The sequence below is a fragment of the Cupressus sempervirens genome, chromosome 1 (genome assembly GCF_028749045.1).
Source record: "Cupressus sempervirens isolate cs-2001-9-10 chromosome 1, ASM2874904v1, whole genome shotgun sequence".
Lineage (NCBI taxonomy): Eukaryota > Viridiplantae > Streptophyta > Pinopsida > Cupressales > Cupressaceae > Cupressus > Cupressus sempervirens.
This window is the reverse complement of record NC_143118.1, coordinates 625,436,177-625,722,238: the sequence shown is the minus strand read 5'-3', so window position 1 is coordinate 625,722,238 and position 286,062 is coordinate 625,436,177. Positions and strand designations below refer to the sequence as shown.

Here is a 286,062-nt window from a genome sequence, read left to right as displayed (position 1 = left end):
AGAGAGGGAGGGAGAGAGAGAGAGAGAGAGAGAGAGAGAGAGAGAGAGAGAGAGAGAGAGAGAGAGAGAGAGAGGGAATAAGGGATAGGAACATGGAGATGGGATATTATGGAGGGAGGGAGGGAGGGAGGGAGGGAGAGAGAGAGAGAGGGAGGGAGGGAGGGAGGGAGGGAGAGAGAGAGAGAGAGAGAGAGAGGGGGGGGGGGGTATAGAATAGAGAGAGTGGAGAAATCAAGAGAGTGAGATACATTGAGATATTTATAGGATGGAGAGAGAGGGAGAGTGGGGGATTAGAAAAGGGATAGGGGATAGGATGGAGAGAGATAATAGGAGATAGGAAGGGAGAGGGTATATGATGGAGAGAGTGTCAAAAATTAAATTTTTCTAATATAACTGAGAGAAGGTGGGATGAATCGGATATGCACTTTAAAAAATCTTTACCAAAACTTAAACATATAATCAATAGATACAATAACCACAAGATGAAAATTATTTACAATGTCACAAGATATGTTAACTAGGGAAACCCTTGTTCAGAGGGAATACACCAGAGGGAATGATACACACAAGATGGTGTAGTAATATAGAAAGTTCCTTGTGAAAGGATGAGATCCTATTAGGAGTTAATCAAATAAAATCAATACTTATGATTCCCTATTAAGATACTTTGAATCCCTAATAGAAGATTCAAACCATGTTACAATTTCTTTCGACATTGTTAAGAGTTGATAATAAGTTAACTAAACCCACTATCCAAATTACTTTACAACAATTCTCACTAAAAAATTCAAGATAATATATCCAAGAAATGAACTAGTTCATATAGAAACTTATCTTGTGAGTACAATTCCTTTGAAGTTCTTAGTACATCAATAATATTATACTTTTCTTTGATCTTAGAGAATTTGTATAGCTCATATAAATTAGATGTGACATAGTATCATACACTTACTCCCTTACAACCAAGGAAAACATATATTCTTTATACTAAGTCCTAAAAATAATTAATTGAGTCATCCTTTAGGTTTCCTCAATATACAAGTAATATAGGACCATCATAAGATATTACAATTAAGTTTCACATGTTGCAATACATATTTCATCAAGTACATAATATAGGCAGCTTGAAAGTGAACATACAACATGTTACACTTCAGAGACCATCATATAATGATCTACTAATTATTCTACCTTGAACACATCTCCATGAATGTTTCTTTTACCAAAATCCAAAATCTCATTGAACAAGCTTTAACCTCACCAAAAAGATACAACTTAAAAACTAGCATATAGTTTCCTATATACTGACCTGCAATGAGTCTTTTGTAAAAGGGTTACTATTTATGTTTTTTGTTATGAATAGTTTATGATTCTTTCTTCGGCTATGTGAACTTTCACGAGGTGATCTTGTATCCCCTGACCCTTTTCTATGAATTGTACTCTTAGTATATTATATATTAATAGAAAAGGACTATTCATCAAAAAAAAAGTAAGGAAAAGTATAGGATAGAAAATTAAAGATATTTTAATTTTATTATAATAAAGTGGAAAGTAGACAAAGGGTAAAAGAAAACCAATAAGGATAAAGGGGGGAATTAAATTAAATAGCTGAAATATTATATATATTAAATAATTCAATATTTTTGTTATTAAATGAGTATTTCTCTTATGCATATTATTCAAGGATTTGAATGATTTTTGGTGAATATATTACATAAGAAAATAAACTTGTATATCTCCAATAGTGAGATATAATAGTAATTTTCATAAGTTGCTTGAAATATTTCTACAAATAACATCTTTACAAACCCTAAACTAGGAATTAGGAGTAAAGTAAAGGTGAAGCCTAAGTGGGGACATTACACTATACATATCATCTATAACATATTTTCAAATGAGAACAAAAAAAGATGCTTTACATAAACGTGTCTAATGGGAACTACATCCTATATTTCTAACAATAAAAAAAGGAATTCAAAATTTAAAAAAATTTAAAAAATCATAGGAGTAAAATTCATCCAATTATACACATTTCATTAGTTCACATCATCTTCAAATTCTAAACACAAATACCATTTTTATGTCATTAAAGATAAATAGTTTGTGTTCTTGGATCATTTTTCTTTACAAATGTTGATATAGATATACTTTTATGAAAAATCTCAATGATGTTTGACCTATTTTTAAGAAGCTTGATCCTTTTGAAAAGTGTCATAATATTATATTCAAAAATATTTTCTAAGAGGGTATATTTGTTGTTAAATTCCTAGAATGATTATTCCTCTCTAAATTCATGCATCATTATATTTGATTAAGTGATTTCATAATCAATTAAATATTATTCATTTCACAAGATAGTGATAAGTTTTATTATTTGGAAGATATATGCAAAGATTTGATGAGTAATATTTGAAAATGGAAAAGAATAGAAGTTTTATGAAAATATTTTAGAGCCTCATGAAAATGATATTTCTTATCCAAAAGATATTATCTGCAAGATAAAGCTTTTTCATAGAATATATTTTGAGGAAATGCCAATGAAATGCTACTATTCCTTAATCATTACAAGAAAATATAATTTTCCCTCTCATTATTTCTTAAGAATGTTTTGTTATGAAATATATATTTTTTAAATAATTTTAAAGAAACTTTACAAATTAACAGAATATTGTTTTATTTAGAACAATGTGACTTAACAAGATTTATGGAGGCTTAATCTTGTATATGATTTTTTTTTGGGTAATGCTCTTATTAAGTTGCTATGATCATTAATATTTTCATAGTTCAAAGAATTATAAAGTTTGTATTTCAAACAAGCGTACACCTATTGTAAACATGTTGATTGTGAAATATTTAGTAATGGATAATCTACATCAACTCTCAAGCATTTAAAGGGTGTACAATTAATTTTTGGACCAAGTTTGGAAAATCTTTTCAACCATAAAATGATCTAGCAAGTTGGAAACAGAATCATAATGATATATTTGTTTTTGGAAAGATGAATCATGTTTTTTATATTCATATAGAAACTTGGGTCATTTTTGGATTGTAATGATCATTTACATATCCCAAATGGCCCCTAGACATTTCCCATACATGGGAAATATTTTTCTTGCAATTTCACATGTTTTTGAGATGCTAGCAAGCTCAAAAATGCCTAGAAATCTCTAAAAGGTCCAAAATTATTTGGAATTAAAAATTATTTTACAAGAGTTGGAGATTGCTACTTGAACCCTATCAATGTGTCATATGGATGTGTGCAACATGAGCAATAATTAAGATCACTATTAAAGCATTTTCTTACATTCGACTAGTCTCTTGAAGCTTAGTATCTTTGTCAAGAGAAGTAACTCCAGCATGAAATTCATTGAGTAAAATCCATGTATCCCATTTGGTACATATCATGATGGAGGGAGAAGTGTACTCACCCATTTAGACAATTCACATGACTTGCCATTTCATTTCAGCAAGAAATTGATAGAAGTTATTATTTGATGCAGAATCTTTGAATCGCACGAGGAAATTAAGAAGTTGGTGAAATAACAATGGTGGTTGCATTTGAATTTTGGATAATATGTAGGTTGGAAGATCGCAAATCATGGAAATGAATTGAAATGAATTATGAGTAATATTATATTTGATCTTATCGCCACATAGGTGTTGAAAACTACAAATGGAACAATTGTTATGTTGTTATTGATGTCAAACATAATTGGTAAGATAGCTATCTATATTGTTAGAGTTACATATCTAGATGATTGATGAAGAGGACTTGAGAAGGACATAACAAAAACACCCAGAGGAAAGGTTGAGTTATGAGAGTAATTACAATGAGCACTTGATTAGTTAGACCTTGAAAAGATAAAGTGGTTGTTTAAACATGATACAAGTGATGAAGATGGTTGTACTGAAGACTAGAAGTTATGAAAGATTGACCAAATAGATATGCTTGACCGAGCAAAAGAGAAGAAGATTATGGAACTTAATTTTTATGTCAAGTGGTGCTAATGTCAGCTAAGTGTGAGTATAATTTTAGAAGATGTAGTGTTGACCAAGCATCAATATATGTGCCAAATAGAAAAGTTAGTAGTGACTAAGTAACCTAGTGATGACTAATATTCAAGAACATAATTTTGGCTGAGGGATAGCATTTGATAAATTATGATCAAATCATGATTTCCAACTGATAGAATTGATCTCATGGAATACGGAAAGTGTGTTGAAGATAAGGGTGTATGAGCTAGAACATTTAATTCATGATAATTCTTGTTTGAGTATTTCTATGCAAGAATTCAAGGAAAAGTTTCCAAAATAGAAAAGAGGAAATGAAATGTTGGAAGGATTCAATGAAACTGACCAAACCCTAACATCTATGGTGATGTTTAAGTAATAAAATATCAAAATTTCCTATTCAAGGAGGTACAAGGGCTAAAATTGAAGAGGTTAGTAGAGATGGTGAAGACCTAAGAGAGGTTGGATAAATTTTTGATGCTATTGATTGGCATACTTAAGCTAGGGGCTTAGAAGAGTTGTGAAGATTTAAAGTTATATTGCTTGAAGAAGTGCCAAGTAGATTAGAGATAGAGATGACAATGAAGGCTAGATAGTGGATTAGAATGTGAACCAAATTGTGATATGTATTTGCAAAGTGAGTTGTATTTAACAAATCAAACATGTTGTTACTTTCTAACTATTATATCAGTATTGAAATACTTTAATCAAGGTTGAACTAATTGTTAAGTTCTAAAGTCCTCTAACATGGCCACTCCTAATAGGCTGATTAAATCATTTAGCAATATCATATTTAATATTGTATTTTGTAACATTTAATAGGGTTAGATCTTAATAGAGCTCACTTCAAAAGAGTGAAAATTTGGTGACATGTTACTGGTGGTTTTTTCCCAAATTAGGTTTCCACGTTAAATCCTAGTGTCATACTTGTGTTGGATTTCATTTGAGATGTTTTACTATTAATGATTTACATTATGCAAGTTTTTTATTATTAGGATAGTGGACTACTAGTTGATGTTACTGATAATCTGCTATAAACTTCGAGCTATTAAATTCTTAGATCTAGAGCAGCTAAAGTGTTTAAAAGTTAAATTGGTACATGTGGACTTTGGATAACTGATTCACACCCCCCCCCCCCCCACCAATTATTCTAAATCATTATAAAAATTGGTATCAGAGCATTGGTGCTTGTAGAGAAAATTTTGAAGGTACTTGAAGCTAAAGATCAAGATGTACAAAAAGGAGGTGCCAAAGTTGAACAAAGAGATCTTCTATGTATGGTAGAGTTCAATGAAGTTGCATCTAAAAGGAATTGGAGATGGTGCAATATACTATATAAAAAATGCATATGTGACAATAAAAACATTTCCTTTGGCAGCTCAACAGATAAAAGAGAAGCAAGAACACATCTAGGTTATGCTAGAGATTTCATCAACCCTTAGCTATATCAAGTTTGATGACATAAAGGATTGCACTAATGCAAATAAAATGTGGGATACACTACATACCATCTATGGAGGAGACATGAATTATTTGAGAGAGAAATCAAAAAGCTTGGGAGGAAAATTTGATGAAATGAGAATGATGGAAGGTGAGAATAATGTTTAGCCTTGTGGAAGAATTAAAGAGGTGGTAAATTCTATAAGAGGAGAAAATAGAAAGATTAATGATGAAACTTTGATCAGCAAGGTATTGAGAACTATACTTCCTATTTTTGCTATTATAGTTTCTCAAATACAAAAATTGAGATCTACCCCTAGTAACAACTTAACTTTGGAAGGTGTAATTGGTAGGCTTGCTACTTTTAAAATGTCAAATTTTGAAAATTTAACTCCTACTTCTATTGAATTGGATTTCAAATCTCAATTGGCTATAAGTAAAAAAGGAAAAGGAAAATGTGTGACTAGTGATAGTGATTCTTCTGATGATGAAATTGATGATCTTGAAGCACTGATGGCAAGAAGACTTTCAAGAAGCACAAGAAAATAAAAAGGTAAACTTCCTATATTTTTTTTCATTTAAAAAAGTTGGTTATACGGATACAAGGTGTCTTGAAAAAGAAGAAAAGGATGAGAGAAGGGAAAGCAAGTTCAAAGGAAGAAGAGATGATAGAGACAATAGGAGAAACAAGGACTACAAAGAAAAAGGTAATAAATATCGTTACATTGCGAAAGAATAAATTGATAATGAGTCTGAAAGTAATGATGAAGAAGTTGTCCATGTTTCTATGAAAGAAGGTTTTGATGAAGATGTGAAAACTACATTAATCTTGTATGTGAGTAAAGGTGATAAGTGGATAATTGATAGTTTTTGTTCACATCACATGACTGGTGATAGTCATTGTTAATCTATAATTTTGCAATGATAGAGGAATCAAAAGGGATATGTCAGCACCTAGGACCCCTCCCCAGAATGGAATAGCTAAAAGAAGAAATAGATCAATCATGGACTATGCTAGAACAATGTTGATGGAGAAGAATGTGTCACATAAATACTGGAGAAAAGTTGTAAGTCTAGAAGTCTATACTTTGAATAGAGTCAAGTTAAGAATGGTACAAATGTTACGCCCTTTGAATTGTGGTATGGGTATGCACCTAATGTGAAGTATTTTAAAGTTTTTGGAAGAAAATGCTATATACTAAAGGATGATAGAAATGGAAAATTTTATGTTAAAAGTGATGAAGGTATATTCCTATGATATTCCACTAAGAGAAAATCTTATAAGTGTTTGAACTCTTAACACCAATAAAGTTGTCAAAAGTGCAAATGTCAAAGTTGATGAATATGTTGAAAAGAATGAAGTTGAATGTAGGATAGAATCTGAAGATTACATCACATTCATTTATGTGGATGAATGTTTTCCCTACACCTTACTTGGCAAGAGAATAAAGCTACTAAACAATAGAGAATAGTGAATGTCGAGTTGTAGCAACAGGCTACCGATCAACAGATTGAGAGTGTCGAGCATCAACAAAATGATGTCAAGAGACGTGTACTAGATGCTAAACATTAAGATGACAATACCAAGAAAGAAGAACCTAAACCAAAGAGACAAAATGACCTTGAAATAATTTTTCAAGATGAACTTGTGCAAGAAGAAAGAAGGAAAGAGCCTACACTAGAAAAGTATGTGAGAAGATACCATGCACTTGAACAAATCATTGGAGAGAAAGAGTCTAGATTTATGACAAGGAAAATACTTAGAAGTGATACATGTATACTTTGTGATTTTGAGCCAAAATTAGTAAAAAATGCTGTGGAGAATAAGGATTAGATTTGAGAAATGAATGAAGAGATTGAACAAATAGAAAGTAACAAAACATGGACACTAGTACCTAGAGAAAAGGGCAAGAATGTTATTGGAACAAAGTGGGTATTCTAGAAAAAAGTTGAATGAAAATAGGAGAAGTCACAAAGAACAAAGCTAGACTTGTATGCAAAGGATATGCACAAGAACAAGGAATTGACTATGGGAAAAATTTTACCCCAAAAGGAGTTCAAACACTTCTTGCCTATTTTTCTTACAAAGGCTTTAAAGCATACCAAATGAATGTAAAATCTATAGTTTTGAATGGAATACTAGAAGGAGAAGCTTACATTGAACAAACAGAAGGATATTTTGATCCTAGCAAGAAGAACATGGTATGTAAACTGTACAAAGCTCTATATGATTTGAAACAAGCCCCTAGAGCATGGTATGAAAGGCTGCATAATTATTTGGTCAAAATTGGATTTGCAAGAACTAATGATAACAACAATATACACTTGAAGATTGCACGTAACAGTGAGATATTATTATTTGAGATTTGTGTTGATGATATCATATTTGGAGGAAAAATGCATTATGCAAATCATTTGTAGATGAGATGAGGAAAGAATTTGTAATGTTTATGTTTAGTGAGATCAAATTATTTGTTGGCTTCCAAGTATATCAAATGAAGGTATATTCACTACTCAATAAAAATACATCAAGGAGATACTGAAAGGTCTTGGAATGAAAGATTCAAGACCACTTAGTACACTTATGGCTACAAGACATAAGCTATCTAAGAATGATGATTCTACTGATGTGAACCATGCATTATATAGATCAATGATTAGGAAACTATAATATGTTATTCCTAGTAGACCTAATATTGCCCTAGCATTTGGGATTGTTGCAAGATTTTTTGCAAACCCTAAGGAGAATCACATGATGGCAATGAAAAGAATATTGAGATATCTAAAAGGAACAAAAGACTATGTCTTATATCACTAGAAGAATGTCAAGTTTGAATTGAAAGTGTTTATTGATTTTGATTGGGTAGGTAATTTTAATGATAGAAAGTACAAGTGGTGAAGCTTTTTTTCTAGGAAAGAGACTAATCTCATGGATAAGCAAGAAATAGAACTGTATTTCACAAGCAATAGTTGAAGCTGAATATGTGATAATAGTGATGAATTGTTCAAATATTATATAGATCAAACAATTGCTAAAAGGGGTGAAGCAATAGATTACTGACCTATTGTTATCTATTATGACAACACAAGTGTTATAAACATATCAAAGAATATTGTAATGCACACAAAGACTAAGCATATTTCTATCAAGTATCATTACATGAGAGAGCTAGTTCAAAACAAAGAAGTGAGATTCGAGTATGTAAACACTAAGGAAAAAATAGTTGATATTTTCACTAAGGCTTTACCTAAGGATTCTCATGAATTTATAAGAGGTATATTAGGAGTGACTCCACTAGACAAGGCTACTTAAGATGAGATGGACCGCTACATCAAGTGTGCTACTCACAATATCTTATAAGTTGATGTGGAAAGTCATACTTTTAGAGTTGCCTAAAGTAGTGAAGGAAGAAGGAAATAATGGTATTTTTAAAGTTTCCAACACATTTATTTTTAAAATAATATTTTTGCACTAATTTCAATTTCCATTTATCACTAGCATTTTTACTAAGGTTAAAGCTATTTTAAAAATACAAAAAATAAAACTAAGATCAACAATTGATAGATGGATAAATATATTAAATGCATTTATTATTTGTATGTGCTAGAGAAACAACACAACTTCATTAGGAAACATGGAAGACGGTGAGACTCGTGTCGATCATAACATATAAGCGTAGTTCACCCTTCACCTTGTCTCACTCCAATGCTAAGGGTTTTAATTTAATTTATTTGTTTATTTGCTCCATTGTTTTGTTTAAATAAATAAATAAAATTATATCTATTTTACCATTTGCCTTTGCTTTTGAAAAATATTTTAAATAAACTATCATGGTGAAAAATGGTAATATGATTTTTTAGCTATACATTTTATTTTCTCCCTTCTTTATTTTATTATTAGACTCTTAAGTGACATAATAGTTCAATTTTGAGATGCCTCCTATTCTAGCAATTTAAATAAAAAGAGTTTAAAATGTAGTTATTCTAATAAAAATTATTTATGTATTTGTATTAGATATTATGTTTAATTTATATTATATTAAATAATATAATAGCTTAAAATTATATTTATACTGTTGATTATATTTAAAATATCTATTTTGTATCATTTGAAGTGATATATCTTAGTTTAAATATAATTATAGGGATAAACATGCGTTAACAAGTAATGTTCAAAAGCTTATTTATTTCTATCTATTTAATTTTTAATAAGAATCAATATTTAATTATTAGTATTTAATTATTTTAATATTTTTATTTTTTAAGTGAACTACAAATATAATTTGATTAATTAAATATATAAATTCATATTATTTTATAATTTTATTTTTAAGTTAAAATAATTTGATGAATTAATGCATGTATTTGTATATATAAAATTTCTATTTTTATTTTATATATATATATATATATATATATATATATATTCAAAGGTCAAATATTTGTTAATATAAATGACATATTTTCAAAAGGCATTAATTTTCAAATGTATAATTCTGAGGTGGGGGGGTGAATCAGAAGTAACTAGTCTTTAACCAATAAAACTTTTAACTTTAAAACAATACATGCATTAACATATTGAAATAAAATGTAAAGTAAATGCATCCACATAAACACTTGACACTAGATATGATTACCCAAAAACACTCCAATGAGAAGGTAAAATTGGGGTGGGGATGACACCCACAATTCTTCACTACTGCAGTAATAAAGTTCACCTATTAAGGTTACATAGTTTTGACCATTCTCGTGATCTGCCCTATGAAAGGCCTACCCTATTAAAGGCTTACAAAGGATTGTTAGATCCCACCCTGTTAAAGGATTTTAACACCCTGGTAAAAGTGTGCCTAGCTAAAGGACTTTAAGCACTCACTTGAAATGTCACCCTGTTAAAGGATTTTACAATGACTGTCAAATCAATCTTAGTCCAAAGGATTTCAACCTGTTGATACAGTTGTTAGAAAGTAATAGTAGAATGTTTGATCTGATACACTTACAACTTTTTCCTTGCTGATTTTAGATTGCAATTATGTCCATCTTGATCTTCTTGATCTATTATATCAATGTTGTATAGTTTCTCCTATGTTCTGCAAACTGATTCTGCAATTCTTTCACACTTCTAAGTCACCTTGGACAATTTACCCCTTTCATTTCCTTCAAATCTTCACTTGCATCACTTCCTTGTTCATATTCACTCTATGAAATATGGAGCTTTGTCTCCCTTTAAAAAGACTTTGGTGGCTTAGGTTTAGGTATGAATCTACAATTGAGATTCATTCATTTTTCCCACTCAATTCCTTCCATTTTTCTAATTGGTTGCATGTTGATCACTTAGGGATTCCAAATAGATTTGATCTTATCTTCAAAGCTTCACGATCTATTCATAAGTCAGCTAAAAAATGGTTTACATAGTTGTTTGTGCCTTCACAAACAACAAGATCCATTTTGTGTTATTCTGCACTTGATAATACTAATGCTCAACACTTGCTATAATTTTGTCTTGCTCGGCACTTGAATTTTCTAGGCATCAATTGTTCACTTGGCACTTGAATTGCTCAACACATGAGTGACTCATCACTCATTGAAACTCAGTATCTATACATATTATACTCATCATATGTTACTAGCTCAGCATGAACTTGGTAAATATCTTAAGTGTGTTGATACTCAATTGTCAAAATCAATCTGAGATCAACAATCTCCCCCTTTGACATGAGTGACAAAAAAACTTAACTGTACATAACAAATCTAATTTCCTAGAGTATAACATATACACAATTCAGCATATGTACAAACCTTAAAAATTCTCAAAACTCTGTAATAGACTCATATACCTAAATTTTGTAACTTCCCTTGAGTTAATGTGCCCATTCTGTATTCAAAATTTCTTTTCTTCTCTGAGTAGATTTGCTTCATGTTGATACTCTCTGTCTTCAAAATTTCTGACACTCTATTTTTGTCTAATATACTCTATTTGTGTTGGTTTCTCCCCCTTTTCTTACTCTCCCGCCTTTTTTGGGTTATCTCCCCCTTTTCATATTTCTCCCCCTTGAATATTCCTCCCTCTTTTTGACACTGATGTCAAAGGGTCTATACACTGATTGTGTATTTGTCCAAGAAGTTCTTGTGGACTTCCATAATGATCTTCAAAGAAACATAATAGTTTTCTAATGCAACATCTAAAGATTTGATATGTATGGTTGTCTCTGTTGCAAGATGAACTAGACTATCTAATGTTGAAAGATTGGGATCTTTCTTTAACACAAATTCTACATAGGCTAGAATGGGGGGTAAGGGAGGCTTATATATTAATCGACTTGGCTCTAATGTTAGCATCTTTTGATGTTAACATAGCTATTTGATTTTGTGTATGAAGCAATGAATGAAAGTGCTTCTCACTTTGAGTTGGATTTCGAGGCAGTTGCATGCCTAAAATCTTCAAATTCCTTTCTAGACTCAATATTATGTGGCTTGTCTCTTATGTGAAGAGTGTGGGATCACACAATTTTGTGTACAATGAGAATATATTCTCAAGTACTTTCTTCACTTATTCAATTTTATTAGCCAACTCTACTTGTGATAGTGTTATCCCACCAGATATCTTCTCATTGACTTTTCCTTGAAATTTCTTTTTAGACCATTCCATGAGTTTAACATTGGTTTCCTGGTCTTCATTGGAACCTATTCAAAAAAAATTTATAATTATTCTAATATAGGCTTTGGTTCATCAGGTGTTTGCAAGCTAAAAGCATCTAAAAAGATGTCTTTGATCTCCTAAAGTGCTTGCCTCTGTTTATACTCTTTCCTAAGTATCTCTTGATTCTTCTTTCTTTCCAATGCCTCTTGCATTATATTAATATGCTCTAAGGTTATTGTTTCATAATCATATTTTGGTATCACTATGTCTTCATCTAAAAGTGCATCGCCATAATGGAATACCTTAGCAACCTTTGTTGAGTTGGAGCTTGGTGCTGAAATTTGCAATGGTATTGCATCAGTGCTCGGCCTTTGAAGGACTTTAGTAGGAGTGCCAGTTGTTGGTAAGTTTACCAATTTCTGTATGGCTTCTTGTTCCTTCTCCTTGAGTATTTCCTTCTCTTCATCAGATCTGCCTTGATTAATTATGATCAATTTTGGTGCACCTTGTGTTTGTGTAGTAGGAATAGAAACATCTATCTGTCCCATTTGTTTTCTTGTTGGCTCTTTTACTTGTGTAGTCTGAACTTCATCAACTTTTGTAGTAGTTTCAACCTTTGAAAATTTATCCTCTATTTGTATCAATGGTTGAACACTAGTAGCTGAAGGGATGGCAGAAGATGGTTCTTATGTGCTCACCTTTCCATAGTTATGTCAACTACTGCCTTTTATAGTTAACCAATATAGGATTTTCACATAGCCTTGCATGTAATGTGGATTGGTCAAGTATCTTTTTCAAATCCTTTGCAGTTAATGGATTGATGTTCTAAGATGATTTATCAAGAACATCTTTCATTGTTATAGTCTCTACAATTGTGTTTGTGTCATGTGGACGGCTCTGGCTCAAAATTGTGTCTTCAACATTCTATTCTGCTTGCTACTCATCAGCTATTGCCATCTCATCTTTCTTCTATTGTGTCTCCTCCATAGTAATGTTTTCTTTCTCTTTTTATATTTCTTCCTCCTTGTCCTCACCTTTTTCCTCATTATTCCTTCCCTCAAAGGGATCTGCTTCTCCTTCTTTGACCGTTGTTAATCCATATATTAACCTCCACATTTGTGTGGATTTATTCACAACATCTTCAATTTTATTCTATAAAATTCTAAATGCCCTATACTTTGGTGCAAATCTACTACCATATTACTTATCAGCCTTAGTCATTTGTCCCTTTGACAATTCTGGCATCACTTGTGCCAATGTAGATTCTCTCATTTCTTTTTCTATATTTAGGCAATAGTACCATTTATTCTCAATAATTGTGTACAAATCTTTGGGCATTGTGTTATCAAATTCAAAAGGGGTGTTCTTGAATTTTTCCATCATGGCATATATAGATTCTTCAATCATGTTTTGGTCTTCTCTACTAAGTTTTCCAAATTCAATGTTTTTCAATCTAGTCAAATCTACATTATCTCTAACATTATCACAAACGTTTTCAAGATTAGATTTGGAAGCATGACTTACCAATCTAAATTGGCTTGTGTCCTCTGATTCTGTCTTCTCATCATCTGACTCTGGTTGTACTACATATTTTCTTCTTGGTTTCTTCTACACAAGACTAGTCTGCTCAGTTGCCTTAGTTTTCTCTTTGGCCTGCTCCTTTTCCTTTTGAGTAGTAGCCCTTTTTGTGGCTCGTGTTGCTGGTGTTATACATTTTTTACTAGGCTTTGTAGTCTTCTTAGCCTTAGGTTGTGCAACTGGATGTGTCTTGACTTTCCTTTTCATTGCTTGTGGTTTGGTTGGTGCTTCCTGGCAACTTCTTCCTTAACACCTTCTTCTACCTGATCCCCTCCCATGCCCTAGGTAAAAGCAAGAGGTTCTTGACCTTGTTCCTCTTCTTCCTCTGCTTCTTCTTCATCATCTTCTCCATCATTTCCTTCTACAAACTTGGCTTTGAGTTTTTTCACAATTTTTTCTTTCTTCTTTAAAGTTGAGGCTATCTTTAACTCCATCCCAACCTTTGATTTAACAACATCATAGTTACCAAAAATTTTAGCAATTTTATCAACTTCTTTAGCAAGAAGTATAGCGATAGTAGGTGAAGCTTCATTAATGTTGATCTGATAACCTAGAGGCCTTAACCATCTAACACTAGGTACTATAGCCTGGATGAAGGTGTAGAATGTCTACTAAAAAGAAAATATCATTATATAATTCTCCACTAAGGAAATAGGAATTCTTAACCTCTATTTCATGGACTGCTTGAAATCTTCAAAGTAACTAGTCATTATTGACTCAAAATTATCTCTCATTTGCTCAATATACTTGTTTATTTGTATAGCAACTAACCTATTGTTCTTCCATCCTACTCTACCAAAAGATGGGAATTCTAGAAAAATATGCATATTAGTATTGAACCAAACTTACATTGAGCACTCTTAGACTTCCTTATGGCTCCTAGGTTCTCCATTATCTACTACAACTATAGTTCTACAAGATCATAAGTATGAACTTTCGTGACTATCTTGTAGCCTACATCAACTGCTATACAAGGAACACTACTCAATCAACTTGACTAATAGAATTTATGTGATATGACTCACAAAGTCAAGAAGTGGATCTATAATAGTGTCAATAGTCATCCCTTGCTTGTTCCACTTGGCTCCTGTATTTCACTCAATCACCTCTTTAGAGTCACTCCTCAAAGTCTTAGGCAAATCTAAGGTTGGGTATCTAGTTAACCTATGTACAATTATGTTTGAAATTTTGATGGGTCCACCTTCTAGCCATAGACAACTGTCATGTATTCTGCTCAAGACAATTCTGATCCACTCAGTTTTGAAGATAGTTGGAAAATCTAGGGCATAGATTAAGCCCTTCCTCTCTACAATTTTGAATTCCTCCTTCAACTCCTTTTTTTCACATAATTTTTTGTACACTTTTCTAATTTCCATATCTCCAATCCCTCCTACCTTGCAGTTATAGCATTTCCTCACATCTTGAACCATAACAACCTTAGGCAGAATAACTAATAATGCACTTGCAAGGTCATTCTTGCATGCAACTTCTGGTATGACCCTAAAATCTAGTTGTTTAACCTCCTTGCTAACTAATTTCACTTCAAACTATTCCTTCTCCTTCACATTCTTAGAACTTGAGGCCATTATGCAAGCTAGGGTTTAACAAATATGAAAATTGTGTAGCTCGGCAAATGAAGAATACCTTTTGAAATCAATGAACTATCGCTCGATCTTTGCTATTGATCCATACAAATGCTTCAATCCTACTTTTCAATCACTTCTTTGCTCTTGCTTTATGTTCATAATGACAAAAGATGTATGAAATTCAGCCTTATACCCTTTCAAAATATCACATTTATTGCATAGTACATGTACAGCTGTAAACTTGGCTTTAATGCAATTTTTGTTTCACTCGACATTTATTGGTTTTACCATCATTCAAAAGCTACTACTAACCTGGCTTCAACTGACTTTGGCTGACAACTTAGCACATACTAGGATTTACTCAACAATTGAAGAGGACTTTTCACACTTAGCAGTAAGGTGAAAACTTAAAGATTTAACCATGGAATTTACTTATTATCTTTCATCTTCCTTCATGCTAATATATCTCTTTTAGTACTAACTTCTCTTAGAATTTATGTATTGTAAAACATTTTAAATATCAGTCCCATATACCTCTTTTTTCTTTGTTTGATGAGATGTGACCACTTGACCTATTAGGTGAAGTGATCCCTTCATTTGATGTGTTGTATCCATCTTTCTTCTTCCATGTTTTGTTCATTTCTCCTTCGATGTGTTCAACGTCTACCTTGCCTTTTTCTTTGCTGAAATCTGAGTTGGGTGCCTTTGTCCTTGTTGGATAATGCTTGCTGATATAACCAGTCTTCAAACAACTAAAGCATGTAGCTTGACTTAACCATCTATTGTAGTTATCACTAAAGTGTGTTCTTATGCGATTCTCAGGGATGTGTCCATACTCTTGACAATAATGATAGCTATGTCTTGTATTGTAATCCCAGTTATAGGAGTTTTCATAGCTTCTTCCCTTTGTTGGCTTGTTTGATGACCATGTCGACTTGGATCTACATTCAAAGGCTCTATGTCCAAACTTCTGACAATTGTATCAATGCCCTTCAAATTTTGGTACGTGCATGGTTCTGGTTCTACATTCATGTGCCTGATGACCTTGTTTATTACACTATGTTCTTTGGCTTGACATTCTAACTAGCATTCTTATTCCTAAAAATATTAGCTGCATGTCCTTTCTTACCACAATGATGACAAGTAGGTTTGGAATTCTTAGCTTTATTGTTTCTTTCCTCAACAGCTTTGGATGATTCTCCTTCTTCAATAATCCTGATGTGTCTTTACTAGATCTAGGGGATTTTAGTAGTTTCTCAAAGTACTTGATGGCTTCATTTGGCTTGTTGAAACTTTCAACAAACTCCTTTTCTCTTTTTAGGTCATTTTGTAGTTGTTCATTCTGCAACTTTAATGTAGTTATCTCTATGTCCTTGACATTTAACTCATGATGGGCATTCATCATTTAACTTAGGGTGTCCAATAGCATGTTTGAGATCCTAGATATCTCTACTAATTTTTCTTCCAATCTGTTTTCCAAAACTCTTTTGTCTTCTTCAATCATGGCCTTGTCTTCTACAACTATCTTCTTCTATTCAGTCACCTCATATAGTAGTATAGCTTGTGATTATTATTCCAACTTGAGATTTTTGATTTCCTCAACTTGTGCTCTATTATTTTCCATGAGATCTACAATTGTTGCATTGAATTCATAGGAGTTACCATCTACAAATAACTTTGCAGTGTCAATCTCTTTGTCCTGTGTATCATTTTCTGCCATAGTAATCTCTTTCCTTCTCTTTAGCAAACTTCTTAAGGCATCTTTGGCTTCATTTAGTTGTTGTAGTAAGAGATGTATCTCAATTTCTTGATTCTCAATGGTCTTTCCCAACTTGTAAACTTCCATCTCAAGATCTTTTCTCCAAGCTGTGAGGCTTCTCTTGATGAGAACTCAGCTCTAATACCAATGCTTGGAAATACAAATGGGAAACGTATACTTCTAAGAGGGGGGGTGAATCAGAAGTAACTAGTCTTTAACCAATAAAACTTTTAACTTTAAAACAATACATCCATTAACATATTGAAATAACATGTAAAGTAAATGCATCCACATAAACACTTGACACTAGATATGATTACCCAAAAACCCTCCAATGAGAAGGTAAAACTAGGGTGGGGATGACACCCACAATTCTTCACTACTGTGGTAATAAAGTTCACCTATTAAGGTTACATAATTTTGACCATTCTCATGATATGCCCTGTGAAAGGCCTGCCCTGTTAAAGGCTTACAAAGTATTGTTAGATCCCACCCTGTTAAAGGATTTTAACACCTTGGTAAAAGTTTTCTTGGCTAAAGAACTCTAAACACTCACTTGGAATGTCACCCTATTAAAGGATTTTACAATGAATATTAAATTAACCTTAGTCCAAAGGATTTCACCCTATTGATATAATTGTTAGAAAGTAACAGTAGAATGCTTGATCTAATACACTTACAACTTTTTCCTTGCTGATTTTAGATCATAATTCTATCCATCTTGATCCTCTTGATCTATTATATCATTGTTGTATAGTTTCTCCTCTGTTCTGCAAACTGATTTTGCAGTTCTTTCACACTTCTAAGTTACCTTGGACAATTCACCCCTTTCATTTCCTTCAAATCTTTGCTCACATCACTTCCTTGTTCATATTCACTCTATGAAATATGGGGCTTCATCTCCCTTTAAAAATACTTTAGTGGCTTAAGGTTAGGTATGAATCTACAATTGAGATTCATTCATTTTTCCCACTCAATTCCTTCCATTTTTCTGATTGGTTGCATGTTGTTCACATAGGAAATCCAAATATATTCAATCTTATCTTCAAAGCTTCGAGATCTATCCATAAGTTAGCTCAAACATGGTTTACATAGTTGTTTGTGCCTTCATAAAAAACTAGGTCCATTTTGTGTTACTCGGCACTTGATAATACTGATGCTCAACACTTGCTATAATTTTTTCTTGCTCAGCACTTGAACTTGCTCGACATCAACTATTCACTTGGCACTTGAATTGCTTGGCACATGAGTGACTCAGCACTCATTGCAACTCAACATCTATACATATTATACTTAGCACATGTTACTAGGTCGGCATGAACTTGGTAAATATCTTAAGTGTGTTGACGCTCAATTGTCAAAACCTATCTGAGATCAACAATTAACTCACATTTAATGAGATGATATTTTATAGTCTTATATAAAGTGCCTTCAAATTAAATTTTGTGTTAGAAAATGTAAAAAAATTTAGGGAAGATATTTAGATACTTTTATTCTAATTTTACCTTTGCATTATTGAATGAGATCGAATATTTTCTAGATAAAACATTATAAATCTCTTTGTTTGAATAATTATTTTATGAGAATGTTTTTTAATGTCTAACAAATATCTTCAGTTCAAAATAAGATATTAATGGTGAATATGTTAAAATACTTATGGACAAAAGATCATTATACTCTTACCCTAAGCAAATGATAGTATATTAAGATAAATTTTATTTTGTCAAGCAATGTATTTTTCAATATCATTTTATGAAAATACTTCCCTAACAATATCTAAAGGATTAATTGGATATTTTTCAAATGTGAAACGTTTTAACAAAGCTCTTGTGTACAGCAATGAAGTTACAAGATTCCTCACAACAAAACAAAAAGTGCAAGATCTATCATTTATACAGAGGAGCAAAGGGTGCAAATGATTTATTTATGAAGAGTGAAATATTTGGAAATGAAGTGAATGGGGTATCAAAGAAACATTAGTGAAGACAACTAATTATCAAAGATTAAATCATTCTTAAACCAAAGGACGTGACTATTAAGAAGTTTGGTGTTGATGACTTGGAGCTTTGAGGTTAATGTTTTAAGGTGATTAAATTCATTATAAATAATTGTGTTATGTTGTATTTTAGTTATTTAGGAAGAGATGCAATGGTTTGAAGCTTGTATGTATCCTTTCATCTTATGTAAAGAATACCAAGATAATTTGCAGTATGATATAAATTTTCATGGAATATACATACATATCAGAGACATATCTATGATTGTGCAGTTTGATTAGTTAATGCAACTAAACATGGCTGAATTGTCCTTCTATGTTTTGAATCAATAAAAATACATTGTTTCTTTGTCACAATTTTGGGAAAATTGATGTTCAATATCTTGCATACTATATTGTCCTCTTGGAATCACAACTACTATTTGATAGATCAAATTTTATAGGAGCTCTTGATTATCATATATTGCATGTCTAATTGGTCTCCTTTGGTTGGGGTTGAATTCATGTAGACTAGGGTTTTTGTTTTAAGTTCTATGTCAAGTAGTTGATGGTTGTGCACGTTGTCTCCAAAAGAGTCTGATGATATTAAGTTTGTGCAAGGTTGACTCTATTTCCCAATATTGGATTAAGGAATGGTCTTTCCTGATTCATTTGAGTTAATATACATTTGTAGTTTGTGAGGTTCTTTGCCTAGTTCATCTTTATATCATTCAGTCATTTGGATCCATTTTTCCAATCACCATTTAAGCATTCCAAAAGCATTTAGTTTCATAATCTTGATTTCTCCTTGAAAACTACTTGTCATTTTTAATAATGTCACCTAAGAAGAATGCAATAAGAAAGTATTAAACTAGTTTGGAACGTTATAGTGAAGGAGCACCTACCTAGGTCTTGTAGGGCCTAAAGAGAAGGGGTGTTTGATTCTTGATGGATCAAACCCATTCATTGGCTAAATTATGTTGAAGATCCTACCATTGAGTGGCAAGCTCATAGGATTTCAACCAACAATTTGAGTAAACAACATCTCCTTTACCTATATGTCTTCCTTTATATACCTTCCTCTCTAGCTCACCTTATCACATGTCTCATCCACCACTTTCTCCATGTTCCCTCGTCTATCTATCTATCTCTATCCCTTTATCTATTTGACCCATTCTTCCCCTCTCACTACATCTTCATGTCTACCTCTATATTCCTCCATTTCCCTCTATATATAAATGCATTACCCTCTCTATATCCATTTGAATCTCTTTCCTTGTTCCTCTTTCTCATCCTATAGCTCTATATATTTGTCTTATTGCATCTCTCTCTCTCTCTCTCTCTCTCTCTCTCTCTCTCTCTCTCTCTCTCTCTCTCTCTCTCTCTCTCTCTCTCTCTCTCTCTCTCTCTCTCTCTCTCTCTCTCTCTCTCTATGTATAAATATATATATATAACTCTCTCTATGTGTGTGTGTGTGTGTCCCTCCCATCTTTGTTTTTACCTCTCCCCTCTCTCTCTCTATTCATCCCTCTCACCTTCTTCATATCCCTCTCTATCTCCATCACCATCCCAATATCCATCTTGATCTCTACCTCCTTACCCTTCTCTCTAGTTCTTCCCTCCTAAAGTTCTCTTTTATTCCATCTCTCGTTATTGTGAATAGAATATGAGCCTATTAGTAATGGAGTTTGATTATTTTCTTGATTGAAAGGTTCACATTTAGTTATTTTTGGATGTATGTAAGTAGATGAGTAGTTAAATCAAAGTTGTAATTTATCCATTGGTACAGTTGTTGCACAAAAATGATCCTTTATTAAATGACCTATCGATTGACATCATGTACAAACACAAACTAATACAAAATATTAACCAAATTATTTTCTAATTGAACTTCCAAACCCCTTTAGCATACCCATTGCAGGCCAAGGTCTGATTACACAACTTTTATATGATTGTAAGGACATCATGATCTTGAATTACATTTTCATGACAAGAGAAAATAGAAAAATACAAGATCAAGAATTGTACAAATAAGTACATACAAGACATTTACATTTCATTTAGAATATCTAGATGAACTTGTGACTATTGAATCAATCTAGGAGCTTGACTAAGGCTAGTTTCCTTCCTCTTCTAGCACAAGTTTAAATATTTTTTATTGAACAACACCATGACTATATATCTCAAGCAAATATTTCTAAAGGGGGTAAATACAATGTTTAAGGCCATATGAAAAGGTTGAATCTACATTAAGGGTATATGGCCACAAATGCAAGGATAAGTCCATAGCTACAAGATTTACAAGAATAAAGAACATTAAATTTCATAAACTATTGGAACCCATTTGATGAAAAGTTCATTTGAAGCATTAAAATTTATCACACAAAAAGATTTATTAAAATTTGAATTTTATTAAATTTATCTTCTTTATCAATTTTAATTATTTTCAGTAAATACATTTATGTAATTCTCTAACAAAACTTTTATGCATATATATATTCATATCTTTTAAGTTTTAAACTTTAAATTTTATTATATATTAATTATATGTTAAAAAATATTTATGTAAAATACATATACATATGGCCTCTTCTCATGCGAACATTGCAAATTTTGCAAACCCTATAAAGTTTAGATCTCAAACTAATGTTCATAGATACCACAAGAAATGTGTTCACTTATGGTGAAAAAAATTAATTTTCCCTTCTATCAATCTCTAGATTTACATATACTAAAGGATGTGCCTGAGAGAAGGTTGGATTAAGGAAATTTGGCAAAAAAAGTCACATATCCCAAGCTCGATTTCCAATGGGAAATGGGGATAGGCGATCAAAGAAATGGGAAAATCCCTTTGACCCCCTCCAAAATGAAGTAATGGTGGAAAACAAATATGGATCTATCCCATATTCCCTAGATCGTAAAAAGAAGGAATCCCCAACTTAGGGTCCTACGTTAGCTACAAATTATATCCAGGAAGGTGAAAAGAAAGAGAAAACCTTGCTATTGGTAAAGTGTATGCAAAGAAGATGCTAGAATCTAGGATTATTTTCCTGATGGATAGGCCCAAGTATAAAGGTATCTTATGTAGTGATTTGGCTTAAAATTTATTAGGTGAGCATATAAACCTAACAATTATGGAAAATAAGTTTATGTATTTGTCTTGTGATAGCTTAGATTTAAAAAATAAAATCTAGTATGGGGAAGCCCTAGTTTTGAATGATTTTACCTTAAAATATTTAGATTTGGAACCCTATTTTGATCCCAAAAAATCAACAAACTTTGAAGTAGAGAATGTTATCTTGCTTCTAAATCTTTTGATTGAATTCTTAATTAAAGAGATGCTTAGGCTCATAGGTAAAAAATTCAAAACTTTTGTACTTATGGTTGAAATAGATGTTTCGTGCTCCAATCCAATCATTGTATTTAAATTAGATGTAAATGTTATTAATCTCAATCCTTTGGATATTAATATTAATGGTCAAATTATCTCTGTCAAGATGAGTGTGTTTGATGTTTTCTTTAAAATAGGTCCTAAACCTATTTATTCGTTGTCTCAAAATGTTAGAAACCTGATCTACTCAAGGGTCAGTCCACATATTCAAATATCACTTAATGACAAGAAGGATGGCTTCTCTATCCATCTAGTGGGTGAATTCGAGGAAGGGGAGATCAAATATTGTCTTCCTTGTCTAAGATTAGTGATTATTAGGCCTGAGAATTATGAGGAAGATTGTCCCTCACCATTGAAATTTATACAAACAACCCCCTTTAAGGATGTAGATTCTACTAACCAACCCCCTTTAAGGATGTAGATTCTATGAAATTTATACAAACAACCCCCTTTAAGGATGTAGATTCTACTAATCAATATATAGAGGATGATATAGAATTGTACACCAAATCAACCCCTCCTAAGAAAGATCCATGTGAAACTCTCAAATGAAAAGAAGAAAGATTAAATTTTTTGATTGAAGCCCTCAATAATATGGTAGTGGATGACCTTATGAATTAGTTTTTGGATGAGAAATTTGATGAGGAAGAAGTGAAGTTATATAATATATTTTGATTTCTAAGATTCTCAAAGAATAAAAAAGGGGGAGAGGAAATACATCTCCCCACTCAAACTTGGAAATCTCAAGATGTGAGAGCTAGTATGTGTTGTCTGAGGACAATGTAGGTCCTCTGGGTCTAGATGCTTCCCTCCCAATTAGGGAGAATCCAAATTGTGTGAAAATGCTAAAGAAGTAAGGACAAGATCCTTGCAAGAACTGAGAACCATGGATGGGTTAGCTAAGGGATGACTTGAACTTACTAATATTCTTCATGCAGGGAAGGGGAAGGTCCTTCCCATGATGCCATGAATATCATAGCATGGAATTTTAGGGGCATTAGTGCCCTTAATAAGCATTGGCTTCTAAAATGTTGTATTTCTACTACTAAGGCCAATAGTATTCTTCTTCAAGAAACAAAACTAGATAGTGAAGAGATGGGTAAATGTAGGTGATCTTTAGTTTGGAGGAAAATCAGAGACTCTCTAGAAAAAGGTGCTTTAGAAGTGCTTGCCTTGTTATGGGATTCAAGAAATGTTTACATATCTTCCTTAGAATTCCATAGGAATTGGATTTGTGTTGCGGTGAAAGGCATAAGGTTTGATATTTATTACAAACTTTTTAACATTTATGTTTCAATTAGCAAATAGGAAAAATATAGATTATGGAAGGAACTTGAGGACATGATTAATCTTGAGATTGAAGGAATATCCATCCTAGGAGAGGATTTTAATTCTATTCTTTGCCACTCTAAAAAGAGAGAGGGAGAAATTTATTTTCCTTTGTCTCCAAGGAATTTTTTTAGTGGGTTAATAAGCAAGGCCTAATAAAAATAGAATGTTCAAAAGATGCCTTTACCTAGAACAATAGAAGGAAGGGCTTCAACAATATTATAGAAAGATTAGATAGATTCCCGATCTATAAATATCTATCCATTTTATCTATTTCATTCCAATCTAAAGTGAGGCCAATATCAAGTTCACATCACTTTCCTAAGGAACTCAAAATTTTCGAGGACAAATGTCCCAATAATTGTCATTTTAAATTTGAGCATATGTGGCTCAAATATGAGAACTATCTCAAGATGATCAAATAATGGTGAGTGAAAACACAATTTTTGGGTTCCAAACTTTTCCAAGTTGTTAGTAAGCTGAAATTTATTAAAGGTAAATTGAAAGAGTGGAATTCAGATTTCTTTGGTAATATCTTTAAGGATAAGCTTACTCTCAAAGAAAAACTAGAATCTCTCAACATTAAAGTTATGGAACATGGGATGGGAGAATCCTATTTCCTTTGAAGAGAAAAATATCATGTAGTAATATGAAGTTCTTTTCAAAGAAGAAATTTTTTGGGGACAAAAATCAAGGGAGGTTTGGTTGGAGGTAGGTAGGTGATAAAAATACTTCCTTTCATAAAATCTCTAAACAAAGAAGAATGATGAGTTGAATCACATCCATCAAAAGGGCGGATGGGAGTATAAAGGATTCCCTTGATGAGATTGGCTTGGAGGAAATTTCTTACTTTGAAGACATCTACAATAACTCAATTTTTTCTAACTTAAAAGCTCAGTAAGATGTTCTTACAAAAATTCTCAAGTTTGTCTCCAAGGAACAAAATATATTACTATTGCAGAAAATCTCCAAATCAGAGGTAGAATCAGCTCTAAAACAAATGTATCCAAAAAAATCACCGAGGTCAGATGGCTCCCCTTCTTTTTTGAGAAATGTTGGGACTTTATTGGAGATGATATTACTCAAGCCTTGGAAGGAGTATAAAACTTTGGAAAAATTTTGAGATAATTTAATAACACTTTTATTGTTCTCATCCTGAAGAAAGATAATGTAGAAACCTTTAATGAATTCAAGCCAATTTCTCTCTATAATACTCTTTGTAAGATTTTTACTAAGACCTTGACTTCTAGACTCCAAGGATTTTATCTAAAGTATAAAACTCTAGAAAAAAATTGAGAGAATTTAATAACACTTTTATTGTTCTCATCCTGAAGAAAGATAATGTGGAAACCTTAATGAATTCAAGCCAATTTCTCTCTGTAATACTCTTAGTAAGCTTTTTACTAAGACCTTGGCTTCTAGACTCCAGGGATTTTATCTAACCTTATTAGTGAGGAAAAAATGGATTTTTTTCATGCACATCTATATATGATGGCATCATCATAGCACTAGAAGCTATCCATTTAGTTCAAAATAACAAGGCCCCTAGTGTGCTCATCAAGTTAGATATCAAGAAGGTGTACGACAAGGTAGATTGGCAATTTTTATGCAAATTTCTAGAGGCATATGATTTTTATAAACAATGGATAGAATTAATCTATGAATGCATTTTGACTCTAAACTGTCTAGTTTATTCAATAATACTCTAGTAGGATTTTTAAGTATTTCACAAGGACTTAGAGAAGGTGACCATATATCCTGCTTCCTCTTTATTCTAATACCAGACACATTAGGAAGATCGATCTCTCGGGATAGATCTTTAGGGGTGATTAAGGGGATCCGGGCCCTTACAAGTTACCTAGAAACCACTACTCACTAGCATTTTGTAAATAATACTATGGTGTATGGTGAAAGATCAATAGAGAAGGCCACAACTTTGAAAGACATTTTAATCGATATTCTATTGTGTTTAAATAAGAGATTAATAAAGACAAATCACATATATTTTTTCTTCAACACCCAATTGAGATTAGAGGAGTGGATTTGTGCTATTTTTTATTTTAACAAGGGTTCTTTTCCCTATAAGTATTTAGGTCTACCTTTAAACATTGTTCAACACTTATCTAGGCTCTACAGCCCTTTCATGGAGAAATTGAAATTGAGAGTAGTTTTTTAGAAGGAAAATGGGCTCTCTTCAATAGGGAGGAAGACCTTGGTTTCATTAGTCTTATCAGCTCAACCAATATATCACCTTTCTTGCATGGATCTTCCAATAAGTAAAGTGAAAGACATCAATGGTTATCTAAGATCTTTATTTTGGAAAAGTAGAACAGAGAAAAGAAAGGTATCCCTACTCTCTTGGGATCAGGTTTGTAGATCAAAGGAATTAGGAGGGCAGGTATCAAGAATCAAACTTCAAGGGATGGCTTTAGGAGTAGGCTATTTTGGAGGATGATCAAATTCCCTAACCTAAAATGGGTTAGGATCCTAATCCATAAGTACCTTGTCTCCCCTGATCCAATAAATTTTTTCAGGGAAGCTAAAGCTCCAAAAGGCTCAAAATTTTGGAATTTCCTGAATAAATGAAAGTCCATCATTCAAAATAAACTAACTTAGAATCTTGATGATGGAAGGGATGCTTTGATTTGGCATGATTCTTGGGGAGGATATAAAGCCTTGGACCTTCATCGCGCTCTCTCTCTCTCTAAGGTATTTTTGGAATCTAAATGGGGCCCTAAGGTTAGGAATTATGTGATCTTTGAGGAAGATGGGCTTGATTGAAGATGGAAATAATTTGATTGTAAGGATATTCTCTTGGAAGAAAAGAATCTCCTTCAATCAATTCTTCTTTCTAGGAAAATTTCTTTCAGGGGTAGTAAGGATTCCCTTATTTGGGACAGTAGTAACAATGGAGAGTATAGCTCCAAAATGGGTATAATCTTTTAGAATCCTCCCAAGGTTTCTCTAAAATTCTTCTTCCACTAAAATTGTGTTGGGATAAGTCTTTCCTTTGCAAAGTTGATTTTTCTCTTGGATAGTCCTTCATAAAAGGGCCCTCACAAAAGAATGGCTTGGAAAGTTTGGCTTTTAGGGCCTGAGTAGATGTCCTTTGTGTAAGGTTAAGGAAGAAATTGACAATCATCTCTTCCTCCTTTCCCCTTACTCCTTCTCTTTTTGGAAACAGCTATCTTGTCAACTAGGTTAGATTGTAGATTTCCCTAGTTCTATTATTAGTAATCTCTCAACTTGGCCCCTTTTATGATCTGGCAATATCTTCCATAGCCTCTGGATCTCCTCTCCTTCCATACTTCTTTGGGAATTATGGAAGGAGAGGAATAGGAGAATCTTCTAGGATAGGAAGATGGATGTAAAACAACTCATCAAGAAGATGGAAATTTCAATCATTTAACTAACTAATAATAAGTTGCTCAATTCAAACATCAAATCAATAGGGATGACTCAATGGGATGAAAAGATGTGAGGTTGATAGATTTGTTTAAAGATCCCTCCCTTTCATGGTAAGGGGGGTCCTTAGGAACCTCTAAGAGGAAATAATGTGTATGGTTGGCACCAAATAAGAGTTGGTTCAAGCTTAATTTCAATGGAACCTCAAGGAGGGACCCAAGTAAAGCTAGTATAATATGCAATATTCACAATGATAGGGGGGAGGAATAAAAAATGTAGCAAAATATATAGGGGAGACTACTAATAATTGGACAAAAATTTCAGCTTTAGTGGAAGATCTCACTTCATGCAAAGAATTGGGACTTAAGAAGATGGAAATAGAAGGAGACTTTGCCACAATAATAAATGTTTGAAAAATGGTCTCTCTTGCCAACTGGAGGTTAGATGTGAAGCTACCAAAGGCATTGTAGCTTTGTAAATCTTTCAAAAATTATTATTTAACCATATATCGGGAGGGAAATAAGAGGAAAAATGAGCTTGAGAATTCTAGGATTGATGAATCCCTGATAAGCAATTAAAATGGTATTAACAAATCTAATATCACATTCATTATTAATAATTAATTATTACTAGGTAGTATGAAATTTTTTTTATAAAAAATTGGTTTTGTTGTTTAGCAGTATCTAGATAATACTAGGTTTTTGGTTAGTTTATTTCAAGTAGTAAAGGTAGGCTGATTTTTGAGAAGAAGAAGAACATATATAGATATAGCATGTCATCAAAAAGGATAGATTTTTGTTCGAATTCTGCTCTAACTTCTAAGCTTTCTAGAAGTTTATAAGTGAACATATTATATAGATGTGTAAATCTCTATATACTATGAATAAAAGCAACTTATGATATTGGGCTTGCTAGTTTTCTTGAGTAGACGGTATTAAGAATTGTGTTTCAGGTCTCTCCAAATGGAATGGATAAAGTAGAAGTTTCTTTTGAAATTTTGTTTATATGGATGTTATGTTTCCAAGTTAGATTTTTAGGAATTTATTTGTATGTTTCTTTGCATCTTCAGATAGCTGCATAAGGAAAATGAAAAGGATGTTCTTTTGGTTTTTTCAAGTAATGAATGGCCATTTCGCTCATAGACATTAATAAAACACATGGAAGTCAAATTGTCTATGGGAAGATAATACGAAACATCTCTTTGTAGCTTTATATTTAAAAATCCTGAGCAGTAATCTGTAGGACTCTCAAATATGAATATCATTATCAACTTAAAAGGCCCCCTATCTCAGATTTCCTTTGATGAACCCATTGATGGAACACATTTGAGGGAAGTCCTCCTTAACACCCACTTTTTAGTGGTTCGAGCAGTCTTTAGGATTTTGGGAAAAGAATTTATCATGTTAATACTGATTGGTACAAGGTTCGTAGCCATATCCCAATGATGTTCTTGGCAATGATAAGTTTGATTGACATTGAAAAAGGTAGTAGGAATATGCTTTGTAGGCATTTGTTCAAGCCAAAATATTTAGGGAACCTTGAGAAAGTCCTCGTTAAAATGAGATATGACCTTCTAAATTGTAGGCCTTGTCACAATGACATCCCTCAACATGGTAGATTGGTGGTTCCTCTATATCTAATCTTTTTCTTTGATCTAACTAGAGTTATTGAATGGTTTCCCATTATTCACATAAATGTATATTTCCTTCTCTGTTTCATGCATGTCAAGAGAACACGAGTAAAGAACTTGTTGGAGAGATATGTGGCAGAAGAAAGAATTGGGGCATGGGAGAATGAAACAAAAGTAAGCCTAGAGTGCTTGGAACTGCCCATCCCAGAGGAAGAAGAGGTTTTTGATATAGAGTATTCTCCAGCCTTAGCCCAAATGCCAATTGATTAATCTTCCCTTGCTTGCTTTCTATTCAACATGATTGGTAGAACAAAGTTCAAGAGCCAATTTATTTGCGGAAACTGGTGTACTCTTTTGAGCTTGAACATTTTTTAATATATATATTATAATTCTATGTTAATTCTAATCCTTTTTTCTAGTATCAAGTTTCCATTCAATTTGTCTTATCAATTAGTTTTTATCTTTTCTTGTGTTTACTAACACGTTGATTAGCAAAATGGAGTATTTTTTTGTGGTTGGATGTTCACTACTTTAGGTAGGTTTGGCGAAAAGATAAGCTAAAGATGAATGAATCACAATTATATAAGCATTTATACTTGGCTTCCTAAATTCTTATTGTAATCCCTATATGGGTGGCTTGGTATTTATATTAAGCAAGACTAAAGAACTTCTACCCAACTATGTTCTATAAGTGCCCCACTAAGTTGGGTTGTAAATTTTACTTAAGAATATATCAATAGCTTTGGCCTCTAGCTTATCCAAAAAAAACTGAATATTTATCTAAAAAAAGTATCCCACTTTATTTATTTATAATTATTATATTTAAATCAAAATATGTTTAATTAATAATTAATAATTTTATTATTAAAAAAAATTAAATTTTGTTCAAATAAGTATAAAATATTTTATTAAAAAGTCTAAATAAAATATTAGAATGAAATAATGAATGTGTATTCTGGGTAAATGTATTTTATAATTTTAAAAATATTATAAAATTAAAAGAAACAAATTTAAATTTTAAACTCTTTAATATTAAAATATAATTGTTATATTAAAAAATAAAATGAGCATAATATATACAATAATATAATAGTAAACATAATAAATTTATTGAAATTCTAATTATATTTCAAATTATTATAATTGATTACTATTCTATAAATAAGGTGGCACTTATTCAGAATTAATTGAAATTGTTTATTTAAACAATAACTATCGAATTATAAATTTAATATGAATTAATAATATTAAAAATATAATATCTTTATTAATAAGCTATTTTTCAAATTAGTTCGTTAATATATATATATATATATAATAAATCGTTTTGCCTGCTTAGAAACGCACAGAACCCTCAAATAGAGGTAACCTGCATGCAATTACATGCAAGAGACCGTCCGAATGCTTTTCCTAAATCCGGCAAACTATGCTAAATATAGCAGCCCTCCTGTATAAAAACACCGAGTGTCGCCTAAATTTGCACATCAATTCAAAAATCTGATAAATTTCTCGCAAAATCCACAGCAACATGAAGCGCCCATCCGCAGTGAGACATTTTCCCCCTGGTTGTGGAAGAAATGCTGCTCCTCTTCCACATGAAGAGCGTCTCCAAGTAATCGATGGAGTCAAATTGAATGATAATTCTTCTGCGGAACCAGATTTTTCACATGGATCTGGTAAAATTGCTTCTCCTCGCCTCCAAATAAGTATTTCTGATAAGTTTAAAAAGCCCTCTGCGGGACGAGATTTTTCATTAGTATATAGAAGAAATGCTGCTCCAATTACTGATAAAGGGGACTTAATTAAGAAGCCCTCTGCAGACGATGGATTTTCATCGGGTAATGGAAAATGTGCTTCGGCAATCAATGAAAAGAGCTTCCAAATAAGTATTTCTGGTAAGTTTAAAAAGCCTTCTGCGGGACGAAATTTTTCATTAGTATATAGAAGAAATGCTGCTCCAATTACTGATAAAGGGGACTTCCAAATAATTAGCCCTCTTAAAATTAAGAAGCCCTCTGCAGACGGTGGATTTTCATCGGGTAATGGAAAATGTGCTTCGGCAATCAATGAAAAGAGCTTCCAAATAAGTATTTCTGATAAGTTTAAAAAGCCCTCTGCGGGACGAGATTTTTCATTAGTATATAGAAGAAATGCTGCTCCAATTACTGATAAAGGGAACTTTCAAATAATTAGCCCTCTTAAAATTAAGAAGCCCTCTGCAGACGGTGGATTTTCATCGGGTAATGGAAAATGTGATTCGGCAATCAATGAAAAGAGCTTCCAAATAAGTATTTCTGATAAGTTTAAAAAGCCTTCTGCGGGACGAAATTTTTCATTAGTATATAGAAGAAATGCTGCTCCAATTACTGATAAAGGGGACTTTCAAATAATTAGCCCTCTTAAAATTAAGAAGCACTCTGCAGACGGTGGATTTTCATCGGGTAATGGAAAATGTGCTTCCGCAATCAATGAAAAGAGCTTCCAAATAAGTAAATCTGTTAAGTCTAAGAAGCCCTCTGCAGAACGAGAGTTTCCATTTGGATGTGGAAGAAATGCTCCCCCACTTACGGATGAAGAGCGGCTCCGAATAAATAAGGCTGTTAAACTTAACAAGCCAATTGCTTAATGAGATTTTTCATTGCGTTGTGGAAGATATGATTTGGCAGGCCATAAGAAGAATCCTCCTCAGAATTAGATGCTGCTGTGACAATCGTAACTTCAAGCGAGGTAAATCCCCCCAAAAAGCGAAAGGTTAAATTAGGGTTTATTGGGCCTGGAATTCGAAATTTACATTAGGGTTTTTTCTTTTTCATTTTTGGCATTTAGAATAGTAAAGGTTTTCTTTCACAGAGACTTGCGTTTATCTAGCGTGAGTTTTTCTTCTTTTGAGACAACTGTTGTAGCATGCATTTCACCTCTCTGCATACTCCAAAAGCTTGCTCTGTTTTTTTTGAGACCTGCAGTTTTCCTCTTTTCTCTGTTTTAGTCAGGAATCTGCTTCATGTTTTTAACTTTTTCATCAGTTTTTTCCAGAGAGACCTGTTATTACGTAGCCTGTGTTTTCTTTTTCCATTGTTTTCTTCAGAGATCTGATATTCATATTATGTAGCGTGTGTTTTCTTGTTTTTCTCCTCTCTATTTCAAAGAAAACATGGAGACGTGCACAATGCTGATGCCTGTACATGGTAAACAATTGTAATGTAATTTTTTTTTTAATTGTGCTTGATTATTATTATTATTTTTGTTTTTTACCAAGTTTAATTATTTTTATGTTAAACATTATTTTAGTTAAGTAATTAGTCTTTTTATATCTCATTTTTCCTGGTACGAATCATGTAATAATGTCAATAATTATTCAAATTAATTTGGAAACAACAGTAAAAAAAAATATAATTTATAGATTCTGACATCATTAAAATTATAAGTTGTCAGTAAAAGGTAAGAAAAATTCTAGTTTCTTTTCAAAATTTTATTAATTTAAATAAAAATAGATAGATTTAGGTGACAATTATTCAAGGTTTCTTAAAGTTTTATAGGATTCAACAATGAAAGAATGAGAAGCTTATATTTAATTAAAATTTGTCAAAGCGCAATTTCAATCTTATATATCATATCTTTGGAGATATGAATCTTGGTAAATGACATAATCAATAAACATTTCATCAGTCTTAATTTTACCAAATGTATTCAACTAATTGAATTATAAGATTTTGTTATTTTTTTACTATTTTTAGATAATATTTTCATCAATACATTAAGCCTCGCAGTTGCAACCCCATTGTCATTCAAAATTAAGTCTTGAGACATAATTTTATTTTTTAAAATTTTTCCAAATGACAATGTAATTATCCTATTTTTGAATCTTGATAAATGATATAATCAATAAATATACCACCACTTTTATCAATTACAATCAACCAATTTGAATTACACCACTCTTACTAGTTTTAAATAGAACTTCCACAATCCCAACACAATTTGATATTTATTATCATGTCCATTGATCAATTTGAAGAATAAGGATAAGTAATAATTATTTGTTTGGACTCAATTTTTTATTTAAGTAACGAGACAATTACCATGAATTCAGACATACAAGAAGTTACAGTGATTCGATGACATATTTTGTATTCATTGACTCATTCTCTGGTTCTTTCACACATGTAGAGAAGCACTCATCTGGACTTCTTATTGTACTCCAAAGAATATTATGTTGGGTATTTGCAAAGCTTTTGAATTTACAGTTGGGGCTAGAAGTACACAAAACCTAATAAGAGTGTTAATTGGCCAAAAACTATTTTTTTTAATTCATGAAATACTCTGTTATTGCTTTTGTTGTATTTGTAGTTCAATGTGAAACCCAAATACTAATTGTTTGTATTTCAATAGTAAAACCCAAGTACTAATTGTTTGAACTTGAGTTTCTTACACTAGCAATGTCTTCAACGTTTATTAAATAGAGATTTCAAGTCACAATGAAATCCCTCATACTCATGATGGGTTGTTTTTTAATGGATGTCAACTATGTTAACAAGACATGTTCATCCTCCACAGTTTTGAATCTTGTCTCGAAGGTTGTTCTCATTGTATCCCAATTGGTGATTGAGCCATCATCTAGATGATAGAACCAATCTGCTGCACTTTTTGTCAAGTTTTCTACAAATAATCTTACAACAATATCTTCATGTGCAACCCCTAAGATGTGAGTAGCTGCAAAGAAGGCCTTAGTATGTTCATCTATGGTAACCTTCCCATCACCTAAAAATTTAGGAAAATTCTTCCTTGAACCAACTGGGAGTGGGTGATAGGTTGTCAGTGCTAATGGACCTATTGTTATAGCCCAAGGAGCAGCCATAATTGTTCTAGCAAGGTATGGCAGAAAATTGACAGCTGGGGGAGTAGTAACTCCATGCAAGGCCAATACTTGGCAAGTAGTATGTAAAGAGCTTTGATTTCTAACTAGTGAAGGTGGTCTGCTTTGGCTTTTCTTTTCACCTTTCTGCTTAGGAATATCTAGGATGGGAAAACCAAGTTTTGTGAGTTTATCAAAAATAGGGTCTTGCCCACCCTGTTCTTTGGTACTTTTGAGGAACCTTGTTTGTTCTAGTGCGCTAGGTTAATTTTGTCTCTGAGCTTCACATCTCAACTATCTTTCTGCCTTTTGGATGTCTCTCCTCTGAACAACTCTTTCTAATGTTTCTGCTCTAGATAATTCTTCTTCCAATACTTGGCTAGCATTCCTGTAGTGTTCAACATTTCTCCTATTTCTCGAAAAAAATGTATTGAGAGATGAAATTATGTCTTCTTGGTCGTCTTGGAAACCAAGGTTAGGTTGGAGCACTGGGACAATATTCTCATGAGGTATTACCATTTTCCCTCATGTTATAAGATCTAGTAGTCAAGCAACTATTCGTCTCCCCAATAGAGTCACTAAAAAAATCTGTTGGTAAATAGATTTGTTCTTTCTAGTTTTGACTCACAAGTGCCCTAATTTGTAAACAAATTCTTATTACAATAGCTTGGAAAGTGGCTTCTTGAAGATTTACTTTCCTCTAAATTGTTAGGTACAGCTCCCTATTGTGAAATCTGCAATGAATTTTGTTTATTCCTAAATCTAAACATGGTATGTTCTTAACCAGAGAACAGGAGAGGTAAACTAAGCCAATCCTATAAGGAATTCAACTTAGGCAAGAAGTAATGTTTCGAGGATTAGTTAAATCTATGAACTCACACATCCTATGAATTCATAGTTAACATGCACTAAGATTGATCTATCTATGAACTAAATTGCAGAGAAAGGTTATATTGAATGAAAACATCTAAAGGATCTTTTTGAGCTTAAAGTGACAATTCATATCATATTCAGCTCACTGTATTAAAATAGGGGTAATAAAACTCTATTTATTCCTCGTTTCAAATCAAGATAAAGAGAAACAACAAGCAAACAACAATTATTACAAATGGAACAGAAAATGATTGATACAAAAATATCATTCAATTGACTCTGCAACATCAAGTATTTCACACCAAAAATTCACCGACCCTTTATTAATCTTTCATTATCATACATATAGGATTCTGAGATGACCATTACAATGGAAGTTTAATTGGTCCATCTTCTCAAAAATGATAAATGGCAAAGAGCCAGTATGTCTATTACAATGATTACATAACAAAAATGGAAAGGGCAGATTATGAACCACTTTGCCTTCTTCCCCTTTTCTACTTTTTCTCTATAGGCTTTGGCAGCAACAATGATTAGAATAAGCTCTTCATGCTTATGGACATGCACATTTGTGTACCTCAAGAGCCACTTAGAATGCTCCCGGGTCAGATCTCTGATGGTGGTCAACCAATCTTGTAGTTCTTCCATGGCCATGTACACACATCCGCCAAGCTTCTGAAGCTCAGAAATTTCATCCTAATGACTACAAGTTATTCCTATCAGCTCATCTATGAAGTTAGTGAAGTTTTCCTACATGACAGTTACCCTAATTATTGCCTTCCCTTGTCCACTAGAATATAAATCAGTATGCAATCCTTTTAGCAATTCATAGTCTCTATCCTGCTCTTTCTTCGCTTTAGCTTCAATTTCTTTAATTCCTTCTTCCACGGCCATAATCATTTTAGATTTGAACTACATGCTCTGGAACCACTCAACTAGGGGTTCATTTCCTTTGGGTAAAATCTTTGCTTCAACAACCTCCTTCACTTGCATGTGGATGATCATTTTCAACAAAGAAACACAATCATCACTCTTAACCTTTTCTGCAACCAAGGTGGCCCTATTTGATGATATATTATCTTTCTTTGTTTCCAATCTTAAAATAGCATTACCAATCCGGTCTATAATAGATAGTCCTTCCACCTTAATCTTCTCACTCCACTCTTTGCCAATTTATCCAAAATTCTTATCTTCTTGAAGTTGAGATATAAGTGCCTGGACATCTACAGCAGTGGGGTTTCTAGTCATGGGCATCCCGAAGAAGTTCCACAATGGAGTGACCAATTGTCTAATATAACTATTCAATTTTTATATCTCTTCTTTCATTCAAACCTTTGACAACTTCAGACTTTCTTGTTGTACTTTGATCACCTCATTCGTGGACTTCCATAAGCCAACTTTGGTATCGTGACTAGCTTCCCCAAGATCTACAAAATGCATGGTGAAATTGTCTGTAGTCATATCCTCAATCCTTTCTTCTTTGTTAGGTTTGGCTATCTCCATTGTTTAAATGCCCTGTTTCAGGATCCTGCCTGAGGATAGACAAGGTCTTCTATTTCTTCACCTTAGTCAATGCGGATCCAGAATGATCAACAAGGGATAAGGTATCCTTGTTGGGAGCACCTTCGTCTTTCCTCTTTCTCTTCCTATCCAAAGTGTCTTCTAACCATGAATTTTTGCCTATTAGCTTTGAGGTTGTCCCAAGAGAATCTATGCTAAACATTTTCCTTTTGACCGTAGTGATTGTTTTTGTAGTCAAAGAGAAAGGATTCTTTTGAGCTTGAGAGACAAGCTTTGAGGACTCTTGGCCTTTCTCTATCTTTGCAGTCTTCTTGGCTACTTCATCTGACTCAATGGACTCACTATCACTACTTCCTCCATTACCTAAGTCCACTATTTGCACATGAAGACTGCTTGGAAGGAGAAGTGCAGGGCTTGTAGATGGGACTGGACTACTAGTAGGTGAAGGAACCGAAGTAGTAGCACTATCCTTTGGCTCTTCTACTTTCTTCTCAGCTTCTGACTGGGCACCAATCATTGGAGAGGAGCCATCTTGACAAGTCTTTTTCAAACGAATGTTTTTATCTGGAGGTTGGTCACCTCCACCTGCCGATTGAACTGGTCCTTGAGTTATGGCTAGGGACACACTTAATGTGTTAGCTTGTGAGGAAGTAGGGGCAGACGTTGAAGGAGCTTGAGTGGGGGTGCTTTTACTTTGGCTTCTTCTTGCTATAGTCCACTCGACCCACTTCCTAGTCCTTTGAACAATTTGGGCCATCATAACATCTAGATCGTTCCCAAGATCTTGATAGGGCTCTGAATTGATAGGAGTATTTCTTAACTTTATTAAGTATGTATTACTATACATATTCTGCCCATCATCTTCAATTCCTTCAACATCAAGGTTGATTTTATACATTTTTACTTGATCTACTGTGAGCCTGGCGAAAGCATGGTCACAACTTTCGAACTCATCTTTGTAATCAACGCAATAGTCTTCAATAGTGGTGACATGTTTGATCACACTGCCAATCTGGAGAACATCTCTAGCATATCCATTTGGATCAAATGTAGGTCTCAACACCTCGTACATCTCCAATTGATACTTCATTTTGAACACTATTAACATGTTCTTTGCATCAGAATGGGACTTGCAGCTGAAAGCTCTCACATTCATCAGGAACTCGTAACCTTTCTTCTTCAGACTCCCACTCAGCACATTCAATTGGATTGCTTGCCTCACAATCTCGATCAACACAATCATATCACTTGGATACCTCGGCAGCTTCAAGGGGAACCCGTAAAAAGCTGCAAGACGCAAATATGAAAAAGATAAGAATTGGATGAAGAAGCTTCCAAATTGATTGATAGCCACCATTTCTTCTGGACTAAATCTCCTCTCTAGGCATCCTTGGAGCTCCCTACAAATTCTTATTGTAAATGCATCATTAACTCTTATATATTCTGCATAAGTATTTTCCAATGGCAAACATGGGTAGAATTCATAGGACTTCACATCATCAAGGAAATTTTCTACCCTTGAGAGGCCCGACCATAACTCTAGAGAAGCTAACACGTAAATCAAAAAAGAGGACATATAGAAGGTGTTGTAGAATTTTGCGACACTGAGAACATTGGATAGGCTCTCACTTACCTCATAAGCCCAATCAATATATTGGGTATCTAAGCAAATGACTTGTACTAAAAAGAAATATTGCTCAATGAAATTTATAGCTTTGACCTCACCTTTCAATCTATGCAGGCGAACCAGGATGTCTACAATCTTGGGTTTGAGATTAGTACCAAAAAGGTTCTTAGGAACCTTACTTTTGGGACTCTGTGGCTTTTGAAACCATGACTGTGTAATCTCCTTTCTCCAGACCATTTTCTTTGCGAAAAACTCAAAGACAGCTCCATCAATTGTCACATCTGAAAACTCCTCTCGCTCCAGAATTCATAGACAATTTACCACTGTTTGCCTATCAATGGAAATCCATACCATATCATTTGGTAATACAATCTACCTAGTGTCTAGGTTGTAATGATTTATGCATTCATGGATCAATTCAGAAGCTTCCCCACTAGAAAATCAGTTGCCTCAACTAGCCTGCATCATCTGAGCTTCTCAATTATGGGATGAATTGGCTATGATCCTACTCTCTTCTAAAAGTCTTGCATATCATAGAAATAGAGAGAGGTATCTGTGAAATTCTGCAATGTAGACTTGATTCCATTCAGCCCATCAAAACCCGTGAATCTAGTTGAGATTATGTTTGTGGATGAATTTCAAAATCTAGTAAAGCAAAGAATGGTAAGTGCATAGATGCTAGCTTTTCAAATAGAAGTTGTGCAAATTAATAGAATAATAGTTTGAGGAAGAGCAGTAAATTTTGCAACTATTCATATATCTCTATATAGAAGTTTCAATCCATCCATTAATTTTTAGGGTTCGCACCAAACACGTGAATTAAAGGAGAGGTCTGTTGTAGTAGTAAATGTGTATTTTCAATGGATAACTTGATGTCCTTTCATTTTTCCATTGGGCCAATGGTAATTTTCTATCCTTCACATTTACTTTCCCATTTTCCACTAAGTTACGAAAAATTATAAACAAAGTACTCTGTAAGGAAATATTTGCCAAATCAGATTCTGCTTAATAGATCTTTCCCACAATGGTTAGATTGTTTCCATAATCATCTCAAGATGTTTCGTGTACAATTTGTTGGTTCCATCCATTTTCATACTTGATTTTCTTTAAAATCAAAAAAATTGTCTTCATGGGTTGAAAACCTGACTAGGATAAGACGATTTTCAACTCTTCTACTAGGCTTGCCTTTTAACCTTTCTTTTTGACTTATTCCTTCCTTTGGGTTTGGAGATGTCCATAAGGAATGCAAAGCTTCATTAGGGACGCACCTTTCCTTTCCTTTCCTTCGGAATTGCCTTTTGTGAAAAACAAACTTCATGGGTTGAAAACCCGTCGAGTAGAAGTCAGTTTCTAGTTTTCCACTTGGACTGATTCTAAGAGTTGTGATGAATTCTAAATGCTTCGTGAAGTAGATAATTGTAAGAGGAACCTCAATTTGTCATAGGATGCCTTTCTACTTTCTTACTTCGGCCTCTATGTATCATTTGGTGCTCTTCACGGGAAATCGCCTTCACGGGTTGAAAACCCACCACAGAAAAGGCGAAGTCCAAATTTTTGCAAGCTTTTTTTTATATGGAGAAAATGATAGGCCGCAAGTGAATATAACTCTTGTGAATGATCCTTGCATGTTACAGGAACCTCCATCGGATTAGGTACTAAACTACCCACAAAAACTCACAACACAAAAAGAAAACCTCCTAGCTATGAATTGTGGGGAAGGGGAGGATGAAAAATCTGATGAAGACTCTCTCCACCCAAGGGTGTTTGAACTTAGACCTGAACACCTAGGACTTTTGTAGGACACAAAATTTTCCACTTTGCAAAATGCTTAAGGAGTGAAAAGTGGGGCAACACAAAGGTCTTACGATATCCCATGTAGTGGCTACATGTTGACAAAGTTAGCCCTCATGACTACTGGTTCCTCTCCCCTAGAACTTTCTCAAATTTTGTGTTGTAAATGGATGATACTTTTTTTGTACACTATCACATCCCACGTGATAGGCCACATTTACACTAGAACTTGTATTGACAAATGATAATAAAAATTTAAACATAATTTAACTTAAAATAAGATAAAGATAAAATGAATATCAAATCGAGAAGAAAAACTTCACCCAAAAAAAACCTAAGAGTGATGATCAATCTACTAAACCTCCATATTGAATTAGTTATGAGATATGAAGGGTAAACTTCTATGCAAAATGGGAAACACAAATAAGGGACATGAGTAGTTTGATAAAATGCCCTAAGGAAATGTGACATCTTGTAAAGCCACGATAGTAGGGTATAAGTTGCAAAAAGGAGTTCATCGAATGATCTTAGAAAATGTTAAGCATGTGCAATCAACATCCTTTTTAACATTCCTAACTTGGAGCTTTTGGAAAGGGGTTGTGCATCCATATTTTCATATTCTATGGTTATAAATACAATATTCTTTTCTAGTCATTACCGCCTTAACAAAATTTGTGTATAATTTAGTTCCAAATGTGATCAATTGACTTTTTAGATTATTTAGTATGAAATTCTTAATTATCTAATGTTATAGTCCAAATTAGTTAATCTAAGTTGATTTATATGCATTCCTAAAGTTGCGCATGACTATATTTTGTATAAAGAATGTACTATTTGGCATGTTCTAACTAGTATGTTAGAAGGATTTACAAATTTTAATTATTCAATTTTAAAAAATCTTGTCTATATGTATTCAAATTAAATATTGGAAAAAAAATCAAGAATTATGTTAAGATTTTATTCAATATTAATCATATCATCCATTGGAGTTTTACCATTAAGATGAATGAATTCTTAGAAAATCACATAATTAAACTATAAATTAGTCTAAATATATAAACTAGTCAAACTAGGCCCAAATATTTGTGGCTATAATTTATAGTATCTTTGGACATTATAGGACAACAAGTTTATGTCTTGTTGTATGATATATGGAAAAACAAATATTAGCAAATTATCTTGATTTTCATTAGTTAATAGATGTCAAATAATCTTGATGGGCACTCATAGATTATGTCCATTTGACCAACTTCTATTGTGTATGATTTATGAATTAAGATTACAATTGTTATAGTGTTGAGGATTTTGATTTTAATCACACTTCTTTTCCATTCATTATTTTTTGATATAGGTAAATGCATCTAATAATTGAGCCTACTATGTAGTTTTTGTAAGAAAAAGGGTGCTTCTATTTGTAGCTATATTTTGTGATTTTATTGATTAAAAATTGTCAAAAGAATAGATGATCTATGGATTAGTTTGACATATAGATTGTCATTTGATTACTATCACTAAAATATTTCCCTCCAACAAGGTCATGAATGTATAGTATGATAGTGTAGATGATACATTTAAGTGCACCAAAGGTAAGCTTGATGAAAGTAATCAAGTCCCAAACCATGTAACATTGTGCCTAAGATAGAGGGTATTGCTTGGTCTTGTTGAAGTTGTAGGACAAAACTTGCACATGGTTTGCATTTAGATATAATTTGAATTTGGTAATGATGAATGTTAATGTAGTTGATTGTTTATGCTTTCACTATGGTTTGAAATTTGAAGTACTAAATTAGAATGCTTCCTAATAGCTAATATTACACTATTCTAGATGTGTACTCATCTTGAAGAAGAAATTTAAATAAGGATCACACCAATGGTTGGATACCAAGACTACTAGAAATAGTTATTGGACAATAATGTATTATTATGAAGTTGTATTTTTTAAGACAATTTATAATATTAGTAGATAAGTTTTTTATAGGTTTTTTTTGGACTTTTGTGGTGGATGGTACATGCTCTATTAGGGTTTTTCTTTCCTTAACCTACTATTTATATTTTGTGTATATCTAGTAACATTGTCACATTTATTGTTGGAAACAATATGTTAGAGTAATAAAGTATTTCCTTATTAATTAAATCATGTTGAGTTAATTATTCAGTCACTTATTATCTTTAGTTTACTTAAGCAAAACTTTAGGCATATAATAATTAATTCTTTTATTAATTATTATCATGCAACCTAGGGTAGTTACCTTTCAGGGTTTTAATCTCCTTTTATAAAAGTTGATCTATCTTTGTTATATTTTTTCATTGAATACAATTTACAATTCTCTTTTACGCATCACGAATGTCTCATCTTCTGTGGATCTCTAAATTTGAGCCTTCATAGCCTTGGCTCCTCTCTTTATGTGACATGTGTTTGCATGCAATGATTCTTGGGAGTTGTGGGGTTGAGCTCTAATCCACTTCAACATGGTATAAGAGCTTTAGACTTCCATGGACATGTTCTCTTCATGAGAGGTTTGGCTTTAGTTTTTAGATCTATTATTTTTTAGAGGTTTTCTCTATTGGATTTGGGGGGTTACTCTTTTTTTATTGCACTTTGAGCCCAAACAGGCCTCACCGTTGGATTCATAGTGCCCAAAAACCCCTATTTCCATATAAAATTTGTCTAATTTAGACATAGTTACAATTTGAGGCAAAAACAAATTGCCTCTAGGTCAAACACACTTCTCCAGGTAGTGATTTTTTATTGCCCAAAAAAATCACAAAAAAGAAGGTTTTTTTTAAAAACGAAACTCATGATTTTCTTTCAAAAAGTGTATTTTTTTTCAAAGTTTCAAAGAGTTTCTATATATATATATATATATATATATATATATATATATATATATATATATATATATATATATATATATTCTTCCCAAAAGGATGCCTACATTAGCAAAGTATTGACGCAAGCAGGGACATCAGAAAAGTACTGACACATTGTAGCCCTATTACAAGTGCTGACATCATCCTATTTTGAGCCAAAATTTAACAGCCTTCAAACCGTCATCTTTTTGAATTTTTTAATAAGAACCAATTGATGGTATTTTGGTCATATCTTTGTCATATGGATGTATTTTTTGGCAAGACTTATATCATTAGAAAGCTCTTTCCGAACCCATTGTGATGGTGTAGGTTATTTGGGATTTTGATTCAGTTTAGTTGAATGTTTATGCAATCAAAGTTAGGGGCTCTATTTTGCACTCTGAGATACATATCTTGAGCATCTGATCTTCAATTTGGGAATTCTTTTTATTGTAGAAAAAGTCTTTCTGTACTCTTTCCAATGATGCTATTAATTTTTCCAGATTCTTCACTAGTCACATTTTATTCAATTTTTTTGCATTATGATAGATATCTTGGTTGTTTCAGGTTCAGGGATCAATTTCATTTCTTTAGATTATTCATCATGGGTTTTACTATTTATTGTATCAACCATATGTCTCTTTATGATTCTTGTTGACATCCTTTTATGGATTCTTTGCAAATGCACTGAGATAAAGTATCACTCTATTGTATTTTGGGATCTTGCACATCTTTGTGCCTTGTTGTACTTAAACTACATTATAAAGTGGCTTATAGGGTTTTATGTTAGCCATATTCACCAACGTCCTTTGTCAAGTGAGTGTTCCTTTCATGAAATTAGCCTCATGATGTCTCAATGGCACATGCCATTATAAGTGTTTGTACTTCTTTTATGCTCTTAATGTCCTTAGTACTTCTTTTTGTAGGAGATATTACATTTAGTTTCAGTGTTCCTATCTTACCTCTTAGCATTGTAGGGGGGTTTTGTTGGTTCTATTATTTTCTTGGTTTGATGGAGTGAGCTATGTATTTGGTATTTGATCCTATGTACTAGGTGATTACAGTGGTTGGATACTTATGCATTTCGATGAGACAGATCATTTACCATATAGACACTCTTTCATTCTTATTTTTGGAGGTCCTACCTAGTCATGTTCTATATAGTGGAGGTCCTTTAGATCAGCAATTTGATAGAGTTTGCAACTTTATGCTTAAGTGGTGTTCTTTATGATCATTCTTTTGTTCCTATCTTCTTGAACATTCTTTCCATCTCTTCTTGAAGTAGGGTTTTTTCCTTGTGGTTTTCTTTATTTCTCCTCTTTATAGAGATTTAGTTATGATTGGCTACCTCATCAGGGCTTGTTATCGAGACCCAAGTCTTTTTTCAGTAGTATTTTTTAAGTTTTTAGCTACTCCCTAAGTTTATCTTAAGGGGGGGTGTTGGAGTAATAAAATATTTCTTTATTAATTAAATCATGTTAATTTAATTATTAAGTCACTTATTATCTTTAGTTTACTTCAACTAAACTTTGGGCATATAATAATTAATTATTTTATTAATTATTATCATGCAATCTAGGTTAGTTACCTTTTAGGGTTTTGATCTCCTTTTATAAGGATTGATCTCTCTTTGTAATATTCATTCATTCAAGACAATTTGTAATTCTTTTTTGCACATTAAGAATGTCTCATATATTTTGGATCTCTGAACTTGAGCATCCATGGCCTTTGTTCATCTCTTTCTATGATAGTTGTTTGCATGCAATGATTCTTAGGAGTTGTGAGGTTGATCTTTAATCAACTTCAACACCATATGTTAAAATGGTCTCAACCAACCTCGACATAGTAATTATTGTTAGTGTTTAATTTTTGGAATCTTAAAATCATGGAAACCATAAACAAATGACATGCATATTCATTCCCAAGATCTCTCATGGTGTATGTCTTTTGGTACACAAAAAATTATCTTAGCAGTTCAATATTCTAATAGCCCATGTTAGTGGCTAGAGCAATATATTTTGATAGGACAATTTTTTGGAGAGCTCCCCCTAAAAGAATGTTTTAACATAGGGTCATGAAGACCTGGAACCCTCATGAGGTTCATATTGATGGTGTCCAAAACCTAATAAAAGGTTTTTGGTTTCATTTTTCTAATTCTAATCATATTTAGACCATTTTCATCATGGGTCATAGTATTCTCAATCATCCTTGCTTGTATTTTGACTATGGTTGATCCAAGGGATAAAAATTAGTGGACATTGAAATGTCCCTAATGCTCCAAGAATCAGCATCATTACAAAGTGTACAAAATTATGACTCCAACACAACTTGAATGAGCAAAATCAGAGTTCAGATGACCAAGTTATGGCTAGTCAAAGTTTGGTCAAACTAGGAAAAAAGGCCATAAAAAGGTGAAAAATTAATCATCTCAAAAGTGGTCAATAATGGATCTCAAATTAAAGGGCGGGTCAAAAGCTTTCCAATGACATTTATTTTGTTGAAAACAAAGTCTGCGTGTGAACGTTATGATAGTTTGAAGTTGAAGTAAAAGTGTGGATTCTGATGATGTCAGCATGACATCATAAAATCTTAAAGAGAGGGAAAAAATTCAAATTTGAATTCAAATAGTTATGTAATTTGAATTAAAGAAAATAAATAATGGGAGTTGAACTCCCAACGATTGCCCTCCTAAAAGTAAGGCCGACCAATGGGCTATTTATGCTATATTTGATATTAGAGAGAGAACTGTTACATATCCATAACAAATCTACCCAACCTTATTTAAATAAGGTTATTAGTTTAGACTATCCTCAAACTTGGTGTGAAATCATAACCAAATAAATGATAAAGGGGTAATTTGAAGATGAAATTGGTTATGGGGGATTATTTTTGTAATTATTTGTTATAGCCTAATAATGGCTAATTTGATGTATAAAATGGGATAGTAGGCTTTGGAAAAGCACCCAGGTGATGAGAAAGAGATTATGATTTTGGAGACTTAGTGATTATTCCTACACATTGGAGAATAATGCTACAATTGTGCTTGAAGGGAATTATTTCAAAACACTTGTAATTGATTTTGTAGCTAATTGGATCAGTCCCTCCATTGGAGTAGGACCTGGAGACATAGTCCAACCCGCGAACAAACTTTGTTATCAATTGTGTTTTGTCTTCTATCTCTCTACTCTCTTTCTTTCAGTCATTACCTTGTTATTCTTTATTCATTTAAGCATTTAAGTTGTGTTAATTCACTAATTAATGCTTTGCATTAACTTTATGTAATAATGTTAAGCATTCCTCTATAATAGTCCTAGATCCTAATCATATCAAATTTGGTATCAGAGTTCTTGTGTGACTAGTATTGCAGATTTGAATGCTAACAAGATCCAGGATCGAGAAAGGCGAAGGAAGGCTCGAGGAATACAATCCTGAGATCGAAAAACAAAGGACTAAACCATCATCACAAATGGAAAACAAAGGTGCTGGACAACTTTTTCAAGATAAGAGTATCCAGAAGACTCTTTAGAATTTGCAAACAATGGTAGAATTTTGGTACAGGAAAGAGTAGAAAAGATGCAAAGACGTGAAGCTTAGAAGGACAAAGGAAAAAAGAAAGGAGACGATCGTGATCCTCCAAACAAACCTCCCTCTTCTCCTCCTTCTCCCTCTTCTCCTTCATCCCTCTCTTCTCCTTCTCCTACCCATTTTGAGTCTTCTAACATCTTTAAGGGTGGACATAAGCCTCAAATCAAGTTAGATGTAAAGTTTGACTTACCAAAGTATTGTGGGGAGTTAAATGTCAAGAAATTAGATGACTGGATTCAACAAGTAGAAGTCTATTGTAGAGTTCAAAAATTTGTAGATGATGTTGATAGAATTCAGCTAGCCACTCTTCGATTAGGAGGTGTAGCTCTAACCTAGTGGGAGAGTAGGACTCGAAATGAAACTTCATAGCATGGTAAGTTCAAATTGTCTTGGCCAGAATTTGTTAGTGTTTTAAAGAAGTAATTCTATCCCCTAGGCCATATGTAACAGTTAATGATGAATTGGCAACATTTTAGGCAAGGGGAAGGTGAAACTATCTAGGAGTACACCCATGAATTTTGTAAAAGGGATGTTTCATTAAATGTTCCATTGTACACCCAGGATACTTTACTCAAGTACATAGGTGGTCTTCATTCTTACCTTAGACACTCTATTTTGGTTTTGAATCCATGTAATTTGGATGAAGTATGTGTACAAGCTACACATTTAGAGTCAAGAGGTAAGGGTACTTTCATTGATAAGGTTGATAAGAAGCCATCTAAGTTTGAAGGTAAATCTAAAGACAAAGGGAAGGGGAAAAACACAGCTACAATGAAGAAAGCGGGTGAAAAACCCACATGCTCACATTGCAAGAAAGAAGGGCATGATGATTCTAAATGTTGGAAGTTGCATCCATAAAAGAGACCAAAGAGATATGGTGGAAACAAAGGAAAACAAAAGACTACTATTGTAACTCAACAAGATCTTGGATCTGACTCTGAAGATGAGACAAAGGTTGTTGCTTTCGAGATCCAAGGTAAAGGAAAAGGTACATCTCTTTCTCTAGCTACAAGTTCTTCAAATATATGTGCAAGTACAAGTAAAGAATCTTCTTCTAAGAATGACAAGCAAAGGAATGAATTATTTCATATTTGGGTTGTTATCAAACATACTAAGGTTGATACTTTGTTTAATACGAGTTCTCAAGTTAATTTCATATCTGAAGAAGTTGTTAAAAAGCTTAACTTGACTACAACACCTCATCCAAACCATATCCTCTTGCATGGGTTTGCAATGATGCACAATTACAAGTAACTAAGCAATGTAAATTGAGATTTTCTATCATTGCAAACTTTATAGATGAGGTAGAAGCTGATGTAGTCCCTTTAGATATTCATGGTCTTGTGCATGGGAGTCCATACCTATATGATAGACAAGCTATCTTTTATAGGGGGAGAACAAATATCATCTTTTCAAAGATAAGGTTGAATACATTATACAAGCACATAAGATAAAGACTAATTTTGCATTAGTTAATGCCGATTAGATGAAAAGGTTAGTCAATTCCAGTAAGAAATTTGTATTAATGCTTGTAAAAGCCAAAGAAGATGAAACATCTAAGGCATTCAAGGGGTGTGATCCTAATAATAAAACTAAAATGGTCAAGATTATTTTCTCTTATGATGACTTGTTTTAGGAACCAAAAGGATTGCCTCCTAAGAGAGAGATTCAACATAAAATTCAGTTATAGTAGGATGTGCCACTTCCTAATATTTGCATGTATCATTTATTAGTTTTGCAAAATGAAGAAATTAAAAAGCAAGTTCAAGTGCTGGTTGAGAAAGGAGTTACTCGTCCTAGTACTTCTCCTTGTGGTTCTCCTATTGTGTTGGTTCTAAAGAAAGATGGGACCTAGAGAATTTTTATCGACTACAGGGCTCTCAACAAGATAATGGTAAAGAACAGGTATCCTCTTCCTAGAATAGATGATTTACTTGATCAGTTGAAACATGCAACTTATTTCACTAAGTTAGACTTGTGTAGTGGATATCATCAAATTCGAATTGCAAAGAATGATATTTGGAAAACTACTTTCAAGAAAAAATAGGGACTATTTGAGTGGTTGGTCATGTCTTTTGGGCATTGTAATGTACCAGCTACATTTATGAGAGTCATGAATGATGTCTTCCATCCCTTTATTGATGATTTTTTCATAGTCTATTTAGATGCTATCCTTGTATTTAGTAAGTCTTGGGATGATCATGTAACTCATGTAAAAAGAGTCTTAGATGTATTGAGAAAAGAAAAACTTTATGTAAAGAAGTCTATATGCAAATTTGCTAAGACATCATTAGTGTACTTAGGCCATGTTGTAGGGGATGGCCAATTGAAAGTAGACCCTGCGAAGGTTGAATGTATTGTTAAATGGCCTAAGCCAAGTATAGTTACAGAAGTCAGGAGCTTTTTAGGTGCAGTTCAATATTGGAGGAAGTTCATTGCAAACTTCTCTTACATTGAATCACCATTGCATGCATTAACCAATAGGAAGGCAACTTTTCAATAGGGAGGTTTGCAACATAAGGCTTTCGACACTTTGAAGGAAAATTTGAGTACTACACCAGTTCTGCCTCTACCTGATTTACATCAACCATTCAAAATTGAGACAAATGTGAGTGGGTTTTCCATGGGAGTTGTATTAATGCAAGGAGCTAAACCAGTCTACTACCACTCTGAAACTTTTTTAGGAGCAGTAAGTAACTATCCCACTTATGATAAGGAACTTTATGCTTTAGTTTAGAGTGTTAAAAAATGGAAGCACTACTTAATGAGAAAGGAAAATATAGTCCACATTGATCACCAGCCACTTCAATATTTGCACTCACAATCTAAGTTGCAACAAAGTAGGCACTTTAGGTGGATGGGTTTTCTATAATAGTTTCATTTGGTAATTAAGTATAAGAAGGGTGTCCATAAGAAAGTAACAGATATGCTCTCTAAGCCTCCTATTAAAAATTCTTTAATAATCCTTCAGAAAAGTTCTATGGTTCATGAAAGTTTTCAGGAACAAAATGCTAATGATGAGAGCTTTAAGGATATCTATGCAGCTTTAATCCAGGGTAAACATGTAGAAGAGAAAGATTACTATGTGCAGGATAATTTGTTGTACCACTTGGGAAAACTATGCATTCCTAAAGATGAACAGGAACATGTAATCCGGGAAGCACATACCTCTTTGATTGTAGGACATTTTAGGCTAAGTAAGGCATCGGCTCAATTATAGAAATATTGTTATTGGCCTCGTATGCAAGAAAATATAACTAAGTATATAAAAGGATGTGTAATGTGTGCAACTAACAAACCAAGTAATAGGAAATTGGGTTTGTACACACCATTACTTGTACCATCCTATCCATGGAAAAGTGTATCTATGGACTTTGTGGGGGGTTTACCTATGTCTAGGAAGGGTCATGATTATTCGTATGTAGTAGTTGATCGATTTAGCAAAATGTGTATTTTAATGCCTTCTAAAAAGCAAGTCACTGTTGAACTAACAACTCATTTGTACTTTCAATTTGTATGGGTTCATTTTGGGTTACCTACTTCTATTGTATCAAATCAAGATTCTTGATTCTTGGGGGAATTTTGGTCATCTTTGTGGGGACTCATGAACACCAAGCTGAAGAAGAGTACAACCTTCCATCCACAAACAAATAGACAGACAGAGGTAGTCAACAAGATAGTTGTTCATCTTCTTAGAGGTTACTACAATAAGCATCCTAAGTTGTGGGATGCAAGTCTTCACTATGTGCAACATGCTTACAACCATGTTGCACACTCTTCTACAAAGAGGTCTCCTTTTGAGACTTACTTCAGTTACTTGCCTAAGACACCAATGGATTTTTCTTTTGGGAATGACGATGTTGTAGATGGATGCCATGATGCAAAAAAGGCTTTAAAGTTCATCCAAAAGGTCTAAGCAATCCACAGGTAGTAGAAGCACAATTGGAGTAGAGCCAAGAAAAATACAAGGCTTGTCATGATAAGCATTGCATTGATCACTATTTCCAAGTTGGTGATAGAGTTTGGTTACATATTAGTAAGGAAAGAATGCAAGGTGAAGGAAGGAAGCTCAAGCCTATCCGGTATGGTCCTTTTGAAATCTTAGAGAAGATTGGTACTAATGCCTTCCGCCTTAATCTTCCTCCATACATGAAAATTTACTCAGTTGTCAATGTTGAGAATCTAAAGTTGTATGAGCCTCCAATGATCTTGGATGAAAACACAAAAATTCAGGTTCCATTTGTTAATGATCTTTCACCAAGGTACATGTCAGAATTGCTAGAAGACGTCATCCTTGATAGGAATATGAGGACTTGATGAAGAGGACCAGTTGAATACATCTAAGTGGGATTGAAGGGGATGCATCCAAGCAAGGAAAGATAGATGGAGATTGGTAAAGTGAGGGAACTATACCCTCACTATGTTTTGAGTAATCAAACTTTCAGAGGTCTAAAAGCTCTTTGGTGGGGAGGCTTGATCTAGGGGATGAAAATCAGTGGAAATTGAAATGTCCCCAATTCTCCAAGAATCAACATCATTACAAAGTGTATAAAATTATGATTCCAATGCAACTTGAATAGGCAAAATCAGAGTTCAGATGACCAAGTTATGGCTAGACAAAGTTTGGTCAAATCGAGAACAAAGGCCATAAAAAGGTGGAAAAATAATAATCTTAAAAGTGGTCAACAGTGGATTTGAAATTAAAGAGCAGCTCAAAATATTTCTAGCAACGTTCCTTTTGTCGAAAAAGGAATATGTGTGTGAAAGTTATGACAGTTTGAAGTTTAGGTAAAAGTGTGGATTCTGATGATTTCAGCATGACATCATAAAATCTTAAAGAGAGGGGGGGAAAAAAATTCAAATTCAAATAGTTATTTAATTTGAATTAAAGAAATTAGATAATGGGAGTTGAACTCCCAACCATTGCCCTCCTAAAAATAAGGCTAACCAATGGGTTATTTATGGTAAACTTGATATTAGAGGAAGAACTGTTACATATCCATAACAAATCTGCCCCAACCTTATTTAAATAAGGTGATTAGTTTAAACTATCCCCAAATTTGTTGTGAAATCATAACCAAAAAAATGATAAAGGGGTAAATTCGAAGATGAAGTTGGTTATGGGGGATTATTTTTGTAATTATTTGTTATAGCCTAATAATGGCTAATTTGATGTATAAAATGGGGTAGTAGGCTTTGGAAAAGCATCTAGGTGATGAGAAGGAGATTATGATTTCAGAGACTTGGTGATTATTCTTGCACATTGGAGAATAATGATTCAATTGTGCTTGAAGGGAATTATTTCAAAACACTTGTGATTGATTTTGGAGCTAATTAGATCAATCCCTCTATTGGAGCAAGACTTGGAGACGTAGTACAACCCATGGACGAACTTTATTATCAATTATGTGTTGTCTTTTATCTCTCTACTCTCTTTCTTTTAGTCATTACCTTGTTATGCTTTGTTCATTTAAGCATTTAAGTTGTGTTAATTTGCTAATTAATGCTTTCAATTAACTTTATGCAATAATGTTAAGCATTCCTCTATAATAGTCCTAGATCCTAATTAGATCAATGGTCATGAGACTTCTTTTTCTCTAATGAAAAGAAGCTTTGAATCCTTCTTTGGATCAAGTTTCTACATCTCCCTTTGCCTTTTTGGACTTTTCTGGAAACAATTTCTCAATTCATTAACAAGGTTGCATGCATTGAACTTGTTTAGTGGAGAAATGGAAGTGTTTAATAGGATAGGAAAATATTGGGTCTCCACTTCATACTAATATTCAATACAAGAGAAAGAGGGCCTTCCAAAAGAAACTTTTAATATAACTCAAGTTATATTAGCAAAAAACAAAGAAATAAAGGGATGCAAATGGTAAAACCAAATTATATTAGGGAAACACACAAGAAAGTCCTCTTTCATGTAATGCAAGTTTGATTAAGGGTGTAAAATGTAAATTGTAATTGAGTTAATTGATTAAATGAGAAATGTATGATAGGTCTAGTGTTAAATGTAAGCAATCATCCCAATTAAGATATGAAAATAGGTCTAGAATAAAATATGAAGTAAAGGATAAAGTACTCACCATAAAATGTGTAGAGTAATATGTTTTACACTCAAAAAATTGCAGATATAAACCTGTGACGAAACTTCTGACTGCAAATTCATGATCACAATCGAAAACCCCATAAATTGTTGTTATTCTTTGGGCCTCAGAAAGATTTCAACCAAGTCACCATGTTGCTAGACACTTTATGAAAAATTTATCATGTTCCTAAGAGACTATAACAAGTTTGACTCAACTTCTTTAGAAATGGTTCAAAAAAAAATTTTTAGATCTGTGGTTACAATTCTACTGTAATTTTCATGTAGAAAAAAAAACTTTTTTTAAAAATTTTGGTTGGATGAGGGCTTCCCTTGAACATACCCTAGATTAAGGAATCAACCTTGAAATTGAAATGTAAATATGTAAAGGAAAGAAAAACAAATGTAAGTATTCATCTTTCTTATAGAAACCCTTGTTAATAAGGATTTGCAATGCTTATATGTTGATGATGTTGAACTTGCAATAAAGGATGTAGGAAATCTTCACAAATGGAATGGATCTACTAAAACCACATCATGGAGCCATGGATGTAAATGTGCATCAATGGAGATGATGATGAATGCTTGGATGTAGATCTCCTCCCTTGATGGCCAACAAAATGCTAGATCTTGAAGAAGAAATTATCACAAAGGATTGTTGAAACTTTGAATGCCTTGAATGCTTAAAGAAAATCTGCTTGCTTGAAAATTTGAATGTGCCTTCATATCTTTTGGATGTTTAATAAAAATAATAGATGTCGAAATGAGGTCTCTAGTCTTCCTTTTATACTAATTTTTGATAGGAAAACAAACAAACTTAACGAGTTTATGTGATTAATAAATTTAAAAACCCAAGACAAAATTAGGCTTGGGATTCCAAATCTTTAGGGATCAAGTTGACCTATTCAATGTGCTCTTGGAATACGCCAACCTAGTCAACGTGTTCCCAAAATAGGTCACCATGAGTTAGGATATTCCAAGACTAGTTCGCAAGGAGCTAACCTTGAGGTCTCAAATACTATTATTTCGTGTGGAGCTTGCTCATTCCCCAAGTGGGAGATTGTTAGTCTGTGGTGACTAATCAAGGATATAGTGTATAGTCACCACAAATCCTCGACATGGTTGGGGATATTTTATCAACTTTTTTTTAGAGGGCCGACACGTTGTAATTAATCTAGCCATAATTTCTTCATCAAAAGTAACATTTATAGGAGATAATTGATTGGTAACCAGATAATTGATTAGTAACCATTTTAACTCATTTAAATGATCTATAATAGATCAACCTTCTTCCATCTTCATATTAAATAAATGCTTCATGAGAAATACCTTAGTTCAATTGGAGGGTTTTTCATATATCTTTACTAGGGTTCACATCAACTCTTCAATCGTATTTGATTTTGTAATATTAAATGTCACTGGTTGTGCCAAGCATAAACATGCACTTCCAAGTGCCTTTCTATCTAATATATCTCAATCCTCATCTATCATAGTAGTTGGTTTCTTGAATTTCCTTGCAATGGCCACCATAAATCCTTCTAATAAAGATAGCCCTCCATTTGAATTTTTCATAATTGAAAGTTCTACCCATTAAACTTCTCAACCTTCAACTTACCCTTGTCTACTACGGCTCTCACTCAACTATGAGACTCCCACTCAACCATGAGATTTTCCTATCGAGGTTAACTAAAAAAACTAGGCTCTGATACCACATGTTAGGATTAATGAGACTAAAATAAAAATTACATTCACATATATCCAATATCAAAAAATAATAATGCATAAAAGAGAACACAATACACAAAAACATAACATGCTTCACCCAATCCCTAGGCTATGTCAACCAAACAACGAATCCAATATTTTTATTATCCACTTATTACAACCTTATTACCAGTAATCCCTTACAACTCAATACCACTACAAGAAGCTACTATCTCATCACACTCCATGAAATACCTAACCCTAAGCTATTTTATACAAGATTTTTGCCACTTACATAATTAGGGCTAGACTAATTACAACATGTTGACCCCCAAAAAAATAGCCAATAAAATAGCCCCAACCCTATCATGAAATAATGGTGAGTGTGTAGTACTTCCCTAATCATTCACCACAAGCTAAAAATACTACATTGGTTAAAGTGAAGGATATGGAGTAGAACAAGAGAAAGAGGTAATCAAGAATGAATCTATCCATGGTCCATAAGGTTGCTAAAGGACAAGAGCTAAGAGTTCTTAAATAATGAGTGGATCCATTTTAAAATTGTACATTTATCCCTCACTTTAGTAGGATAATGACTTGCCTAAAACTCATAGTAAGGTAGATAAAAAAGAAAGAGTTGATCTTTTTGTGACTAAGGAGACAAAGAAACCATTGATTCCAAATAGAACCGAGTCTTCATCATATCCAAAGCCAAAATAAGAGAGATTTCACTAACATGAAAATGTATCCAACTCACTCAATAGGGTTTCTCTTTCTTATTATGAACTACATGGAAAAAGAAAGGTGTCATGCAATAAAAGATGACATTGAATGGTTTGTAAGTGTGGGTGGCATGCTAGTCAACCCATCAAAGATGAATTGAATAGTCTAGAAAGTGTGTGTGGTATGCTAGTCAATTCATCAAAAATGACTCCTTCTCAAGGGAACTCCATGTCCCAAAAATGAATTGAAAAGATGACACGGGTATAAGTATGTGTGTGTCCATAAGGGATCAAAAAAATGATCATGCTTTCGAGTCTGTCAATAGTCCATAGAAGGATCAAACAACAATCATGCCTCCTAGAGTGTTAGTAGTACAAAGATGGATCAATATTAAGGATTGGGCCTCTCGGACTATTAGTAGTCCAAAGAGATATAAAAAAGAAAAAAGATCAAGCCCCCATGAACTATTACTAGTTCAACAAAGGAAACCATATTGTCAACATACATGTGTGTAAATGTTGAGTAGGGTGTATGTCTCTACATTAAAGACATTGTAAATTCCTTAACAAGAGAAATAACTTTAATTGAACTATGCATGCATCCACTTAGAATGTTTCCACTATGAAATGCCCACAAAAAGAACACTTCAAGGGAAATAAACATGTGACGAGAGAGAGAGAGAGAGAGAGAGAGAGAGAGAGAGAGAGAGAGAGAGAGAGAGAGAGAGAGAGAGAGAGAGAGAGAGAGAGAGAGAGAATGAAGGGATCTACTAAATTTAGGGCCAATATGATTATATGTAATATTATATCAAGTATGGCATGTTATTGTTCCCTAGAGGAAGCAGAAATACAAAACAATGGAGAAGAAAACACATAAGAGATACAAAGAAGAGTATTATTTAGTAGGAAACATGAAGACCAAAAATAATCAATGTTACTCTGTCACAAATATCTAAGAGGACTATACAAAGGCATATATACAATATAACATGTAATGACATATATAATAAAAGAAGTATGAATGGAAGAATGTGTGACATGTTCGATTACTTTATCATCTTGTACCAATAGAGAAACATGAATTGTCTAAAGTGATTGAGACAAAACATATAGAAAAGAGCATAATACGTGGAAAATGCAACAAAAATACAAAGAGACTACCATGCTAGAGAAGTCCACATCAAGTGTGTCACACCCCCCTGCCACAATATTGATCTATAACATTAGGGAAAGGTGGGTGACTCATAAGAGAAACAACATCCAACACAATAGGGACCACCACTACATCCAATCAAGGACTCTGGTAGGAGTCATTGTGCTATTTACTAGGAGTGATTATTAGTTGTGTAGAAAGCATTTTAATAACCTTCTTACACAGAGGTTGTGGAGATAGAGGTGTTGGAGACCCTAAAAATAGGGAACCAACTTGTTGATGCCATACTAATCATGTTAGTATTGGTAGATAGAAAGTCACCCATTATCTATGTCTCAACCAAGCCTCATGCATGCAATATTCTCAAACATCCAAACTTGTAGAATATGCAAGGGGTTGTGTTGTGGATCCCATGGTGTACGTGGTGGAAAAGCCAATAATAAAGATGGGCTACCGTACTGTAACCAAGAAAAGATATATCCACTCTTCTTCATATCTCAAATTTATGGTACAAGGCTCCCTACTAATTGAGATCCTTGTCTATTAGTTCTCACTCATATTGCTCCTATGGTCATGATCAAGATGCACCTAAACAAGGCTATATAGAAACAAGTAGACATGTCAGGAGTTTTCAACAAAACTACCAAACCCCCATAGATACTTGACTCACAACTTCTATACAATAAGCACACAATCCATGGCCATGTGTGCCTCATGGATGGGGAAATCAAGAATGTGATACACATCCATCAATGTCACACTTATTTCACCAATAGGAAAAAGAAAAGACATTGTATTAGTATCCCAACTCTCCATAAATGTCATGGATATCAATGTGTGCAAACAAATCTCTAGTTTCTTGTAGACCCACCAATGGCATACCCATCAAATTCTCACTTGATCTACATCTAAAAACTTTGAATGGTCATGGAGCATAGTAAATATATGCCTCATCATATGCTCTCAAACTTTTGGAAGTGCCTACAAACACGAATGATGTAGATGCATTAGAACATATGCTTGATTGATCATAAAACCTATGTTCTACATACTCAAATTATCTCCCTAACCCCATGTCCCCATGCAACTAATTAACTCTAATTTATGCTTAAATTTAAGCAACTAAAATATTCTCATGCACACTTTAAATCACATGAAAAGGATAAAACATAATCTTCTCGTGTTTTCGTGAAGCAGTGACTACTTAAAAAATGAAAATATGCATTGAAAAAAGGGGGGTTTGGAAATAAGAAACAACTACTAATTGGAAAAAATAACACACAACTCTACAAATAGTTCTCTCTCAATTTATTAGTCTTCCATTTTTTCTCTAAGTCATATTCATTAAATATTTTATTCTAGAATGGTTTTTAAGATAACTCTTCATAAATAAAGAGGCAAGAGCCTACAACACAATGGTAAAATTGTGAGCCTCCTATGTGGGAGGTCTTGGGTTCAAATCTACTCAAGATTAATACATAATAATAATAATTAATCACAACACATAATAATACCAATGAATCTTGGCTTTGGCCTCTTATCGATCCAATAAAAAAAAACTAAAAAAAACTCTTCATAAATAAAGAAGCCATAATTCATAATCATGGGGCCACTAACTCCACACGTAGCTACTAAAGAAATTGAGCAGTAGCTGCTAGCCAAAATAAGCTTAGCAACCACATGGGGACCTACCCTAAGTCTATTGAATGCATGTGTGATGATTGGATGTTAGCACAAATGTTATCTGAATTGGACACTTGCCCAAAAATTGGATATTAATGCAAAATTTGAATGTCAACACAAAAGCCCCTCTAGGAAAAATAGACAAATCTAGTATGCATGTGAAAAAATCGGATGCATGCACGATACCAAAAACTAAAAATACTTGGCATAAAAATCAACATAAGATTGTTAAACAAAGTGTACCTCATCTAGTGGCTTATCTCACTCCATGATGACATGTAGCTCCTTGATCCTAGTAAACTGCATGCTTCATTTGTGAGGCATTTTTACTAAGAAATGATGAAAACTCAATGAAACTATCACACTAGTTAGTGAAAATGATACTTTTATGGGCCAATGTTACACAAAAATATCCCATAATTGGCCCAAAAATATAATTACATAAATTGAGGTTGATCAGGCTCTAAATTTCTTCCTCATTAGACCTAATTTTTCCTTCTGAATGAAACTAAAATTTCTTAAGCCTTCTTTTCACCAAGGTAGCCACTTTGCAAAAATAAATGATTTTGCAAATCTTGTCAGAGAAAATTGTGTACTATTATCCTTAATATTTAGGGTACCTTCCTAATCAACTTCAACTATCATTAGATGTATCTTTTGAAGGTAATCAATGCACTACATGTACCTAATAAGTTTATATTCTAAGAGACTTTAGAGCACTCAATCCTTCAACATGATTGGCTCAATAAAGTGCGGTCAAAATATAGTGTCATAAATTTGGACCTTGAACATTTATGTCACTTAGGTATTGAACCCTAAGAATTTATTTTAAATATAAATTGATCAAATTTCCACATTTTGACATCATGAACTACTAAGTGTCCACAATGTCTCATCCAAATCTGGATTCAATATAGTCAGACAACAATGTGACACATGGACATTTGTGTGATGTGCTCAGATTTCAAAATGAAACAAGTGCTTCTTAAGAATTTTCTCACCTAGGTAGATACTTTTATTCTTTGGCAAGTTTTTGATTTTGTAGATTTTATCAAAGAAAATATTATACTATCATGGTAAATGCTAAGGGCACTTGCCTAATCAGCTTCTATGATCACTACAAGTATCTTTTTTAAGGTAATTAATGCATTTCGTGTACCTAATGAGTTTATATTCTCAACGAATTTAGTGCACCATATCCCTCAAGACAATTGACCCAATAAAGTAGCATAAAAATGTAGCATAATTGCACTTTGTGCATTTATGGAACTTCAAGATTGAATCTTGTATTTTTATTTTAAAGATACATGATCAAATATCCATATTTGAAATCATGAGCCACTAAGGGTTTATGACCCCTTAGCCCAATTTGGATTGAATATAACCATAGGACAATGTAACACGTGCACATGATAAATGTAATGAACACACATCCTTATGAAATTCAAAATTCAAAAATAGAATTTTCACATTTTACACTGCTTGACACATGTCCCTTCACTTGAGTATGTACTAATTAGCTACCACCCCCCATTATGAATAATAAAACCTCTCTCTCTCTCTCTCTCTCTCTCTCTCTCTCTCTCTCTCTCTCTCTCTCTCTCACACACACACACACACACACACACACAATGTAACACCCCATGAAGTGACCCAAAATAAATTAACCTAAAGTTTCACTAAGTTTTCCAAAAAAAAAATATTAAATAATAACATTAATAGATAACATAGCAGAAGCAATAACTCACGTACATACAACCATCATAAGTTGATTACATCTCTTAAGGGTCCCATGACATAGATTCACATTTAAGTTTAATTAAAAATAAATTTGATACATAAAAAATCCTTATCAAAGAACAACTACAAGTACAAAACTATTTAAATAATATATAATTATAGGATGCCACTTGGCAATAATTCGGAATGCATAATCATCCACTATACAAGTCACAAGGTATGAAAAGTTGAAAGAATATACATCATATAAATATTGCATCATCTTGTAAGATCTCTGAAATCAAATACAATGCAATAGAGTATAACCAACCATCATAGTACACAAGATAAGAAAGAAAAGAGATATAGAACATGGAACTCTAGCAATGACATCTAGCTTTCAGATCTCAATGGTATAAGAAAAATGCACTACCACCCGACGTCATGGAACCTAAATGGTCCACTCCTACCATGATGAGGAGATAAACTCAAGTCCCATACAGATATCAAAACACATTTCATAACCAATATCTAGGTCAAGGAAATGCCTGAAAGAAAACTATCTCAAAGGGCACCAAGACACAAGTATCATCTATTCCTAGATGAAACAAGACACATAGGAAATATATTATGCAGGTGGGAAAGTGTCATCGCATGAGCCAACTTTAAGGTTACCTTGGTAGCCTCTCTAGACTTCGGCCCCCTAGTGTCTCTATGTGCCACTAGTATCCTTTCATAGAAACAAGGCATACTAACAAAGCAAGGTCACAACCAAGCATACTCTCTACTCTCATCCTAGCCTATACTAGCACTTGAGGCATGGGCAAAGAAAAATACAAACTCTTATTAATTCATTTTAAAACCTATTTAATGAAATGTTATCACTTATTAAAAGAACTTACAATGGGTTACCCAAGCAACCACTATGGGCTCTGGCCTCCATTGTAAGCTACTTTCCAACATACATATAGATTACCTACCCTAGGCTCATAAAAGTACAACTCATAAAATCACAATTCTCACCTCAGTCATTTACAAGCAACTAGAAAGAACCTATAGATAAAACATAGTATTCACCTCAGTCCTGTATAAGTAATTGGAAAACACCCAAAGACAAATCACAATAATCACCTCAATCCTATACAAGCAACTGGAAAGCATCCAAAAGATAAAACCCAAAAATCACCTCAGTCCTATACAAGCAACTAGAAAGCATCAAAAGATAACTGATCAAAGACTCAAAGGTTACACTAGAAAAGTCACACCATTCACCTCAATTCTTAGGAATAAAAGATTGTGTAAATAACATCATCACAAAACAAAAACCCCAAGCCTCTGGTAAACATCTTGATTTGGTTAAAGTAATAAGTCAAACCCAAACCCCAACATGAAATACAACATGCATCTCAATAGAATTTTAACAATTTATTTTCATAGTTCAATTCGTTTCAAACACACAATTTGATATACAATCAGGGTTCCAATTTTCATCTTCTCAAAGTATTATAATTACTAAGATTTTTGAATAATAACATTTCCCTAGTATTATAATCATTTTCGTGTAAAATTGTACCATCAAGCGAACTCCAAGTTTACTAAAATCATTCTATTCTCTAAGTTGATTTACAAATTATCAATTGCCTTGTAAATATATTCCAAAAAATAAGGTAATTAATAAATTTTACAAAAAGATATTATTAGAATTTCAACATTAATATTAAATCAATAAAGGTAATAATTATTAGTTATTAATAAAATAATTAATATTAAATTAGTAATAAAAATAATTACTAACTCTATTTAATAAAATAATATTAATTAATAATAATATTTAATATTATATATATATATATATATATATATATATATAATTATTTATATAAAACAATTTATATTTAATATTTAAAAAAATCTAAAACACAAATTAAAAATGAAAAACCCTTACCTTTTAAACAAACGTTTATAGCTCGTTCGTTGGTCACTATGCCCAGCCTTGCTAATGCAGTAGAACTATCATACGTTGTCCCTTTATTGAGAGTTGTTGAAGTTAAAAGGGAGGAGGAGAAGGTAGGTGGGGAGTGGTGGCCCCCACCCACCATTAACAAGAAATATCACAATCAACCTTTTTATTTTATTTTTATTAATTTATATTTTTTTTATTATCACTATATATATATATATATATATATAATTTTTATATAAACCTGATAGAAAAACTACATACAACCAATCAAATTTTCTATATAAAATTCATGATTTTCTTCTCTAAACCCTACCTGAATCCAAACATATAATTATGAATTTCTAAATTAATCAAACAAGGGTTTTAGAACCAAATTTCATTCTCAGATGTTTTTTAAGAAATGAAGAACAATAAATTTACAAACAAGGTTTTCAATTTAACTGAAATTCTAAATACAAATCTTCAACAAACACGGAGAAGACAAATATTTCAAGAACAAATCTATTGTGTCAAACCCACAAGATCCTACTTGGATCTGCTAAAACAACAGAATGCATAGAATTTGCAAGCAATTGCCTTTTTCCTTAGAAAACCCTCTTCTCAGAAACTCGGCTCCTCTAAACTTCAGTATGGAAAAATGAATTCTAATTTCCTAATCAAGAGTTTTTCCCCAAATTAGGGATTTGATTTAGCAATCATGCAAAACCCTTTTTCCTTTATTATTTTATTATATTTTAATTTTCATGTGCAGCTTTTTTGCAATTTAATTAAAATAACTTTATTAAATCAAATTCCATTCTCTCTTTTAATAATTCATGAGATGTTTTTAATAATATATTTATTAATTCAATTAATAATATTATTTAGAGTTCATTATTAAAATGAAACTCCTAAATAAATTATTATTAAATTAAATAAATATAAATACATCAAAATTAGAAATTTAATTAAATCTTTTAAATTTAATTCTTTTATTTAATTAATTAAATATAATTAAATATTGAATTTCCTTTATAAAATTCTCATTAAATTATCTTTCAAATTGATTTAATTATATCTAAGAATCACAACAGACCCACAAGACTAAATATGACAACTCAATTGATGACAAAGAACATAATCAAACTCTATGGTTAAAACCACAAATTCACGTCACTTGAGGAATTCAAATGGGTAAACAACTCAGATACTTGTTCTACTTTCTAGGACAATTGGCTTAGGTTAGGATTTGGACTCAAGAATTATCTGCCCACTTTTACCATTGAGTTATTGCGATAAGGCATACTCATCTTGGCAATTCAGGAAAGTTGATCCTTGGTACCTACAATCTGCATAAAATCTGAGCATGTAGATACACATATAATCTAAACTAAACAGGCAATGGTGGGGAGTGGTGCATCATGTAGATCCTGACTAGCAAGTGACTATGAATCCCTCCCTCAACCACATCAGGAACGTCAGTCATAAAATAAAACATACAAGTACACCATATACATGCAAGTATGGGGTAAATATCCATAGAAACTACATATAAATAATCCATCTACGTATCATCATGAGATAACTGAAAATCACTAATTGAACATACATAAATCATTATCAAAATAATAATGAACACATGAAATAACTTAGTATCAAGTAGCTCATCACATATATTAACTAAACATGAAATAACATCAAATCAAATTTGGTAACCAAGTACCATTAATCATAAGACATAACCATAAACTAGGCCTAAAATAATCCAGCAATACAACAGAAAAGTCAACTAGGGGTAGGCATTACACACAATGCTTGGTCTCTTAGTTATCACCATCACATTACTCAAATGAAATATCTATTAAATTTATTGTGTAGGCCATTCTTCCCAGCATTCAAGAAGAGGGATTTAATTTACGCAAAAAAGCCATCTCTTTATATAAAATATACTTTTTTGATTTATGAGGGTTTGACTATAGTTTTGCAATATCATTTTATCATTATATGGTATCGACTTTCCTCCATTAAATAGGAACTCCATTCTATTTCTTGTCTATATATCTTCCCTCATTTTGTAGTAGTGTCTTTCCTCCCTCAAGCAAGGTCAATTTCTATAGCTCATGTAATATGAGTTTTCCTCCATTAGTGGTGTTTGTTTTTATTACTTGACTTTATATCAATCTTATCATGTTATATCTTCTTAGTTGTTCATGGAGGTGGAAACACCAAGCATGGGTTTGATTGTGGCAAGCCCTTATATAACCCACAATACATTTTTTCTTACTTTTGTGTGTAGGTGATGGATGGGTTTGAGAAATGAAGAAGATTGTATTGTGATCAAGCTAGAGGTGTTGCCTATTTTTTGACAAATATGACTCACATACAATGTCATGTCATTTGAGGTGGTGAGCTTAAAAACATCAAGGTTTGTTGCCTAATGCTTATAGTTTACATTTCTATAGTTAAAATATATGTATTTGTCACTAGGTTTTAAAATTATGAATCTTTTTCTATTTTAGCATGTTATTTGGTATTTATCATAGCTTTTTATTATGGTAAAAGCAAGATTTGAAGGAGCCTTGAAACTATATACAATAGATTACAATAGATATTCAATAATGCTAATCAACAAAAAAAAAAAATACCACCTACGGACACTTGGCTAAAAATATAAAACAAAGGAAAGGAACAACCCATAACTAGCAAAAATCCAACAAACACTTAGCACAAAGAAAAAGTTAACAAAGAAAGAGGGACATTATCAAGAAATTTTCTTCAAAGTCTCTACGACTTTCTTTCTTAGCATATTCATCCTCTATACAACTTTCCTAAAATCAACAACATCAAGGGGCAGAACATAGATTGCATAGATTTTATGTTTAAATTTTTATGACAGACAATCTTTTATAAATGATAAAGTACTTACTCTAAAATATGTAGAGAAATATACCATTTTTGCTACAAAAATTGTATATCTAAACCTATGAGGGAACTTCTGACTGCAAATTTGTGCTCACAAGTGAAAACCCTAGATAATATTGTTTTTTCTAGGCCTCAAGAAGATGTCAACCAAGTCACAATATTCATAGATGCTTTATGATGAAGTCATTGTATTCTCAAGAGACTATAACAACTTCAACTCAAATTCTTTGTAAATAGTTCATAAAATGTTTTTCAAATCTATAGTTGCATTTCTTCTATCTTGCTTCTCCACACAAAAAAAAAAAAAAAATTGCTTTGTTTTGGGTGGATGAGGGCTTTCCTTGTTCAAGCCCTAGATTGAGGAATACACCTCAAAATTTAAATGTAAATATGTAAAGGAAAGAAACACAAATGTAAGTATTTTCCTTTCTTGTAAAACCCTTGTTAATAATTATTTAGGAAATACTCACAAATGAAATGGATCTACCAAAACCACATCATGAAGCCATGGATATAAATGTGCATCAATGAAGAAGATGATGAAAGCCTCAATGCAGATCTCCTCCCTTGATAGACAACAAAATATTGGATATAAAGAAGATGTCAACCAAGTCACCATATTCACAAATGCTTTATGATGAAGTCACTATATTCCCAAGAGACTATAACAACTTCAACTCAAGTTCTTTAGAAATAGTTCATAAAATGCTTTTCAGATCTATGGTTGTATTTCTTCTATCTTGCTTCTCCACACAAAAAATATTTTCTATTTTTTATTGGGTGGATGAGGGTTTTCCTTGTTCAAGCCCTAGATTGAGGAATATACGTTGAAATTGAAATGTAAATATATAAAGGAAAGCAACACAAATGTAAGTATTTTCCTTTCTTGTAGAGCTCCTTAATGATTTAGGAAATATTCACAAATGAAATGGATCTACCAAAACCACATCATGAAGCCATGGATATAAATGTGCATCAATAAAGAAGATGATGAATACCTCAATATAGATCTCCTCCCTTGATAGCCAACAAAATGTTGGATATTGAAGAGGAAATGCTAACAAAGGATAATTGAATCTTTGAATGCCTTAATTGCTTGAAATGAATCTACTTGTTTGAATGTTTGAATGTTTCAATGCACCTTGATAGCTTTTGGATGTTCAATGATAATGATGGATGTCAAAATGATGTGTCTGAGATTTCTTTTATATTAATTTTTTGGCACAAAAATAATGCAAGTTGACGAGTTTACCAAATTAATAAATTTAAAACCCCAAGAAAAAATTGGGTTTGGGATTCAAAATCTTTGGGGAATAGGTGACCTAGTCGATGTGTTCTTGAAATAGGTTGACCTAGTCAATGTGTTCTTGGAACAATTCAATCTAGGTCAACATATTCTAGGTCTAACCCAAGAGGAGCTAACCTTGTAGTTTAAGATACTACTTTAGCAAAAGTGAAATATATGGAGTAGAAGAGGAGAAAGAGGTGATCGAGCATGAATTCATCCATGGTCCATAAGGTTGCTAAAGGACAGGGGCTAAAAGGTCTTAAATAATGAGTGTGTCCATTTTAAAATCGTACATTTATCCCCTACATTAGAGGAATTATGAGTTGCCTCAAACTCATGGTAAACTAGATAAAAAAGAAAATTTGATCATATTGTGACTAAGGAGACAAAGAAACCATCAAGCCCCAAGTAGACTTGAGTCTTCATCATATCTAGAGCCAAAATAAGAGATATGACAATAAAAAGAAAGTGTAGACAACTTCCCCACTAAGGTTTATGTTCCTTATTGTGAACTACATGGAAAAAGACAAGTTTGATGCAATAAAAGATGGCATTGAATGGTATAGCAAGTGTGTGTGGCATGCTATTCAATCATCGAAAGAGACTCCTCCAAGGAAGTCCATGTCCCAAAAATATATTGAAATTATGACCCAAGTATAAGGATGTATGCTTCCTTAAGGAATTTTAAACATGATTAGGCTTCAAACCCTATCAATAGTCCAAAGAAGGATTAAAAAACAATTAGGCATCCCAAAATGTTAGTAATATAAAGAGGGATCAAGAGCAAGGATCAAGGCTCTTGGACTGTTAGTAGTCCAAATAGAGATCCAAAAGAGAAAAGATCAAGCCCCCATGAACTATCAATAGTTCAATAGAAGAAACCAAATTGTCAATGTGTGTATGTAAAAGGTGAGTAGGGTGTTTGACCTCATGTTAAAGAAGTTTCAAATGCCTTAATGGGAGAAATAGATTTAACAAAAAAATCCATGCATCCACATAGAATTTTTCCATTATGAAATGCCTCTAAGAGAGAACACTTCAAGGGAAATAAACACATGAAAAAAGAAAGAGCACAAAGGGATCTACTAACTTTGGGGTCAGTATGATCATATGATAATATATAATTATATCAAGTATTAAATGCTATCACTCCCTAAAGGAAGTAGAATTACAACACCATGGATAAAAAAATACGTAAGAGATACAAAGAAGAGTCTTTTTGAGTTGTTAATGAGAAGACCAAAAAGAATCATTGTTACTATATTGCAAGCATCCAAGAAGACTACACAAGGGCACATAGACAACCAATAACACACATACAACATAACATGTAATGACATATAGAAAAAGAGAAGTACAAATGGAAGAATGTGTGACATATTTGATTACTCTATCATCTTGCACTCACAAAGAAACAGGAATAGTCTAAAGCAAATCAAATCAAATATATAACGAGTGCAATATGAGGGAAACACAACACAAATAAACAAGATCTACCATGCTAGAGAAGTCCACATCAATTGTGTCGTATACCCCCCATCTTGGTCTATAACAATAGAGAAGGTGGAGGATTGCAAGAGGAACAACATATAACATAGTAGGGACCACCACTAGATCTAAGCAAGGACTCTGGTAGGAGTCACTACGCTCTTCACTAGAAGTGAGTGTTAGTTGAATAGAAAGCATGTTAGTAGTGCTCTTTAACAAATAGGTTGTGGAGATTGGAGTGTTGGAGACTTTGACAATAGGGAACCAACTTATCTAGGTCATACTAATAATGTTAGTTCTAATGAAGGGAATGTCACCCATTGTGTTGTCTCAACTAGGCCTAATGCACACAATATGCTTGAACATCAAAATTTGTAGAATGTACAAGTGGTTGATATATGGATCTCATGGTGTACATGGTAGAAAAGGTCATAATAAAGATGGGCTACAATACAATGACCCCAAACAAAGATGTATCTACTCTTCTCCATGTCTCAAATTTATAGGACAATGTTGTTTGCTAAGTGAGAGCCTTGTCCATCCATGGCTACTCACAATGTTATTTTGGTCAATGATCAAGATGCGTCTAAACAAGACTCTATAAACACAAGTAGATATTTTTGGATTTGTCAACAAAAATATCAAACCCCCATAGATACCCAACTCATATCTATCATATACTAAGGACACAATTCATGGTCATGTATGCCCCATAGATGGGGATATGGAGAATGTAACACACATCCATCAATGTCACAGTCATCTTTCCAATAGGAAGAAGAAAGAACTTCATATTAGTATCACACCTCTCCATAAACACCATGGATATCAAAGTATACAAATACATCTCCAGTAGCTTGTAGACCCATCAATGACCTCCCCATCGAAGTCTCGCTTGCTATATATTTGAAAATTTTGATTGGCCATGGAGCATAGTTAATTTATGTCTCGTTGTATTCCCTCAAACCTCTAGAAGTTGCTACAAACACAAATGATGATGATGCATCAAAACATGTGTTTTATCGATCGTAAAACATCTATTCTACATACTCAAATTTTCTCCCTAACCCTATTTCTCATGCAACTACTTAACTTTAATTTATGTTTAAATTTAAGAAGCTAAAATATTCACATGCACATTTCAAATGACAATAAAAGGATAAAACATAATCTTATCTTATTTTAGTGGAGGAATGACTGCTTAAAAAATAAAAATAAGCATTGAAAAAATTGGTGGTTGGAAATAAGTAGCAAGTGTTATTTGGGAAAACTAACACATCGCTCCACAATTTATTTTCCCACCTTTTATCATTTTGATTTTTTCTCTTAAGTCAAAAGATTTTATTTTAGAATGGTTGTTAAGATAACTCTTCAAAAAAAAAAGCCAAAATTCATAATCATGGGGCCACCAACTTCATAAATAGTTGCTAAAAAAATTGAATGTTGAGTCTAACCTTAGCAACCACATGGGGACCTACCCTAAGTCTATTGAATGCATGAGAGATTAATGGACATCAACATAACTCATCCCAAGGACACTTGCCCAAAAATTGGATATTAATGTGGAATCTGAACAACACAAAAGTTCCTCTAGGACAAATATACAAATCTAGTATGCATGTGCAAAAATTGGATGCATGCACTGCGTCAAAAACTAAAATAGTTAGCGTAAAATCAACATAAGACTATTAAACAAAGTGTACCTCATCCAATAGCTCATCTCACTCTATGGTGGAATGTAGCTCCTTGATCCTAGTAAATCACAAGTTTCATTTGTGAGACTTTTTTGGCTAAGAAACTATGAAAACTCAACGAAATTGTCATGATAACTAATGAAAATGACACTTTTATGGACCCATGTTACACAAAAATATTATAGAATTGGCCCAAAAATATAAAAACATAAATTGAGGTTGACTAGGCTCCAAATTGTTTCCTCGTTAGACCTGATTTTTCCTTCTACTAAAACTAACATTTCTTAAGCATTCTTCTCACCAAGGTAACTACCTTGCACAAACAATTTTTTGATTTCGTAGATCTTGTTAGAGAAAATGTTGTACACTTATCTTTAATGATGAGGGCACCTTCTTGATCATTTTCAACTATTACTATAGGTATCCTTTCAAAGTAATCAATGCACTACATGTACTTAATGAGTTTATATTCTGAGCAACTTTAGGGCACTCAATCCTTCAATACAATCAACTCAATAAAGTGGGGTCAAAATGTAGCATCTTAGATTTGGACCTTATATATTTATGGCATTTAGGTATTGAACCCTATGCATTTATTTCAAATATAATGATCAAATGTTCACATTTTGACATCATGAACCCCTAAGTGTCCAAGATGCCTCATCCAAATTTGAATTCAATATAGTTAGAGGACAATGCAACATGTGGATGTTTGTGCGATGTGCTAAGATTTTTGAATGAAACTAATGTTACTTAAGAATTTTTCTCACCAGGGTAGGTACTTCTATTTGTTGGGAAAAATTTATTTAGCGGATCTTATCAGAGAAAATGTTGTACTCTCACACTTAATGCTAATGGTACATAATTGATTAGCTTCCATATTCACTACAAGTATCTTTTTCAAGGCAATCAATGCATTACATGTATGTAATGAGTTTATATTATGAGTGACGTTAGTGCACCCAATCCCTCAAGGCAATTAGATCAATAGAGTTTAATCAAAATGTAGCATCATAAAATTATACCTTGTGCATTTGTGGCACTTGGACATTGAGCCTCGTGATGTCAAACACCCACATTTTGACATCATGGTCCACTATGGGCCCATTTGGTTGTTGGAATATAAATTAAGCATTAGCATTCATAATGTTGGCTTTATAATTTTAGAATTTGTAATCCAAATTATGATTAGGGAATTCAATTTGGGACTGTTTGGTTGACCAAGAATTCATTGTGAGAATACATATTTCCTCCATTTGGTTGCACATTGTCGAATTGGAATACTAGCCAAAGTAACCATATGAGTTAAAAAGTGAATGAGCGTACACAACAACAATACTAATTGGTGAAGGCTTGATATTATTAAAAAAATTGATTCACTCTAGTAGTAATGGAGATGGTATGAATAATGCTATATATATATATATATATATATATATATATATATATATATATATATATATATATATTTTGCATTGAATAGAAAGAAGACATGCACAGTTATAAAGCGAAAGAAGTTCAAGCATTGATTCAATATAAAATCAGGGCAGATTCAGTAAACGAGGATTAAGAAACATTATGATAAATAAAATGCAGATATGTATCTGGTGTCTTTGTTAGCAACAACTAGTAAAAAAAATACAAACAGCAAAAGGTATTGAGGATATATATGAAGGCAGTGATCTGTGTGAGCAACTCTAAACGCGACAAACATATAAGCAAGTAATAGTGGAAAATTTCCCCCCCCACTTAAAAAATTAAAATTTCAAAAATTTGTGCAAAAATAGGTGCTCCCAAATGGGCATCTAGATGTCAAAGCCAATTAAATTTTACTTTAGTCGAAATCCTTATTTTAAAAAGAAAGGATTTAAAATGAGAATTTAAATTGGAATTTAAACAAGAATTCCAAATAACAAGTATTTTGAAGGAATTTGGAATTCTTGTTTTGGGGGTCAAATGGGGATACCGGATTCTACTTTTTCCCAATTCCAATTCTGATTTTGCGGACCCAAACAATGGATTAGAAATTTTTCAGACTTTTGAATGCCAATTCCATTCCAATAATAACTACCAAATGGACCATAAGTGTCTATGACCTCTTAGCCAAATTTGTACTCAATATAGTCATAGGAAAGTGTAAGACGTGAACATCTCTATAATACACACACATCCTCATGAAATTCAAAATTCAATATGTACAAATTAGCTACCATTGCCCAGTACAAGCAACAAATTTCTCTCTCTCACACTCGTATTGATCTACTAGTTCTCACTTTCCCTTTACTAAAATGAAAGATCTATTAAATTTATCATATGCGTCATTCTTCTCACCATTTGAGGAGAGGGGTCTACACTATGTAAAGATGTCATCTCTTTATATAAAATCTACTTTGTTGATTTATGAGTGTTTGATTAACTTTTTGCAATATCATTATATGGTATCAAATTTCCTCCATTACGTAGGAACCCATTTCTATTTCTTGTCTATATATCTTACCTCATTTTGTAGTAGGGCCTTTCCTCCTTCAAGAAAGGTCAGCTTCTATAGCTCGTCTAGTGGAATTTTTCCTCCACATAGTTTTCCTCTCTAATCTCTGCCTTATTCATAGTAGATTATGATCAAAATATAATGGTCTTGATATGTTTTAATTGAATGTACATTTGATTCAATAGTTAATATATACTAAATTTTCAAGCCTGGTCATTGAATTGTACTTAGTTATGCAAATAAATCAATCTCCAACCAGTGTCTATTATTTAGTTTGATTTTAATCAAACCTCGACATAATATTGTTGATCTCTATAGGAGATTAAATCTAAGTTCAATTTAATTTTATATGTACTTGTAATTAGATTACATGATCAAGACTCATTCATATACAAGAATATGAAACGTCAAATAATAGATATGTATAAACAAATTGAAGATATACTTGGAGAAATTTAACAGATTCTGTGAATCATAACATAAGTATATGTATTCTAATGTATGAGTGTATTATGTAATCATGTATCTTACAAGTAAATCAATATTATAATATCATCAAAGTTATCTAACCAATGCTAATTTTTCAACACTCCCTCTTAGCTAGGAAAGATGAAGAACCTACACACCCACACACACACACACACACACACACGTGTGTGTGTGTGTATATATATACATACATATATAGATATGCGTGTGCACACACGCACACACATAGACATGTATAAATATGTGTATATATGTGTGTGCGTGCACGCACATGCGTGTGTGTGTGCATATGTATATCTTCATAATAATCAAAATTCTTGCCCTTTGAATAAATAATGGGGAGTCCTTTGAGTGTTGTGTTACTAATGTGCTCCATTGTTATTGTCGATGGGCAACTTAGGCCACCATTTTACATGAGATCATGTGCACAAGCAATGCCCATAGTCAGAGCTATAGTGAGGTAGGCATAGACATGCATAAATATGTATATGTGTGTGTGTGCGTGTGTGTGCACATATGTATATATATACATATATATGCACATATATATACACACATATGTACTATTGACCCTATGGTAAGACATATTGTCAATTAGTGAAAAACCACTTAAGTTATCCAGGAAGGTCAATTAATATTGCAACCGAGCTTTGCACCAAAGATCAGATTTTAATGTATCCTGAGCAAATGAAGGTATACTGTGTTAACTGAGTTCACAGAGTCAATCAAGCTCTCTGTGTAAGCCAAGCTAGCTATATCACCTAAGTTCCATAGTGCTATCTAAGCATCTAGTGCCAACCGAGCAATAGTATCACCCGAGCTCACAATATTTCTCGAGTGTCAGCAAAAGATCAAAATCACTGTATTACCCAAGCATCAGTACTTGAGCCAACTTAAATGTATTATTGATTATTATGGAGATATCTATTATGGAAGCTAACTTGGTATAGAGTTATTGTTTGAAGGGTATATAAGAAAGACAAATTCATTTGTCTAAGTGTGTAATATACAAGAATAGAAGATACATGATAATTTTGGAGACAAGAAGTGAATATGTAATTGGGCTACAAGGAAATAAAAAGGGCACAGCAAAGACTCATCCATCATAGTCAAGTGATCAAATTATTCAAAGGATCTTATTTAACAAACCAAGTTGCAGAGAAGAGATCATCTTGTTGATTCATCCTAACAGGTACATCAATCAAATCTTCTAACCAGGTGGACCTAACAGTATTACACTAAGTCTCTTAACAGAGCAAATACTTCATTGTATTGTAAAATCCTTTTGCAAGGTGGACCTAGCAGTCCTTCATACTCCTAATAGAGTAGATCACTAGAAGTAATCAATTGTAAGCCCTAACATGCCAACTTTTTTACTGCACTAGTGAAGCATTGTGTGTTTCATTCCCACCCTAGTTTTACATTCTACTTGGAGGGTTTCTAGGTTACCATATAATGTGTCAAACTGTTATGCTATTGATTTTTTTATATTGATGCATGGAAGTAGATTAGATAATCTAAAGAGTAATCTAAGTGTGAAAAGTTTTATTGGTTCCTGATTCACCCCCCACCACCTGAGCATCAATACTTGAGCCGACTTAAAGGTATAATTTATTATTATGAAGATATCTATCATGGGAGCTGACTTGGTATAAAGTTATTGTTTGAAGGGTATATAAGAAAGATGAATTCATTTATCTAAGTCTGTAATATGCAAGAATAGAAGATACATGACTATTTTGGAGACAAGAAGCAAATATGGAGTAGAATATAAAATTAGGCTACAAGGTCGTAAAAAGGGTAGAGCAAAGACTAATCCATCATAGTGAAGTGATCATATTATTCAAAGGATCTTATTCAACAAACCATGTTACAAAACAATGATCATCTTGTTGATTCATCTTAATAGGTGCATTAGTCAAATCCTATAACCAAGTTGACCTAATAGTCTTATGCTAAGTCTCTTAACAGAGCAGAAACCTCATTGTATTGTAAAATCCTTATGCAAGGTAGACCTAACAGTCCTTCATACTCCTAACAAAGTAGATCACCAGAAGTGATCAATTGTAAGCCCTAATAGGCCAACTTTGTTACTACAGTAGTGAAGCATTGTGAGTGTCACCTCACCCCAGTTTTACCTTCTGCTTGGGGGGTTTTGGGGTTATCATATCTTGTGTCAAAGTGTTATGGTGTTGATTTGTTTATATTGATGCATGGAAGTAGATTAGATAATCTAAAGAGTAATCTAAATGTGAAAAGTTTTATTGGTTCCTAATTCACCCCGCGCCACCCTCCTCAATCACTTGCTTGTCATTACATTTCCAACAATATACATATACATATATATACACATACATTTTATCAGCTCACCACATTAGTCACCACAAACTAACAATATCCCACTTGGGGACTAGTTAGGCTCCACACTAGACAACAATATCTAGTGTATCTAGTTTTAACATCCATTTGGTGGATCTTCTGGGCTTTAACTATTGGAATAGCTATGACTACTCTAACAAAAGTATATCGGGCAATATGTGAATGTCTCTTTGTAATCAATACTTTCCTTTTGTGAGAACCCTCTAGCAACAAAATGTGCTTTGTGTTTCTCTATACTGCCATCTGCGACATGTTTCTTTCTTAAGAGCCATTTGGAAGAGAGAAAAAATCTCTTTAAGTCTAGGTACTATATCTCATACATCATTTTTCAAAATGGATTGACACCCCTCTGTCATGGCATCTTTCCATACTTGATAATTGAGAGCTTTGTTACAACAGTAGGTTTTAAGTTACTAATTTTGCCTATTAAGGAAACATAACGTATCTCTTACTTTATCTAAAAGTTCCTTTGGCCAATGCATAATTTTTAGCTTCCTCAAACATTTTTCTAGCCCAAAGTGATATTTTTTTGTTGTTATTGTTTTGATTTTCCTCTTGATGCTCCCTTTGAATCTTAGCTATAGTTTGGTTTTCATTTGTGGTTGCTTCTAGATACTCCCTTTGAAACTTAGGAACAAGATCCTCCTCCATATCTTGGGTGAATCCTAAATTTGTGGGTCATTCAAACTCTTTTTCGTCTTGAAGGCAATGTTCTTCTCCAAGATGACACCTCTACTGAATTCTATTTTTCATTATCCAAGTATGTAGATTCTATAGGCTTTTTTATGTTTCACTATAGCCCACGAAAATTTATTTCCTTGTAGAAGTCTCTAGTTTTGACCTCTTCTCTTCTCTTTTGACCTATTCTTAAGTGACTTATGCTAGGTTTTACACAAATAAAAGCTTCTTCAGGAGTTTTGTTTTCCAAGTGTGAGTGGGGACATTTGTTTTGAATGTAGAAAGTTGTCCTAGAAGCTTATGCCCAAAATGAGGTTTCTAAGTTTTTGTCATATAAAATTGTCTTTGCAACTTCTACAATAGTTCTATTTTTCCTCTCGACAACACCATTTTGTTGAGGATTGTAGGTTATAGTAAATTCCATCTTAATCCCAACATTTACACATAATTCTTTTTAAATTCATGACGTGTATTCTTTCTCATTGTTTGTTCTCAGTATTTTGACTTTCCTTCAGGAGGAATTTTTTGTTAAGGGATTTGTATTACTTAAACCTGTTAAAGGTTTCCTTCACCTCTTTGCACTTGAGAAAGTATATCCAAGTCTTTATGGATAAGTCATCTACAAATATTACATAATATAGGGATACTCCCATGGGGGGAACAAACATGGGTCCAAATACGTCAGAGTGGATTGGTTCTAATTTTTTTTTATCCTACTCAAGCTATTTTAAAAAGTTTCCTTAATGTTTTTCCCTAAGGCACACCCTTTGTATGCCCCACTATGAGTTTGATTGAGTGTGGGTAGTCTTGTTACCATAATTTCCATGGAGATTAGGGCATGATTGTGAATATGCCCTAATCTTTGATGCCATATCTTATTTGAGTCATAAGTATCATTGATGAGGGCTTGTTTTGTCTCAATGCAAATTTTGTATAGGTATCCTTACCTTGTATCTATGGTTTGAGCTTTGTTTATAGTGGAGTTCTTTGGCCATTCTAGAACTTTCTCATCCATGAAGGTGACCTATATTCATTGCCTTTTGTGGTAGATATGGATACTAAATTTCTCTAAATTCTTACTATAAATAGTACCCAAGTTAGTTGAATAATGATGTTTGATTCCAATTTGATGATGCACATTCCAAATCTTTTAAATGAATGTGTAGAATCATCCTCAATTGTTACTTCTTCATCAATTTCTTCAACCATAGTGTCTAGGTGTTCCCCAAATCAGGTGATGTGCCTAAATGAGCTGCTATAAATCACTCAAGAGTTAAATTTGTTTGATACATGATTTGATAATGTCGAGTAGAAGACAAATTTCTCACAATCATTTTCTATATTTATTTATTTAACCTTAGCAAATGATAGTTGTTTTTTTGTCATGTCAAGGCACTTGACTGCATAGTGTCCATATTGATCACATATGAAAAATTGAACTTGGGAAATATCTTTCTTCATCTTATGGGAATTAGTGTTTAAAACATGAATATCTTCATCTATAGGTTTTTTTTTTTTTTTTTTTGCTTTTAATACTTGTCTACCTTCTTGTAGGCAGATAGATATTAATGGATCAAATTTTGGGAGTTTTCATCTTGCACTTATTCCTTAAACAAATGACTCCCAAGAATTTGGTAGGCCACCTAAATCTATTAATGTTAACTCTTTGCTATCAATTTCATGTCCAACAGTTGATAGTTAATCTCTTTGCTCAATGATTCTCATGAAATATAATTTGATGAATTCTCCATTGTTCATGCTTATGTGATTAATTTGTCTCTTTAGTGCAAGGGCTTTGCCAGTTTTATTTATTTCGAATGTGCTTTCAAGAGATTTAAACATAAGGTATGTAGTCTCTTATTTTTCCAATATAGGTACTCTGTGATCCCTAACTACATCTATTATTAGTTTCATGGCCTTTTTGTTATTCTCAATCCATTGAAATTTTTTTAGTTCATTCTTAGGTTTTGTCTTGTTATCTTTCAGAAATGAATCTAACTTACTTTCTTTTAATACCATAATTCTTAACTTTCATGATGTGAACTTGTTTTCACCTTCGAAACGATCCTCAAATCTAATCATGTTTGACATTTTCAAGAATGGAATGAGACTACAATATCAAGGTGAGTATGCTAATATCTCAAATTTAATTTGGATCTTTCTTAGCAAGGCTTTAATACCATGTAAATGCAATTAAATTTATATTAGATTTTGATGTATCAGATGTCTTTTAGATCAAAACTGTGTGATTACTAATCTCAGTCTTATTGGTTGCAAATTATGATGTTAATATAATGGTCTTGATCTATTTTAGTTGAATGTAAATTTGATTCAATGTTTATAAATACTAAATATTCAAGTCTGATCACCGAACTCTAGATGAGACAGAACATTTATTGATTTCTATGTTCTCTTGCCTTGTCGGGTGTAACTATATATATCTTAATAGAAAGATATGTCTTGGGTGGACATGCCTCCTCAAAGAGGAGAAATGTCTACATAAGACATCTCTTTACAAACTATAATTAGTTATGCAAATAAAACAATCTCCAATCGATGCCTATTACTATGTTGATTTTAATCAAACCACAACATAATGTTGTCGATCTCTACAAGAGATAAAATTAGACTTCGATATGATTTTATATATACTTATGAGCATATTTCATGATCATGACTAGACCATATATAAGAACATGAAATGACAAATAATAGATCTATATGGACAAATCAAAGATATTCTTGGTAAAGGATAACATATTTGGTGAATATTAATATAACAATTTGCATTCTAATATATATGTATTATGTATGCATGTATGTTATGAGCAGATCAACATTATATTATATCTAATTTATTTGACCAACATTCATTTTTTGGCATCCCGGCTTTTAATTGATCATATAGTTAATTAGAACAATATTTTAGATTAAATTACTCATATCTTAAAGGATCATAAAGCTAAGGGGTCCACAATCTCCTTCGGTCCAATAAAACATAAATAGGGATAGGCATGAGAGTACAATTAGAAATATCTATTCCAAAAGCATAGCTAATTTTGTTTTCCACAAACTCTTATACATAAATGATCATATTAAAATTATGAAATTTCATGTCTAATTATGTGTCAATATTTCTTTTAAATTTTACCATAGAAAGGATACGAAACCAAGATGGATAATATAATTGATTCTATATTTGATAAAAATAAAGTACATTACTCAATCTAAAAGAATAACTAGCATATATAGTGATAATATAATTATTTTTGTTACAAATTTGCAAATATCTATATTAACATCTTTAAGAAAACTTAGAAAGTGTTTAGTCCATCAGACCAATTTCATTAACATTTATTCCATATTGATCAATGAAAATCTCAAGTACATTCAAAGGTCAAAGAAATTTTAAGCGGAAAAATTAATATGAAATGCAAATCATATAGTTCCAACCTTTTCCCCATATTGTAATGTTCTATTGCTTCTCTATTGCACTTCCACATGCTATATACAACCAAAGATGGCTAATCATAGAATATCTCTTGCAACATGAGGTGATTGGCTTCTATTTAATTGGGCCTCTTTCCATCAAACAATGAACTCACTTTCAATTTAATTCCATTGTTTAATCAAATAACTTTCAACTTAGTTGTGACTAGCAATGAACCTTGGAGAATTTTGGTTCATCCTCATATTGCTACATCAAAGTGACAACCAACTCTTCTAAATAGTAAAGTTCAAGTAGCAAAAGAGAAAAAAAAAATACTTGAAATTGCAAAGATGTAGGTAAAGGAGATACATTTTGACTCAAATAATGTGAATGCAAGTCTACCTCTAATTAAAATAAGTTATATATTTCAACTACATGAAAAAATTAAAAGTAAAATAAGTTGTGTATATACTAGAATTACTACAAAATACACCACCCCAAAGAAATAAGTTATATATTTCAACTACATGAAAAAATTAAAATTAAAATAAGTTGTGTATATACTAGAATTACTACAAAATACACCACACCAAAGAAATACTTTTGGAGATTGAATTGTTCAACAACCAAATATATACTCTAAACAAAACCTTACACCTTTATCACTTACTTTCAAACCCTTACATGAGGCAAAAGCTCTTGTTTCATCCAAGGTATCATGGTATTTCTAATCATGCTAGAACCATTATTCTAACTTGTAAATAGAAACTCAGTTGTTTGATTAGGTGCATTGAAAAAGATTGTGATGTTTTATAGTTCTGTTTTGTTTAGATATTTGTGATTATTACTTTTTATTATTAGTTATTAATATGTTAATAATATTATATTAAACTTTAGATTATATGTACTATATTATTATTATATTTATAAATGTATAATATTATATCATATTAATTAATATATTTTGTCCTTTTATTATTATTCATTTCTTATAAACATTTATTATTATTTATTTATTCAACTAGAAAGTTAAGCATGTGTTTTTAAATAGATGTATTGAAATGCATTCATGTGTACATGTCAATTATGGCTCATGAAACATAAATATACTTTAACAATATAAAGAGGACACAATTCTACTACAATTAGATTACACAAGTAGTTATCCTAGGAAACCCTCTCCTTACCGATGGAAACAAACCACCCCACCTAAAATAGATCATTTATTAAAATTGCAAAACCAATTACAAAATGTTTCTCCTTTCAATGTCCTCAATGCTTAATAATCATTCATTGATCGAAGATAATAATGAACAGAGTATCGATTATAATTATTCATTATACAACACACATAAAATGTAACACTACTTTACATGCATGACTTTTAAGTAGAGCACAATAGCTACTCTTACAGTGAACATAGGAAAATTAAGATACAATCATATTCATTAACATACTTCAAAGTACACATAGCATTGCTCAAATATAATAGTTGATAAACAATGAAATAGGAACACTAGCACAAAATCTTTTTCAGAACAATGAAATCTTTCATGAAAACGCAAAACAAAGACGAAGCAACAAAAACCGATCACCCAAGTAAAGAGGAATCCTAAAATCCAATTGGAAGGAAGTAGAACCAACATCCTTCACAAAATAGCATGATCGTCACCATTGATAACTTGAAAATGAGAATATTTTTCCTTCAAATTGGAGAGAAACTCATGGTAACGTGTAATGTGACAAGATGATCCATTATTAATTAGTCATGTATCATTGTTTTTAGGAATATAGTTAGACTGCAGAAATAAATAACAAAGAACCCTTCAGAATTTTCACTTGACTCTCTAAAAGGAAAAGAGTTCTCAACATTTGCAACAGTTACTTAAGGCTTTGGTCTTGAGATGCAATCTCTAGCAAAGTGTTTGAATTTGTCACGTCTGACGCGCCGGATCTTTGAAAAGTCATTTTACTTGGAGTTAAGGGTCGACTCAAAATTCTTCTCTTTACTTTCTTTCCTTATCCCTTTGAAGTATGGGCAGCTAGTACGTTACCATCCTCATGATGATTTTTATATCCACTTCCTCTAGCTTCTAGATTGCATTCTTCCTAAATGTAATCCGCTCTCAACTCATCAAATTTGGGAAGATCATCTCTCCCACTAACACCTTAAATAAAGGATTACCAAGAGTGGGGAAGTTCATTCATGACAAGCATGAGCAAATATGTTAACAAAAGATCCTCCAACTGAACTTAATTAATCCCTTAACTTTGTAATCTTAGAGTGGTGGTGGTTGTTGTACCAAAAGATCGATTTTTTAATGCTCGATACAACCACTAAACTCATAGAAGACAAAGGAAGTTGTTAAACCATGTCACAAATCCTGAATATTGAAAAAAGACGGTGATTAGTCTAACAAGAAGAACCATCCAACATGTCTTCAACCTTTGGACTATTCACCATGTCAATAGATAAAAAAACAAACAACTAAAAGTAAAGAAATAATACAACTTAAATACTCATGGTTCTAGATCATTTCCTTAGACCTACTTTGATAGAAGGAAGAATTTAATAACTATAAATATACTTTATCAACATAAAGAGAACACAATTTAACCACAATCAGATAACACAAGTAGTTATGTTGGGAAAAACCCTCCTTACCAAACGACACAACCCAACCCAACAAAAAATGGATCCTTTATTAGTCCCTGCCTTTATAGGCAGGGAACTAATGTTTTTGTTTTACCTCCTCTATTTATTTTTCTAAGCAAACATTCATTATATTTCTAAAGTTTTAGAGTGCATATTTTTTAATTCATTTATCAGAACATAAATCTATTTTTCTGATTGGTGAATGACTATTTTCCTGACTATAAATTGTATTTTTCCTAAGTTGGAAAATAGAAGGAAAAATCCAAAAGATAAAATTGAAGTTCATTATTACCTATTGTCAGAAACGCAAACGCATCCTTCTTTATATTACTTTTTAAAGAGCCAAGAGACAATGGACAGATTAAGCTGTCTTTTCATTATGGTCAATAAATGGAGTGGGTCAAAGAAAATTGTCCTTTTATGCTAAATATGTTTTTAAATGTTGCCGGTATTTTACAATTAAAACTTAAAGTTTGTAAATGCAACACTGACAGTTTCTGTGAGGCTATTGAATGTGTATGTATTTATATTATCTAGGACTAACTAACTTCCCTCGCCCACAATAATTCATTTTACGGTAATAATGTTCTTCACGCCCAATCAAACAAATTTATATTTTTGGCTTAAAATTTGATCAAATTAAGAAGTCTAGAGAGCGATTATATCTATTGCTCAATTATAAGTCAGGCCACAATTCATCCTAACTTTTAAGCCAAATATTTGAGATGATGTTTTATTTGATTTTTTTTCTTTTTTTTTATTAATAAAAATTATAATTTACCGTTTGTTTATATAATACAATTTAAAAATAATAATTTACTATTTGTTTAAATTATATTTTTAATATAATTAGAAAAAATATAATTGTTGTTTTCAAAAATAAAATCATTTTTCAAAAAGAATTTATTTTCATTTTCATTATTGTTATTGTTTTTGTATAATTAAGTAATATAAGTTTTTCTATCATTTACAATTTAAAAATACAAAAGAAATATTAAATTGTAATAAATATATTTAACTTCGATATCATTGATTATGATCACTTTGATACAAAATTTCTAATTTTCTTAATGAATTTCATAATATGACATTTTTTTTGTTTGGAAAAATAATAATTTCAATTTGATTTTAATTTTTTATGTGAATTTGCATGTAAAAACCTTGAATGCAGCTATAAGCATAATTCAAACAATTATAATTTGTTAAAAAATAGTGTCATCATCATACTTAGGAGGTAGAAGGATGCTATTTTGAAGGAGATGAACAGGGGCTTGATCTTGATCATTAGTCTTATGAGAGTCCTCTCGACATGGAGCTACTTCCAAGGACAAGAGGGAAAGTGGGGAGAAGAGGGAATTAGTGGAAGCATCTTTGCCTTTAGTAGCACAAAAAAAGTTTGTAACCAAGTGAAAGTTAGCTTGAGTTTCTTTTAGAGGTAACCCTTGAGGATAGGAATAGGTAGTATGGAAAGCATCAAGTAGCATTTCATAGGAACTAGAAGCTTGATGAGAGGTATGAATGTTGGAAGAAGCAGAAGATGTAATGGAGCCACTACTAGACATAGTTTCATCAACGTAATCTTGCTCAAGAGAAGTATGCTCACCGCATGAGTCATTAGAGGTCACAAGATCAAAAATCTCATCATCAATGAGATCTTGCACTTTATGTTTCAGCTCTGTACAATCAGAAGTAGCATGGTCATTGGATCAATGATAAGCACAAAAGTCATCCAAGAAAAGATTTCGATAGGAGCATTTGTAAGATAGCACCATAAGAATCTCACAAAGGAACAAAGTTTCTCTCGAAAATATGTCTAGGATCTCTAAGTGGATAGCATACATTCATGTCTTCATCAAATATAGGCTTGTCATCATTTGAAGAGAGGTACTCAAATCCAATAGAAATATATCTCTGCATCATTTGTAACAACTATGATAAACTCATGTTATGTCGTTGTCATCTTGAGATCTTTGACTACTAGGCTTCCACATAAATATTCCAAGATGATTTTCTATAACCCCAAAAGGTAGGGACTCAAGCTCTCAAAGAGCTCTGGTTAGAATTACAAAACGCATGTCTCATTTTAGTGTCCTCAATACTCAATGATCACTCATTGACCAGAGATAATAATGAGCAAGGAATCGATACAAATAGTTCATGATACACCAATGCATGGAATGTAACATTGTTTTATATGCATCGATTTTAGATAGAGTGTGATAACTGCTCATACACCGAACCGAGAAAAATTACGTCAGTGATATTCATCAACATATTTCACAGAATACACAACATTGAACAAATTAATAGCCGATGAATAATATATAGCATACGAACACTGGCACAAATATCTTTGTCAAAATAATGAAATCTCCTGTGAGGACACAAACAAAGACCAAGCAACTAAAATCGATCACCCAACATCCAGAGAACACCAAACAAGGAGAATAGTTGAAGCGATGCCTGCTACCCAAGTGTTGACTGTTACCAAGGAATGTGAGGCAACGGCTATATTAAAAAAATGGTTGCATTCATAACTAAATCAACAATCGTGTAGAAGGAACCGTCAACATCCATAATAAAATGCCAGCGAAGACAATGAAGAGATCAACCAGCGAGGGAATTGAACTACCAACGCATATACACAAAAGGCACTTTAAGAAACAATAAATGCCAACTAAGACTAACGACAAGGCTAAGCAAGCATACACGATGCCACAACGTTATCAGAAACATACGTCGCTCAAGTTCATTAACATATAGCATATATTAAACTGCAACTGAGAAATAACTCTTGATGAGGTAATTCTGAAGAAGAGGAATAGAACTCCATCACGAGCTCTTGCATAGATGAAAATCACAACCGAATCAAAATGAAGATCCAATGCTGAGCTTCAGTTAAATATCGGCAATAATCAGAGGAAAACAAGATCTATCTCGCAGCTACAAAAATTCAACATTGCCCAACCTATATGCTATGTAAGTATGTGTTGATTGGCCTGTGATTTTCAGGAAGTACTTCATTATATATTCTATACTTCCTATATTGGAAGAGCCAAGGGAAATGACGTGAAAAGATGGCATTTTTTCCTGCCTGAAAGGATAAGAAAGATAATTCTCAAGTAGTGTTTAGAGGAAAAAATATTATGGTGGACAGTCTAGCAACCTTCGGGCAGAGTAGCAGACACTGTTGGAAACCTAATACAGACTTGAAACTCAAACACCATATAGAAGCCATCAAAATGTATGTTGAGGTTGAACAAGTTGCAGGGAACTTGCTCCATGAAAGCAATGATGTTCATGATAATATCCCATCTACTTCTAACCTCCTCCATAAGTAGTAGACTGACATTTTGGAAGCTTGAACAAGATGTCATGAAGCATGGTATTTGTCTGGCTCTAGATGTGGTTGTGCAAGTGATTGCAGCAGTGTAGGTGGTGCTGGGTCCAACAGTAAGAGAGGAAACTTTATCGATCTCAATTGCAAGCTTGATAAAAATGTTACTCATCGTGCGACTACTGCTTCTATACATAGTATTGGCTCACCTATTCAACGCATAGTGTTGACTTGCCTAGGTGTATCAAGCTAAACTCTTGGGAATTACATTTCTTATTTCAATTAAAACAAGTTTCAACTTGAAAATCTAATTTGTATATGTCATAGAACATAGGTGTGGTGGGGTGCCAACATCTTATATCACTTGGTAGTGTTGGTTTGGATCATAAAAAGTGCATTAACCATTTTGTATGTTGAAGTGTAATGGTCTGGTATTTATTTTTACCATAGAGTTATGCATGTGACCATGGTTGCTATTTTGTGGAGTCTAATTAGCAGGAGATATACGCTACTGTTATTACCAAGTCAACTGCAGGTCCTGCAAAAACTACCAATATAAAATAATAAAACCAAACCAATAAATCATGATAAGACAAGTTACAATGTAAGTAAAACTCAAAACCTCGTATCATGATTCCTTGTGCAGTTGTTACAGAGTAACGATCAACATTCATGTTCATGATACAGCAAACTTGAATTATACACAACTTTGCCACTCATACCACTCTGTACATTAGGTTTGTAATGCAATTCTATTTGATATACAACTACAATATCATGTATTTACATGATATATGTACTATGTAGTGACTTGATTTAACTAAATATCAGAATCTCAGATACAGATAACAGATGTTGATGTAAAAGCATAAATAAAGAATAGAAACAGGCATATATAATTTATGACATGAAACATCCCTACAAGGGCCAAAGCACTTTTCTGAAAGAAACAACGTTTGAACAAAATAAAGAATATAATATACATCTAAATCAGAGAGCTCTTACAAACATAGACTAGAAAAATAGTAGAAGATGCCTGATGCATATCTGTCAAACTTTTCAAATGTCTTTGCTAGAAGCCTCAGATAATACCTGCCAATATAAAACTCATGAAGTAGAAGGCCTACACACAAATGGTAGCATTGAATATTCAATTAATATCATGTCTTTTATTCCAAATTCTTCATTATCCTCTAAGAAAAAGAGGTTAGAACATTACTCAAGCAGAGGAAAAAATTAGACGCCAGATGCAATGACAAACATACGGTGGGACTTGATGTTCACCTTCTGCCACTGGATTGATGAACAATTGCAAGGATGCCGTTTGGTTGGATGCAATGTAGATCACAAAGGAAATGGAGAATGTATCTAGTGCTTGTCAATAGGAGGCTGTAATCCTTTAATTTCCTTCATGACAATGATTTTCTCCTCTTCAAATTGCTCATCCTCTGCAATATCATAAATACATACAAATAACAAGCTCAGAAACATTATGCCGAAACATTATTTAAAATTGAAAGCCAGTTCTTGAAACATGAGATGAATGTTAGAAATTTGATTCACCTCTGCCGAAGTGGAGACTTTCCAAAAACATCAGCAATTTTTCACGGTTCTTATATATTAGTGAACATATGGCAGGCGGTTTATTAGGATTGGCAACAAATACCTGCAGCAATGAGATTTATCCACCATTTGACATGACAACTAAAAGCAATTGAGAACACCCAAAAAGAACATGCAATGTAATTTTTGTTATTTTCACCATCTTTCTTTCATAAAAGAGAAAACATCATAGCAACATAGCATTGGTCCTTGGAATATACATATAAAATGCAAAAGCTTAACAAGAACTCGATGAAAAAGCCACTATCAAACTCTATAGAAGCACATGAACAAGGTGGCAGAGTAGTTTGTATTGTATATAAAGAACTATTAAATATAGGAACATGAGTGAAATTTCAAGTCTTGTCATCCAGCAAATTTTGATTTCCCTGCCCATGCAATCTCGGACGATTTATTGATAGACAAGGGTGAAACAATTATACAAATAACAAATCATTAATTTCTTCACTAGTGTCCAAAATAACATTTTCTCCAACAATCCAATTGTAAACTATGGACTGATTTTTATTTGCAATTCAATAGTGTCCCATTACTCTAATAATAAGAATCTAAGTACAATCTCTTCATTGATTTTTAAATGGAAGAAAGAAAAAGAAAGCAGTCCTATGGAAGGATTAGGGAAGGGTGATGCTTCAATCCAAATTCCTATCGTAAGGACAATACACATGGTGTATTACAGGGTGGACCTCACACGGTGAAATATTCTCATCATAAAATAAATAAGATATAAAACTATGTGGGAACGATCGATTTAGTTTATCTCGGGGACCATTTCTATTTCAATTATTTTATAGGTGTTTGTTGTGTCATGTATCAGCACATTGTTTTCTCCCTCAACGAGGTATATATGTCCTTCGGGTTGGTTGTTGTAGGTTTGCGACTTGAATTGTTTTATTGTATTGCGAATTCCAATTGGAGTTCTACTTCATTCACCATTTCGAAAGTGAAAGATCTTCCCTATTTGGCCAATTGCAATTTCAATGGGACTCATTCCTCACCCTATTCTACTCTTTCTCTTGGCTTCCGATCTCGCAAGTTTGAGGCGCTACTATTATTTGGTATCTATGATTTCTTATGTTATAATCGATATTAGGCTATGCATAAAATCATTGTTCATTGTACTCAATCTCTGAAGGAATGCCTTTAATACCCAAAATATTGTCATTCATCGTACAACTCCAGCCATCATATACAGACCCACACACAAGAAGAGGCAAAGTAAGGCCATATGGCCCTCCACTCACACTACCCATAGCTTACCATATACAGTATCTATCCTTCCACCATATGCTGCTAGGGAGTGTCATCTGTAAATATTGTGTAGCCGACAGGGTGTTGTCGGTAAAGATTTTGCAGTCGATGGGTAGATTAGGATTGTTATGTAGCCGATGAACCCCTTCGGGAAGGTTCGGCAGGAAGTATTTATACCCCGTCTGGGATCATTGTAAATCATCTTATGCTCTCTATGTAATCTCTTGGCATATGCGAATAATAAATGGAGTACTGTTGTTGTTGTTCTTGGTCATTATTTGTGTGCATTAATCAATTAATCTATGTGGTAAACATTTGGCGCCGTTGCCCAATGGACCTGGAACAAGGGCTGGAATAAAGACTAATGCCGAATCAGCTGAATAAAAATAAGAACAAGCTCAAGGACAAAGATGAAATTCGCACAGCTCAGGGAAATTTAATTTTGGCACAACAGGCCGAGCACCGAAGGAGATTTCAGACGATTGCCGACGGCAATAGGAGCGCTAAGGAATTGTTGGAGGAGACTCGCCAACGGGTGGAATTGGTGGAAGAAGCAAGAGAAGAATTTTTGAACTTGTATTTGCTGAGGGAAGAGAATCTAAACGGAAGGGAATTGACTCGCAAGGCTCGGAGTGCCGAGGGAGCACGAGCGTGGAGTGAACTCTTCGTCCAAGATACACTTCCGTAGGGGACAACTTCAGAAGATCCTTCTTCACCAAGGTTCGTAGCTATTGAGATCATCGGTGTGGGAGTGCAAGCCACGGTGTGGGAGTGCAAAGCGCCAATGTGGGAGTGAACAACACCAGTGTTACAGGACCAAACAATGCCCGTGCACAAAATTCAGTAGTAATGGCGACACCAAAGGAAAAGCTGCCGAAGTTTGATGGTGATGGTATGGCTGATCCAATCTGACACTGTAAAACATGCGAAACGATTTGGAGGGCAAATGGCATAACAGATACAAATGAATGGGTTCGGCAATTTCCGACCACCCTACGGGATGTTGCAATTGACTGGTTCCAATGCAGATCCCCAGAAACTAATCACTTTGGATGACCTCAAGGAGTTTACTACAGAATTTCAACTACTCCACGATGACAATGAAATCGTCGCCGAGATATACAACACAAAACAAGGGAAAAATGAAACAATCCGAGTCTATGCTAGGAAGTTGAAGGACTTGATCAACAAAATGGAGAATAAACCGCTTGATGGATTACAAAAAAGGTGGTTCATTGAAGGCCTACACCCGAAATTGAGAAAGAAAATGAAGATCGTGCCACGATCGTCATAGACTGAAGCGTACAACTAGGCACTGAACTTGGAAAGTGAGCAAAAGACGAAAAAGAAAAAGAAGAAGAGTAGCTCCTTTGAGTCAGACAACAATGCATCCTCGGAAGAAGAAAGCAGAGATGAGGAAAACAACAACAAAAAGGTTCGAGCTATCCAGAAGGACATAATCCGTATGATGAAGGAATTCAAGAACATGCAAAAAGAGACAAAGGGAAGCGAGCTCTAGTGCACGGAATGTAAGGCAGAAGATCATACAAAGGGCTCCTGTCCAAAGAACCAATTCTACGACATTTGCCAGATCATGGGACATTCCATAAAAGAATGCCCCTTCAACATGAAAACCAAAGGGCCTTAACAAGTGTTCCTGGCCCAGAAGGCTTCCGCGTCCGGAGGGAGCAGGAACACTAGCACGGAGGGTGCCACATTCGGAGGATACAGAAAAATAGACGTGGGCAGAACAACAATGCGAACAATAACAATAACAATGGCAGTCAAAGTCGAATTCAATATGATGCTAATGGACGGCCGATTGTGCAATGCCAAGCCTGTAATTTGTGGGGCCACTTTGCCCAGGATTGTACGACAAACACACCAAAATTATTATGCAGATGGTGCGGACCCGACAATCATGAAGATGCCAAGTGCACAAAGTCTAGAGTAAATCTGGTCACCATCGAGATGGACGAAGAGGAGGTGTTGGCCATCACACAGAAACAAGCAAAACTATACCCCGACCTTGAGGAAGAAAAGAAGAGTCTGGAGGAAGTACAAAAGGAAATCGAGAAAGCGACACACGCAGAGACATCTCAGATGAAGGACACCACGGGCACCTCACCAAGGAACTGTGCGAAACAGAGCATTGTACGGCGGATACTACAAACTAAGGTACCTGTCAAAATAGGCAATCTGTTGCTTCCAATGCCTTAGCTCAGATCGGCACTCACAAATATCACGCCAACTGCTAAGTTACTAGGAGAACCAAGAAGAGGGAAGGAAATTACCGCCGATGGAGAAGACCCAATGTTGGTAGCCCTCGCCTCTAGACGGCATCTGGCGGTCGTTGAGATGGGGATTCTCGGAAGTGTGCTGACGGACACAATTGTCGACGGAGGGTCCAGTGTGAATGTCTTACCCAAGGATACCTGGAAGAGGTTGGGACAACCGATGTTGTGGCCACCTACATTCTAGTTGCTGACAGCGGACCAACATGGCATTAAACCTCTCAGCGTCCTAATGGCACAACCGGTGACAATTGGCACACAGTCGTTCCTACTTGACCTTGTCATGATTCCGCTGAAGAGAAAAGGATACGATGACATTCTAGGCCGCAGATGGGTTATTCAAGCCAGAGTTAAACACGACTGGAAGAAAAACACTATCACTTGAAAGCAAAGGACAGAAATTCGTCATTGATTTGCACACCCAGATGGTGGGGGAAGAAGCTCTGTCATCAGATTTTGAAGAAGATGAGAGGCAACGTATGGAACTAGATCAGGAAGGAGTCCTGCGGTTGGAAGGAGGATCAATGGACAACGATTTGGATTCTATCAATGATCTTTACCACTGGCAGATAGAAGACTACGAACTCTTTCCGAGTTGTAATATGTTAAGGGTCGACAAAGGTGAGAAAAAAGAGGAAAGTGAATGTCCGAAGGAATATAGAGAAGCGGAAGAAGGAAAGGCGATTACGGCTGAAGCTGAGGGGAAGAACATACAATACAGGAAAGATCCCACTATCTGGTACACGATGAACAGACTGCATAGAAAGAAAAGAATACACCGCACGATAAAATTAGTTGAAGGGTGCCGACAGCAAGGAAATAATCTAGATGAGCAATGACCACAAGAACAATGGGCCACAAAGGTGACACAAAAAAAACGCAAAGCGTGGTGTGATAAGCACCTGGAATTAAACAGGTTTCAGCTAGGGCAGTTGGTATTGAAGTATGGCGAACGAAATAAACTAGGAAAGTTTAAGGTCAGGTGGGTCAGGCCATACCAAATCCAAGAGGTAGGCGACAATGGAGCAATAAAATTGTGGACTTTGGACAAACAAGAAGTGCCACAGGCAGTGAACAGGTTGAAGCTGAAGAGGTACCATGCCAGGAAGACTCCCACGTCGTCACAAAATGATGAAGTCCGAACGACTCCCTCGTTGTCGTAGAATGGTGAAGTTTGGAGGGAAAATTGAGGTTGTATTTTTGTAAAAAAAGAAAAAAAAAAACACAAAAAGAAAAGAAAAATTGAGGTTGTATTTTTGTATTTAAAAAAAAAAAAAAGGAAAATTGAGGTTGTATTTTTGTAATAAAAAAAAAAAAGGAAAAAGTTAAGAACCTCTTCCGCGGGCCGCCCGCAGATGTTTCTTCTTTCCGCAGATGTTTCTTTCCGTGGATGAGTGGTGTTTTTTCGCGGATGGGTTGGGCTCCCACGGATTTTTTTTGTGTTTCTTGCGGTTGTTTTTTCCACGGAGGTCTTCAGTTTCCCCACAGATGCTGCCTTCTCTGCCCGCAAATACCTTTGTCTTTTCGTGGTGTTTCCGCGGCTAATTCTTTCTGCGTGTGCTCTTGTTCTCCCGCGGATGACTTCTCTTATCCCGCGGATGTGGATCTTCTCTTATCCCATGGACATGTATCTTTCCTTCTCCCACAGATGTGTTATCCTCTCCCGCAAGTGGTTTATGAGTTGCTGTTCGTCTTCTATGCCCACGGCTTCTCTTCCTTGCATCCGCGGACTTCAATTCTTCCTTATAGCCCCACGGGTTGTAGCATTCTTTTCGAGCATTGACGTGCTTTCTAACCTTCTCTCCATCAGCACTCTGTTCATTTTCATGCTCATGTGAGGTGGGATTATGTAAAGGAGAAGACTGTAGAAGACAAGCGATTTTGTTGGTGTGATAAGTTGATCGTCGGGAGTGAGTGTAGTGGATCGATTGGGTATTGCGTGAGTATTTTTGTCTAGTTTTTCACCATGGTTTCATTCCTTCTTCCCGCGACATGTCTCTTCTTGTAGGGTAACACTCTATGCTTCTACAGAGGATTTTATGAGTTCGGCGATAGGTGTTTTTCCCATGGAATGAGCTGTCAATTCTCGTGGCTAATGTTGTAACCTTCCTCGGAAGAGCAAATGAAAAAGGCACAGAAACAGACGAGCAAAAAAAAAAAAAAAACGACGACAAATTGAAATAGTTTGGAATGAGTAATGCTTGATGCCAAAGGAAAGGGAAAACATTAGCAGTTGCCAGGAGTGTGGGATCGGAAGAAAATCACAGAAATAGTGTGTTCCATGCAGTATTGTGTGGGTATCAGAGTGCCCTATATCGCCCGGGGTGTTGCCCTAGGACCCCGCAGGGGCGCTGGCCCTTAGACCCCCAGTCGTTGCAATTATCAGTCGTGAGGAGTGTGACCAGTTGATGAGACTCGAAGCTGCTGTAGGCATGGAGTGTCTGTGTACCAGAGGCACTTGGAGTAGGTGTTGGATGTGGGACTGTCTTAGTGGATGCATAGAGAGCTCGAGAGGAGCTAATCATCCAGTTGAAGGCAATTCAGCGACACTTGGCTCAGGGTACCCAAGAGTTGGAAGCAGAGAAAGCAGCACGGGTGGCTATCAAGGTCAACTTGAGGAGACAGTATTGTGTTAGCAGAGGCTATAGATGCAACGTGGTCTGGAGACCAGTTTGGTACAAGCACGGGACGAATCTAAAAGTGATGTAACAGAAGCAAATTTATCTTGTTGTAGTTAGCCAGTTAATGTATTTTGTTGTTAATTTGTCTTGGATATTTTGTAATTGTTGTTCGGAGACGACTTTTTCTGAGGGGGATGATGTCGTCTGTAAATATTGTGTAGCCGACAGGGTGTTGTCGGTAAAGATTTTGTAGCCAATAGGTAAATTATGACTGTTATGTAGCCGACGGACCCCTTTGGGAAGGTTCGGCGGGAAGTACTTATACCCCATCTGGGATCATTGTAAATCATCTTATGCTCTCTATGTAATCTCTTGGCATATGTAAATAATAAATGAAGTACTGTTGTTGTTGTTCTTGCTCATTATCTGTGTGCATTAATCAATTAATCTATGTAGTAAACAAGGAACACCACCTTGTACTGATTGTCAAAGATTGTACACCTCCACCCTAACACCATATGGTCCTCTTGGTTCAGTCATACGCCATCACCACACCTTCATGTTGTACGGACTCCCACCTTCCACCCTATGCCCCTTCTGGTCTTTGGTATACAACACAACCTCCATATATGCCTACATAGAAGAGGCTAGCCCTCATGTCTAGACGTGAAAGTTGTATTAAAGCCAGTGATTTTGCCATCTTGTGGACATTGAATGCAAGTCTATACCTAGATACAAAGGCGGTCCACTCAATTGATAGAATGAGAGATTCACAAGATCCCACTACCAAAGTCATGTGGTTGTTGAGAGAGCTCACCAAGAATCAAGTTTAGATTAATGACACCTAATGACTCATAAAGGAAACATTAGGCAAATTGGCCTAAGGAAAAATATCCAAAGAGCACAATGGACATAGGGATGACTCTGTTACAAGAAAGGCAAATCCTCATCCATGTGTTCTCAACCCTTCATGCCAACTTTCCCTCCACAAACTAGGGCACCTCATAAAGGACAAGAACCAACTTTTGAAGAAATGCAAGAAAAGCTATGGGAAGATTGGAGGAATGCAAGGGGATATATATGTACTGCCTTAAATTGGATGCACTCCAATTTAATGAAGGTTTGGCACCTACTCAATGCAAGATCATTAATCTCCTCTCTTTCATCTCTTCTTCCCCTTTTTGTCCTTCCTCCTAGGTGGAATTACGATAAAACCTAATATATCCTCTTTAAAGCTCCTATTTCATGGTGTTAAGCTCAAGGTAGGATCTATTTGCCCTAGATACTTCCTTCCATCCATCTATCCACTTGGAATCTACTCCTTGCACCGAAACGGGATTTCCTCAGAATCTAGACTTGATTTCTAGACCCAAGACATGTTTTGGAGCCTCCAGGGTTTGTGCACGTGATCATCAGGGGTGCAGTGTGCCCCTGATGTGGCCCTATTTTTGGCCTCCTCTTTGGGTTCCGTGTTCCGGGATGTTCAAGGTTTAACTTCTAGGTTAGTCAGTCTATGGAAGTTGGTTAATTCTGAGCTCTATGTAAACCCTTCCATTTGCTCTATCTCTCATCCAAAAGCATTCTATGATTGAGGCATTCACAAGTTCAAGTTTTTAAGCTCTCAAATTCTCAAGTTTTCTTCAAGCATTCAAGGCATTCAAGCAATCTTTCTATTGAAGATCAAGGATTTATGCATTCAAGCAATTGAAAGAGTTTATGCTAGATCTTTTATTGCATTTTCAACATTCAAGATCTCCCTTCATACATTTTCACGAGCCTTTGTTGCATCTTCTATCTCCATTCCTTCAAGATCTACAAAGGCAAATTTCGAACACATACATTCATGAATGTTTTGGTTTCACTTTGACTTCCTTTGTCGGTTTTTGAAGTTGAGTCAAAGCTACTACATCTACATACTTGATTATATTCCTTTTCCATTAGGGTTTTGCATTGATAGTTCCTTTTGTATTAATCATACCTAATCAAAGGGGTGAATCTTGGTATTCCCCCTTCTAAATGTTTAGGGTGATTGATTCCATTTTACCCTTGCACAATATATCACAAAGCATATGTCGAGTTAAGAGTAAGGTACTCCAGTGGTGGCAATCATGGTTACTTGAATGATGATCTCAAAAGGAAGATAAGCAAGGTAAATCAATCTTCGTTTGATGGATCTAGATCAATCTCTGCTCAAAGTGTGGGTAATGTAATTTGAAACCTACTTCAGCTCGATCTAATACCAGAAGAGGAAGCAGTTGAATTTTCCGCACTCCACCTAGAAGGAGTGGTGTACAAATGGAGGCATCAAAGTATGCTTAATCTTGGACACGACCAAGTAAACACTTGTGTTGCATTTACAAAAAGACTTATTGATTAATTTGATGGCAAAGATCCAAAACTCAATTTTAAAGAATTGGCACAACTGAGGAAAATCGATTTGGTTGACAATTAAATCACTATGTTTCAAATACTCCTCGTATTGGTTACAAACATATCAGAGAGATGGAAAATCATGCTACTTATGGATGGTCTAACAAAACCGTTAAAGGTAAAGGTAAAGGAGTTCAATTCCAACACCCTCTCCGAGGCAATCAAGAAGGCTAGAAGTATGAGAATCTGTCAAAGGTATCCATAAGTATGTGAAGGGCACCTTTATAATCATGGATGCAAAATATGAGCATTTGTATGGCCCAATTAACTTCAGCTTGCTTGATGTGTTGTTTCACCAAATTCGTATCTCGTGTCTCTTGCCCTCATTTTTTGCAGTCCAATCCATTCAGTCCTTCACAGACTCATGCACCCACACCTTCAAGAATCTTGGGTACGACTTCAAGGTCTCATTTGTAGCAATCGAATTCACCGAAATGTTCGATATCCCTAGAAGAAATGGAAAGAAAATCAATAAAAAGGAAAAGAAAATGAATCAAGACGAGAAAGAATATTTGATAAAACTAGTATTAAGGAATCTCACACCAATGGAGATGGATTCATACTAAGTGCCTTCAAGAGTCGTGGGATGAAGAAGTCATTTATTACAATAGGAAAATGGTAGTGTCTCATGGATGTGGTGAAAAGTAGGCTTACTAGTACAAGTAGTGCATCGGACAGTGCTCTTCCACTAATTCTCCTAATGAATGGTTTCAGGAACGTGTTGGGTGGATATTTTGCAACTGACAATTTTGGGTAAAATGCAGTTGCAAAATAAGATGACCAACTACAGCATGTGAGACAGACTCTCTCCTACCTTAAAGGGAAGGCTCCCCCTTCTCACCGTTCCTTGGATCAACTGAAGGTGAGCAAGAAGTTGAGAGGTTTTGTAAAAGGGTATTACCAATATTTTTTTCTCTTAACTTTCAGGAAAGAATCCACTTACTCGTGGAGCGAGTAATGGGCAGGATGAAATCTCTAACTACACATATATCTAAAATTTGATAACAATGATACTGATAAACTAACACTAACTCAAAGGCTAGCGGAAAGTGTACCGATTTTGCTCTAAGTTTGCTCATAATTCTATATGAATAAGCTTTACTAATAGGGCACAAAGACTTCCAAAAGTAAAACCATTTTAACTATTTTGTGAATCAAGAAAGAGGTATAAGCTACAGACAAAGCTTCTAACTATATAACTCCACAATTGCTCCTAGTGAAAGCTCCAACTCCAATTGCTTCTTAACTCGTTTTATACTCAATTATCAAGAACACAAAATTACAAGAATCAAAGATAACATATGCAAATCACAGACAGCTTTTAATTCGCACAGGTAACAATCTCACTCAATCAAAGTTAAGTCTCAATTGCTCCTTTGTATTCACTTTCTATCAAAATAGTGCTACACAAACAAAATTTTGTTGGCACAATTTCTCTAGAGCTCTCTTGTATACAATAAAAGATGATTTTACAATGAGGGGGCACTCCTTTATATAGGCACAGGAGTTGAGAAAAAGATGGAGGAAAAAGTGGGAGCAACTCAACCAACTTTGACCAAGACTAACTAGAAGAGAAATTATTGGGTTACATGCAACTTGAATTAGATGTAATTACATCTTTTCATGCGATGCATCCTCTTTGATCTACAAATAGAAATAAAAACAAAATAACAATCTTAAAGATTGTTCTTCAATGCCTTGAACTTGATGATAACATCACGCACTATAGGAAGATCAAAAATTTTCATTGTGTTCAATATTGCCTCTATCCTTACTGCATTTGCATATGCTGATTGCAAAAGCTTAGAATTTGTCGTCAGAGAATCTAGCAAGTGTTTTGTCGAAGATTTATAAATGACAAACATGTTCATCGTGTGAGAAATAAAATCTTTAGAATCTAAATCAGCATTGGTCCCGATTGTATATTCTGAACTTGCTCTTTCAACTACAATCAGATTACCATGTTCGTCAAGAATCTAACATCCCATTTGCTCTAAATCACATGTGATTCCTATTTTTATCATCTGACAATCTCGAAGAGCTGTCTACAATTTTGTAACCAGTTTTCTCAATGTTTCTTCTTTATAACTCATAAGCCCTTGATACATGAAGAACATTTCACAGGATCAAAGAATGTCACATGAAACCATGGCATATAAATCAAATTTAACAATCTCATCCCACTCATTGAGAATCTCTTTCAAATCATCCGCTTCTTGACTCGAGGAAATCAAGCCTTGCTCCATTTCATTCATATCTTTGATACGCTTAAGAATTGTAAATGTTTCTGTAATGGCTCGAACTCCTTCCAAAATGAGTTCTCCTATCCAAGACTTAGCAGCTTCAATCAGATTTCTTTCCTTAGATGTCTGACATACAATAACAACACTTTGAGAAGATTGTTGCTAAATGACTTCATTTAAGCGAGTAACCTCCTGTTTGAGCCGATTCTTCTTTTCCCATAATTCATGGTTACTTTTTGACACATTAGCTAATGCATCATGAGCATCTTGCATGCAACTCAAATGTGAATGCTTCCCAATTTCTACCTTAGTGAACTTGTAATCAAAACGGGTAAGTTCTTCAATAGGTTTGTATACTAGTGGCTCAACAACTTTTACAAACTTGGTTTTCTCCGAATCAACTAAGATCCTTGAAACAATCTTATCTTTCAAAGATTTAGCCTTAGTTTTCTTTACAGGGAGGTTATCCGGAGGTACAACCACTTTCCTTCTCTTCATTGTGATCCTACTCAACCATGCAAGCAAGCTAAGACTTTCATCTATGGAACCAAGTACAGTGGAGACCACTGGCATTGATCTTGATTGCATCTCCGTTGTGACTGAGCAAGAATCAGTTTTCACAGCTAAATTCATAGGTGCATGGTGAGAGGATTCTGTCATGAATAGCTCAAAACTTGTTAGAGATGTATAGAGTTGAGAAACTTGACCCTTTGTAAGAGTTGAACAATCTTCGAACACACTTCCCAAATGTTCATATTGTTCATTGGATAGAATGAGAGAAGCAGTTGAAGAAATAGGAAGAGACAATGTGTTGACTTCTAAAGCTGGAATAGGTGTCAAAATAGTGGAAAATGAATTGACATCATCATCTATCTCCTCTAGAAAAGGTGGTTCATGCATAAGATGGTACATGAGTTTGTGCAGGTCTTGGGGGAGATATGATTATAACTTCCCCTTCTTCTTCCTCAACTTCTTCATTTGATTCTATCTCTAATTCCTCCTCTGATTCCTCCTCTGATTCTTGAACTGGTTCTGGGATCTGAGATGATTTTAATCCCTGTCTGCCCTTTAACTTGAATTTAAGAGACTTCTTTGTATCAAAAGAAGAAGCCCCATCTTTACCTATTATTTCGAGCTGTGACTTCCTTCCAAGATGACCACAGCTTTCACAATCCAAACCCAATTTTGGATTAACCTTTTTTAGGCCTTTAATTTTCAGCCACTTGTTGGTGTTTGTTAAAATGGATTAAAATCTATCAAGAATGGATGTACCTTCCTTCCATTGAATGGGAAAAGGGCATCTTTTATCAAAACTTGCCTGATGATATTCAGTATCAAGAACGTTGCCGTCATCTTCGATTTGGAAATATGATGGGATCTCAAGCATGTAAAGATCAATGAATTGCTGCAAAGTTAATCTATAGTAATCCATCTTCATTACATCTAGTTCAGTTCGCATGTCAATCCAAACATCCTCAATGTGATGAACATGTGTAAAACCCCTCTTGATTTGTGAATTCATCTCTCTCTAGTCAAAGTCAAATCTAGCTTTGAATTTCTTCAAAGTGATCAGCTGCAATTATGCTTCCATATTTTTTGCTTTATGTACAAAATTGATCAAATAATTACCAATTACCAAGGGCTTGGCAAAAGAAATACCAAAACTAGGCCTATGTAAAGCATGCTGATCAAACTGAACTTCCATGAGTTATTTGGCTAATTCCATCAGAATGATTTTATCAATAGCATACCTAAGGTATACGGCTCACATTTAAAATATCCAACCCTCAAGTAAGTAAAAGTTGGAAAATGGATATAGATACAAAAATACTGATTTATCTTTTCCCAAGCTTCATCAAATACCTTTTTGATGGATAATGGTCTATCAAACAAACACCAAAAATGCCCAAAGAAAGCACCCGAACTAATCTGAAATGAAACTTACTATTAGCCAAAGTGATCTGATCATAGTATTCCCGAACTAGAATCTGAAGATGATCTCCTTTAGTTTAGAGTCTAGAGAAAGATCCTATGGCAGCAACAATATAAACAAGGTAGGAATTCATGTAGAAAGGTATTAAAGTCCCTACATTGAGCAACTGTTGACAGAGTGCAGTGCTAATCAGTTCTCTCCAAAAGATATGTTCTTTATTCTCCATGATCTACAAGATGAATCTGTACATCCATGGTTCAAAATCGGTGGAATCTTTAGGACCGCAAACCTTGCTAAGAAGAATGATAAGATCTTTGTATTCCTGCTTGAAATTAGACCTATGAACAGTCTTTGGCCATCTCAAGAAGTTGTTTCTCTTGATATCTAACCAATATTGATTGACATACTTCTGATAATCTCCCTTTTTCTCATTCCATATTTCCAAAGATAATTCTTTGATCGGATCTACACATTCTGCATTATGCAACATTTTGAAAATTTGCTCAATAACTTCTGGATCAAGACTAATAATAACTCTGCCATCAGCATCTTTGATTGTATTTGACTTTGGGCTGAAACGTTTTGCACATCCAAGAACAAACTCAATCTCCTCGGCAGCCATGGGAAACATAGATTACCAAGTGAATATGACTTCTCTTGATACATTTCATCTCATGACCAACAAAAGTTTCTATTCTTCGCAGAAAATCAGTCATGTCCACGTGTTTGATCTTTGTGTCTAACACATTGTCAAGAACGGATGTAACTTGAGATGGAGTTGCATGAGCAAACTCTTTATCAAACTAGTATTTCATTTTGCCCTTAGATTTAGATGGTGAGGGCATCTTTTGTACTTGCGCTCCAACACAAAAATTCCAAAACGTAAACACGTTATCAAAGGAAATTGCCATAAAGATTGATTCTTGATCATCAATGAAAGCTTGAGTATGGACTAGATACTTTGTAGACCCAGTAAGATTATCTCAAAAAGGGACATCATACATGTGGTTGATGAAAATGGAAGGTGGAGTGAAAAATTATGAAGGTTGAAATGGAAGGAGATTGGATATGTGGGAATGTGTGCAAATGAAGATTCCTGATTTCAAAAAGTGACTTAAGTTGTCAAGATGTTATTGCATGGAAAATAGATTACATGTAATGAGGGATGAAAAGTGAGTTGACAAGCGGATGCAGATGGAGAATGAGCTTACATGTAAGTGCGGATAACGAATGAGATGCGAAGTGTGTAATGACATGAAAAATGGAATAACATGTAGTTGCTCATGGAGGCGTAAGTGCATATGGAAAGATGGAAATGGAATGTAGTGTGAGGTGAAATGTACTTTATAGTCGTCTTTGTAGAAAGGTGAATTCAAAGTACATGGGAAAACATACATATGACATTTTTGACCAATCAAAAAGTGACTTTTAAGTCAGAAATGGGTTCTAGAGATGCAATTACACGAAAGACTTTTCGTGTAATCATGTTGCGCAAGTGGATGTGAGAAGTGAGATGAGTGGAAATGGAAATGGAAAATGAGATTACATATACGTGCGGATGATGAATGAGATGAAATGCATGTCATTGCATTTGACAAATTAGATGCAAAGTGTTGTGACATGGAAAGATGGAAATGGAATGTGATGATGCTCTTGCATGAAATGGAAGATGGAGTGAAGTGAAAAATGACCAAGTTCTTGGTAAAGAACTTGCGACTTCTCCAAAAAGGAAAAACCAAAAGCAGGCACGCAAAACAAAAAAACAAACTTCAAAAGAAGAATGTACCTTTGGCAAAAGACTTAAACATGTCAACAAGCAAAGCACTTCAATATGCAATTTCAAATTTAGAGTTTGAGAAAAAACCAAAAACATGAAAATGAACCATTTCATCATTTTAAAGGAAAAATACACTTTCCATGGCAACAAAATCAGCAAGTTTAAATCATCAAGCTAAAATGTGCATAAAATCAGCAAGATGAACACAAATTTATTAACAAAGAAAATGTCCAATTACATGATGACTATATGCTAAAAATGGAGGGAAAAGCTTCACTATTGAAAAATTCTCCAACAATGTTAGACCTTTTCAAAATTTGCAAAAGAAATCTGCAAGGGGCAGCAAATGAATCATTTTTGATGCACCCTACCAAAAACATGCCCTAAGCATACTCCCAACTTCAATGTTTTTGACAAATGCAAGCTCTTGAGACGTTTTTGGGAAAAACAGTGGACTTCCAAGTGCATTGCATAAGTCGTTTTTCACTCTCAAATGCAAAAACGTGACCCTTGGTGTAATGCAAATAGATGAACATGCCAAAACGCCTCTTTTGCAAGCTAAAATAACAAATTTTAGGCACTTTTTGCCAAAACATGGCCTTGAATGGAGTCAAAAATAATGCTTTTTGCATGAAATCTCAATGTTTAATGTTCGAAAACACTTTGATTTGCAAAAACAACCCTAAAGGAGAAGACTTGAAGAAATTTCATGGAAGAGTCCAAGCAAAATCACCAAAAACGTGTTCTTTAGGGCCAAATTCATGAACTTTTTTTTAAAACGGGTTTTGGAGGATCAAATGCATATGTTTCAATGCAAAACACATCTTTTAGAGGTGAAAGCATGTTTTAAAAAAGTCATATGAAGCAAAATGCACCTTTTCGAGGCCACTACATGTTTTAAAAACATGTAATGAGCTCTTCCAAGGCAAAAACACACCTTTTAGGTGCATACACATGTTTTAAAAACATGTTTTGCATAAACATGCTTTAAAAACATGTTTGCCCAAAAAAGGGGTTTGGGAAGTGCAATTACATGTCTTTGGTGCAAAAACTCACAGTTTTGGTGTAAAGACATGTTTAAGTTACATGCATATGCAATTCAAGCGAAAAGCTCACATTTTTGGTGCATATGCATAAAACACATGTAGCTCATCTTTTTGATGTCATTGCAAATTTTAAGTTTACAGGCAATGGCATCAAAAAGGTCCACTTCTAAGTGATTTTACACTTTAAGTAATTTTAATAAGCACATGTCAATTTAATTTGGACAAAATATTTCTTAACTAGGACATAAATTATATTTACATTATCATACTCACAATATAATGTGTAAATATAATTTAATAAGTAATATTTACTAAAGAATTTGATTTAAATGTCAAAAATTAAATTGAACTATATAGTTAATATAGTCAATTAAGTGAAAAAACAAAAAACAACTCAACCTAAAAATATAACATAACATGCACTATAGTTACTTTAAGTGAAAATTTAATTGATAAAGTAATTTTAAAACATAACATAAAATGAATTTAAATTATATTTTTCAAAAAGTGAATGTCAGATTAAAAATATAACATGAGATCTTTAATTCATGCAGTTGCATCAAAAAGGTCCACTTTTTTGTTGAAGATGGTAGCTGCGATAGAGATCTTTATCTCTAGAAATATGAACGTTATTATTGTTATTGTCATCTTCAGCTGAAAAGGACACTTAAAGTTTAATTTGCAATATTATAAATGTAAATGACATGTGTCATTCACATGCATTGAGGCATGAATATTCAAAAAGTCATACTTAATTATAGGAATTATGAGAAACTCAAGAGATCTTCGGTTAGAATATGAAAAGTCTCTTCTATCATTATATATTTGCATCATGCAATAAGCATTGTACACTTGAACATTTCATTATCAATAAAGATATTTTGTGTTGTGTGGCTAGGTTTTTTCCCTCATTCTCAAAGGGTTTTCCCAGGATATTTATGGTGTTCTTTGTTTCAGTTTTTTTCTCTTTCTTATTGCTGATTATTTCATAGTTTTCTGGGCTCTAGTTTCAACATTTTTGGGCACTAAAATGGTCATATCTTTTGATTAACAACTTCAATTAAGGCCCAAGTTAGATCAAATCGAAGGGAAAACCGAAAGCAATGATTTAAGCGAAACCAAAGAACTAAAAACCAAGGAACGCACTCAACAAATGAAGAAAAAGAAGATGAAGGCCTCAAAAATCAAGCACAAGCTCAACATACAGAGAATGAAAAAGACTTGACGAAAGCCTTCAGTAAAAGAATTTGTTGCGTGAATTGGAGTTGATTGATTGATCCACATTCACCAACTAAATAAAAAATTCAAGCTTAGAGAAATGCAGAACTAGTTTGAAAAAGTTTCGTACGGTTACCTACATTTTGTGGTGACAAAATGCAGGACAAGAAAACGGTTTGGTGTACAATTGGGCATTCTTATTGGAGAGCAGATGTACAAGTTTCTTACCCTTTAGCATAGGACTTTCTATATACCGTATTATGCTATTGGATGTTCTTGGATGCTACTCAAGTGCAAATTTCACCTGGCAAGTTGGAGGGTACCTTGGCACCTACTAAGCCTCCGATATTTTATTGGAGACATTAGGACATTAGTAGCACACTTGGTGGACAGAAGCAAAAGCACCAGGTAGTTTTTGACTCTGAGTCAAAGGGAGACATTGATAGTGGCAGAAAGGAGACTATTGAGAACTTCGAGGAGTCAGGTAACAGCAATGCCATGGAGGTAGAGGCGATGGATTTGGCGGCCACACCCGCACCAATTGGAAGTGGAGTTGGTGTTGGGATTGGCAGTGGCCCAATTCTTTTTCCTCCACCACTATCTCTCAGAGGCCCACTTGACTCCTTCGTTGATGACCATTACAAGGTAGATGACCACGTTGCCCATGCCAACATTTGGTCAAGTGAGGATGCTAGTGAGAATAAGCACACCAATACTAATGCCGACACTGGCCCACTACCAACGATAGCAGAGACTGTGGTAGTTTGAGGTGTAGAGTTAGTTAGAGGTACTAGTGGTGAGCAGGTGTGACTTGTCACAAGGTGATGAGGCATTGGTGATGGAGGTGGCTATTGTCCTAGGGCATGTGGGTGAGGACATGCCTAGAGACAGGGTGGTGGATATTATTGTTAGTGTGGGGACTATGTTAGAGTCAAACATAGATGGCTTGATCAATTCCAGCTTGTGCTCATCAAACCTATGAGCCCTACGCTATGTTCACCACGACAACTGTTACCCCCACCCACTAACATTGTAAATTTGGAGGCTAGATCTTTGCCTGTGTTGTGGATAGATAGGCAAGCAGTGTGGATGTACGAGAGACACTGCTCCCACAAATATCTTTTCAAGAGAAGGCTCAACGCTCAGGGAGAGTCTAGTGACCCAGACTTGGACCAATACTTGGCAGACATGGTTGCAAGTGCCTGGAGGGTGGTGGCTTAGTGTTGTTGTCGTCTTGTGAGGGGATCGACCAGTAGGTGGAGCATCTCTTGGCATTTGTTAGCAGACGTTGTGCAAAGGACTTTAACAGGCATTTTCAATCTCACGTAACACTAAGACCCTCAAGATGTTGGAAGATCGAGGCCCATGTGAGCCTATGGGAGAGAGTCACAGCCAAACCTCCTTAAGGAGAGTTGAGTAAGTCTTTTGTGAGGGCTATTACTAGTGGAGATGGACTTAACATATAGCCTTAGGGACTAAAGCCCAACAATTAGCCACAGTCATATCACAGGAGGAGCTAGCCATATGGTTAGAGGAGGTAGACAGTGAGTTGGGGTAGATTAGCTTCCAGAAAGGGAGGCCGAGTTGGCATAAAGAGAAACTTAGTTGGCGGAGGAGAGAGTCGAGCGAGCATCGTTGGAGGCTCACCTTGCTACGGCTATGGAGTTGGTAAATAAATGGGATAAAGAGATTTTTGGAGGTAGCATATATGGTGAAGTTAGCTAGGGAGCATTAGACGGTAGTTGAGAGTAATTTAAAATAAAGGACAAAGCATATGTATAAGCTTAGGAGCAACTGGTGGCTTCTAAACCACTAACAAATTCTTCAGGGACACATCCTTAGCCCTGTTTATATCTTTCTTGTATATATGGTTGTGTCAAAACTTCATTTTGTGTCATCAAGAGACGACTTTCTTTCTGGGAGTGATGATGTTACTAAAACTAGTTGTTAGCATGCGATTCGTGTGTTTGAAGGGGTAGGTAGTTCAAGTAGTTGGTTGGTCATGACATTTCATAATCGCAACCCTTTGGCACTTTATATTATATGTACTTGTATCTAATTATCATCATGATTGAGAAGGAAGAAGTAATGTTTTCGTGAGACTGGATATATGAAAGTAAGGATTTCCTGAGGTTAATAAAGAAGTTGGCAAGATCTCTAATACTGTGTAGTGTTGCATTATATTACATTCCTTGCTATTTATATGTATGTGCTACACTAGTTACTCGAAGTGACCAATATGGGCTTTGCTAGATTACTACTTGCAGGGAAGAATGCCTTAAAGAGTAGTACCCATTTGGATCCCTTTGGCACAAAGACTCCCCAACAATTCAAGAGCAAGATATTTCACCCTTAAGAGTAAATGATTTTCAGGATACTGAAGTGACTCCTAATTAGATCCAAAAGGTAGAAACTAAGTTGGAACATTGTGATCAATCCAAAGGAATGGATAAGACTACTGAGGACAAAGATGTCAGCTTGATTATATTAATGGAGGAAAAAACTTCTATATATCACTCAAAAAACCTAAAAGTTGTGTCTTTTCTTAAGAGGAAAAAATGACTTTCCATTTCTCCATGTGGGGAAGAAAGCATTTGAAAGGAATCACACCCTAAACTGCAAACAAGGAACTGAAAATAAGTGTGGGGCAAACCCTACATGTGTTGGCCTTAAGTAAGGAAAAGAAAGAAATGCCAAAAGAGAGGTGGCACATGGTAACCAATAGACCATCATGGAAATGTGCTCAATTAGCACCCCCAAGTGCAAGAAAACAAAATTATTTATTGGAATGTCAGAGGGCTCAATAATCCACATAAAACACCCTTAGGACTAACATTGTCTAGCAGCATGAATCAGACTTATTTCTCATTCAAGAGACTAAAATTCAAGTTGAGACGAAACTCAAAATCTAAAACAAAAACAAGAATTGTAGTTGTTACAGGTTTAACACAACTGGTGCTTTTGGGGCCTAGTTACTCTTTGGAATATAGCTTCTACGGAAACAAATTATCTTTTTGATGATTTAAACCATGTGGATAACCTTCTGAAGAATAAAAGGGACAATATTTCTTGGATTACTTGAAATATCTATGCTCCATTTCTAGAAATGCCCCCAAAAAGCTATGGTCTAAGATTTTTTATTGCATGAGGATTCATCTGAATGTTAAATGGTTGGTCAAGGGGTATATTAACACAACATTCAAAAATAAGGAAAAGACAAGAGGACTTCAAATTTCAAAAAGGAAAGTGGAGATGATTTGAAAGATTTTATCAGTGATGATTAGTGGAGCTAAAGCTGATAAAGACTGATTTCACGTGGCCTAACAACGGCTGACTCTTCTCTCATACAGGTCAAATTGGATCATACTTTAATCTCCAATGATTGGTTGTCCTACTACTATTGTTCATTGTCAATTGTAGCTAGAATCAGCTACACCCATTGACCTATTGTGATGTCTACTGATAAGTTGGGCAAGAAGAAATCTTTTCCTTTCAGATTTGCGAGAATGTGGACTCGTCATCGTGACCTCTATAAGTTGATTGAGGTTTGGTGGAGAATTTTAGTGGAAGACTCAGCAATGTACAAAATATCCAAAAAATCAATAATGTGAAGAGAAATATCTGCATTTGGAATAGAATCTATATTGGTCATATCTTAAAAAAAGTGATGTTGGAGCATTGTTGGACAAGATCCACGAGTACTTTAAAAAACGAGTCTGAAACAAGACCATTATTGTAGAGAAAACGAGTCATTCTTTGAAATGCACAATTTAATCGAGGAAGATGATTTATGGAAGCAGATTCAAAAGCAATTTGGCTTGATTAAGGCAACTACAATACTAAGTTTGTTCACCTCAATATACTCAAGTACAAATCTTCAAACATGATAAGGGATGTATGCTCTAAAGCTCATCACTTTTTTTTATGAGACTAAACAGACACCCTAACATAGTGGAGTTCTTCTATGGGGCAAAAGCTGATGTAATATTTCCATGTTCGTTGGTGCCTACAGAAGTACTTTTAATTTATGAGACAAACAAGCAAAGACATCGTACATTGCAGAGACGCGAAAGCCACATGGTGAGAAGCCAAAGGCCATATGGAAGCAAGTCGAAGGATGCACAATAGGAAGTCGGAGGCTATACAGAAGAAAGTTCGATGCCATGTAATGTCCCCGTTTTGGCAGTAATTTGACTTAATTAATTTAATTAATTAAGTTGTCCAAAATAATGAATATTTTATGAGGATGACTAATTAATTATTTTAATTAAATAAATAAATGATATTAAGTTAATCATCTATAAAGTTATCAAATAAATAAATATTAAAAAGGTAACTTTATATTTAATTAATTTAATAAAGTGACTTGAAAAATATCTTATAAAGTCACTTAATAAATAAAATAAAAATAATGTTCTAGAAGTTTCTGGAGAAAGTGGAGAAAACGAATAAATAGGCATCTTGGGCTTCATTCTCATCATCCAGTTTTTATCATTTCTCTTGACATCAGATTGTGAATACAATCACATGGTCTATTGTGAAGCCAAGGGTTTCAGAGAGTCTATTGGTCTTTGGGAACGATACCTCCCAGTAGATTGCATAGCTGAGGAAGTGAAAGATCTTTTGAAGGGTTGCACTTTGGAAGTGGTATTCAACCATTTCAAGTTGAGCTTAATTTGTATACTCAGACTACCTGAGGGTTTGAGTTTTTGAAAGTCAATCTGAAAAAGCAATCTAGAAAAGTAGGTCCGAAAAAGCAGTCGAAAAAATAGATCCGAAAAAGCAGTCCGAAAAAGCAGATCCGAAAAAGCAGTTTGAAAAAGCAGATCCAAAAAAAGCAGGTGAAAAAGCAGATCAAAAAAAGCAAAGCAGAAAGGCAGCATTGGAGAAAATTATTACAGCCACCTACAATCAGGTTCCTTTGGATATTACATGCATTATTCTTATCATTTAGATGCATATTAGAAAGTAAGGCTGTAGGTGAAAGTTGTAACAGATTTAAGCATTATTCTTGCGAATGTAAGCCAAGAGTCTTGGCCATTTCATACTAGCATTGTAGTTAACATTTTATGTGCAATAAAGGAGACATAATTTGCTGGTCTGATATAGTGTAATTGAATATGTATTTATCATTCATGATCAGCTTATTAGTTTGCATGCCAATTGTTTGACAAAATGTCAATTGGCTGTAGGTTCTCTTTTTGGCATAAATAATGTTATAATTCTGCATACCAAGTGTTTGTATTAATGCCACTTGGCTATAAGTGCATTAACGCCATCACAAGTTGCATCTCAAGTGTTTGTCAAAATTACTAGTTGCTGTAGCTGCATATTGCAAGTAGTTTCAGTCACATATATGCATTGAATATTGTCAAAATAAGTTGCACATTCATGTGAGGTCATTGTTTAGTCAATTCAAAGTCTTCTTGCAAGCATTCTTATTGATGCTAAGTGAAGGAAAGAGCCATAAAGAAAACTGAAATTTTATATCAGTCATATGACCCTTGTATGCAAAGTGTTTTCTTGAACCTTTATCAGCATTTTGGGATCAGATTTGAGCAGGGTCAATACAGTAGTATCAAAGCGGTTTCCTGCCAGCCTGACTGGGTTATTTCAGAATGAATTCAATTATCAGTATGGCGTTAACAGGAGACAAGGATTTGGAAGAAAGAATGCACAATGCAAAGAAGAAATTAGATTACCCGTTTCAGCGAATAGAGGACCTTCTAAAAATTTTGGAGGAGTTGGAAAATTATTTAGGCAAGATTGATCAGTCAAAGCCCGATGCTATGCAAACAGCTTTATCTCCAGCATTTGGTTCGTTGGTTAAGCCCCGCTTATTGAGACATCATGATGAGGTGATAAGACTTGCAGCTCTCTCTTGCATTAGTGAAATCATGAGGATAATAGCTGGCCCTAATTCTTATAATGATCAAATTATGAGAGAGATACTTCACGCCATGGTAAAAAGCTTTGAAAAGTTGGACAACATCTGAGACCCTTATTTCACAAAAAGGGCAAGATTACTTTAAGTATTTGCAAGGTGTAGATTTGAAAACATTATGCTGTCAATAGGTTGTATCGGTGACATTCGCAGGATGTTTAACACATTTTGGAATATTATGGATGAGTTTCATCCTAGTAGCGTATTAGCATCGATGCACTCCATCATGTTCACAATCTTGTTTGAGGAGGGGGATGAAATTTCTAAACTTTTGGTAGAAGATTTACGGTGGGTTTGGACAAAAAAGAGGAATGTGTCACCTATGGCATGTACGTGGTTAAAGGGCTTGATTGATAGGCCTAAGGATTGAAGTACTTTTCCTATGATAGCCAGAAACTTGTATGAGGAGTTTAACAGACATGCTGATTCGATACAAGGAGACATTAGCACATCTTCAAGTAATGGTTTATCTGCATCATCTTCACAGGCAGAAGTGGTTATAGATGTTGTGCAAGTTGAGCCAGTTGCATCAGATGGTGATATCACAGGCACACTGGACTGCGTGATTGACACAGATAGTGATTCCAGTACAGTTGGGTTGGATGAAGTTATAGCAGTTGAGGATACCGTCATGTTTGAGGATAGTACGGTTGATCAGAAAGTGAGCATTCAGGACTTTGCAGAAAATGAGTATCAGGCATAGTTGGATGCTTCTTCGCATGAGATAGAGGCTAGTAGTTCTTCACGTGTTTTGGCAAGCCAACTGAAGACAAAGAAAAAGGATATTGCCGCGGCTTTATCTCTTCATGACAGGATCCGTGGATTGATCGAGAATCACATTTGGATGATTCAACTGCAGGAGAGACAAAAAGGAGTCACAGCAGGTTCTCCTTGTGACAACTTACAGCAGATCAAGGAAGGCATGGAAGCAATGAAGGTAAGTTACATACACCTACTTTCAGATCGCGATCATCTCCTTAATCTTGTGGGGATCTATTCAGATGCATTGAAGAAGAAGGAAGAGGAGGTTGACCGATTTTTTCATGAGCTGGAGGATACTCGGAATTCCTTGGTGTGTACTCAATTGGCTCTCCAGGATTCTGAGAGACATGTGGACGAGCTTTGTCTCGAGGTGAGTTTAGTTCACGAGTTAGCGCATATGGTAGGGACTCAGTTTTCTTTTACAGTCAAGTCACATGTTGATGATGATATGAGTATGTATAGCATTCACACTCTGGATTCAGAGATTGTAGTGGGTACAGTAAACAGGTGTGTGAAGTCAATTGGTATTGTTCACATTACTCAGGTGAGGAGTTTACTTGAGTTGCCAGTTGATTTCCATTCGTGGATTAGATGTTGGAATCCTTATCTCAGTACTTGGGATTGTTTTAACCAGAGATATCTATCATTCTTTGGTAGTAGTATCTGTTGCACTATCATGGACTTGATTTGTAGTTTACCAAGTGTAGTTCTCATCCATGCCAACAGCTTGTCTAATGCTGGAATTAGTTTTTATACACCTGTGTTGGGCATTGTTCATGTATCCAATCAACCATTCTTGTTGGAATGGGTTGATGATCCCTCACATATGATAGAGTTTACAAAAGAGTTCCAGAATTTGATTATTATAGATGACTCCGAGGAGGATGTTGTGGACAATGTTGAGGACTTAGTCTCTTCAGCGGGTTTCTTTGATACGGAGGTTTATGTTGATGCTTCAATCACTCCGTTTGATGATACGAGTTCAGTAGTTGGTTTGCAAAATTTGGATGGCAGTATTATAGATGATAGCTATTCTGAGGTTACTCCTTTGGACAGTGTACCAAGGGTAGAGTATAGGAGTTCGACCAGCCAGCACAATCGTATGTCTAGTCAGCTGAGAGTTAGTGAGCGAGACATTGCTATCGCTTGCGAGCATTTCGATGCTACTTGTCAGTGTTAGCAGTTTACGGATGGGGTTCTCCTACTACTGATGAGCAGGGAGGCAGTTATCTTTCCTTGATAGAGATCCACTCTTTATGGGAGGCTATCCGGATTCTGAGATAGAATTATATGCAATTGGTAGCCGACAGAGATTATCCTATGGAGAGGGGCAGTACAGCATATGATGCATTATTAGTCAAGGAAGATGAGGTGAGTGAGCTTACTCAGCAGCTTGAGGTGACTTTTGAGTTCCTTGCGAGTACACATTTGGCTTTCGATGAGTCACAATTTCATTTGGCTGAGGTGACCATGGAGTTGGAGCAACTTCAATCTTTACCAGATTCTATACAGTCACAGATTGCGGTGTCTGGTGATCCGAGGATGTCCATGGTCAAGGTTGATAGAGGAAGTGGAGATGAGGATATATCTGTCCTCGATACCAGTATTGGCATGTTTGGTTCGTCTCCACTGGAGGCAGGTTCAGTTGAGTTGGGCGCTGCAGCTGAGCATGGAGGTATGTTTGACTTAGTGGTGGTCTCTACTACAAATGGCAAGGAGACTAGTGATGTTGTATCAAAGATCATGTGTGATGTTGGTGAGCTGACAGTTGGCATGGTTCTTGCTAGTGACACTACTCCCTTGGCAATATCTTCGAAAGTAGTAGTTAGTTCCGACTTGGTTAGTGATCAATTGCAGTGGGTTGCATCACCTATGTATGGCGAGCTATTGACTGAGGTTTGTTCTTTTAATCAGCATTATACTGCAGGGTATGTTCATCAGGTTTGCATTGGACCCAGGTGTTGAGGACTTGATGGCCGTCAGATTTGGTTTGGGTTCTAGTTCTTGCTATCTATCATGTGATGACTATTTGCCATCAGCGATGCATGGGAGTTATGGTTATGAGACAGTGGTCGGTGATTTGCAGAGTTGTGTTGACTGCAGGAGTTGTACAGTATGTGGATTCTCCATTCTGGGTACAATTTCATTTGGGAATTTTCACCATTGTTGTAGAGTTGGGTTGTACATTCTGCTTAGGCCAATGGAATGTGTTGGTGGTATTGAGTTGGTATGACAGAATGACAGATGGATTGAGCAAATGTTGCAGGAGTTGTTTGGCGATGACAAGGACATTATGCAGTTCTTCTTGTGGGATCCAGGTGGTGAATTGCTTGAGGTCAAGCAATTTCAGGAGGGGCGGACTGTAATGTCCCCGTTTTGGCAATAATTTGATTTAATTAATTTAATTAATTAAGTTGTCCAAAATAATGAATATTTTATGAGGATGACTAATTAATTATTTTAATTATATAAATAAGTGGTATTAAGTTAATTATCTATGAAGTTATCAAATAAATAAATATTAAAAAGGTAACTTTATATTTAATTAATTTAATAAAGTGACTTGAAAAATATCTTATAGAGTCACTTAATAAATAAAATAAAAATACTGTTCTAGATGTTTTTGGAGAAAGTGGAGAAAAAGAATAAATAGGCATCCTGAGCTTCATTCTCATCATCCAGTTTTTGTCATTTCTCTTGACATCAGATTGTGAATATAATCACATGGTCTATTATGAAGCCAAGTGTTTCAGATAGTCTATTGGTCTTTGGGAACGATACCTCCCAGTAGATCGCATAACTGAGGAAGTGAAAGATCTTCTGAAGAGTTGCACTTTGGAAGTGGTATTCAGCCATTTCAAGTTGAGCTTAATTTGTATACTCGGACTACCTGAGGGTTTGAGTTTTTGAAAGCAGATCCGAAAAAAAAGTCTGAAAAAGAAGGTCCAAAAAAGTAGTCCGAAAAAACAGATCCGAAAAAGCAATCCAAAAAAAAAGATCCGAAAAAGCAGTTCGAAAAAACAAAGCAAAAAAGAAGATCAAAAAAAAACAGATCGGAAAAAGCAAAGCAGAAAGGCAGCATTGGAAAAAATTATTACAGCCATCTACAATCAGGTTCCTTTGGATATTACATGCATTGTTCTTATCATTTAGATGCATATTAGAAGGTAAGGCTATAGATGAAAGTTGTAACAGATTTAAGCATTATTCTTGCGGATGTAAGCCAAGAGTCTTGGCCATTTCATACTAGCATTGTAGTTAACATTTCATGTGCAATAAAGGAGACATAATTTGCTGGTCTGATATAGTGTAATTGAATATGTATTTATCATTCATGATCAGCTTATTAGTTTGCATGCCAATTGTTTGACAAAATGTCAATTGGCTATAGGTTCTCTTTTTTGCATAAATAAAGTTATAATTCTGCATACCAAGTGTTTGTATTAATGCCACTTGACTATAAGTGCATTAACGCCATCACAGGTTCAATCCCAAGTGTTTGTCAAAATTACTAGTTGTTGTAGCTGCATATTGCAAGTAGTTTCAGTCACATATATGCATTGAATATTGTCAAAATAAGTTGCACATTCATGTTAGGTCATTGTTTAGTCAATTCAGAATCTTCTTGCAAGCATTCTTATTGATGCTAAGTGAAGGAAAGAGTCATAAAGCAAACTGAAATTTTATATCAGTCATATGACCCTTGTATGCAAAGTGTTTTCTTGAACCTTTATCAGCATTTTGGGATCAGATTTGAGCAGGGTCATTACATGCCACATGGAAGGAAGTTAGAGGCTGCACAATAGGAAGATGGAGCCTGCACGGAAGGAAGCAGGAGGCCACACAGTAGGATGTCAAAGGCCACACGGAAGGAAGCCAAAGGTTGTGCAATAGGAAGTTAGAGGCCTCACGATAGGAAAGAAAACACTTACAGGAATAAAGGCATCGTAAGGGGTTTGAATCTGCTTTTCTGGAAAGTACAAACTACAATGAATTCCAACGTTTTATGCTAGATAAGATAATATTAGAACACCAATTGCACAAGATATATGCCAAACGAGAATACATGTTGAACATAGATAATCACCAATTATATTTGTAGATAGAGATGGCACTCCAGGTGTGCCAAAGCAAAGTATTACAAAGAATTGGAATAGGGTGAGGGATTAATCCCACCAAAAGCAATGTAGCCAACTAGGGAAGGTCTTCAACTTCCAAAATGACAAACAATACAATACTCCTACAGGAATTCACTGTACAAAGAAATAATCCAAATCGCATACCAAGAAAACTCAACCTCACGCACATAAATTCCCTATCAAGGGAGAAATTAGGTGTCGCCCAAAGATACGCCAAACTCCTAAATTAGAACTTCGTTAATGAATAATAAATTAGTTGAGGAAACTAAATGGAGTCCTAAAATTTGTAATCCATTTGCGTAATGTTGGAAACTTGATAAAACATTGCAAGAAATGGCAATTTACCAAAGAACAGAAAGTTGGAAGATACAGCAACTCCCATAGAGCAGTTTGATTCTCAGATTGAAGCATCAAAGACATTGGAAATTTGAGTGATTTAAAAAGGATACAATTTATTTTGTTTCCTTGGACCATTCAGTTGGGAGTACAACTAGTGGCAAAGTTATTCATTGTTGGAGTAATGTCGAGAAAGGCTTGGCACTAATTGCCGTAGCAGGGGCTGACAACGTTCTTTGAATATGGGATCCTCGCTTGCCAAGGTCTTTTATGCCACTCCTATCATAAGCAACAAACTGTATTCCAAAGAACTTCATCAACAAACTTATAAAGGGCACTCCATTCACTGGTCAAAATATCACAATCATCAATTATGAACACTTCGTAGGAAGATAACTGAGAATGCATAACCAAGTCCAGATTTTTCACTTCCTGTTTAAACTACAGCCTTATGTGAATCTGAATAATCTACAGTACTAATCTTTCAAAAACCAACACAATCACCCCTTGGCAAAATTGGCAATTTTATCACAAGCAAGAGAAGGATCAAGGGGTTATCACAACAATCCTTCTTCTATATCCATTTTGGACCAACATCATATTAAAGGCAGGGTTTCTTCCAAAACTGCATACCAATCTAGCTTCCATATTTTGAAGTGCAAACATAAAATACAACATGTCCATGCTTCCATATTTTGTATTAACATCATGAGGCATCTAAAGTAGGTGAGTCATCATTTTGAGAGACAAAGGGGTTTGAATAGACCTACAAATGCTCCAGCATATATCTCTAACCTTGCAATGGAGGACACATATGACAGTTCCCAAATGACGTCGGAAGATAAAGTCATTGAATAAGGGAAGGCCAAACACAGGTTGAGATACAGAAACAAGCAGAGAAGAAAAGACGCATGAAGGAGAAACTATTATAACCATCACCACCATTCCAGCATTAAAAGGTTGTAATTCTTGTGGCCTCGATGGCATAACATTCAAAGGATGTCAACCCGCCATCTTGAAAAGTGCGACAAGCACGAAGAGACCAGACATGCAAAGATGAAGAATGTCAAAACCAAATCATTGCAGAAAAGCAAGATGTGCATTTCACGTTAAACTAGTTTACATCAGAAGGCAGCATACAAACAACATCGATAAATGTAGAGTGTCATGTTGAACGAATGTTATAATATTTGGTGTCCGGCGATGGAGAAATAATTGAATGATAAGATTTTAAACCCTAACAGAGTGACATCAGGCGACATCTAAAAGTCCAAAATAATTCATACCTTATTACAAAGAATAGTTATCAAATCTACGATAAACTAAAAGTATGATTGAACTAAATAAAAAAGAAATTATTGTTGTAAAGGTGATGTTAAAATGCTTATTTAATATTTGAAGAAGTGTGATTACTTTAGGAAGGGTGATACTTTTAATTTGAAAAGTCACATCTTCCACTTTAGAAGGATATAAATATAGAAGAAATTGTTATTTGCAAACAAGATACAAGACATTCTACAATAAAAAGTGAGAAGTCGGAGATAAAAACGAGAGAAAAGAGAATGGAATAGATATTTTGTCCTGGATATGTTGAAAATTTGTAATTGAAGTACAAATATTTTATATTCCTTTTTCCAAATGTAAGAGTCCTTTTTTCCTTGTCATCTTGAAAACTGAGGTGCAAGTGTTTCATTCAGGTTTATCCCCTCAAATTATTGATTCAAAATCAATTCCCATTTCATATTGACGAAGTTGGTTTGAATACAAGTTTTTGATTATTAGAATTTGCATAAGAAATGTTGTCTATGTGAATTTTATGACTGGTTTTCCTAAGAAATTAAATTCAGTTACACCAGGGTTCGAGTTGCTAACTAAGGCATCGATATATAAGATAGCAGATGGTGTAGTACTGACTGTTGGCTCCTGATTTGATAAGGTTTCAATCACCTTACAGAATGCAGAATATACCTAGGGATTAGCTACAACCCATGACAAATATATTCAGACAAACCAATAGGATTAACTGACAAGACAACTCAGTCTTCTCTTTGAACTCTGCAAGGTTCAAGTGGTATACTTGGGATTAATCTCACATCTCACACAACAATATGCTCATTCTTAATCCCTTATAAAGCAGATTAATGGCCCCTAATCCTTCTAACTTAGGAAAAATAAAGGAATGAAAGATAGCTACTAATTCATGTCCAATAACTCCTAAGCCAAGTGTGGGCACACACTTTCCAATTTGTACTTCAACATGAAATAAGATTATTTTTGTTTTAAAGATTTAGTAACGTGCAAACTTCAATATCTACTCACAATGACAATATGATCAGTGCTTTATCCATTGGGACCCAACTCATTAATCTGACACCATTACCCAAGATCTACTCCTTTACTTTGTAAAAGAGATCAATACACATTTAATTTCTCATATTTATCTGAATCTCCTCATGAAACATAAAAAAAGGGATGTGTGGTAATCAAACCTTGAAGACATGGAATGCAGATGACTGGATAATTTTGCTTGGGTCCTGCAGGATCACCCAATCAGACAATATAATTACAAGAGCGAACACAGAATTGTGGTAAACACATTGACCAGCATTGAAATGAAAATGGATTCCTGAAATATAATTCTGAAAAATCCAAATGGTGCAAGATATATAAACAACACAACATATATCAATTCTCAACACACCTTCAGCAAATTCATCATCACTTTCAAATTTCGCACTTCAGAGATATATTGGACCATAACTGCTCCGTTTGGGCGCTCTAGAAGAAATTCTGAGAGCAGCTGGACAAAAAAATTTAAAAATTTAATGAATTGCAGAGAATCATTCTACATGGCAATTGCAAATAAGAACATTGACAAATGTTAAGGCTGACCTTCAGAGATTGCCGCCGTGTCACATAATTTTCTGACGTTAAAAATTTCTCATAAAGTCCAAAGAACTGAATAACAATTATAATATGTTATTGTATAAATCCAATTACATGAAATAAGAATGGCTAAAATGTAATTTCAATCACCATTAATTCCAGAATAGGTGTTCATATTTGGCATCATGTACAAGCCCAAGGAAAACAAAAGTAGCTAAACACCAAACATTATACATGCAATACATGAATCAAGCAATATGCAGAGTTATCAGGGTGGATGACGAACCTGTGAATAATTTTTTATCAGATATTCTGATACCACATTTTCATGCCTCGTAAGCAGATCCTGCCAGAACAGATGTGAGGGATAGCCATACAATTTTTTTACCATGCATTTGAGCAGAAGCCCAAGGAATTTGAATAAAAACAAGAACACAGAAAAAAATGATTGATTCAACAACCATAGCAATGATCCCACAAAAAGAACTTGGAGAGTTTGAACTAACTCTGAATGTTGTAAAAGCATCTGAAGCTATATCAAAATTTGGGAGCTCCACATACTTGAAAAACAACTCAAAGCTGGCTGACTCCAACATGTATCTGAGATCAAAGAAAAAACCATAAACAAAATACCTGGTTAAAAATCCCACATATGAAAACATCAACCATTGAAACTCTTTTTGCATTTTGATCCAAAAATAAATCGGCAATATGCTTCCAATTTCGCTAGCTCAAATAACACAGTAACAATTTTAAGTACCTATGAGATAAACATAAAACTTAAATCTGCTAAATTGCTCAGATCCAATCCAAACAGACACTAAGTCCATAGCAGAGCATTAGAACACAAAATCTTAGAAAACAAGATATTTTTATACAGATTTTAGAATCATGTCCTTTCATTTGCATGCATTTAAAATTTATTTTTCCAAAATGTAATTTTTTCATAGGTTTCAAGAATGTGCACATTTCAAATATATTATTTCTTTTGAAACATGTCTGCCTCCTCCTCGCACAAACATAGTTTAAGTGGGCCCTAATCATAAATATGATTAGCAAGAGAATTTTGACAATAAGATTGGCCCATGCATTTCAGTATCAGTGTGAATTTCAAACTTATTGTAAACAAGTTCAAAATGCTATATATATACACACACACACACACACATACATATATTGATACATAGTTCTCTCTCTCTCTCTCTCTCTCTCTCTCTCTCACACACACACACACACACATATAATATGCATACATACATACAAAACCTCAGAACCTAACTTTAAGTAGAACCTAATCATGTATCAGTGCAAATGTCAAACTCGTTTGCAAACAAGTTCAACATGTTACAGATTTATACAGTATTTCAAACAGTTTCAGAATCTGAGAATGATAGCTGTAATTATATCTATTACAGGAAAATTAATTGTAAAATATAGTTAATGAAATTGCAATTGATCGTCTATGCAAAAAAATATTATTTAAATAAATATATATATAATAGCTTCATTATTATATTTAATAAATTTAGATAAAGATAAGTAAAACTATATTAAATTTATTTACTTAATTAATTACTATAATATATATCACAGAAGTAGAAATATGCGAAAACTATCCAATTATACCTGATTGATTTTGAATCCAAGAGCCAGCCCAAAACCTGCCCACCCTAACATTGGGGGTCCACATGGGTAGCCACATGAACCCCTTAAAACAGTTTTTTTTAATTTTTCACATTAGCTAGCCCAATTGGCAATCCGAAATCAAAAGTTGATCCCATTTAGAAATGCCTTTCCACATGTCCTAACACAAAAAACTTATTATTTTGGACCGTCGACCAAGACGTCCGTAGTCACCAAGGCAATCGTGAGGTTATCACCTTGGGTTCCTAATGCAATGGACTTGTCGCGTAATATTTCCGCTCCACACTATCCACCACCTTGATAGCCAACACTTCTCACCACCACGCTGCAACATGCAACTGCATTTACCACACATCAAGTCCCCTTAATTTCCTTCATTGGGACTGTTAGCCTTATTTTTAATAAGCTAAATTTTTTTTTTTGATATGTCTCAGAGTTTGTCTTCACCATTTTCATAGGGAGGGTTTTATTCATTTTAGCCTTGTCATGCTTTTACCCTAAGTTTACAACCCTAGGTCTATCCTACAACTCACATTAATCCTCACGTGTTATATTTTTTCCTAAGCCTTGCTTTAACATTATCTTCTCATAGCCTGTGACTTCGCAAGAGGTATAGTATTTGTAATATTCTAGGTATAGTATTTGTATTATTTTATATATATATATATATATATATTCTAGGCTGCGAAGTAGCAATGTCCCTTTGATCATAACATCTCTGGTCTCTTATCAAAGACTCAAGTCTATTGTTGTGATCTAGCGATATGAAGTAATGCGCAACTTCACAAGGGGCATTTGGTCTTATGAAATGAAGGGTCACAAAGTAGCGATGAACTGTCAATCACAACATCTTTGGTTGGCATAAACAAGTGATAGTAAAGGTTGTGAGGTTGTGACCAAGGGAATTTGACCATGAGCGCCACATCGCAGCAGTTTACATCACCATTGATATAACAGTTGCGAACTAGCGATATGAATGGTAATGGCTAACTGCAACATTGTCGCGGTAATTACCCTCACATCTTTTAAAGTTGCGATGTTGCGATAGCTTATGAAAATAGTGTTAGGCACTACTTCTCTACAGTTTGTTCAACTAAAGGTTTAACGGTTGCAAAGTGGCAACAAAGTGTTATCCATAACTTCACAAGGCTGATTATAAAAGGACCTGTTGCCACATGGACGAGTGTGATCAACGATAACGAAGGATCGACAATGGAGGTTAACACTCACCTAAACATCTGGGCCATCAATTTGGGGAACAACATTTGTTTGCAGTGTTATGTAAATGGTTATCTTTGAGTTGCAAAGCTGCAACGAGGTTTGAAAGGTGTTGAGTGCAACATCTCTGGTCTAGCCTCATAGTCAAGGTTAAAGGTTGCGATGTCACAACAAACAATGTAAGAGGTAAAGCATAACATCTATGGTCAAGCATTATTTAAACTCTTGACAGTTACAATGTCACGATTAGGATTTGGAAAATGTTAAGCGCAACTTCGCAAACATAAAGCTCAACAATGAAATGAAGTTGTGACCATTTGACATAGGGTTCAGTGTGACTTCACAAGTCAATTTACACGGTTAGAATGCAAGGTTGCAATGCTACGAAATGAAGGAAAGATGTTAAGCGCATCTTCGCGGCTTCATCACCCAGTTTGTAGATAATAGTTGCGAAGTAACAATGAACTATATTGTGTGACTTTGCTAGGTTATGAAGGATAACAGAATAAAAGGTTGTGAAACTCCAACCAAGTTAAAACTAATAGGATCCATAGGCAAGCGCTACATCGCAACAGTCAAGGGTTATAATTGAGATCAAGCAGCGATGCTGCAATAAACATAAAAGGGCATAGCGTAGCTTTGCAAAGACTTAAAGGGTTAAGAAATAAACAATGACAAGGGTGCGACAAAAAGGAAATAAACAATTGAGTGTGACATCACCACTCTTAGTTGAAAAGTCATACAGAGCTTTATAAAACACAAATAGGTGGGGTCTGATGAATGAGCTAACACCATGCTAACAAAAGGTGAATTGATGAAAAAGTTGTACAAAAGCCGCAAAGTATAAGTTAAAGTGATTTTCTGAGAATTTGAAATAATTTGTGCATGCAAAGTTTAATGTAGTTAATGTCATTTCTAACTCATAAAGGCTATTAAATTGTTCATAAAGAAAGCCATTGCAACAATTTTAAAACCAAGAAACTTGTAGAGAAAAGGAATTCACAAAGAGTTACAAAGTTAGTTGTTGATTCGAAGATGGGAGAACAACAAGATTGCAAAGGCAAAAGTTGAAGAGGTTCGAGCAAGTCCAACACAGACTAGAGTCAAGAAACCAAGCCCTTTTGTGGAGGAATGGCTGGAATTCCTCCCTGGTTCTTGGAATTTAGAATCTGCAAATGCACATGTGTTAAGGGACTCGTACTCATTCTGTAGAGATGTTGTCATCCTAGAGAACAATGGGAATGAAATTTTATGGTTCTTCTACACTAACAAGTTAAAGAATCCTCCCACCTCGAACCCATGGTATAGAAATTTGGGTAAGTTGATCGTACCAGAACACTTTGTTGATGTGGACTTGGTTAAGGCATTGATCAAAGCTTATAACCTTGCCACCCACTCTTTTCATAAAAGGGATAGGAGTGTCCTGTGCACATTGGACAGAGAGATTTTCATTGAAGCATTTGGTCTTGAGGGACCAATGGGTGTAGAGATCGATTTGGAGAAGCTTGAGAACTGGTTTCAATCACAAAAGAGCTTCTTCACTGGCAGGGTGATGAAGTTGCACATTCCAAGAAGTAAGAACCAAATGGGAGAAATTTTCAAGAAGGTAGATAGGCTTATGCCTTTGGAATACTTTTATGGATATTTTCAAAATACTTCTTTGGTCTGAATAAGGTGTTGGGAGGGGATGGAACCATGAATGCTACTGGTGCCACATATGTGATGGCTATTAATATTCAGGATACATACACCAATGTGGGGTTTTGATTATGTCAAGCACATAATCACAGTGATGCATAATAAGATTGTTTATGTACAACAAGGAGAAATGGGGAACTTCAACTTTTGCCATTATTCACTACTTATGCACTTGATTCTCTATAAGAACATCGGCCACATCAAACCAACTTTCATTGAACAAACTGAGGAGATGGGAGAGACACTACCTGTGGAACTATGGACTAGGGTACGGAACAAGTTCTACCCTTATGCAAACTCTATTTCATTCTTTAATGATTTTGTATTTCCAATAATGAACATACTAGATTGTAAGTTAGAGAGGGTACCCTGAGTAGTGAGAAAGTTGCTTAGGCCAACTTTGTGCCATGATGGTTTTAGATTAGATCATAGCAAGGGTGACATATTTTTATTTTAAAATAGTACCATAATGAGGGTTTATGGGTGCCCACAACCTCCTCATATTTTACCTAGATTTGTACCTCAGAGATTAGGGATTATGGAATTCTTTTGGCAATTCATTTTGATAGATAGGGAACACCTAGGGCCTACAAGGCAAAAGAGAACCTTTTCTTGTAGAAGCTTTAAAATAGGGGACTTTACAATTGGGAAAGATGCCCTAGATGAAGTTGACAAATTCCTAAGACATACAAGTTACCAACCTTAATTACCAAAACATATGACCCTAAGGATGTAGTAAGAACTGCTTTGAGACAGATGAGAGGTTATCATTAACCTCTAAGAAAACCCTTGTGGGAGGACTTGATTAGAAATTGTTTATTTGAAGACATCTATAGAGACACAATGCTAAAGTGGAAGGATATCATGGGGGTTGAGAAAGAAATGAAGAGAGCTGACCCTGCCTTCCGAGGATTTTAAAGTGAAGAAAGATATTTGGATAGGTTCAACAAATGCATTGAGAACTACCAGGAAATTATGTCTCATATGCTTGAGGAGGTTCCTAAGCAAGAGGAGGAAAGGGTAAATCCTATCTCACCTGAGCCTGATGTATTCCTTGAAGTGGAAGAGTAGGAAGAAAACAATAAGACATCAACATGGGCACAAGGGAGTAGGAAGAAGCAGAAATTGATTGAAATTCCTCAAAAGGCTAGAGAGAAAGCCTTGCAAATTTTGCCTAAACAAAGCCAATACTTTGTTGATCTAAGGCAAAACATTTTAATCAACCAGGCTACAGAAAATGAAAAAGGTCCTAGAGAGCTGGAGGTGGCTGCAAAAATGTTGGGCAGAGTTAAGGATTTATATGGATTTTTCACAAGTTACATTTGATATAGAACAAAATGAAGATTGTTGATGAAGGTATGCATGGTTTTATTTCTTCCATTTTGGATTCTAAGGGGAAGTTGAAGGAGTGGTAGGAATGGTCTTCTTCTTTTGACCATATTTTGGAGAATGATAAGAGTTGTTGCATATTTCAGTGGAGAGGTAGATGTGTCAACATTTTATGAGGTTATTGACACATTGTATAAAATTGAGATTGACATGAATAAGCTTGTTACTGATGTTAGAACAATAACTGATGCCAGATGGAATAAGAGCTTAAATGAATTAAACATAGTCAGAAATGCTACATGGCCAAATGAAGACACAGATATAGCTCTCTAGGAAGCCGTAGCAGAGATAAAAGCATTGCCTACTGGAGACAATTAGTGGACAGAGTTGAAACAGAATATGAAAAGCCAAAAGAGAGAGGACAGTCATCAAAATAGGATATCTTACTTTTGTGGTTCACCCACTATGGATATACCTACATTGCAAACAGAGAACTGATCCTGAACATTTGTGCTGCCATCTGTTCAATTTTAAAACTGTCTCCAACTTTCCATTCTGCAATTTTGTCTTTTATGTAACAAGATTTATATCCAATTTTGACTTGACATGCGTCTTTTGTCCTTCCAGCTTGAAGCTTGTTGCAATCCCTGTCTATAAAGGGATTTCCAAGGCTTGGAAAAAGGATCCGAGGATTTTTTTTTTAGTACATTTTCTGCATTTCAGTTGGTCCAATTTTACTGTATTGTCAAGTTTTGTTTTACTATTAATGGAGAACATATAGAATACAGAGTTCTGATTCTATACTGAGTTGTCTCAAGTCATTGTCTGATACTTGTATAATTTCAAGGAAATTAACTCAACTGGAGAATATTTTGGAGCTACATATTCTAGATCTTGTCTCTTTTTGTTCTATTTTTTCTGCAATTCAGTAACAAGCAAATTGAATCTCAGTCATAGTTCATGTAGAATTATATTTCATTTCATGCTTTGTTGTTAATCTAATGGATTAAGTGATGCTTAACATGATTTGAGAAAATCATTGGGTTTAGTAAAGAGATTTTAAGTATAGGATTCCAATTGTGTAATAATCTTATTTACAAAGAAGGTGAGTAGATCTTAGGTCTTAGTATCAGATTTGTGAGGAGATATCCCAATGGATAAAGCACTGATCATATTATCATTTTTAGTAGAGTTTGAAGCTTGCACAGTAACAAATTTTAAAATCAAAATCATTTTACTTAATGTTGAACTTCAATGAATAAAGGAATTTGCCCATACTTGGCTTAGAGAACATTAGATCCAAATTATTAGTTGTATTTCATTCTCCTGGTTGTCTCAAAGTTAGAAGAATTAAGGGCTATTTATCTGCTTTGTAAAACAAATCCCATGTATACCCACCTAAATCCTGCAGAGTTCAAAGGGAAGAAGACAAAATTGTCTTGTTAGTTTGTCCTATCGGCTAGTTAGAGTATATTAATCATGGGTTGTAGCTAATCCCTAGGTATGTTCCACTTTCCATAAGGTTATTGAAAGTGAAACCCTGTCATGGCAATTCTAATGGGGATCACTATGTGAACACTGTTAAATTTTCACTGTGTGTGTGTCAGATCAGTGTCCTTGCTGGTGTCATAGAGTTAATCCTATTTGCAGAACATAGTTGCATGCCCAGGTTGATATCCTACGTACTTTTCTGGAGTTTGCACTATTGTATGTTTTGTGTGAGGATATTGTCAAAGAATATCACATGCTAGGACATGCACTGTATGTGTCATGTCTAGCCTTTGTAGATCCTATACATTTGTCATTGAAAAAGTCATATTTCCCCTAGTGGGTGGCGATTCAGTCGAGGTTTCTGAAACGGTGTTTTATTTGTATATTTTAAGATATTTGACAAAAGGAAAAATACATGGGCCTACACAAAGGCACACCTGAGGTCCCCTTACTAACTGAGATATGTCGTGTGAATAAGAAGAGTTGGCCTCGGAAGAATATAGAAGCAAGTCCTGGTCCTTCTCGGAAAGCCAAAAGTGACAAGAGAAATGATGCTCTACACACCGTCTCAAAAGAAAGAGAAACTTCTTCCAAGAGCTCAGAATCAGAAAACATGGCATACTTTGATGATCCTTTCTCTGCTTCTTTCGGAGAAGTTGTTGTTTGTCAAGATAAAGGTGTCACATTAGAGAGATATGTCAGATCTGCATTAAGTGGTTCACATGGAAACTCAACCAGTGAACGTCCCATTATATCCGAGCAAACCCATCTCTTGTTTGTTGAGAGAAACCTCATTGATCTCAGTGAGACCACTGAATTTGATGCTACAACCATTGATACTGATGAGTTGTTCACTGAGCTTGATAACCTCAAGAAGAAGGTTGCAGAAGAAGATGTCAGATGTTAGCGTTTGGAATTGGAGAAGGAGATGACAACTATGAATGCTCTTCTAGAAAGAGAAAATCTCCTTAGAAGAATGTCAATCTTGTAAGAATAGAAGGATGGAAGAAAAGTCTACACCCTTACATGCAGATCTGTCTGGTGACCTTGAAGCCATGAGATCTACAATTCAAAAAGAGGAACGTGCCTTGCTGGAGAGAGAAGGACCTATTATAGCTCAGATCCATTCATACAAGCTTGTGGAGGACATCAGACTTGAAACAAGCACAACTCAACCTTCAGCTAAGGTTGCAGAGAAGGGGAAGCCAAAGGTCATTGGCATTCAGATCAATGAGCCTATTGCCGCTGCAAAGGGTCCTACTATGTCAAAGTTTGACATAGAATTGGATCTGGCTAAAGAATTGGAGAAAGCAGATGCTAAGGCTGAGGCTGATGCTGCAGAGATGAGGAGAAAGATTCATTTTCTCAGTTCTTCAACACATGCTACTGCTGGAAATACTTCTGTTACACAAGGTATGTCTTCTGGTACCACTTGTGGTCCTGCAACAAATAATATGGGTACTTCCCAAACTGGTCCTGTAGCACATGCTGCCGGAGCTGGTCCCATTGCTTCTGCACAACAACCTAAGATTAATATAGGGGCTTCAGCAGCAAACCCTGGTCTTAGTGGTAGTGGTACTGCAGGGTTTCAAAGGAAACCAGTCTATCTAGAAAAGCATAAACAGATCTATTTTACAGGAATCCCTGGTTATCCAAATCTTGTGTCAAATGATATAAGGGATAAGGTCACTAAATTTACTGGAAATAATGCTATAAGTGGGGAAAAACACCTTAGAAGTTTTACTGATATGTTAAATGACTATGAGGTGGAACATGAGGATGTTGTCATGAAAACTGTTTGTTCACTCTCTTGCTGAAGATGCCAGGGATTGTTTTAGGAGACTCCTCGATGACAGTATTTCCTCTTGGTATGACTTTGAAAAATGTTTCAAGGAATAGTATGGTGATAATACCAATGCTGGTTTCATGTTAAATGAATTTAACAATATTAAGAAAGATCAAAATGAGTCTCCTTTTGATTTTAATGTGAGATTTCAGAAGGGTATGTAAAAATTGTTCCAAGTAATGAGACTGGATGAAAACATATGTCTCACAAATTACTTTAATGCATTTGATAGTAAGATGGCATACAACTTCAGGGATAAAGATCATAAAACCCTGAGAGATGCTTTCAAAGTTGCTGTAAACATTGAAAATAATAGGAGAGCATCAAGGAAGTTGGGAAGAAGAGATGACCCCAAGCTCTTTGGTTCTAGAAGCAATAAGAGAGAGAATGATAAACCAGCGGGAAACAAGAAGTCTGATCAAGATAAGACGCATAGGGTTCTGAACATGTTAGAAAGATTGAAGCCTATCATGGGTAATGCCAACAAAGGGGGAACAAATGATAGACCACAGTTTGGAAATAATTTCAATAGAAAAAATAGATTGCAAAACTTTCCTTATAATACTCAGTGGAAAGATGGAAAGCCAATAAATAATCCTGCAAAGGTTACCAACAAAAGAACCACTCCAGACCCATTGCAAAGGAGTATTGTAAATGTTGCAGAGGAAAGGCCCTGGTGCATGGCTTGCCAGTCCCCACACCTGCCTGAGTATTGTGCAGTTGGTCGGTCTATTGTTGCATCCCAGCGATCTGATGCAGAGGAAGTTGCTAAAGAAGAGAACCCAGACAATGTGGCATGCAATATGGTAGGTTCTTATTATGAAAATGATGAGAATTCTGTTCAGGATGAACCAGATTTACATGCAAATAACCAAAGGAGCAGTTATGAAGCCTTCCATAAGCAGATGTTTCCTGACAGTGATGAAGAGATTGATGAAAGAGCGTGTAATGTGGTATTTGAGGTAAGTCATATAAACTTGAGGAAACTACCGAAGGAAGAAATGGTAGAATAACAACAGACATGGTGGCTCAAGTGCAAAGCACTTACAACTTAAGAAACAGAGTTGTAAATAATGATTCTGGTAAGCCATCAGGGATATTCATCAAAGATATAAGATTCCTAATGCAAACAAGGCCATGAAACCATTGCTAGTATAAGTAAAGGATGTTAAAATGAAGAAATGGGAACCTAAGAAGGCCCCTGTAACCCAGAATAATGAGAAGAAAGAAATTCCTTAAGTGAATGAAGACAACTATGGTGAAGATCAACAAACCAGTTGAGAAAGTTGTTTCTCAACCCAAGGAGGACAAAGGTATGCTTATTGAAACTCCTCCTTATGCCCCAGTTGATATGTTGTTTATGCTTTTCCCAAATCACAGTAAAAGTCCCTTTAACTCAGATATTTAGGATAGAGGAACTCAAAAAGAAAGCCTTAGCATGGTTAGAAACCATAGGTAAAGTTGATGATTCAGGGGATACAAAGCATTTAGGATGCAGAGAAGAAGTGGTAGTGTCTCAGATTCCTCCTATGTATCTTGATAATTCTGCTGTTGTATATATTGAAAACATTGACCCATTTTTTCTACGTTTTATTATAAATGAGAAGACAATGAAGAACTGAATGATTGATTCTGGAGCATCCAACACTGTCATGTCTTTTAAGATAATGGAGTCCCTGGGTTTAAAGGTTGATACAAAACAGGGAAGATGTTGTGCCCTTGATTCTAGAGAGGTTCATGTCATAGGCATAATGCATTACTTTATAAATTGGTTGCATACCCAGATAGTAATCTTACCATGAGTGTACTAGTGGTACATATTCCCCCTTGGTATGGAATGATGCTATCCAGAAAATGGACTGTTGCTATGGGAGGTAGCTTACAATGTGATTTATCATTTGCAACTTTTCACATAGAAGACAAGGCAATGGAGTAAATAGAGAACCAAGAGCTATGCATATGATTGAAGAAAACATAGATAATGATGCTACATGTTTTCTAGATACAGATTTGAATGCTTTCTGTGATGACCCTTATTACAAGAGTTATTTAAAGAAACTATACTGAACTGTGACAATTCGTCAAATACTTGGCATGCAACCATTAAATGTGTAGGGTTGTAATGTCTTAAGGAAATGTGCCAAATAAGGTAGATATAAAAATTACAATGAATAATGGTAGCTCCAGCGATATTAAGAAAATCTTATTGTAATTAGTATTTGAGGACAGATCGAATTACAATTTTCTTAATGGTGACAACATGTCCTATCAATGTTTTATAGCAATCTAATAACAGCGTCAAGACTGAAGAGAGCCAAACATATATAATTAATGCAATATCGAAAAACTTGGATTGTAGTCCTCATGAATTATCATGCGCATGCACTCCAAGGCCGCACCTAACCTAACTGCAGATCCTGCGGATTCGAATGATGGAGTTCGAACTCTGAACTGTTTATAGCCTGCCCTTCTACAACCTGCGTAAACACTAATGTCGCTGAAGTAATACCAACTGCCAAACGGATTTGGATGCTTTGTTTATTATAATCGCTGTCTGAAAATGACGGAACTGGCCTGAGCTCGATCCTGGGCTGAAGATGATCAAAATTTGGATAATGATTCTGTTCTGCCCTTGCTGCCGTACTTGTATGACTGGTGCGATTTTTAATTATAATTTCCAGCTTGCAAACGGTGACCTTTTTCTTGGTAGAGCTGATTCGTCTGGGTTCAAGGGTGATATCGCATTAATTAGCATGAAGTCGGAACAGATATGAGGGGTTAATATCTTCCCAGCTTCCTTTCAAATTCTCCAGTTCTCAGGACTCCAAGAAGTCGTCACCCTTCAAATAATCTGAATATGCAAATAAGCCCAACATGAAATGGCTGAAGACCACCTCCAATGTGCAACCCTTCGGAAGATATTTCACCTCCTCAGTTATGCAGATCCAAGGGAGTTTTCGTTCCCAAAGACCTAATGGAAATTTGCAGACCGGAGACTGCAAATTGCTCCAATATGAATAGAAGTTAAATCCACAAAATCCCTTGTTCAAATGAGTGCCTCCTGCCCTCTATTTATTCACTTTTTAAGAAGTCACTGGAAGCTTCTAAAAACATCTTTTATAATATCTTATTATAATGCACTTTATTATTAAATAACTTTATAAAATTAAAAGTGCAATCTCAATTCAACATTAGCACAAGTAGGCCCCACTTACTAGATGTAAGTTTAATTATAACTCTCCGAGAGCAAAATGCAATCATCCGGCAACAGGATGACTCTCTCTCCAAAATCATTTGCCTACGAGAGTCAATGATAGGCAAATCTACTGTAGAAGTCATGTCGCTAGAAAGGGGACATGACACTTTCAGAGCAGAGGTCATCATCTTGGAAAAAAAGAAAATGCCTCCACCTATGATGCGGGAAGCTAAATGTAATTCTGAGTGTGGAGATCTATGGACTATGTACTTCGATGAAGCAAACTCTAAGGAGGGATCTGATGCTGGTAGAGTGCTCATCTCATCTGAAAAGAGAACTTTCAAATTTTCCTTTTCACTGGACTTCACATGCAGCAATAACATTGTAGAGTGTGAAGCACTGCTTATGGGTTTAAGACTGGTTGCAAAGAACGGGATTAAGTGCTTACATGTGATTGGAGACTCATAGATGGTGGTGTCACAAATCAAGATGGCATATGCTTCAAAGAATAAAAGTTTGAAACAATACAAAAATGTTGAATGGGACGAAATTGAATCCTTTGATGCTTTTGGTATCACATGGATGGATAGGACAAATAACAAGATGGAAGACCTTTTGGCAAATGTGACCATCAAGCCCAATGATATAACTTTTTCAGGGGTTTCAAATGTTGAAGTGCAAACCAGGCCTTCAATTCCTGAAAATGTTGAAAGTTGGCAGGAGTTTGAAGATGATTCAGACATTCAGAATTTCCTTAATTGTGAAGGTAAGTACCATGGTCAGGAATTGGATTAGCATGCTTTTGTTGAGACTGTAGATGGAAAAGAGACTATTTTTGGAAATGATGTCATACAGCTGAAAACGATCAAAGTGCCTAGGGCTTAGTTGTTCTGGAAAGTATGTTGGGTAACCAGGACAGAGTGAAACCAGATCTGAAGGATAAGAAGCCAAAGGAGCTGGAAGAGATAAATTTGGGAACACGAGAGGCTCCAAAAAATGTCTACATTGGTAAGAAACTATCAATCCCTATAAGGAAATTATTGATTGTACTGTTAAGAAAATATAGGCATGTATTTGCAAGGTCCTATGATGATGATTTGTTCAAGCAAGTTATCCCACTGAAGGATAATGCTAAGCCTTTTAGGCAAAAGCAAAGACCAATCAAACCCACTTTGGCTCCTATAATGCAACGAGGAACTGATGAAACTCAGGGATGGTGGTGTTATCAAGCCTATCAAGCATTCCACATGGGTCTCCAACTTAGGTCCTGTTAGAAAAAAAAAATGAAGACATCAGATTGTGTGTTGACTTCAAGAATTTGAACATTTCATCACTAAAGGATAAATGTGGCTTACGAAATATGGAGACAATGTTACAAAGGGTAACAGGCTCTGAACTAGTGTCCATTATGGACGTATTTTCTAGTTATAACCAAGTGTTGGTAGATGAGGCAGAACAGTTCAAGACTGCATTCACAACACCTTGGGGAACTCATGTATATGTGAGAATGCCTTTTGGACTCAGCAACACTAGAGCAACTTTCCAGAGAGCCATGGATGTGGCATTTTCTGATTTTATGGATAAATAAATGATGGTGTACCAAGATGATCTCACTGCATATTCTAGGGAGGAAGATCATTGCAGACATCTTGAAAAGATCTTTGTGAGGGCTTTGGAGTATGGTGTCTCCATCAATCCAAGAAAGTGTGCATTTTGAGTGACTGAAGGTAAGTTCGTTGGTCATTTAGTATCTAAGGAAGGGGTTAGGATAGCTCTAGAAAGGGTTAGTTACTATAGATAAGATTACTAAGCCCAAAACTGTGAAGGGTATCCAATCATTTATTGGATAGGTGAACTTCTTGAGGAAGTTTGTAACAAACTTTGCAGAAACTAGCAGACCTATCTCCAAAATGCTCAAGAAAGGAGTGGGATGGAGAACCAACAGTTGCTTTCAGGACATTAAAGAAGCAATCAAGAATGCTCCAGTGTTGAGGACTCCTAACTATAACAAGTCCATGCACATATTTTCTTTCGCCTCATTTCATCAGTTGCATCAGTGTTACTACAAAAAAATGAGGGCTTTGAATAGCCTGTAGCCTTTTTCACGAAATCTCTTCTAGCTGCAGAGCTAAAAAATGACATTAGTGAAAAACAGGCATGTGCTTTAGTTAAAGCAGTTAAGGCATTTAGGTGCTATCTGATGGCTGCAACAGTAGTAGCTTTTGTTCTTAATGCTGCTCTCAACAAGAGGTGTCAGGCAAAACATGTAAATGGATTATTAGAATCCAGGAATTTAACATTGATGTGCAGATCACCAAACTGGTTAGAAGTCAAGGATTGGCAAGGCTAATGGCACAATCTAACCTGGATGCAAATCAGATAAATCAGGTGAATGATGATCTTAGGCCATACATTTGTGACATGGATTCCATTGGTATTTTGAATTCTTTACGTTATCTTGGTTTGAGGATTTCACATTTTGTGTTGACAGTTTTAGTTTATTAAATCATGTCTTGGCTTGTGTATCTCTAGAGGATTACTCAAACTAGTATTGAATTTTGCTACTAAAATATGCTTTATTGTCATTTTTCCGCACTACTATTATCTCTAAAAGTTACACCCGGACTGAGTTCTAAAACCCAATCACTTCGAGAAACGTGGAAATACTCTTGGGTCTATGGGTTACCCAAAAATGGAGTAAATCTCTGGGTTCTAGGCCGGCTCCTATGAGATGCTTTCACCTATTTTCTCTTCAAACTTAACTAAAAACTTGGGAGGGAAAGAGATAGAAGGATAACAGAATTAAAACTTCTAAAGTGATGCACCATACTTGAAATGAGATTGATATTCTTAACACAATGAACCTTCTTTAAATAGTTCAAACATGACACAATTCTGATAACAAATTACTCATTTTGAAGATGCTAAAAAACTGACGGATTTCCACTTAGGACTCAAGATTAATCACAATAATGACAACAAAATCAGCACCTTTCATACAACAAGATGAAACTCAGAAAAGGTCTTCAAACAACTTTTCCATAAGAAGTTTCAAAGTGTAGTGGGCACCCGTGGATGTCCAAAAAAACTAAACCAAATTGCTGAAAGGAATTATGTCAAACAGTTTGCATTCAACTTCTTATTTCTCCATTTAATGTTTTAAACCCCTTATAACTCTAGAAATCAAATGTTTATTTGTTTGTTGTGTTTCGTGCATGGAATTGGTATCATACAACATAAACAAGAAAGAAACTACAATGATATGCAAAGTGGAAATGAACTGCTGCTAATAAAATGTTATTTTCAGAATTCATAAAACCAAATACATGGCAGATTTATCAACTCACTAATTACTTCAGTAGTATTGACATAATACTCCAGCCCATGCTTGCGAACTTGCTGCTACAATACTTTGTCCTTCAATCAGTCCACTACCTTCATAATACCATTCCCTCAAAGCGGCATAAGCGTCAGACAAGTAGTGAAGAAGATATGAGCAAAATACCAAATCTGCCTGTAGCCGGAAATGCAACTAAACTGCCTGATAATGAAGCCAATAACAAAGAATTCCAAAGGCCAAACCCCAAGGGAATGACGTCTAGAATGTTACAAGAGAGGATAGACGTCCTCAAATGCCAAGAACAGAGCTGCAACTCACACACCAATTTCTTCTCATATTCAACCTGTCTAATGAAGCTACAAATGCTTCCTTTTATTCTATTCCCACGGGTCCGCTCAACTCATATGGGCAATGTGGGATAAAGATGTGTAATATAAAACATATATTAAAATACCCCTTATGTCTCCCTTGGGTACACATCATCATAAAATAAATATTAAAGTAACACTTTAATATTTTACAATTAAATTAGACGTTACTTTAATAAAACTTCAGGCATTAAAATGTATTAGCAATCGGACTCCGAATAATGCGAGTGATAGCTCATCGGAAAGCTCTCGCCGAGGAGTATCGAATCCAATCACCAAAATTGACCTGCACTGTGTCCTGCCGACTTACTAAAAATAGTAAGTATGCCTGAAACTGAGTAAATCAACTTCGTTTTGGCCCAAACTGAAAATGACTAGGCCAAAACACTCCAAGATCCCATTAAACCCTTCGTTAGCCCTCGGGACCATGTAGAACAAGGCTAACGCACACACAGTTGGTCAACTGCTAAAATGGGGACATTACACAAAGGGTGAGACAATAGCATTCCCATAATTGTTACAAAGCAATCTGTATGCAAACTATAAAGGATTCAAAAAGAAATCACAACAATAGCTCTCTTACAAAAAAAACTAGGAACCCTTACAAATGAGCCTTAAGCTCTATTGCCTGGTTATTTCAATTTTATAAGCCACAGTTAATTTTTGAAACTTGCCAGGTTTTAAGCTTTAAATTGGCCATTTTATCTCTGATTTTTTGTGAGTTTCTAAATCTTCACGTCTCCGGCTCGTTCCTAGCTCCGTACAACACTTGAAATTTTTTAAATCCAACTTCTAAGCTCCAACTTGTTGCAGGTTAATGTTGAAACCAAAAATACGTGTTTTCAAGTCTATCATTAACCATTAACCTCTCAAAAGGTTAATGGTAACTTTCAAATCGTGCATTTTGGAGTAGGTTAATTAACCTCTCCAAAAATGCATTTTTCTTAACCTCTTAAAAAGGTTAATGATAACCTCCAAAAATGCGTTTTTCTTAACCTCTTAAAAAGGTTAATGATAACGTCCAAAAACACGTTTTTCTTAACCTCTAGAAGGAAGTTATTAACCTCTTTGTTTAGCTGATTAAGGTTAAGCACTGGAAGTAAGATCGTCTAAAAAGCAAGTGCCAGGATAGAAGGCATATTGAAGGTTAAGAAGAAACATACTAATGAATTTTTGAGAAATTTGTATACCAACAAAGAGGAAACCAAATTCTGCAGTTCAATTTGGAATTGAACAACCCCAGTATAAGTAGAGATCACAGAGGAATATGGAGAAAGTCTCTATGGCGGGACATGGTTGGCTACCCTTGCCATTCCGCATAGATTGCTTTGTAGTAAGGTCAATGGCAAACAATTTGCTTTAAAAAAATTTACATTCGTGGTGGTGGAATTGGCCCTCGCTTTAGTGCTTACAAATACCCCGTCATTAAGATGTGAGCTTAGCATCCAGAGAGGCCAATCCTGAAGGAGAAGCGCTTGCAAAGCCGACATTAATGAAGAAAAAGAGATCCTATAATGTGTTCTCAGTCTGTTCTTCTATTGCTCAAGTGCCTTATGCTATGTTATCTACAGCAAATGAGTGCTTGGGATGGTTGATTGTTCGGTTCCTCTAAGCTTTAGGGAAGATGAGAAGTGGACGAGTAGGAAGAATTTTCTTAAAGCATCTTATGGAAAACATGCTGGAGATTAAAAGAAGAGATACATTCAAATGGAGGTTGTTAGAAACAATTATGCAGCCCCTTGATAGACAGTTTGTTTAAGCAGCCTAAGCGCAAATCCATGCATAGCATCTGTAAGGAGTTTGGATTGGGTGCTATGGTTCAGATTATGGTGGCGGCAATTATGGTCCTACAGGTTGTCAGAATTTCAGAGAAAGTTGCAGAGGTTATAATTGCATCCCAATTATTAGTGGTTATTATATTACACCTTGGAGAGCTCGTCAAAAGTTTATTGGCATTTAAATTGCTTGAAAGAATGCCTCAAAGAAATGTAGTACCCTGGACTGCAATGATTGTAGGATATACACAAAATGGATTTGTTCACAGGGCTTTAGAAACTTCCAAGCAAATGCAATTGGCAGGGGTAAAGCCAGATTCCACAACCTTTGCCAGTGTCCCCCCCGCCTGTGCGAAAGTGGGAGTTTGGAACAGGGAAGGGAGTCCATGGGCAAATTATTAAAAATGGTTATTGTGCGGATGTGTGTGTTAGCAATGCATCAATGTTACTATGGACTCAACAATTGGAGTGGCAGTGTTAGCTTGGGTTCAGAACAATGAGCGATGAGATGATGGCTTTGGAATTTCAATTGGGGCTATTTTCTTTGGAATGATTTGCATTTTGCTAGGATATAATACTTACTGTATCAAAATTCCATAGACAAGTCCCCTTACTCGAATTCTATAGGTATTCATAGTTGCATTCAAGAGCAAAAATCTTAAAATGCCAGAGGATCCCAAAGATCTTTACGAGCTGGCTGGCAAGGAAGCAAATTTGATTACCGACAGGCTGTCTCATACAAACCGATTCAAATTTCTTGACAAAGCCTGCAAACTCTTTGATGGAATGGCCCAGATCCGACATTCCTTAGCACAAATGAATTTGTTTAATGGACATTACAGTTGATTAATCATTCAATAGATTTGGTCTCTGGATTGTAGAAGAGTAGAGTGGAATGAGTAAGAATTGGCATGAGATGTCCGAGCAAGATAGCTTTTTAATTTCTCCAGTTCAGACATAGATGAGACCACATTGCTTAAATTTCATTGACAGTCGTTTTCCACACATGATGCAAGCATAGTCACAGATATGGTAAAGGTTCAAGAAGTTAAGTTTGATGAGGATGAGCAGGAATTGCACTAATTGCATGAATCATAAAATTTGTCAACTTTTATCAAATATTTGTAGACGCATGAATCAAATTATAGACTGGGCGCCTAATTGTTTCAATGGAATGTTATGTGATACTCTCACACAATATTTGATAATTGCAAGAGAGATGAGAATTTTGGTACTTGTGTCTGTATAAGGGCTAACCTTTCAATAGACGTCATCATGGAAGAAAGGCACATTTTCTAGAGATAAGCACAATTGGAGAGATCATAAACATAAAGTCTGTATTCAGCGCAATCGTACACACCACATGCTCTTGATCTCTTCATGAGAAGGAGGATATGTGTTCATCAATAAAGTAATGTAACTTGAATGAATCATTCAAATATCAAAAGGAGATCAGCGAAGATTAATTATTCAATCTTCCTCTCAGAAGGTGTGAGGACTAAGTTTCAAGTCATTCTTGGTTAATTTTGTTGAGGTTAATTAACCTCACCCAAATCACGTATTTGAGAGATAGTTATTAACCATAGAAGGGTAGTTATTAACCTTTGTGTCTATATAAGGGCTCTTTTGGGCTTTGTAAAGGGACTTTTTTTTGGAAAAAGGGAGCACTATGCTAAAATTTTGATTACGAGATAATATTTGGAAAGTATGTACAAATTTTGTCTTTGCAATCAGAAATTCCTCTTGAGTTCTTGGTGCAAGAAAATAAATGAACGTGCAATTTGAGTTCTCTTCTTCCAAATCTAAATCGTTAGAAATATTGATTCTCTTTGTAGTGAGCATTCTCACGGTATGGTGTAGATGTTTATGAATCTGTGTATCAGCATTGTGCTAGTAATAGTTTTCAAACGTAGATCTTGATTGTTGTTATCAGCGGTTTTAATTTAGTAGTTCGGGAAAGCCTTGGAGTCGTGTGGTGCATTCGTCATCATGAGCTTTCTCACCTTTTAGTTTTAGATTCTTTACTTGAAAAGCTTCAAAATCATATCATACAAGGGAGCTGCCCCTCTAAACGCAAAGAAAGGTCGCATACCAAGAGCCTATCCAATTGTTGTGAACAATTTGCCACACACTCCGTTGGGAAAATTCTACTGTGACAAATCTGTTTACCAACAAGCTCATACTTATGCTTTTTCACTTCAACTGCATCATAAATGCAAACAACCTCTCCTTGGTCAATTTCAGCCTTCAAGGCCAATTTTTGAGCCCCTAAGAAGTCTTCAAAAGTGTACAAATTGCCCAGAAGTCATGGCCCCAAAACATAAAGACCTCACATAAATGCAGGTCTTATCTCCAAAAAGACTCCCAAAAATCTTTAAGAAAACAATAACTCTATCTAACTTTTCATCCAATCACTACAACCCCTAGAACTTTGTTCATAACTCTAAAAAATATCCAATTTGACATATTTAAAAGTAAATAAAATATCTATTTGATACTTAATTATATTTATTAAATGATTTATAATTCATTTTATTTTAATTAATGCTTAATTATATTAGTAATATTATTAACTAATAACTTAGAATCAATTATCTTAATAATATTATTAATATGATAACATTTATTTAAAATAACCATTAATTATAGATCACTTAATAATTATTAATAAGTATAAAGTAGATACTTTATTTTACTTGACATACCTCACATTTTGCTTTTCTAACATTTTTTTTAACTAAATGATTTAATATCATTTAATAAAAATGTCTTACATTTGCAAAATAAGAAATAAAAAATATAAGGTAAAAATCAATATTTATCTTTTTTGGCACAATTAAATGGTTTGTAATTGATTTATCTAGTTAATATCATAACTATTAATTAGATAAATAAATTATAAGACATTTAATACCCCTTTTAAAAGAATTCAATAATATTTATCATAATAGTTATAATTTATTTGTAATAAATGCTAATATATAAATGATAATATTAAGTTAAGTAAAAAACAATATCGCTTAATAATATCATTAATATATTTAACATTTATTAAGAAAATCGTCTATATATAATAATCAATATTATTTAAAATTTATAAAATAAAATATTTACAAAACTATTATATTTCCTATTTCCCTAATCCATTATAAAGGCTAACTTAGATATTTTTTTGGTCCAAGGCCACACTTGGCATGAGAAAGAGGTATCCACGGCAGGCATGGGAAAAGATTTGGAAATATATAAAAAATATTCCACAAAGTTCATGAAACTTCTAAAGCATGACTACCCTAAAAGGACCCAAAGATATTCATTTTTTTTTTTTGTGAGTTTGGAGAAAACATACTCTTCAGGAAAAACAAACCCTAGCCACCATGAAAGAAGAAAGATGGAAATCTGAAAGCTTGCAGGTGATTCTGGGCATTTCTCCTAGCTCTGAATGTGGCATTTTTGTGATCTTCCTTTCTGAAGTTTTACACTTCCCATGTTGGTCGTACTTGCTGGGTGGAAAATGTAGATTTTTTGAAGCCATTGGTGGCTCTGAATGTGGAGTTTCTAGGCACTTTGTTGTGATTTCTTACCATTGATGTATAGCATTGATAGAAGTAATGATGTTCATTTGATATCTACAAATCTGTAACAGGTTTCTCTAATAATGTTCATTGTTGTTATATATATATATATATATATATATATATATATATATTCTGTGTGTGTGTGTGTTGTTTAGAGTACATACATTTAATGATATTATCGGCAGACAGTAATATCGGTGGACAGTATTATATCATCGAACATTATAGCATTGGTAGTGTTGTATTATAACACCGATTGCTTATAGTAATGCTTTGTGAATATGTAAAGTTACTCTTACAAATCAGTTGTTAGTTATGCCTCCGTAGAGGCATGACTCTTCATGTAGAGTCATGACTCTACGGGGGTCATGGCTCTTCACCAACATATAAATGTATAGGCAGATCGCTGAGGATAACAATCAATACATGGTATTATAAGTCCCAGCAATCTGCACTACAATTACAGTATATATTCTCAACCTTCTTCTCTGCACTCTTTGTTGAAAGACTATCATATATTCCTCCTACAGTATGGGTTATCTGCAGTCTTCACTAGAAGACATTCTACATCTCAACAAGTCAAAAGCATTCACCATTTGAAGAACAATTTTGTTCTGCAGTTGTTCAAGTAAGAATATCTATCATTTCTAATGTAATAGTTTTGTCAATCAGAGATCACTAAAACTAACATGGTATCAGAGTCATTCTGATAAGAAAATCTAGTACTCAGAATTAAAATCTAAAGTCACAGATTTATACAAGTTAAATTATATTCTTAAATCAAAATGGTGAATCATGTAAGGCTAGAAGATAGGCTTGAGGGTGCATCAAATTTGTCATCATGGAAAATTCGAATCATGATTATATTAAGAGAAATGGAATTACAAGAGTATATTGAAATAAATATGTCCATGCCTGAAAATGATCCAGAGAAAGTAACATGGAAAAGACACAATAATAAAGCAATGAAAATTATAATAGATTCTATAAAAGATCATATCCTTCCATTCATATCCAGTCTCAAAACTACATTTGAGATGTTCTCTACTATCAAAGATACATTTGAAATCAACAATACTAGTAGATTATTAACCCTAAAACAAGATCTACTTTACATAAAGATGAAAAATGGAGAACCTATTACATCTTACTTTCTAAAGATTTCTGAATTAAAACATCAACTTGCAACAATGGAAAATCGAGTTGATAACAAAGAACTCAACATGATAGCATTAAAAGGTCTTCCTCTATCTTTGGAAACCTTTATTCAAGGGTTAAGCTCTCGATCCAAACTTCCTAAATTTGATTTACTAAAGAATGAATGCACACAAGAAGAATCAAGATTAGTCTCAAGAGGACTAAGTATAAATCAAGAGGGAGACATTCAAGCACTTTGTGCAAATTCAAACAAGAAAAGAAAATTCAAACATAATAAAAGGGAAACTGACAACTCATATAAGAAATGTGATTAGTCCAAAGTTAGATGTTTCAAATGTGATAAAATTGGTCACTCCCATAACTTCTACCCTAAAAAGAAGCGAATTCAAGAAGCCTTCACAGAAATCAAAGGAGAGGAAATAGAGAAAGAAGAAAAAGAAAACTATGCTTTTTACTTAGCCCTTTCAAGTGAATTAAACTCAAACAACAACACTTAGATCATAGATAGTGGAGCATCTCGAAACATCATCGATTTTAGAGACAAATTTGAAACTTTCTCAGAACATTCCTCAAAAGAAGTTACCATTGGGAATAACTCTACTCCTCCTATCAAAGGCATTGATTCCTATTCAATTTACCTAAATTCAGGAATTACTGTCCAACTCAAAAATGTTTTATATGTACTTGGAATTAAAAGAAACCTAGTCTCTATTTCTGGTCTTGTTGATCAAGGATTCAGAATCACTTTTCAAGAGGACAAAGTTCCATCTTGGCCAAAGAACTCGAATATCAAGAAAGCCATTTCCATCGGATTTAGAGATGGAAGTCTATATAAACTTTGTAATAATCAAAACCTAGCTCTTAGTCATGAAACATCAAATTCAACCGAAATTTGGCATAGGAGGCTAGGTCACCTTCACTATCGTGCATTATCATCCATAGGAAAAATTGTAAAAAGTATACCTAGTCTCAAAACTGATCACTTAAGTATTTGCAAAAAATGTGCTTTAGGCAAAAATACTAAGCAATCATTTCCTAAAAGTGTTCACAAATCAAAATCCATTATTGAACTAATTCACACTATCCTCTGCGGTCCTAAGTCTGTACCTTCCCTTAACGGGTGCCTCTTTTATGTAATTTTTATTGATGATTACTCTAGAAGACCTTGGATCTACTTTTTAAAACAGAAAGAATCAGCTAAAGTATTATTAAAATTCAATGAATTCAAAGCCCTAGTTGAAAATCAATAAGAACAAAAAATAAAAATACTAAGGTCAGACAATGCAGGTGAATACATCTCTGAAATTTTTTAAAACTTTTGCATTGTTGTTGGGATTAAGAGGGAGTTTTTTGTACCATATAATCCTCAATAGAATGGAGTTGTTGAATGTAAAAATAGATCAATCATTGAATCATCTAGAGCAATGATGCACGATCAAAATCTTCATACTTCCTTCTGGGCTGAAGCATCTAACACTGTTGTCTACATTCAAAACAAATGTCCACACTCAATATTAGAGAACATCACTTCTTAGAAGTATTTAGAGACATTAAACCAGATCTAAGTGATCTAAGAATATTTGGATGTCTTGTTTTTATCCATATTCCTAAAGAGAAAAGACAAAAACTAGAACCATCCGGAAAGAAGGGGATACTCATTGGATACAGTGAAACAACCAAAGGCTACAAGTTCTTCATTCCAGGTCAAAGAACAATTAAGATTAGCAGAGATGTGAAATTTGAAGAAGATATTGCCTTTAATATTTCTAAAAACAGTGATGAATCTATTCTTGAGGTGGATGAAAATCACCAAGCAGAAATTGAGAGAGAATGATATTGAACCATCCTCTACCACTAAATCTAATCGTGAAGATTCTGAAAATGTCAACAATAAAAAGAGGCCACTCTGGGCTAGGAAAATGATAGAAGAAAATCAAGTTGTATCTAATGAAGTGATTTGAGAAAGTAAAAGAACAAGCAATCAATCATGTTATGTTGCATTATTAACTAAACTTATAAAAATAGAACCTTCAAATGTTAAAGAAGCACTTTTAAATCAGTCTTGGAAAGAAGCAATGATTGAAGAGTACAACTCCGTGCTAAAAAATGATGTTTGGGATGTTGTACCGAGACCTAAAAACAAATCAGTTGTTTATTCTAAATAGTTTTTTAAAATTAAGTATGCATCTGATGGCAGCGTTGAAAATTACAAAGCCAGATTTGTAGCACGAGGTTTCTCACAGAAATAAGACATTGATTATGAAGAAACATTTGCGCCAGTTGCTAGATATGCTTCAGTTAGAACCATCTCGGCTATCGCAACACCCAAGGGATAGAAGGTTCATCAAATGGATGTCAAAACAGCATTCCTAAATGGAAAAATTGAAGAAGAAGTTTATATCGAGCAACCAAAAGGATTCAACACTCATGACAACAAAACTCATGTTTGTAAATTAAAGAAAACTCTATATACAAACAGGCTCCTAGAGCGTGGTATGAAAGGGTAGACAACTATCTAGTGAAGTTAGAATATTCTAAAAATGAAACTAATCCTAACTTATACTTCAAAATAGATGGTGATGACATTATTATTCTTGTGTTATATGTTGATGATTTGTTAATAACTGGTGAAAAACATCTCATAAAGAAATGCAAGCATGAACTCACATTAGAGTTTGAAATGAAAGATTTAAGTCTTCTTCACTACTTTCTTGGATTGGAAGTCTGGCAATAGGATAACTACATTTTTCTGAATCAAGGAAAATATACAGTCGACATTTTAACAAAATTTGAAATGATGGAATGTAAACTAGCTTCTGCTCCTATGGAAGTCAATCTACACAAGTTGAAGGATGATATGATCAAAATTAAACCTACAGATTCTACTTACTACAAGCAAATCATTGGAACTTTAATGTATTTGGTGAATATTCGTCCTGACATATGCTATGTTACTAGGACCTTGAGCTAGTTTATGTGTGCACCAAAGAAGATACATCTACATGTAGCTAAATACATTTTGAGATATCTAAAAGGTACTATTGGCATGGGAATCAAATATGATAAAGTCAACATCGAACTTCATGGATATTTTCATTCTGATTGGGTAGGTAGTCCTACTGAACATAAAAGTACTTCTGGATGTTGTTTTAGTCTAGGATCTAGAATGGTTTTTTGGTTCAGTAGAAAACAATCTTCAATTGCATTAAGTTCTACCGAAGTTGAATACATTGCATCTTTCTTGGGTGCTAGAGAAGCAGTATTGCTATGGAAGTTGTTAGTAGATTTGTTCAAAAGACCTTTGAAACCCACTGTGATTCATTGTGATAATCAAAGTTGCATCAAGCTTTCAACTAATCCAATTTTCCACCATCATTCCAAACATATTGAAATTCCTTCCCACTACATTAGAGATATGGTGGATCGAAGAATCATTCAACTGGAGTAGATCAGTACTAATGAGAAAACAACAGATATCTTTACTAAGCCTCTTGCTAAAGTGAAGTTGAAATACTTCAGAGAAAAACTTGCTATGATTAAATTGTAATATTGAATATTAAATTTAAGTTTTCAATTCATGTGAGTTTATGCTTCTATTGTTGTTTAGTTGCATCAAATATGTAATGAAAGGTGACGATCTTTCATAGACATATATATTTAGAAGGTAATCATTTGTAAGGTGAAGATTTTGCAAATGATAGACCTGTTATCATGGACATCTCTAGATATTGTTTCGGACAATTAGAGATCATAGATAACGAATCCATTATGATTACTCTAGATATTGTTTTGGACAATTAGAGATCATAATATATGTTATGATAGTGTTTATAGCATGGTGATTTGAAATTATTTGACTAGCCACCATTTCAGAGTGTTAAGATCAGATGACGTGTTCAACATTCTCTTCTAAAATCTAAAGGTGTATTACTTCTCCCTTGCTAAGAGAGAGTTGATGTATAGCATCAATAGAAGTAATGACGTTCATTTGATATATACAAGTCTGTAACAGGTTTCTCTGATAGTGCTCATTGTTGTTACTTACAGATGTGTGTGTGTGTGTGTTGTTTAGATTAACATACATTTAATGACATTATCGGCAAAAAGTAATATCAGCGGACAGTATTATATCAGCGAACATTATAGTATCAGTAGTGTTGTATTATAACACCGATTGCTTATACTAATGCTTTGTGAATATGTTAAGTTACTCTAACAAATCAGTTGTTAGTTATGCCTCCGTAGAGGCATGACTCTTCGTTGCCAAAGGCCACGTAGAGTCATGACTCTATGGGGGTCATGGCTCTTCACCAACATATAAATGTATAGGCAAATTGTTGAGGATAACAATAATACATGGCATTATAAGTCCCAGCGACCTGCACTACAATTACAGTATATATTCTCAACCTTCTTCTCTACACTCTTTGTTGAAAGACTATCATATAATCCTCCTACAGTACAGGTTATCTGCAGTCTTCACTAGAAGACATTCTACATCTCAACAAGTCAAGAGCATTCACCATTTGAAGAACAATTATGTTCTACAGTTGTTCAAGTAAGAATATCTATCATTTCTACTATAATAGTTTTGTCTATCAAAGATCACTAAAACTAACACTTACTGCTGTTGAGACCAATTATCATTTATTTCTCCTATTTTTCTTTGCTGGCCGTCATGACTACGACAAAATGAGGGTTGCTGAGGCTTTTTTGAATACATTTAAGCATTCTTCTCTACAAATTCACTTGTTGAAACCTTTGGAGTATACTAGCCGCCATTTTGGAAGGAGGAATGAAGCTTATGTTACAAGATTCAAGAATTGGCAGATTAACGGATTTTCGGATGATTGATTGATTAACAAAAGAACAAATGTGTTCCTTATAAAGAATTACAAGGACGTTGTTTTTAAAAGAAACAACGTAGATTGAAGACGAAATTAGAAACAAAACTAAAGACAAGATAGGAAACATTCCTATCTAGATTGAAAGACGGATTACAAACAAGTAGTTGACCATTATAGAAATTATTTAATTAAGGAGATAATATCTTAATACCCTCCCTTAATGGTCAACGTACGGATGTTAGAACATTCTGGGATAATTGAGACCCTCCTTGGATCTACAGAATGTTGAAACCAAGAAGCTTTGCCAGAAGAGTGCTATGACTCAAAACAAATTGCAATTACAAAACTTTATTTTTGTGGAAAAAACAATAAAACCCAGAATCTCATGCAACCTTGCGTATTACAGACAATATGAAATGATTATTAAAGAGAAAATCAACAAACCCAAAAAAAAAAAAAAAAAAACAGATTTAGAGGGTAAAAAATGCAGCTTCGCCTTGATCAGGAAGCTCGACAACTTGTGTTGTTGGTTGGGAAGCATTTTGCCTTGCTTGGGCAGCCAAACGTTTCCGGCACTCGAACTTCATATGGCCAAACTTGTGACAGTAATTACACTATACATTTTGCTTCATAGAGCCATCCATGGATTGAGTAAAAGGTTGATGCTGGAAAGGCTGAGAAGACTGATGGTTGTTGATGTTTCGTTGAAAGGATTTTGCAGCAAACGCCTGCTCTGAGGAGGCTGTAGAAGCACTACTGCCAAACTGTTGTTTCCAACGATCCTACTGTAGAACTTTGGTGCATAATTCTGGATGCTTCAGATCAACATTAGTTAACGTAATGTTGAGTGTTTCTATGAAGTGCTCATAGGAAGAGGTAGACTTTTCAAAGTAATGACTACCATATCCTCTTCCTCCATTTTCCGACCAATAGCTTCGAGCTGATCGCGGATGTCCTTAATCTTTGTCAGATGCTCTTGCAAGAACATGCGTTCATCCATCATAAGGAGAACAGCGGATTCTTTAGAAAGAATGCCCAACTCTTGTCAGATGTTTCATGCAACTCCTTCAGATATTTCTAGATTTTTGCAGCTAATTTGCCGGAAGGAATCTGCAGCAACTGATCATCGATAACAGAGAGCTTAAGAAGCATAACAGTCTCTCGATTGCGATCATCAAACTTGTCATGTTCTGCTTGGTCGGAGGTTGGACGAGTCTTTGTGCCTAGAACAAGCTCATCCAAACAACGATACTCGAAGATGGTTAACATGCGCTGCTTCCAGTGTTTAGCTACTTTCACAGCTTGTGTGAAACATTTGACCATATATGATCAATAAAAAAATACATTTTCAGAAAAAGCTTATTAAAAAAAAAGTTTTATGTGATGCTCTTTCTTATCTAAAATGTAACGTTTCAAGAATCTGGTTTATTTGAAACCAAAGGCCTTGTACACAAAAATGCACCTCTAATTGTCATAAATATAGTTCTACCTAAATTCAGCTAGGGGCGAAAATTTAGGTAACAACTACTTTGAGTAGTCCTCTAGAATTCATCACTAGCCTATGCAACATTACTCTCAATTCCAACATTTGAAGTTTAGGCTTTCAAAAGGTGTATGCTTTTTCATTTTTTTAGTTTCTCAAATTTAGTGTAAAGAGTTTTGATTCAAATTCCAATGTTATAGATCAAGGTATTAATAAGTTACGTGCCTGTAAGTTTCAATGCTAATGTTAAAGCATTCCAAATTCATTTCAAAATGTATGTTGCTTTAGTTTAGTACAGACGAACTATCTAAATTCCATATCTTCACAATTAAGGGTTCACTTTCATTTCAATTGTTTTTGAAATTCACTTAAATTTATCAGTTTTAAATTCTCAAAAGATGTTTTGTGTTATCCCTATCCACCACTCTCATTGTGAATACTTCCCAGGCCCACCTTACTCTGTAACATAGAGCTACATGTTGTGAGGTTTTCACACATCCCCCAAATCTTGGGGACCCCCTTTTTCTTTTGATCACCTCGGCAAATTTTTGGATTGCCCAAAATTTTTGAGTTTTGAAAATGTCACGCCTTGACACCTTTAGGACAAAATTGGGGAGGCTTAGCTTATTTTCACCCGATTTTTTCAGCTTGATTTTCCAAAGCTATCAATTTTATCCTAGGCTGAATAATTTTCTAAGTTAATTTCAACTTGGCAGGATAAAGTTGTGAATTTTGCACTTAGACATTTTCTTTTGAAATTTTGGTTTTAACTCTGTAAATTTGGATAATTTTCAAAAGAGAAATTTTTTAGACTTAAGTTTTTGGAAAATCTCAAATTTTTCTTTGGTGAAAATTTTTAATTTTGTTGAAATGAGGAAAAGTGCAAAAAATCGATTTTTGGTTCTAAATGCAATTTTAATTTTTTAATTTTTAGCTTGGCAAAATCAATTTGGTAGAAAATTGCAAAAAATTGGATTTAATTGGATTAATTGCCTTGAAAACTTTTAAGTTTTTAATGAATTTAGTAATTTAATATTGAAAAAATGGCTTTTAGTTAACCAAAATCCAAATTTAATGACGTATTAATTACTAAACCCTCATTAAATGGAAATATTTAACACCCTCAAGGCCATTTAATTTCGTTTTGCAATTGGAGCTAATTGGTAAATTTAAAAGTGCAATTTTCTTTTGGCAAAATTAATTTTTTTGAGCTAAGTATTTTATTGTGGGCCTTAACTTGAATTTAATTTTTGTTTTTTGTTTTGTCCTAAGCCATGTAGGCCAACGTTATGGAGAAAGAAAATTGGCTATAAAGGGAGTCTCCTCCCCATCTCATTTTCACAAATCATTTCTTCCTCTCCATGTGAGCGAATTTTGTGAAGCAGATTTTTTCCAGACTTGGGCGAATTTTGTGGAGGCGAATTTAGTGGAGGGCAGTTTTTTGCATGCTTGGGCAATTTTTGCTTGCATTTCTCCATTTTCAGACCTTGGCGATTTTTCTTGTCGGCAGATTTTTGCATATTTTGGTGATTTTCTCCTCCATTTGTGGGCTGCGATTTGTGCTCTAGGTAGCATTTTGAGCAGATTTCAGACTTCATTCTTGGGCGGATTTGAGACAAAGGCATTTTATTGAGACAGATCTGATTCTGATTTTTGAGAAATTCATGGTGAAGGTCTGATTTTTTTCTACTTAGGACTGCATTTTTATACCAGATTTTGGCAATTTTGTTGGGAGAAGAGATACATATGAAAGTTTGATTTTTGCATAGAAGGCAAGTGTTGGATAGTTTTAGGAGTGTAAATTTCTAATTTGCAAAGGGATTCGAACTTCTTGAAAGTCATATCGTAGGTTCCGAAAAGTCGATGTAAGTTTATCGGTTAAGGTGAATTTTCATCTAGAGTTGCAAGGAGTGCTTAAGATGACATCCATCTTTCGTTCTAGTCTAAGGATTGCTCCGCTTGGTTCTTCTTGCCTTTTGGTCCACCACTCTACCATCCCGTAATAGGGCGACGAGCATGGAGGATGATAGTGCAAGTAAGAATCCCAAGCGGGCGAACACTAAGAAAGACAAAGAGGATATGATGCCCAATACTTTCTTCTTCTCGAAAATGAAGAGAATAACTGCCACCAATATCTGTACAGTGGACATGATACGGATGAGGGACAGACTGAAGGAAGGACAATCCCCCTTGGCAAAAAGGATTTATAAGAGTGGAATTGTACACGCAGCGGCCTTTCCTCCCACATTGCCTTGTCCAAAATTGATTATGGAATGTGCATCCAGATTTGATCTAAACAGTAATTTCATCATTTTTGATGAAGGGAAGAGAGTGTTGGCCAGCATCGGCGAACAAGCAATTGAAGAAACATTTAACATTCCCCAGTACAAGGGCATGACAATTGTAATGATGGATCAAGCAACTAAGTCATTTCAAGATAACCAAGGGGCCTATTACACCATCTAAAGAAGAATTGGATACACGAGGGAAGGAAAGGAGTTAACAGATCATCGAGGCTTACAGTGGCACTTGATTTTGAGGATATTAGAGAAGAGGATGTCAATGAAACAGATTTTGGATCGAAGTTGGATGAGTTGGGAAAGGTTGCTATCAAGAGAAAGCATTTGGGCACCCTTTCCTCTCTCAGCGCTTTTATTGGATTTGCAAAGGAATATGAGAAGGATCACGAAAAAATACTACAAGCAGCGAACAGCGTGGCGAAGTCAGTGGAATTCAGGGCAAAGCACACACCTTGTCCTCCCATGGAAGAAGTTAACGAAAGGCTAGCTAAATTAATTGCCTTAGCTAAGAAGATGAAAGAAAAGGGAAGGGTTATATTAGAAGATCATTTGATGTAAGCCCAAGTGGCAATTTCCCTTTCTCCTAGAATAGCACAAGTGTCTTTTTGATTGGCCACCATTTTGGTGCCTTCTCATTGGTTGCCACTTTTTGCACTTTTTTCATTGGTTCATTGATGAGGTGGCAGCTTTTCATTGGCTGATGGGGTGGCAACCCTAATTAGGGTTTTGACGATCCAATCTGGATCGTTGATCTTGTTTTGACCTCCACCGTCCGTTGTATTTTTGGCCTCTATAAAAGGCCATTTGCTCTCATTTGTAAAGGGCCAGAGAAATTGTTGCGAAGATAATACCAAAATTGCTCTCTTTTTCATTGTTGCAATTTGCATGTTGATTAAGAACATTGGGTATTATTGCATGTTTTCTACTTCCACTTACTTAGATTTTTCTTTCAAGTTGTTAAAGTTGGTTACATTTGAAGTTGTTTAAGTGAAGTTAAAGTAGAGGAATAGTTGTTTGGTAGCATTGGTAAATGTTTGATAGGGATCAATACTAGGCTACTAGCATCCTAGCGGCTGGTTGGGAAGCTTTGTGTGGTAAACTAGTTTATTTTTCCTTTGAATCATTGCACCTGTGGAAGTGAGGCCGCTGGACAACTCTCATTAGGTTCGATCCCCGTCCATTTGCTAACCTTCCATTCATAGGAGTAGGAGTAGAATAGTGAATAGTTGGGTAGTTGAAGTTTAGAGAGAAGAAAGTTAGAGTAGATCAAGTGATAGAACTCATCCATTCACCTTCCGCAACCATCGCTTTCCCATCAACATCATCATCGGCAAACACAACCTCCATCATTGCGACCATCAACATTATCTGCTTCCGCACATTATCTGCCACCATCACCTTCATCCCATCAAAGTCCAAGTCATCCCCAACAATTTACGTAAGGCCGCCTATGTGATTATCAGCGAATCACATCGATAAAACTGAGCGAGTATCCAACAGTGTAAGGAACATTGGAGCTATTGCTTATGTCTTCATGAGTAATAACTTTTCAAGAGAGGAATTGTATGTTTGATACTCCGTATCAAATGTTCAATTGCTAATATGTTATGTAAGTGATACAAAACTCGCATCAACACTACATTTACTACATGCTAAGTCATCTTAATTTCCCTTCATGGGTCTATATTTCTCCTTTCTCAACTCCATTAGATGTGTAAGATGTATCTTCCTGTATTAAAGCATTTCTGCTGCTACTACTTGTCTTCTTGTTAGAATTAGGACATTCAAAAGCTCTATGACCTTCTTCTCCACATTTGAAACAAGTACCTTTAAACCAAGATCTATCTTCCGTCTTATTGTTCCTAGAGTAACCAATGTACTTACCTCTAGAATAGTTACTTCTCCCTTGATATGAATTTTCATCTTTCGTTTCTGATTTACCTCTGTCGCAATTTGCATTATTTGATCTTTCTCTGCTCCTCTGAAATTTACTTCGTCTTCCTCTTTCTCTTTGCTCATGTCTTTTTGCCAACTTTTCTTCAGCTCTCAATACAAACTAATATGCTTCTTCCATACTGTCTATCTTTACCAAACTAATCTCATCTTGTATAGAAACATATAATGTTCCCCTTTTGGGACACTAGTAGTCAATTTAATATAATAAAGTGAGCTGAAAGGTGACAAAGAAAGGGGAATAAGATGAAAGATGGAAAAGGGAATTGAAGAGTCACTGTTGAGCATTTAAAGAGGAAGTCTCATTCATTTTCATCTATGCTTGGATTTGAGATTTATTTTCTGGTTTCTCTTTGAAGAATTTTAGGAAGCTTGTAGCTTTCTCTGGTTGAAGCCTCCGAATGGAAAATCTTCAAGATTTTTGGGTGGATTAGACGTAGCCCAATTCATCATTTGTGGTGGGTTCACAATAGATTTCACAGTTGGGATTACACGTGCATCTTATGATTTCCCTCCAATCTAATTGTAATATTGTTTTTAAGATTGGGTTTTATAAATGCTGTATTGCTGATTTATACTACAATAGCAATTCAAAAGTTGTATTGAAGTTAAGTAATTCAATAAGCATTCGAGTTCAATGTTGGTTTATTCAGTTTTTGCTAAAGATGTATGTTGTTTTTTGAAAATTATTTGTGAGCAAATTTGGGGAGAATATTCATTTGGTATATTACAAAATCCTCGAACCATTCAAGTATCGCGTAATCTTTTCCACTTCATCATCAACATATCCAGATCTTATATCTAACTTGTAGAACTCTTTAATATATTCTTTCACAATCATGTCATTTTGTTTCAAATTCTGCATTTTCTTCAACAAACTAAATTGATAATCACCAGGAAGAAATTTACATTTTAACTTACCAACCATCTTGTTGGAACCCTAAAATTTACAACAAATGGAGTTCCATTTTTAGAAGTCGGGTATTTTTCTCCATTTAATCATGATTAGATATGTCCTTCTATCTCCAATTCTGGGCAAGTGGATAGCCAATCCAAAGTATATGATCTTATTTTGCAAAATAGTGATACTACTGATGACAAGTAAGTATTTCTAGTCTTTCTATCTTTTTTATAAGATTTATTAAAATGCATTATCTCAATGGTTTAAATGATCTATCATTTGATGATTATAAATTAAATATCTTCTTAATTAATGCCTTAAATATTTCAATATTATATTAAGAGAAATGGAATTGAAAATGATGCATTTCACAATCTAGATGCTCGAACTATTTGTCTAAGTTTCATGTGAAGTGCAAAATCTAATCTTTAATATGATGGTGATACTAACAATGCATTGTAATATGATATTGCTTGTCCATATTAGAATTTTGTTACTTCGCAAGGGCTCCAAATTTGGACTAGCGAAATAGCGAATTAAGGTAGTTGGAACCTAATGAAGTATCTGTCTACCCGATCATTCAAAATTTGGAGATATATATTTCACTTCCTCAATGATAAAAAGAAATTCTTTGGCTGCATAATCCTCATTAGCATGCATAAGATATTATAATATTGCTACCTATACATTAACCCGATTCGTTATTCTTGAAGCTTATGCACTCCCACGGTGATCACTTTTGATTGTGCAATGCATGGCCTTGGAATCGGCATTGAGCAGATGGTCCCACAAATAATGGGTAGCGAGGTCTTGTATTACACAACATAATATATATAGATAGATAGATATAGATAAATATCAATGTAAATCTAATACGTAACTTTGTTACTTTTCACCAACTATTTGGTAAATTAATGAGCACATTATATATATATATATATATATATATATATATATATATATATATATATATATATATATATATATATATATATATATATATATATATATATATATATATATATATATGTAATTTTGTTACTTTTAGCTAACTATTTGGTAAATTAATGAGCACATTATGTTTCTATCATTGTAGGCCATGTTTTTGCTATGATTTCACTTGAAGACAATGAAGAAGAGATATATTATTATTTGTACCATTCTGTCCAAGAAAAAAAGAAATTGGATCACCTAGTTACAGATGGTGAAGGTTTAGAATACCCTATAGGTGCAGTGGTGGTAATTGATACTTGGCTTAGATGACATCGTATGAAGAACCCTAACTTGTGGTTATTCGAGGATTGGCAAATAGAGAGGACGATTCTTCATTATTCTAACCTTGCCATTGCATCAAATGCCCACTTGATCAAACACAAAAGGAAACCACAGAATGTAATGTCCCATTTTTAGCATTCATAGCATGATGTTGTCATTAGCCTATTTCCCCACGGTCCCGTAGGCTAACCAGGACATTAAAGGGGCTTAGAGGCCATTTGGCCTAGATAGTTTCAGTTGCAAGTCTTTCTGAGGGGTTTTGAGGCAACTTTGGGCATACTTACTATTTATAGTAAGTCATCTTGGACATGGGCGGACATTCAGTGGCAATGGTATGTCGATGGTAATTGTTTAAAATCGACAAGAAGACTTGTTTGTCATTGATAAGATTTGTTATGCATTGATAAAGTTATTTTTATAAAGTTAAATTTAAATATTTAACTTTATTAATGCATAGACTATAGTTTGTGAGAAATATTTAAATTAAAAGAGTCCCTTTTATTTTATAACACATTGGAGACATAAGTTACATAAAGGGAGTTATGTTTTATCCCACATTGAGAAAACGAAGGATGGAGCTCTTGTAAGAACACTATAAAAGAAATGGAAGAGCTTCTTTTATGCATGCTGGAAAATATCAAAGAAATTGACAAAAAATTTGGAGATTATGTCTCAATAGTTTGAAAGACGAAATCCCTTCAAGCTGGAAATCTTGACGCCATTGAAAGATATGGTCTTGAGATTCAACACGGTAGCAGTCCGAAAAAGTAGGTGCTAAAAAGCAGTCCGAAAAAACAGAACCGAAAAAGCAGGCAGAAAAAGCAGTCCATAAAAGCAGTTCAAAAAGCAGATCCGAAAAAGCAGTTCGAAAAAGCAAATCAGAAAAGCAAAGCATAAGGGGCAGCATTGAAGAAAATAATTACAGCCATCTACAACCAGGTTCCTTTATTAGTATTGCTTTCTTAGGTGTTATAAGTTTCAGCTGTAAGTGTGCATTATACCAGCATTATCATTTTGTAATCCATGTAAATGCCAAAAGTCTTGGCCATATTTCATGAGCATTGTATTAGAAATTTCATTGCAAATTAAGAAGAAAATAGTTGCTAGTGTCATTTAAGCAATTCAATATCATTATTTATCAGCTAGTTAGTTTGCATACCAACTGTTTGTAAAAATGCCAGTTGGCTGTAGGTGTTCATTTCACATGCTTAGATCATATATATGCACTGAATATTGTCAAAATTAGTAGCACACTCGCGTTAGGTCATTGTGTGGTCCATTTGGAGTCTTCTAGCACAAGTTTCTCATTGATGCAAATTGAAAAAAGAGTCATTTAAAGCCAGCTTAAGTACTATATCAGTCATACGTCCTTTGCATGTGAATTGTTTGACGAAATTCCTTGAGTTTTTACCAGCATTTTTTGAGAGCAGATTTGAGGAGGGTCTTTACACACAATAAGACTCTTTTGTGTCACTTGTGACAGCAAGACACTATGACTTCAAGGGCATGAAGTTGTTTGACAAGCTTCTATTTATTTATTACAGAACAATTGGGTCTTCTTATAATAGTGATAAGAATGGAATAACATGGGAATCAGATCTATTCTCGTGCCTCTACACATTCGTTATTTCACAAGGACTCCAAACATGATCCATAAGTTGCAACATCAGCCTTTCGGGTGGTGGTGTTGAATTATCAAGGAAATGCAACAATGTTGATCATTTCAAAGGTAATAAGTGGAAACATACTTGTATTTCGAAGACTTCAAAGTGATATCTTACTAGAATCTTGTGCTTCAAATCATGATATTGAATATCATATCATATATTTGGCCAAACCCTACCAAATCAGTGATAAAGAAAGCAATCTAAAGCCCAGAGAAGTGTTGTGGTGCCATAGAAGAAACCCTAAGCCTAATTTTGTGGAATTGGAGAGCATGTAAAAAATGGATCTCAAGAATGCAAAATATTGTGAAATCGCGAGGAAAGTTGGTTTGCCTCTCCAAGATTGCAAAAAGTTAAGACTTAGGAGGCTCCAAATTTCTGATTTCATAAGGTAAAGATCTTACCCCTCCAAAAAGGGTAAAAGGTGAGTATAAAAGGTAAAATATTTATAAAACTTTATTCATTCTCCTATATTTTTAATATTTCAATTTCAAAGGGGATAATATATATAGTTCAAAATAGTAAATTCTTGTATTATTTCCCAATGATGAAATATTTTAATCATACATTTAAAAGCTTTAATTCTAAATAATGGGATCATTAATATATTTTCCTTAGACATTTTATTGAATACTTTCAATAGAAATATTTTTCATTATATTAAACTTTAAAGTGGAAATAAATAAATAAAATTATAGTCATCCCTAAGTACTCACATTTTATGATTACGTGTTTTGCAAAATGACCTAATATTCCCCTTTTCAGGCAAATCTTGGACATTAATGATTTTGACTAAACCGAGGAGCTTGTGTAAAAGATCTCTCAAAAAGGCATATATCATTTCTTTGCAAGGTAAATTTGTCCCCCTTTCCAAAGTGGTAAAGGGTAAGTACAAGTTTTAATATATTGAAATGTGTAATTTTTTATTAATTTATTTACCTTTTACTCTCATGACAATTTGGAGGTTTTATTAAAAGGTTTATAAGGAAAAAAAATTTCCAACTTGGAAATATAAATTATTCCAAACTCTAATATGTATTAATACATTTCCAAGGTAAATAATGTTTGTATATTCATTTCAAAGAGAAATATTTTCAAAATAAAATATTTTTGATTTCTCTAAAAATATATTTTTGGGAAAAGTATGAAAATATTTCCTTAAGAATAGGAATATTATGTATGTGAAAGCAAAGCTTTTATATTCCTAATCCTATCTTCCTAATAATGTTTTAAATTATTTTTATATGAAATATCTGACATATGATTATGTGCAGGAAAAGGTTGTTAGTCACTTTGTACTAAAAGGGGTAAAGCATTCATTTATATTTAAGATTAAAGTATCTTATTAATCTATTTTATGTGCAGAAATATTGGATATCAAGCATAAAATAGAGAGATTGCAAGAACCTAGCATTTGAGATTATCAAAGATTAATCATTTTTCAAACCAAAAGGCATGACCTTTCATGGAAGATGGAAATGATGGCATGAAGCCTCCAAATTAATTAAATTTTCAGCTTTTGCATTGTAATTTATTTGCACTCAATTGCATTTAGTTTTAGGTTAGGAAGCGATGCGATGATCTGAAGCTTGTATACACCCTTTCATTGTTTATAAAGGGTACCAAGATCATTCACAATAGATAGCGAACAATACTGATTATAGCAATTTTCAAATTCAATATGGAGTAAATTCACAATCTGTTCAATTGCTTGATGGCTTTTGAGTCCAAACTACTTCCTTATAAAGAAATAGAAATAATGTTAGTTCCTCTACATCTTTTTTGGCTTATGGTGTATTAAATTGCTCATGTTCTTCATTGCCTTACTTTGGATTCATACTATTGTATCGATAGATGGAAATAATGCATGAACTTGATCTACATTGGTCTCCTTTAGTTGGGGTTAATCATCTAGGCCTGGGATTGCATTTATTGTCTTTCTATCCGGTGGTTGATGAAGTTGGCACTGCCTCTAAAGATTTGAAAATAAGATTATGTGAGGGTTGACTTTGTTTGCCCAAAAGGACTAAGGACTGGTCATTGTATGTTTCTTGTAAGTGCATTAGTGAGGTTCAATCCACAAGTATTGCACAGTTAATTTTTCAATATATTATTCTCCTTAAAATTATTCAAACACTTTGATTTCTCCTTGAGAACCATTGCCAACTCAAGAGTATCACTAAGCCTGCAATCACAATCTTTATTCCATTGCAAGTCAAGGTACAACCACCTAGGTTTTGTAGAGCCTATAGTGTGGAGATCGAACAAAGTTGAGATTCGATGTTCTTCGTTGGTCAAAATTGTGTTGAGTTTCTTGGCATCGAGTAGGCAAGCACCTGGGAAGTCAACCAACAATTTTGTGCACCAGCACATCTTATCCCAAGTTTTAATCTTTTCTTTTCCTCTTCTTTGTTTATCAATTTGCAAATGTTCCACCAAAGAGATGCATGTCCTCTCAAGTTTGTAGCAGTTATCTTTAACTTCTTATCAATTGATGTACTCTCATATTTCAAATACTTTTTCATTTTGAAAATATAATCCAACAATTCATCAGTATCAAGCTTACCATGATAATCAGGAGGACTGAAATATGGTCTAGCATTCACTGTTGCCAAAGCTCTCAAGAATTTTTCATCACCTTGTTCTAAATCAAGGATGCGTTCTGCTACAACTTCAGCTTCATCTTCACTAACATCTTCAATAGGTCTGCCTCTTCTCTGAGATATCTCAATAGTTTCAAGCCCAGTTGTAATCTGTCTCAACATTTCTATACTAGCAAGACCTACATTTCCTCTTCCACTAACCATCTTGACACTCCTACAAGAATCATAACCCTCTACAAGTTATAGGTCAGAAACCATGTTTTCCACCCTACAACCAAACCAAATCAAGGTTCCACAAGATTCCAAGACTCCAAATGGATGAAACCTCGCTCTGATACAACCTAAGGCAAGGATAGTGAGAAGAAATCCGAAAGAGATGCTCCAAACCAAGTTTCTAAAGTAGGCACACGAAGGCACAACACAACAAGGATAGGAAATGACATAAACAATTGATTTCATGCAGACCCAATGGAATTTGATTATAATTTGTTGAGCATAAGGCCTATCTGGTTACAACCTTCTAATTACCAGAATAATCCAGCTTATCTTTACCTTCTTATCAGCTGATGTACTCTCATATTCAAAATACTTTTCCATTTCGAAAATATAATCCAACAATTCATTAATAACAAGCTTACCATGATAATCAGGAGGATTGAAATATGGTTAACATTCACTCTTGCCAAAGCTCTGAAGAATCTTTCATCACCTCGTTCTAAATCAAGGACGCATTTTGCTACAACTTCAGCTTCATCTTCACTAACATCTTCAATAGGTCTACCTCTTCTATGAGATATCTCAACAGCTTCAAGCCTAGTTGCAATCTGCCTCAACATTTCTATAATAGCAAGATCTGCATTTCCTCTTCCATGAACCATCTTGACACTCCTACAAGAATCATAACCCTCTACAAGTTATAGGTCAACACCATGTTTTCCACCCTACAACCAACCCAAATCAGGGTTCCACAAGATTCCACGACTCCAAATGGATGAAACCTCACTCTGATACAACCAGACATAGAGATGGTGAGAAAAAATCCCAAGGAGATGCTCCAAACCTAGTTGCTAGAGTAGACACATGAAAGCACACAACACAACAAGGATAGGAAATGACATAATCAATTGATTTCATGCAGATCCAATGGAATTTGATTACAATTTCCTGAGCATAAGGCCTCTCTGATTGCAGCCTTCTAATTACCAAAATAATCTAGCATGCGAGCTTAGAATCCTGAAATCTTAAACTCCATATCTTCTCTCCTAAGATTTTCTAAACATTAACCATATTACAATATATAGCCATTCGGACACACAAGTCGGCTAAGAGATTACAAATATAGGAAATGTATTACAAAGGTAAGTCCTACCCCAAAGGGAAAATCAGCGACCACAAAAATATGCATATGAAGAGTCTCAATCTTAGAAAAAGGTCCACACGTGATCCAAGAACATACATGTAAAGCCACGGAAGGTTACATGAAAGAACAAACTTCGTCGATGTAACAACCTTTTTTTCCAAGCCTTCGCTGACAATTATCATAACATTGACACAGTTACTTTCCATATTCATGATCATGAGAAGGTAGTTATAACAGTTATTTTACATATTCATATGAAAGACATCAACGGTTATAATCAATTTAACTGAAATCTCTTGACTAACAATTGAAGGAGTATTCAATCAACAAATATGATAAACATAACTACCATTGTAACCAACCGTTACTTAATGGTAAGAGAGACCTTATCGGCTAATATATTCACATTGAGATAGTTTTACAATTACTTTACATATGCAAGTCTTGGCACCTAATGGAGAGGAGAAACATTGCCAAGGCCTTAACCTCCCAACTGCTGACCCTTAAGTATCCCCACACAATCTCTACTAAGAAAGGCCCTCCCTACCCTGGGATTAGGCCTGGGACACCACTTTCCAGTCACTGAGCATCCTAGTGCTAGAGTGTCAACCCATTGCTCGACTTGACAACACAACCTATACAATGGACTACCATGAGCTGACTCGATCTAAATTGATTACAATCTTTTCTTGTCTACTGATTTCATTCTCTTTGTCATGCAAGATTAGCCTGTTTATTAATGGTTACTAATTCACTCCCTTTATCTCAACCTTGTTGGTCATCCTTGATGAATCTCTGGGGTGAAGATCTAAGCATTGTTTTCTCACAGCCATTTACATCTGCCCGATCTAGGCTTATGAATTTTTAACAAGATTCATGTTGCTTGCAACTTAAATATAGGTTATCCTTAAGAGTGTTGTCCCTTATCTCAGAGACATATGAGGAATGTCCCTATATAAGCTTGCACTGGAATGGAATTCTTTATGGAACACAATTCTGATATGAAATCAGTATTATGAAATTAATACTTTGCAATGAAATTAGCATTCTGACATGAAATCGGAATCCGAGTATGATACCAATATTCTAATATGGATTCAATATCTTGATATAAAAGCAATATTCTTCTATGAATTCAGTATTCTGATAGGATATCAGTATTCAAATATCAATATCAATATTTAAAAATAAATTCAACTATTCGGGTTGCCACTTGATGATCAATACTTATACTAACGTACAGCCATCGTCAATAACAAAAGATAGGTCTTTCACATTTAGTTTAAAAATTTCCCTTTTTTTCATTTCACAATTCAACCCCCTTTTATTTAAATGGAAGAACATTAAAAAAAATGCATAACCTGGCAATGATCAACGCCTCCTGGTTGTGTATTTAGGTTCCTTGCACTTGCGAACTTTGAACTCCCAACTCCCAACAGTGGAGACTCATGGCAATTGCAATTAATAGATACGCTTCTAAACAGAGGTTCTTGCACAATGTAACTGTGGAATAGGGTTGCAATCAATGCAAATCACAAAGCTATTGTGGCTGGGAAAGATGACAACATAGAGCTTCAATGCTTGGTAATTACTATGGTGTCGGGGGTGCCTTTGGTAATGAAATCACCACATATATATTTGCTTCTTCAGCATGCTCGATTATGGCAAGATCAAGAAAAGGGTGGCGGAGAGAGTTACAAATGAGACAAGAAGTCATTGCCACATGTGGCACATATAATATTAATCTTGGTCATCGTGGTGACATAAGGTCCGATGAGACAATTAGCAAAGTGGTTGCTCATGAAATAATATTAAGACCATAGCCAAGGTGGAAAAAATAACTTCACCCACTTAATTTTTTAATATAAGGACACCATTGTACTTACCTATACTCATAAGTGTATATACACATACATGAATACATACTTAAATCCTAAATGTATGCATTTTATGTATACATTAAAAATAGGCTTATACATCTTAATCGATTTACGCACATATGTGTATATATGTATGTACGTGTATGAGTATATATATGTATCATGGTGTCATTATATTAAGACATGCTTTACACAACTAAAGGTACTCAAATTATGAAGGTAACAAATTTTGTTAATGCTTAGTGATTTTTCTTTTATTATTCAATGACATATGATAACTAGTTAGCTCATGGTCGTCCAAAGTATACTCTTGCTTGCCCAGCCGTTTACCCTTAGCCATGGTGGTTTAGGACTCATACCTATTTGTCCAATCATAGGTGGTGCCCCTATGCCCAAATCCTTCTTTGGCAATGCTTCACCCCTTCGTCGCATTCCTGCAAGTGAAAATTTATCATGGTAACAGCATATTGCTCATTATTTTTCAAAGTCAAAATTACCATAGCATATAATCATATTAGCCATCCATTTCCAATTCATATATCGTCATAACGATTGACCAATATTTCATTTTCACATGAAACCATAATGAATAACTAATTTAACAAATCATTCAACTTCTCATGAAGCCTCAACGGCTATAAAGGAACATTTAAAATTGAGCCAAAATTTGGGATGTAACAGCCGAAGCAAATTCCCACACACTACACGAGATGCCAAAGAAGAACACCCCTTGAGGAAGAATGAATGAAAACTCGTTAGTGACGGATCATTACGACCTGCGATCAAAGGCATAAGATCCAGGATAGGTCTGCACCAAGAATCTGTACTCGCAAATGAAACAAACAAGAACAGCATGATTGTTCACACAATCACCAAACTGGAAATAGAAAGGATTATACTAGCTTCTTATTTGGGGATTTGGAAGTGGTTATTGAAAAGCACTTTGATGAGAATGTCACTCTACAAGATATTTCCAAAGATGAAAATGTATCTCTCCATGAGGATGAACTATTTGAAAACAATGATGTCATACTTGATGAGACAATACATTTTGAGATAAAGGAACATTCTAAAAATGATGCCGCTGAAAATGAAAATTCTTCCAACCTAGGTGATGCTCGATCTAGAATTCAACAGCTAGATCAAGATGAAATTAGTATAGGCTCTGATTTGAAGGACTAATCAAGAATTCTATATCTAGATGACGATTTTTGAGCATATGGTTTGGGGGACATGTAATGTCCCCATCATAAAATAAATGTATTTAATTAAACCTTGTTAATGGGTCGATTGATTTAATAATCTCGGACCGATTTTAATTTTTGTTTCCGTCTTTTGTGTTGCCATCCGCTATCTTTGTATACCCTTGGAATGTTTCCCAACGGGTATTTAAGCACGGCTTGTAGGGAGTCTTTAGGTATGTTTTTGGATTATTTTCTATATACATGCGAATTCCTGTTGGAGTTCTCTTCTATTCGCCATTTCGGAAGTGAAAGACCTTCCCTATTTGGTTTGTCCGATTTTGGTGGGATTCAACCTCACCCTATTCCGTCGCCTATAACACTTTGCTCGGATCTGGCAAATCGGAGCACCATCTTTGTCAAATCTTATTGTAAGGTTATGTGTTCTAATCTTCATTATTGATTCTATCTTATGAATTTGGGTCTCTACATGATTATATGTCTAAGTGCTTCTTTTCTAACCATACCCCATACACTTCTTCCAAACCTTAATTCATCTTCCATGTGACTACATTGCCCGTTGTACGGTCCACTCCCCAACTCCTTTATTTCATCATACGACCATTTGGCCTTCATCTTCCTGCCACCGTACAAACATTTAGCCTTCACCTTCTACCACCGTACGACCAACATTGGTTACCACATTGCCATACCGTAGGGCCAAGTACATCATTGTACAGCCCTATCTTCCTCACACCATACAGCCTCCTTCACCGTACGGCTGTGACCCCCAACCTACGTACAGCCTGCAAATTTTCCCACCATACGACCATCATCTAGTTTGCCCAGCCACCACCGTACAGCGTCCAGACTTCTATACGGACATCTACTCCACTGTACATTGCATACCAGACTTCTCCCTCATTTTGGCAACCGTACACCCTCTTATCACGTTTGTACCACCTTCCAGTTGTTCGTACGGCCCCTCGGGTAATGCAATCACAGGAACATAGAACACAAGAACATTACAGTGGTATCAGAGCTTTTGATCCTGCCTACTTGTGGAAGTGAATGCAAGTTTATACTTGTAGGAGAAGGCAAAATAACCCTATTGATAGAATGGCAGATCATCAAGATCCTACGACAAAACTCATGAATCTTTTAAGAGAGCTAAATAGAAACCAAATGCAAATCAACGAAACCCAAAGGCTTATGCAGGAAACTCTACAAAAATTGGCCAAGATAAAGACAATAGGAGAATAAAATGGGCATAGCGACAATTCTGTTTTGGGAAGGACAAACTTTCAACCCTCTCGCTCTTGACCCTTGATACCCATCTTCCTTCCAAGGACAAAAGCACCACGCCAAGGAAGAGAGCCCACTTTTGAGGAAATGCAAGAAAAACTTTGGGAAGATTCGCAGAACGTGAATATGGAAGAAGATATATCTTATAGAGACTATGTTGATATAAGAATGAGATATTCTGGCAGGGGTAATCATGGTTATTTTAATGATGATCTCAGGAGGAAGATCGTAAAGGTAAACTTGTCGCCATTTGATGGATCTGGAGTCATTACCGCACAGTCATGGGTTCTAAAGGTAGATACCTATTTCCAACTCAATCAATGCCCGAAGAGGAAGCAATCAAGTTCATGGCACTTCATCTAGGAGTGGCACATGAGTGGTGGCATCATAAAAATTGGTCACTCTTGGTCACGACCAAGTGACCTCTTATGTCGAGTTCACTGAGAGACTCATTGACCATTTCGATGGGTAGGATCCTAAGCTAAACTTTAAAGATCTAGCTCAGCTAAAGCAATGAGCACGGTAGACAACTACATCACGGAGTTCCAAAGGCTATCAGTGCTAATCACAGACATCTCTGGAAGACGCCAAATTGTGTTATTCATGGATGGGCTGAGAGAGCCTTTGAGAGGTTGGATCAAAGGGTTCAATCCATGTGCACTCAACAAAACTATTAAGAAGGTGCGTGACATGGCTGCATCTTCCTCCAAAACTCACGCAGCTACACCAACACCATCCCCACAAGAAGACAAGGACAAGGAGACAGTTCAAAAGAAACCTCGGAATGATGAAGATTCTCTGCAAGAACTCTAGAGGAAAAATCTCAGTTTCACATGCAAAGAACCATGGGGACCTAGTCATCGCTGCCTTGGTAAGGGAAAGATTCAATACATTGAGGTGATGACTAATGACGAAGAAGGACAAATGCCTACAGCAAATGATGAAAAAATTACAAAGCAAGAGAAAATAAATGCCCTGATTCAAAAAGGGAGTTCCATTGCTACCCTCACTACATCGACTGAAAGTGGTATCTTCAGGGTTCGCAACACACTTCACAAAAAATGAGTCCCAATCATGATTGATAGTGGCATCACACTCAATTTCATCGATTCATCTTTGGTCAGTAATAAACGCCTACATGAAGTTGAGCATGAAGGATATGAGGTTAAGGTTGCAAGAGGAACCTTGTTACCTTGCACTCATGTGATCCCATGGCTACAAATTTCCATGAAAAACTATACCATGGCAGATGATTTCTTTGTCATAGATTTGGTTGATACTAATATCATTTTGGGCAACCAGTGGTTGGAAACTCTTGACCAGTACATCCAAAGTTTCAAAAGGATGGACTTTTCATTCAAGACAAATGGCAAGAAGGTGCTACTAAGAGGAATTTCAAATAAAAGATCGAGGGAAGTCACAATCAAGAAGATGGAGGCAATTTTTAAATAGGATTTGGTCCTAGACGCTACAAGTAAAAATGAGATAGTCAACACCTCACCACATTCCTTGGATAATTGGCGGGCCCATCTATTGGTTGATTATTCCAAGAATACTTTTGCATGCGAGTTGACGGATGGCAATGTACGCGATGAAAGATACAAAGTTATTGATAACATCATTTACTTCAGCAAGAAGATCTACTTAGTGCCTGACTCGGAACTGAAGGAGCTGATTACAAAAGGTTTCCTAGAACCAAATTTGCATTTGCTTGAGGACAAGCAAATTTTGGGATGGGAACACTATAATGTCCTCGTCATAAAATAAATGTACTTAATTAAACCTTGTTAATGGGCCGATTATTTGAAATATCTCAGACCCATTTTAATTTTTGTTTCCGTAGTTTATGTCATCATCGGCTATCTTTGTACACCCTCGGAAAGTTTCATGACGGGTATTTAAGCACGGCTTGTAGGTAGTCTTTAGGTATGCTTTCAAATTATTTTCTATACACTACGAATTCCTGTTGGAGTTCTTTGTTGTTTGCCATTTCGAAAGTGAAAGACCTTCCCTATTTGGTTTGTCCGATTTCGGTAGAATTCAACCCTCACCCTATTCTGTCACCTGTAACACTTCGCTTAGATCTGGCAACTTGGAGCACCATCTTTGGCAAATCTTATTGTAAGGTTATGTGTTCTAATCTTCATTGTTGATTCTATCTTATGAATTTGGGTATCCACGTGATTATATGTCTGAGCGCTTCTTTTCTAACCGTACCCCATACACTTCTTCCAACTCTTAATTCATCTTTCGTGTGACTACATTGCCCTCTATACAGCCCACTCCCCAATTCCTTTATTTCACCATACAGCCATTTGGCCTTCATCTTCAAGGCCACCTTACAAACATTTGGCTTTCACCTTCTACCACCGTACGACCAGCATGATTACCACACTGCCATACCGTATGGCTAAGTACATCCTTGTATGGCCCTATCTTCCTCACACCATATGACCTCCTTCACCATATGGCCATCTTGGCCACCGTACAGCTGTGACCCCCAATCTATGTATGGCCAGCAGATTTTCCCACCATACGGGCCATCATCTAGTTTGCCTAGCCACCACCGTATGACATCCAGACTTCCATACGGACATCTCCTACTCCACCGTACATGCATACCATACATCTCCCTCATTTTGGCAACCGTACACCCTCTTCTCACATCCATACCACCTTCCAATTGTCCATACGGCCCCTCAAGTAACGCAATCACAGGGACATAGAACACGGGAACATTACAGGACAAGCTGAAAGTATCAAATGATATAGCCACTACAACCTTAGTGCGTTTTCAAAACATCTATAAAAACATTGAAGAAAATATGTGGGAAGTTCAAAGTGTTGAAAAAGATAAGGGGATAATGAGTGGAATTACTAGTGCATATCTTCACACTCTAAAATGGGCATTTGAAAGAATGAAATCATATTACTTGAAGCTGCCCAAAGATGGAGATATTGCCATCAAGCATGCAGAAGATAAAGAGGAGCTAGATTAGCTTTGCCTTCTATTGAGTAGGACACAGTAATCATTATGGAAGGCTGAAAATCAGATTTCCATTAATCCACTCACAAGGAGGATGGTCATTCCAAAAACAAAGATTATACAAATTGTAGAAAAGATACATATGCTTGCTGCATGAAAGTGAACATAGCATCTCCACTTTACCTTATCCATATGAGACAAAATATGCAGACAATGATCAAAAAGACCTGCAAGAAGTTAGACTCCAGAATTCTGATCCTAACAACAGCAGTAATATGTTGTAATGTCCCCTAGTTATTTGACTTAGAAATTTAGAACAATTAATAAAAATTCTCTTTCTTGCTACAATAATCGATAAATTTATAGACCAATTCAATGTTATGGAATTTCTTCAAACATAGCTATATGGAGTATCCAATAGATTTCCTTTTACTTATTAGATATAATCTTGTGAAATGCTTTAGAATGATGATGCACCCTATAAATGATTCGCCTGACCAAATTGATTGCTTATCTGATTTCTTGTGGAATGGCAATATATAACTGGTTAGATGATTCCTATTCATGGCGGCGTCTATTATTTCAATATACAAAGGGGAATATGTCTAGAGCTGATCTTTAATCTGTATCATATGTTTGTCACTTACAATGATCCCTCTCTTACTCTGTTTGTGATGTCTTCTAATTTCTCATCCACTATGAGTAAGGATTACACTAATCTTTCTCCCTGCCGAGAATGTCTCTTAATATTGTCACTATTGTCCTCTTGTCTAAGGCGGCGACTCTTAATAACCTCAGTGTTTGCCATTGTCCATTGTCCACACTAGATACGCGATTGGGTTTCCCCTGTCACATTAGTTGTCCCTTTGTGTCCTATGTTATTTGCTGGATTTATATCATCCCACAGATGCCTTCGTATTTTTTATATGGTTCAATGTTCCGAATGAATCTTCCTTCCCTTGTTAAATTTACGTCACTCGGACTTCAATCTTGAATATCCAAATCGATGCAAAAAAAAAAGTTATATTTATCTTAGAATGGCTTCCTCAACTTCTTTGATTATTTTATATCTAGTCTGAATTTCTTATATCCTGTTTGATTCTCCTGATGCTAATCAATATCTTCTTCCTTAGTTGTTTAATGGTTATAGCTGACAAATAGAGAATAGGCAATCCAGGAAATCTGTGCACGGATGAGAAAGAAGAGATAAGTCTTTTTTGATCCCCTGGTGAAGAGAGGTCGAATGCCCTCTTATACTTGTTTATAGTAATTGGTAATTTTATTTGTAAGATACATCGTAGACTTCAGCTTAGCATCTATGTTAAACTATCCATTCATATTAGGATTCCAGGGTTGTTTTAGTAATGAATATAGGTTGTTTATTGAAATTCTCTTTCTTGTAATTGATATTATTTCATTTGTATTATATATTATGTCTTAATATAATAATATTAAATTATATTTATATTATAATTAAATAATTTATATGTACTATTATATCAATAATTAATTAAATATTATTATTCTTTTAAGTTTTATATTTACTATTTATTTATTTTATTTTATTCTTTATTATTAGATTTTATTTAGAAGGGTGGGACATTACATATGTCTTCCCAAAACCATGAGGTAACACTTTTTCCACATAAGGATGAAGATGAATAGAGTGATACTAGCCCCAGAATTTTGTGTGTGATGATCATTTCATTGGTGAAGGTAATGATTTGAGTGATGACACTTGAGGTTAATCAGAATTTCAAGAGTTGTCCTTAATATGTAATGATACCTCCTACATTTCATCCAAAGGCTCTCACTGATTTACTAACCAGTGATTTTATCTTCATGCCTTCTCCACTTATCAGTGGCTGACCTACAAGAGTTATTTACATGTCTATTTGCGGAGGGATGACTCTAAGATAGATTTTGCACGTGAATTGGATTTATTTTCCATACATGAGAACAATGAGGCCTACAACATCATTCTTAATGTCAGTATGTCCTAGAGCAACAACATTTGGAGGCTTAATGGGTTGATCTTCATGCGTAGTGGGGGTATACCTAGCACTGGTAGAGTGATTTACTTGTGCAGTTGGATGATACAGGAGGATAGTGGATAGATGGACTAATACTACTACTCCAAGGATTGTATTGACGGGATGGTATGGAATCTAAGATTTGACAGGAGGAATGCTTTGCTCTTTGTCGATTATGGCAATTTAATCAAAGTAATGCAGCACTTAGGTGCAGCAGGGGTTTACAGGTTCACATGCGATCCAGGGATCTTACTGATAGATGGGTCGCATTCTTATTTCACAAATACCAGTTTGAGTTGTAGAACAGCTTGTAGAATGATATGGGATCCTGGTATTGATTGCTTGAAGACAAGCAATCTCAAGGAGGGAAGATTGTAATTCTCTTTTTCTGGGATATTACAAAATTAATAGGCCAACCCAAATGTATATATAAATTGACTTACGGGGACTTTAGACAGAATTACTAAAAGTCAATTAAATATTATTAAGAGGGTTAATTAGGGACAAATTATTAAGAAGACGAGATAGGGAAGGGAAGCTGAAGAGTCACTTCTTGGGTATTAAAAAAGACTTCATTCAATTCAGCTATGCTTGGACATTGGTTTGGATTTACAGATTTCTTCTCTTGAAGAATTGGAAACTTAGTTTGAACCAGCTTGAAGATGGAAACCCTCTGGCCAGAAGACAATGGACGATAACCCATTGTCTGTGCAGACGTCACATCAGGTGTGTCACTTGTTTTTAAACTTGTTTCTATTTTTCAATCTGACTGACTTTGACTGTGTTTACAATTGGAGCTGAACGTTATTTATTGAAAGGTTTTGATTGGTCCATTTTTGAAAGTATACTGTAGCTGGTATTCTTACTTATATTGTTGAAAGTGAATGGAATACAATTTTCCAAGACTGTTATCTGGTGATATGTTACTGGTTAAATCCGAAGGTTTTTGCATGGATATTCTGTTATAATTCTGAAAATTATTTTGAGGAATTTGTTTAAACATCCCGGGTGGATATTCCAGAGTGCAACCCTTCAAGATAGATGGGACGTGACTCTTGCTAACTGATCCTCTTCATAACAGCAATTAGATTTTATTAGTCACCAGTCATGCCATCATATATATAATAGGTTAGTTGACTTCAACACTATCGAACTTATAACATTGGCCTTCAGTCATAACCGGTAGCTTCTAACATTTCCATGATCAGGCTTGCTTAGATCGTTAAGTTGCACCCTTTCATGAGTTATTCAAACCATTCACTTTGAACATACTATGTGTTCAGATTCACAAATAGAATTACATTTCTTCTTCGAAATTGATAATATATTGCAAATAACTAGGAGTCTTTCCTCTTTAATTGCTTTATTTCTTAGTCGGAAAACTCATTGCTTACTAAATCATCGCTGTCTCTTTCAAATACTTTGTCATCTTCAACCCATACTCTTGTCTTTCTCTATCATTGCCAACATCTATTATCTTTTTCTTACACATCTTTAAATGGATGAGCTCTTTAAGTAGTGAGTCAGCCATTTGACTTGTCTAACAACTGCTCCTTTCTTTATATCAATTTTTATTATATTTATCATGCATTTATCAATTCCTCACGTACATGATAACTGGTGCTTGGAATGATTTTACAACATCATGTTCAGCATTTTTTATGTTTGCGTTGATGATTGTTGAGTGAGCATGTCTTCGTCCAGCTAGAATAATTCATTAATGTATTAGTCATAGCTTATTTTTGTATATTAGCATCATACCATTCAGCAATAATATCTATTCTTTCATTATTATTGATGTTTTATTATTATAGATACTCACCAATAGCATTACTCAATTGTCAATAATATTAATAAAATATTGACTAATGCTTTTAGAGAGTTCTCACAATTATATTATTTATAATTTATGATTATTTATTATTATTAAATCTTATTTCAAATTGGGGATATTACAGATGCCCAACCGGTGCCTGACAAACGGTGCAACTAGGGACTTAGGAATGTCCCCAAGTGTCAAGGACACTAGCATTTAGAGAGGGATACACCCCCATGGAACACTAATAAATAATCACAGTTTCCTTTTGGGTTGCTAGAAGGGTTGAATTGGCGCACAATTTTCTACAAATGACTTGTACATGTATGAGAAGCATTATGGAGCACAATTATCAACAAACTTTGGAACCTACGGAACTAATCTAAGTCGCAACATTCGCATTCCAATTTTGGTAAATTTAAAATGATTGTGTTAAATTCATTGATATTTGGCCTCTATTTATATGGAAAAATCATAAATGTGCCAGCTTTTGCTTCAATTCATTTGTTAATAGAACACATTAATTATACAACAAAACTATGCAACCCTTCCAAGGCAGTGCACAAGATGCTACAAGTTTTTCAATGGTTAACAAAAGAAGAAAAGAAAAAGGACAACTCAAAATTGCAGGTTGTAGTAAGAATGAGGAAATGGTAGGAAATGGGTGTTGGAGAGCAAACGAGGAAATGGGTGTTGGAGTGCAAATGAGGAAATGGGTGTCAACGATAAAAATGTCATGGCAATAGGGTATAGTTGGGGGCCTTCCCCACGACCGAGCAGGCTGCCAGAGTCTACTACATGAGTAAAGTTGGAGAGATGACCTACACTCTTGCATGAGCAAGTCAAGTTCGCAATTTCTTCTACATCTTTGTTTTTATTTGTTTATTTTTTGGGGGTTATACAATTTTGATATAAGTTATGAATTAAGTTATGTTAAAAACAATTATATTGATTGATAGACATTTAAGTTTTTATAATATAAAAGTTAAAATCTTATATTTTACTCACAGATCCAGATCACTATGAAAGTCAACAAGGTGAAGTTTAAAAGATTACTTAAAGACGGCTATGCCACTTTCTTTGCTAACGAAATGAAGCATGGATATCTTTGGAAGCTGCACTTGGACAACATGCACACTTTCAACCAAACTATCAACCGCATCAGCATGGAGACTAAAAGAAACCCCCAGTACACTACTAGAGATATGCTCTACATGCGTCAGCAAATCCAGGATCATAAGAACTTGGTTTGGATGGAAGGCACTAAAGGCTGGATTGTGTGGGTGGATACCTTTGATGAAGTGTTACATTAGCTGCCTTTCCCTCTGCAGCTCTGGTTATATGTGACTCTTGGTTATTTTTCTGTGTGAGGCTTGTCCTCTGAATTTTGGTTGGACTTTGCTGCTTGGTGCTTATTTTGTTGAACTCCTTATATATAATACAAAAATATGTTATATTTGATTAAGTATAGTATATATATAATTATATTAAATAATTGTTATATCAAATAACATTATGTTATATTATAGTCACTTATATTACATTCAATTGTAGTGAACTTATATGGAAATTAAAATTAATAGACATTTAAATTTTTAATAATATAAATTTGAAATGTTATATTTGATTTAGTATAGCATATATGTTATTAAATTAAAAATTTGCTCTATCAAATAACATTATGTTACCGATCTAAAAAAATATTATGTTATATCATAGCCACTTATCTTCTAAGTTACCAAGTTGAGTTCGGGGACAGAGTCGGGTTCGAGTTTGGGTTTGTGGGTTCAGGCAAAAAAAATTCCCATTTGGGTTCATGAGTGTGTGTGTGTATATATATACAAAACAATAAAAGAAACGTGCAAAATTGCAAAACTTAGTCATTTCATAGTATTAATATATGTTGCTTGATCATTAATCAATGCCAAATGTCAAAGATATACATTAAATACCCACTCATTAATCTGTGTTTATGATTGTAAAGAAAATCATACATTGAATTACTAAACTGTAAAATGAAATTTCAAAACATAGCATAGTTCATCAAATAATCAACTTTGAAACATAATGATGAATGGCAAGTGTTTAATAGTTTATCAATGATCATAGTATCAAATGCCCTTCAATGATCAAATGGATCATCAAATAATGAGAGATCAATGGCTTCATCCCTGGCTGAAACTGTATCTAGATTCTCATCATTGGAACAGACAAACTCTACAACCTTCTCTTAAAACTTGCAAAATGGGCATACCAAAATGAGAGAGCAAATGAGAGATTAAATGAGTGAAATGTTTTTTATTAGGCTTTTCTTACATTAAAAAAATATTTTTTTTAAACATTATTTTAAGTTGTTTTACTTCATTTTTTGGACCCTACTGTTGCGGGTCCTTCTAGGTTCGCCCAGATTCATGCCAGCAAGGACCCGAACGGACCCACAGTCCAAAATCTAGATCCTGCCCGGACTGTAGCGAACCTGGACATGAATCTAGACCCATGAACCTGAACCTAAATCTGGGCTGCAAGGTGTAAGCCCGACTTCATAGGTTATCTTACATTCAATTGTACCAAACTTATATGTAAATTAAAATATTTAAATATATTTAACAAATATTATTTTAAATATTTAACTTAATATCTTTTTTTTAATAATATTGAATTATTTTGTTAAATTATTTAACAATGTTAAACTATCTTGACAATTTAGTTGATATATTACTTATATTTAAAAAATAAATTTATATAAGGTGAATTTAATGTCATTTTTTCTACCCTTGATGAATTTCATCCGAATTTTACGATTGCCAAGTTCGAATTTGAATTTAAACTTTGGGACTCAAAAGGCAATTGAACACAAAGAGGACCCAAAAACTAAAAGGGCTAATCTGACAATCAGCATGCCAGTTGTAATATGTATTATGAACTATTGGCACAAGCAATGTTCAGAACTTATTGACTTGTAGGTGACTGAATAGTAGAGTACCCATATATCTATAATGCAGAACTACCATTACTATTGTTATAGCATGTTGATGATAGAGTCCGAAATACAATGTTGAAGCTACTATCCACATCCATGTCAGAAAATTATCTCACTCATGAACCAAGAAGACAACATATCACAGATCTAGGTGTGGATATAAACATAACATGGAAAAGTAGCATCCTTCTTCAGGGTTTTCCACTGTTGGTCTTGTTCATTTGTGTCGGTTAGATCTGAGTTCAAATGAAATTTAACATAAACAAATGCAGTCATGTTGACTCAAGCCCAGAACATTTAAAATCACCCTTTGCTTTCAAAAGAGATATTTACTGTCATAGAGTTTTTAAGATTTAGAATAACTTTTTTTTTTGGTGAAGTTTGTTATGGGCAAAGTGTAATGTCCCCTCTTTAGTTCGACATGGCATTGATCATGGATTTGCCTATTCCAGACTCTCGTAGGCAAATGGTGTGGAAAGAGAGTCAATTCTGCGGATCAGTTAGTCATATCTTGCTCTTGAAGAAGTGTTAAGAGGTTATATTTTATCATTATGTGATATTGGGGCCCACATGTTATAATTTTAATTTGAGTTGCACTTTTTATTTTATAAAATTACTTTATTATAAAAAAGTGCATTATAAGAAATTATAAAGGATGTTTCTAGAAGTTCTAGCAACTTCTTAGAAAAGTGAATAAATAGAGGGCTGGGCCTCTCATTTGGACATGCTTGGATTGGAAAACTCTTCTACTTCTTCATTGTGAAGACATTTGTGGACTTTGGATCTGCAAATTATTCGATCTTTGGGAACGAATCACTCCCTTGGATTGGCGACTTTGAGGGTGTGAAATATCACCTGAATTGTTGCATAATTGGAGTTGGTATTCAGCCATCTCATTGGAGCTTATTGAGAATTCGTTGTTAGGGTTTGTTTTTGGTTGGAATAAGGATTTCAGATTTGCCCTATCATTGGAGAAGCATTTGACAAGAGTTTGAAGACAGAATAAGTGCATTTTCAGAATTGGTAAAGCAGGGTTCGGAACCACATAATTGCTCATATCTCCTCAACCCCTTGGAGTTATTTTTTATGGTTTTACAGGGTTACTACCTAACCCTAGGCGCCCATTTTCCTTGCATTTGGGGGTCCCAAAACCTCAATATTATTTTTATTTCAGCAGCCGTATAGGTACGGCCTGGTACGGCCCTGCTAGTTTGGGCAGCAGCAGCAAATTGAGGATAGTTTGGGGGTGCGGTTGGAGGTCTTCATCAATGATCTGCAGCAAAACATGGTGTTCTTCCATAGTTCTTCAAACCAGGTTCTTGCATTCTGAAATATATGTCAATTTTTGGTAAATTTGCTGTCATACAGTCATTGTAATAATCAGACCAGAATTGGTAATAAAATAATTTCAGAATTTATGGCATTGTAATTGAAATATAGTTCAATGGCTTTATATATATTGTAATTCTGTGATTATATTCTGAAAGTATCAAATCTGAAATTACCATATTCTGAATATTGTTACTGATACACGCCAAGTGTTTGACAAAATTCCTAAGTTCAGTTTGAGGGTTTCTGTGGCCTTTATAGAGAGGGTCATTACACAAAGATTTCTGTACTAAATTAAAAAAATCAATCAATGATTCTATAAGAATGTCATTAATAGGAGATATAATATGAGTAAACTGGGTTTAAGATTTCAACACGTGACAGGATCATTTCTATATCACTGCATCTCCCCTACTTATCCTTCACAAATATTGGATTTCAACACTTAACCTGAACTGCTTTAATAAATTGATTAAATTGTCTACCTAATGATGCTGTGGTCGCATTATCTGTCCACTAGTCCATATAAGCTGTGATTTCTTGAAGGTAGTTAATCTATTGAGCACATCATAAAGAACGGATTTTGAGATTAAAAATAAACAAATAGCACACCATTTTAAAAAAAGTAACAAACCAAGACACACACATTCATTCATAATCCTTGCCAACAATAATATGAAAATATATCAAAAAATCTTGTATAAGAAATGCCCAATAAAGTCTCCAATGCATAAAATAAATATTATAACAGAAAGATTTCAAAGGAACATTTGTAGGATGATCTTCTTGCTAAATAGGATGCCAGATATTTGCAGACGAGGAGGCAATATAACAAGAAATACATACAAGTGACATATATTGCTGTTTTACACAAACATGTAATGCTCCCCCTACTCCTATGCCTACTATAATGAAATTAAATCTCATTGCTTAAGGATGAGAACATGTTCTGAAGAATTTGTGGATATTTTCAATTTTGACATAACAGACACCTTGAACGAACATGAAAGCCAGCAGCATCTTTTTCTATCCAAAATTCTGTCTCTGATATTATCGCGACTCCAAGGTTGAGTTGAGAAGAACTCAAGAAAGTGAGTATCAAAAGCCAGATATCTGTACTTCCCAAGCCACAAATCACTCTACAAAGCATAAACAGTGAAAGAATGGTTTCTTCATATGGAAAAGTGAGAAAATGCTACAGTTGCATAATTCGACAGTCATAAAAGAAGCTATGGAGCTGACAAAATGCATTTGAGAAAGCCCAACAAGTTGCAAATTCTGCTATTCCTATATAGTATATAAGCTCAGTACTGTTCTGGAAAAACAAACAAAACATAAAATTCTGATTACATTCAACAAGTTGTATATGCTTTAAAAAAATTATATGAAAGAAAAAGGGTAATTTACTTTTACAATCCTAACAGAAAAATAATTGTGTATCATTTATTTGTGGTCTAGGTCACAGTACCTATAACTGTTTAAGTAGTTTCTTGGGTGTCATGTTAAAGATGTGGTTTAGAAGCTGATCAAAGAAAATTTCTTGAATCCTTAAAACAAAAACGACTTAACTTTTTTGGTTCTTTATGTTTTAAAAAGAGAAACTCCAATACATAATATGCATACTAATGTGTGTACCATTAGAAATTTAAAATATTAGCTCCAATCCATACACCAACAACATACTCGCCAATTGTCGGCAGGAAAATGCACTCCCACCAAAGCTAATGAAGACTTATAATCTTTAAATATGCATTTTTATCAAGGTTGTTTATTCATAATACATTGTCTGAACATTAGACTGGCCAGATAATCAATTGCAAAGAAAACAACAAACTAAAGCACACATTAAGACCTGGCAAAAGAGCAAAACTTGTGCTATAACACCATAACTTGTTAGTTAAAACAAAATCAGTTAACTTTGTCAATGTCAACAGGACTCACTTTGCCAATGTAGGATACTTTGTGCATTCTCTCAACATACTCCCGCAATTCAAAGCTGTCTCCTTGTTCTCATAGCTATCAACCACAGAATACAAAATAACAGATCAATGCCATATTTAGTCCGATTAATAAAGATTGTTCAACAAACATAAGTGCAAAGGCCTAAAATACTACTGAAAAACTCTACTAAAGTTATAAACACGTTTACAGAAATTTTAACTGTGATTCATCAGATCAAGGTACAAAGCCCTCTACCAAATCTGAAAAAGCATTCTGAAAGATACTTAGAGGATCGTAAATGGGTGCAACACCTAACCACATTAGACAGAACCAGGGAGCAAATGGTCAATTTTGGAGCAAGAGTAAATATTGTCTTATATCAACCCTTGTAATGGAAAACAAAAAAGAATTAAAATTCATGTTTTCCTGGCATAGACTGGAAGACCGTGTTGTTGTAATAAAGATTGTTTTCTGCAAATGTAATACCATTGCCATCGTTATTGGTGTTTTCCAAATGCAGATTTGAAGACTTATAAATATGAGGGGAGGAGACATGTCTCTATGGTTAATAATCATTAGATAATAATAATATAAATAACCATATATATATATATAAGAATATTTGTCTAAATGATGATTTACCATCGACTGTAATGTTTTGTTCCAAATACACACAAGAGAGAGATAACTTCCCAATTTGCGCTCAGGGACTATAAAGCTCACCTATGTTGTATAGACTAAAGGGTTACCGGATGCACAGAGACCGTATGGTGATGTACAATAATGTCAAAAGTTCGTACGGAGGTAAAGGAATGCGTTCGTACGGCATTGCCAAAATCCATAAGATGATGCTCGTACAGCATTGCCAAAAGTCCATCCAGTGTTGCCAAAATCCATTACAGTGGTGCTAGAATGTGTCCATACGGTGGATGTTGGATGCCCTACAATGGATGTTGAATACTGGAGGTCGTACATTGTTGCCTAGAGTGTTGTACGCTCGATGTTGGATGTCATACGATGGTTGAGGGTCTTTGTATGGTGGTATGGATATGGCAAGTAGCAAAGGAGGGTGTGTGAACTGAAATGGTGCATGGTCCATATAGTGGAAATAAGAGAGCCGAAGGGATAGGAGTGGGTTGGATGGTGGCCTCCTGGCGATGGAGATCGGATGGAAGGGAATGGAGATGTGATGGCTAAGCTAGAAGGAAATCAATAACGAGAATATACTTGCCAATCGCAAATCATAGTCATAGAATGAAGAGTTAATACTCGCATATACCAGGTAGATGAAGCTCCAATCACGAAATATAATTGCATACAAAGATGGTGCTCCAGATGTGCCAAATCCGAAGCAAAGTATTACACAGATGGAATAGGGTGAGGATTAAATCCCACTGAAACCAAATAAAACCAAGTAGGGAAGATCTTTCACTTCTAAAATAGTGAACAATACTGAACTCCAACAAGAATTCACAATACAAAGAAATAATCCAAATCGCATACCAACTATTACCTACATATTTTGCTTAAATTCCCTGTTCTCTCTTAACCCCATACGTCTGCATTTCATATTGAGTTCTCAGCCGAATGCCCTTCCTTACTCATACCCGAATTCCTGTTGTTCTTCCATTATTATTGCTGACAAATTGAAGTCCGGATTTAGTCTCAAGTTAGCGGGTGGACAAGAGGCCTAGCTAGAGCAAAAGATACAACCAAGTCTCAGGTCACGATTTCTGATATTGTTTTTCTTTCTTTTTGTTTTCCAAGATAAGCCAACTAGATTGGATCTTCTAATTGCAAGATTGAATACCATAGAATCAATTCAAAGAATGAATCGATATTACTCAATTTGATATCTATCACAATTGATACATAATCTTAGGTTGAGAATAGTTTAATTATGATTTTCAAATCTTTTCTTTCTCTTTCTGATTCGAGTATCCACTCACCGGCTAGGCCTGTTAAGTAGAGATCTAACCATAATACTAGTTGTTTGTAATCTGAGTTGTATATGAGATCATTCACCAAATATTTTTGAGTTTATATCACTTATGAAATCCTTAGTAGTTGTAATAAATTGATTGTTTATATGAAACCATATCATTGCACATGCTTTAATAAAATTTCCAAGCATATTTAGAACACTATGATGCCAAGGAATTCACCTGGCAAACAAGCCATAGCAATGGAGGTGTAAAACCAAATCAGAATCATGTGGACGTCGAGGAATTCACCTAACAAAGAGGCCAATGAATGTTGAAGAGGTGTACATTAATCCTGTAAATAAAATCATGAAATCAGATTAGGAATAAATAATTAATAGCTCATACATGTCTCGGTAATGGAATCCATTGTCAAGTCGAGTGGTGTAGGTACCAGGATTGTTCGGTAGATGACAAATGTTCCAAATCCTATTCTGCATAGGAAGGGCCTTTCCCGTTAGAGATTGTGTGGGGATTAAATTAAGGTCTGAGGTTGGGTGGTTAAGCCCCTGACAATGTTTCACTTCTCTCCAAGTTGTCGGACAAACAACAGACAAAAATAAGTTGTATATTAAATTGTTTGTCGGAAACAGGTAATATCACTTTTATGATGTATATGCAAGAAGGTAAGATTAATTGAGTTATTTCAAAGTTACAGTTATTTTACACCTTGATGCGAGAGATAGATTTATGGATTGTTTTTCATTGGTATCAATATCAAATATGAGCATATTTTTAATCTTGAGTTATTGCCATAGTTAAGTAATCAAAAGGAAAGGAATGATACAGTGGTATCTGAAGCCCTAATTGATTCAGTGGTAATTCGAACCCTAAATGATATAGTGGTATCGAAAGCCCTAATTGAATCAGTGGTATCGGAAGCCCTAACTAAATCAGTGGTATTAGAAGCCCTAATTGATATAGAGGTAACTAAAGCCCTAAATGATCCAATGTTAATCGATGCCCAAATTGCTATAGTGGTATACGATGCCGTAAATTTTATATAGTGGTAAATAATGATAATAATCATTAGATTCTGATATAGCGGTATTGGAAGGAATTTCCTTATTTGGTATTGTTATAGTGGTATTTGTGGACTAACCTAGGTGGTTGCAGAAGCATCCCTACAATGATATATCGATTCATATTCCAAGGTACGTGGATATTATTTTCTATATTAAATTCATTGATGGTGTTTTAAGTTCTTAGTTAAGAAATTCTATTTAACTGTTTTTTTACCATCCATCCCTTTCACATGAACATGACTAATATAACTGTCATCCTCTGAAATTAAAGTAGTAATTGTATTCCTTTGAGTATGTTAGTTGTTAATTAAGACCCTGGGAAAACAAGATGTTACACTTATTGCATTTGCTTTAAAATCCATGCTTGCAAACATATATCATTGTCTTCGTACCATGCCTTTCATCTTCGGGAATTTCTATTATGTATGTGTTCCTTGATCATTTCCTTTGTGCTAACCAATACCAATAAGTTTCACTTTTCTTTGAATCTTTATCGCTATTGTTGATATAAACTCCATCGCTGACTTTTATCCATGTTCACGATGTGTAATGACTTCCTCAAAAAACTCCCAATGTCATTTGATGTGCAACCCTTTCTTGGTTATTATTTATTGTTACATCCCAATTTTTGGCCCAATTTTAAATGCTCCTTTACAATGTTTGTTAAAATTTCTGCAAGTTCATCAAGGACGATGAAACACAAGGGGAAGGGTATCTAACATCCCATTTGTTGGCTCGATTTATAACTGTTCATATAGTCGCTGAGGTTTGCTATAAAGTCAGTTGACACGTAAAACTAGTTACGATCATGTGAATTGGTAAGATGGTTAATCATTATAATTTCATATAAAGTTGGCATGCTAGTTAACCGTTATGATGATACTTTAATGTTATCTTGGAAAGTTGGTTATTCATCATGAATTCATGGGAAGTTAAATGGCAGTTAGTTGTTATGATAATTTATGATTAATAACTTTTTATGGTAATTATTATTATATTGAGGAACATGATTTAATTGTGGAGAATTTCCTTGTAGGGAGCATGTCAAAGGTGTGGAAGCATTGTCAAAAAAAATTGGGCACAAAGGCACCACCATCACTGGGAAAATAGGTATGAATCTTGAATCACCATGGCTAAGGGTAAACGACTAGGCAAGCAAGAGTGTATGTTGGGCAATACCACGAGCTACTTGGTCAATTTTTATAACAAAGAAAATATTAAACATTTAATAGCATGATAATAACTATTTTAGATATAACAAATAGCATGATGAAATCATATATAAAAAATTAAAACTATATGTGCGTGTGTGTGCACGCGTTCGTGCATGTGCGTGTATAGATATAATATCTTAAGAAAAGGAACTTATGGTAAATTTAAAACATATAATCTTTTTATAAGAGGCGGCCATCTCCACTTGGCACCCTCCTTTAAAATTTGGGACCTTATGAAACCTATAATCTTTTTGAAACTGTCATCTTGAACTAAGTCGAGAGCTCAAGATTGCGGGTTGCAAACCCTGAGGTGATATATATTAAAGCGTGCGTCTTGCATCAGAGCACAACAAGATACTAGCAAATGATCCATCTCTTCCTTCCTCCTCACAATTCTACCTTGTTACATTCTTCCTCTCACAAGCAATACAAAGATCGGATCATTCAGAGCTGCACAACATAGATAGAGCCAACCTTTCTTCATCCGATTAGGTAATGCTACTTTTACATTCCAAGCCTCTTTCACCATGTTTTTGCTATGAGATTTTGTTCAAGGTGCAATAAAAAAAAAAACTTCTCTGTGAATATTTATAGTCGTCCACTATTGCGGCTCGAGGTGTAGAGACCTATATTATATTTCTTTCTTTCTTTTCAGAAACCCAAGTATCTCTCAAAGAGAGTTTTGTAACAAAGCCTGATTATCGAATCAAGATATGTGATTGTACATGTTAGTACTCGTTGCATATCAGTTGTTGGAAGTCATTCCAAGACACCATGTGATAAAATCTCAGTATGAAGTAATAGTCTCCAAGGACTCGCCCTGGGCTAGTGAAGCCAATGAAAGAGGGTGGAGAGGAAAGGATTCCTGAAAAGGAAAAGTAACAAAAAAATCAGAACTCCATGTATAAACAATTAACTTTTTATATTTAGTTATTAAAAGAGATCCAAGTCAACTCATGATTGTCCATGTTTACTCAATTGTCAAGATGAGTGGTGAAATTAAGTACCAAGATGCTCAATGGTTGGACAAGGTGTTTCCATGTCTATTCCGCATAGGGAGGGCCTTTCTTGGATGAGATTATGTGGGGATATTTGAAGGGCCCGCAATTGGGAGGTTAATCCACTGACAATGTTCCCCCTCTCCACCAGATGCCAAGGCATGCACAAGACAGAGATAAGTTATGCATTCAACATCTGTTGGTAACAGGTATTTTACTTTTATGATATTTGAAATTACAAGTTGAAGAAATGTTAGATTGATCTATATCGTTGAATTAGTTAATTCCTTCAATGAAATCAGTTTTCCTCGTCAATGTAAATGGTAATCAGTTTGAACATGAAATGTATCTGTACTTGTAGTCATGAGATAGGCTTATCTTATGGTTGTTATTTTTGTCTTTCATTTATGTGAATAATGATTATGAATGTATCTTCTAACTGTATGTTATTACCATAGTTAGCAAAAGAAAGAAAAGGGGTGATACAGTGGTATTTGATGCCCTAAATAGTATCTATTGTCATGATACATTGGTATTTGATAGCCTAATTGGTATTTGTCATTATGATATAGTAGTATAACTATATGTGCCCTAAGTGGTATATGTGGATTAACCTAAGTTTTGCAGATGTTGCCCTAGGCGGATTCTAATTTTGGAATTTAGGGTATGTAAAACTCAAATTCTTTATTTAGATTTAATGATGATGCTATCAATTGTTAGTTATGAAATTTCCAATTAACTGATTCTAACCATTAATGTCATTCACATAAACATAACTATTATAACTGTCTTCCTATGAACATGACGTGATTATTGTATTTCTTTGATATGCTAGTTGTCAGACAAGAAACGGAAAAAGTGGATGTTACGTTTATCAATCTATAATAGTTACCACTACTAAGACTGTCGACGGTTACTATCTCATACTTTTAATCATATTCATTTCTTCTACCAATTTATTTTTAATATCAAGCATACAGAAATAGTAGTTAAATACCATTGGGACAAAAACGGCTCACAATAATAAAAATTACATAAGGCAATCTTTGATAGACATTAATCATGGTCTATGATAAACATCTTTCTCCTGCAATAAAGCATCTTTACATACATTGTCTATTTTTTGAGTAACTCATATCTTGTCCACAATCTTTTCATTTGTATATTATCGTTGTCTCTGCTTTAATACTTTTTTGCACCCCACAAATTATGATGCTGATTTACAAATATAGAAGTTTTTGTTTATAATAGGTTGTTCCTATAATATCTTGTATACTGCGTCCAAATACTACATGTGAATATTGCTGCTGTTGAACACAATCAATCCCTCGATATTGCCACTTTGTGTCATTGTCACTTGTATGGATTTGTTTTTATCATGTATGAATCGCTGGCTCATATTGTTTGGACCTTCTAATGGAGATTTATGTATTTATTGAAGTTGCTATATTATGATCCATGTTGGTGTAACTTTATCACTTTGTATATGACATGTCGACCATCATTACTTTTGTCTCTTTGTTTCTTTTAGTTGTTTCTGTCCATTCAACTTTCCCAATGGCATCTCAAGGTATGAAGGTAAGGAGGCACCTCCAAATAGGCAAGCTGACAAGCTGGTCTTTCTCTGCAATGTTTTTCCATCGAGCTACTATGTATTTATTTTATAGTATATGTTGTTAAGCCTTATATTTCTTTCCATCTCTAACACGTCCTTCTTTTCTTAATATGCATTTATTTACAATGGAAAATTCTTCTATTTGACAAAATTTTATATTATGTATATAAATGGCATGAATCAATTCTGCTCACATGATTACTATAGCTTTATCTTTTATGACAATTTCTTAAATGTCTTTAACATCAATGCCAATATTTCCATCAATCTCCCCCTTTGTCATTGACGGCAATACTTCCTCTTTTCTTCCAGCTTTCCTTCTTTATTTATCTTTCCCACTTTAACATCAATGGAAAAGGGATAACCATCAATCTTCCTTCTACAAATCAGTCATCAAATGCTCCTCTTGTTAAAGATTATTCAAAGAATCTGCATGTTCTAGTGTTGCCTTAATGCATCTTTCTCTTTGAAGTGCAAGTTAGTTAGGAGTTTGTTTTTTTTATAAGTCAAGTGGTTGAGGGTTTACCCTTTTCTTTCCACCTTTCTCTCTTCTTTTCCTATATAAACAAGGGAGCTCATTGTAAATAATCATCTTTTGGCAAGGCAAGAAATTCTGTCAATTTGTACATGCACTCTAAGAATTTGAGCTTAGATGTAAATCTGAATTGGTTTCAATAAAAGAGAGGTTGTTTTGAGACTCATGTCAATTCAACTTGTGTGACGACATTTTCTTGAATTGATCATGAGTTTTACTACTTTGTTCAAAAAGGATTTCAATTCAATTGTGCAGATTTTGAGCTGCCTATTGTATTTAGAGTATATTTGAGCTTTTGAAGACTTTGTGTTGCTGAAGGACAAACTGTGATGGTTAGTAGTGGCTGCAATTACTTAGAGCTGAAGATTGTAGGCTTCAATTGAAAGTCCTTTTATTAAAATTGAGATCGAGTAAGAGACTGTGTACCTTACTGGCAATTCTACTTGACAACATTTCCTTGAATTAATCATGAGTTTTACTATTTTGTTCGAAAGGGATTTCAATTCAACTATGCAGATTTTGAGATGCCTATTATATTCAAAGTACATTTGAGCTTTTGAAGACTTTGTGTTGCAGCAGGACAAATTGATAGTTAGTAGTGGCTACAATTACTTAGAGCTGAAGATTTTAGGCTTCAATTGTAAGTCTTTTTATTAAAGTTGAGATCCAGTAACAGACTGTGTGCCTTAATGGCAATTCTACTTGAATCCTCACGAGACAAGCACAAGAGGCATTAGGTTTTTGTATATGTTTCACAAAAAAATACAAGTAAACTAACATCTTTCCTGTTGTTCTTACGTCAACCCCTAAGCCACCAGTATTATTGTAGCAATAGGACCTTTCTGAAATATCCCAAATGGATATTTGCTCTGCTGCTGCTATAATGTTTAATTATATTTTCCTGTAGATTTTTCTTTGATCTTATAGAGCTAGACAGAAGTTGCAAAAGAATGTTGTTTCTTTTTTTTATTTTTCAAAATATAGGATTACAATGAATAAATAATAGTAACTAATAAAATAGAAGCAATAGAAATTATATGCAGCGATACATACAAATTTGGAAATGACTCTAAAACCATACCAACAGAATCGTACCAATACAAATGTGCTTCAAACAAGGTTGATGCCAGATGAAAATGGGATCCAGGTGAGCTACTACAAAGCACGCCAGGTTGAACCAAAGTGGCCGCCTTCCCTAAAAATCCACTTCCTGCAAAGTGTGACTGCAATACCATAAATCGATCTCCTGCCTTGATCAAACTGTATGCATAAGAACCTTAAAATCTGATCTTGTTGAGGGCTACGTCCCAACAAATCTACTTTCAGCACTAGGGTTTGCGTCCTAGGTGAGGAATGTTCTTCCAGAGCAATGGTGTCCAAAATAGGTTGACAAAATGATAAAAGATACTCACTTTTAGGTTACAATCTCCTTATATCCCCTCTGTAAGGCAAATCGAACCTTAAAAGAACCCTAAAGTGGATTTCATTTTAACTTTATAATATAACATTATTTCCCAAATAAAGGCATCCAAATAGAAAGAAATCATTACTTTATTAATGACAAATAGCTCCAAGCATCAAATAAGTTCCAGCAAGTGATAATCAAATAGTAGAGACTGAGCTCTTTCCAACGAGCTATCACACATAGGCAAATTGATCCAAATGGAGCCAAAAAACCCCTTATTTATCCAAAATGGCCAAATACTTAGCCTTATTTAAATTATTAAAATGCTAACTTAGAAGAATATTTAAATATATTAAAATATTTCCCACATAGCTAAGGAACAACCCAAACACCTCCAAAACATGAAACTTAGTTTGTCACCTACCTGTGACTAATACCATACAACCTAGGCCAACTGGCAGTCTCACCCTCAAATCTAGGGATACTCCTAAAATAATAGGGAACACACCCAAATCTTATGAAATTGACATCAAGGGTAATCTCATAGAACCTCAACTCTAGAAAATGTCACAACCTCCTAAAATCAAGGAACTGCTCTCAATTGATCTACTACAGCTTAAAATACCAAATTCGGACACTGAAAACCCTGACTGAGTCCCTGATCACCACTGCCAGCTTACAAGACTCCATAACAGGCTAACTCTCATGTCACTGCTATACAGAGCTAAAGAGGGGACATGACAGTCCTCCCCTCTCGGAGATGTTTGCCCACAAGCTACTACAAAGCTAGATGTTGTAAAATAGTCTCACCCTCCCAAGCAGCGTCCTCTATAGGGAGACCTCTCCAGCAAATCAAATACTCTTGAATCACCATGTTGCTCAGCTAGTGTTCCCTCTCTTCCAAAATTTCCTCAGCAACCAAAGTCAGCTTACCTTCCTCATACAATGGAGGTAGAACTAGAGATGGTATAATATGTTGTCCTAGTGTCTTTTTCAAACATGACACGTGGAACACATTATGAATCCTACTGCTAGATGGTAACTCAATCTCATAAGCAACCTCTCCAATGCACCTAATAATCCTGTATGGTCCATAAAAACGAGGTTTGAGCTTCTCAACTCCACCCCCTCTAAGGGTGCTCTGTCAATAAGGCTGCAATCATAGGTAAACCATATCCCCCACCTCAAATATCCTTTCAATCCTATGTCGATTAGCATAGACCTTTGTTGATTCTGTGCCTGCTAAAGATCCTCTCTGAGAGATCTCATGATGTCCTGGTTCTCCTGCACCCAATCTTGTGCCAAAGGAACCCTGCTGTCACTAACCACCACATTAACAAAAGATAGAGCATCGTAACCGTAGAGGGCTCTAAACGGAGTCATAGCAATCAACATATGGTATGTAGTATTATAACAATACTCGCCCAAGTGCAACCAACGCACCCATGTCCTTTGCTACCCTGACACATAATTGTGTAAATACCCTTCAACACATTTCTTAACAATCTTTGTTTGCCCATATGTCTGTGGGCGGTAGCTGGTACTAGGTGTCGATTCCGTACCTATGAATCTGAAAAGTTCTTGCCAAAAAGAACTCATGAACCTGCTATCCCTGTCACTCACTATGGTCTTGGGAAGACCATGTAGCCTAAACACCTCTCTGAAAAATAACTCTACTACTTGAGATGCTGTAAAGTCAACTGCAATAGGAAAGAAGTGGGCGTATTTAGTCAACCTATCAACTACCACGTATATGCAATCTCTCACTTGTATTCGAGGGAGACCTGTAATGAAATCCATGGAGATTCCTGTCCACTTCTGTTCCGGTATGGGTAAGGGCTGCAATAAACCAGCAAGTTGAGTATGCTCAGACTTATTCTGTTGGCAGGTCATACACTCTTGAACATGATGAAGAACATCATCCTTGAGACCCATCCAAGAGAATCTCTCCCGAACTTCCCTGTAAGTCTTACTATACCCTAGGTGCCCTGCTGAAGGAGTATCATGGTAGGCCTGCAGAATCTGTTCCTTCAACTGAGAACCAAGAACAAGGAAGACTCTGTCTTTGTAATAGATGACATCTACTACACTACACCTATCATCTGAAACTAATCCATCCATGACCTCACATGCATGCTGATCCTTGGAGTACTCAACTAAAAGTTGAGCCTTCCAATCTGTTGAAATCTCGCTCAATAAACATAGGGTGGCAACTGAGGGTTTCTTGGAAAGTGCATCAACAACAGTATTGTTTTTACCCTTAATGAACTCAATGTCAAAGTCATAAGTGTGGATCTTACTCACCCATATTTGTTGTCTATCATTGAGTTTTGTTTGATCAACGAAGTATTTTAGACTGTTGTGGTCCATTCTTACCACAAATTTACTACCAACAATAAACTGTCTGAACTTGGCTAATGCATGCATGATAGCCAACATTTCCTTGTCATATGTGGAATACATACTCTCATTTTCCTGCAACTTCCTACTCTCATAGGTGATGGGGTGCCTATTCTACATGAAAACCACTCCTATGCCCATGCCTGAAGCATCACACTCCAACACAAATGGCTGCAAAAATCGGGAAGTGCCAAAAATGGACAAGTACTCATAACCTCCTTGAGTCTGTCAAAGACCCCCTGTGCCTATTTTGTCCATCTAAAAGCTCCTTTCTTTCTGAGGTCCGTCAGTGGTGCTGCCAACTGAGAGAAACCCCTCAAAAATCTCCTGTAATAAGCACACAAACCAAGGAATTCACGCAGCTCAGTAATATTCTAAGGGCAGGGCCAATCACGAATTGCCTGAATTTTCTCCTCATGCACCTTCACTCCATCAACATTGATCACGTGTCCCAAATATAAAAACTCTCTAAGTCCAAACTCACATTTGGATAACTTAGCAAATAAAGACTGACTCTCCACGATTGTAAGTACCTCCTCCACATGTTTGAGATGGTCCTCCCAAGTATGGCTATATATCAAGATATCATCAAAGAATACCAACACAAATTTCCTCAACTACTTGTTGAAGATGTGGTTCATGCATGATTGGAAGGTGGCCGATGCATTGGTAAGATCAAAAGGCATCACCAAGAACTCATAATGTCCATAGTGGCAGCAGAAAGCAATCTTCTATACATCCTCTAATCGTACATGAATCAGATGATAACCTAAATGAAGATCAAACTTAGAAAAGTAGATAGCCCCATGAAGCTCATCTAACAACTCATCAATGCGTGGGATTAGATATCTGTTCTTGATTGTCTTTTCATTTAGTGCTATGTAATCTATATACATCCGCAAGGTCCCATCCTTCTTCTTGACAAGTACCACAGAAGAAGCAAAGGGACTAGAGCTAGGGCGTATGAAGCCCATGTCCAACAACTCGTGAATGGTCTTCTCAATCTCATCCTTGTATGCCCTAGTATGACGATATGGGGTGGTGATCACTGGTTTAGCTCCATCCTCCATTTCTATCCATGCTCAAACTCTCTATCCGGAGGTACAGTAGGAGTTATGTCACCAAAAACTCTGCCATGTCTGTCCATTACTGACTGAATATTAACATGAAATGTTTAGCCATCCTGAGGAGCAGGTATTTTGGACTTCACAAAACGTTGTGTAGCCCAAATCATATGATCATGTCTAATAATAGACTCGATCCTCCGAGAAGTCAGCTCCTTAGGTCCACCTTCTGAAGTTGCTCTCAAGATCAGCTTCCTCCCACTAGACAGAAACTCTAACTGCATGCGGTGGTGATCAATAATATACCTTCTGATACCCTATAGCCACTGCATGCCTAAAATAACATCATAATCCTCCAAGAGTACTTTATAGAAGTCATCTGTCAAAGTAAAATCCCCCATCTGAATACTAAGATGTGAGATCCTCCTAGTGCAGCCCAAAACTGCACCATCTGTAACCTTTACTCCAAAACCATCAGTTTCTCAACCAATTTCTGATTTATAAAGTTATGTGTAGCTCCTGCATCAACTAAGCTCATGATTCGTTGGCCCTGTAATGTACCTTTCAGTCGAAAGGCATGGAATTTGGGATAACCAGATAAGGTAGCCATAGTCACTTTGGCTATCGCTAATGACTCCGGCATGTCCAACTCCAACCGTGATTGCTCCTGATGAGTCTCCTCAGGACTATCCTCAATGTCAGTGTCAAGTATCTTCTCATCACCATACTCAAATGTCACCTCAATCAAATGAAGCTTACCCTTCCCCATACAACAGTGCCCAAGCTCCCAAGGTTCTTTGCATAAGAAGCACAGTTTCTTCCTCCTCAAATCATTCCATGTCTCTAGGTCCATCCTAGGAGGTCTAGCTGACTAACCATCCCTTAGCTGTGAGGTGTTCGCCTTCTATGGAGGTCGTGAATCTCTGAATGGCCTTTTATCTTAAGGATAAGTAGAGTGGTGTCCAGCCTCAATGTCACATCAATAGCATCGTTAAGAGTGGCCAGCTGGAAAGCACAAACCAATCCCATAAGCCTATCTTGCAATTCCTCAATGAATAGCATCACACTACACTTCTGGGGCATATCAAGTACCATAACTGCAATGTGTTGGAACTCATTAACATATGCCTCTGCATGTCTAGTCTGTCAAAGACACACCAACTCCCTATAGTAGAGTTCGGTGTCCTTCCAGTCAAACCGGGTAATTAGCCGCTCAATGAACTCAGCATAGGAATGAATCAAGGCATGATCTTGGGTAACCAAATCATGGTGCCACCAATCATAGGCAACCCCATCTAAATGCAATACGAAAAACTGTATAGCCTCTCTCTCAGGCATGGGTCGTAAGAATAAATAAATGTCCAGCTTGTGTACCCAAGCTCGTGCACTCGAATCACTAGTGACATCATAAGTAGCCAATGAAATCTTCCCAGTAGCTCTACTAAGATCATTGTTTTGTTCTGGCCTATTGCCTCTGTCTCCTCTAAACCTGGTAGTATCCCTGCGCTATGAACAATACTGCGGAAAAAGGAAAACATCCCTAACCTCTAGGGGTAGAGCTCTCCACTCAACTGTGGCTACCATGACGGATTCCTAGAATCCCATCTCGGATGGATCAACCTGTGCTGGCTGCTCACCAGGTAAAAACTATGGCAGCAAGGGTCTATCCGTAGCAAGTATATGAGGTCGTTCCTGTCTTTGGGAATGAAGGGAGCTCCCAACCGACGCATGGGATCTATGACTTCCAGCAACTAAAATAGATCTGTCGCGTCCTTACCTGTCTCTTCGCCTATCCAACTCCATCTGCTCCAAATTTTCCTATAACCTCTTAAGCGTCTGGACTATTATAAGCTAAGTATTGATGAGAGTCCTCATCAATTCTCTTTCATCCTCATCAGTGGTGTTTTGTCTATTTCCTCTCTGTTCATCTGCCATAGTATTTCCCTATTCAATTCCAAAACCTTGCTCAAGTTGAGCTCTCCAGCATGTGTAAAATCTATGCATCTCAACTCTCGGATGCATAGATTTGTAATCAAATCCATAGGCTGGCAAGAACTAGGCTCTAATACTACTGAAATATCCCAAATGGATATGTGCTCCACTGCTGCTATAATAGTTAATTATATAAATTATATTTTTCTGTAGATTTTTCTTTGATCTTATAGAGCTAGATAGAAGTTGCTAAAGAATGTTGTTTCTTTTTGTATTTTTCAGAATATAGGAATTACAATGAAAAAATAACAGTAATTGATAAAATAGAAGTGATAGAAATCATATGCAGTAATACATACAAATCTGGAAATGATTCTAAAACCATACCAACAGAATCTGATTTATTTCATAATTGTACAAATATAGATGTGCCTCAAACAAGGTTGGTGCCAACTGAAAATGGGATCCAGGTGAGCTGCTATAAAGAATGCTAGGTTGAACCAAAGTGGCCACCTTCCCTAAAAATCCACTACCTACAAAGTGACTGCAATACTATAAATCGATCCCCTGCCTTCATCAAATTGTATGCATAAGAACCTTTGAATCTGATCTTGTTGAGGGCTATGTCCCAACAAATCTGCTCTCAGCACTAGGGTTTGTGTCCTAGGTGAGGAATGCTCTTCCAGAGCAATGCCATCAAAAATAGGTTGACAAAATGATAAAAGATACTCACTTTTAGGTTACCATCTCCTTATATCCCCTTTGCAAGGCAAATTGAACCCTAAAAGAACCCTAAAGTGGATTTCATTTGAACTATATAATATAACATTATTTCCCAAATAAAGGTGTCCAAATAGAGAGAAATCATTACTTTATTAATGACAAACAGCTCCAAGCACCAAATAAGTTCTGGCAAGTGATAATCAAAAAGTAGAGACTGAGCTCTTTCCAACGAGCTATCACACATAGGCAAATCGATCCAAATGGAGCCAAAAAACTCCTTATTACTCCAAAATGGCTAAACACTTAGCCTTATTTAAAATTATTAAAATGCTAACTTAGGAAAATATTTAAATATATTAAAATATTTCCCACAGCCAAGGAACAACCCAAACACCTCCAAAACATGAAACTCAGTTTGTCAACTACCTATGACTGATACCGGACAACTTGGGCCAACTAGCAGTCTCAACCTCAAATCTAAGGATACTCCTAAAAAATAGGGAACACACCCAAATCTCATGAAATTGAGATCAAGGGTAATCTCATAGAACCTCAACTCTGAAAAACATCACAACCTCCTAAATGGTAGGAATCTCCTAAAATCAAGGAACTGCCTCCTAAAATCAAGGAACTGATCTATTGCTACCTAAAATACCAAATCCGGATACTGAAAACCCTAACTGAGTCCCTGATCACCATTGCCAACCTACGAGACTCCATAATAGGCTAACTCTCATGTAATTGCTATACAGAGCTAAAGAGGGGACATGACACTTTTTGTTAGGTTTGAAAGTCGTAGTTGCTTGCAAATCATTCTTGAAAAAAGAGGAATTGATTAAGAGGACCGCCCTTTTTTAATTTCAAGTGAAGTTCCTATTGGAGCCACCTACGGTAAGAAGGGAACCTCCCCTATTGCTGCGAGGAGAGAGAAATCTCATAACATGTTGCCCAAAGTAACAGTTTTGTAAGTCGTGGTCAGTGACATGCAAAATTTTTAGCCAACATATTCATGTGAATGTTAAAGCGGTCTTAATTCTTGAAATGGCTCTAGAGGTAAAAGTTAATTCTATAAAGATTTTAAGTAATTATGACAGGGAATTGTATTCAACATTAAATTGTAAATAGTAAATAAAAGGCATAGAAAAACATCAATGCATATAAATTAGACATGGAACATACCATGAAACCAGAAAGTCAATGAGCTCTGTATGCTTCTCAATGTATTCCAAACAATGGTTTGTAGGGCTAACTTTCTGGCTCAATAGAGTACACCAAATATTTACTACATCCTTTCTAGCCTGGCATATTCAAAAATATCAATGATTTAGTTCATCTTGCCCTCAGCATATATACTGATAGAAACAGCTAAAGATTTATAGAATCTCACTTCCCATCCAAGTGTTGATAATTTCAGAACAAGCAATTCTGGAAGGTCCTCCTTGCAAGTTTCCAATAATAGCTGCAGTATCTGTTCTGGATTAGGTTCTGTCTCAACATCACCTAGAAGCATCTGCCTCATTGCTGACAAATTTTTATCTACTTCTTCTAATGCCTGTTATGATGAAACAAAAAGATAAAACACATGATCAACCAAAACAAACCTGAATGGAACTGCCTCCGATTGAAAAAATAGTAGTAGCATTTGTGTGCATAAATGTAGTAGCTGTACACATGCCAAATGTATCCATATGATGGATGATTTTTAATTGTTCAACTTCTGTATTCACGGAGCTACAATCTCATTACCAGGATTGGGAGTAAACCAACCCTTGTGAACATACCTCCACTAGATGCATCAAATTCAAATATATATACATGTGTACATAGTTGTATTAATGCAAAGCATATTATTTGGCAAAAATAAGAAGAAATAAGAAATAGAGTTGCTATATAATATTAGAAGAAATAAGAAATAGAGTTGCTATATAATATTTCTAGAGATTAATACAGGTCAATTCTGCCAAACACAATTACTGTAAGAGCATATCATTATAGTGAATTGAAATCAGGGAACTTCATAAAGAAACATAGGAGATTTGGCTCACTTGTTGGCAGCAACAAACTTCATCTTTAGGAATTGATCTAAATGGCAATAAAAAAAAATTCGATCAGTTATTGCAATCAGAACAAACAATTGTGAGTGTAAACCATCGGAAAAGGTTAGCAAGCGATGAGATGCAGTGAGTTGTAAGGCAGCATCCAAGAACTCCAAAGTAGATAAACAATCTAATCACATCAAATGAGTAAGAGAAACCACTGGCTGCAGTGAAACCGAAGAGATGAAGTCATCCAATCAAAGTATGCTGAATAGAACTGAGGCCAGTCTGCAAGAGAAAACATTATCCAGTTACAAGAGCTATGACCTTTCATACAAACCAGATAAGTTATTGTGTTGGGAACTCATTGAGTAAGTGTATACTGGATACCCCAAAATTGAGACATAATATCCACAAGCACAGAATAAAAAGGGATCCAGATTTTACATCTATATGACTGCTCCAATGACAGTTGTTACCTGATAGTGGATTGTCATGTCCTCAACATGTCCTAATTTAGATATTAAAAACAGGGAGAGGTTTAATTTCAACACTCTGATTTAATAATAATAATATTATAATATAATTATATTATATTATGATAATGTTATATGTTTTAATAATAACAAATGTTTTAAATTATATTTAACAAAATTGGATTTTGTTTGGGCCAACCATTGCAAGCCATTTTGAATTTTGGCACTGGTATAAAGGTGAGATGATCATTTTTCCAAGATGAGGACTGGAAAATTTTCAGTATTCTGCTCTATACACTAATGGATATCGGACCAAGACAAAAAACCTCAATACTATGTATTCCAGGTAGAATGAAAATCTCCCTGGTGCTCAAATTCTACACAAAAAATTAATTCAGCCTATTAGTCATATTAGGATTGTAATGTCCCCATTTTAGCAGTTGACCAAGTGTGTGTGCGTTAGCCTTGTTCTACATGGTCCCGAGGGCTAACGAAGGGTTTAATGGGATCTTGGAGTGTTTTGGCCTAGTCATTTCCAGTTTGGGCCAAAACGAAGTTGATTTACTCAGTTTCAGGCATACTTACTATTTTTAGTAAGTCGGCAGGACACAGTGCAGGTCAATTTTGGTGATTGGATTCAATACTCCTCGGTGAGAGCTTTCCGATGAGCTATCACTCGCATTATTCGGAGTCCGATTACTAATACATTTTAATGCCTGAAGTTTTATTAAAGTAACGTCTAATTTAATTGTAAAATATTAAAGTGTTACTTTAATATTTATTTTATGGTGATGTGTACCCAAGGGAGACATAAGGGGTATTTTAATATATGTTTTATATTACACATCTTTATCCCACATTGCCCATATGAGTTGAAAGGACCCGTGGGAATAGAATAAAAGGAAGCATTTGTAGCTTCATTAGACAGGTTGAATATGAGAAGAAATTGGCGTGTGAGTTGCAGCTCTGTTCTTGGCATTTGAGGACGTCTATCCTCTCTTGTAACATTCTAGACGTCATTCCCTTGGGGTTTGGCCTTTGGAATTCTTTGTTATTGGCTTCATTATCAGGCAGTTTAGTTGCATTTCCGGCTACAGGCAGATTTGGTATTTTGCTCATATCTTCTTCACTACTTGTCCGACGCTTATGCCGCTTCGAGAGAATGGTATTAGGAAAGTAGTGGACTGATTGAAGGACAAAGTATTGTAGTAGCAAGTTCGTAAGCATAGGCTGGAGTATTATGTCAATACTACTGAAGTAATTAGTGAGTTGATAAATCTGCTATGTATTTGGTTTTATGAATTCTGAAAATAACATTTTATTAGCAGCAGTTCATTTCCACTTTGCATACTATTGTAGTTTCTTTCTTGTTTATGTTGTATGATACCAATTCCATGCACGAAACACAACAAACAATAAACGTTTGATTTCTGGAGTTATAAGGGGTTTAAAACATTAAACGGAGAAATAAGAAGTTGAATGCAAACTGTTTGACATAATTCCTTTCAGCAATTTAGTTTAGTTTTTTGGGACATCCAGGGGTGCCCATTACAGTGGTATCAGAGCTATAAGTCCTGCCATCCTGTGGAGGTCTTATAGGGAATTTGGAACAGCCGGATAGAGGGAAAAAGTAAGTAAAAAACACAGGCTAAGCATTTATGTTTGAGCATGCGACAGGGGTCTTATAATTTCCGCGATACCAGAGCAAGACAAAATAGGATTTCAGACTTGCAAAGCAAACAGTCTAGTACATCCGTGCAGGGGGACATTGAATTCAACCATACAGACACAGAGGAGATATTCTGTGATCAGGACAATAATATGGGTGATCGAGATGACAGGAATACAGGATTAGGCGGAGGCAGAAATGCTGGTCCAGATCAGGGGGAGGTACTGTTCCGACAGTTACTGGATACATTAGAGTAGGGGCAGCATATGCAGCAGGAGCAGAATAGGCGAATGGACATGATGTTGCAGCTCATGGCTAGACAGATGGGTGTGAATATTAATCCAGATGATGCCAACAACAGAAACAATAACAACGAGAGAAACAATAACAACGGGGGAAACAATAACCATGAAGGCCAAGGCAACAACAATGGTCCTGAGAATAACATTAATGGTAATAATGGACACGGCAACAATGGGAATGAGGCTGATAACTTTAGACACGTTGCACGCCCAGCACGGACTACGAGCTCAAGACCTCTTCTACCCACGTTTCCACCCAGAGATCCGGTTCAACCAGTAAACGAACCGCAGATTACCGAGTTACAGGATCAGTTCAGGAGGGACTGGGAGGCTAGTGGACCAGAGTTTCAGGCGGATATTTCTCTTAGAGATTATATGGACTTGAGGATGAGACACATGCCTAAAGCAGGAGGGAGGAATCAAAACTTTGAGCTGAGGAAGAAAGTTGGAAAACTATCTTTACCTTATTATGATGCTTCAAGGAAGATGACTGCACGAGCTTGGGTGCAGAAGGTAGATACATACTTGCAGCTAAATCCTATGCCTGAGGAGGAGGCTATCAAGTATGCGGCTATGCACTTGGATGGCGTTGCACATGAATGGTGGCATCATGGCTTGGTGACTTTGGGGCATAATCAGATTACATCCTATGAGGAATTCACTGAAACATTGATTGGGAGATTTGACACTAAGGATCCCGAGTTACATTTCAAGGAGCTAGCACAGTTAAAACAGTCAGGTTCTGTGGATGCTTACATTGCCGAGTTTCAGCGCTTGTCTGTACTTGTTACTGATATCTCTCCTAGGGGATTGGTGGTGTTATTTTGTGATGGTCTTGCTGATCCATTACGAGGTTGGGTGAAGGGACATGATCCACTCACGTTAGCTGAAGCAACTAAAAAGGCAATCACATTTAAGGTCAGGGGTACTATCCAGGGGTGCCCATTACAGTGGTATCAGTTTTAGGCATACTTACTATTTTTAGTAAGTCGGCAGGACACAGTGCAGGTCAATTTTGGTGATTGGATTCGATACTCCTCGGTGAGAGCTTTCCGATGAGCTATCACTCGCATTATTCGGAGTCCGATTGCTAATACATTTTAATGCCTAAAGTTTTATTAAAGTAACGTCTAATTTAATTGTAAAATATTAAAGTGTTACTTTAATATTTATTTTATGGTGATGTGTACCCAAGGGAGACATAAGGGGTATTTTAATATATGTTTTATATTACACATCTTTATCCCACATTGCCCATATGAGTTGAACGGACCCGTGAGAATAGAATAAAAGGAAGCATTTGTAGCTTCATTAGACAGGTTGAATATGAGAAGAAATTGGTGTGTGAGTTGCAGCTCTGTTCTTGGCATTTGAGGACGTCTATCCTCTCTTGTAACATTCTAGACGTCATTCCCTTGGGGTTTGGCCTTTGGAATTCTTTGTTATTGGCTTCATTATAAGGCAGTTTAGTTGCATTTCCGGCTACAGGCAGATTTGGTATTTTGCTCATATCTTCTTCACTACTTGTCCGACGCTTATGCCGCTTCGAGGGAATGGTATTACGAAGGTAGTGGACTGATTGAAGGACAAAGTATTGTAGTAGCAAGTTCGTAAGCATAGGCTGGAGTATTATGTCAATACTACTGAAGTAATTAGTGAGTTGATAAATCTGCTATGTATTTGGTTTTATGAATTCTGAAAATAACATTTTATTAGCAGCAGTTCATTTCCACTTTGCATACTATTGTAGTTTCTTTCTTGTTTATGTTGTATGATACCAATTCCATGCATGAAACACAACAAACAATAAACGTTTGATTTCTGGAGTTATAAGGGGTTTAAAACATTAAACGGAGAAATAAGAAGTTGAATGCAAACTGTTTGACATAATTCCTTTCAGCAATTTAGTTTAGTTTTTTGGGACATCCAGGGGTGCCCATTACAAGGATTCACACATTGGCCAGTTGGAAGCAACTTTGGATTAACCAATTACACCATAGATTGTGTCAATAAAAATTCGAGTGCATAGAAATTCACAACAGTACCAATAACTAATAAGTAATAAGTGACCTGGATTGAAACTCCAAGTCTCACCAATCTGAGGAGAAACACCCATGGGTATGAAGGAACGGAAGACCACAATTGCACCACCATCGAACAATTGAAGTTTGAACAACATCGCAAATCACTACAATCTGGAATGACATGAGGTAAGAAGTTTAAAGAGTGTGTTAATGTAATATCCCTTTCCGGATATTTACTAAATCCCTTGATAAAAACTTACAAATTTTAAATCCGAACAGTAAACCAATATTTGATACAAATTTCAGAACTTTAACCAATTTATAACCAGCAGATATATATATATATACGAGAAACCCAGAAAAATATGTTTATTTCCTCCAATATTCAGAAGTACATATATTAACACAAATAATCACAAATGCGTTATTGTATTATACAACAGCAATAAAATAACGTGCGACAATCCAAGTAAACCAATCTTATAAACAGAAATGACAGTCAAATTAGCAATGTAGATGAAACCTGTAAGAAGGCTAGGTTTGCGTCCAACTTTCAAATGCTTCTTTAAGGGTTTGCGTCCTAGAAGAAATAACCAGCAACTGTTTCCAGCTCGCAGATTAATATTTGCTTTGAGTATTATATTCTTCATATATCCTCCCATGTGGAGTCTATTGTACCTTTATTACTTTTCCCAATGTGATGCACACTCTTTTAAGCAATGTGGGATAAAGCACCTTTTTTGTCCTTTAGTCACTTAGGTGAACATAGTAACTTTTTAAAATAAAATGACAAGTTAAATGACTTTAATAGTCACTTAGTCAGGAAACCATATAATCATCGGGCATTAAAATAGCTGACCCAATGAACTCAAACAGTCACATGCAATAGCTCATTGGAAAGCTCTCGGCGAGACGCTTCCAAACCAACATTGAGGTGCCAAAAATACTGTGCTCTGTTTACTTACTAAAAATAGTATCAGGACAACCTGCCAAAACTGCTCTAATAGGTCTAAAATTAGAAATGCCTAAGCCAAACCTCGAACTGAACCCTGTAAAGAACCTTTCCGCCCCTGAAACCTAGGTGAAATGAACCAATACACACAATTATAATGTCCCAGAAAAAGGGGACATTACAGTTAAGCTGGCTTGGGCGCCACAAGGCATCATCCCACACCATATCACCATATTCAAACTAGTAAAAGCCATAGCTTAGGATCCTTGCCAACATCAACCAAGACCGGCACTCAGGATCCTTAACGACATTGACCTAGACCCGCATGGAACCTATAGGAGATTGATCTCATTAATCATACCATGCCCATTCACTTGCATAACACCTTAGACCTAAGAAACCTGCAATAAGAATCATTTCAGCCAAAACAACAAACTGTAAGATTTAATGACAAAAATCATTATTGGTTGAAGAGATTGTGTCTGGTATTATTGATGATCCAAGCAGGATAAGAACTGATGTTTATTACTAATACTGTTTTACAGAAAGTTTCTAAGTAAATATTGTTAAAAAGTTCACATCGCAAATTTGTTGACATTTTACATCAGTATCAGAGCTAGCAAACCTACCAGCCTGATGGGAACTTCTTGTGTGTCCAGGTATACCAAAGAGATTAGTCATCTCTGAAGAGAAAGGAATAAGTTGGAAGCTGAATGACAACAGTTAGGATCTGGCATAGCAGGCAGAAGTAAGAAGATGTTTGACAGAGATGAGCATGGAGATGCTTTTATGAGGATCCAGCAAAGAATTGTTCAGTTGCAAGAGCAAATGGTAGAGCAGCAAGAGCAAACAACACAAATACTCCTACAGATGCTGTGCAGAATATGAACAAAAACAACCCTCGCAGATCTGCAGAAAAAAGTGGACCAGAAGACAAGATAAATCAGATCAGTATAGCTTTCAGATCCATGCAGCCATCTTTTTTGACCAGAATTGAACCCACACATGAAGGAGAGCAGAAACATACTAGAAATGATGTCAAGGTAAGCATTGATGCCTATTTATATTAACGCAGCATATTTGACTCCTTTGATACACAGTGCTTTTTCATAATAGAAGCACGACTTTTCTTTATGACAAGGCACAATCATAGAATCACCACCAATAATAAATCTAAAGCCACTTAAGCACAAGAAGAATTATTTATGCATATTTGAACTTAGCCACTGATTTGAAAAATCAACTGCTGAAATGTCAATCTGACTTGGCATGAAGTGGACAAGCAAGTAGCGGGCAAGCTGCTGATGTGAACACAATCAACTAAGCACATTGAGCACCTCAAACACATTAAACACCCCAAGCACGTCAGCTCAAGAAAGAAACCAACTAGCTCAACCAATTTTTTGTTACTTAGAGTAATCCTTTGTCATTATTCAACAGAAAAAAACCCAAGTGAGTATCCAATGCTTAGTGCAATTTTGAAATCATTCTTAGTGTGTGAATCGAAGAGAGGCCAAGTTTCCACCCAGAAATTGGGGCTTCGAATCCAAAGACATGCAAATTTCTGCCCAAGAGTTGGGGCTTAGAGCCCACACCAAGACTGAAATTCTACTAGAACAATAACTAATAATCTTGAGAAAGAATGAAATCTGGAATTACCAATTAAGTTTCAAACATGTGGAAAGGATTTTTAACATGAGCATCAGGCATTCAATAAACATTGCAAGAATTCATGTGAAGAATGAAAATCTAATTGATATTTGAAAAGGAAATCCAAAAAACAAGTCATAGATCTGATACTATATCAACAAGTATTTTCAAACACTTTGCAGTTTCGGGTGAATTGATTTTAAATGGGATCCTGTGCAAGGTCAGAAATTCAACCTCCTTGAGGTTGCAAGCCTAACAACAGGCTGATTTCCACCCAGCACTTTGGGCAAATTTGAAAATGCAAAACTGAACTATAAGGAGAAATTTCATACTATGAGTGAGGCCAGCCATGAAGGGAAGTTACATGACTTACAAAATGAATTAAATTCAAGCCAAATCGACCACCTAAAGAGGAGTGTTGTTTACTTAAATCGTTTAAAGGATAGAACTAAATCAGAAAAAGAGCAGGTTTAAATCAGGGAAGAGATAAGCGAGTGGAAGAGAAGATCCTCTTTAATTAAAGGCAGAACAAGTGCTTGAGCTTTGAAGGGAGATGCATGTTTGGATCTGAGTATCCACACACTATATTTAAAGCTCCAAGAAAAACAAAACTCAAGGATAAAAGACCCAGAAAATATTCATGAAAAAGGAGGGCCAACCTAATATGGATGAAATTGAAACAAAAAAATAAGTTATGTAGAGGCAAATGAAAAGGGTTTAAATCTGGCAGACCTCAGTGTCAAGGATTGCAATTGCATTAAGTCAGTATAAAGACAAGAAACAAGATCCATTTCACAACTCCAATCCAAGGAAATGAAGTAAGCAGAGCAAATGCAAAGCGAATTAGAACAAAGTAAATGAGAATTCACACCAAAATTTAGACTGAAATTCCCAGATAGAAGGACAAAGCACGATCAGAAGTAAGGGAGATCAATACAAAACATTGTTCAAACCTGATTCAAGGCAGAAACCAGAGAAGACCACAGAAATGACATTTCAAAGGCAAATAAGGGGCAAAGGAAAATCAGTAGTAAAGTGCAGAAAGGTATATTGTACTTGAAGTTGATCGTGTAATGATAAAATCCTGATCGAGTAAAGTTGTTGGGTGTGTTCAAGTGAGAAATCACATGCATAAAACCCAGAACAATCAGAACTTAAACCAAGAAAATCAGGAATTGTATTTGTGAGACAGATAGGTCATGATAAAATGTCGAAGGGTTCTAAAAAGTAAATTTGCAAATAAGGTGCAATTCACAGGTTGTTTTCTTTTGAGTCTTAATTAAATATGTTAATGATTATCTTCTTACAAAATATTTTACTCCTAAAACAAGTCTTGTCTCTCGTTTTGTGAGGATGAATGGAGGAGAAAATACAAGTGAAAGGTGACCTTCAAGATGATGACAAGCGAGGACATGGCATGGAGCTGAGCATTTCAGGTGCAAGGATGATGTTCAAGGTCGAGCATTTCATGTGCAAGGGTAATGTTCAAGGTCGAGCACTTCATGATTGCAACATCAAGGACAACATGAAAGCGTTGACAAGGCAGTTGGATGCCCATTGAGCAAAAGAAGAAGATCAGGATTGTGGTAATGCAAGTGCAATGGCCTAAGTAAAAAGGGCTTAAAAGAGAATATTAGTATATTATAATGTTTCTTTAATGGTCATCTTAGTCAATCTTTAGTTTATTAGGTAGTTTCTATATTTTGTCTTTAAGTTCACAATTGTTTCTTCTAGAAACATTGTCTTTGTAAATCTATATAAGGAGCTTTTGTCGCCCCTATTTAAAAATAACAACATCGATTCACCATAACATGGTATTGGATTGGGTCGATGGGATTTCATAAAATTTGGCAATTTTTTTAAGAAAAATTCAAGCCTCTTTTGATCTTGAATTTTTTTCAAAAAATGCATTTTCCAATTTTTTTAAATAAAAATCGTAGAGATATTTTATGAAAATTTGCAGTTTTTTTTCACACATTTTTCTCAAATTGCATTATTTAGGAAGTTTGTGTGAAAGTCTCGCTGAAAGAAACTGAGTTCTACTAGGGTTTGTACAACCTCTGTTTGAATCCTTATTGGTTTCCATTGTTTGTCATACCGCAATTACTGTGGGAATATTTTCATTTATAATGAGTTTGGCCTTCTCCAGCCCAATAGTTGATGCTGGTGTTGGAGTTGCTACTACTACTAGAGATAATGGCTCCGCTGACCAAACACCCGCACAAGTTTGTTCCCAAAGTGTTCCACGAAGTAATTCCTCTCCTGATATTATTTTGAATGCCAAGGAGTTTGATAGTGCATGCACCTGGTTAGAACAACAAACCCTTATTGAGTATTTTGTGAGTCGTACTCCTTCTGAAAGCACGCTGTAGGAATGAGTTTCCAAGGTTTGGGCACCTCAAGGTGTTCACCTTGAAGGTGTTCAAAGCCTTCCCAAAGGCTTTTTTCTTTTTCGCTTTAGCAATGCAGGCCAAGCTGAACATGTTTTTGTGCGAGGCCCCTAGACTGTAAGTTCCTCCCTCCTGGTTTTTCAAGGCTGGTCGGGAGATTTTGCTATCTCCAATGATCGAAAACTTAAGGTACCCTGGAGTTCCCTAGGCTTCCCATTCCCTGCTTGTCTTTTTTACCTGTTATTGTGCAAATTGTCGGTATGGTTGTTTGCCTTGAACTAGACAAGTTTTTCAACGCTCGCCCCAACATAGGGTTTGTGTTGAGATCGACCTCTCTAGGGACCTCAAAGATACAGTGGATATACAGATAGGTGGTACCACTTTTACTTAGAAGGTGCTTTACCTTAACCTTCCGAATACCTGCTACCGGTGCCATTCAGCTAAGCATAAGATTAGGGATTGTCCCTTGTTGGACCGTAACCGTCCTGCTTCTTAAACCAAGCCCACTCCGGCCGCCAAAAAAGATGAATGGACTACGATGGTGAAAAAAGGGAAAGGTTCGGTTGCGGCTAAGGCGAGCTCTGTGCCGGTGGATCATGGTAAATCTAGCTCAAGCTAGATACCCATAGAATCCCCCGTTCCATTGCTCTCTCCGCCTCTTGTTTCAAACCCTGGAGGCTAGGGGGCAGTGGGTGTTCATACCCCTGATTCGCGCCCTATATGGACTCGAGCACCACAAATGGCGTCGATGATTGCCCAGCAAAAGCTAAACCAGTCTTGCAGCCCGAATGGCCATGATGAGTTTTTTGACAATGGGGAGAAGCTTCGAAGGGTCATTGCTATTGATGACCCCTCTTTTGATCCTCCCCCTTTTTTGCACAACAGCTTCTCCTCTCTTGGGGACGAGGATGACATGCAAGTTGGGTTACCATGAATTGCATGTCATGGAATGTGCAAGGGCTGACAGACCTCCTTGGAAAATATTTTGTGCATGATTACCAAGCGTCAGTTTGATCTTGATGTGCTTTGCCTCTAGGAACTTAAAGTTGTTGTTTCTTCTTACCTCAGCTTGTTGTGTTATTTGGCAGGATAGTGTCATTTTTGCTTCTCTACATGAAGCTGGTCGAGGTGATGTTGTTACTCTTCTCTCCCCTCGTTTAATTTCCTCTATTGTTTCGCATGGTTCTAACCCTTTGCATAGGGTGGTTTGGATTTTGTTGTCTTTTTAGAATCATTCTTTTGGTATTGTTAACATTTATGCTCCCAATTATGTTCAACATTCACACCTGTGACGTTGGTTGGTGGATAATTTGCCACCTACAACATGGGTTTTTTGTGGGGACTTCAATATGGTTGAGTTGGCCTCTGACAAGGAAGGCCTTCTGCCCTTTAGATGGGCAGCTGGTGAACGAGAGGACTGGTTTTACATGCGGAACAAATTAGGACTTTTTGATCCTAATGTTACTAGCCGCCCTAATGGGATTTGGCACAGTTGGTCCAATTTTCGAGTTAGATCTGGCAAAATTTTTAAAAGACTTGACAGGGCTATGATTTCTACGCAATCCTTTTTTTCCTTTTCTCAAAAGCATATCTTGCCTATCATTCCTCTGCCTGATGTGACATTGTCAGATCACTCCCCCATCCTCTTTTCCATCACCTAGCAGTCAGCTCAACCTCGCCCAAATAAAACCCAATTTTACCTCAACACTTCTTTGTTGTCCCATTTGCCAATTGTTGCTCACATCCTACATGTCTGGAATCTTGAGCCTCGACCCTTCAATCACTGTGGATAGATTAAATGGTGGAATGATGCTATCCTTTGTACTACGAGATTTCTTCACATTTACGGCAAATAGTTAGCTATGTACCGCAGGAGATCTTATGAAGCCACTACTCTCGCTCTACGTATAGCCTCTAAGGCTCTTGCCATAAATCCGTTTGATACAGGTCTCCAGGTTCGGCTTGCCAACCTTCAGAACCAGAAACAGTTTGCAGATAGTTATGCTGCTAGGGGAGTTCATATCAAGACTTGTCTCCATTGGTTGGAGGTTGGGGATCAGGCTTCCAAGGAATTTTTTAGTGCTTTGAGGGCTCGTCATTTAACTGTGGGTATCAAACGCATCCGAGAAGATCAGCAAGTTCTCATTGACCTGCCGAATATTCTCCAAGATTTTGGGCGTCATTATGAGCAGGTTTTTACAGCTCAAGGGCCCTCTATTACACGTGATCATGCACTACAAGCCTGCCTTGATGTTACTCCCAATAGGCTTGCGCCTAAGCAATATGCCTTTTGTGAACAAAAGCTTACTCTTGCAAACTTAAAGGAAGCTATCTTATCCATGGCTAATGACAAAGCCCCTGGATGTGATGTCTTCCCTTATGAGTTTTACAAGACGCTTTGAGATGACATTGGCCCTGATTTGGTTCAAGTTTATTTTGAAGCTTACAATTCTAACTCATTGGGCAGCTTCATCAACAAAGGGAATATTAAATTCATACCTAAAGTTGGAGATCCTGAAGAAATTTGCAATTGGAGGCCCATCACTTTGTTGAATGTCTCCTACAAAATCATGCCAAAGCCCTCTCTCTTAAAATTCAGCATTTGCTCCCTCAGATTGTTCAACCTAAACAAACTGGATTTATTAAGTCCCGCTATATCTTGGACAACATCATTGTTGTCTGGGAAGGAATGGAATGGGCCAGGCAATCCAAACAGAAGGCCCTTTTCATTAAGATTGATTCCGCCAAAGCATATGACCGTATTGAATGGACCTTTATTCTTTCTATGCTTCAAGCTCTGGGTTTTGGCCCAATTTTTTGTCAATTAGTGCAGATGCTATTTGGGGATGCCTTTGCTTGCATCACCATTAATGGTCGTCAATCTAAAGCTTTTAGGCTCTTCAGATCTATCCGTCAAGGTTGTCCTCTAGCACCTTCTCTCTATGTTTTGGCAACAAAGGGCTTTGGTTATCTGCTAGCGAATGCCATCTCACGAAGTCTGGTGCATGGTATTTATTTACCAAAGTCGACCACTCAGCTAGTTTATGGCCATTTTGCAGATGATTCCTTCCTCACATTGATTGAGGACGAGGAAAATATTACAAATGCTTGTAGTGTTTAGATACTTTTTGTCTTGCTTCAAGGTTGGCTATCCAATGGTACAAAACCCTTTGCTACCAACAATCTTTTTTGCCAAGCCCTGACTGGTTGCAGTAGTATGGATGGAAATGTGTTCAACATGGGGAAATTTTAAAAAATTTGGGCATTTCCTTTGCTTTTAAAGCACCTCCTGTGGAGTTAGGGAAAGTTGTGCTTGCTCAAATTGAGAAGAAGCTGGAATATTGGATCACTAAGCCCCTTTCACTTGTGGGAAAGTTTCAAATATGCTCCAAAGTGCTTGCTACTACTCATGTTTATTATTCTTCTTGTTGGGCTCCTTCCAAAGCCTCGTATCTTAAGCTTGAACATCTTCTCAGGGACTTTTTTTGGGCCTCTGATGCTGTGCATCATGGCTTTTGCAGAGTGGCCTGGGACTTCTGTTGTTTACCCAAGGATTCTGGTGGTCTTGGCTTGCTTTCCACCCCCAAGCAAGGGATAGCCCTCTGTGCCAAATGGGTCATACAAGCTCTCACTGGAGATGAGGCTTGGAAAATTTTGTTACGTCACTACGTTTCTTCAGGCTTTTCGGTCAATTGCCCAGCCTAGAAAGGGATTGGTTTTCAAACCCTTCTTGTGACTTCTGAACCTGTTCAAATTCAAAGCACTTTTGTTGCTAAGAGCATTTGGAAATCCTGGGAAGCCATTAAACCTTGGCTTCGTTGGGTCGGTAATGGATTCAAAGATGGCTCTCTATGAATCATCAAAACCTTTGGTGGTCGCCCTTGTTTGCAACTCAAGGGGTGCCTTTAGCCAAGCTTTAAGGAGCCAGTGCTTTGCGTTTATTTCACAGGGGAATCAAAACAACCAAAATTTATTCTCAAGGGTTACAATGAGTCTTCGCTTATGGGAGGATTTACAGGAGCAGTTTAGGCTTATCCGTCTAGATCGACAAACAATTGATCTTCTAGTTTCTGCAGTTCCTCCCAATTTGTTACTCAAGCTTGGAATTCACTCATTCCGCCCTTGGTGGAAAGATTGGAAGTGGTACCCTGCCACTCCAATGGCCAGTTATAAGCCCATACTGGGGTATCGGTGGCTGGTGCCTCATCTTCCGATGGTTGATACCCTCAATCAGCGTTGGCATTTGCATTCTTCACATAAGACTTGGAGTCTTAGATTTGTCACTATCTAGCATACTATCACTGAGCCAAAGATAGCTCACTTCACCTGGTGTCTCCTTTTCCAGGGCTTGCCTTTGGGTCCTCGGCTCTGGCATCTGGGAGTTCTTGATCCTAGATGCCCTTTTTGTGGCCAACCTAAAAGCTTTCTACATATTTTTTGGTTTTGTAGAAGAGCTTAGAATTACTGGCTCTGGATTTTTGATTTCTTCAGGCCTTTTCATCATAAGGCCTTCACTTGGCATACGACGGTTTTGGGTGATGCTCCCAGACTCCCTTTTAGATATGCCCAGATTTGGCATGCTTTCAAAATGGAGTTATTATTCACAATCTAGAAAGATCGCAATGTTGTTTTATTCTCTTACAGCTTTCTTGATATTTATGTTGCAATGTACTCTAAAGCACGTATATGTAATAATGTCATGATGCAAAATCAAGTACAAATTGACAAAGTCGTGCTAGAAGTAGCTCACCTGCAGGAGCTACTTGCTCACTAGGGAAATGCCCCTCGAACGGTCACCCGAATGCCTCCAGATGCTTTTTTCGATGACCGTACTCCTCGCGGTCACCGGAAAGGCCAGAGCAGTTTTGCTCGACGCTCACAGACCCCTAGGTCGCAACCTCGTCTCCACTCTCCCAGTGGTGGCTCTCGTGGCCACTACCGCTCAGCCTCACCTCCTCGGAGGTTAAGCTCAAGTTGGTCCCCGGTGGCTCCAGCTATCGTCGCCGATGCAAGTTGGCCATCTACTCACCGTGACCCCAAGTGGGCTTTCCCTCGGCTAGATTTAGCCATTTCTCCTCCTACGACAGAAGAAGATAAAGACAAGGATAAAGATGTTGCTACTGACGATTGGGCTCCCCCTGAGCTAATCAATAACCCCAATGATTTCTGGGGTTCTGATGACAAAGACCCTCCTTCGGTTGGCACTGCTCTTGCAGCCTAAAGTTTTATATTTCTATTTTTATATGTTTTTTGATGAATAATTGATCTCCGGCCTTGGGCAGTTTGAACTCGTAGGGTGATCTTCTATCCCCCGGCCTCTTTTTTGTGAATATGTATCTTTAAAGTTTTAAATTAATGGAAAAGGTCTATTCATCATAAAAAAAATTATAGTTTGTCTTCAAAGATTTTTTCTGAAATCGCAAACCTAGTCAAGGGTTTGAGCAAAAGTCTTTGGTTTTCAAATGTTGCATGTACTTGCATGTGTTTTTTGTGAGATACATCTTCTTGCATATGTTGTTTTACCATGTGAAGTCTCATGTTTTGTTGTGTGAGGGTTTCCTCTTATGGGTTTTCATAATTTTTCCCCTCAAAAAATTATAGTGGGTTTACACTTTTTCCCTCAAAAATTATTTGGTGGATTTATAATTTTTTTCTCGAAAATTATTTGTTGGGTTTATAATTTTTTCCTCAATAAATATCTGTTGGGTTTATAATTTTTTCCTCAAAAATTATTTGTTGGGTTTTTTATTTTTTCCTCAAAAATTATCTGGTGGGTTTATAATTTTTTCCTCAAAAATTATTTGTCATGTTTTACCGTTTTCCCTCAAAAGGAAAGCTTTGTATTCTTTGAGTTGTGTCTTGGATTTTGTTGTCTAGTTTTGATAAATCTTTCACCTCAAAAATCGTGTCTGGTTTTTCTGATTTTTCTCCTTAAAAATCATTGTTTTTTGGAGTATACTTTGGGGCATCATGCTCATTTGCCAAATCATACTAATTTTTCTCAATGTTTGTCTTTGTCTCTAGGGAAGAGCAACTTTTGTCATGTCCCCATTTCAAGATAGAATTTTAACTAAGTTGTCATTTCAGATTAAGCGTTGGATGCGAGTTTGATATCTGAGTTCAAAATTCGTTCAAATTTTTTGGGGTGGCTCCGAAATCATTTTGGGTTGATTAGTACAAAACCATGTCTTTTTAAAATATATATGTGTGAGTGTGTGTGTGTATGTATATGTACATGTAGATATATGCAGCAGCAAATAAGTTCATGCACCACTGTGCTAATACCAAAGCAACATAGCAAAATACACCACTCTATTTATTAATCTTTTAGTCCAAATGAAATATTTTACCTCCCTAGCCTTTGTAGTGGTCCAGTTTAGGTTTGGAGGGTTGGATTGACCAAAACAAACCCAAAAAAAAACATTTAAGTAACTAAAAAACATTTTTTGGCCAAGTCTGGCCCAGGTACTGCCGAAGATTTGAGAATTCACCATACACACGGCAAAATTTGTGTCGAGTTCATCTGAATGAATTTGGGCAGAATACAAAAGTTTGCGGCAGACTTTTGCAAGAATATGACAAAGAGCAGGCTTCTGCAAGAACTGGACCAGACTTCTGCAAGAATTGGACCAGACTTTGGGGTTGCAATGGATGAATTTGGTAACATAGAATTATAATAATAATTACATCAGATAATATTATTAAATAAATAATAATAATAAGATCATGTATTACAATTAATATTAATATATATAAAATAAGGCCTATTAATGGGTCTCAAAGGGTTAATCCTCTGCCGGAGGTGGATGGGAAGGATAAGTGGTGCCCTCCTAATCCAAGATGGGTTAAAATCAATTTTGATGGAGCCTCCAAGGGTAATTCCAGACCCTTGGGTGTTGGTGTAGTGGTTGGCGATGAAGATGGCAATATCTTGTCCATAGGGGCTAAGTGAGTGGCAGATGGAACAAATAGTCAAGCTTAATGTTTAGCAGCAATAAAAGCAATTTTTGATGGGAATCAAGTTGGGCTTTCAAAGGCTTCAGTTGAAAGGCAATTCATAAATCGTGGTTAATGGGATTATCAAAGGAGAATTGGATGTGTGATATTTGGATAGATACATGAGGCAGATTCGAACTTTGCTAGATGAAGTGGAAGAATTCTAGGCCACCCATGTGCCTAAGGAGGCTAATGCCTTGGAAGACAAGTTCTCTAATGTGGGAGCAGCAGGGTCATTAAATGATATTTTTGGGCTTTTTGAAGACCTTAAGTCTTTAGAGGCTACAACATTATATTTGTTTCAGTAAGAAAGCATATGGTTGGATGTGGTCACGTACACCAATGGGGTGAAGGAGCACAGATGGAGGGAGTGCATTCACCTAGCAGACCGAGGAGTGCCGAAGAATTGCTAGAAGAGACTTGACAACGATAAAATTTGGTGGAAGAGACAAGGGAGGAGTTCCTTAACTTGTATACGCTGAGGGTAGAGAATCCAAATGGAAGGGAAGTAACTCACACAGCTCGAAGTGCCGAAGGAGCATGATCGTGGAGTGAACTCTTCGCTCCCGATACAACCAACGAACGGATACAGGCAGAGAATTGAATAACTTCACTTGAGGAAGATATTTTCTCACCAAGTAACGCAGTTGTTGGAAGTAGGGCGGTTGTCCGAAGCAACACGGTTTTAGAGAACGCGGGTGCTCAAACAATGCGAGTACACAATAGGTACCACAAAATCAAAAAAAAGTAGAAATGGCATGACCAAAGCAGAAATTGCCGAAGTTTAATGGTGACGGGACGATAGATCCGATCAGACACTGCAAGACATGTGAAACAATATGGACAGCAAATGGTGTAACGGACAAGGATGAATGGGTCCGACATCGAGCAACCCAACAGGGTGTAGCAATTGATTGGTTTGCGGATGTTGATCCTCAGAAATTAACTACATGGGCAAACGTTAGCAAGGAGTTCATAGCAGAGTTCCGACTGCTAAGGGACGATAACGAAATTATAGCATAAATATATAGTATGAAGCAAGGAAAGAATGAAACGATCCATGTATACACAAGAAGACTGAAAGAGTTGGTGGGGAAGATGGAGAGCCCACCGGCTGATGGATTAAAGAAACTATGTTTTGTTGAAGGGCTATGGCTGACTCTAAAGAAGAAAATGAAGATTGTACCTCTAGCATCGTACACAAATGCATATAATCAGGCGATGGATCTAGAGAGTGAGCAAAAAACAAGCAAGAAGAAGCACAACTCGTCGGACTCGGACGATTCATCATCCTAAAGTAGCAACAGCGACGAAGAATCAAGTAAGAAAGTTCGAGCGTTGCAGAAGGATATGCTACAGATGAAGGAATTTAAAAATCTAAAAAAGAATGTTGACTCGGTGAAGGGGGGATTATGGTGTATGGACTATAAGGAGGAGGGCCACATAAAGGGCTCCTGCCCGAAAAATAATTTTGCGATATTTGCCAGATTGCAGGACATTCCACAAAGGAATGCCCGTTCAATATGAAGACAAAGGGACATCAGCAAGTGCTACTAATGCAGGAAGTATCTATCAGAGCAGGAATGAGCACAAACAATAACGACAAAACCTTAGGAGGATATTGCAACAACAACCGGCGTGGAAGGGGTGGTAATAATCATAACAATAATAACAATGGAGGTCGGAGTCGGATACATTACGACTCGAGTGGATGGTCAATGATACAATGTCGTGCGTGCAACCTCTAGGGGCACTTTGCCAGAGATTGTACCACGAAGGAGACGCCTTATGAAGATGGTGTGGTCCGAGTGACCACGAAGATTCGAAATGCCCGAATCAGGGGGTGAATTTGTTCAGCATCAGAACATATGATGAGGAAACACTAGCCATTATGCGTGAGCAAGCAAAGAAGGCAAAGTACCCTAATGCAGAGGAAGAAAAGAAGAGGTTGCAGCAAGCATAAGCGGAGTTGGAAAAATAGATGGAAACGAAAAGTTGCAAGCAAAAGACACTGTCGATACCTCGAAGAGGAACCTAGCTGAACAAAACATGATAAGGCAGGTAATGCAAATAGAAGTCCCTATAAAATTAAATGACCTCCTTACAATGCCTCAGTTACGGACAGTGATTATGAATATGACACCACTTCCGAAAGAGACAGAGGAAACAGGAAAGGATGGCAGTGGAACGACTGTAGCAGACCCAATGCTACTAGCACTCACGACGGGAATACATACAGCAGTAGTAGAGATGAGTATCCTCGGAACCGTACTTATGGACACAATCGTGAACAGAGGGGTCAGGCGTAAACGTGTTACCAGAGGATATATGGAAAAAGTTGGGACAGCCTACATTGTGGCCACCTACATTTCAGTTACTCACTACGGGTCAACACGAAATCAAGCCGTTGGGAACCCTGATGGCACAGTCGGTAACTATCGGAATGCAACCATTCTTATTAGATTTTGTGGTTATTCCATTAAAAAGAAAAGGGTGTGATGCTATCCTTGGACGGGGTTGGTTGGTACAAGAAAAAGTGAAACATGATTGGAAACCAAATACCTTATCCCTGGAATACAAAAGCTGAAGATTTGTAATTGACTTGCATACACAAATGGTAGGTGAGGAGGTGGCATCATTAGATTCTGAAGGTAAAGGCGAAGGTGACAATGAGGGGAAGAAGAGTATGGAACCAGACGAAGGAGTATTGAGATCAGGAGGAGGTTCAAAGGATGACAATGTAGACTCGGTGCACGGCTTACTCCATTGGTAGATGGAGAATTACGAGCTCTTTCCAAGCTGTAACATGTTGGGAGTTGAAGAGGGAAAAGAAGGGAACAAGTTTCTAAAGGAGTATAGCAAAGTAAAGGAGGGAGAAGCACATGTAGATGAAACGTCGAAGCATAAACTTAGGAGATGAAGCCAATCCAAAAAATATCTTTGTGGCAAATGATTGGAATCTAGTCATGAAGGCAGCAGCATTCAAAACATTTACGGAGTGCAAGGACGTCTTTGCATGGACGCATAAGGATTTGAAAAAAGTACCACCAGAGTTATGTATCCACCGGATACCATTGATAGAAGGTGCAATCATACGAAAGCGGTCGTACCGGATGAACAAAAATTATGCTGTACGAGTCACTGATGAGATCGACCAGATGCTAGAAGTAGGAATTTATTTTAAGGTGCAAACAAGTGAGTGGGTATCACCGATTGTGATATCTCTAAAAAAGGACACCACACAAATAAGAATATGCATAGACTTTTAATGCCTAAATGCAGTAACGATTAAGGATCCATTTCCGATACCATTCACCGATAGCATTCTGGAAGAAGCTGCGAGGCATGAGATTTATTCATTCATAGATGGGTTCTCTGGATACAACCAAATATCCAGTGCCGAAGAAGACAGATTGAAAACAACATTCATAGTGGAACATGGTGTATACGCCTAGAATAGGATGTTGTTCAAACTGTGTAATGCTCCGGCAACGTTCCAGAGAATTATCCTACACATATTTGATAAAATGTATATCGGAGATTTTAAAGGATTTATGGATGACTGGTCAATTTTTAGTGCACAGGATAAACATATAACAGCACTAGAAGAATGCATGGAGAGATGCAAACGGGCGAGATTGGAAATGAACTCAAAGAAGTGCAGGTTAATGGTACCACAGGGAAAGCTATAGGACACATCGTCTGCAAAGCAGGGCTAAAGACGGATTCTAACAAAGTCGGTGTAATTTTGGATATGCCATTGTCAATGGATGTATCAGAAGTAAAACCATTCCTCGGACATATTGGATACTACCAAAGGTTTATCAAGAACTTTGCAAAGATATCCTACCTGCTAGACAAACTTACCTGCAAAGGCGAACCTTGTAAATGGGAAGCGAAGCAGAATGAAGCTTTCGATGGATTGAAAACAAGATTAGCCACAACACCGATTCTAGCTTATCCGAACTGGGATAAGGAATTTCATGTTCATGTTGATGCATCGAACTATGCAATTGGAGCAACACTAGCACAAACAGGTGATCATGGATTGGACCATCCAGTATATTTTGCAAGTAGACTATTATCTAAGGCAAAGAAAAATTACAATACGATGGAGCGAGAGGCATTGGGGATGGTGTACGCAATACAAAAATTCAAACATTATTTATTGGCGACGCCATTTGTAGTCTATGTAAATCATCAAGCACTGCTATATCTTGTAAATAAGCCGATCATTCAATTAAGGATAAGTCGATAATTATTATTGTTGCAGGAGTTCACATTCAAGATTGTGGTGCGGCCAGGAAAGAGTCATGTAAGTGCAGATCACTTGTCGAAGATAAAATCAAGAGAGCCATCAGAGGGAGTCGATGATGATTTTCCTAATGCACAGCTATTTCACATTGCAGTACTTCCATCTTGGTACGCGCGTATTAGAGAGTATCTATTGACGGGACAATTTCCTAGTGAAATGTTGCCGAAAAAGAGGATGCTAGTGGTAAGGAGCCGAACATTTCAGTTGATCAACAAGCTACTGTACAAAATGGGACCCGATCAGATTCTAAGGCAATCCATTCTAGAGGAGGAAATTTCGAAGGTGTTAAAGGAAGCACATGAGAGACCAATAGGAAGACACATGGGGCCAAACACAACTGTGCGGAAGATAGTTATAGCAGGGTTATGGTGGCCAATTGTGCACAATGACGCCAGGGAGTGGGTTGTTACATGTGACACATGTCAAGGAGCTTGAGAACCACTGAAGAGGGACTTCATGTCTTTGAATCCTCCGCATGTGCAGGAGCTTTTTGAAAGATGGGGATTGGACTTTGACGAACCCCTTAAGGTAAGCAAAACTAGAAGGTGCAGGTATATCGTGGTGGCGACGAAATACCTAAACAAGTGGGTGGAGGCACGCGCACCACAGGACAACTCTACGGTGAGCACAGCTAAATTTATTTATGAGCAAATCATCACTACGTACGGGATTCCACTGCAGTTGACAAGTGACCAGGGAAGACACTTTGTCAATCATGTCATCTGACTACTAACTACCGAGTTCAAAATTTATCATTCACTGTCAAGCCCATACTACTCGAGAGCCAACAAACAAGCAGAAGCTACAAATAAGATCTTGGTTGGGGTGATTTATAAATCTCGTGCAGTCAAGGGAGAAGATTGGGAAGAAAAACTACCATCAGCATTATGGGCGTACCGCACTTCATATAAAGTAACTATAGGACACACTCTGTTTCAGTTGATGTATGGGCAGGAGGCCGTGGTACCTGTTGGTTATCAAAATCGTTAATTAGAGACCTACGAGCCTTGCCTGCTCGATGCTAGGATATCTAATTGATTTTGGCCAACTTGACAAGGTTAGTCAAATTGACTTAAATCCTCCATGCTTTTGGCTCTGCTAAACCAAGCCCTGTACACCTGAATCTTGGACAGCAAAACTTGGATCCAAGATGATTTACAGCGGATAAACTATAACACAAAGATAATTTCCTCAAGTGGCAAAAATTCAAGGAAAGCCTCTAGATTGTGACTAATCAGTACTATTCTTCGAATTTTGATTACTTTAGTAGAATTGTGAGTTGCTGAAAGGAAAAATTTTAAACGAATTACTAAAACAAATGAGATCAAACTCTTAAAGAAAAGAGGCTAAAGTATTGCTAGCATATGAATTGAAATTTGTGAGCAAATTAGTGATCAGTGCCAGGTTTTAATTGGGTAATAGAGTCAAATATATATTTCTCACATACAACTTTATTATACTGGTTATATTATATTTGTAAACGATTCAGTTATTACGATGCCTCAAATTATTACACTTTTCACGTATTAGATCAGTCTATGATGTTTTTAACCCTTACATGGACTAAATAGATACAAATAAAGAAAATAATAATATCTTATTTGTATTTATCAGATCTAAATTGTAATGAACAATTTGATCCACCTATCGTAATAATGAATTATAAACAAATACGAGTAAAATGGATCACAAAGGGCGAATCACATACATTTAAACTCTAATACAAACAAAGATCTTACAAATTATGTTGTAGGAAAATCAGTATTGAAGACACTCTGATTATCAAAGCTCCATTCAACACCACTTTGATCCCATACAATGTTGAAAATTATGCTCAACAATCTGAATTTCGCCTGCTTAGTTCAAACTTCAGACTCTCCCTTTGAAGAAAATTTTAACAATATATGTGCTTTTAAATATGCAAAGTTTCTTTTCAAAGCAATCTGAATGGGAGGTGTTTGATTTTTCATTATATACTTATAGAGGGTAGAGATGTCGGTTGCATCAACTAAACATCGCAACCATTCATAAAAACTAATCAATGTTAAATTTGATTCTAACAAAAACTACTTGAATGCAACCGGCACCTATATCCTCTTGTTCGATAACTCCCCAGTTAGCACAGTTTTCAGGATCAAATTTCTCTTTCCATTCCAATTGCTTAAGTGCTCGCTGAGTCTTCATCAAAAGCATGAATCATTTTTTTCCAGTGGCATTCTTAAGCCGTTGCATTAACTAGCCAACAACCTTATATTCATATGACATCGCAAAGTTCTCTGCTTCAAACTGATCTATCACATCCATCAATCTATACACTTCATCAAAAGTACAACATGCTCTATATCACGTGACATTCCTCTCCTCTCCAGAAAGTATCGATCGCGTGCCACGTTATTGCGTATTTTCTTTGTCCTCATCGGAATGCACTTACTTTCGCTGCTTCATACGGCTCCTTCATCCACACGAGGACCTGTCACAACAATCAAAACATTGTGAGTAAACATTATTGATAATAATTTTATGCAAAACACTCCTCTAGAGATACCGCTGACAGATCATTCACCCTGGCATTGTTAATCGAACCAGAGAATAAAATAATATTTGCAATCTCCAAATTAAAAGGCTTCCATTATAGACGATATCCAAACTCGTGATAACCTCTCCATACAAGCATCTCAATTTAACAGAACCTAATTTCTCTTTGGTTTGTTGACACACACAGAAGTGTATCCTACCGTAACGTAGACCTTTTGAAATGTCTTTCATTTGTGGATGAAGATGATGCTTGAGTATGATGGAATCGTGGCATGAATCAAAACTTATGCACACCTCTTCAAACGGATATCAACCTATGATGGAGACTTTCTCATGCCCGACCTTTGCATTTTCCTGACTCGCTGATGGATGGTATGAAGGATTTCCGTTTTCGACCATCAGTATGATAAGAAATGACATTTTGTCATTTATATTCTGGAAAATGTTCACCGCAGAGGTGAAAGGTTCAATGGATATTTACACTCTAACACAATCTTGTCCAGCATGTTGATATTACATTTTCTTTGTGACTATACTCAGCATATACTCTTCTAGTTCATTCTATATACTGATTTTGTGACTATACTCAGCATATACTCTTCTGGTTCATTATGATTCCTGCCAATATGTATGTATTCATGCTATTCTCAGCATATACTCTTCTGGTTCATTCAGAATCATAATTATCTTGTCACCTTTTATAAAGTAACTTTATGCATTAGATACTTAAATGATAGTAAGATATCATTTCCTTTATATATGCTACTATCATTACACATAATTGTTGCCTAATTATTCCTAATTGTGAATCAACATAAGAATATACTGTTGCATTCTGATGAATTCATCCACCATCGATTTTTCTGAAGGGTGAACATGACTTCAAAGTTCTTCGCACTTTTACTCACTCATTCCAAACCATTTTATTTAGTGAGTGATCAAATAAAGCATTGTACATGGAAATTTTAATTTGCAAAATTTCAAAGTTCCATCAGTGGCTCTTGCCAGGGACATACGCCCCTTGTGGGCATATTGAGAACCTCAGCTATCTCTGGAAGAGCAGACCTGCCAAGATATAAGGAGAAATCAGCTTATGAAATAATACATATAAAAGCCTAAACAATAAAATAAAACAAAGAAAAGAAATAATACACCCCTTTTATGTTTACTCAAAGAATGGCTTAAGGTATTGTCCATGGACTACAAAATCTTGCATGCAACCATCTGTATCCTGCAAAAAATAAGATTGTTCCTCAACCTTCTCAAAGATGATAAACAGTCCTAACCGTATGGCCTTAAACTTACCATGCTTTCCTTTGTCTTGATCTTTGGCATTCCATTTCAAGACCCAATCACCTATCTTAAAAGATCAGTTTGAAGATTTTTTGTCATGAAGAAATTTAACCTGTTGCTGCTTATTTATATTCTGTTCCTGCGCAAGTCTCCTTACCTCATCTAGCTCAATTAGTGCATTTAATCTATTTTCCATGAAATTGATATCTTCTAATTGTTCCTTAGTAACAAATTTGTAAACAAGCAATAAATTATTCAAAGGAAGCTTTGCTTCTTTGCCGTAAACTAGGTTGAAAGGAGAAAAACCGGTTGACTTTTTTACCATGATTCTGTCAGCCCATAATGCTAGATTTAGCTTCGAATCCCAAGCACGCTTGTTGTTGTCCAACATTCTTCTAATAATCTTCAAGATGTTTTTGTTGCTAGACTCCACCTGTCCATTGCCTTGGGGATGATATGGAGACGAGTATGATACTGCAATGCCATATTTTCTATGAAATTCAGCAAACTCATTAGATCTAAAACACATACCATTATCTACTACCATCTTTTGAGGAACTCCGAACCTAGTTAAGATGTTTTCGGTAAGAAATTTAATTACTACTTTACTTGTAGCTTGTCGAGTGGGTATAGCCTCTACCCACTTGGTAAAGTAATTAGTAGCAACTAGAATCCAACTATGTCCACCACTCGATTAATCACTAATTTCTCCTATAAAATCAATTCCCCACATTTGGAAGGGCTCTTTTGCTAGTAATGTTCTTAAGGGAAGGGCACCATCATATTTCAACTAACTTGAGAATTTTTGGCAAGCCTCACACTTTCGAACATAAGCATGACAGTCTTTAAAAAGCTGGGGTCAGTAATAACCTGCTCACAATATCTTATGCGGTGTGGTCCTAGCTGAAAAATGACCGCCGCAAACTCCTTCATGCATCTCCCTGAGAATAACTGTCAATTGGGCAACATCTAAACAAAACAGTAAAATTTCATCCTGATTTTTCCAATATAAATCTCCCTAAATTAGAACATACTTTGCAGCTAGCAATTTAATAGTCCTTTTTTTATTATCATTCAAATCATCTCTACATTTTGTGTGCTGTAAATAATAAACTATATCAGTGTACCAAGGGCATCTTTCAATACTAACTTTAGTATGATTGTCATCAATCTAATTTACCTGTACAGCCTCCAAATTTGATCCTGCCATAAACTTGGCCAATCCCTGCCCTCTAACTAATTTTGTGATTTGAATATCTATATTAAATTCTTAGATTTGATTTATCCAACGACATCGTCTCCGAGTAGTTTCAAACTGTCTAAATATATTCTTAATGGCAGCATTTGGCACATAAGCAATGACTTCAGCTTCGACTAAATAGGGTTGAAAAGATTTAACTGCTTTAACAAGAGCATAGGCCTGCTTTTCATTTATATCATAATTAAGTTCAGCAGCTTGTAAACTTTTGCTAAAGAATGCAATTGGCTGCTCATGCTCCTCATCATTCTTTTGTAACATAACAGCGGCTCTAGTATGGTAAGAAGCAAATGAAAATAGTTGGAAAGGCTTCTTAAAATCAGAAGATTTCAAAACTGGAGCTTCTTTTATAGATTTCTTTATCTTAGCGAATGCTCCTCCAGCTTCATTATCCCAAGCGATCTTTGCTCCCTTTTTAAGCATCTTAGCGGTAGGTTTAATGATCTCAGCAAAATTAGAAACAAATCTTCTCACAAAGTTGAATTGCCCAAAGAATGATTAAATTCCCTTGGTTGTTTTAGGTATTTGAATATTGTCAATGGCTGCTACCTTTTCTAGATCAATTCTTACCCCTTCCTTAGAGACAATATGATCTAATAGTTTCCCTTTAGTGACCCCAAATTGACATTTTTTAGGGTTTAAAGAAATTCCAAATTCAAGGGCTCTTATGAAAATCTTCTCTAAATGCTTACAATGATCTTCTACTTTCTTAGAGTAGGCGGTGAAGTCATCCTAGTAAACTACCATAATTAAATTAATTAACCCATCAAAGGCAACATCCATTGCCCTTTGAAAAGTAGCCCCCGCATTCGTTAACCCAAAAGGCATCCTAGCATAAAAGTAAGTACCCCAAGGGGTCATGAAAGCAGTCTTATATTGTTCGAACTCCTTAACTTTAACTTGATTATAACCCGAGAATCCATCCATCATGGATAATAGTTCATTACTAGTTACCTTTTGCAATAAGATTTCCATATTAGGCAATGCGTACTTATCCTTAAGAGAAGATATGTTCAAATTTTTGAAATCTATACATAATCGTATATCTTTGTTCTTTCTCACTAGGACTAAATTTGAAACCCATGTGGAGTGCCTAATAAGTTTAATGATCCCGACATCTCGAAACTTAATGAGTTCATCTTTCATTTTTGGGGCTAGGGCTGGATTTATGGGACGTTGTCTCTGTCTAAAAGGTTTCACATCAAGTTTTAAAGGTATTTCATGTTAAAACAAGTCCTCCCTATAAGCTTTAAGTTCATCATAACTCCAAGCAAAGACATGTCTGTATTTTCTTAACAGAGAAATCAGGTCAGCCCTAATCTTGGATGACAACTTCTTACCTATATAAACCTTTTTGGGAGAATTTTCACTTCCTAAGTTTATTTCCTCAATATCGTTTTGGATTTTAGTGGACTTGCTATTTTTTGCACTCTCTTTCATCAAAGATTCGTTCTAAGGCCACTAAACCCTTAGGCATTTTGTTCGTTTTTAATTGCACTATTTCTTTTCCAAATAGCATTTCTTTGCCATCCTCTTCTTCCACACATCCATTCCAATCAATGAACTCATTTTCATAATCCTCTTGACAAGTTAAAAACCTAATAATATCTCTATCATCTTCAAAAACATGCCAGTTTTGCACGTTATCTGGTATCGAAGATCTGTTTTTCATTTCCACGTGAATGACCTCATCAAATGGAAAATCAATTTGCCTAATAGCAAGGTTGGCCATTATATCAACCCGGTAGTTAACTAACCTATCAATCCATTTAATAGAAAAAGCATCAAAGAACTCTAGCAAATCCCATACATAATTACAATATTGTTTTAACCTTGGCTTCCTAGTTGAAAACTTATGCCTAATTTGAGAAACGATCAAATCTAAGTCCCCTAAGACAATGAGTAATTTAATCTCATAAGCCTTAGCAATATCAAGACCAATAATTAAAGCTTCATACTCAGCAATATTGTTAGTACATTCAAAATTTAATAAGAAAGATAATTTAAAAATTTTACCTGATGGCGAAATAAATATAACACTGGCCCCATTTCCTTCCTTACTATAGGCACCGTCAAAGAACATTTGCCAAATGTCACTACAATCTTCTTTTGCATAAATTGAAATCTTATTAATAGTTTTAGAAGTAGGTTTAGTTATGCTTACCTAGAAGTTATCCATGTCGAAATGGCAAAAGTTGACTTCAGGATCCGGAATATAATCCTCAACTAGGTAATATGATTGGGGTTCCCTCTCAATTCTGATTTCCTTGCCCCCTACAAGTATGGTAGCATAAGACAAATCCAGTTGCACATGACCACCAACCAAATTCGACCACTGTTTAGATAACAACATGCCATAACTTGTTGATATCACAACTACAATAATGTCAGTCCTATATGATATATGTGGAAATGATGGAAAACGAAATTCAACATTTTTAATAATTCCAACTACTGGCACAGATCTATTATCCATAGCATAGCATTTACCAAAAGGAGTATCAATTTTGAGACCTATTTCTTTCATTACATCAGCAAACATGATGTTAACTGCTGCGCCAGAATCAATCATACAATTTTTTATCAATTTATTGTTTATCGGCAATGCTAAATAAAATGGGTCTACTTGATTTGACTTTTTATTCAATACATTTCCTAGATATACAATAGGTGGCTCTTCATTATTTCTCACTTCATTCTTATTACTAATATCTTCTATGCTAGATAATATCTTCAAAGTCTCATCCCTGTAATCAGAAAATTTCATCATTTCCATTAGAGGCACAGTAATTTTCAACTGAGACAAAACATGATTCATGAAATTATGACAATCAAATATTTGCTTACCATTAGTATGCATGATTGGCTGCTTGGTCAGCTTATAGGATTGATTACCTCCTTTTTGCTTGGCTTGAGTTTGATTACCAGGTCTTTTAGATGTTTCTACATATTGTTGATTTTTTACAAATATACCAACAGAACTACCCTGATCAGCATTACTATCTTTATTTCTTCTTTGGTAAGTGTGTTTAGCATGTTCTACTGCTGCAATAGTACAAGCTTTTCTTTCTTCCGCTGTCAATCTGCGTAAAGTAGGCATATCCTCCTCATCTAAAAACACTTGTTGAGCACAACGTTGTTGATTAGAACCCCTGTAATAACAATCAGAATTTTGGTCTTCGTCTGTAGAATCATCTTCATCCCTACCCCACAACAGTTTTGATGATATCGTGTCGACTACAGATTTCTCTTCATTTTCCTGATTTCCTTCCTCAAGAACAGATTGCGCAACAATGCAATATTTAGGATCATGAGGCAGCCTACATACATCACACCATGGCCCATCATCTACAATGTTGATTTTCTTTAAAGGATCGGGGTTGTCCTTGGCATAATTTGGTCTTTTTGGTTTCCCATCCTTCCAATTTGTATTGTAAGGCATGTCCTAAAGTCTTACCCTCTCATTTCTGTGGAATGATGGTCTTTCATTTCTATTTTGTTTGACCTTTATTTCTTTTCATTCATCCTTCTTAGGGTTTTTAGGATTATATAATTTTCAATCATCCCTTTTGTTGATTCTGCCTGCTGCTTTCCTATCATTTTCAATTGCCATAGCAACTTTGAAAGCTTGTGGCAGCGAAGGTCTTTGAGATCTTATCTCATAATGGGTTTTACTATCAAATGCACTTAAGTAGAAATCAATCAAAAATGAATCCACAGTCTAGTCTCCCTCGGAATCCTGTTGAGAACTTTGTTAAATCTTTTGTTAAATTTCGATACTGACTCATTTGTATTCTTTTTAATACTTGTTAATTCACGTGATGCAAAGGATGTGTCATTGTGATCACCAAATTGCTCGATAAACTGATCAGCAAAATTGCACCATCCAAAAATGGACCCATCCGGCAAACTTCTATACCATTCTGTAGCATCCTTAGTTAATGATTGTACAAAAAGTTTCATGAATACATCTTCATACTCTTCCTCAAAATCTTCAATCACATTTTTCAGATTAATCACATGTCACTCAGCAAATTGTGTTCCGCTTCTTGAAAACTTTGGAATAGCATTCCTTAAATCATTTGATATCGGATTTGGATATCCTCTAATCCCATTGAAATCAAGCTGTCTATATCTTTTGATTGCCATAAGCTGCCTTATTACTTGATTTCTAGTTCCCTGATTTTGCACTGTATGACCTTGGGTGTTTTGATTGTTATTATTTTGATTCACACCATAGGGTTGTCTAATGTTTCCATTATTTTGCAGAACTCCTCTGGTATGTTGCCCATTATTCCAAGCCCGTTGATTATCGTGGAAATGTCTGTTAAAATTATTATTCTGATTCTTATCCCTTTTGTTCTCATGCAAGGGATTAACATGACTAGTAGCAAATTGTGATTCCAGATTCTTTCTATGGGGTGGATTGTACTTCGATGATGTACTCACTTCATTTGGTATTTGATCGAACCTTTCTTCCCTCCATCTATCTGATTTATCTTCATTACATAATTTTCTAAATGGGGAGACAATAAGATCCTTTGATATCCCTATTTTTTCAAGAATATCATCCGGCTGCATTTTTAGCATTTTGGCCAATATTGTACTATTACCATTTGTTGTTTCAGCCATCTTTTTTTATTATCATATCCCATTGCATTATTTGTTCTTGCTCTTCGTCATCCTCAATACAAGTTATCTCGCATTTTGGCTCTTCATCTACCCTAGGAATGTGGAAAAATGGATTACAATTTTCTTCATCCTTTTCAGGATTGTTATGACTTGATTCACACATCTCGGATTGTCTGTTGGTCCTTTCCTAAAAGTTTCTCTGTCTTGTGTAAAACATTTTTGACTTTTGATTTTTACTCTTCTTATTTCTTAGCTTTTTCTCAAAAGTTAAATGCTCAAGTCTTTTAGGTCGGGGATTTACTGATCTTCTTCCCCACATACACCTCAAAGCAAACAAATGCTCTTCAATAAGATATATTAATGAAACACAATAGAGTCACCACTTTCTTTTAAGAAAGAAAGAAATAAATGTCCAGGTGTTTATCCAACAGAGTTTAATGCCAACAATAACTTGAGAGTGATTTTTTGAAAATAACAATAGAATTTTAATCTTAGCTGCTTTCAAATTTTATGTGAAATGGAGAAAATTTTAGATCAAGCAAGAATTAGGGCTTTAAACACAGTTAGAGATCTCAAAAAGAACCTTATGAATTTAATGCTGATATGAAAATTAATTTATAGAATCTGACAATTGTAAAACAGCAAATGAAATATGCTAAAAGTAAACTTAATAGTATATTCACGACTTGGTCAAATGCTTATAAAATACACAATCTGAAAACTTACCACAATCGTGCTTAAATGAAACTCTACGCTGGTCTGATGGAGTAAGTATGCAAAGCTTACTTGTGACTTTGTTCCCCGATAGAGTCACCAATCAGTTGGTTATCAAAATCGTTAATTAGAAACCTATGAACCTTGCTTGCTCAATGCTGGGATATCTAATCGATTTTGGCCAACTTGACAGGATCAGTCAAATTGACTTAAATCCTCCACGCTTTTGGCTCCACTAAACCAAGCCCTGTACACCCGAATCCTAGACAGCAAAACTTAGATCCAAGATGATTTACAGCGGATAAACTATAACACAAAGATAATTTCTTCAAGTGGCAAAGAATTCAAGGAAAGCCTCTGGATTGTGACTAATGAGTACTGTTCTTCAAATTTTGATTACTTCAGTAGAATTGTGGGTTGTTGAAAGGAAAATTTTAAAACAAATTACTAAAACAAATAAGATCAAACTCTTAAAGAAAAGAGGCTATAGTATTGCCAGCATATGAATTGAAATTTGTGAACAAATTAGTGATTAGTGCCAGGTTTTAATTGGGCAATAGAGTCAAATATATATTTCTCACATACAACTTTATGATACTGGTTATATTATATTTGTAAATGATTCAGTTATTATGATGCCTCAAATTGTTACACTTTTCACGTATTTAGATCAATCTATGATGTTTTTAACCCTTACATAGACAAAATAGATACAAATAAAGAAAATAATAATATCTTATTTGTATTTATCAGATCTAAATAGTAATGAACAATTCGATCCACCTATCGTAATAATGAATTATAAACAAATAAGAGTAAAATGATCACAAAGGACGAATTACATATATTTAAACTCTAATACAAAAAAAGATCTTACAAATTATATTATAGGACAATTGGTATTGAAGACACTCTGATTATCAATGCTCCATTCAACACCAGTTTGATCCCATACAATGTTGAAAATTATGCTCAAAAATCTGAATTTAGCCTACTTAGTTCAAACTTCAGACTCTCCCTTTGAAGAAAATTTTAACAATATATGTGCTTTTAAATATGCAGAGTTTCTTTTCAAAGCAATCTAAATGGGAGGTATTTGATTTTTCATTATATATTTATAGAAGGCAAAGAGATGTCGGTTGCATCAACTAAACATCGCAACCATTCATAAAAACTAATCAATGTTAAATTTTATCTTACAAAAACTACTTGAATGCAACCGGCACCCGTATCCTCTTGTTTGATAACTCCCCAATTAGCACGGTTTTCAGGATCAAATTTCTCTTTCCATTCCAGTTGCTTAAGTGCTTGTTGAGTCTTCATCAAGAGCATGAATGGGTTTTTTCCAGTGGCTTTCTTAAGCCATTACATTAACCAGCCAACAACCTTATATTCATATGACATCGCAAAGTTCTCTACTTCAACCCGATTTATCGCATCCATCAATCTATACACTTCATCAAAAGTACAGCATGCTCTATATCCCGTGACATTCCTCTCCTATCCAAAAAGCATCGATTGCATGCCCCACATTATTGCATATTTTCTTTGTCCTCATCGGAATGAAGCACTTACTTTCACTGCTTCAGATGGCTCCATCCACACGAGTACCTGTCACAACAATCAAAACATCGTGAGTAAACATTATAGATAATAATTTTATGCAGAACGCTCCTCTAAAGATGTCGCTAACAGATCATTCTCCTTGGCGTTGTTAATCGAACCAGAGAATAAAATAATATTTGTAATCTCCAAATTAAAAGGCTTCCATTATAGACGATATCCAAACTCGTGATAACCTCTCCACGCAAGCATCTCAATTTAACAGAACCTAATTTATCTTTGGTTTGCTGATGCACACAGAAGTGTATCCTGCCGTGATGTAGACCTTTTGAAATGTCTTTCTTCCGTGGATGAAGATGATGCTCGAGTATGATGGAATCATGGCATGAATGAAAACTTACGCACACCTCTTTAGACGGATATCAACCTATGATGGAGACTTTCCCATGCCCGACCTTTGCCTTTTCCTGACTTGCCAATGGATGGTATGAAGGACATTTGTTTTCGACCATCAGTATGATAAGAAATGACCTTTTGTCATTAATATTCTAGAAAATGTTCACCGCAGAGATGAAAGGTTCAATGGATATTTACACTCTAACACAGTCCTATCCAGCATGTTGATATTACATTTTCTCTGTCGCTGATGCTGTCTCAAGATTCCTGCCAATATATATGTATTCATGCTATTCTCAGCCTATACTCTTCTGGTTCATTCAAAATCATAATTATCTTGTCACCTTTTATAAAGTAACTTTATGCATTAGATACTGAATGATAGTAAGATATCATTTCCTTTATATATGCTGCTATCATTACACATAATTGTTGCATGATTATTCCTGATTGTGAATCAACATAAGAATATACTGTTGCATTCTAATGAATTCATCCACCATCAATTTTTCTGAAGGGTGAACATGACTTCAAAGTCCTCTGCACTTTTACTCACTCATTCCAAACCATTTTATTTAGTGAGTGATCAGATAAAGCATTGTACGTGGAGATTTTAATTTGCAAAATTTCAAAGTTCCATCAGTACCAATGGAATTCATGGTACTGAATTTAAGGATCGCAATCGAGAACAAACTGGGAGATATGGAAAGTCTGAGAGAGGTTTGTAGTGACCCTAACTATAAAGGTTACTAAAGAACCAATGATAATTCGTCAAACACCTATCTTGTAGTCTGAACTGCACTATGAAAAGATAATGTACTATGAAATTTGTCAAAACTGGGCATGCAACTGTTAAATGGTTAAGAGTGTAATGTCTCCATCAATTCACCAAATGAGCTAGTTGTAACAAATGCAGGTGATACCAACAGTATTCAGGAACATTTATTTAATGGACAGGTCTGTTACAAAATGACAAGTTCTTTTCTGATCCAATAACAATCCAATCGAAATAAATGGCAGAGTCTGTACATAGATAATCAAGCAACATTAAGAACCTGGATTACTGCTTCCATTGTTCGCTGATTAAGTGAGATTGATGGTGATCGATTCTTTTCCTTAATCCGCCCTCCAAATCTGGGACTATAGCTGGTACTGTCGAATCATATACTGTTAGTTTGTCAGCCGTTCAATACTTTCTAGACTGGCGCAATTTCTATTATAATTCGCACCCTCTTTCAAATGCTGTCCAATCTGCGTCCGCCTGGTGTGAGCATATAAAATGCGCTGGGTCGCATGCAATATGATTCAGGTTATTTGATTCTTCTCCAGCCCTCCTGAAGATTGTGGATTTGTTTGCAACCAATACGGCAGTCTCTGTGGTGGGCAATGGCTAATCCAACTGTTTCCCTAACCTCTTATTACATCTTAAAACTTTCGTCCTGACAAACGGTGCTCAAACTGGTGTTACTGAGTCCGCCTCCTTCAGCTTGACCTCAGAAATGAAGCGCCTCATTCATCAAGGAAAACCGGCGCTGATATGGGCTCCAGCAAGGAATGTTTAAGAGAGCCCCTGTTGTTTCGACCCTGGTTCTCCTCCTTCAAACAATTCTTCACTGCTAACAGGTTCTATTGAACTGAATCCTTAAAACTGGCCTTAGGCCCCAGTCTTCTGCCTCGATGAAATGACTGTAACGTCACCTCCAATCTACAATAATTCAGGTGATATTCCACACCCTCAAAATTGCTTATCAATGGGAGTTTTCGTTCCCAAAGATAATCTGAGAACTTGCAAACCAAATGACTACAAATTGCTCTAATTGAAATAAAAGTCGAATCCACCAAACTACTTGTCCAAATGGAGACCTCCCGCCCTCTATTTATTCACCTTTCTAAGCAGTCACTAGGAACTTCTAGAAGCATCTTTTATAAAATCATATTATAATGCACTTTATTATTAAATAACTTTATAAAATTAAAAGTGCAACCTCAATTCGAAATTAGAACATGTAGGCCCCACTTACTGGATGTAGGCTCGATTATAACTCTTCCGAGAGCAATATACAATCATCTGGTCAACAGGATGACTCTATCTCCAAAATCATTTGCCTACGAGAGTCAATGATAGGCAAATCTACTGTGGGGATCATGTCGCTAGAAAAGGGGACATGACAAGGTTGTACAATTTAAATAAATTGGATGAGCGATGACTGCAGGCACAATGGGCCACGGAAGTTACACAAAACAGGTGTAAGGTATGGCATGACAAGCATTTAAAATTGAATAAATTTCAACCAAGACAGTCAGTTTTGAAGTATAATGGGCAGAACAAGATCAAACTAGGAAAGTTCAAAGTGAAGTGGGTAGGACCATACAAGATATGCAAATTTGGCGATAATAGAGCAATCAAATTATGGACATTGGACGGGAAGGAAGTGCCCAATGTAGTAAATGGGTTGAAGTTTAAAATATATCACAAAAGAAAGAATGTGCCCCCACGGACGAACAACTAAGGGATAGTATAAAATAATAGATATTAATGTATATATGTAAAATAAGTGTAAAATAAAAAATTTCTTTTTTAAGCTGACGTAAAGAGATAAATATAATATGCATAATAAATATGGATTCAAAGTGTATGGTCTTAGATAAGGAATAGGAGAACATTAGCCAAAAGAATCATTACAGTACGGTACGGCAAGGAAACCACAAAGAACACTATCGTACGGTAGATATCGTATGGCCATCAGAAAAGAAAGAGATTATAAAAGGTGTTATTGAATAGAGAAAGATAACATTCAAAGAAACAATCACTGCACAGGAAAACACCATTCAAACACACCGTACGTATTTTGGAGAAAGGTGAACATTTGGAGAAGACACCGTACAGCCTTCTATACGACGGAGAGGATAAAGCATAGGGTCGTACGGACATACAAGAGCATTATTAGGAGGAAGAAGGTACCGTACGGCGTACGGAGGAGCAATTAAAACAATAGAAAGAAATGGAAGTGGCCACATGAAGATATTTCATAGAGTCGTACGGCTCAAGGAGTGAACAATCAAGCACTGTACATTATCACCATACATGAAAGTGAAAAGTGCTAACATCATACGGCCAAGAAAGAGAAGTCCAGAAGAGCAAAGTTGGACCATGCGACCAGGAGTTGAAAGAAGTAACTAAATGGCCCTTGCAGGATCAGAGGGAGAATGAAGGAAGCATTGTCGTACGGTCAGTCAAAAGGTTGCAAAAGACAAAACCTCACCGTACAGCCATTGTTAAAACGGGGGTAGAGGTGACTATACAGTCTATACCTTGTGAAGGCAGTGCATTGAGTAACTTGGCAGCGAGGTTATAACATAACAGAGACAGACCACTATACGGCACATACAGATGATCATACACTAATTCACAAAAACCATACGGATAGAGGGACATTAATAAAGTCATCATACAGAGGAAATAAGCAAAGGTAGGTGGAATATATCAGAGTGAAGGCATAATATGGTAGGGTAGAGAGGTCGTGACAGAGCATTCAAGGAAGGAGGAAATAGGAACCGTACTTTTTAGGAAAGCAGGAGTTGTACGGATCTCTACGGACGCCAATGAGAGGAGAAGGAAGTTAGAAATAACGTTGTACGGAGGGGGGTAACTGACCCAACGAGTTTTTGTTATTCAAGCAAAACGACAAAAAGATGACAGTTATGCATTCAACCGACAAGAGAGCCTAGAAAAAGAAATTGGACGAAGATTCAGCAACAACTACAACCATGAACAGGAATGTAAAGATTTTGCCATCCGTAGTCCATGTAGCAAGACGAACAAGTGCAGGACCAAGCAAAAAGAAAGTGAAGCAACCATCACAATCAATTGCGACAGATAATCCCAGAACACAGAATATTGCATTCGAAGGATTGAATCGAGCAGAATGCCAAAAGTGGTGGCAGAAGACACCTGATAACCATCCAGTCGAAAGGCATAGGTCGAATGGGTGATACAAATGCCTGTATTCTATATCAGAGATTATGAAGGGTTTTTGTGCCTCATGATTGAAACATATGATACGTTCCCTCAAACCAATATGTTTGTCTACCTTGTTTGTAATTCGGTAATATCATTCAAACCGGTCGACTTCACACAGGTATTTGGTGTTACATCCCAATTTTTGTCCTAATTTGAAATATAGTTGTTGAGGTTCACATGAAGTCAGTTGGCAGTTTAATTTGTTATAATTTGGCGAAATGGTAAGATAGTCGTTATGATTTCAAGTGAAGATAACATGCTAGTTAATCGCTAATCACGGATTCATGGAATTGAGATGAAGGTTAACTGTAATGATTATTTATGATTAAATAATTTATAATTTAATTACGGAGAAATTTCTTGCAGGAAGCATGTCGAAGGGGTGGAAGCATTGTCAAAAAAGAATAAGCAGGGCATCACCATCACTGTTCAGACGGGTAGAGGACCTAGCGATTTGAAACAAAATACATCTGTGGGACCGCATGAGTTATTTAAATAATTAATTTAATTAAAATAATTAAGTTAAAATATAAATCATATCTCAAAGGATTTCAATTTATCTTTCATCATTTTATTTTAATAATAATTTATATACGTGCATATAATATAAAAATGATTTGGCATCATTATAATTTAATAATAAAGTGACGTTCTCATGTAAATATAAATATAAGATAATAATAATGTTCGAATTATAATAATTGAATTATTATAATTTTCGAATTATAATCTTCCAATTCTATTCTCTTCTTTTTATTTTTCTTGCTTTTAAATGATTAATATTTGGCATGTTTAATCAAATTTATGTTTTTGAATTCGTAGACTTCTTGGAATTCGAATGGTCTTATAATCTTTCCAACTCCTCTTCCCAACCTTTTTATTTTCTTTTCCCTCTTTATTTCTCTCCTTTTTCAATTCGAATTTATGATGTATTCGAAGAGTTTTCTTGAAACTGAAGGTAGCCGATGAGCTAAGCCAACCATTTAATAGAGTCTCATTGATCGAAATTATATAAGTTTCTCATATCTGCAATCCCGTAACTCTTCTTGGTCTTTTCTATCTTTTTCTCTCATTCTTCCGACAACAAGTACCAAGCAAAGGAAACGAGGAAGTTCCTCATTTCAATTGCTGAAATAGGATTCTGAACTTGTATTCAGTAAAGTGTTTTGAGAGTGTATTTCTTCCATCCATGGTCGGAGTTACATATGGCTTGGTCTATTTTCTATGCGCAAGGGCAGAGAGGAGGTTATCAAAATGTGAAAACAATACATAAGTCCCTGACTGTCGATAAACCAACGCCACAGGAATGATACAGCTTGGTGGCATAAGTTTTTGTTTGTTCTAATTAAATGTATCATATTAATGGAGTTTTGTTTGGATTCCCATTCGATTGTGCAAATGAGCAATCCCATCTTTGTTTCATAGTTATCAGTTTTTCTGTTATAACCGAGTCAAATTTCTGTTTGAATTTAAGATCTAAAACAATTCAAGTATCAGTTATTAAAGGTTAGATTTGTATCTCGGTTTGGAAAAATCCGATTCATAGTTTAAACCTTTGAAGAGACTATTTTGAAGATCTGTTTAAAATTCAATTTGATTATGTTTTCCAAAGTACAGACTGAATCGTGTTGGCATTTACTTAGTGTTCTAGTTCATAGAGTCTGTTCTTCATGCCATCGATGTTCTTAAACCAGAAGCTTGTATCAACCATGATTATGAATCACGGAATTGCAATTAACCATGAATTAAGGATTCTGTTCAAGATTTAATCCTTCCATTTTTACACCATACAGAATGAGAGCAATATCATGAAGTCACATAAGAGGTGCTGTGTACAGTTGAAACGTTTTTGAATCCATTCTTTCCTTTTAATCTTTATACCATGCTAGGCGGTGTCATGTTATCATTTCCTTACCATGTTTAAATAGATTCTGATGCCGAAAATATATATAGTTTGTATGGTGAATGCAAATTTATATGATGAGTGCCTTATGTAGAGATAATCCATTATGCTAACTAATGATATCTGAGGTATTTATGATTTCAATCATTAAAAAGATCCAGAGTTCACACCAATTAAACAGCCATTGAACTGAGATAATCATGATTATTGGAAGAAATCCATAAGTATGCAATGCTTAAAGGTGTTATCATGCATGAATTTAGAATATTTTGACACCGAGGAATTCACCTGGCTATGAAGACATAGTAATGGTGAAGAGGTGTGAAACCAATCAAAATCATGAGGACACCAAGGGATTCACCCGGCAAAGAGGGCAAAGAATAGTGGAGGTGTAAAATTAACCTACAAACAAAATCAAGAAAATATAATGGAATAATTAATTAAATAGATCATGCATAATTGTGTTGTTGTAATCTCTTGCTGCCAAGTCGTAGGGTGTGATAAATACCAAGATGCCCAGTGGATGGCAAGATGATGCCTATCTGTTCCGGGTAGGGAGGGCCTTTCTTGTTAGAGATCGTGTGGGGATAAGATTTGGTCCAAGGTTGGGTGGTGAAGCCCCCGACAATGTTTTTCCTCTCCATAAGTTGCCGGATGTGCGTTGGACAAAGATAAGCCATGCATCCAATTGTTTTATTGGAACAAGTATCTTTACTTCTATGATGTACATGCAAGATGAAGATAAGAATAATTGAGTTTTCTTATCATTATAGTCATTTTTACACTTAGATGCATTTATGGATTGCCTTTCAATTACATGAATATCAAATATGAGCATATTTTCTAATCTTGAGTTACTGCCACAGTTAAGTAACCGAAAGGAAATGAATCTGAAGCCCTAATTGAATTTGTGGTATCGGAAGCCCTAATTGAATCAATAGTATCGGAAGCCCTAATTGAATCCGTGGTATAGGAAGCCCTATTTGAAGCAGTGGTATCAGAAGCCCTAAGTGATACAACAGACTCAAAAGCCCAGAAAGATTCCAATGGTAATTGATACCCTAATTTTATAAAGTGGTATTTAATGATAATCATCATTTCATTTTGATTTAACTATATTGGGTGGAAGACGTTTCATTATATTGTTATGGAGGTATTTGTGGACTAACCCGAGTGGTTACAGAAGCATCCCTAGTTTTGATTTCATTCTCAATTTTCATGGTATGTGGATTTCAATTTCTGTAGTAATTTCATTTGATGGTGTTTCAAGTTTTTAGTTAAGAAATTTGTTTAACTGATTTTAACAGTCAATCCCTTTCACATAAACGAAACTAATTAAACTGTCTTCCCATAAAAATGAAGTTATAACTGTATTTCTTTAAGTTTGTTCGTTGTTAATTGTTATTTAAGACCCAGAAAAATCGGGATGCTACATTCGGGATACTTGGCCATGCACAAGGGGGAAGGAAAATAGATAGCAAACCAAAAAAATTGAGTCGGGAGGTAAAGACAATTGATACAACTAGTATGTGGGGATCTAACGTAGGCAGAGCAAGAAGCTCTCATGGACATGTCAAGGGGTAGAGGATTGAAGAAATCCAACATGCAGGAAGGTCACTAGCATTATCTTATGGACGTCGTGAAAAGTCGCCTCATAGGCTCTAGCCGTGCCTCAAACATTTCATTCCCACAGGTGGCAATGATGAACAGGATTCTGCATGGAAGAGTGTATGACTGGGCTGCATTGTTGGCAGAACGGATGTATGAATTTATGACATTACATCACAAGACATTCTACATGCCACATTATGTCATCGGGCTATTCCTGGAGGCAACAATGCAAATGATCCCCAACAATGGACTAGAGGCCAAACCGAGACCACTCGCGCCAGGTGAACCCCCAATCATGCAGTGGAGACATCTTGATACACTTGGCACCAAGACCATGGTCGAACAGAAATGATCGAGACTAGACAGTGGAAATGCTGACAGTGGTCGAAAGGAGACTTCTTCTAAGGAAAGTGGGACCAAAGGGGAGGTGGAAGAGGACGAGGAGGTAGAGGTAATTACAGCTACACTGTTGAGATTCCCACGGCTTGCACTTTCAACGACAGCACATTTGGCTCCTATAGGTATACATGGCATCCCAAGATTTCGTAAATTCAGACAGCCAGTAGTGATGACGCAAGCTTCAGTTGCGATTCAGCTATACTAAGCTACAAGCTACAAGCAAAGATGAACGAACTAAGGGCACAGATGGCTACTATACCATGGACGCATCCCTCTTCTTACTATCTAAACATAGATGTAATTAATTGTCTTGGTGAAATTTTGGTTTTGTTCTCTTTATTGTCGTCTAGAGACGACTTTTCTTTTTGGGGGGGATGATGTTGTCAGTAAATTCTATATTGTAGCCGACGGGTAGAATTGTATCCGAAAGGGCACGTGACAGTTCAATCACCCCTTCGGGCAAGTATATGTACACCCATCCGGAAGGGACTTTGGAACATCATTGTAAGGAGCATAATCTTATTGTAAGCATTGGAGTGCATATTGCGTATATGAGTAAAGTATCTGTTCTGTGTTATATCTTACTGTACTACATGCGATAAGTATCCTTTTACCTTATACGGTAAACAGGTGAGGATTTCTGAAAGGTTGTGTATGATTATTGGGGAGGAGTATTTAGAAAACGATTTGTGTCTACGCTCGAACTTGGATGTCTCCTCCCTCGTTGGCTTTGATGGTTGGTTATAGGAGGTAGGAAGTGTTGCAAGTGGTTAGGGCTTGTTTGGAGCCCAAGTGGTCTTCTAGCATGTATGATATTGTGAGTCAGGTAGAAGTTGGTGTTGGATTGCACATGGGGCAAGGACCTTGGAGATGATTGGTGCAAGGGATAGTGAATTATAGCCTCTGGTTGTATGGTCATCCACAAGTCCAAAGGTGGTGCACTTTCCAAAAGACTGGGAGGGGTGGCGTATGCTTTTAGAGGTCTTGCAATCTTGGGATTGAGTGCAAGAGGTTGGGGTGGTGGCATGTGGGCGAAAGTAGAAGAAAAATCTAACTAGGTCAACTCTGATTGGTGAGGATGGGGGGTCGTTGGTTCATCGTCAATTGCCAATGGCTTCTCGATGTGGCAGTGGTATGGTTGTGGTAGGTCTTTGGCTGGTGTGAGGAATGGTGAGTGGCTAGGGTGGATGTGTCCCTGATTGAGGAATGTGCTAGTGGTGCTATGACTAGAAGTAGGGAGGTGGTGGAAGGGATGTTTTTCTCAACTTCTCTCACAAGGAGGCAGCAAGGTGGCCTTGTTGAGTTGGGGTGGTGGTCTTTCATGGCAATCCACTTTTGGTGGTGGCATGTGGCTCTTGTTTTTTCCTCACTAAAATTTTGTATCCTGGTCTAGTTCAGTGTCGTTGGTTAGGTGGTTGTCTAGTTGGGGGGTCAGGGGGAGGGGGTGGGCGAGGGGCCACATGGTGTCTCTTTCTATATATGTAATTTCTCTGTTTTCATTAATGCAAATCTAATAGTACCAATCAAAAAAAAATGATACAAAAAATAAGAAATAGTAATAAAAACTATTATACGATAAACGCCTACAACACAACAGTGAATTGTGAGCCTCTCATCTTGGAAGTCTTGCATTTGAGTCTACTCTAGCTTAACACAATAATAATTAATTTCAACAAATAATAATAAATAAATAACAAAAAATCTAGGCTTCAACCCATTACCTATAAAAAAAAAATTATTATAACATATAATTATAGATAATAATATATTCTATTATAAATAAAATAATATCTATAAATAAATTAAATTAAATAATAATTTACAATGATTGAATGTATAAAATTGACTACAAGAGATAATATTGTAGAAAGTAAATAAGTAAACAAATAATATAATATAAAATAATACAAGTTAACTACATCTAATGAAAAGTCAAGAGATATCATTAAGAGACTTGACTCCTTCAAAATAAGATATAAAAAAGGAGAGTTTATTTCATTAAGAAGGAAAGAGAGGAGGAAAAGACACAAGTAAAAGAAGAAATAGTAGAAGAGGAAAGTAATGTGAAGAAAATAAGGAAGTGACTTTCTCAAAAGGTATCAATGATATTGAAAGGATGCAACTCTTCGAAAGGGTCACAACTATGAATGGTAGTGACTCTTGAAAAATGTTGTGATTGTAGGGAATTGTGACTTTTTGAAAGGATTGTAATTAGGAAGGGTTGTGACTTTTCAAAAGGATTGTAAGTTGGAAGGGTTGTGACTTTTCGCGTGGATTGTAATTATAAAGGGGTGTGATTTTTCGAATGGATCATGATTATATAGGAAAATATAAATTAAATGAGATGTCTTTAAAAGGAGGAAGAAATAAATAACCTTGTATTATTCTAATATATATTATATCTATATGATATACAAATTTATATATATAAATATTGATCATATATTGATAAGTATAACTATTGTAGTATCAATATCATTTACAATAATGAGATTGTAATATCAACTATAATAACAAAATCAGAAATATATATCTACATTTCAATCCTACTACCATTTGGCTAAGAAAGTAAGATTGAAGTGTTGCCAAGGAAGGCCTTGTGTAAATTTCGAGCAATGGATCTTTGACCCAAGATAACGTAGGAGTCAACATTTTGTACGTCTTTGTGATATGGACGTAAACCTGTAAACTTTGAGGGAATCCATTGATTGTGGTATCTAGGCAACTTGGTTGACACCCACGACTTTTGTCATGAACTATAAGATTATAAGGTTGGACATAAGAGTTAAAGACAACTTTAAGAGTATGGTGTTACCAAGGAAGGGCTTGTAAAAATCCAAGCTAATGGGTCATATCCTAATAGAGGGAAGGGGTGAGTGATCCATAAGCTTTCGGGATGCAAACTTGGACCTATAGACTTAAAGGGAGCCCATAGCTAGTGTCTAGGAAACTTGGACAACACCTATACCACCCATCCATCCATAAACCAAATAGAAATATGATTGGGTAATTGGAATTATTATTGTGGACATTCTTAAGACTTATATACATTACCATTGATTAAATAAATATCAATCATAACCAATCCAAAAAGGGGACATCACAGCTTCGTTATCCAACATCAAGTTGGATGTTTTGTGATGATTTTTGTTCAGATGTTTTGCTGATTCTAGGAGGGTTAGTGGCAAAATCATCTCAATAGCAAAGTCAATGGCAGACTCTTGCATTGTTGCAAAGCTTTCTGAAGAAGAGGGCACCCATCTCTGTTTTGTTTTGAACAGATTTTGGCTTTTTGGAAACTTAGATTTGGTAGATTTGGGGAGGATCTTAGCAGTAGTAGAATCTTTTAAAGAATTTGTGACTGAAAGGCAACATTTAGGCAATGACAAGTAAGGAAGGGTATTAGAATATTATAATGTTTCTTTAATAGTCATCTTAGTTAATCTTTAGTTTATTAAGTAGTTTCTATTTTTCGTCTTTAGTTGATGATTGTTTCTTTTAGAAGCATCATCTTTGTAAATCTAAATAAGGAGTTTTCGTTGCCTTTATTTAATAAAAACAACATTGATTTGCCATAACAGAGAAATCATTGCAAAATATCAAGATCAACATTAATAAAACCACAAGGAAAGGATTATGAGATACCTTGCTTGCCTTTTTCCTTACAAAATAATTCAATGTCTATCCAAGTTGATATAATGATCAGTGGTGTATAATCAAATTTGTTTGGAAACCTCAACCAAAGGCGATGATCAAATTGCAGATATACACATAAGGAAAGTCCTGATGAAGGATCAAGCTCAAGATATCAAGGCAAGAACATGTCAATGAGAAGATTTCCTAAATGAGTAAGATGGAGAAGTGGAATTGAAACAAAGTGTACAATATAAGAATGTTGAGGTGGCACCCACTCATCTTCTACCAATCAGAGGATTTTAACTTGACATGTCTAAGTTAATCCAATCAAGATATTCCAAAAGGATGTGTCAAATGCATTTAAGGTTTTCCCCCATTGAAAAATCTCATTGGTGCATTGTCAAAAGGTTATGTAATCAAAAGCAATGAAATTTTCTCATTGGTCAACATTTAATGGTATTTGCAAATGTAATGTTCTTCTGAGCATGTTTGATTACTTGGATGCCTCCTCTTGCATCAGAGCCTTCTCCATTTATATTTCATAACTCCCTTTAGAGGAAACAAGCTCCTTATTTGCAATTATCTATTTCTCCCTTCTTGATCACACCCCTTCATATTTGTTAACAACTTAGTTATTGTCTATTTCGTCTTGATCACTATTTGCCCTGATTTCTTAATGGTATTGCTTTAATTATTATTATTGTCCAGATCTTGATTGTTTCTTGCTCCGATCAACAGATTGCCACTTTTGTGATCATTCTTTATGTGTTTTTTTATTATATGCTATCTTCATTGGTGATAAAAGCTTCCTCCCAATATGAGGGTACAACACACCTAGATATTATGTCTTTCTTACGAGGAAGAAGAGTGATAGCCTTGATTGGTAGGGCCCCACCCACAACTTCATTGATTGAAGATTGATGACTAAAATGCATCTAAGTGTTCAATCTGACCACATAAAATTGATTCAATCTATTTTCATCAAAAAAATAGCAAGAAACATCATTCACAATAAAAATAGATCCAAGTGTTTTTCATCTATTTTCCCGCAGATGCCAAATCCCACACTCACAAAAAAAATAGAAGAAGGCACTCACGAAAAAATAGCACGAAAAAATATTCACAAAAAATAGAAAGAAACATCCCCAAAAATAAGAGAAAAGAGCAAATCTCAAAATATTGGGAAAGGGAAAGGGATGCTTTTTTTTTAAAACCAACTTAAAAGGTGATGGGGAAAAAGTTATTTTAATCCTGCATCCATTGGTAAAGAAAGTCAAACTTTTAGGGAGTGATATAGCAGCAATTTTGTGGAGCTCATTTTATTACGATAATAGATAAACGTCTATTATTAGTTAACGGTAATCTACTTGTAATCTATTGTAAATATTAGAATGTTTCTAATATTTAGTGAGTTGTATATAACTATTAGTTTTCTCTTACTAGATTAGAAAGTTTTTATTCTTTACGACCGTTTCCTAAGTAAACATCTTTCTATTATTTTGTATATATAGACCTCTTGATCTCTGTTAATAACAAGCAAATATTTTCCAATTACTTTCATAATATAGTACTAGAGCCAATACTTCAAATTTTTTCGAATATTTTATAATTTCTTTCAAAATTATCTACTAAAATTTTCAAAATTATTTCTAAGTTTTTTAAATGTTGTCTAGGTTTTCAATTTGTTTGAGGAATTCATCAGTGCACACTCAGATCTTGGCAAGGTTTAAGGGTCTGAAAATCACGATTTTTTCCATGTGATCTCTCTGAAAACCGCAGCATCCACTGGAATCTGCAAATCACACATATTCAGAGTGTCTTTCTTTGAGCGTTTCTCTGCACATCACGTCTATAACAACCTCTATGGTTGTTTCTCCTATGCTCAAGACCAGCAAATGCCTTTACACAATGTCATCTCCTTCAGCTTTTTGGACGTTATGTTCTCCTACATGCGTGCCCTAAACACCATGCTTTGGTGTTGTTTTTGCATACTCTAGCCATAGCCGCCTCTCTTTGCTACAAATCTAACCCTTTTGGCCTTCAAACTCCATTATTTTCCGCTCATTCAACCTCCATGGCCGCTAACCTGATTTTCTACTCAAAACCCTAATTTTTTGGTACCAAATTCAGCAATATTTACAGAGTCTTAATGTGTTTTTTGAGAGCTCAACTAGGTTGTCCATTTTTTTTGGATGCCTCAATTTTTGTGCCTCGACTTTTGAGCCTGCAGATTCAAAATCCAACAACATATTCTAAGTTTTTTAAGCTCTCTTCTAGGTCACTCTTCAAATTTTTTGGGTCTCCCATTTTTTGCCTCAAACTACGTGTCCTTTCAGATTTTCATGATTTTCATTGAAAAATGTTCCATGGCATCTTTGACAAATATTCTACTCGAGAGCAACTCAAACAATGGTCGAAATTATGCAACTTGGAAGCAGCGAATCATAGCAATATTTGAATATCGAAATACCAATCAAATTGCTCTAGGTGTTACGAAGCATCTAACTACCCCTAGTAATGATTAGAATTCATGGGATCTAAATAATTGAGAGTCAATGATGCTTCTCAAATTATCCGCGGTTGATGATCAACTCTCTCAAATTCTATCCAACAAGATAGCTATTAAGATTCCATCCGAATGGAACTAAATCTACTCTCAATGAGTCAATTATTGCAACATTCCACACTTGGATGTCACCTTCAGTTCGCATCAATGTAACATTGCTAATCGGGCAACTCAGTCTACTGTTGTAGTGGGTCTTGAGGATCATGGTCTTTTCCGACATACTGATTCTAGTGATTCTCGGGACTTAGCTATGGCTGCTCAACGGTGTTTTCTTAGCACACTTTGCATCAACGATATGGGCACTTAAATGTGCATTATCTCTCTCAACTTGCTCGGGTAGAGCTTGTCCTCAGTTTGCCAAAGATTCAAAGTCAACAGCTTGGAGTTTGTGATGCAAGTCAAGCTGGGAAGCAACATCGCACACCTTTTACCAATGGCGATTCATAGCAAACTTATCAGGTACTTCAACTTGTTCATGTCGATATCTATGGCCTTATGGCCACTCCTATTCTTGTGTCGAGGTAGTTTTTGTTGTTTGTTGATGATTTCAGTAGAAAAATGTGAGTGTATTTTCTTAAAAAGAATCAGATGCATTTCCTACCTTTCAAAAGTTTAAACCTTTAGTTGAAAAAGAGTCTCGAAAATCTATTATTACTCTTAGGTCAGACAATAGGGGGAATTTTGTTCTAATGAATTCTCTTGCTTCTTGGATACTCATGGCATCAAATGCCAGTTAACCACACCCCACACACCACAACAGGACAGTGTAGTTGAATGACGGAACAGAACAATCACCGAGATGGCTCGATCCTGGCTTGAACACAGATACGTTCCGAAGAGGTTCTTGGAAAAAGCAGTTAACACTGTAGTTTGACTTTTGAACCAGTCACCCACAGTGACGATCAAAGGTAAAACTATAGGAGAGGCTTGGTCAGGTCGCAAGCCCAGAATCAGTCACTTGAAGGTTTTTGGCTCCCTTGCTTTTGTTTGGATCCCTGATGCATCACGCACCAAGTTGGATGCCAAAAGTCAAAAACTCATGCTTGCTGGATATAGTAATCTATACAAAGCCTACCGCTTGAATGACACTAAGACATCTCGTCTCATGTACAGTCGTGATGTAGTTTTTGATGAGCAACAAGGACCATTCATACCTATTTCTCCTATTCCTGATCCAACACACTAGCCTATGAATGCTCATGATTTGGGAGTTAGGCTTCCATTAGGTCCACCTGATGGGAGGGCTCCAGTAGCACCTACAGCTCTAGTTATACAAGTGATCCCTATATAGACACCTCTAGCTTCTACAAGATTACCTCAATTTGTAGATGCTTCACCTGAGTTTCATCCAGATTCTTCTGATGAGGAACTTGATCACCAAGCATCTCCTTATTAATATTGGTCGTTCTCCTCCCCGGCCTAAGTGGCTGGCTAAGACACTTGCTGGTCTTCATGATGATGAGCTCATTGATGGGAAGATTGCTCAAAAAAAGAGCAAACCTATAGAGTCTGTTAACTTTGCTCTCATGGCCAACATTCACAATGTTTTTGAACTTTAAACCTCAAACATATTCTAAGGCTAAAGGAATTCCAGAGTGGGAATAGACCATAACATCTAAATACCAAAGCCTGTTGAAGAATAACACCTGGATCCTTTCTAATTGTCCGCCAGGGAAGAAACCCATTGGCTACAAATGGGTTTACAAAACCAAATACAAATCTGATGGTACTTTGGATATGTACAAAGCTCATTTAGTTGCGAAGAGTTTTTCTCAACGTTAAGGCATTGATTATGAGACCTTTGCTTATACTACAAAGATGAGCACAATCAGATTGGTCCTAGCCATTTCAACGCAGTTTGGCTGGAAGGTCCATCAGATGGACGTCAAGAGTGCTTTCCTGAATGGTGCTCTCCACGAAGAGGTCTACATGACGCAGCCTCCTAGTTTCAAGGTTGTTGGTAAAGACCTTCAGGTTCTCAAATTGGTGAAAGTTCTCTATGACATGAAGCAGGCCCTCAGGCATGGTACATGAATATTGGTAAGTACCTCAGTGATCAAGGTTTCTAGAGGAGTTCTTCAGACTCAAATTTGTACATCAAGGCTACTAACAGTGACATATACCAAAAGACTGTTACCAAACCTCAACACCTAGGCATAATGCATGAGGTGTTGAGGTTTGGTAACAATCTTCTGGTATATTCATCTCTCAGTCCAAATATGCCAAGGCTCTATTAGACAAATTTTGTATGCAAGATTGCAAGCCTACATCTACACCCATTGAGAAAGGTCTCAAGTTATCAACAAAGTTGGATTCTCTTCTCGTTGATGATACTACATACAGGCAACTAGTAGGCAACCTCATCTACCTCTCTGCTACCAGGCCTGAAATCAACTTCGTACTCAACTACATCTCACGCTTTATGACAACTACAAAGGTCGATCATTGGATGGCTGCAAAGCGTGTGTTTCGTTATGTGAAGGGCACTTCATATTATGGACTTCGTTACTCTCGAAGTTCTAATCCTAGACTCAATGGGTTCACAGATTCAGATTGGACAAGCTTTATTGATGATAAAAAGTCAACTTCTGGATATGTGTTCAATTTGGGATCCAGTGTCGTCACATGGACCAGTAAGAAGCCGCATGTTATTTTTGTCTCCTCTACAAAGGTCGAATACAAAGGGATTGTTAAGACAGGATGTGAAGTTGTTTGGCTTTGTCGGATGCTTGGGGATATGCAAATGTCAATAGCAGGACCGACTACTCTATTTGTTGATAACGAAGGCATTATCAAGTTAGCACGAAATTTAGTCTTCCATGAACGAACCAAGCATGTGGATGTTCATTGTCACTAAATACAACAACTGGTTGAAGACATAACAATAGACTTGCAGTATGTTCCTACTATAGATCAGACTCACCAAGCCTCTTGGTCCTGATAAATTTGTCAAATTCAAAGGACAGCTTGGTGTTGTGGATAGATTAACCATTAAGGGAGGGTATTACGATAATAGATAAATGTCTATTATTAATTAATGGTAATCTATTTGTAATCTATTGTAAATATTAGAATGTTTCTAATATCTAGTTACCTGTAGATAACAGTTAGTTTTCCCTTAGCTAGAATAGAAAGTTTCTATTATTTACAATCATTTCCTAAGGAAGCATCGTTCTATTCTTTTGTATATATAGACCTCTCGGTCTGTTAATAACAAGCAAATATTTTCCAAGTACTTTCACAATACATTTCTCATGCTTGGTTGGAATTTAATGGTTTGTTTGTTGTAAACTATTTTTCAAAGGTTTCTGAGGATGAAAAACCTCATCTAGATATTCACTTGGTGCTTTCACACGGCAAGTACAACTACATTTATTGATCATTCGGAGTGCAGACCTAGAGGGGTTTACACTGCATATTAGCCAATTAGAAGGTCGACTTAAGGAGACATTTTACAGAAATTATTAATACTGCTATTACATTTTTAGTTGTCCCATATTGAAGCATGTAAAATGCAGACTTTGAGAACAGCAAAACCATGTTCATTGCTGCATTTTGTGCGTATGTTATTTAGATCATAAACGATAAGTAACAATCTGGGTTGACAATGTTTTAAAGAAAAATCAAATATTGAAGACTGAATCTAAATCTGGAATTTTCAGCAGTGTTGTTTCTAAAGTTTTTGCATGTTTCTTTCAATTAAAGCGTGGCAAAGATATGTTCATATTTGAACTATATTTGTGATTTGAAAAACCCATTGCTAAAACACAACAAACTCAGTTCACACCAGAAAAACAAGACACAAATGAAGGCAGCATATTACATAAATATGTTATTTCCTCTGCAGTAATAACTGTTCAAAATATCCCTCAACTGTTCTTTGTTAATTTGATTAAAATGGTAACCTATTATCTCCTCACATAAGCCACAGCAGCCCAGTGAATATTCTGTCAGAGTTTGTCCCCTTCGTAAAATAAAGCTTTTATGTTTGGAATCCAGATGCCCCTTGATACACCAAAATAATCTTCTGCATTTTATAATTAGTGATTAAGAGCCAAGAATATAGAACAAAATTTAATTTGGGGTCTTTAAGGATTAGACAGATTAATCTTATTTTAATTTCAAGGTAGGAATATTACAGTCCACCCTTCCCAAGATTGCTTCCCCTCAAGCAATCACAACTATGATGCTAAAAATTTCTTCTCCACTTGATTGAATCTTCCTAGAGCTAACAAGATCCCAAATCAACCTTGGAAATACAACTAAATCTTTTTTATGATAATAGTGTATTTCATTAATATTCTATATGTTGCTAATCTTGCTGAATAAATTTGTCTTTCTTGTCTTCGAATGCTTGATGATTTATTTTGACTTGAAAAATTTGTTGAATTGCACCTAAGTCTACTAATTCTTCTTTAACTGCAACTTATAGCATTCTCAGGAGCTATACTTTATGATAATACATTTCATAATTCAACTTTTTGTCCACTGCTCTGATATTATCACAAGTTACAAAACTTGAAGCAAAATATGTTTCTGTCTTTATTCAAAGAGTGGGTTATTCCAATAAACAAAACTCTCAATATCCATTTCAAAAAAAGGGTTATGGAAATTTTTAAAATTATTCCTATTATCAAATGGAAAATTAATTTTCTGTTTAAACCATTCAATGTGATTTTTTTCAACTTGCTTACCAAGGGTAGTAACTGTTGAAAACTTTTCTCCGAGTTCTTGATCATCCAAACATCATTAGTAAAAGTGACTCCAAGTGGACCACCGTAAGGAAAGAAATCATCCAACATTCATCTTTCATAATCCTTTTAAACACTGTTTTGGCTACTTGAAACATGTCAACTTGTTCATATGCCTTCAATATGATAGTGCCTTCATCCTTGAAGTTTGAGAAATGCATGTGGAGAGATTTAGGAGGCGACCTTGAAAAACCTTTATCAATAATAATGATATTAAACTTTTAAGCTTATTGCATGTTTTACCCTTTATTATTTTGCATAATCACTTGGATCATGTTGTGACCTAATCACACATCGCCCATTGAGGATAGGGCCCTTGATCTTTTTGGACTAACTTGGTATTTTGCATGGCAGTCTCCTAGGTTCTTAGCAGTTCTATTTAAGAAGTAATGGGTTTTGTCCAAGTCTTCAATTAGGATTTATTTCCCACCTTTTGGGTCTTCAATGTTGAGGTCCTTCCTAATTTTGATTTTTGAAGTCAAGTCCATTGGATGAGAAACAATAAGGTTTCAAGTCTTTATAAAGTTCCCATTCTGACATAATGGGTTACTAATGGACATGGAAAGAGGTCTTGAATGGTGATTTGAAAGGGGCAATATTAAGTAATAAAGGGGTACAAAAGCATGCAAGACAAAAGGCTCAGAAATATGCTTAGCCTAAGAGTATCTGCAAAAGGCGTGGAGATAGTCACAAAGCTCTGGCTCTATTGGGATTAAGATGGATCGCCTCCCCCACTTTCCAATAGTCACTCGATGCACCCTCCCACCCTCCTCCCCACCAAGAGCTGAATAAGTGCGCCGTGGAGATAGTCAAAGGTTTGATAGTACTCTCCTTTATTAATGTGTCCTTATTGAGTAGAATTCCACATGCTAAAGCCAAGAGAAAGAAAATTAGCAGATGCTGGAAAATCAAATGCAAAGGAAGATAGAAAGTTCATTTTTCAACAACAAAAGGAGTTCAAACATGCAAGTTGAAGGTGAAACAACGGAACCTAGAGGAACAAGGAGAACTAAGAAGCAACTAATCAAGAATGAGCAATGAGGATTTGATCTAGAATCAATATTTCAAAGTGGGCAAATGTCGATGACATCAATCTCGAATGCTTGGATGTGAACAAGTTCAACAAGAGAATGTTTGGATACAAGGATAGTCAATCAACACACTTGACTACCTAGATTGTAAATAGTGGGATCGTAGTTACAATTGGCTTTCTTCCAGCTTTTCAACATGTAGAACTAATTGTAGAATGCGCAAAACACTACAATCCCAGAGACAAAACAAGAAAGGATTCTGATATATCATAGCGGACCTTTCTCCACTGGCCTTCTCAAAAGCATTCAAAATCTACTAAATTCAAAAGAGCAAGCACTCAAAGTTTACATTGTTGGGGTTTAGCACTGTGAAGGCATCATAAATAGAAATGGTTGTGGAAGAATACATCCCACCATTCCTTGTTGCCTAAGGAGTTAGTAAGGCTTGACCTTCGGTGGGAATATAGTAACATAATTATCATGCTCGGTAGAATTTTTGAGATTTCACAATCCCATCAATTTGGGAAATGGGCGTGGTACTTTATTGAAGAGGTGGTTCAAGGATTCAACAACATAGATAGTGTTGCAATTATTAGTGACAACCAAATCTAGTGCGATCAAGAAAGTTTTATATAAGCTCATATGGCATCCACGTGCTAGCGAAAATACAAGGTATGATGAACTAAGGTACAAGGGAGCAATTAAAAAGTGGTACTCAACACATATAGGTGCAAGAATGTTAACCCTATTTGCATTTGCATGTCACAAATGATTATGTCAGAGTCAATAATGTACTTGCAATGTGCATTGTCAAGACTACAGAAAAGATCACATATGAGATTATCAGTTGTGGCAATAAAGTCGATTGAGGAGTATCGAGCTTGGTTCATTTAGTCTCCTACCTTCTCCAGCATCAGAGTACAAGGATTCTTTACACAACCAAATAGACTCCCAAGATATCCCACTAATAAAATGGTCTTGTTGGAGATCACTCGACAACTAACATTAAATTCAAAACGGAAAGAGGAAGCTGGAGCTAGAGTTCCCCATTTCCATAGGAGAAGATAACGTTTAGATGTGCCCATGCTTGAAGACAATCGATAGATCATCAAACAAGTTGCATTTCTTCCATCCGACAATTTTTTCCAGGAAAACCAAACTATGTTCTGTACAACAAAGTTAGAACAGTGGCAAGTGAAAGATAGCAACACAAAATGCACCTTGAGGATGTCTAGGCTAATGTTAGAGATGAAAATGAGATTAGAAAAATGATTTGTTGCAAGTTGCCATTGAACATGATCAGAGCATGCAACATCTTTCAGGTGCCCAATGAGATGGAAGAGGATCTGAACATTATCCAAAAGGGGTATAACCTGAAGAAGGAAAAGATAATCCATTCCTATGACTAGTCAAGGAAGGAGATTTCTAAAATTGATATATTATCTACACTAGTCTTGGATTTCAAGAGGTGGTGAATAGATTGATATTTCGATACGCTGGGCATTCTAAAGGAGAGATAGTTAATGGCTCATCAACCATTGAGGGATGAGAGACCAAGACATCCCTTACGAGAAAGAATGGAAGAAAGAGAAATTCCATCAAGAAGTACATAACAAAGAAATGGAAAAAGTGTTGCCCAAGAAGTCAAACCAAGGAGTAAGCCTGATATTTACATTGAAGAACCTCAGCAGACAAGGTAGAGATTAGGCAATGTTGAATCTTTACCTAGTCAAACTCTAAGTTTGCAAGAGATAGGTTTATTCACACACAAGCAGAAGAAGAACTAATAAGGAAGATTACATGGCCAAGTCAGTGCAAGATAGGGAAAGCATTAATGTCTATCAAGAGCTTGCCTAAGAAAGACACAGAGAACAGGATATCACTATTGAGTAAAGTCTTCATGCAATTTTAGAAAGAGAAATGATGGAAGAAGACACTCCTAAGAAAAAGAAAAAATTCATACAATGGAGGTAGAAATTCCTACTGTAGAGGAAGTAGCTCTTGAGATAGCAGTAGAAAGAATGAAAGCCAAGGAAGAAATTGATATCAAGGTGGTGTTGTTGTTCTAGAATAGTTAAGGCAAAGAATACAGAGAAGTCAAGAGAAAGAGGTTAACCTGGCAATCGAATTGCAAGAAATCCTAAACCGAGTCAATCAATCACAAGGAAAGAAAGAGCCAAGAAATTTGCAAAAGTCATAAGGGGCAAATTGTCCAGCAACTCGTCGATTCTTGGAATAGCATAGTGATTTTTTATTGTTCGTTTGCTCAACATCCAATAATCATTTCACATCCTTAGCATTCCATTCTACTTTATTACCACACCATAGGTGATGCAAACGGACTGGAGTTGGGTCTAATGTGTCCCCTCCAAAGTAATTACTTGATTGGTGTCTCATTTTCATCTTTATAAGCTTTAGGATTGTGATATGGTGTGATCCTTACTAAGTTGAATCCCTTAACTTGTTCAATAATGTGTTGAGAACCCCTATTCAAAAGCTAACCCAATGGAATATCTTCAAAGACTTTGTTGTATTTATCCAAGATGCTCTGGAACTCGATGTCCGGAACTTCTCTTAGTTTGTTGGATCTTGTACAGTGACAAAAAAATCAGTTGTTCGTGCAACTTGATTTCTGGATTATGTTTTACCATTTTGGTAAAAAGAGAACTCCATGGTCCGATGGTTGGCCTCATATTTGTTGACTGTATATAACCATTGGATTCCCAAAACAACTTCCATTTCTATATTTACTAAGTAGAAATTATCTTTCATATGATATTCCTCCAATGTTAGTTCCATTTTTAAAACATTCTTAGGCATGGTAGAACTAAGCCCCCTGTTGTTTTGGCATCGAATTCGTTGATTGGGAATGCTCAAGTTCAACCTTATGACAGTTTCCTCATTAACATAGTTGTAGGTAGCACCACTATCGACGAGGATGGTAATTTTTTGTCCCTTCAATACTCCCAAACACAGAAAGTAATATAACGTGGTTCTCTAGTGAGGGTCGAGAGTCCCTTCTATCGGTTCTCTTTCAAAAGAGGTTTGTTCCCCTTCCTGTTCCAGCTCCGTGTCTAACTAGGGATCTCATCAACAGCATCTTCAATGTACTGGATATGCCCTTTTCCCATGCATCAATGTCCCTATTGCCATGGTTCTGTAAATGTGAAACGACAAGTTCTGCCTCTGTAACTCATTCCTAGACATGTCATGTGGTACTAGAGGAGGATGCTTTGAAGGTGGAATTGTTTTGATAAAAGACCTTTGTGGCTGACCTACCAGTGTACCCTAGGTAATGATTTTCCTTTCTTCATGGAATCTTCAAGACTTAAGGCCTTTTGGATTGCTTCCTCCAATGTTGTCGGTTCCAAAGCTCTTACCAATTTGTGGAACGATTCTGACAAGCCCTCTATGAAAAAGAAGATAAGCCTTTTGTCTAAAACAGCCATCACTAGGCCTTTGGAATTCTGAAACATTATCATTTATGATGCTTGTTTGTTTGGGCTGAGTCAATTCCTAGAAGTAAGCCTCAAGATCTTTTCTGTCAAATCTTTTTGTGTGTTTATGCATGAAATCAGCATATGTCATTATCTGACCAAATCCTTGGGTTACAAGACCATGGTGCCACTACTCATGGGCTAACCCCTCCAGGTGTAGCATAGCAAATTTGATGGCTTCTTCTTCAGTCATGGGACTGACAAAAACAGGTATCCACACTTGTGCAGTAACCTCTCCAGAGCCATCATAGGTTGGAAGTGACATCTTGCTCACTTTATGTTGCAGATCTTTATTTGGGAAGTAATTTGCCTAACCTCCTTTAGATTCATTTCTTATGTTGTGAAATTGTATGAACGGAAGCTGGTGACTTATCTCAAGATCAATCTGCATATAGGCATCCTTACTTGCATTTATGTCTCATTCTACTAGCCTTTACTCTTCACCCCATTGTTATTTGTAAGCTTAGGTAGAAAAGTGGGTTGTGTGGGATGTGAAAGTCCGTTGCTTTGAGTCTCAAATCTGGAATGAGTACCCTATTGTTTTTGTCCTACATGGATTGCATCATTAACTGCATTACTTGGTTTGTTTGCTCTTGCTATTTGACCATCAGTTCCTACATCTGAGTTATGTGCTTCAAGAAGTTCTCAAATTGTTCATCTTTGTCTGCCAATATTTCTGTTCCAGAAGTCTCAGCAGCTGCTTTCTTCCTTTCCCTCTCGATTGCTCCCTGTTCCCTTTGACTTAAAGGCATAGGACACCGTCGGGCTGGCAGGTCTGAGGCTCTGATACCACTGTAAGGTTCCGAACCCAGAACGCCAAAAAACAATGGATACAATATCAAATAAATAAATTAAAGATTACAGAATGAGGGCAGATTCGCCTAATCTGGAGCTACAAACCAGACAGAAAATATTACTGCCTGAGCAGCTACCCCCTCAGAGCAGACAAATACATTTGTTTTCCAAAGATGTCCATCCCAAACACAAAGCCTGCCCACCAGAAAAGCCAGGCCCAAGGGGTCCGGCAATCAGATAAAAACAGAAATTCAAATTAAATGTTTAATAAATTGGCCGCCTATCCAAGGTAGATCACTGTCAGCCCACTTATTTTAGGACATTACACTCTAGCTGGCAACACTACTTCTCTGATACCATTTGTAGAACTTTCCTAATTTTTGCCCTGAAGCAATAATCCTTATTCAAAATGATAAATGCATTAAATTAATAAATATGACTTTGACTAAGAAATCTGAATATATCATAATATTCAGATTAATAATTTTTAAGACATCATTCTGAAGATAAATCTTATCTTGACTTTCTGCTATAATTCCCCTTAAAACAATAAAAATTCCCCTATGTATGTCTGCTTTGAAAGTGCTTTCGAATCTTCCTAAGGGGTGTTTGTCCCTAATTCAGCAAAGCGCAATTGAGGCTTTTCACCCTTAATTATATAATCATGCGGGGTCAAGTCCTCAGATTTGTTTAATCTTTAATTTGCTCTCTACAAAAGAAAATAAATTATGTCTTGACCGATTGATGTCCTACTTTCCTTGTTTGGACTCAAATATATCATTTCTTCAAGGGTCGTAAGTGTAACTCTTCAAAATATACCTCGACTGTTTTTTCTTAGTTTTATTAATATAGTAATTAATTATGCCTCACACAAGGCACAGCAGACAAAGGAATACTCTGTCAGAGTTTGTTTTCTCCATAAAATGAGGCTTATATGATTTGATGCTCCTTAATAGACCAATATAATCTTCTCCAAATTAAGAATGGTGATTTAAGGCCCGCGGATATTTAAAAATAATAATTTGGAGTCTTTAAGGATCGGGTAGCGTTTAATCTTATCTTAATTACAAGATTGGGTGGGGTTTAATCTTATCTTAATTACAAGGTGGGGATATTACATGGAAGATGGGTGAGCATTAGACATGTTGATCAACTACTTAACAGAGTCGAAGAAATGTGACACAGTTGTGACCAGAAAATTTTAATGGGAGAAATTTTTGACATCAGAAATTATACGAACTATGGAATTTGAACTCAAATTTTGCTCATTGTTTCAAAGGCTCTATATCCTATTTATTATAAGATTTTCTGTGGCAGACTTCTCACTATATTAACCATATCGATGCCCTTCAATATTGAGAAAGCATGCATTCTGGCCTGATTCCAGAGTTTCAGAGATTCATTGCTTCAGTAATGGACAACCATATTTAAACCTCTTGGGCTAAAAAGTGTTCTACATGCATCCATACCTATTCTTCAAAATGTAGACCATCGCTTTAATCATTTTGAAAATGAAAAAGAAAACCTCATGTTTGGACAGCCTTCGACTTTGAATTTGTTGGCCTGGAAGCTCGTGAAATGAGACCCTCTCATTTACCACTGTAACCGCAAAGATCGCCCTTCAGCGCTCTAGTCCAGTGGTATGTGACACTTGAATGACAGGCATTCCCCCATTATAATGGCAATGGCCTCGGTATTTATATGGCTTGGCGAAAGCAGCCCTTGACACGTTATTAGTATGACCCCACAGATTGTGATGGGTTACTTGCACAACGAGTCAAATTTAGAAACCAGCACACAACAACCACATATATCGCAATAAGGTACATTCACAACCTTGACCCAAACTCGAAATCCATTGGGCATGCCCCTCACATTATATGGGTTTCCATGTCTGCTTGGCTTGGTGAATGTGAAAGGGGAGTTGATTTCCAAAATTCAAAGAATAGCATGCCAAGCTGACCAGCTTCTCAACTATAAAGATAAGTGCAAACATTGAAAATGTAACTGGTTCAAATTTTAACTTAGGCAAAGAAAAACATGACAGCACAGACCAAATAATCATATATTTGAGATTTTCAATGCTAACATTAGTACAAATCGTCCGGATGTCACTATCTGACGCAGTATATCAGTCTGTGTATCAAACGGACATGGAATGAGTCCGTGATGTTAAAGCATACGGTACCTTTGGAACATGTTTATGAACTTGAAGAATGCATCCGATCCTACCCCAAAACCCATAAAGTCGCCCAACAATTGCCGGGAAATCCAACAATTGACAATAGGGTATAATACCTCTTATGAAAGAACATGGAATTTCACAACTGTGCCTAAGTTTATCTCACATTTCAAATACATGAGTCCAATTTCAAATTGTGTCATAACTTCCATGGAATTTCAGCCTATCTGGGTGAAATTTAAAACGGACATGGAATGAGCCCGTGATTTTAAAGGATACGGTACCTTTGAAACATGTTTATGAACTTGAAGAATGCATCCGATCCTACCCCAAAACCCATAAAGTCGCCCAACAATTGCCGGGAAATCCAACAATTGATAATAGGATCTAATACCTCTTATGAAAAAACATGGAATTATGGAATTTCAAAACTGTGCCTAATTTTATTTCACATTTCAAATGAATGAGTCCAATTTCAAATTGTGTCAATAACTTCCATGGAATTTCAGCCTATCTGGGTGAAATTTGAAATTGGGAGAGCGATAATTGAAATTGGGAATTTGTAATTGGAATTCCGAAACTTAAAAAGTATATGACAAGTAACCAAATGTAACACGGGAAAAAGCAAACCAGACTGGAAAAACATAAGATCGTTGTTCAATATCAATCGAAAATATAAAAGAAAAACGAAATGCCACATGTTTAATTACTAACCTTGTCGAGAAGCCTGACTTCTGCAACGGTCTTTGAATCGAGAGCCATGAGAGCATCTTTGGTGGCCTTCACCAGTTCCGAGGGTGTTTTAGGCTTTTTGAAAAATGAGAAAGCCATTGCTGCTTGAAACTGCATTTGCATAGACGTGGATGCAACAGTATCTTGTCTTAATTACAAGTAATTATTACTCTTAAAATCCTCCTATTCAAAGCAACCCATGTATAAAAAGTGCTCATTAGATAAAAAATGAAGTCGCTTGAAAAGGCAGAGCATTCCTGCTGGGACCTTTTTTTGCGTCTCCATGATGGATGATACACGTCAAAGCGTGCAGTTCTCCATGTTACGTCAGATATCTAGTCAAATTAGGGTTGGACGGGTCTCCCCATGCTATAGGAATGCATCTCTCTGTATTTTTGGTACGGTTTCAATACTGTCCCATTTAAGGCGGCCCCATACATCAACGACTCGAAATCTGGCTCATTACTTCAGAAATTTGAAGTCATAAATACGTAGTAAGTAAATCTCAAATAATGACGAAATATTATAATAATATTGTATTTTCGTTAAAATGTGACTATTTTTAAAAACTTTAATAAATTTGTTAGCTTTTTATTATTATTATTATTATTATATGGATATTGTAATATTTAAGTATATATATCGATTACAATTGGTTGATATAATTTAAAATTGTTGAAAAATATCATAGGGTGTACCTATTACTCTATATTCAAACTAAAAGTTGCAAAATAAAATATTTTTAAAAATAAAAATTATAAAATAATTCTTAATAATTTAAAATTTTAAATAAATAAGATAAGATAAAATAAATCAAACTTATTTTTATCTAAAGGTTCTAAAGAGGAAGAAAAAAGGTAACTAAATGAAATAGTTCTTAGCTAAGAATTATAGATATTAGAAATCTTTTTTGTAATGGGAGTTAGTATAACTATAAAATGTCGAGTTTAAGGATTGGAGATACATCGTTTTTCATGGGAGTAATATAATGGTATGTATTCTAATATAGACATGAAAAGGGTCCTTTTCATTTTTGTCATAGGAGTTACATTGGCATAAGTATAAGATGCAAGTTTTTTTTAATGAATAAGCATTTACTATTAAATTAAAATATTAAATTACATATTCACAAAAAAGGATTGAGGGATACATGATCACCTTGCAAGAGTCACATGGCCATGGGTCAGAAGGCTACAAAATTGTTCATCAAAAAATGCTACCCCAAGCAGCCAAAGTTGTACCAACTAAGGGAGGTGGATCAAAACTATCATCCTTTTTACCCCATCCATAATTGGGGTCCATGGATGGGTTGGGCAGAGACCACGTATCATCAGTAACATCTTTTTCTTTCTCTTTATCCTTCTTAGTCCTAAGAGGCAAAATAGCCAAGGAGGGAATGGCCATTTAGATGAAATGTCTCTTGGATATGAAGAGCCACCATCAAGGTGGACCAACTAGCAGCAAGAACAAGGGGATCAATAATAGGAGCAATAGGGGACCAACCAAAGTTGCGTCACAGTGAAGAAGATGAGTGGTAACACCAACCAACATTCCCACCACCAAGAGAACAACAGGGAGCCTGGGACGGAGGAGTTTGGGAGTAGCAAGCGGATGACAATGACCACGGTGACAGCCATAGAGCAAGGTGTCATCAATGGAAGTAGAATTCAATGACACTCTAGCCACCATTGGGGAGTTTCCCGAGTGGTTCAAAAGCTCCTATAGGTGGTCCACCTTGTTGACCTATACTTCAATTGCATCATCACATTATTGCATATGTAAGCTTTGGTTTACGTAGAAACATTTATATCAAGAAAGTTGTAAGTGAAATGAACAATATTTCTATCTTTCTAAAGAGTAAATAAAATATCCATCCTAAAAATATGCCAAATTTGGGTATATTTGAAGGGAATTCTAGGTGAATCACCCAACAAGATCATATGCCAAGAAAAACAATTAGGTTGAAATGGATTGAAAAAATCTTGAATCCAGATCCATTATTGTTCAGCTCTTTGACAAAACCTAAAAATATGGAGAAAGGTCTTTGGTTGCCCACAAAATGGACACCTAGGATCAGGGACTCCCAGATGCTTGAGTCAAGGACCTAGGGCCAAGCCCTAGAAAAGAACACACCAAGCAAAGTTTACAATCTTTGGCTCAATAATGGCAGTCCAAATAGTGTGAAATCTTAGTCTCTAATTTTCTCGAGACCACTACAAGTGGCAACGTTGGTTGAGGATGTCGACCATGGGTAAATGTAGCACCAACCAAATGTATCTCATCTTGGGCTTATAACTAGCAAGAGGAGTGCACAAAAAACATTTCTAAACCTTCCACCATGGCCTAACAAGTTAAACACCAAACTTGTTAAGCATGTGAGAAGGAAAGATTAAAACTAGCAAGTCAAAAGTCTATCAATCTAGGCGAGATAAATGAAATCAAACTTGTATGTCTTCCCATGTTCTGAGGCTCATGGTAGCTCTGAAGACAAAATCCCATCACATAACCCATCACCAACCTAGTGAGTCCATGGCTTGATGGCTTCCCAAACTCTCCAAATTCTTTTGACAACAAAAGTGCCCTAGATTTGCGTTGGCTATATCATGATGAGAAGGGTTTGAAAACTAATCCCCTTTCAGGTTGGTTAGTTAACAAAAAAAAACTATAGAAATATAATGCTTAAGAAGAATTTTATATACCTCATTCCCATTTAAGGCACAAATGACCTACTTAGCACATAAAGAAATTCCTTGTTTCTTTGTGGATGGAAGTTCAAGGCCTCCAAACTCCCTTGGTAGGCAACAATACTCCCAACCAACTCTATGAAACCCATGATGATCAACTCCAAAAGCCTAGAGAAAATCTTGAAGGAGTTTCTCTAGCTTCATATATGAGGCTTTGGAAGGGACCCAACAAGAGGAGCAGTAAATGTGGGTGACAACCATAATTTTGGAGAAATCTAGAACTTTCTAGCCAAGGAGAGTGACTTGGTATTCCAATATTCAAGTTTCTTTTCAATCTTGGCAAGAACTGCATTCCACAAATCAACAGGGGAAGCTTGGAAGACAAATGGAATGCCCAAAAAGTGGAAGATCTCTTTGTTTTTAATCTATTTCTAGCCATACAGAGAAAGCCAAGGAGGGGCAAGAAGAAAAGACTGCCTATAATAGAGAGTCTTGTGCTATTGAATAGTCAAACCAAAGGGAAGACAAAAAGTGTCAAGGCATTGGAGAGAATTAGAGACATTTCTCTCACCCTCAATGAGAGTGAGAAAGAAATCAATGGAAAATTGTCCATTGACAAGATGGGTAGGTGATTTAGGCAAGGAAATTCCGTTAACAAGACTAGAAGAGATAGTGTTAGCAAGCAAGTAGCCAAACCCTTTAGTCACAAGTAAATAGAGAGCCAAGGCTAGAGGAAAACCTTGGTGGATGGAGCTAAAAAGGCCAAAAGCTTCAAATTGTCTGCCATTAATGGTAATACAAGTAGATGCTTCACCAAAAAGCATATGAACCAACTAGATGAAGGTGGGACTAAAGCCAAGGGCTTGAGGCATTGCAAGGATGAAGGATCATTCAATATGGTCATAAAGCTTAGCAAAATCAATCTTACGAAGAGATAGCTTACTATTTGGACTTCTTGGCCCACTTCATTCCTTCCCAAACCACAATAATATTCTCTAGAATATACCTAGACTTGATGAATGTGGTCTTCTCAAGGCGCATAATCAAAGGCCAGATGTGGCAAATTTTTAGAGCCAAGGCTATACCAATAATATTTTAGGAGATATTAAACAATGTGATCGGTCTCCCATTACAAATATATTTAGGATCTCTAGCTTTAGGCATGAATATACTATTTTCTTTGATGATAATATTTCCAAGAGATTTGGAATAAAATCCTTCAAGGTAGACCATATGTAGGTTAGGGTCAATAGAATCCCAAAGGGCTTTGTAAAATTCATCGGGCAAGCTGTTGCACCTAGGAGCCTTGTCATCTACCATGGAGAAGAAAATGTCCTTGAAGTCATTGATGTTGAGCATTTTCTCACAAAAGCATGATGCTCATCTGTAAACTAGTTTAGAGTAATAGCAATATAATCCTTTAAAGCTTGTTGTCTAGTAGACAAACTTCCCTGCATTGTGATCACGTTCTCATAATGTTGGACAAAAGCTTAAAGAATGTTAGGAAGATTAGAGAGAACCTCTGGACCTTCCTTGATCCTCTTTATCATAAAAGAGGTATGGTGGGCTTTGAGAGCCTCAAAGAACTCTTTGGAAGCTTGGTCTCCTACCTCAAGCTAGTGAAAATGAGCCTTAATCTAAGCTCCCCTAGGAACATAGTTGGCTACAACTTTCTTCTAGTGATAGAGATTACCCAACCAAAGTTGTAGGTCCATATAAAATGGATTCATGGCCAAGGCCTCAAAAGTAACACGAAGATCTTTGGTAGTTTCTCAATATCATTGTAGACGGTACATAGCAAGTTATCTTTTGTAAATGTGAAGAAACCTCATCGCACAGGCGATGGTATCATTCCACCGTTGAATCCAACCATAGTGGTTGTGGGGTATGGGCTCCAAACTCCAAACATGTAATAAATGGGTTATAGTGGGTTCATGACTAAGAAGTGACGTGTTGAGAAAAAAATGAATTTTAGAAGGATACCTCTTAGGTGTATGTCATTCAATAGTAAAGAGAATGGGATAGTAGTCTGAAAAAGTCATACCAATCAAAGAATGACAAGTAATTCTTGATCTTCAAAGAAAGAGAAAAAATATTGCGCAATAATCATGACATGATCAAACTGCTTAAATATCTTATTAGATTCAGCTCTAAAATTGGACCTAGTGTGCCAAACCCCAACAAAATAGTGACAAATGGCATTGCAATAAAAAAGGCCCAATTCATTATGCAGCTAGTACCAAACCCCTCTTTCCCAAACTATTTTATATGGTAAAATTCCATCTATTTTAGAAGCCAGCTTAACCACATTGAAGTCCCCACACGTAACCTAGGTGGTTGGTGGCAATTGATCCACCATCTAACGCTACAAATGTGATCTTTCAATAGTATCACTTGGACCATAAATATTAATTGTGCCAAAAGAATGATTATTGAATAATAGCAAAATACAAACAATTCTTTGTGTGTGGTTAGAACAATGTGAAATAGTAGAAGAAATTTAATGAGGGGAAAGAAGAGTAACTACACCATCTCGACTAACTTCATCTTGTGAATAGAACACAATGTCATCCAACCAAATAACATGACAAGCAACATTGAGCTTAAAATCAAGAATTTTAACTTCCTGGAGATAGAGAATATCCAGTTCACTAAGCTTGTGTCTAGTATTTCACTCAAAATATTTTCTAGGGAGGTCTATGAGACCTCAAATATCCCAAGAGAGAAAATTCATGATAAAAAAATATTTCATGTCCTCCTTGTCCCCAAGATAGGAAAAGCTATTATGCAAAAAGGTTGGACTAGATTTGAAGCTAGAATGAGAATCTCCTCTAAGGATGAATCTTTGTTTCTCCATGCTACCATCTAAGATCTCAACGAGCCCATCTAGGCTATAAGATCATCCCAAAGATTGAGACACTATTATGGAAGCTTCCTATAGAGTGGGGACCCAAGTGGTCAAGAAACACTCACAAACACATCCATCCTTTGTGAGATAGGGTTTGAAATAGTTGGTAATAGAAGTGGAATCACTAGAGTAATAGGAGACATAAAATGAGCCATTGTAATGAATTCCATTGATAGTTGAGCCAAAGATGCTAAAGTTATTTTTGGGGTCGAGGCATTTTTACCTTTTTGCACCACAGTATTACATTCTTCTTTTTTGTAGCCTCTACAAGCTTAAAAGGAGTGTCCTTAGGAGGAGATTTTGTGCGAGACACAACCAATTGATAGTCCTTGATTTTGTGCTCATTCGATTGTCACCTATAACATGTGTTAATTAATTTTCAAGTATAACACCTTTTGGGTGAAGGTGTGGGCTCCAACTTGAATATCAGCCATTTCTTTAAGGTCATTGTGAAAGACCACCCTCAACACATACCCTCTTTTGAGGGGGAGCATTAAAAAATTGATCATGTTTCGTACACACCACCTTGCTAAGGTTTTGTGCAATGGCTTGAATGAATGTCCAACCTGGCAAGGGAAGACCTGAAAACTCAACCCAAATCCAGACCCTTAGCTTTTATCGTTTGAGAGTGTAAAGTCTTGAAACCAACGTTGAAAAACCAATAGAGAAGACCTAACTATCTAGGGCCCACAGTTGAACACCATGTCAACCTAGATAGGGTTTGAGAAACATAATAGAAAAAATCCCCTGGTAAGGCTTTTAATGTCGCCAAGCTGAACTCCATGAAGAGCCCAATCTTTGGAAACTCAATCTTCTAGCATGCTTTTAGGTGGATCCCTACCCACAAAATAACTTATTAAATTATGTTTCTTAAGCCAATCACAAGCACTATCAAACTCCTTATTTTTAAGCACAATATCAGGAGAGGGATTACCTCATGAAACACTTTTGGAAATTCATGAGGGAATTTGTTCAAAGGAAGCATCATGAGCATTTGTTACAACAACTCCAACACCAATATCAACTATTGGGTTAAAGTTGGTCAAAGGCATTATAAACCCCTAAAAATGCTTCAATAAATGTCATATGACAAAAACAACGCACAAATCAACTCAAAAAATAAAAAATTACAACATGCAAGACCCTAGTCAAGAGCATTCCTTTATCACTTCAACCCTCTTTCTACAATGTGAGTTTAAAGGTCAATAAATACTCCATTTTGTAATGGTAGTAATCTAATAGCATAACCTCTAACAAAGATAATGAAAAGGGTTTCTTGATTGCATCATTTTGTAAAAATATTTAATATTTTAATATTTTAATATATTGGGCAAAGTTCCTAAAGTTTCATTTACCTATCAAAAAAAACTCTTGGCTAAGTAAAATAATTTTTCTAATTCAAAAGCAAAAGTGAGGAATGTAAAAAAAATCATGGTTTAGATTTTCTAGATAAATTTATTTATGATATGTGATCATATAATTTGAAATATACATTCTTTGAAAAATGGTTAATAGGAAAGGGTCATGTAAATAAAAGAAGAGGCATACCTTAGCCTTTCTCTTTTGTTGTGTTCTGAAGATGTGCTTACATTATCAAGTGTCATTGGAGTGTGTGCCCAAGGACCTTTTCATCCCCTTTATCTCTAGCCCTCTCACTCAAGTTCCATGTGTAGTTCTCATCATCGTAGTGTTTTTTCTTACAAGCCCTAATCAAACTTGACACATATTAGCCTCATGAGAGTCTCTTGGTGAAGAGATCGATTGCTTACATTTTTCAACACCACTCGACCATCTGTCTTAGTCAGCCTAGTCTCAATAAGGTGCTCTCACAAATGGTCCAAATTTTCAAGGACATCCCCATGTCCATGTTTATAGTTTAGTTGTTAATTTGTTTAAAAGTGTTGCATCATTGATTCACCCTTCTCGTAGTTTTAGTTTATCCTAATAGGATATCATCCCAAATTTTATAATGAAAAAGTGATCACTAACAGGTCATAATGCTACACACTTGAAGGACATGAGACGTCACTTTCTCAAATGACTCTGAAAGAAAAGGTGGCAACCCACTCCAATTAGTTAGGATGAAATGACAGAGAGTACCAATGAAGGCAACAACCATGGACAATGATAGTACTTTGGAGGAATGATCACCATTTAGAAAAAAGGGGTTAAAAAATGCAGTCAATCATAAGCATGTATCATGTTGTTTATGTTTAGCTCGACACCAATCACATATTAGCTACATACTCTCGTACACTCTTTATTACTAGAGAGGATTGGGATGGTTGGAGATGCAAGTTTTGTCGATGACACAACAGTGCACATTGATGTTGTTCTTTCTTCTCACACCCAGGTACCTTTTTCAAATTTCTTTTTTATAGAAGTAAATACACTTATTTGTGTGATTTAGTTTACATAATGGAAATTAATTGTAAATTCATGCATGTATATTGATGTTTGTATGTGTTTCATATTTTTGTAAGCACAATAGTATACTATTTTGAGTGTAGGGCTCAGATCATGTTGGAAGGACAAATTTGGTGGATGTGACACCTACTGGTGTTTAGGTGGTTTTTAAATTAACTTTTAATTGTGTGCACATATATTTGAGTGTGTTTTGAAATTTATATTTTATATAGTTTGCATATATATATATACACACACACAACCAATTGTTGTGCTAAATTTGCAAGGGTTAGTCGGTGCATCACAGCTTGAGGATGCACATGAGTCTCAATTAGAGGGTCATTCTTTTTGTATGTGTCTAGATGACTCTCTATTGTAGGACATGTTTTGCGTAGATCTTTCATTATTTTATAATTGATTTTTTAGTCTATGATACATCTTCTTGAGACATCTTCTCTTTTGTTTCCGTTATATTTTGAAGATGTTTGTGCATTGCCAAGTTTCATTAGACCATGCACCCAAGGACCTTTTCATCCCCTTTATCTCTAGCCCTCCCACAAGTGCTACATGTCTTTCATGTCATTGTAGTAGTCTTGCTTACAAGCCTGACTCCCTAACCAAATTGGATACATGTTAGCCTCATGAGAGTCTCTTGATGAATAGGTTGATTGCTTGCATTTTTCAACACCACTCTAACATGTGTCTTAGTTGCCTTAGTCTCAATGAGGTGCTCTCACAAATTGTCCTGATTTTTTAGGACACCTCCACCTCCATATTTATAGTTAAGTTAAAAAATTATTAATTGGTTTGAAAGTGTTGCAAAACTAATTCACCCCCAAGTGTTTCTTGTTCCTAATAGGATAACACCCCAAGGTTTAAAATTGTAAAGTGATCTCTAATAGCTCATAGTATCATGTGCTTGAAGGAAATGAGACATCATGTTTTCATATGACCCTAAAATAAATGGTGGCAACCCACTTTGATCAGTTAGGATGAAAATGACCCTAGTAGAGAGTCCATGGTGAAGGCGACAACCATGAACAATGATAGTACTCTAGAGGAATGGTCACTTTTCAAAAAAAAGGGGCTTCTAAAATATAGTCGATTGGGTGTGCATATCACATTGGCTATGTCTAACTCTAAACCACTCCAATCTTAGCTACATATTCCTTTGCACTCTTTGTTACTAGAGAGTCTTGAGATGATTGGAGATGCAAATTTTATTGATGACACCATAGTGCAAATTGATGATCCTCTTGCTCTATAGACCTAGGTACCACTTTTAAATTTCTTTTTTACTACAATACATATATTATGTGATTTAGTTTAAACAATAGAAAATTAATTATAAATTTAGACATGTGTATTAATATTTTTGCATGTATAATATTTCCATAGGCACAATCAGTAGAGATCCCACTTCAAGTATAGGCTCATAGTGTGTTGGAAGGATAGATTTAATGGGTTCAAAACCTACTAGTGCTTATGTGGTTTTTAAATTAACTTTTAAATGTATGTACATGTACTTGGGTTTGTTAAAAAATATAGATTTTAAATAGTTTTTATAAATATATTTATATAACCAATTGTTGTATTAAATTTGTAAGGGTTAGTTTGTACTTCATGGCCATAGGATGCCCATGAGTCTCAATTAGAGGGTTGTTGTGTTCATATCCATCTAAATGACTCTCTACTTTAGGACGTGTTCTTTTTCTATTAAGATAGTTTAGAAATAGTTACAAGTATAGAGTTGAGTCTTGGAATAAACATACTGGTCACACCCCCATTACATACACAATTATAAAATTTGGGGGGGGTGATAGCAAAAGAACTACAAGTATAGCTTAAAATAAGTCATAGAGTTATACAACTATTTACATATATACCAAAAAAGGAACTATAAAGGAGAATGCAATCTAATCCCAACCATCATTGTGGCTGCCTTGTTCATAATGGACCACAGGAATCTCTTCAGAAGTCTAAATCTCATCAACTTAGGCCTCTTCTTCCCCTCTAGCCAAAGCATTACCCTGGTTGGAATTACTATTAAACTACAACCCATTGATCATATTGTTCAAGTCTTCCATCTTGGTAGGGGCTAGCAAGCTTTGGAACTCATCAATATAGTTCACAATCTACACTTTATCTTTATTAATCACCAGGTTACTTTCTCACATTAGAACCATGAATTCACTCCTAGAAATGTGGAGCACCAAAGCAACCTGTGACATGATATTAAAATGGGTGAGTTTAAAATTAAACTTAGTAAGTTTCCTTCTCTCAGCCTAAAAAATTTCTTTATTCTTGTCCTTACATAGAGTCCATAAAACCTCAATTGTAAGAGTAAACCAAAAAATATTAAGTTTAGAATCAATTTTTTCCACATAGCCTACAAGAATTTCAATCCAAGAGATACTAGACTAGCAATTCCAAAGACAAGGGGAACTAAGAAAAATAGCCCAGATCTTACGGGCATAAATACATTCAACAAATAAATGCTCAAAAGACTCAACAACATTACATAAACTGCAAGACACAAGGGGGAGACCAATAGAAGAGAGCACCTGACCAACAACTAGTTTTTTTAACAACAGTAGCCACTTAAAGCAAATTTTCTTGGGTTCGGCTTTACCTTTCCAAAAACACTCAAAAGAGAAATACTAATTAGAAAAGGGATTAATCTGCCCCCAACATTGGGACATGCTAGCAATAAGAGATGAATCATTCTTCATACAAAGATACAACCCTTTGGTAGTAGTATCAACCAATAAGTTGCCATCAGACCATTTAACCTTATCAAGGAAAGCATTAGAATAAAAAAATTCATTAGTGCTATTAGATTTAATTGCTTTCTTAATCAAAGTGTATGTCTCCTTATGAGAATCAAGAATGTTAAATTTGCCTTTAATCTCTTCCCACTCCTGTAACTGCCCACCCACCAAGATATCCTATATCAAAGAGATCCCCTTTCAATTCCATGCCTTTGTAGAACAGCTCTATGTAAGAGCCAAAGGTTTACCATTGCAAAAGAGCCCCCACCAATTAGATCTATCTTTAACAAGAAAATAAGGAGGACCTCCTGATGTTCCTTTTTCCTGAATGAACTACCTCACCTAAACTAATGCCTTCCAAGAGGTTTGAAAAATCTTTGACCCAAAAAATCTCATCTTAAACTCACCAAAGACAATATCAATCACTAGAGTATCCTTCCATTGCTTACCTTTCCTAATAACAGATATCATTAGGTTATTTCTAATCAAAATTTTCCATGGCTCATTATCTCGCAGAGCTTTTAAAACCCATTTAGATGCAAGAGCCAGTCCTTGAGTTTTAAGATCCTTCAAGCCCAATCTACCTTGCCTTTTCACCTGACAACACCACTCCCATTTAACACAATGTCTTTTCTTGTTCCCCTTCCCATCTGACCAAAGAAAGTCATGAAGAATGTTTTCAATCATATTCATATGAGAATTAAGAAATAGCCAAGTTGAGGCATAATAGATGTGATGAGATGAAAGTATTTTTTGAACTACTTGGAATCTTCCTACAATGGATAAGGAGTGAGTCTGCCATTTGATGTGTTTCTTATTAATTTTACCATACGCCTAGTCCCACATATCATTAAGATTGGGTTCAACTGAGAAGGGAATACCAAGATATCTGACAATCTGATCAGGGCATGACCATTGCTAGCCCTTACTTACCAGCCATTTTGGTGGATCAAGAGACCACCCCAGCACATTAGATTTGGAAGGGGAAATTTTGGACCCTGAAGCTTTACAAAAGAAATTTATCCTCTTAATGGCATTATCAAAGTTCTCTTCTAAAAGACCTAAGAATAGAGATGTATCATCTACAAATTGAGCATTTATCAACTCCTTGTTATTAAGTAGAGATATACCTTTAACAAGGAGGCCCTAAGTTATCTGGCTTAAAATATAAAATAGAGTATCTGCATCAATAACAAATAATAAAGGGGCAATTGGGTAGCCCTACATTATAGACCTTTGCAGCACAATAGGTTCTGACAAGATACCATTCACATCAATGACCGTACTAGCATCTTTGAATAAAACACTTATCCATTTACAATACACCTCTGAGAACCCAAATTCTTTGAGCATACCAATGAGAAATCCCCATTCTATCCTATCATAAGCTTTCTCAAAGTCTAACAAAATCATGGCCACCTTCTATCCATCTAATTTAGCCCAATGCATAGCCTCCCAACTAGTGATCAGATTCTCCAAAATGTATCTCCCTTGAATAAAACCTATTTGAGTCTGAGAAATAAACTTATTCAAAAGAAGAGTAATTCTCCTAGCAAGGACCTTAGCTAGGATTTTATAAGACAAGTTTAACAATGTAATTGACCTCTAGTTCTTGACCAAAGACTTATCCCTTACTTTTGGAAGAAGCTTTACAACACCTTTATTGATAGACTCCCCTGACAAACCTTTCTTGAAGGCTTCTTCATACACTTCCAAAAGTTTAGTACAAATCCAGCTTTTATTCTTCTTATAAAATTTAGTTAGAAAATCATCCAAACCAGAAGATTTCCCATTAGGGAAGGCATCAATAGCAGCTTCAATTTCCCCCACAGAGATATCTTTATTGAGATTGTTTTGCTCTAAATCAGAGATTTTGTGAGGGATAAGCTTAAGCCAATCCTCCATCGCTACTTGACTATTTTTTGTCACTTTTGAAGAAAATAGGTCACTATAAAATCTATAAAATGCTTTATGAATGTCCTCTAAATCTCTTGAAAGCCTATCCTCTAACTAAATTTCACTGATCAATTCTCTTTTATGTTTGGCCTTAATAATATTAAAGAAATAACCAGACCCTTTATCCCCTTCATGAATCCAGTTCATATTGGCTCTAATTTTCTGCCCTTGAATCTTATATCTTTGAATACTACTCAAATTATGTTTAATATTGATTAGTTGAATTTCCAAATACTCATTAGTCCCTTTGTCCTACAGTTCTTTTTCCACACAATTCAACCTACTTTGCCAAAAGGATTATTCTTTGTTCCTATCCATAGCCAATTTTTTCCCAATAACTTGTAGAAGGTTTTTCCATGTTTCAACCTTCAAATTCCAAAGCTTAATTGAATCTAGCAAAGGGTTACGAATTCTAGTAATCTTGGTTACCATAATAATGGCCTCGACATTATTAGGATCATCAAGGAGCATTGAGTTGAGCTTGAAAGGTTTATACTTGCTCTTTAAGACTTCTATACTTTCATTGTCCTCATTCCTACAACATGTATGAATAGGCGAATGGTCAAAAAGAGAAACAGGGAGAACTTGAACTGGGGCACGATTATTCTCTTGAATGAAAGAGACTAAAGAAACATGTCCATAAACCCTATCCAACCTACAATATACTCTCTACTTACCCCTCTGATTATTGCACCAAGTGTACCAAATGTCATGAAACTTACCATACATATGTTCCATAGGGTCAAAAAGATCGAACTTCCTTTTGAACTTATGCCAAAACTACTTCTCATTGCCTTTCCAAGAATGAGTTAATCCTCCTGATTTATCAAATCTATGTTCCACCATGTTGAAATCCCCCACAAACACCCAAGGGATTTTTGGTAGATGAACACAACACCATTCCCATAATTCTACTATTTCTCTATAATTATTCGAGGCATACACATTAAAAATTCCAAAGATATTCTCCCCTTGCTTGACTGTAACCCAAATAATCCTCTAGTAGGTTGAACACCCATGACTTTTAATAAGGCTTTCCCATTTGCAGCAAATAAGGATAGCAACACCTCCTTTCCCTCTCTCATGGTTTGAGTGAAACTCAATAGACTTATCCCAAGGAACTTCAAGATGGAATAGGCTTGAAAACCAACCACCTTGATTTCTTGCAAACAAATAAAATCTTTGAATTTCAAATTGTTACACCATCTTCTAACAAGGTATTTTCTATCTGGCATCTCTAACCCCTAGAGATTCTAACTATGGATATGTATCATCATGAAAATTTAGGAAGGGTTTTTGTGCTTTTGCACAACTTATTGAAATAGTCTGGAAGATTCTTCCTCCTTCTGTCCCCAATAAAACTAGAGATTCTTTATGTAGTCTTCCTCTTCTTCCTAACAACTTCAGTGAATTGACTCTCTTGATTTGAGGCCATAATAGCAAGAGGTCCAAGTGGGGAGGAAAGATCCAAAGGTAGAGTAAGCAACTCCTTATTATCTTGTTGAAGCTTAACTGCTCTTTCTTTAATAGTCATAAGGGCTAAAGTTGTTGAGCATTCAAAATTGGCAGGGAAGTTCTATCATCCTGGGGAGCTCCTGAGAGACCTCTTGGAAGGGGGGAAGCTACAGGCGAAGGAATGGCATTAGAAACACCAACGCTATCCAGGACCACTTCAAATTCCTCTTCAAAGAGAGGGTTTGATAATGAAAGAAAATTGTTACTCATAGGAATAACAATAGAATTAGAGGCATTTGGTTGGGGACCAGAATTAGAATCAAATTCTACAACATTAGTGACAATTACTTTCTTTTCCTATTTAGTAGCTGCCACATCATCATTTGTGGCTTCACCTGCCTTGGCCTTACCAATGATCATGCTACCATTATGCTCATTATTATTAACAACATTAAATTTCTCCTTTTGAAAGTGTTACAAGACCAAGCAATCTTAGGGTTGAGAGAAGGAAACTTACCATTTTCTCCTCCACCTCCACCAATGTCGGCACTTCCTCTACTGGTATGTCCACCTCCATTGGCTGCGGACTATCCTCCTTCCTTTCATCATTGTTCTGGCTCCATTGCCTTCTTATGAAAAACTCCATTAAACTTCCCTTCTAGTTTGTCCACCTTGCTACCCTCAAGAATATTAATATCATTTTTTGCGGTACTTTTAGCAATGTCACTCATTGTAACATCTCCCTTCCCCTCACCATGATTCGGCTCTCCCATAGCATGGGTAAACCAGGTTGGGAGCAGATTAAACAAATTCACACAAGGGCTCAAACTTATGAAAACAACAAACCCTGTGAAAAGGACAAAAGCACAAACCACAAACAATCAAACCCACTAAGTAGTACAAAGGACATGAGGCAAGCAACATGATGCACACACTTCACACAATGCAAGGACAAAGGCTAACATCATCGACAATCATGGAGAAAAGTTGTAGAGTTGTCATCACTCAATCACTTTAGGACATGTGTTGCACAAATCTTTCATTATTATATGTTTGATATTTTTAGTTTATTATTATACAAGGTGAAATGTGAAGCAATTGGAAAATGGCTCAATTATTTTACATTTTGGGTGTTACGGGTCGAGATTATACCTCAAAGGGAAGTTAAGGAGATCAATCCTTTTAAATTTCAACTTTGAGGAAATTAGATCTAAGAATATTAGTGCAAACCAAACAATAAAGGAGCACTAATGAACACAAATATCTAATGATTATGGAATTAGAGAAAGAATACAAGACCCTTAAAACCCCAATGTAATAAGAGCTATGAAACAAAATTTAAATTATAGCAACGAAAAGTAGATTTTTTGAAATGAAGAAATAAATTAAATGCATTACCTTAAAAGTGAAGTGGAATATTGGATCTTAATTTCTAGTTTCTATGCAACTACAAAATAACAAAAAAATCTAGTTTTGAATCTAAAACAACAAAATTTCTAAACCCTAAGAAATTTTCAACTCTTGGTCAAGGGCAATTTAGAATGTTAGGGTCAATCTAGAAGGGGGGTCAAGGTCGCATCATGTACTTGAACTTCAATGTTTGATTGCCAAATAGTTTTCAAATATCTGACATTTTGAGAAAAGGGTATCCAAATATGTGTTTTGTTTTTCCTTTCAAGGCTTATAACCTACAAGAGAAATGGTTTGTTTTGTTAGTGAGGGGTTAGCCTTGGTCAAACCCCATTTTAGGAATTAACCTTAAAATTGAAATAATTGAAATGTTGGAAATGTAAAGTAAATATACAGATTCACCTTACAATAGTAGGATTTCTCAAGTTAAATGTAATGAGCTCACTTAACCAATTGGATGGATCAAGAGGATGTGATTGTAGAAGAATGATTAATGTAGAAGTCATCTCTTGATGACAAGCTTTAAGATCACCAAAGAAGGAATCTAGATCATGAAAGGTTATGGATTGAGCATGGAAGATAGATGATGAAGCCCCCAAATGAACTCCTTGAAGCTCCTTCAAAGCACCTTGAATGCAAGAGATCTCCTCTTTGATGAATTGCAAAAGGATCTCCTTGAATGTAATTGAATATGGTTTGAATGCTTCAATGCTTGATTGATTGAGTGTGTGTATGAATTATGGGTACGGTTGATTGTCAAATTGAGGAAAATAAATGTGCTTATAAAGGAATCAAATTAAACTTTCTCCCACTAGTCAATCAGGCAAGAAATTAATGCCTTAGATCAACCCCAACACACTAGCCAAGAAGGGGACCCAAAATGGGTCCATGGTTAAGGATGTTATGTTTCATCAATGACACACTACATCCCTTACTCCTAGGCACAAAATTCCTCAAGATCCCAAAATAGGCTCTAATTTTGGGAAATTAGGTGCAAATCTCAAGAAAACCCCATTTCAGTGCAAAAAATAAATTGAGTGAAAGAGGAGGACACCTAAAGGATAGAGTCTACCTCAAGTTTTATGCCTTGAAATAGAAATACCAATGAGGATATATTAGGTTGTACCCTAATTCTATTTAGGAGGAATAAAAATAGATAAGAAAAAGAAAATTAAATATAATCTAGAATTAATATCACTAAAAAAGTGCTAAAACATCATTAAATTGAAGTGCTTCCAATTCAAGACAATAGATTTAGCCCCAAATTTAGTGAGAGCATAAGCTCAACCAAAAATTTTGGTAAAGGAGAGAACTAGAAACAAGATAATCCCATCATGTAATCAAGGAGACAAAAAATTCATCAAGCTCCCAAGGGATTTGAGTCTTTGCTAACTCCAAGATTGTAATAACAGAGAAGTTGTTGACGAAGAGAAGAAGAGAAAGGATCGATATGATTAATTCACCCCAATGAGAATTGTAGATCTCATTGTGAATTATGCAAAATGAAATTAGAAATTAGAAATGCATTACTCATGTATGGGATTTAGCATGTTGAAAGTGAAAAAGGAAGAGAGACCCAATATTAAGCATGCTCACTTCCTCAAAGAATCAAAGCTGTGCAGGGGGAATTAATTATTTAGGATTCACAAGTGTATGTATAAGCTATCAAGTAAGTTCGTGTGTGCAAAAAATTGAGTTAGAACATATGCCCCCACATTAAAGTCATTGTTGTTGGGTGGATATTTTGTAAATGATAATATGTATAAATTTTGTTGTAAAATAGGATTACCAATCACTATATGTAAGATAAAGTCTCTCTTATATTAAAGGGAAGGCTCCCCCTTCTCATTTTTCCTTGGATCAACTCAAGATAACCAATAAGTTTAGAGACATTTTTAGATAGTATTATCAATATTCTTTTCTCTTGTTTCAGGAAATAATCCACTTGCTCATTGAGCAGGTAATGGGCAAAATGAATCCACTACTTCTATCTTAAAATTGGAAATAGTAACACCAATAAACTCACACCAACTCATAGGCTAATTGAAAGGTTACTAACTTAGATCTATGTTTATTTTTATACACTATAATAACAACTATAAATTTCACACTTTCCTTTGCAATTCTTCAAAAATAGATCTCTACTATTGGAGCATACAAACTTATAGAAGTAGATGATTTCTAAACTCTAATCCTATGATCTCTTCTAGTTTATAGACACGAAAGTAACTTAATTCTAATAACTTGCATGAATATGGGACAACAATGCACAACTTCTAGTTTGTATCACAATAATTTCTCCTACTCACAACTTTGAAACAAAATGCTTCTTGTTCTAACATTGCTCTAAATATACACAATATTAACATGAATTAATATAGTAAACATAGATTAAAGTCGCAACTTTCAATTTGAGCTACCATAATTGCTTCCAGATATAGCTTCAAAACAAATTGCTCTTTATATTCACTTTTCTTTCAAACTTGTACAATGAATAACAATTATATTTGTACAAAATTGGAATAGCTCTCTTGCATATAAAAAATATAATTATTTACAATAAAGGGAACTCCTTTATATAGGCAAAGGAGTGAGACAAAAATGAAGAAAGAGGTCAGAGAAACTCAACCACATTGTCAAAGTCAAACTAAAAAGGAAGATTTATTGGATTATATGATTGAAGATTCATGTAATTGGGTTACATGCAAGTGGACTACAGGAAAGCTATCTTTTGAAACTACAAAGTTGAAAACACTTAAAGAAACTTGAAGAAAAAGTTGAAAAATGTTGAATCAATCTTAAAGATTGTCAGTAAAATTCTTGTATTTTTTAATTCAATCATAGAGAATTAAAGGATCTAGAATTTCCATCTTTTGTACAATTGCATTCACCTTGATTGCAGTGGTGTGACACTTCTTGATGATCTAGTAGTTCAATAAACTCCCATAGGTATTTCATTGAAAACTTGTAGGTTGAAAACCTCTTCATCATATGTGCTCCAAAATAATTTGCTTCTGATTCAATATTGACCCAATTGGTGAATTTTGAAGTCATGTCTTTGTCTATCACCATATTATTTCCCTTAGTGAGCACCTTTCACTCCATCTTCTTTAGATAATTCATGATGTAAAATTTCTATTCTATTGCACCTTCTAAAGGCTTCTTGTAGCTTTGTTACTAGTCTTTCAATTACTCACACCTTATAACCCATGAGCCCTTGGTATTTATAGAATATTTATGTATATGGGATGATATAATATGTAACCAAGATATCCAGGTTAGTTTCTAGCATTTTTTCACATATCCTCATATCTTTGTCCAAGGTTTTGAGTTATGGGTTGAAGGAAGAATGCATATCATTAGGCCTTTCTTCAATACCCATGAGAAGTTTAAGAATTTTAAGCACATCTTTTATGGACTAAATTTCTTGTATGATGATTTGTTTGACCAAGCCTTTGTCATTCATATCTTTGATTCACCTATTTTAAATCTGGTTTGGTGAAAATGGATTGTGAAAATTGTTGGTGAATGATCTCATGAAGGCTAGTGTTCTCCAACTTGAGCTGGTTCTTCTTCCCCTAGGTTTCATCATTTTGTTTGGGGAAGATAGAAACTTCATCTTCTATGTTGGCAAATAGTTTTTTCCTCTGATAATATGAGTTTTTTATTTTCACATCAAAGGAAAATGAATGGTTTACAATGCCAACAAATGAGTTTCCATAATAGCAAACTCTCAACAAGTTTCACTTTTAGGTGCAACTACCTTAATGAAAGATATTTAACAATTTCCCATTATAAGAGACTATCTCTCACTTGTATTTTTAACTAAAAAATACAAAGGTGAAACACTCAATTCATCAAAATGAATAGAATGTGTAATCTGAAGAACCATTCAAATTTTATAGCAATAATCAACCACATGATTGTTGTTATTACAAAATAAGGCTATAATTTTAATAATTCTTCCCCTTTATTACTTCAAACCAAAATAAGAATTTGTCTATGATATAACATGAGCATCTTCATATACCATTTATTTCCAGAAGAAAATAAACCATATATCTCAATGGACAACAATATCCAATATTAATAAATCTCTGATTATAAAACTAGTAGAATTTCACACACACACACACACACACACATTTCATCATAGAGTTCTTGTTAGGATTAAACTACAGACAGAAATAAAAAATTACATGCAAATATAACCAATATCAGAAAATGATAGATCACATAGAAAAGAACACAAGGCACCAAGATTTAACGTGGTTCACCCAAACCTCTCAGGCTACGCCCACCAAATAGCAAGTTCAATATTTTTATGATCCAGTGATTACAACCTGATTACAATCCATAATCCCTTACAGCTCAATATTGCCACAAGAACCAATTTTAGCATCACAACTATAAAATAATCCCTAACCCTAAGCTCTTTTATACAAGTATTTTTACTGCTTTAGGGTTATAATTAATAATTACATATTGGCCCAAAATCCTAAAAAAATAGGGCCCAAGAATTTATGAAGTATGTACAGTACTTTCCTGATCAATCACCACAAACTAATAGTTCTTACTTTTTAACTAAAGCATAGATATCAAACAAAATAGTTTCCTTGTATCTACAGAGAGTTGACCTTAAACCAATATCATATCAAGTCTTAACATATATAGCCAAATAGGGTTGAAACTAACCATAGTCAAAATTACTCCACCAAGAGTGAATAGTCTATTAGTTACTATAACTAATTAAACTACTAAAGCATAACAATAAAAGAGACTAAAATGATGGTACCTAGCACTTTCCAAATATCTCTAGGTTTCCATGATCCTAAGATTTCTCTAATGAGGAAGAAGCCAATTAGACAATTTTCTAATTTTCATAGGAGGAAGTAAATGCAAAGATGATTTGTTGATCTGGCAATCCGAGATACATGATCCTTTATTTCTATACTTCTTTATCCTTGCAAATTTTCTTGATTTTTGTCTCATGCATCTCTAAATGCTTCTGATTGATTATCAACGTAGACTCCACATGGGCAACCTTGGAGAATTCCTCTACTGTCAGTGTTTTCATCTCTTTTAGCTCCTCAAACTTCTTCTACAAATATTTGACAATCTCTTCACCAGACCTAGTTGATTTCTCCTCTACATTAGTGCACTACTTATCATTCCATTTCAACTGTCCTTGAATGATTTTATCTGTGATTTCCATCCCATTAAGTAACTCTTTAATCTTAGAAACTCCTTGAGTGATAGCTTCATTTCTCCATTCAATACAATCCTTTATCACATAGAGGGTTTTATCATCTAGTCCTAGGACTGGTCATTCTGCAAGAAATTTGTAGGTTGTATTCTTGTACTTCATCCATCCATGATATTTCTTTGACCCAATTACCTTTTCTCTTTCTCATGAGTCTCTATACTCGATTCGAGCTTCTTGATTACACTAGTGGTTTCTTTATGAGCTTCACTCAAAACATTGACCTATTTGATTGCCCCTTCCTTGACAAACTCAAACCATTCCTCAAATGAATTGGTAACTACTTTTCTCCTCTACATATGATTTAGGAAGTTTTGATTGACTGGAGACTTGACATCCACAAAAGCAAGCATTTCACTGAGTGACACTAGTTCAAGGTGTTGGATGGCATGGATATATTGAGCCATGCTTCTTATCATTTACTTCATTTCCTATTTTTTCTTAGCGTCTTTCCAGACTCATTCAACAATCTTCTTATTTAACACCTTAAAGATTTTCATATATGCTGCCCTACTATATTTTCCTAGGTCCACTTTTGCTATTTGATAATCTTGAGTAGTAACTTCATCATCATCTTTATCCTTGTCTACCTTGGAAATTTTTGCCATCTAGTGCCCTATATTTTCATCAAACTCAAGCTTGGATTCAATCTTTGGATATTTTCTCTTGGTTTTCTTGCCCAAAAAGTTACCTACTAGGTCATTGATAAGTAAATACAGAGGCACTATGGTTCACTTCGTGGTAACATAGGTATTCAACCATTTAGGGGGAATCTTCTTCGGTGTTTTAAAGCTCCTTGTTAAGGCAAGGGAATCCATAGGGATGTTACCTTCACTACTCAGGATTTGTTGATTCTCATCCATATTGGAAGTTTTGCAATCAAGAATCAGATTTGTTTCTTGTTTTGCTTATGGAGGATCCAAATCTACCAATGTTTCACAATCTTTCTTAAGATTGTTCTCCCTTTGATTCTTCGTGGTGCTTGAGTGAGTTATCATTTTGCTAGGCTTTTTTTTCTATTGAATTTGAACCTTAGTTTGGAGGAATTGATTCAACTTCAAGTCTGTGATTACCTATAGTAGAATCATCAACAATATGGTCAGTGGGAATAAATAGTTTTTCAAAGACTTCCTCTTGTTGGACTACACGTTACGTTGATGAGTAAGTGATGGTCGTAAGGGATTTCTTTTTCAACAACCATTATTCTTTTTATTATAATTACATCAGTAGTTCTAGATTGCAAATTGACTCCCTCTTCATTCTTATTTCTCATTATCTTTGACTTCATTTATGTTTAAGCCAATTCTGAAGGTTACAACCTACCTTAAAGTCATCCAGGACCATAATCTTCTTCTGACTTCAAATTCATCTAGAAAATTAGCCCAATAATCCTTTATCTCTATAATATTCTTAAATGTAGGTGGAACATCTAGATTATCTCTGGCGAACCCTATATAATCAAAATATTTCCTTGATACATAAGGCTTCAAGTTCAGGTTCTAGAGTTGATCTTCTACTGCCATAGCTTCTTTGAAAGATTTACATTTGTAATGACCAAGCTCTATAGGGAATAGAACTCCTAATGCCTTCTTTGTTCTTTTCAATTATTATTTAATAATGACCAACTACCCGCATAGCTCTATGAGTGCAACATTATCTAGGAAATATCAAGGTAATCTAAGGGGTTTACTTTTGAATGCTCGAACTCTAATGTAAGAAAAATTTGGGAATTGGATAAAGTGGTAGCCATAGGTATCCATTACCTATATAGCTTCTTCAATAAGTCTATTATTTTCTCTATCCCTAAGTTCAAAGACTAACCTCCCCAAAAATACGGCATTAACCCTTCTGAACTCTTCGACGGGCTTCCTAGCCTACAAATGTTTGTAATATTCATAAATTTTCATGTCTTCAGTCCATAATTCATGGGGGAGACCTTCTTGATCTTTTGAAATGGCTAAAATGTAGAATAGGTAGGAGGCCATGTAGACAGGGGTCAAATTAGTAAAACCCAATAACTCTTTGTGCTATCTTTCGGCTATTAGCTTTGCCCAATCAATAAATTTATCACCTCCCACAATTTTCTATATAAAGAAGTACATCCAATCTTACTAATGAAAATCATGTTCATTTCCTTTTACCCTATTTAGGAGAAAGACTATATCTACTATCTCTTTTATGAAATGCTCAATAGTCAAGGGCGTGGGTAATCGTGAACCTCCTTTTGCTGGTTTCAAAAGCCAACTATGTGTGACAAGGGGATTATAATATTTCTTCTTTCCTTTATATATCTAGATTTCTTCCTCACAAGTCCAGGACTCATAGGGTTCTTTTTTGGAGAATTTTCAGAGCTGCTATAACAGTTTCCCCATCAATTCTTGCCAAAATTTCTCCTAAAACTTTTCTGATGCACCTATTTTGGGGGTCATATCTATTAGCACATTCTATCGCTAATTTAGGGCATGATAGAGTGGGAGGAAAGGACATGACTTATAACATTCCATTATTGGTTAACTTTTCATAAATCATTCTATTTGGATCACTTTATACTCTCTCTATTAATCTTGTCAAACTCACATTCACCTGAGATGCATAATGGATTTTAGGGAGAGAACTAAGTAGATAGGTCCCTTTTTTAGGTTTAGGGAGCTTTGGTTGAAAAAGAGACATTTTAACTGAAAATAAAAGTAACCCACAACATACAACAACTCAAACTTCTTAAAGAGCAACTTGAAATGGGAAATCACAAAAGGAAGACTATGAACTCACCACTTTCCCATGTCAAAACATCTATGTAATTCCTTACCAAGCTTCATCACCTCTAACTGTAGAATAGTCAATGAACAAATAATAGTAAAAATAGAAATATTTATGGTAGGAATTTTGGGAAAGATTACAAACATATATGGGAATCTTGAACAATAAATACATTTGTGAGAATTTATTTGACATGTTATGGCCTATTACTTAACTCGTCCTGCTAAATCAAAACACATTTTTGGTTCTTGATGACCTCATTTGATTACCACACTTTTTCTAGTGATACCCTATACTATGTCATGCATTGCCAACTATCCTTATCATAACATTGCACTATTGAGTTGTTCCATTGTGTATGGAAATTTTGATTTGGTAAGTACTTCTAATGATCTCAAGATCAACACCTTATCAAAAACACTTGGAGAGAAAAGGCAATTCAAGCAGCATTGTTCCATTAATGAAATCTTGATGTTGAACTTGAACTTTGAATTAGGAGGTTCCAGGTTCAAGTTTGACATCCAACTTTGGCACACCACAAGATGAAAACTAAAGGATAAAGCTTTTACCCTTCCCATGGACAACTTGAACTTGGGATAAAATGAAGGTTCAAGGTCAAATTTGACTTGGGTATGTAAAAATTTCAAAGGCTAACTAAAAGAGCAAGGAATTAATACAAGTGCAACAATTGGTTGTAACTGGTGATTGCAACAATCATCTTTTTAATATGCAAGAGAACTCTACAAATTTTGTGCAAACATAATTGTAATTTTTTGTACAAGTTTGAATTTTTTTAAAAATATATGAGCATTTTATTTTGAAGTTGTGACTAGAAGCAATTGTGGTAGCTCAAATTGGAACCTGTGACTGTAATTTGTGTTTACTATTAATAATTCATGTTAATCTTGTGTGTATTTAGAGAAAAGTGAGTACGAGAAGAGATTTGTTTCAAAGTTCTGACTAGAAACAATTGCTGTGATAAAAACTAGATGTTGTGACAATAGTTTTCATTGCTCTCACATATTCAATAAATTTAATAGAATTAAGTTTAAGTTACTTTTATGTCTATAAATTGGAATATCTCATAGGATTAGAGTTTAGAAATGCTATACTTCTAGAAGTTTGTGCACCCCAATAGTAAAGATTTATCTTCAAAGAATTGCATAGAGTATGTGAGTTTATAGTTGTTCTTATAATATAGAAAAATAGGCATAGATCTAAGTTTGTACGTTTTTAGTCATCCTATGAGTTGGTGAGTTTATTAGTATTGCTATTTCCAATTTTAAGATAGAAGTGTAGTTAAGAGATTCATCTTTCCCATACCACTCTACGAGTATGTGGATGCTTTCCTAAAATAAGAGGAAAGAATATTAATACTAGCCTTAAAAATATCTCTAAACTTCTTTACTACCTTGAGTTGATCCAAGGAACGATGAGAAAGGGGAGCCTTCCCTTTTGTTAGTGTAGTTTTTTATTTTTCCTATTTTGCTAGGTTTTTCCTACACTTTTAATAATCTCGCTTAGGTTAATAAAGCATGTCTTATTAGGTGAATGGTTGTGAGGTGTCACCTTCCTACATGTGAGCATCCATTAGCTATCTTGGGGAGATACTTTGCTATCTTTAGTCCGATAGATGGTTGCTCCTCATTGGTTGGTGTTGCCACCTCCTCCCTCTTCCTAGCCTATATAAGCATGCTACCTGGCTTGTATTTGCATCTCTTGTTTTTGCATCCTTTTAATGCTATTTTGCTTCTAGCATTTGCATTACTCTCTTGGAGACTAACTCTATGATGCTATTTTGATTTTGTATCATTTGCATTCATAGTTTAGATATTTATTCTTTGCACTAGTTTTCTGGGTTATTAATCTTATCAGATTCTAACATGGTATCAGAGCTTTTCTATGTGCAAGAATAGATTTTAGTTTCCTTATTTGAGAGATTCGAGGGTGGGGGCGGCTAATAAACTTTATTGTAGTTTTTTGAAAAATGAAGTATGCTCTTCTCTTGCATCTTTGGATGATCCTGACAAAAACAGTTTTTCTCTGGGGTTTCAATCTCAAATCTAACAACCAACTTGCATATTTGGAGGTTTCAATCAGTATTGCAGGTTCCAGCATGCCATTGATGGACTTAGGAAGCTGATCTAGCATTTGCATGTCATATTTTGGTTGATGGGGTCGTTTCTTGATTTTTGGAGCCATATTTTACTGTTAAAGGCGTTTGATTTACACTACAACAACATCTTTTGTACATCAGCAAGGAAAATTCTTTCTGGGTTTTGTTTGCAGCGTCGAAAAACCATCTGGGTATCTTTTATATTTTGCATGCAATCTATATATTTTGTAGGATCTAGCGCGGAAAGCTACAGCAATACCCCTCTCTATTGGCAGTCGCAGATTTGAACGTAGTTTTCAAATGTCTCGTTCTTGCTCATACGGAGTCTGATTTTGATGATCCTTATTATGAACTTGACTATTTTTTTGGTGCTCTATCCACTAGTGGAGTTGTTTTTTTATTTTCATGCATGAATTCTTCAGAAATTGCAGATTCTCAGTCGTGACTGTGCACAGTTCTCGTTTTGGAAACTTCAGAGGATCATAACTTTCTCATACGACCTCGTATCGAGGCGATTCTTTTTTTGAAAGTGCATGATTTTTTGAGTAGATCGCAGTGGTGCTATTTGTTTCCTTGATTATTGTGCCCAAGTTTCACTTTTAGCATATGCTCTTCATGAGGGTTTGTAATGCATTGAAATCAAGACCACAAAGTATTTCTTTCTAGTGGTAGTTGTAAAGGCACTAAAATAAAGTGCCAAATCATATTTCTTTTGGGGGGGGGGGGGGGGGGGTGTTCTTTGATTGAGTAAGGAGGGGGGGGGGGGGGGGGGGGGCATTGTTGTGGCTAGGTTCTCTTCTTTCTAGCATTTCTTCTCTGCATTTCTTCATCATGGATCAAACAAATATGCCCATCCTAACTCCATACAATTACTTTGAGTGGAAATCACGCATGACAATTCACTTAAGGAAAGCTGGATTAAATAGGATAACTATGGGACTTGAAACTGAACCTGCTAAAGATGAAGATAAGTCTAAGTGGTTTAACAAATGCGATGAGGCATTTGGAACATTGTGTTTGTCTGTTTCTCCCGACTTGCTATTTCACATTGAGTCTTTGGATACACCAAATGAAGTATGGACAAAGCTACAAACACTATTTGGCACACAAGATTCAATGAGAGGTCATATGTTGGAAAATTAATTAATTAGTTTGAGTCCAGGCAATTTCAACACAATCCAAGATTTCTTCACCAAATTGAAATCACTAAGGCTGCAGTTAAAACAATGTGGAATTGAAAAGAAAGATGAACAACTGATTCTTAGTATTCTCTCTAAGCTAGGTTCAGAATATTCTGTGTTTGTCTCTACCTTCTATGCTACTAAGGGTGCACTTGGTACTCAATTCACCATGCCATCTTTAGATGATTTTACTATCAATTTCACTCGAGAACAGGACAAGCTAATCCAGATGGGCATTCTTAAGTCCTCTAAGTCACATGCCTTGGCTGCCAACCAAGGCACAAAAGAACAAGGACAAAGTAGTAACAACAATAGTAAGGACAAGAAATAAAAGAATAACGAGGAGAAGAAGGATCAGATGCTAGTTTCTTCAAAAGCAACTATTGATACACCATCTTCCAAGGGTGATAAGCCTAAGAAAGAAAAGGTCAAATGTGCCTATTGTAAAAGACCTGGTCATGATGAACATAAATGTTTGCAGAAACAACTTGATCACTTAACATACATTCTTGAGAAGAATAATATCAGTGTTCCTAAGTCTATCAAACAAAGTTCTAATGAAGGGTCTAACAAAGAAAAAGAAAATAGCAAGGGGAAAGGAAAGGGCAAGGCCATTTTTGCAGTTGCTTCCTCACCATCCACTTGGGTTCTTGATCCGGGTGCTTCACACCACATGGCTTCATCTAATGAAGAACTTGCATCCTTGGAGCCGTGTACTATGCCTTCTATTTTGATGGGTGATAACACTCTTGTTGAGGTGTGTGGGAGAGGGTCTGTTGATGTGGGGGATGGCATATTCCATGATGTTCCTTATGTACCCTCATTGTCAACTAATCTCCTATCGGTACACCAGATCACTCACACAGGTTTAGGCAAGTGGGTTGAGTTCACTCCTGATTCAGTGGAGATACGTGAGTTGCACAATGATTCTATAATTGCAGTTGGGAGAGGAGATCATCAGTCACGACTCTATATGTTTTCTCACCTTGTTCCTGATCCTCCTTTGAATGTTTTGCTCACTCACTCTAATGATGTGAGAAAATTATGGCATGAGCAGTTTGGCCATCTTAACTTCCACTACTTGCATCAGCTTAACCAACAGAGCATGGTCACAAGGTTGCCTTCTACTTTGACATTGGAGTCACTTGGAATACATGATAGATCTTCTAATGGGTCAGATTCACTTGAGCAGTCTTCTACCTCCACTTTTGATGTAGAGAGTGATTCAGAGGACTCACCTCCTTCCTCTCCTAGTCATCATTCACAGGTTGATGATTCTTCTCTAGATTCTCCATCTTTTGGTCTACTTTGGGCTAGACAGACCTTGCAGTTTGCAAGTGATTGGGTTGGGGATCCATCAGACACCAAGCAGACTCATTCACAATTCCAGGATGCTCTACATATCTTCATTGCTATTGCCTCAAATCCACAGTCCTTTCATGAGGCTTCTGGTATTTCTGAGTGGGATACAGCTATGCAGGAAGAGTATAGTTCCTTGATGAGGAACCACACTTGGGATCTCGTCCCTTTTTCTAAGGGAAGAAAAATTGTTCGGTGTAAGTGGATCTACTAGAAAAAATTTGCAAGCTTTGCTGGGGGTATGGGATGCTTCATCTTTTGGGGGGGCTACTTCCTCTCACTTGGAGTCCTAATTTTCTTTGGGGAGTCTCTTTTCTCTCTCTTTTGGGGGAATTTTATGTACATGGGTAGCTCATCAGGCTTGACTTTCCAGGACCCATTTCTACATCCACCTAAGCTTCGCTTATGGGGGGGTGTTAGTGTAGTTTTTTATTTTTCCTATTTTGCTAGGTTTTTCCTACACTTTTAATAATCTCGCTTAGGTTAATAAAGCATGTCTTATTAGGTGAATGGTTGTGAGGTGTCACCTTCCTACATGTGAGCATCCATTAGCTATCTTGGGAAGATACTTTGCTACCTTTAGTCCGATAGATGGTTGCTCCTCATTGGTTGGTGTTGCCACCTCCTCCCTCTTCCTAGCCTATATAAGCATGCTACCTGGCTTGTATTTGCATCTCTTATTTTTGCATCCTCTTAATGCTATTTTGCTTCTAGCATTTGCATTACTCTCTTGGAGACTAACTCTATGATGCTATTTTGATTTTGTATCATTTGCATTCATAGTTTAGATATTTATTCTTTGCACTAGTTTTCTGGGTTATTAATCTTATCAGATTCTAACATGGTATCAGAGCTTTTCTATGTGCAAGAATAGATTTTAGTTTCCTTATTTGAGAGATTCGGGGGGGGGGGGGTGCTAATAAAATTTATTGTAGTTTTTTGAAAAATGAAGTATGCTCTTCTCTTGCATCTTGGTTCCACAAATTGGAATCCAATTCTATTAGTGATTTGGATTCTTAGATAACCAAATTTCTAGAAAGATTCAAGCTGGAGGAAGATGAGCATGCTCTCTTAGCATAAGTAAATCAAATGAAAAAAGGGGTATTTTTTCTCAACCTATTGCTAAAATTTTGAAGTGTTTCTACATTAACACTCAACTTCTAGAAGCTAGTTTCTTGCCGAGAAGGGTTGCTCTTACAAACTTGGATCTCGTACAATCTTTGGTGATGAATATTTTAGATGAATTAATACTTACAAGAAAATTCCAAAAGGATTATAATTCATTCCATAATAATTCCTTTACAAAATCTTCTTCATCAGATTTAACTAATCTGTTGGTTCAAAAATTAGCAAATTAACTTCTTTCTCTCAAGAAGAAAATCTCTCAAGGATCATTTACTACTCCATACAAGAATATAACTAGAAGACCATATCCTAATGCTATAAATAATTATAGATCTAAGAACCATAACAAGCTTCATCCTCCACCTCTAGAGAGGCTTATACTTGAAGTACCACCTAGTAACTCAGCTACTTATTAGTATGAAGTTGATCCTACTGGGGATGCCAAGAAGATTATCCTTCTGAGGATATGTCTACTTAATATATTAAAGATCATCAAGAAGTTGGTGACTCTACCATCATGTATATTCACTGTAATGACTTTATTATTGTAAAAGATGTCAAGAACTATTTTTCTATTGGATGAATTATTCTAGCCCTAATTTTGTAAGTGACAAAAAGATTGTATAAAATGGTTTAGGGTTAGGAATTTCATAATGTATGTTGAGATGGTAGCTTCATGTGGTGATATTGAGTTGTAAGAGATTACATATTGGAATCAAGTCATAATCATTGGATAATAAGAAGGAACTGGACTTGCTATTTGGTGGATGTAGTGGATTGGTTGAACGACATTAAATATTTGTGTCTTGTGTTCTCCTATGTATGCATTATTTATTTATGATATTGGTTATATTTGGATACAAGTATTATTTATGTATTTTTCATCCTAACATTTATAAATTATAGAATTTTTAGCCTTCTTCTTCCATTAACAAACTTATTCAAAACTCTTTAGTGTGATAGCCTATAATATTCAAACACAAATCAACCCAAGGGTATACAAATTCAAACAAAAGCAACATGCTTTCAAATGCGTTCAATCCCCAATAAAGTCACCAAAAACTGCTGGGTGGATATTTAATAAATGATAATCTGTATAAATTCTGGTTCAAAATAGGATTACTAGCCATAGTATGTGAGGCATAGTCTCTCCTACATTAAAAGGAAGGCTCATCCTATTAGCATGAATGCTAATGATATTCCTATGGGGGAGTATCCTATAACTGCTAGAGTATTTGGGATATTTTTAGCATAATTGTGTGTTGCATTCATGATTGGGTTTTTCATTGATGTCAGCATACTGGTTATTCTATGAAGACTAACATAGCAACAAATAGAGATTGAGGTGGCATAGTTTAATGTTTAAAGATGAGGCTATGTGTAGTTGAGGACATGTTCTTCTATCATTTTGGTAGAGTTTTTGAGAAGCAATAACTATTGTTTTGAATATATCTCCTAACAAAGATAGAATCATGTAGTTGTATAGAGGTAGAAGATATGATGAAGATAGTGTAGTTGATTATGCTAAGTCTGATGCTAAATGTGTGAAGGATTGTCAAGATTGTGAGTCAACAATATTATGAAAAGATGTAAGGTAACATGTATTGTATTATCTTAGCTTGGTCCTATTTTAATTATAAATTGAGAAAACCTCAAGGCCAACTCAATAATTAGTTTGAGGACTTGGTATAAAGGAAATTTGTTTTCTTTTATTATAAAATTGATTGTGATTGTAAGTGATATATGTGTAATGCTAGTGAGAAAATTTGAATTTGAGATTTAGTGAACTTGACATTGAATATCTTAAGATTAGAGAAGTGTTTTGGTGCAGTTAAGGCATGATGATATGACAAAGAGACTATATCTGGCAAAGAGGTTGTTGTGGATAGTTTCTTATTTGTACTATTTTGTGAAGGATGGTAGTAAGATCTGTTGGACAGTGAATTCAGTGATCTTTCCCCTGAAGCTATTTGGGTAGTGGGTCCTTCTGTCATCCATAACTCTTAACAAGGTCGGAATCTCCTCACAGGGCTAACAAGGACTAATATGTACTAAATGTAATTCATTGAAATAGGGTTCATCCTCTTACAATGAATTTATATATTAGTACATCATTTTGTGGGTATCATCCCCACTGGGATTTTCCCTCCGACCAAGGGTTTCCCTAGTTAACAAATTTGGTGTTATTGTGTATAGTGATCTTGCTATAGTTGTTGCACTTCTTGATTACATATTTTAGATTTAATAAGGTTGATAACAATTGATTTAATTGGATAATTTATTCCCCCACCCCCCCTCATCATCTTTGTGGGCTTTACTTTCTAACAATTTGTATCAGAGCATCAGGTCCTTAAAGGAAAAGCTTAACAGGTTAAGGAGATCTATGATGAGTCATTTCAGAAAATAAAGTCCAAAGCTTGATGGAACCAACTATGACACTTGGAAAGAGAAGATGAAGACACATTTTCTATGCATGGATCTAAGATATTGGATGATCACTAAGAACAAGAAACTAGTGGTTGAAGAAGAAAATCTTGATGAGTATACTGAACCTCAAAGAGAATTGTTTATGTACAATATGTTTTCTAGCAAAGCACTTTTTAAAGCCCTTCTTGAAAATGAGTACAATTAGGTAAAATCTTTAAATTTGGCACATTAAATTTGGAAAGCTTTGGAATCTACATATGAAGGTGACAACAATGCAAAGAAGGTTAGATTGCAAAATTAGAGATGTTTATTTCAAGAAGCTAAAATGATGGAAGATGAATTTGTAAGAAGTTATTTTTTGAATATCAGAGATTGTTGCAAGAATTAAGACTTATGATGGAATGAAGAATGAAAACTAAATTCAATGGAAGATCTTGAAAACTTTGACACCTGCATATAAGAAGATAACATAAATGATTGAACAAGTTATACATTGCAATGAAAATTTTACAAGAGAAACTCTTCTTGGAAGATTGGAATGAGTTGAGATAAGTTTGAGATAAAGTGGAGATTTTCCTAGAGTTCAGTCTACTTTCAATGTATGTGTTCAACCTATATGAACAAGAAGTGTGAATACTAGTGGAGATTACACTAGCAATAACAGAAGAAGATTTTAAGAAGAAAAAAATATTGAAGAAGGAATTGCCCTACTTGTGAGAAGAGAACTTGAAGGTAAGAAAATATTTAATTATTGGACTTGTTATAATGAATATGGTCATTATGCTTCTAAGTGTGCTAAGAGAGTATAGAAGTATAAGATGAATTTCAAGCCTAGGAAACCTAGAGAATGTCTTTTTGAAAATGATGAAGATCTAGAAGCTAGAGTGGAAATATTTTTGAGTGCAAGTGATAATGAAAGTGATGAAATAGGATTTGTTTCAATTAAAGAGGAAAGTCTCAAAATAAGAAGTAAGAGAAGAAGGAGCCCTAGTATCACAAGTTGAAAAGGAGTAATATGATAGGATTATAGATAGTGGTTGTTCACACTATATGACTAGAGATATGAAAAAGCTCATTGAATTCAGTAGTTGTGATAGAGGAATTGTTAGAGTTAAAAATGAATCTAGATTGAGGATTAAGTGTCAAAGATCTGATAGAGGTGGTGAGTTTACTCCAAATGAGTTTAACATTTTTTGTGAAGTGAATGATATTAAAAGACAAATTTAAGCCCCTAAGACACCTAAGCATAATGGTATAATAGAGAGGAGAAAAAACTAGTAATAGAGGTTTTGATGATATTTTGGAGAGAAGTATACACCATGAATAGAGTACAGATCAGATAAGGAACTGGTAAGACCCCTTATGAGATTTGGTTTGGACATGCACCCTCAATTAAGTATTTTAGAATATTTGGAAGTAAGTATTATATTAAGAGAGCAGATGATATTCGTAAGTTTGATGCAAGAAGTGATTAAGGTATGTTTATTGGTTATTTATTGAAAACTTAAGACTACAAATGTTTTAATCAAAGAACTGAGACTATTGTTGTGAGCATAAATGTTAAGGTTGATGAGAAGTTTGGAATTCAAGAAAGAATGCTTGATTATAAATCTGATGAAGAGACTAATCCAAAGGCTAACCAAGAAAATGTTGAGTTGTCTTATGAGATTGACATAGATTTGTAGCATGATATACAAATTGTGGAATAGAGAGAAAAACCAAGGAGTGAACCTAGAGTTGAAGTCAGAGTTGAGAGAGTGACTCCTAATAGGAATTTGATAAAGAATCATCATGTTGATCAAATTATTGGTAGAAAGGACAAAGGAGTGATGACAAGGAATAAGATACAAAGAGAGAAAACTATGTTTGATTTCTTAAGTAGATCCTAAAAGTTCTAATGAGGCCAGTAAATATGAATATGAACTATATCAAATTGAAAATAATGATACATGGGAATTGGTTCCAAGACCTAAGGACACGAATGTTGTTGGAACTAAGTGGGTTTTCATAAACAAGATGAATAAATAAGGTGAGGTTGTGATAAATAAAGCAAGAACTATATTCAAAGGTTATTCACAACAAGAAGATATAGATAATGAGGAAATATTTGCACGTATTTCTAGAATAGAGGCAGTTATAATGTTTTTGGCTTGTGCAACTAATAAGACATTCAAAGTGTATTAGATGGATGTCAAATCAACATTTTTGAATGGAGAACTTGAGGAAGAAGTCTACATTGAGCAACCTAAAGGTTTTCCTTTGATAGAATAAGGTGATGTGCTTTGTAAATTGAAGAAATCTTTGTATGGATGGAAATAAGCACCTAGAGCCTAGTATACGAGGTCGGATAA

General features: G+C 35.4%; 1 protein-coding gene across 3 annotated transcripts; it reads right to left on the bottom strand.

The window, feature by feature from the left end:
- Positions 1–84,306: 84,306 nt before the first annotated feature.
- On the bottom strand, positions 84,307–252,304 carry LOC149579480 (Mo25 family protein). Of its 3 annotated transcripts, none has more exons than XR_016365110.1 (12): positions 251,876–252,284; positions 190,956–191,120; positions 190,748–190,866; positions 174,676–174,750; positions 116,707–116,800; positions 116,487–116,546; positions 116,207–116,272; positions 116,016–116,114; positions 115,804–115,848; positions 85,261–85,363; positions 84,982–85,145; positions 84,307–84,820 (listed from the first exon to the last, which is right to left on the bottom strand). XR_016365110.1 is itself a non-coding variant. In XM_089833044.1 (11 exons), exons 1-11 carry the CDS (start codon positions 252,014–252,016, stop codon positions 85,066–85,068), a joined length of 1,047 nt encoding a protein of 348 aa, XP_089689170.1. In that variant the 5' UTR covers positions 252,017–252,304; the 3' UTR covers positions 84,307–85,065. The 3 variants fall into 3 exon arrangements, 1 of the variants encoding a protein (XP_089689170.1); XR_016365111.1 differs by having other exon boundaries at positions 84,307–84,789; positions 251,876–252,194; XM_089833044.1 differs by having other exon boundaries at positions 84,307–85,145; positions 251,876–252,304.
- Between the last annotated feature and the right edge of the window lie 33,758 nt (positions 252,305–286,062).

What these genes read in the sequence shown, in the direction of transcription:
- LOC149579480 (XM_089833044.1), bottom strand. Translation starts at nt 252,016, where the DNA reads ATGCAAATGCAGTTTCAAGCAGCAATGGCTTTCTCATTTTTCAAAAAG. An exon ending in AAGTCAGGCTTCTCGACAAG is followed by an intron (nt 191,121 to 251,875) that starts GTTAGTAATTAA and finishes TCATCATAACAG; the next exon opens with GCATTAGAAGAAGTAGATAA. An exon ending in CACGGCGGCAATCTCTGAAG is followed by an intron (nt 116,115 to 116,206) that starts GTCAGCCTTAAC and finishes TTTTTTGTCCAG; the next exon opens with CTGCTCTCAGAATTTCTTCT.